At 43.8% G+C, this 277391-nt stretch overlaps 1 protein-coding gene and 1 long non-coding RNA gene across 2 annotated transcripts; one reads left to right on the top strand and one right to left on the bottom strand.

The window, feature by feature from the left end:
* The first annotated feature begins 49130 nt into the window (after positions 1–49130).
* On the top strand, positions 49131–212151 carry PRKCI (protein kinase C iota). The gene is made up of 18 exons (XM_077488002.1): positions 49131–49370; positions 118210–118331; positions 132394–132483; positions 132726–132776; positions 136441–136526; positions 136982–137119; positions 139811–139865; positions 150721–150779; positions 156646–156822; positions 161231–161328; positions 162018–162104; positions 164052–164187; positions 178055–178142; positions 184237–184362; positions 184553–184632; positions 190525–190614; positions 193119–193234; positions 203809–212151. The coding sequence occupies exons 1-18, from the start codon at positions 49279–49281 to the stop codon at positions 203894–203896; spliced, it is 1779 nt and encodes a 592-aa protein (XP_077344128.1). The 5' UTR covers positions 49131–49278; the 3' UTR covers positions 203897–212151.
* On the bottom strand, positions 76452–78564 carry LOC143990189 (uncharacterized). Its single transcript, XR_013277205.1, has 2 exons — positions 78316–78564; positions 76452–76726 (listed from the first exon to the last, which is right to left on the bottom strand). It is a non-coding gene; the product is annotated as an uncharacterized LOC143990189 (long non-coding RNA).
* Positions 212152–277391: the final 65240 nt, after the last annotated feature.

Below are 277391 nucleotides of genomic sequence, written 5' to 3'. Positions count from 1 at the left end.
CTCTCTATCCCTCCCTACTCTCTCCCTTCTCTCTATCATTCGCTTTCTCTTTATCCCTCCCCTCTCTCTCCCTTCCCTTTCTCCCCTTCTCCCTCCCTCTATCCCTCCCCGCTCTCTCAACCTTCTCTCTCTCCCCCCTCCCTTATCTCTCTTACCCTTCTCTCTCTCCCACCTTTGTCTCTATCCCTCCCTTATCCATCCCTTCTCTCTATCCCTCCCTTCTCTCTCTCTCCCTTCTCTCTATCCCTCCCTTCTCTCTCTCCCTTCTCTCTATCCCTCCCCTCTATCCCCCCTTCTCTCTCTCCCCCTTATCCATCCCCTCTCTCTATCCCTCCCTTCTCTCTCTCTCCCTCCCCTCTATCCCTCCCTTCTCTCTCTCCCTTCTCTTTATCACTCCCCTCTCTCTCCCTTCTCTTCTTGTCTCCCTTCTCTCTATCCCTCCCTTGTCTCTCTCCCTTCTCTCTACCCCTCCCTTGTCTCTCTCCCTCCTCTCTACCCCTCCCTTGTCTCTCTCCTTCTCTCTACCCCTCCCTTGTCTCTCTCCCTCCTCCCTACCCCTCCCTTGTCTCTCTCCCTCCTCTCTACCCCTCCCTTGTCTCTCTCCCTCCTCTCTACCCCTCCCTTGTCTCTCTCCCTCCTCTCTACCCCTCCCTTGTCTCTCTCCCTCCTCTCTACCCCTCCCTTGTCTCTCTCCCTTCTCTCTACCCCTCCCTTGTCTCTCTCCCTTCTCTCTACCCCCTCCCTTCTCTCTCTCCCTTCTCTCTACCCCTCCCTTGTCTCTCTCCCTTCTCTCTACCCCTCCCTTGTCTCTCTCCCTCTTGTCTCTCTCCCTTCTCTCTATCTCTCCCTTGTCTCTATCCCTCCCTTGTCTCTCTCCCTCCCTTGTCTCTCTCCCTCCCTTGTCTCTCTCCCTCCCTTGTCTCTCTCCCTTCTCCCTATCTTTCCCTTCTCTCTATCCCTTGTCTCTCTCCCTTCTCTCTATCCCTCCCTTCTCTCTATTCCTCCCTACTCTCTATCCCTCCCCTCTCTCTCTCTTCTCTCTCCCTTATCTCTATCCCTCCCCTCTCTCCCTACTCTCTATCCCTCCCCTCCCTCTATCCCTCCCTACTCTCTATCCCTCCCCGCTCTCTCCCTACTCTCTCCCCTTCTCTCTATCCCTCTCTACTCTCTATCCCTCCCCTCCCTTCTCTCTATCCATCCCCTCCCCCTATTTCTCCCTACTCTTTATCCCTCCCCTCTCTCTCCCTACTCGCTATCCCCCCCCCCCCACTCTCTATCCCTCCCCCTTCTCTCTATCCTTCGCTTCTCTTTATCCCTCCCCTCTCTCTCCCTTCCCTTTCTCCCCCTTCTCCCTCCCTCTATCCCTCCCCGCTCTCTCCCTTCTCTCTATCCCTCCCCGCTCTCTCCCTTCTCTCTATCCCTCCCTTGTCTCTCTCACCCTTGTCTCTATCCCTCCCTTGTCTCTCTCTCTTCTCTCTATCCCTCCCTTGTCTCTCTCCCTTCTCTCTATCCCTCCCTTGTCTCTCTCCCTTCTCTCTCTCCCCCTTCTCCCTCCCTCTATCCCTCCCCGCTCTCTCCCTACTCTCTCCCTACTCTCTATCCCTCCCTGCTCTATATCCCTTCCTTGTCTCTCTCACCCTTGTCTCTCTCCCTTCTCTCTATCCCTCCCTTGTCTCTCTCCCTTTTCTCTATCCCCCCCTTCTATCCCCCCTTCTATCCCTCACTACTCTCTCCCTACTCTCTATCCCTCCCCTCTCTCTCTCTTCCCTCCCCTCTCTATCCCCCCCTTCTATCCCTCCCTACTCTCTCCCTTCTCTCTATCCCTCCCTTCTCTCTATCCCTCCCTACTCTCTATCCCTCCCCACTCTCTATCCCTCCCCACTCTCTATCCCTCCCCACTCTCTATCTCTCCCCACTCTCTCCCTACTCTCTATCCCTCCCTACTCTCTATCCCTCCCTTGTCTCTCTCACCCTTGTCTCTATCCCTCCCTTGTCTCTCTCCCTTCTCTCTATCCCTCCCTTGTCTCTCTCCCTTTTCTCTATCCCCCCATTCTATCCCTCCCTACTCTCTCCCTACTCTCTATCCCTCCCCTCTCTATCCCCCCCTTCTATCCCTCCCTACTCTCTATCCCTCCCTACTCTCTATCCCTCCCCGCTCCCTCCCTACTCTCTATCCCTCACCTCCCTCTCCCTTCTATCTATCCCTCCCCTCCCTCTCCCTTCTCTCTATCCCTCCCCTCATCTCTCCCTACTCGCTATCTCCCCCCCCCCATCCCTCCCCGCTCTCTCCCTTCTCTCTATCCCTCCCTTCTCTCTATCCCTCCCCTCCCCCTATCTCTCCCTACTCGCTACCCCCCCCCCCTCTATCCCTCCCCTCTCTCTCACTTCTCTCTATCCCTCCCTACTCTTTCCCTTCTCTCTATCCTTCGCTTCTCTTTATCCCTCCCCTCTCGCTATCCCACCCTTCTCGCTATCCCTCCCTTCTTGCTCGCCTTCCCACTTAATAGTACCCTGTGCCCTGAGTGCAAGTGGATATATGGTAGATGATGTTAAACAGCACTTAGTAAGAGGGCCCCTTTGCGGGCTTGCTTCTCTCACCACGCTTCGGGCACTGGACTCAGTGCGCAGGCGCCGTTCATCTTCGGAGACGTTCGGCGCCTCCTTGTCCAAACTAAACTTTTTTTCTCTTATACTCACCTACTGACACAGCTCCTCTCTTAGCCATTGGGTTGTTACGCCACCTTTAGGAGAAGACTAGGCATAACATGTTATGTAAAACACAGAACTTTTAGTTCCGCCCAAGGGGCGGTCCCTTAGGTAACAACCCCCCAACCTGCCATGCAGCCCTCAGTTTTATTTTGCCTAGTGAAGGAGAAGGACCTAGGAACCCTGCGGGCCCATCGGTCAGGATTTTTTTCTGCAGAAGCTTTGCTTTTTGTGCAAGACTATATATGCTGTGATCTACTATCAACAGCCGGCTGGGTGACAGGCTGGATACCCTTATCCTTGTACTCTCCCCAGCCTGGCCAGCGAGAGCGTGCAGACCAGAGCTCCGCGCTGGGTCGGCCACGACATACCTCAGCTCCAGAAGTGGTCCTGAGCTTTTATGCTCCAGGGCACACATATGACCAGGCTACTGATGTCTGTGTCACAGTGTGCCGGCTAGCAGCCACCCCGTACTGATCGGAGAGTGGGTCTGTCATGGAATGTCTCCCAGCTCTGCAGGATTGGTAAGTACAGTTCTCCCTGCCTCAGTGGGGCTGAGCAGCTGGGCATTCCCTGGGAGGTCGAATCGGGGATCCCTCACCTCCCTCTCTTCTGTCCCTGTCTTCCCTCCCCCCCTCCCTGTGGGGGCTGCTGCATGTGGCTGCTGAGTGGTGTGTGTGTTCTACAAGGTAGATGTCAGTGCATCGGCTGATGCCTGTTTTGGCCACAAAGTCTTTCAGGCAGCTGTATAGTTGCAATTGCATATGCAATTTTTTCCTTTTTTCCTGTTTTTTTGGTAAAAACGCAGTACCTTTAAGTTAATGCACTGTTGCATTTGTTACCGCAGTTTTGGTGCAGTTTGAGGGTATTGCCTCTCTGTTGAGGAGCACTCTTTTTTGTGGGTTTTTTTTCCACACACTGTTGTTTTTGTGGCTAAAGTTATACTAGTTCCCACTTGCCATGGTGGATGAAGTTTTTATGCTGTTTGCCACCCCTCGTTTTGGCACTGCTTGGGGGTGTCCCAATGGCTAAGAGAGGAGCTGTGTTGGTCGGTAAATATAAAAGAAAATAGGATTTTTTGTACTCACCGTAAAATCCTTTTCTCTGTAATTCACCGTCCGACGCAGCACCCGCCCCTCCTTTTTTCTTTACGTTATACTGCTTGTTGATGTACTGAGGGCTGCATGGCAGGCTGGGGGGCTATTACCTAAGGGAGCGCCCCTTGGGCGGAACTAAAAGTTCTGTGTTTTTCATAAAATGTTATGCCTAGTCTTCTCCTAAAGGTGGTGTAACAACCCAATGGCTAAGAGAGGAGCTGTGTCAGTCTGTGAATTACAGAGAAAAGGATTTTACAGTGAGTACAAAAAATCCTATTTTTTTCAAAAGTTTCACTCTTTTTCTGTTTGTTTAGAAAAAATTTATTTGGGTACAGTGCTGCATGACTGTGCACGTGTGCACTGAAAGCTGAAAATTGTCAGCAAGGGGGTGAAAGGGCTTTTTATTGAAGTGGTTAAAGCAGTTGTATACCACTGGACTTTTTTTTTTCTTCCTGCAAGTTAGTCATAATGTGCTAGTATGCATCACATACTAGCACATTATGTTAAACTTCCCTTAAAACAAAGCTGTTCCAGCACTGCAATGTCAGCACTGCAGCTGCTTCCATTTTCACCCATCTTGCTTCTGGGTTCGCAGGCTCCAGCTTTGTGAATGGCCGGAGCCGCAAAGACGTCACTTCTCATGAGCGTGGGAGCCACTGTTGACAGCACAGGATATGGAAGGAACGGCACCGGTGACCGCTCCTTCAGAGCGCATGCGCCAGTGATGTCACTGGCCGCATGTAATGTAAATATCTCAAACGGTACACGTTTAGGAGATATTTACACTACCTATAGGTAAGCCTTATTATAGGCTTACCTATAGGTAAATTGTCAGCAGAAGAAGTTTACTTCCTCTTTAAAGCATCTTGTAAGGAGGAAGGTAAGGAGCCACAGTATGTTTCTTCTGCAATAAAAAAAAAATCCTTCCTGCTTGCAAGTGTCTAAAATCAAAAGTTTGGTTCTACCATAAAAAATTCAAATTTCTACCTACCCTCTCCATTCTCCAGCAATGTGTTCAACTTCCACCTCAGTTGGCATCAGTAGTTCTCTTTGGGCAGAACAGTCATGTCATTCCTGTGAGCTCAGCCTGTCATTTATGTTCCTCTTAGGAGCCACGTCATCAGGCTGGGCTCACAGTACTGCAGGTCTGAGTGGTGCTCACTTCTTATTACATTAGCCCTGCTGAGTTCAGGAAGACTGGCTACTGTCCCAGTGGAAGACTAGGGAGCTTTCTTTAGATAACTGGCTAGAAGATTTCAAGAAAAAAATGATATGTATAAGTCTATTTCTTTCAAAATGGGGGGTGGGTGTCGTGTTGAACACCTGACATTCCACCCACCACCATTTTCTGAGATGAAAAGGGACATATTTTGGGGCAAATAAATAATTTTATGACAAATATTATATAAAATAATAGTGTTATGTAATAATAAATATTTTAGTACAAAGTAGGCAAAGGACTCTCCCGTTACACAGCCCAGGAAGAAACGATAAGCTAAATTATTATTTTTTTAAACCACTACTTTTGCTGCACTTTTAGGCCCCTTTCACACTGTCGGACCGCTCAGGTCCGCCTGTCAGTTTTGACGACGGACATGAACGAGCCGCTCCATGCTAGTCTATGGAGCGACGCATGTCAGTGGGGACATGTCCACTGACAGCCGACCTGGTCCGATCCGCTAAAATCAGACGGATGCCCCTAAGTTCGCATCGGTCCCTATCAGATCAGGTGAGATCTGATGAAAATTGACATTCTGTCTGTTTTTGTCCGATCTCTCCATAGTAACTAGCAGCACTTGACAAGTCCCTCCCCGCTCAGTGAACAGAGAGGGACCTGTCATCCGCCGACTCAATGGAGACTCCAAGGCAGCGGATCTGACTCGTGAGAATGAAGCCTCAGCACATGCACTGGGGCATTCTACGCCGGGACATTGTTTTGTGTTTCTATTAACATTTAGCATGTTGTGTGTTTCTTTTAACATTTAGCATTATTGTTGGTTATCCAAAGTCCCCCGGTGTTTCTGTGCTCCAAGTCTGTCTGCTTTTAGTTTTACTTGATTTCAGCAAGGCATTTGATACAGTTCAACATAATGATCTAATACAAAAGTGATACAAGCTAGGACTTAAAGCGGGAGTCCGCCGTTTTTTTTTTTTTTAAAAGCCAGCAGCTACAAATACTGCAGCTGCTGACTTTTAAAATAATGACACTTACCCGCCGAGCGCGCCCGCGATGTCGGCACCCGAAGCCGATCTCTCGATCGTTTCTCGGGTGCTGCCGCCGCCATCTTGGGTATGGGAATCAGGAAGTGGAGCCTTGCGGCTTCATTTCCCGGTTCCCTACTGCGCATGCGCGAGTCACGCTGCACAATAAGGATGGTCCCCGCCGTCTCTGGGATCCGTGTGTTTCCCATCAGACAGCGGGGGACTTTCGGAAAGGGGCATAGATTCTGCGGAAAGGGGCGTACCTTCTTCAGATATCTATGCCGGAAGTGGGTGCAGATACCTGTACTGTACAGGTATCTGCACCCCCTCCCCCCTGAAAGGTGCCAATTGTGGCGCCGGAGGGGGGGGGGGTCCAATGAGCGGAAGCCCCGATTTAACCCTTGGGTGGTTCAGTAGATATGCAGTTGGCTAAACGATAGATACCAGAGTGTGGTTGTAAATTGGGTTCACTAAGAACAAAGACCAGTCACTAGTGGGATACCACAAGGCTCTATCCTGGTTCCTGTTCTATTTAACCTATATGCAAGCGATATAACCAAGTTGAGCAGTGAACTTTGTCAGCAGGGTAGAGGACGGTGGCAACAAAGCAGTGGATGATGTCAGTAGTTTTTTATTTACGTTTTTTTAAATTAAAAGTAAATAAATAATTTTTTTTTATCATATTCTATACTTTTTTTTAGAAGCCCCTGATGTCTTACTTTTGAGACAGAGAAAGGAACTGAGGACAGAGATTCCCCGATCCCTTTTTCTGCCGCCTGAGCTGCACTGGACAGTAAAAAAAATGGAAAGTGCTCTGCGCTGAGCGGGTGCCTGTTCATTCACAAACTGAAGCATAGCAAACACAGTTTACTACAATTCAGTAATGAATGAACACAGTGAGCGATTCGTAACAATCACCCACTGTGTTTATTCAGAAAAAGAAGGGGCAGATAAAGGACATATTTAATCTCTCCATCCTGAAACAGCCCATGTGCACACAGCAGCAACCAGTGGGAGAGGAGGGAAGCTGGCAGCAGGGGGAATATGCACCACACAGGGTGATTAGGGTGTGCCCATGTGCATGCTTATGTTGGGGAGCCACAGTCTAGGCTGTCAGAAACCTGGACACATGATTCAAAACTCAGACTGTCCGGGTGAATTTCAAACAAGTGGCAACCCTTGTATGCATTTGAGCTGGGTACCTTAGTTTTTAAGCTCATTGAGGGCAGGGAATAATGTGAATGTACATCATGTAAAGCTCTACATAAATTGACTGCATTATAGAAAATCTTGTAATAAATAAATATAATTATGGAATGTTTAACACTTTTGTCCAGACAAGCCTCACCCTCTTACCCCTCCAACTAATTTCTGTGTAAAAGATGAAAATGATACGTGGTGACATCACAAGACCATAAAAAGACCAGTCAGTGGAAGCCCACACTGCAGCGCTGTATTATTGTTCTGCACTCCCATAAGAAGTGCTTCAGATAGTTCACACGATAGCTGACTTTGGTAAGTAGAAAGAGGTGTTTACCGGGAGATTGGCTTTACAACAAACTTTATCTCTTAGTATATCAGGCTGAGAATTACCTACGTTCACTACAGAGTAGGTAAATTAGGCCCACTGTATTTTCTAAGCTTACATTTCTTTTGCTTGTTTTGGGAAGGCTGCAAAATGCATGACAGTGCGGCTGATGCGAACAAGGCCTAAATCTGGTGAAATGCTGAGAAAGAGAAGGGAGGGTGGCCAGCAATGTTTATCAGGAGATTTATCTTGCTGACTGGAAGACATTCCATTTCAAGGCCGAGACTAAAACTATCCTTCTTGTGTTGGATTAACTCAGTGTTTCCAAGCTCCATAATTAACCTGTTTCCTCATGTGTGGATATCTTTGTAGTATAATCTTGCTGTAAAACATAATCATTTGCAGCATGCCTTTATTTTTCTGCAAGGCATCATATCTTTCATTTTGGCAGCAGGCCTGGATAGAAGCATCTTTTAGAGATAGGTCAAGGTGGCCTTCTTTTTGGCATTAGGACATCCGCCTGCTGTGAACACTGTGGGCAAGTCAAAAGCTATCTATCATTTTGGCAGAAGGCCCAGATAAGGCCGCGTACACACGGGCGGACTGTTCGCCCAACCTTGTCCGCTGAACAGTGTTTGGGCGGACAGTCCGCTCGTGTGTGGGCTTTCAGCGGACAGTTTCAGCGGACAGTTGGACGGACAAAGTCTTTCGGAAATTCCGAAAAACTGTCCGCTGAAACTGTGTTTGAGCGAACAGTCCGCCCGTGTGTGGGCTTGTCCGCTGTACTTTCGAAATGAGCGGACTGTTCCCGCTCGGAAAGTCCGCCCATTTCGAGCGCGTGTACAGGTAGGCGGGGCCCGCGAAGGATACGTCGCGGGCTCCGCCGCCTGGAATGGGCTTAAAGGGGAACCCCAACGCCGAAAAAAATCGGCGTGGGGGTTCCCCCCAAGTCCACACCAGACCCTTGTCCGAGCACGCTACCCGGCCGGCCAGGAAAGGGGGGCGAGCGAGCGCGCCCCCCCTCCTGAGCCGTACCAGGCCGCGTGCCCTCAACATGGGGGGTGCCTTGGGGAAGGGGGGGGCCGCGCGGCCCCCCCACCCCAAAGCACCTTGTCCCCATGTTGATGAGGACAAGGGCCTCTTCCCGACAACCCTGGCCGTTGGTTGTCGGGGTCTGCGGGCGGGGGGCTTATCGGAATCCGGGAGCCCCCTTTAAGAAGGGGGCCCCCGGATACCGGCCCCCCACCCTATGTGAATGAGTATGGGGTACAATGTACCCCTACCCATTCACCTGTGAAATAAAGTACAAATAAAAACACAACACAGGGGGAAAAAATATTTTATTGCACAGCCGGGGGTCTTCCGTCTTCGGGGGTCTTCTCGCCGGACTCCTCCGCTATGTGTGTGTAGCTCTTTTGCCAGCGGAGGAGTCCGGCTTTCTTCCTCCCCGCCGCCGGCCTCTTCTCCCGACTTCGGGGGTCTTGTCCCCCTCTTCGGTTCTTCTGCCGGGCCACCGCGCCTGGTCCGGTGGCCCGGTCTTCTGTCGCCGTCTTCCGTTCTTCTGTCGCCGCCTTCGGTTCTTCTGCCGGGCCACCGCGCCTTCTTGTAGCTCTTTTACAGGCGGTGGCCCGGTCTTCTGTCGCCGTCGCCGCCTTCCGTTCGTGTTCTTCTTCTTGTTCTTGTTCTTCTCCAGGCGATGTTGACACGTCGCTCCCTCCGGCCGGAATGCCAGAGCCGCCCTGCGCTGTGACTTATATAGTGACAATGGGGCGGGGTCACATGGTATATGTCACATGGGTTGATGTCACATGGTGACCCCGCCCCCTTACGATGTCATAGTCCCCATGTGACATCAACCCATGTGACCAACCCATGTGACATATACCATGTGACCCCGCCCCATTGTCACTATATAAGTGACCGCACAGCGCGTCCCCGGCATTCCGGCCGGAGAGCTCGTCGAGTCAACATCTCCAGGAGAAGAACAAGAAGAACAAGAAGAAGAACACGAACGGAAGGCGGCGGCGGCGACAGAAGACCGGGCCACCGCCTGTAAAAGAGCTACAAGAAGGCGCGGTGGCCCGGCAGAAGAACCGAAGGCGGCGACAGAAGAACGGAAGACGGCGACAGAAGACCGGGCCACCGGACCAGGCGCGGTGGCCCGGCAGAAGAACCGAAGAGGGGGACAAGACCCCCGAAGTCGGGAGAAGAGGCCGGCGGCGGGGAGGAAGAAAGCCGGACTCCTCCGCTGGCAAAAGAGCTACACACACATAGCGGAGGAGTCCGGCGAGAAGACCCCCGAAGACGGAAGACCCCCGGCTGTGCAATAAAATATTTTTTCCCCCTGTGTTGTGTTTTTATTTGTACTTTATTTCACAGGTGAATGGGTAGGGGTACATTGTACCCCATACTCATTCACATAGGGTGGGGGGCCGGTATCCGGGGGCCCCCTTCTTAAAGGGGGCTCCCGGATTCCGATAAGCCCCCCGCCCGCAGACCCCGACAACCAACGGCCAGGGTTGTCGGGAAGAGGCCCTTGTCCTCATCAACATGGGGACAAGGTGCTTTGGGGTGGGGGGGCCGCGCGGCCCCCCCCTTCCCCAAGGCACCCCCCATGTTGAGGGCACGCGGCCTGGTACGGCTCAGGAGGGGGGGCGCGCTCGCTCGCCCCCCTTTCCTGGCCGGCCGGGTAGCGTGCTCGGACAAGGGTCTGGTGTGGACTTGGGGGGAACCCCCACGCCGATTTTTTTCGGCGTTGGGGTTCCCCTTTAAGCCCATTCCAGGCGGCGGAGCCCGCGACGTCTCCTTCGCGGGCCCCGCCTACCTGTACACGCGCTCGAAATGGGCGGATTTGCCTCCTCCTTACGTGGGCGAGTCCGTTCATTTCAAAAGTTGAGCGAACTGTTTGCCCAACCTTGTTCGTCAAACAGTCCGCTCGTGTGTGGGCAAGTCCGCTCATGCAAATTTTGAGCGGACTGTTTGACAAACTGTTTGCCGAACAAGGTTGGGCGAACAGTCCGCGCGTGTGTACGCGGCCTAATACTACTTTATGAGCAGGTAGTTGCCATTTTTCATTGAGACTGTAAAGAAGTATGTCTTTTAAATTACATTTTGCAAGTCCAGAAAAGACAATTTTTAACTGCTTGATGGCTGGAGGCTTTATACATTGTAGTGACAATGAGGATTTTTTTCTTTTTGGAGATGTGTCATGTCTACATGTACACTAGTGCTCAACAGACTTGTGAAAGATGTTTCCTGCAACCACTTGAACCCTAACCACTTGAAGACTAGCATGTTAAAGATGGATTAGAGCTTAGACCAGTGTAACTATGCATATACCATGCCTGGCCAATGCCCCTGGGAGCTAGAAATCACTGAAGTAGACATTCCTACACCAGTGATCTCCACTTGGGTCCTGTGCTTAGCAGCGGCCCTGCCACACATGGTATGTAGCATAAGAGGTTGCAGGGGCCACAATCGCAACCCCGCCTCTAGCTCAAGGTGGCCCCTGCAGCTTCCCTGTAATATTAGCACTACAGGTCAACTTTTGCATTGGGGCCCACAAGCTTCAAGCTATGCCTTTGCTGCCGTATTCTGATCACAAGAATTTTGCCTTTGACAAAGGCGCCATTCAGAGAATGCTTTGCATTTTCTGAATGAATGCAAACAGTTCTCTAATTGGATGAGGTAGGGTGTGTGATGTCACTGCCCTGTCTCTCCACCTCTTTCAGTGTGTGTGCGACCTCCTGTTTTCATAATGAAGCAGGGCAGCTACTTTGCACAGAACCGAAAAGCAGGTGGAGATCACTGAAGTCAAGATACAGTGCCTTGGAAAATTATTCACCATCCCCCTGGCTTTTTACCTATTTTGTTACAGTACAGCCTTTAGTTAATTTTTTTTTTTTTTTTATCTGAATTATATGTGAACAAAATAGTCTAACTTGGTGAAGTAAAATTAGAACAATATATACATAAAATTATTTTTCAGAAAAAAAAAAAACGGATAATTGGTATGTGCGTATATATTCACCCCTTTGTTATGAAGCCCCTAAAAAGCTCTGGTGCAATTACCTTCAGAAGTCACATAATTAGTGAAATGATGTCCACCTGTGTGCAATTTAAGGGTCACATAATCTGTCATTACATATACACACCTTTTTGAAAGGCCCCAGAGGTTGCAACACCTAAGCAAGAGGCACCACTCTTTGTTGTAGGACTCCGCACAGGGAGACTGACCATAATGCCTGCGGAGTGGCTGTCACTTTCTTTGGGTCCATCCCCTGGGAAGACTTAGACCGGTCAGCCATCTACCAGAGTCAGGGATGAATAAGTGATGGGGGCCCGCGGAAACCCAGCAACAGTAGGAGCATGTTATCGGATAGCCATCTAGAAGTCAGCAGCGATGGGTGGATGCGACCCACCACAGATCCAAAAGGGAGTGCGCCACGTGCGTACTGCAGGCCCCAGGGAGAATGGCATAGGATACAGCTACAGTGCTCTAGGTAGGTTGTCAAGCCATTGCGAGGCATCGTCCAGAGAGACAAAGTATTTTGTAGACTCCTAGTCCACAACTCGAAGGCGTGCAAGGGAACAGCATGCTGTATTTCATCCCTCACGTGTGAAGTTGGGCCTTGACATGATCAAAGGTTCTGCGGAGCCTCTGTGTTTCTGTGGAGTAGTCTGGAATAAGCATGAGTTTAGTGTTTTTGAAGCGGGGCTCATCAATCTTCCGTGCCTAATGGAGGATAAGGTCCCAAAAGAATGAAATTTTTTGAAGGTGAAGGTGCGTGGTGGGGAGCCTTGTGGGGCCCGCACCGCTGGCAACCTGTGGGCTCTTTCCACAACAAAGTGCGGGGAGAACTGCACGCTGAGGAGAAGGGTGCGGAGGAGATGTTTCATAAAGATAGCTGGGTCTTGTCCCTCTGCTCCCTCCGGCAAGCCAACCACACTCAGGTTGTTACATCTGCTCCAGTTCTTAAGGTTTTCAGTGCGGGACTCCAGGGCTTTCATCCTTACTTGTAGATTATGAATTGATGCCCTCTGTGCCCTAGCAGCATCCTCCGATTCACTGACCCATTTTTTCACCACACCCAGCCAGTCCCGGAAGGTTAAATCCCAGAAATTACGGATAAATTATGCAGATACATGCGGCGCTCTGATCACATGCGTCCGCTCAGGTCAGCTTGACCACGCCCCGTATTGACTTTATGGGGGTGAATAGTTATGCACATTGACTTTTTCTGTTATTTTGTCCTATTTGTTGTTTGGTTCACAATAAAGAAAAAAAAATCTTCAAAGTTGTGGGCATATTCTGTAAATTAAATGATGCAAATCTTCAAACAATCCATGTTGATTCTAGGTTGTGAGGCAACAAAACACGAAAAATGCCAAGGGGGGTGAATACTTTTGCAAGGCACTGTATCTACTACAGTGATTTCCAGCTTCTAGGGGCATTGTCCATGTATGGTATAGGCATAGTTACATTGGTCCAAGCTGTACCATTGTAACTATGCATAAACTATCCATACCTATAATGCTTTTATAAACCCCTTTCTTGCCCAGGTCATTTTTCAGTTTTTTTTTTTACTGACATTACTTAGTCATGTAACACTGTATCCAAATTAATTGTATACAATTTTTTTGAGACAGATAGAGCTTTCTCATGCTGCATTTGCAGTATACGGGAAATACAGTTGTATTTGTTTATACAACCCATACTGTTCCTTATGCTAGGTTCACGCTATCGGGACTCTGAATAGCCACGTTTTGCGCAGTCACAGCACCTTATTCATTTGAATGGGCTGTCATGCCTCGTGAAACGCAGGACAAAGGTCCCTGCAGCATTTTAGAAGTCGCAGCTGGCACTTGAACTGTAAGTGCAGTGTGGTTTCCAGTGCGGGCGTGATCTCTAATGCATGCGGGGTGCCGTTAGGATTAATGGCACTCGCTCGCATCCAGTGGGCTTTTCTGTGCTGTTGGTTGTGGCTGCAGGAACAGGTGCTGGCCCACAGTGCGAACGACCCACACAGATGTGAACCAGGCCTTAATTAATTGTTTTTGGTTATGATGCCACATTGTGACTATTCTTTGCATTTCATGTTATTTTCTGTATTACTTCCCCCCCTTTCCTGTGATGTAATTTCCTTTTCCTTTGTGTGGGCTTCTGTAATCCTTCCTCCTTTCAGGACACACATTAGGACTAGGAAAGCCAATCCTTATTTTGTTTGCCTTAAATAGATCTATAATAAGTCTTATTATATTGCCTCAACGCTCTGCATACCATAAAGGCATTTGTGGATTTCAAGTTTTTGGTGAGTTCAGCTATCTGACGAAGATTTTCCACAGTGATTTTCTCTGTGGTATACAGGCTAGGCATGGAAATTTATTTTGGTGGTATTCAATCACCACTAGGTTTTTTTTTTTTTACTATATAAAAAGGAGAAAAGATCAACATTTCAGAAAAAAATTATTTTCATTAGTTTCTGTTATAAAACATTGCAAATTATGTTTCTTCATAATTTTAGGCCAAAATATATTCTGCAACAGTCTACAAACCATGGTATATATATATATATTTGAATATTGATCATCTTGTGAAGCACTAAAATGCCAGGACAGTACAAACAACCCCCAAATGACCCATTTTTGGACAGCAGACAATCAAAAGGTATTTAGCAAGAGGAATGTTATGTTTTTGAAATTGTAATTTGTTGCCAAAAAATTTTGGGCAATGAAGAAAGTAAATAAAATTTTATTTTTATCACAAAGTTGTCATTGTAACAAGTTATTTTTCAAGCACAGCACGGGCATACTTACAATTACACCCCAAAACACATCCTTCTACACCTGCCGAGTATGGAGATACAATATGTGTGACACCTTTTTGTTGCCTAAATAGAAGGGCTCAAAATCCAAAGAGCATCTTTAGGTCTTCGGCATCAATAAAGTATAACTTTTAGTAGGTTCCCCATTGACAATGTCATTTATGACGAAACGCGTCTGGGAAGGCACGCAGTGACGCCATCACATTGTAGAAGGGGAGGACGGGCTCCCGAATGCCGGCCGGCTTTGTATGTTCTACTCTGCACGTTGTATCTGAATCGATGCTCATGTAAGTGCACTATATTTTTTTACTCTAATAAAATTTCCAAACGGTGTTACACTATGCTGGTTTACCTTTCTTCCCTGGAGCCATTGTATTTTTTGGGATCGTGGAATGAGATGTTTATATGTGAATGCTGCTTTTCACTACGGTCAGCTGATCCACTATAGGGAGGAGTAGATTGAGGAGACTGAGGATTTACTTACAACGCTTTAATTAAGCTTCCATCTGGTAAGCGCACTCACTTTATGGTGACGGGTACTTGTGCGCATCTCGTGTATGTGTAATCACCGTGGTGTCCTCATAAAGGATCGCAACTTTGGATTGTTTATGGACTTTTTTTTATGAACTCTCTAATTAAGAAATCATATTAATTGTCATTTTTATTTTTTATTTTGAATGTATCAACCATTTATAATCTTTAAAAAATTTTTACTCTGGGTAGTTAGGTATAAATTATTTCCCTGTTGGCGCAGCTTTTTGTATTCCCTTATTATTGTTAGGTATGTGTATCTCACTTACTGCTGCTGCCTTTTTCATAGATTATTGCACCTTTTTAGCTGTTTCACTCAAACGCAGTTTATTTTTCCTTTAAATAAAGTATAACTAAAGGAAAAAATGTTTTTCTCTCTTTTGGACACTCTGTCCAAAAGAAAGAAAAAAAATGAATGATGAATTAGAATGCTGGTTAGTTTTTATTACTGTTATTCACTCTCTATTTGTCCTGCTTACCATTATTGAAAGTGAAAGTAAAAGATAATCCCAAATTTTGGGTTGTCCTCAGAAAAGTAATAGAGGGGAAATCTTCCAATGGGGACACTAGTTTTGGAGCTCTGGGGGTCCCCAAGGGATTCCCTTCATATGCAGGGATTTCTTCTCACGTCCTGTTTTTGCTATGGGACTTGGAGTGAAGAGAAAGCTTGCCAATGGGACACAGATGGCAAAAAGAACCCGTTATAACCCTCCCTTACTTTATCCAAAATGGAAAAAAAAAGTTTTGTCTATACCGTAAAACTTTAAGTATCTGATTTCCTGACTGCCCATCACATTTATTGAGGCCCTGAAATGCCAAGACAGAAGAAACACCCACAAAATGACCCCATTTTAGAGCGTGTTCCATTGTATTTGCTAACAGCCACGGTAAAAAAAATAAAAATAAAAAAATAAAGTTGTAAAAATAAAACTTAATTGAACAGAGAAATATGACGGTTTAAAGAGTTTGTACACCACACAAATAGGGCACATGTTGCCAATACAACAGAATACAGGCAGGACAGCAGAAGCCGTCTCCACAGAGTACCATAAACCAGAGAGTTCGGTGAGACAAAAATAAAATAAAAACACACCACACCTGCCAATACCCACATGCTTAGGCATAAGCAATAGCAATATACATTTTATCCAATCACTATACGGTTCAGGACAAGTTAAAATGGGGCTAAATCCGGTACAGCTAGCCATGGGGCCCACAATTTTTCAAATTTCCCGTAACAGCCCCTGTTTTTCCATATATACAGTTCAAGACGTAGGGTTTCTCCATCTGAGATATCCACTTTTTCACTCTATGGGGATCAGTGGAGGTCCAGTGTCTTAAAATCAATCTGCAGGCCTGGAAAAGAGATCTGGCTGTAGCCTGTCTAGGGATATCTTTTATAGGGAGGTCGCACACAATTCCCAATACACCCTGTTTAAAGGTCCTCTCCTAGAAAGGCCTGAAAAACTGTATTGATGATCTTTAGAAGAACTCCACTCCAATATTTATGAAGTTTGGGGCACCTTCACATCAAATTAATTAAATCTCCATGATCCCTACTGCATGTAGTACATGTGGGGCTAGCTCTAATTCCCATACAAAATAATCTTGCTGGGGTGCAGTGTATTCTTAAGGCCCATACACACGATATGAAAATCGGGTGGAAAAATTTGTATGATTTTTGGATCGTTAGATCATTATCCTACCGCTAGGAAAAAGGTGTAGACCTTTTTCCCAGCGAGAGGATGCATTATTGAGATAATCTTGAAAGAAAATGTTTAATAGCATTGAGTAGCATTATGATATAAAGCCTTTGTATGAGGTCACTTCAGATATGTAATTAAATATTGGGGTAGGGGCTTTTACAGGATCAGAGGGTATGGGAAAATCACACTAAAAAAGCAAAGTAGGGCACAAATCCACTCCCACACCCCACTATAGTTTAACAACCACTTACCTGAGATGAATATTGTTCCAGAACCGACGATATGGGCATCAAATGGTATACTATACTTATCCCAAATTCTGACAGAGAGCGGGCCAAAAAATGTCCAAACATTGAAAGAGGAATTCTCACTTCCGATTCACTTACTGTTCAGATACCTACAAATCAGACACACAATCCAAGCGCAGTTTATTAGTGTTGCCATCACACTTGATACCCCCTCCCCCCGGTCCTTAATATAATTTTTGGGTCAGACCCGACTAAGCTCATATCCAATCTATATTATTTACTCAGACTTCAAAGAGCAAACGCAGTTATCCAAACAGCTAAGATTGCATGGGAACAGGATGTGGGACCTATAGGTGACTCGGACTGGGAGGAAATATTAGAAGGAGTCAAGACAGCATCCCTGAAAATTTCAGACAGATGGTCACAACTGTACATCATACATATGTAACACCATTAAGGTTAGTCAAATTCCAACCAACAAGAAGTCCACTGTGTCCCCTATGCACAACGGCCCCTGGTTCATTTTACCATTTGATGTGGAGTTGCCCGAACATACAGGCCTACTGGATGCAGGTGGTCCATTTTCTCCACGACACTATGGGTTCCCCTGTGTTACTGGACCCAAAGCTATGCCTATTAGGTCTACTGCCTGGCACAGAAATAGACAAATACCTATATTCATATATGAGACCTTATTCATTGCACGAAAAGTTGTTGCTAAGGTATGGATGCAGGCATTACCCCCTACTGTCCAAAGAGGCGAGAAATAAATAAATGACTGGCTTCCATATAGAAAAATGATACATAATCACAGCGGATGTACACAAAAATTCTCCATCGTGTGGTATAGATGGCGGTAGATGGAGGACGGTGAAACATATACCTAATCAACCCACACTTATATGTTCAGGAAATCTACGAATACAGATATTGGAATATTGTTTTATCTATTGCAAGTATTGTATTATACAGTAAAGTACCATATCGCATCCACCTGACCCCATATTGCAAGAGAAAAAAAGGGTTCAATAGAAATTACTAAAAGGCCCTTGCAATTAATATTTAGCATGCAGTTAGCTGAGTATATCAGTAGCTGCTAAACGTTTGTTAGATGCTCACACCAGAGTTCAATCTAAGTATAATCCTGTGGTGAGTCCCTCTGAATTATTTTAGTATATGAAAAAAAAAGGGGTAGGAGCTGAAAGAGCAGTTCCAAAAAAGCAATTCATCAGGGAGGGACAGACAATCTAAAAAAAAAGTATAAAGTTTATTATGCAAATTCACTTAGATATACATCAGAACAAAATTTCATTTTAGAAAAATATTGCAAAAGGGCCATCTCAGAATAATGGGCATTACCCCAAATTGGGCTAAAGCATGTGAATCCCATTTCTTTCTGTTACTGTCTGGCTTTGTTCCAAGTTTTTTGCATAAGTGAATATGTAGGGTATAACTTATTTGATTTACTAAATTCCACACCCTCCAATCCACTTACAACCTCCTCCCTTCCTACCATATGACAAATCAGTTTAGTGATAGGGTCCGGGCTGCCTCTCACCTCGTCCTCAGCTGGTTGCATGGCTCATGCTATATGTTGCAGCTGTGAAGTCAAGTAGTACAGCCAGGGGTTAGGTAGAGCCAGGCCACTGGCATCTTTAGGTCGTGGAAATTGTTCTAGCTTTACACTGGGATATTTTAGATAGCCACAGTAGGGATCTATAGATTGAGTTGACAATACAAAACATTTCCATTGGGATCACCATAGGGGAGTTATGAAGTATATATAATAATTGGGGCATAAGATTCATATTTATGAGATTTATACGACCAACTAGGGACAATTTTAGTCTGGATCATATTTTAATCTTGTCCCGGAAACGGGCAAGGAGCAGCATAAGATTAAGGCGAATAAAGTCTAATGGGAGAGGTGTCACTTGAATACCCAAATACTTTAAAAAAAAAAAACGTTCTGCCTTTACAACTCCTTTATCTAAATGCATTCTATGCATTAAGATAAAAAAAAAACCCGTGTGTAGAGGCCCCCCAGCAACCCCCTAATTACCTACCTGAGCCCATTCTCTCTCCAGCGATGTCCACGATTCCCTCAGCCATCCAGGACACTCTTCCTGATTGGCTGAGATAAAGCAGCGGCGCCATTCATTCCCACGGCTGTCAAAATCAGCCAATCAGGGGAGATGGGGCAGGGCCAGGTTGGGGCTCTGTGTCTGAATCGATACACAGAGCTCTGACTAAGCTTGGGTGCCCCATGTAGCAAGCTGCTGGCTGAGCGTCACTCAAAGGAGGGAGGGGCTAGGAGTAGCAAAGATGGACCCAAGAAGAGGAGAATCCAGGCTGATCTGTGCAAAACCAACTGCACAGAGGAGGTAAGTATAACATGTTTGTTATTAAAAAAAAAAGAAAAAAAACACAGAAGACTTAACAATGATTTTAAAGGAGGCAACAATGGGTATATTTGTCGCATACATGCTGGGAGCATCTGGTGCTTGATCTAGTGGCATAAGAGAAGATTTGAACCAGTTAATCAGGCCAGAGTAAGAATCAAAGTCAGTGTTCACTGTCATTGCCTCCTGTAAGGCCGCGTACACACGGGCGGACTGTTCGCCCAACCTTGTCCGCTGAACAGTGTTTGGGCGGACAGTCCGCTCGTGTGTGGGCTTTCAGCGGACAGTTTCAGCGGACAGTTGGACGGACAAAGTCTTTCGGAAATTCCGAAAAACTGTCCGCTGAAACTGTGTTTGAGCGAACAGTCCGCCCGTGTGTGGGCTTGTCCGCTGTACTTTCGAAATGAGCGGACTGTTCCCGCTCGGAAAGTCCGCCCATTTCGAGCGCGTGTACAGGTAGGCGGGGCCCGCGAAGCAGACGTCGCGGGCTCCGCCGCCTGGAATGGGCTTAAAGGGGAACCCCAACGCCGAAAAAAATCGGCGTGGGGGTTCCCCCCAAGTCCACACCAGACCCTTGTCCGAGCACGCTACCCGGCCGGCCAGGAAAGGGGGGCGAGCGAGCGCGCCCCCCCTCCTGAGCCGTACCAGGCCGCGTGCCCTCAACATGGGGGGTGCCTTGGGGAAGGGGGGGCCGCGCGGCCCCCCCACCCCAAAGCACCTTGTCCCCATGTTGATGAGGACAAGGGCCTCTTCCCGACAACCCTGGCCGTTGGTTGTCGGGGTCTGCGGGCGGGGGGCTTATCGGAATCCGGGAGCCCCCTTTAAGAAGGGGGCCCCGGATACCGGCCTCCCACCCTATGTGAATGAGTATGGGGTACAATGTACCCCTACCCATTCACCTGTGAACTAAAGTACAATAAAAAAACACAACACAGAGAAAAAATATTTTATTGCACAGCTCCGGGGGTCTTCGGGGGTCTTCTCGCCGGACTCCTCCGCTATGTGTGTGTAGCTCTTTTGCTAGCGGAGGAGTCCGGCTTTCTTCCTCCCCGCCGCCGGCCTCTTCTCCCGACTTCGGGGGTCTTGTCCCCCTCTTCGGTTCTTCTGCCGGGCCACCGCGCCTGGTCCGGTGGCCCGGTCTTCTGTCGCCGTCTTCCGTTCTTCTGTCGCCGCCTTCGGTTCTTCTGCCGGGCCACCGCGCCTTCTTGTAGCTCTTTTACAGGCGGTGGCCCGGTCTTCTGTCGCCGCTGTCGTCGCCGCCGCCTTCCGTTCTTGTTCTTCTTCTTGTTCTTCTTCTTCTCCTGGAGATGTTGACTCGACGAGCTCTCCGGCCGGAATGCCAGAGCCGCGCTGTGCGGTCACTTATATAGTGACAATGGGGCGGTGTCACATGGTATATGTCACATGGGTTGGTCACATGGTGACCCCGCCCCCTTACGATGTCATAGTCCCCATGTGACATCAACCCATGTGACCAACCCATGTGACATATACCATGTGACACCGCCCCATTGTCACTATATAAGTGGCAGCGGAGCGTGTCCCTGGCATTCCGGCCGGAGAGCTCGTCGAGTCAACATCTCCAGGAGAAGAAGAAGAACAAGAAGAAGAACAAGAACGGAAGGCGGCGGCGACGACAGCGGCGACAGAAGACCGGGCCACCGCCTGTAAAAGAGCTACAAGAAGGCGCGGTGGCCCGGCAGAAGAACCGAAGGCGGCGACAGAAGAACGGAAGACGGCGACAGAAGACCGGGCCACCGGACCAGGCGCGGTGGCCCGGCAGAAGAACCGAAGAGGGGGACAAGACCCCCGAAGTCGGGAGAAGAGGCCGGCGGCGGGGAGGAAGAAAGCCGGACTCCTCCGCTAGCAAAAGAGCTACACACACATAGCGGAGGAGTCCGGCGAGAAGACCCCCGAAGACCCCCGGAGCTGTGCAATAAAATATTTTTTCTCTGTGTTGTGTTTTTTTATTGTACTTTAGTTCACAGGTGAATGGGTAGGGGTACATTGTACCCCATACTCATTCACATAGGGTGGGAGGCCGGTATCCGGGGCCCCCTTCTTAAAGGGGGCTCCCGGATTCCGATAAGCCCCCCGCCCGCAGACCCCGACAACCAACGGCCAGGGTTGTCGGGAAGAGGCCCTTGTCCTCATCAACATGGGGACAAGGTGCTTTGGGGTGGGGGGGCCGCGCGGCCCCCCCTTCCCCAAGGCACCCCCCATGTTGAGGGCACGCGGCCTGGTACGGCTCAGGAGGGGGGGCGCGCTCGCTCGCCCCCCTTTCCTGGCCGGCCGGGTAGCGTGCTCGGACAAGGGTCTGGTGTGGACTTGGGGGGAACCCCCACGCCGATTTTTTTCGGCGTTGGGGTTCCCCTTTAAGCCCATTCCAGGCGGCGGAGCCCGCGACGTCTCCTTCGCGGGCCCCGCCTACCTGTACACGCGCTCGAAATGGGCGGATTTGCCTCCGCCTTACGTGGGCGAGTCCGTTCATTTCAAAAGTTGAGCGAACTGTTTGCCCAACCTTGTTCGTCAAACAGTCCGCTCGTGTGTGGGCAAGTCCGCTCATGCAAATTTTGAGCGGACTGTTTGATGAAACTGTTTGCCGAACAAGGTTGGGCGAACAGTCCGCCCGTGTGTACGCGGCCTAAGAAGCGACAGTGTCCCCCAGCGATAGCATTGTATCGTACCAATACAACATAAGCTTTTCATGTAATACACCATATTGGAATCCATATGCTCAACGGCTAGTGCAAACAAGGGGGGAGACAGGGGGCAGCCCTCTTTCATACCCCTATGTAGGGCAAAACTTGGGGATAACCTGCCTGCCTAATGGTAAATCTTTGAAAGACCACATTTTTTGGCACAAGATGTTGGAAAATAAAGAAAGAAAAAAAAAATTAAATTTTTTTATGCAGTTGTCAATCAATAAGATTTCCAACTCACAGTATGCAATTACACTTCAGTACACATTTTGTTACTCCTCTCAAAGTCTGGGGATACCACATGTTTGAGCCTTGGGGTACCCCAACAGAGAGAGGAAAAGAAGCGGAGGAGATGGAGTTGTGATACTGAAAGTGCGCTGAGATAGGTAGGAGGAGAACCAGGATAAAGCAGAATCAATGGCCAAGGGAGTGTAGTTTGCTGAGGAGGAGCAGGTGGTAAACTGCGTTGAAGGCAGCAGAGAGGTCTAAGAGTATGAGTATGAAGCAATGGCCATTCGTTTCAGCAGTTAGTAGATCATTGGTGAGTTTTAGTAGGGCATTTTCAGTGGAATATTGTGGACGGAAGCCAGACTGTAGGGGGTTGAGAAGGTTGTTGTGTGTGAGGTAGCGACTCATTCGGTCATGGATATCGCGTTCGATGAGCTTGGAGGCAAATGGGAGCAGGGGGGTGGGACTTAAGTTATTCAAACAGGTGGGGTCTAGTAAGGTTTTTTTTAAGTATGGGGTAACCAGGGCATGTTTGAGCAGGGAAGGAAATGTGCCTGAGGAGAGGGAGAGGTTGGAGATGTGGGTTAGGTAGTTTAGGATAGAGTGGGAAGGTGGTCACAGTAATTGTGAGGGGACAGGTGGTGAGGTGGCCCATGGAGGGGAGTTTATCAACATCATCGGTGGTAACTGGGCAGGAGGAGGGTGTTGAGTGTGGTGTCGGTCCTGATGTGTTGGGTAGGGGAGGAAGTTGAATGCTGGATATCTCCTTGTGAATTGTGTTGATTTTGCTTTTGAAATGGTTGGCAATCTGTTGAGCGGTAAGGAAGTTGGTGGGTGGAGGCAGTGGGGGGTGAAGTAAGGAAGTAAGGGTAGAAAAGAGTTGACGAGGTTTGGATGAGAGTGTTTTGATGAGAGTGTTGTAGTAGATTTGTTTAGCATTGTGGAGGCAGGAGTTGTATTTGAGAAGGGCAGATTTGTAGAGGGAAAATTCTTGCAGGGATTTCGATTTACGCCATGCTCACTCAAGAGCACGGCTGCGTCTCTTGAGACCTCTGGTGTCATCTGTTTGTGGCAGATGAGGGCTGGTTCTACATTTAGAAAAAGAGGAGCAAGTACGTCTAGGGAGGATGACAGCGTCTTGTTGTAGATGGAAGTGGTTAGGTCTGGGCAAGACAGAGGTGCGATTTTGTCGTAAAGGCCATCAGTAGCAGAATGAAGAAAGGAAGGGCTGAGGGTACAAAGGTTTCTGCCGGTAGTGGTTTGTGGGATGGCAGCATGGGAGGTAGGTGACAAGGAGAGTGTGAAATGAATAAGGTTACGATCATAGGCTCTAATAGGCGTAAAAAAAGGTGACCTGCAAGCGCCGTACTGGGTGCTCGCATGTCACTCAGCTATGTTAGAAAAGCAAATTAATATTTGCTTTCCTAACACTAAACTGCCTCTCTGCCAATCAGGTGCTCGGATCTGTTACCTGTCACTTGATTGGCTGAAATGACAGGCGCTGTGATTGGACACCAGGTCGTCCAATCATAGCAGAGGACAGGAAGAGAGGATGGGAGAAGACATCAAGGAGCTGTCCCACCGAGACAGGTAAATGCAGACGGCGGGCCACACTGGCAGAATTTGATATAGCACAGTAGCTGTGTTTGATGGAGCATAGTGGGAGCAAATGATGGGCAAAGTGGTGGCAATTGATGGGCAAAAGTGGCTGCATAAGATGGGCACAGTGAGGCTGCAATTGATGGGGGGGTGTTTCAGTATTTTTCCGTTTGTTTGTGCCCCCCCCAAAAAAAAAAAATTCTGAGCGCCAGCCGCCACTGGTCCAGCGTATTGTCGTTGGAGTGAGTGGTGGTTTGTGTCCATTGTGTTAGGTTAAAAGAGGAGGTTAGGTTGAGAAGTGGTTGCATTATTAACATTGATAGGAATGTTAAAATCACCTAGGATGATGGCAGGTACTTCAAAGGAGAGAAAGTAGGGTAGCCATGCAAAGAAGTCATCCAGAAATCGTGACACTGATCCAGGAGGCCGATAAATGACTGCGACCCTCAGACAAGCGGGAGAGAAAAGACTAATGCATTGCACTTCGAAAGAGCAGGGGGGGGAAGAGAGAGAGGTGTGGGAAGAACCTGGAAGGTGCATTGTGGAGAGAGGAGAAGTCCAACGCCACCTTCTTTTCGTCCACTGGGTCTGGTGGAGTGAGTCCAGAGGAGGCCACTGTTGGACAGGGCAGCTGGAGAGGTAGTGTCGAATTCCTGGAGCCAGGTTTTTGTAATAGCAAATAGATTAAGGGATTTGGAGAGGAAAAGGTCATTGACAGTAGTGATGGACGAACTTCCGACGGGACGTTTCGCGAACGCGAAATGCGAACGGACCCAAACGTTCGCGAAACCGACCGTTCGCCGCGGGCCCCATTGACTTCAATGGGAGGCGAACTTTGCAAACCTTCATGTCGAATTTGCGGCCACGTGGTAATTATTAGGGGGTAAAACGTAGTCCCACCATCTGGACAATGACATAATACATGTATGAGGTGAATTTGGGATCGATAACTACAAGCATTTTTATTTTATTTGGGAAATTGTTCTAACAATTCAGGACTATGGAGCTAATGAAGGCAATGGAGGAGAGGGAAGGTCAGGGACCAGGGTAGGCAAAGAAGAGGGTGCAGGAGATGATCACCAGCAGCGTGACATACCGGAATGACACATGCACCGTGATAGAGGCATCTGACAGCAGCACCGTAATACAGAGCACTGACAGCAGCACCGTGACATACAGCGCTGACAGCAGCACCGTGACATACAGCGCTGACAGCAGCACCGTGACATACAGCGCTGACAGCAGCACCGTGACATACAGCGCTGACAGCAGCACCGTGACATACAGCGCTGACAGCAGCACCGTGACATACAGCGCTGACAGCAGCACCGTGACATACAGCGCTGACAGCAGCACCGTGACATACAGCGCTGACAGCAGCACCGTGACATACAGCGCTGACAGCAGCACCGTGACATACAGCGCTGACAGCAGCACCGTGACATACAGCGCTGACAGCAGCACCGTGACATACAGCACTGACAGCAGCACCGTAAGCAGCCCCAGGAGGAAGTCAGCACAGCACAGGGATGGTGTGATCCCCTCATAATAAGAACCCCCAGGAGGAAGTCAGCACAGCACAGGGATAGTGTGATCCCTTCATAATAAGAACCCCCAGGAGGAAGTCAGCACAGCACAGGGATATCATAAGCAGCCCCAGTAGAAATATGACACCGCTCAACCTCTTCAAAGAGGAGGGTAGGGGCATATAGTACGGTGTGCTTTTTTGGGTCAAGGAAGTGAGCCAAATGAATTAAGAAGGTCTGTGTGCTTGATTAAAAAAATAGTTTATAGACATATACATGGTCTACTGGTCACATGTGTTGAATTCCTCCGAGATCCATGCCTCATTCATTTTTAGAAATGTGAGGTAGTTAACACTGTGGTGAGCTAGGCGAGTACGCTTATCGGTCACAATCCCCCCTGCTGCGCTGAACGTCCTTTCGGACAGGACACTGGATGAGGGGCAAGCCAACAGTTCGATTGCAAATTGGGCAAGCTCTGGCCAGAGGTCAAGCCTGCCCACCCAGTAGTCTAGGGGTTCATCACTCCTCAGAGCGTCCACATCGGCCGTTAACCCAATGTAGTCGGACACCTGACGGTCTAGGCGTTCCCTGATGCTGGATCCGGATGACACCTGTCGATGGGTCGGCTGAAAGAATGACCTCATATCCGAAGTCACCAACACATCTTCAAACCGGCCTCTTCTTGCAGGCGCTGTTGGATTGGTACCCGCAAATCCTTCTCTGGGAGTGGGAATTGCTCCTCTGCCAGCGCACGCAAAAGCAGAATGCAGCATTTCTCGAAGCAAGGCCTGGAAGTGCTGCATTCTGACAGCCCTCTGCGACGGCGGTAACATTTCCGCCATTTTGTGTTTGTACCGGGGGTCTAAGTACGTTGCCACCCAGTACTGGTCCTTGACCCTCATGCTTTTTATACGGGGGTCCCTATTAAAACACTGGAGCATGAAGGCCCCCATTTGCACTAAAGTGGAAGCGGTGTGGTGGCCTGGCTCCTGCTCATCATCCAGGATAATGTCGTCCTCTTCATTCTCCTCTCCCCATCCTCGCACAACAGGGATCCCAGAAAGGTTTAAAGCATGCTCTTCTTGCTCCTGCTCATCCGCCCCGGCACCATCCTCCTCTGACTCCTCATCAGACTCCTGTTGTTGACTTGTCTCAGATAGAGTAGCCCCCCCTGGGAATTCATCCAGCATTGCGACTTCCTCATCTTCCCGCTCCTGCTCCTCCACAGCCTGATCAATGACACGACGCAATGCACGCTCCAGAAAGAAGGCATAAGGTACCATGTCACTGATGGCGCCATGGCTGCGACTGACCAGTTTGGTGATCTCCTCAAATGGCCGCAGAAGTCTGCATGTGTCGCGCATGAGCAGCCACTGGCGCGGTGAAAAAAAACCCAGCTCCCCAGAACCGTTTCTTTCGCAGAGTTCATACAGGTAGACGTTAACTGCACGTTTCTGCTGGAGCAGCCTATCAAGCATATAGAAGGTTGAGTTCCATCGCGTCGGGCAATCGCAAATAAGACGTCTGACCGGCAGATGGTGTCGCCGCTGAATGTCAGCAAGGCGAGCCATGGCCGTGTAAGATCTTCTGAAATGGGCCGAGATTTTCCTTGCCTGCCGCAAGATGTCCTGGACCCCAGGGTATTTGACAAGGAATCGCTGCACGACCAAGTTTAAGACGTGTGCCATGCACGGCACGTGCGTGATTTTGCCCTGTTTCAATGCGCTAAGCAGATTGGCACCGTTGTCACACACCACTTTACCAACTGTCAAATTGAGCGGTGTTAGCCACTCATCTGCCTGTGAACGCAAAGCTGAAAGGAGTGCCGGGCCAGTGTGGCTCTTTGCTTCCAGGCACAACAGACGCAGCACGGCATGGCAACGTCTCACCTGGCATGTGGAATAGGTTCTGGGGAGCTTGGGCGGTGCAGTGGAAGAGACGCTAGCAGCGGAAAAGGAGGAGGCAGCTGAGGAGGAGAGGGAGGAGGATGGAGTAGGAGGAGGAGAAGAAGAGTCAGGCCTGCATGCAATCCGTGGCGGTAAAACCAAATCTACACGGGTGCCACGGGTTACATGCTTGACGGCCGTCAGAAGGTTCACCCAGTGGGCAGTAAAACTGATATACCTTCCCTGCCCGTGTTTGCTAGACCACGTGTCTGTGGTCAGATGTATCTTGGCACCGACACTGTGTGCCAGAGATACATTCACTTGCCGCTGAACATGGCCATATAGCTCTGGGATGCCCTTCTCTGAGAAATACTTCCTTCCTGGGACCTTCCATTGTGGTGTTCCAATGGCCACAAATTTGCGAAAGGCCTCCGAGTCCACCAGTTTATATGGCAGTAGTTGGCGGGCTATGAGTTCTGACAAGCCAGCCGCCAACCGTTGGGCAAGAGGGTTATCCGGCATCATCATTTTTTTACGCTCAAACATTAGGCCCACGGAAGCCTGCCTTTTTGCAGAAAAATGTGAGCTTGGCGTGATGGAAGGTGGAGTGGAGGACAATTGTGAGGAGAGAGGAGAAGGAGAAGTAGAAGACGAGGCTGGACGGTGAGAGCCTGCAGTGTGGCTTTGTGTGTTCCGTTGCTCCCACTGGGCTCGGTGATGGCTGCTCATGTGCCTTCTTAAGGCGGTCGTCCCTAGGTGAGTATTGGGCTTACCGCGACTAACGCGTTGACTGCAAAGATTGCAGATGGCAACGCTATTGTCAGCAGCGGACACGTTAAAAAAAGCCCACACTGCGGAGCCATGTGCCGGTGTCCTGGGAGCGCCAGATGTGACCGTACATGGTCGATGACTCGCTCCTGATACATTTGCAGTCTGCTTTGTCCCTGCTGTGCAATGTAAGTCATTGCTGCTTCTCCTCCCTATCTGCTGGTCCATATCTCCCTCTGAACTCCCCTCCTCTTCCTCTCTTGTGGGCACCCACGTGACATCACTAGACACGTCATCATCAACGTCACCTTCCCCACCGCTATAAGTAGAGATCTCGGAGTAGGCAGCAACACCGGGGACCAACCTCCTCCTTGGGCTGATCTGGGTACTGGCGTCAGACTGCTGAGTAGCGCTTGTTGCTACCTCCTCTTCCTGATCCAATACCAAGAGTGGCTGCGCATCAGAAATGTCCTCTTGATATGGATCGGAAAATAATTCCAGTGACTCAAGCGGAAGGTATGTGGTGGTGGTGGTGGTGGTCGTGTTGTTGGTGGTAGTGTCTTTGGGGGTGCACATAGCAGAGAGTGAAGAAGAGGGTGCAGATCGAGAGGATGAGGAGGGTGCAGAAGAGTAAGGCTGAGCGAGCCACTCAACCAAGTCTGGTGCATCCTTTAAAGTAATTGAACGCACCTTCTGCAACTTCCCACTTTGGCTCAAGCCTGTTGCTCCTGCCCTACCCCTACCACCCCTGCGGAAGGGCCTGCCTCTTCCTCTGCATGTCATTTTTTAAATGACCCTGTGACAAAACTCTTAGTCCCTATACCGCTGAAGGACTGCTGCAGTATAGGTGAGCGGTCAGCAGTGGTGCACGTCAACCCTATCTATTGTGGACCTATAGCGGTCCTTACAGAACAGCAGACTGTACCGCACTCAAGCCTATGTACCGTAGCACCCTATACCAAGTTACCAGTCCTTATAAGAACTTTTGTGGACCAAGCAGGTTGTGTATTAGTGTTTAGCAGACTGTACGTCAGTCCCTATACCGCTGAAGGACTGCTGCAGTATAGGGCAGCGGTCAGCAGTGGTGCACGTCAACCCTATCTATTGTGGACCGATAGCGGTCCTTACAGAACAGCAGACTGTACCGCACTCAAGCCTATGTACCGTAGCACCCTATACCAAGTTACCAGTCCTTATAAGAACTTTTGTGGACCAAGCAGGTTGTGTATTAGTGTTTAGCAGACTGTACGTCAGTCCCTATACCGCTGAAGGACTGCTGCAGTATAGGGCAGCGGTCAGCAGTGGTGCACGTCAACCCTATCTATTGTGGACCGATAGCGGTCCTTACAGAACAGCAGACTGTACCGCACTCAAGCCTATGTACCGTAGCACCCTATACCAAGTTACCAGTCCTTATAAGAACTTTTGTGGACCAAGCAGGTTGTGTATTAGTGTTTAGCAGACTGTACGTCAGTCCCTATACCGCTGAAGGACTGCTGCAGTATAGGGCAGCGGTCAGCAGTGGTGCACGTCAACCCTATCTATTGTGGACCGATAGCGGTCCTTACAGAACAGCAGACTGTACCGCACTCAAGCCTATGTACCGTAGCACCCTATACCAAGTTACCAGTCCTTATAAGAACTTTTGTGGAACAAGCAGGTTGTGTGTTAGTGATTAGCAGACTGTACGTCAGTCCCTATACCGCTGAAGGACTGCTGCAGTATAGGGCAGCGGTCAGCAGTGGTGCACGTCAACCCTATCTATTGTGGACCGATAGCGGTCCTTACAGAACAGCAGACTGTACCGCACTCAAGCCTATGTACCGTAGCACCCTATACCAAGTTACCAGTCCTTATAAGAACTTTTGTGGAACAAGCAGGTTGTGTGTTAGTGATTAGCAGACTGTACGTCAGTCCCTATACCGCTGAAGGACTGCTGCAGTATAGGTGAGCGGTCAGCAGTGGTGCACGTCAACCCTATCTATTGTGGACCGATAGCGGTCCTTACAGAACAGCAGACTGTACCGCACTCAAGCCTATGTACCGTAGCACCCTATACCAAGTTACCAGTCCTTATAAGAACTTTTGTGGACCAAGCAGGTTGTGTATTAGTGTTTAGCAGACTGTACGTCAGTCCCTATACCGCTGAAGGACTGCTGCAGTATAGGGCAGCGGTCAGCAGTGGTGCACGTCAACCCTATCTATTGTGGACCGATAGCGGTCCTTACAGAACAGCAGACTGTACCGCACTCAAGCCTATGTACCGTAGCACCCTATACCAAGTTACCAGTCCTTATAAGAACTTTTGTGGACCAAGCAGGTTGTGTATTAGTGTTTAGCAGACTGTACGTCAGTCCCTATACCGCTGAAGGACTGCTGCAGTATAGGGCAGCGGTCAGCAGTGGTGCACGTCAACCCTATCTATTGTGGACCGATAGCGGTCCTTACAGAACAGCAGACTGTACCGCACTCAAGCCTATGTACCGTAGCACCCTATACCAAGTTACCAGTCCTTATAAGAACTTTTGTGGACCAAGCAGGTTGTGTATTAGTGTTTAGCAGACTGTACGTCAGTCCCTATACCGCTGAAGGACTGCTGCAGTATAGGGCAGCGGTCAGCAGTGGTGCACGTCAACCCTATCTATTGTGGACCGATAGCGGTCCTTACAGAACAGCAGACTGTACCGCACTCAAGCCTATGTACCGTAGCACCCTATACCAAGTTACCAGTCCTTATAAGAACTTTTGTGGAACAAGCAGGTTGTGTGTTAGTGATTAGCAGACTGTACGTCAGTCCCTATACCGCTGAAGGACTGCTGCAGTATAGGGCAGCGGTCAGCAGTGGTGCACGTCAACCCTATCTATTGTGGACCGATAGCGGTCCTTACAGAACAGCAGACTGTACCGCACTCAAGCCTATGTACCGTAGCACCCTATACCAAGTTACCAGTCCTTATAAGAACTTTTGTGGAACAAGCAGGTTGTGTGTTAGTGATTAGCAGACTGTACGTCAGTCCCTATACCGCTGAAGGACTGCTGCAGTATAGGTGAGCGGTCAGCAGTGGTGCACGTCAACCCTATCTATTGTGGACCGATAGCGGTCCTTACAGAACAGCAGACTGTACCGCACTCAAGCCTATGTACCGTAGCACCCTATACCAAGTTACCAGTCCTTATAAGAACTTTTGTGGACCAAGCAGGTTGTGTATTAGTGTTTAGCAGACTGTACGTCAGTCCCTATACCGCTGAAGGACTGCTGCAGTATAGGGCAGCGGTCAGCAGTGGTGCACGTCAACCCTATCTATTGTGGACCGATAGCGGTCCTTACAGAACAGCAGACTGTACCGCACTCAAGCCTATGTACCGTAGCACCCTATACCAAGTTACCAGTCCTTATAAGAACTTTTGTGGACCAAGCAGGTTGTGTATTAGTGTTTAGCAGACTGTACGTCAGTCCCTATACCGCTGAAGGACTGCTGCAGTATAGGTGAGCGGTCAGCAGTGGTGCACGTCAACCCTATCTATTGTGGACCGATAGCGGTCCTTACAGAACAGCAGACTGTACCGCACTCAAGCCTATGTACCGTAGCACCCTATACCAAGTTACCAGTCCTTATAAGAACTTTTGTGGAACAAGCAGGTTGTGTGTTAGTGATTAGCAGACTGTACGTCAGTCCCTATACCGCTGAAGGACTGCTGCAGTATAGGGCAGCGGTCAGCAGTGGTGCACGTCAACCCTATCTATTGTGGACCGATAGCGGTCCTTACAGAACAGCAGACTGTACCGCACTCAAGCCTATGTACCGTAGCACCCTATACCAAGTTACCAGTCCTTATAAGAACTTTTGTGGAACAAGTGAGTTGTGAATGTTTAGCAGACTGCAGCAGAAGGGCAGCAGTCAAGTATAATATCCTTTCTATATTTGGAAGAAAGAATATTATACATGTACAAGCCTATTACTGTACCACTGATACCAGTCCTGAAAAGAACCTTTGTGGAACTAATAATAACAGCAAGTCTTTAAAATTACCCTCACTGCCTGACAACACTGCTTCCTTCCTGTCCCTATACAAATTGGCAAAAAAAGAGAACGATTAGTGGTTACTGGAACAGCTCTTTTGTGGACCTTGATAGTAACAGCTAATGATGATGATGATGATGATGATGATGAAAGACTAATCTGGCTGTCCCTGTAGCATACACCGTCCTTTCCCTTTCTCTAAACTAACAAAAGACACTCAGGCTGCTGCAAGAATCAGCAGCACAGCAAACCTATCAACACCTAACACCTATACCAGTCCTGAAAAGAACTTTTGTGTACCAAATAGCTAGTGGTTTATCTCTCCCTACTCCACACAGGAACCTGTCCCTATCTTAACAGAAGAAAGAATGTAAAATGGCCACCGGATCGGGTGTATTTATAGGTTAGGGGGAATGTACAAGTGTCCATGTGCTGTCATGTCTCAATTGGCTGTCCTGTATCACATGATAAACGTGTCACCAAAGGTTAAAGTTCTTGTATACATTAAACACGTAAGTCCGCCGCGGCGAACGACGGAAAAAGGCGTTCGAACGTGCGGACCGCGAATGTCGGAAATTCGCCGCGAAACGACCGCCGGGCGAACCGTTCGGCCATCACTAATTGACAGAAGATAGTTTGTTGAAGACTGAGCGGGCATTCCAGAGGGCACATGAAAGAGGAGGGCTGACTTGTGGAATCGGGGGAATTGTGATGAGAAGGTGGGAGTTACGATTACTTTTGGAGGAGGTAGACAGCCAATTTTGGGGGTGAGAATTGGGTGTGGGAGGGCCGGGTTTTGTGCGATGTCCTCAGACATTAGGAGTAGTAGGAGGGTGAGGATGGTAAGGCAGGAGTGGGATTTAAGTGAAGTGGAAGTGGTGATACTGTGTGGGCTTAGAATGAGCAGGAGGTGATAAGTGCATTAATATTGAGTGGGCAGAAGAGAGGGAGATATGTACAGGTTGCGGGCTGGAAGAGAGAAATTAGAGTTTGAGGAGAGAGGACGTTATAGCAAATATTAGTGTGAGCATATTGGAGGGTGGGGAGATGGGAATAGAAGGAAGGCTGAGGAAAGTTAGAGGATGAAGAGGAACTTTGTGTAAAATAGGTGTGGAACACTAATGCCTGTACTTGCTTTTTTGTAGCAGTGCCTTAGTCAAAGTGCCCACGTACAAGTGGCAAACACTTGTCGCCGGAGTGAAACTTTGCGCAAGGAGTGGCCAGCCCAAACAATGAACTACATTTATACAGAGATGTGAGAGGGATGGTGTGAGGGGGAAATCACAATTTTTCAATTAGGAACTGATAAAATCAGGCCCGTGGGTGGGTGGGGTTTACAACTGTATTAAAAACAAAAGTTCTTGGCGCACAAATGGAAGAAACCTTTTGTAGAGAACGCTTTATCCAAATATTAGGTTAATTGTTGTCTCATAGAGGGCCTATAATTAGTCTCAATGTGCAGCTGCTAGACCACTTTGGACATGGTGGAAGAAAGCAGAAATTGAACCATCACAAGAACAGCGCATCAGAGAGACTCATAGTCTGATGTGAAAAGCATAAAAACAATTTATTAAAATGAAAAAGAAAAAAACTCAATAAAAGACGTCTGATCCTCCAGGGATCTTAAAACCTTTACATCAGTCAATCACGACAATAAAACAACAGTTGCTTGATGATAAATTAACCCTGGGATCTTCTACTCGTAACTTTGAGATGTTGGTAAAAACAGGGCTGTGTTGCTAGTGTAGTCTATTGTACACGTAGATTGAATGATTGTGGGTGAATATTTCCCAGAGGCAGGGGGAACCAGTGAAGTTCGTATATAGGTGTAAATAAATGATTGGAACAGAGTTCCCAAAAGACACTCTTTGATAAAGCGCATGCGCGCGAAACATGTTAGCAGGCCGGTCGGCATGACAACCCCCCTCGCTACGGAGCCTTCCACGTGACCAATAGTGACCCACAACACAGCCCTGTTTTTACCAACATCTCAAAGTTACGAGTAGAAGATCCCAGGGTTAATTTATCATCAAGCAACTGTTGTTTTATTGTCGTGATTGACTGATGTAAAGGTTTTAAGATCCCTGGAGGATCAGACGTCTTTTATTGAGTTTTTTTCTTTTTCATTTTAATAAATTGTTTTTATGCTTTTCACATCAGACTATGAGTCTCTCTGATGCGCTGTTCTTGTGATGGTTCAATTTCGGGGTTTACAACTGGCCTGGGCAGCGTGCAATGCAAGAAGGGGCAACAGGATAAAGTTAAAATGTCTGATCTTGTCCAAGGCAGCATAATACAAAATATGTGACACTTTTAAAAATAAACAAGCAAGTATAGACAGCAGATTAAAATTCTTACTAAGGCAGAATTATAGTTCAGTTAGGCAATGTAGTCCAGTGTTTAAAAGAAGAGTGGAGTCTGTGCAGTTATCAAGTGGAAAATCGCAAACAGGTAGAGCGACTTTGTGTTGCAGGGAAGATATATGCAGTTACCTGAAAGAGTAGAGCAGAAAAGGCATGGCGAGGAGATGGTGGAGATGACAAGGTGGTCTTGTTAGAGGAAGTGTCTGTGTACAAGTGCCAAAAGCCGCGTACACACGGGCGGACTGTCTGGCCAACTTAGTCCGTCGAAACACATTTCAGCGGACAGTCCGCTCGTGTGTGGGCTTCAGCGGACTTTTTCAGAGTGCAGTCTGGCGGACTAAGTATTTCGGAATTTCCGTAATATTGTCCGTCCAACTTTGGTCTCAGCGGACAGTCCGCTCGTGAGTAGGCTAGTTCGACGGACTAAGTATGGCGCATGCTCAAAAAGGATTTACACGGCGAAAGGTTGCATTGCTGTGTATTGGACGTCCTATTTCTAGTCCCGTCGTATGTGCTGTACACGTCATCGCGCAAGCTTTCGACGGACTGTTTGTTCATCGTGTGTGGTCAAGTCCGTTCATTCGAAAGTAGGACGGACTGTCCGTCGGATTGTCTGACGGACTAAGTTGGCCATACAGTCTGCCCGTGTGTACGCGGCTATACACTTTATGCAAGGAGTGGCCAGCCAAAACCTTTGCCAGCTGGGAAGATTCACAATTCACCTCACTCAAAGTCCCAGGGTGAACCCCATGTATATATGTATTGAATTAGGGATGGAGGTGATGTTGGGGTGATGCCAGACCTAGTATAATTTATGTTTCTATATAATTCAGGTGGAAGATACCCATTTAGCCCACAACCTGGTCTGTTGTCACTACTAGCCATTATGTCGGTATACATCTACTACTGGCCGTACACAGATGGACAGTTAATGTCTGGGCTGGCCCTGTGCCCTCTTGCTGTTCCCTGTCGGTGGTGGTTTCCACAGCCCAGTTCGGGAGCTGGGATATGTGTCAGAGGGGGTCCTCCTAGACCTCCTACTGTCCATTCCTGCCCTTGTGCTTTTTGGGGGGCCACCCACATATCGACATCACGTCAATGGCTCCCGCTGCTGCCAAAAGCCAATCAGGAATGCAATTACATGGAGAGCCGAGGCTTTTCCGTGGACATCGCTGGATGAAGAAGGGCTTAGATGAGTATTGGGGGGGGGGGGGGGGGGGGCTGAGGGGGCTGCTGCATGCAGAAGATTTTTTTTTACCTTCATATGCATGAAGGTAAAAAACCTTGTGCCTTTACAACCACTTTAACAGACTGAGGCCCTGTTCACATTTTGTGACATGGGATTGCCGTGATTCTGCCCATGGTCCCAAATCACTGCAGAACACTAAATGCGATTAAGCTGTGATTGTCACGTGATAGGATTGTGCAGCAAACTTGGAAACTCTGATGCCAGATCCATATCTCTGCTGGGGTGACTGAAGTCTGCTATCCTGATCTTGGATCCAGGTGGTGGTTTGGACGTGTTCACAGCCAGGAAGCACGATCCCACTGCTGACAACCAGTTGTGATGAAACCCCTGTCCTCAACAGGTCTATGTCCACCGTAAATGCTTCCTCTGTCCAGAACCAACACTATCCAAGACCCCTTAGCTCATCCAGTCACCAGCCGTAGCACATTGTACAACATCATCAAACTCCTTTATTCCAGCACATGTTACCACAGATATCCAACTCTGAGACACCCCCACCCTTGGATTCAGGGAGGCATAAACTGTCCAATCACAATAGACACAAAGGTCAAGTGTATTCAAATTTCTCATCAGGAATTCACCCCCACCAATCTCACAGCTAATCTACATACACATCCCATAATATTCAAGGCAGACAGACACAATAGAACATTGGAATACAACTAGGGGTCAATTCCTGGGGAAAAAAAGTGTGGGAACTCCCACCCAAGATCCACTCCCCCATCAAAAAAAAGATACGCTCATATGCACAAACACTTCAAAAGTGGTATTTTTCATCCAAATTTCGTATTGTCTGTATGAAGCTTAACTGTTAGTACATAAAAACAAAACAATCCTCAATAAACAAAAATACGGTAATTCTCTGAATAATCAGCATTCATTCAATTGTGCTTCCATGCAAATGTGAACATCATGTTCTGATCTTTATTGGGGAATGTTATTTTGTATATAGAGTTTACACTTTTCATTGAACAGAGTTTGGATAACACAGGGTTAAACGGAAAGGTCATAAATTAACTGCACATTATCTGGACAGAATGCTTGGGGAGATAGTGATGTGTTCCTGCTTAGGAGATGTACAGTGGTGTGAAAAAGTGTTTGCCCCCTTCCTCATTTCCTGTTCCTTTGCATGTTTGTCACACTTAAGTGTTTCGGAACATCAAACCAATTTAAACAATAGTCAAGGACAACACAAGTAAACACAAAACACAAAATGCAATTTGTAAATGAAGGTGTTTATTATTAAAGGTGAAAAAAAATCCAAACCATCATGGCCCTGTGTGAAAAAGTGATTGCCCCCTAAACCTAATAACTGGTTGGGCCACCCTTAGCAGCAACAACTGCAACCAAGCGTTTGCGATAACGTGCAATGAGGCTTTTACAGCGTCCTGGAGGAATTTTGGCCCACTCATCTTTGCAGAATTGTCCTAATTCAGTTACATTAGAGGGTTTTCGAGCATGAACAGCCTTTTTAAGGTCATACCACAACATCTCAATAGGATTCAGGTCAGGACTTTGGCTAGGCCACTCCAAAGTCTTCATTTTGTTTTTCCTCAGCCATTTGGTGGTGGACTTGCTGGTGTGTTTAGGATCATTGTCCTGCTGCAGAACCCAAGTTCGTTTCAGCTTGAGTACACGAACAGATGGTCGGACATTCTCCTTCAGGATCTCTTGGTAGACAGCAGAATTCATAGTTCCTTTTATCACGGCAAGTCTTCCAGGTCCTGAAGCAGCAAAACAGCCCCAGACCATCACACTACCACCACCATATTTTACTGTTGGTATAATGTTCTTTTTATGAAATGCAGTGTTCCTTCTACGCCAGATATACTTGGACACACACCTTCCAAAGAGTTCCACTTTTGTCCACAGAATGTTGTCCCAAAAGTCTTGGGGATCATCAAGATGTGTTGTGGAGAAATTGAGACGAGCTTTGATGTTCTTTTTGCTCAGCAGTGGTTTTCTCCTTGGAACTCTGCCATGCAGGCCATTTTTGCCCAGTCTTTTCCTGATGGTGGAGGCATGAACGCTGACCTTAACTGAGGCAAGTGAGGCCTGCAGTTCCTTGGACGTTGTTGTGGGGTCTTTTGTGACCTCTTGGATGAGTCATCGCTGCGCTCTTGGGGTAATTTTGGGCGGCCGGCCACTCCTGGGAAGGTTCACCACTGTTCCATGTCTTCGCCATTTGTGGATAATGGCTCTCACTGTGGTTCGCTGGATTCCCAAAGCTTTGGAAATGGCTTTATAACCCTTTCCAGACTGATAGATCTCAATTACTTTCTTTCTCAATTGTTCCTGAATTTCTTTGGGTCTCGGCATGATGTGTAGCTTTTAAGGATCTTCTGGTGGACCTTACTGTGTCAAGCAGCTCCTATTTAAGGTATGCCTTGATTGTGAACAGGTGTGGCAATAATCAGGCCTGGGTGTGGCTAGAGAAATTGAACTCAGGTGTGGACAACCACAGTTATAGTATGTTTTAACAAGGGGGGCAATCACTTTTTCACACAGGGCCATGATGGTTTGGATTTTTTTTCACCTTTAATAATAAACACCTTCATTTACAAATTGCATTTTGTGTTTACTTGTGTTGTCCTTGACTATTGTTTAAATTGGTTTGATGTTCCGAAACACTTAAGTGTGACAAACATGCAAAGGAACAGGAAATGAGGAAGGGGGCAAACACTTTTTCACACCACTGTATGTTAGCTTGGGGGGCTGAAAACTCTGCAGGGCTCCAACACACACTCGCTGCTATTCCAACCCTTCACATATTTCCACATAAACTTCCCTCCTGGCATTAACTTTTGCCAGGTATTGTGCTCAGCTTACCACCCCAAACTGATGTTCCTCCCTCAGCTCACCTCTCTCCCTGCATGTCCTGTGAGCAGAATAGCTGTGCTCCTCCTCTGGGTTCTCTCATCATATGGCACTGAAGATAGAGGAGGGGGGGATTCAGCGGGACACACAGAGCAAGTATGCAGGAGTTTGGGGGGGGGGGGGGGGGGTGAGGAGACAGAAAATCAGGAGAGGCTGGCTGGAGGAGCGCATCACGAGAGGTCTGACTAAATACAATCTCTTAGCAGCAGGGACCTGATCTACCCGTCAGCTAGCTGTGATTGACAGGTAGATCGAAGAGGAAGCTGTCATGGGGCCCCCTACTGCCAATGCCTGAATGGTCAGTCCACCCCTGGTGTGCGGCACTTACTATTGTGAGCTGTGTCGGCAGCTGCTGGTGTAGCACCTGCCACACAGCTCCCATACATCAAAATCTTGCAGGACACTGCTGCTAATGGGAACTGAGTTCCTGTTGTGAAAAAGTACAGGAACTCTGTTCCCATGTGCTCCCGCAGGACTTGAGCTCTGAATACAACCCCACCTCAAACAATCACAGCAAAGTCCACAACAGCATGAGACAACACACAATATATACAACATTCCAGTGTGGCTGTACAGTGTGTCTAAATAGCACAGATCATAGTGGGGTTCTCAGTAACCCTGTGCCCCTATGAACGCTGGGTGATTTACACATAAGAGGGGCCAGGGGAGCTGGACATGGAGTCTCCAGAGCTCTCCAAGGCAAGCCAAGTTCCACAAACCCCCCCCCCCCCAGGTGACCCCTGTCACAGTTCCTTTAAATTATTGCGTGAAGCATGTTACCCAAAAAGGGAGCAGGGGCTTCTTTTTGGGCAAAAAATGCTCATAGGATAGGCCCAATCCCGTCAGAATTGCTCTTTAAAAAAATCGCATAGCAGGAACGCCTGTTTCAAATACACAATATGTGAATGGGGCCTCAAAGGTAATGAATAGGAAAGGTTCTTTGTTAGGGTTTACCTATACTTTCCCTTCACTTTCTGTTCTGTCCAATACCTGCCAAATGCAGAGGAAGTGAGGGTAGAATTACAAGACCGATTCACACCATGAATGTGCATAGGAACACGCTGTGCGTTTCTGTGCGATTCACATACAATCTGGGTGCAGTGCAATTTCAGCCCAATCACTTGACTTGGTTGAAATTGTGCTGGACTGAACCAAAAGTAGTGCATGCACTACTTTAAAAAATGCACAGCGACTGGATCGCATGGTACTACTGTACCATGTGTTCCGGTACAGGCAAACACTCTGTTTGTAACCTGTTTGGGGTATTGTTAAGTTAACACTGACACTCAATGCAGATCGCAGTGCGTTTTGAATGCAGTGCGGGATATGGGCATGGAATATGGGTGTCCAGCACTGCATTCTGGTGTGACCTAGTCAACAATTATTACAGTCGGTGTGCTTTTTAAAAAGATTTCCTCTTCTCTTGCTGCTGGCTGCCCATTAAATGAGGACCAATCAAAACAGTGCTGTTATGTGATGGAAAGTGAACCATATCTTTGTGACTGGATGCATTGAGGTAACCTGAACCCTGCTGAAATACACATTAACCACTTAAGCCCCGGACCATTTTCCAGCTAAAGGACTAAGCCCCTTTTTGTGATACGGCACTGCGTCGCTTTTACTGACAATTTTGCGGCCATGCAACGTGGCTCCCAAACAAAATTGGTGTCCTTTTTTTCCCACAAATAGAGCTTTTGTTTGGTGGTATTTGACCACCTCTGCGGTTTTTATTTTTTGCGCTATAAACAAAAATAGAGCGACAATTTTGAAAAAAAATAAGCGTTTATTGATTGGTTTGCGCAAAAGTTATAGCGTCTACAAAATAGGGGATAGTTTTATGCCATTTTTATTAATATATTTTTTTTACTAGTAATGGCAGCAATTTTTTATTGTGACTGCGACATTATGGCGGACACGTCGGACAAGTTTGACACATTTTTGGGACCATTGGCATTAATACAGCAATCAGTGCGATTAAACATGCACTGATTACTGTAAAAATTTCACTGACAGTGATTGGAGTTATCCACTAGGGGGCGGTGTGTGTGTGTGTGTGTGTGTGTGTGTGTGTGTGTGTGTGTGTGTGTGTGTGTGTGTGTGTGTGTGTGTGTGTGTGTGTTTTTAACTGTAGGGGGCCGTGGCTTGGCGTCTGACATCACTGATTGTTCCCTGTTATAGGGAAAGACGATCAGTGACAGCCTCACTAGGAAGCACGAGGAGAGGTTTGTTTACACTTACCTCTCCTCGTTCTTCAGCTCTGTGACCTGATCACGGGACACTGTCGGTGATCGGGTCTGCGGGTCCCACGGCCAAGGAGCTCAGGACCGGGTCGCGAGGGCGGCACGCGCTATCCACTGCTGGGCACTTAAAGGCAACGTACAGGAACGTGATTGTGCCCAGCCGTGCCATTCTGCTGACATATATCGGCGTGAGGCGGACCTAAAGCAGGTAAAGCAGAATTAAACCTCTGCATAAAAAAACATTTAAAAATGGTCCCTGGGAGCTTTATGTCATGAAGTATTAATATAGCCAAAAGTTTTGAGAATGACACAAATTTTCACAAAATCTGCTACTTCAGTGTTTTGGATCTTGTTGTCGGATGTTCCTATGGTATACTGAAGTATAATTACAAGCATTTGATAAGCGTCAAAGGCTTTTATTGACAATTACATTAAGTTTATGCAAAAAAAAAAACAAAAAACAATGTTTACAGTGTTGCAGGGTTGACCTTTCTTTTTTAAGGCCTCTACAATTCGCCCTGGCATGCTGTCAATCAACTTCTGGGCCACATCCTGACTGATGGCAGCCCATTCTTGCATAATCAATACTTGGAGAGTAGAGGTTCTCAATGGGATTAAGATCTGGGGAGTTTCCTGGCCATAGACCCAAAATGTTGATGTTTTGTTCCCAAGCCACTTAGTTGGCACTTTTGCCTTATGGCAAAGTGCTCCATCATGCTGGAAAAGGCATTGTTTGTCACTGATAATGGGGAATGGTTGGGAGAAGTTGCTCTTGGGAGGATGTTTTTGTGCCATTCTTTATTCATGGCTGTGTTCTTTGTGAGTGAACCCACTCCCTTGGTTGAAGCAACCCCCCACATAAACGGTCTCAGGATGTTTTACTGTTAGCATGACCCAGGACTGATGGTAGCGCTCACCTTCTTTCCCTGGACAAGGTTTTTTCCTGATGCCCCAAACAATCGGAAAAGGTATTCATCAGAGAAAATTACTTTACCAAAGTCCAATCCCTGTGCTTTTGCAGAATATCAGTCTGTCCCTTATTCTTTGTTGCTCTTCTTGACATCAGGCCAGCCTCCAAAAGTCTTCTCCTCACTGTGCGTGCCGATGGGCCCACACCTCCCTGCTGCCATTCCTGTGGAAGCTCTGCACTGGTGGTACCTCGATCCCACAGCTGAATGTAAGAGACGATCCTGTCACTTCTTCACATAATTGAAGTTCTTGATGATCTGATAAATGGTTGATTTAGATGCAATCTTAGTAGCAGCAAAAGCCTTGCCTGTGAATCCCTTTTTGTGCAAAGCAATGATGTCTGCACATGTTTTCTTGCAGGTAACCATGGTTAACAGAGGAAGAACAATGATTTCAATCTCCACTCTCCTTTTAAAGCTTCCAGTCTGTTATTCTAATGGACTTAGCATTACAGACTGATTTCCAGCCTTGTCCTCATCAACACTGACACCTGTGTTAACGAGAGAATCACATGATGTCAGCTGGTCCTATTGTGCATTGGCTGAAATGCAGTGGAAATGTTTGTTTTTTTGGGTATTAAGTTTATTTTCATGGCAAAGAGGGACTGCAATTAATTGTAATTCATCTGATTACTCTTCATAACATTATGAAGTATATGCAAATTGCCATCATAAAAACTGAGGCAGCAGACTTTGTGAAAATGAATGCATTCCGTGCATTGAGGTTAAAAATGTTTAGGTGTCAGCTTCCCCCCTCACCACACCTTTTACTTACCTGATCCCTCATTTGATCCAGCACCGTGCACGTCTGCAGCTCTTCTCTTTCCTCACTTCTGGGTCTTGCTGGCTTTGCTGGGGCACCAGGAGCCATTGTCTCCCAGTGCTGTCAATCAAAGTCAGTGACAACGGGGACAGAGCCAAGTCCCATTGTCTGTATCAATTGACGCAGCAGTGGGGCCCGGGTGCAAGCGCGCACAAATTCCTTCATGGAAAGCGGCTTCCCATGGGGGCACTGGACAGAAGGGACCCGAAAAGAGAAGGTTTGCATCGGCTTTGTGCATTTCCATTGCATAGAGCAGGTAAGTATAGACATGTTTGTCATTATTTTTATTTATTTTTTATTTACCTTTACAATCACTTTAACCTCCCTGGTGGTATGATTGTGTCAGATTTTTGAATCTCAAAGCTGTACATTGTTTTGCATAGAAATTTGACCTTTTATATTGTAGGCCTCTAATTCTTAGTAATAAGACACTTAAATCTCTCTAAACAAGAGTCTAGTAGACATCCCGGGTATGATAAAGTTTGAAACACAAAGTCATGAATTATAATATAATAAATAATTATAAAAAATAATAATAATAAAATGAATTTACCCACAATTCACTATCGTTCTATTCTGCAAGTGTTCTAATTTACTATCGCTGTTTTCTAGCTGGTCTAAAACCACTTTTGATGTAAAGAGACACTTTTTGGTTGCTATGGACAATCTCAAGTTTCCAGGCAGAAAGAACAGTATATATATATATATATATATATATATATATATATAATATAAAAGTGCATGCAGGGCACTGGACAAAGCACTAGGGACAGAAGGGTGGTGAAATGATTTGACACCACAGTAGGGTAATCTTACAGATTACAGTGTACTGTATGTGTTATGTATTTTTGTACTTTTTGAATTTGTCACCGTGCTCTGCCCTATGCGTTGCGATGCTCGTAGGGAACGGAGCCCATCACACAGAACATCGAGAGGATGATCCGGTGGAGGACACAGCAGGGGGACATCGCAGGATCCTGGTGACAAGGTAAGTATGCTGAACCAGGATTCTGCAATGCAATCCTGATTGTGGCTTGGGGTTACCGCTAATGGTACTGAAATTTAACCCCTGAGCCACACTTGGGAAATACCGGCAGGGAGGTTAATATTTATTTCATTCTCATAACTTTTGGCCAGGGCTGTAGTATGCACTGCATATTGGCACATTGGGGAAGATTTACTAAAACTGGTGCACCTGTGGATAGTAAACAAACAGCTTCTAGGTTTTATTGTTAAAGCTTGGTTGAACAAGTTGAAGTTAGAAGCAATTGGATATTATGCAAACCTGCACCAGATTCTGTGCAGGAAAAAAGTAGCATGTTGTACTTTTGTTTCTGGAACTTAGGCGCAGTGGAACACATTGTACTGGTGTGAACTATGCCATTGGAACCCATATAATCTACTTTCCATGTGTTTTTGATGCAGTAAAAAAAGCACTGCACTGCATGTGGTGTGAATGGGCCCTTTGGTAAAAAAAAAAAAAAAAACCTCATGGGTGCCGCTCTCCACCCTAGCCACCTCGCCCTATACTTACCTGAGCCCTATCTGGATCCAGCAATTTGCATGAGAGCAGCGACTCTCCTGGGTCTCTCTCCCCTCATTTGCCCACACAGCAGCAGAAGCCGCTGTCAATCACAGCCAGCGAGCCACTGAGGAGAGAGCTGGGAGGGGGGGGGGGGGGCGCTATGCTGCACTCTGTGTTTGAATGTCCATTTACAAGAGCGTGGCTTGGGAGTGTGCCTCCTTGAGTGCCCCCCATAACAAGAGGCTTGCTATTAGGGGGGGCGACCCAAAAAGAAGAGGCTCAGGGCAGCTTTGTGCAAAACGATTGCACAGAGCAGGTAAGTATAACATGTTTGTCACGTCACCACCTTTAGAATCACTTTAAGTTTAATTCCACTTTAAGTGTGCTAGCATGTTGCAGTGACATACATTTTAAAGGTATTATACAATTTTCTTTTTACCAAGCCTGAGGCATTTTTTGAATCTCACTGATGCAGGGTGTTTTCTTCTCCCATTGGTTACAGTCCAGCCCCTCTAAAGTATAAATGATGGTAATTCAGCCCTTTAAAAAGTTTGGAGACCCCTGCCTCAGTGCATTGACTTGCCATTCAAAGTGATTGGCACCACAATCCATAAATCACTTCCCATTGCCGCCTCCCGGCCCTTTAAGAGCTTTTAGATGCCAGAAGGTTGAGGTGAAGATTTGGGTCATGTGACCACTGTGATTGGCTGTCACATGATTGGAAAGGTTCAGAAGTATGCATCAGGAGCTTTCCAGTCCCCAGCAGAGAGAAGTGTTTATGTAGGGCCACATATATGCAGCCCCATGACATTACAGCTCACCCGCAGAGAGGCCGCATACAGTATCTCACAAAAGTAAGTACACCCCTCACACTTTTGTAAATATTTTATTTTATCTTTTCTCGTGCCAACACTGAAGAAATGACACTTTGCTACAATGTAAAGTAGTGAGTGTACAGCTTGTATGACAGTGTAAATTTGTTGTCCCCTCAAAATAACTCAACACACCAAGCTATTAATGTCTAAACCGCCGGCAACAAAAATGAGTACACCCCTAAGTTACAATGTCCAAATTGGGCCCAAAGTGTCAATATTTTGTGTGGCCACCTTTATTTCCAGCACTGCCTTAACCCTCTTGGGCATGGAGTTCACCAGATCTTCACAGGTTGCCACTGGAGTCCTCTTCCACTCGTCCATGACAACATCACAAAGCTGGTGGATGTTAGAGACCTTGCGCTCCTCCACCTTCCATTTGAGGATGCCTCACAGATGCTCAATAGGGTTTAGGTCTGGAGACATGCTTGGGCAGTCCATGACCTTTACCCTCAGCTTCTTTAGCAACGCAGTGGTAGTCCTGGAGGTGTGTTTTGGATTTGTTATCATGTTGGAATACTGCCCTGCAGCCCAGTCTCCGAAAGGAGAGGTTCATACTCCTGGTTCAGTAAGTCACAGTACATGTTGGCATTCATGGTTCCCTCAATGAACTGTAGCTCCCCAGTGCCAGCAGCACTCATGCAGTTCCAGACCATGACACTCCCACCACCATGCTTGACTGTAGACCATACACTTGTCTTTGTACTCCTCATCTGGTTGCCGCCACACAAGCTTGACACCATCTAAACCAAATAAGTTTATCTTGGTCTCATCAGACCAAGGGACATGGTTGCAGTAATCCATGTCCTTAGTCTGCTTGTCTTCAGCAAACTGTTTGCAGGCTTTCTTGTGCATCATCTTTGGAAGAGGCTTCCTTCTAGACATGTGTGCCGTCAATAAATTTGTTTTGTTTCACTCCGTTCTGTATTAGCCGTTAATTTATATTTCGTGTCCGAAATGCAATTTATGAATTTTCGTTAGGTTTGTTAACTTTTCACAATTATGAACATTCGTTATGATGAATTTATCATCATGAAGAGCTCTCGCCATCCCTGTGCTGTGCTCATTATGAGGGGCTCCCAGTGCTGTGCTGACTTCCTGGGTTTATAACTTCAGCATAAACGAATAATCATAATTAACAAAAAATTCTTATTTTGTCCGATTCTGAATCTCCCATCGACTACCAGTACTAGTCTCCCACTCCCATATTAAAAAAGGTAATTTTCCCAATCCTCACTCAGGAGCAGAAGAAAACCTCTGATTGGTCAACAAAACACCAGTCACGTTTCCATTGTAATGGAATTTGGAACCGAAATTCGTAAACGAAATTTCGTATTTCGTACAAAATTCGCAAGCATAACAATTCGTATTTCGGATCCTCAGCAATGTACATAAATTTGTACAAAACTAATTGCACATGTCTACCTTCTGGGATGACAGCCAAGCAGACCAATGTGATGCAGTGTGTGGCGTATGGTCTGAGCACTGACAGGCTGACCCCACCTCTTCAACCTCTGCAGCAATCATAAGTCTATTTCCCAAAGACAACCTCTGGATATGATGCTGAGCATGTGCACTCAACTTCTTTGGTTGACAATGGCGAGGCCTGTTCTGAGTGGAACCCGTCCTGTTAAACTACTGTAAGGTCTTGGCCACCGTGCTGCAACTCAGTTTCAGGGTCTTGATAATCTTCTTATAGCCTGGGCCATCTTTATGTAGAGCAACAATTTTTATTTTTTTCAGATCCTCAGCGAGTTCTTTGCCATGAGGTGCCATGTTGAACTTCCAGACCAGTATGAGCGATAACATCAAATTTAACACACCTGCTCCCCATTCACACCTGAGACCTTGTAACACTAATGAGTCACATGACACTGGGGAGGGAAAATGGCTAATTGGGCCCAATTTGGACATTTTTACTTAGGGGTGTACTCAGTTTTGTTGCCAGCGATTTAGACCTTAATGGCTGTGTGTTGAGTTATTTTGAGGGGACAGCAAATTGACACTGTTATACAAGCTGTACACTCACTACTTTACATTGTAGCAACATGTAATTTCTTCAGTGTTGTCACATGAAGATAGAATAAAATATTTCCAAACATGTGAGGGGTGTATTCAGTTTTGTCAGATACTGTATATGCGTAGGGCCAGCGGGAAGGGGTTAACCAGTGGAAGGAAAAGTGGTTCATCATTGGTGTCAATGGAAGGAATAGTGGCCCATTGTTGAAGTGAGAGGACTAGTCCCTCATATCATTGGGAGCTATGGTGTCCCTAGGGCTCGATTAAAAACAAGCAAAGGGCCCCATCCATCCCAGGGGCTGCAAATTAGAGCCAAAGGATAAAAAAACAGACAGCAATTGATTTTTATGGACAAACATATGTAAATGGATGATCATTCATTTACATCCGTGTTCATACAGTTACATTTTTTAAACGGAACGACCTACATCCAGAGCCGTTGAAACAGCAAGGATGTAAACAGATACCGTCCGTTTACACCTGTTCCATTTATGTCTGCTTTTAGGCAAGGTTATACAATTGTCAACTCTGATTGGTTTATGCAACAACTTTAAAAAAAAAAAAAACGGAAACTAACTGATATTAACTGACATGAACTAACCTTACCTGAAAATTGAGGTAAACTGAAATGACCTGAAAATTGAGGTAAACTGAACACTGATGAACTGACCTAAAAATTGAGGTAAACTGAACCTAACACTGAGGTCAATTGAAATGAAAACTGAGGTAAACTGAAGTGACCTGAAAATTGAGGTAATCTGAACTGAACACTGGGGCCCCTTGCACGGGGTCTTTCCAATCATTTCTGCCTGTCAGTTTTTCAGGCGGACCCCATTGGACCCTCCAATCACTCTATGGATCAACGCATGTAGACTGACACCTGCTGCTATCTGATCCGCTCTTGTCCATGAAATCCGGATGGATCGTGACCCTATTTTCCATCCGTCTGGTGGATCGGATGGGATCAGATGAAAATGAACGGGTGGTTCCGTTTTCATCTGCTCTCCCCATAGAGGAGAGCGGGGCTCTGACAAGTCTGTCTCTGCACAGTGAGCAGTGACGGACCTGTCATTCATCTGCTCAGAGGGGATCAGCAGAGCGATCCCCTACTGAGCAAATCGGAGTTTGCCAGGCGGACCGCCCGTCACTGAAATTACCTCTGAGGTAAACTGACCTGACCTGAAAATTGAGGTAAACTGAATTCAAAATTGAGGTAAACTGAACTGTACAGCCCCTTTCACACGGGTGCCTCTGTGAAGCTGAATTTGCTTGCTCAGCGGGTGGATCTCTCCGTTGAGCAGGAGGATGCCAGGTCCGTGCCCGCTCCACTATGCAGAGTGGACACCGATACAGTCCTGCTCTCCTCTGTGGGGCAATCGAATTGCAACAAACCGCCTGTCCAATTTCATCCAAACCACCAGATGGATGGGGACTAGGATCTGTCTGTCTTTGGCGGACGGGTTCGTATTGGATGGTGGCGATCGGGTGAGCTCAGGCGTGTTCGCACTGTCCGCGTGCAGAGCCCGCCAGGAAGTCGGCGCAGCTAATCACAGGCAGTGAGACATTGCCCCGATGTGCGGCTAAAGAGAGCGGGCAATGTCTCACTGCCTGTGATTAGAGCAGCGCTGTGCCGACTTCCTGGCGGGCTCAGCACATGGACCATGCGAACACGCCTGAGCTCATCCCTAGTGGCAGGTGTCCGCTGACATCTGCCGCTCCATAGAGGTGAATGGAGGGTCCAATCAGGTCCACCTGAAAAACTGACAGATCACCTGTGTGAAAGGGGCCGAAGACAGATGTGCAGACTGATATAAACTGAATTTTCATCTTAGCTAAAACCACGACTGAACAGATGACCCTTGTGAAAGAGGGCACAGGCAATGCAGCTCGGACACACTTGCATTGCAGCACATCACCACATATGGTAACACACTGCTGTGGTGCACTGCACGTCATTTTCTTCTTGGAAATGAATAGGATTCCTGAACACAATACGCTAGGTGTGAATAAGCCCCCATTGTGGCATGGTGTGTCCCTGCTATGACAAGGCACATACAGACTTGTTTCAGTGTTGTGTGTAGAAAGAGTTTGGAGGGCTGTATGGGAGGAATGTTGCGTATTGTATGATGATGTATTACATGGTGACTGCCTCTACCTATCCCGGTAGTGAAGCTGTCGGCAGGGCAGGGCTGTCCCTCCCCCGGATGTGTGTGAGGTGGTGCGGTCTTGCAGGCAGTGCTGGGATTGAGGACTGGAAGAAGGAAGAAGGCGGGGGGAGGCCGCAGGGACTGGTCGCTTCCTCTCCTGGACTGTGTGTGTGTGTGTGTGTGTGAGGTGGACGGACTGTAACTTGCTGTGAGGGAGGACATGCCGACACAGAGGGACAGCACCATGTCCCAGCCAACAGCAGCAGCAGCAGATCATTCCCACCAGGTCCGGGTCAAGGCATACTTCAAAGGGTGAGTGTGCTCGGGGCAGGCTGGGAAAGCAGGGGATGGGTCGGGGCAGGAAGAGATCTGAGGGATCATCCTGTACAGGACTGGAGGGGATCCTGTGTGTGCTCATTGGAGGTGACACTTCCAGTAGAGTTACAGATGACCTGTGATTGGACTGATCTGGGGACACATGGGGACCACTTACTATGGGGGACTCCTTTCACTGCTTCATCAAAGTCATATTAACCCACAAATGGAATAGATTGCACGTGTTTGTTGAGCACAAGTTCACACCTGTGTGTTGGCATGCTTGTATCCCCCCCCGTAATATGTAAAGGGTTAATGTGCATTGTGATGATATGCGTTACCATTGTGAAAAAGTAGGGCTTGCTCTTGTTTCCAGTAGGAATCCTCAGCAGTGTAGAGTGCGCCCGTTCAATCATTTTTACAGGTCCTTGCATTGCCATGCGTTCAAAAGAATGCGCCAAGATGTGAAGTGAACAGACCCTTGAAGTGGTGGCTGCATTAGTTTTCTTTGGGTTTTTTCTTACCTGGCTGGTAACACACTTCCTGTCTAAGCTGACTATACAATCTGATTATACATTTTCCTCTAAGGCCCTTTCCACACTGGGTAGGCTCCGATGGAGTCCACCTGCTCAGTGGTAAGGATGAGCTCCGGCATGTTGGCACAGCCCACATGCAGAGTCCTCCAGGAAGTCGGCGCAGCGCTGTGCTAATCGCAGGCAGTGAGACATTTCCCGATCTCTGCAGCCACGCATTGGGACAATTTCTCACTTCCTGTGATTAGCGCTATGCAGTGTTGACCTCCTGGGGGGCTCTGCATGTGGGCTGTCCGAACACTCCTGAGCTCATCCTTAATCAGTGGGGAATCTATCCACTGAGCCCCCCTGAGCAGACATAGCCTGTTCTCTATGGGTGGTTGGATGTAAACAGGCCGCCAGTCTGTTCACACCAGTTTGCCATCCAATCAGATCCACTGGACAGATCCCCATCCATCTGTTTTTATCGGGTGTCAACATACACATGTCCATTGGCACCCATCTCTCCATATAGGAGACTTTGTCTACTATGGTGACATGTGTGACCCCTCTCTATCAGAACACACCGGTCAGCAATTGCAGCCATTGGCTTAGGTAGGTCCTCATACTACATAGTTTTAGTAAACCTAAAGTTGAGTGTAAAGAGATTGTATGGTGAGTCTTAGCCCTTGAACACATGGTCGGAGATTCCGTCGGAATGTGTCCGATCGGACCGTATTGTCGGATAATCCGACAGTGTGTGGTCTGCATCGGACTGTTTCCGTCGGAATATCCGACGGACCAAGTTTTCCAACTTGTCTATAAAATTTTCCGACAACATGCTCCAATCGGACATACTCCGATCATGTGTAGCCTACTCCGACGGACAAAGTGCCACGCATGCTCAGATCAAATTCCTAGACCAAAGCTATTGGCTACTAGCCTGAATGTAGTCCCGTCGTAACAAAATAACGTCACCACGTTACGTACAATCTGATTTTCCGACAACTTTGTCGGACCGTGTGTATGCAACAGTTTCGGACAAAATCCATCGGACAAAATCCAACGGATTTGGTTGTTAGAATTTCCGACCGTGTGTACAAGGGCTTAGGATGTCTCCACTCTGGATGGAGGTGCAACGGCATCACCCTTGGACGGCAGCATTGTCCATCTATGGGGAGGCTAGTGTTAAGCCCCATACACATGTACCAAAAGTCATCTGGTTCAGCAGGAATCGGCTGACTTTCTGTATATGTTCAACAGAAGACGGTCTACTGGTTATGCTGGAAAACTAGCATTCAATCAGCACATGCTGCCAATGGCTGCAAGAGCTGATCAGTGTAATCTGGCAGTCCCCCTCATCAGAATACAATAGCACAGTGGGAGAGATCCCTGCGTCGCACATCGTTGTGTGGATGTGGGTATCTGTTTTTTTTTTTTTCTTCTCTGGTTCAACCCGATGACAGAAAAAAGAGAACGTGTCTACCCAGCCTAAAATACAAGAGCAGATTGAGATGGTCTTAACAATTTAAAGTTGAACTCCAGATTAGACTTTTTTTTTTTTTTTTTTTTTTTTTTAGCAGTTAATAGTTTTCTTTCCTTTTGTATAGGGATCTTTTCCCATGGGACATTCTTGCTCCGTTATTTGTCTGCATTTTGACAAGAGGTTTGTTGACCTCTCTTGGATCTATAGGCTGCTGAACGTGAACCGACTTGTCTGTTTACATCAAGCTACTTCCAATTCCATTCAGAAAAGAATGCAGTCCTTTTCTCTTTTTATTTTTTATTTTTTTGCCAGACACAAATGGACTCATAGGTATGTGGATATGAGCAGACACATGTTTGTTTACATCAGCCTTCCCATAGTTTTGCATGGAGCTTCCAGTCAGGTCCCCCTGAAAAACTGACAGGTGGACTTGATCATAAAGCTCATGTGAAAGGTCCCTAAACCCTGTTTCACATGCAGCTTATATAAGAGCAGTGTGTACAGCAAGCTTTGACAAAGCTTAGCCAAACTATCGTCAAGCTTTTTTGAAGCTTTTAACCACTTAAGGACCAAGCCTCTTTCTGAGATTTGGTGTTTACAAGTTAAAAACCTTTTTTTTTTTTTTGCTAGGAAATTACTTGTAACCCCAAAACATTATTTATATATTTCTTCTAATACCCTAGAGCAGGGATCCTCAAACTACAGCCCTCCAGCTGTTGCGGAACTACACATCCCATGAGGCATTGTAAAACTCTGACGTTCACAGACATGACTAGGCATGATGGGAATTGTAGTTCTGGAACAACTGGAGGGCCATAGTTTGAAGACCCCTGCCCTAGAGAATAAAATGGTGGTTGTTGAAATACTTTCTGTCGTTTGCGCAGCAGTCTTACAAGCGCATTTGTTGGAAAAAATAGATTTTCTGCATAAAAAAACAAGACTACAGTAAAGGTAGCCCAATTTTTTCATATTGTGAACGATAATGTTACGCCAAGCAAATTGACACCCAACATGTCACGCTTCAAAATTGTGCCCGTTCGTGGAATGGCGACAGACTTTTACCCTTAAAAATCTCCACGTTTAAAAAATTCTATAGGTTGCATGTTTTGAGTTACAGAGGAGGGCTAGGGCTAGAATTATTGATTTTGCTCTAACGATCGTGGAGATACCCCACGTGTGGTTTGAACACATGCAAGCTCGGTGGGACGGGGTGTGTTAAAATATCTTTTTTTTTCTTATTTATTTTACTTTTCTTTTCCCTTTTTTCTTTTTCCCCCCTGTTCTGTCACTTTTATTCCTATTACAAGGAATATGAAAATCCCATGTAATAGAAAAAAAAGCATGACAGGATCTCTTAAGCACTTCCGGACCTCCACACATCGATATATACGTCCTAAATTTGAACTGGAATATCATTGTTACGGCCGGCGGTCCGGTTTCCGGCGGGAGTGGTTAAAGTGGAACAGTATTAATATTCTTAAAAATATAAAAATTTGAAAAAAACTTTTTTTTTTTTTTACCTTACCAGAAACCCCTGTTACTAGGCAGTCTTTCTAATCTGCCTCTTCCTACTCCGCAGTGATCTTCGGTCTTCTCTGCTCCTCGTGTTGTCTTCTGGGTAATGGGGCACGCTGTGTTCTGGGAACTGTGTGTTTCCTAACACAGCGCGTCCCATTCACAAAGTGCAGCGTGACAGGAAACGGGCAGTGAAGCCGCAAGGCTCCACTGCCTGTTTCCCTTAGTGAGGATGGCAGCGCCGGGACCCGAGAGCCGAAGGACGGTACGGGTCAGCCTCAGGCGGCCGACATCGCGGGCGCCCTGGAAAGGTAAGTTTCCTTAAAAAAAAAAAAAAAAAAAAGTAGCTGTTGATTTTTAATATCTGCTGACTTTAAAAAAAAAAAAAAATTCCCGCTGGAACACCCCTTTAAGAAGTTCTGAAGCCTGCTAGCAGCTTGTTTAAAGTGGTTTAATTTTATTTAAATGAATGAAAATTGACCCCTCTCAGTGTAAATGATTTTTTTTTTTTCAAATCTCCAACTGCTACTTTGGTGTCTGTTTATGAAGCAGTGAAAAAATGTAACTGCTTCATTCTCCGGCATTCCCAGGAGGAGATCGTTCTCTGTGTGCCAGTTTATGAAGCTTTGTAGATCGCTTCTCCTTTGGAGGAGCAAAGTGATTTACAAATGCTTCAAACAGTGGAGAAAGGCCCTGATACTGGAATCTCGTGAGATTACAGTACCAGAAATTCACTGAAACACAGAGATGTCAGTTTATTAAGCAGTGATAAATGATTGCTGCTCAGTACATAGATGGTGTGGTTAATGCTAATAATAAATAAAAAAAAAAAGATATACACATAAATATGACAGGGGGACATGGTTACTGTCTTGGGGGTCTAATCGAGGAAGAAGGAAGTTAATAATCTTCCTTCTTCCCCCTCAGATCCCTTGGGATTCTCTTCACTCCCCGATTTCCACCTCTGAGTTGATGATTCAGAGAGTGTGAATTCTGACTCTGCTCGCCAGTGAAGCGCTGAGATCGCAGCTTCATAAACTGGCTGTTTCTGTGTCAGTCAATGAGGAGTCTCAGTGTGTGGGAGAACATGTTCAAACTAGTTCTGCCCCGAATTATCTCTGTTTCTTGAACCGTTTATGGACTGGGATCACCGCTGTTCAACGCTTCATAAACGGACACCTTAGTTTGGACAGTTTAGTCTGTTCTAGGAAGATGAAAAATAACAAACATGTTATACTTACCTCCACTGTGCAGCTCGTTTTGCACAGAGTGGCCCCGAACCTGCTCCTCTGGGGTCCCTCGGCGGCTGTCCCTTCTTCCTCCCGCAGGTGCTTCTCACGTTCATGCGAGCTCCCTCGCATGGGGAGAAGCATCTGCGGGCGCGCTCCTGTGATACAGCCGGCGGCTATAGCCGCTCGCTGTATCACACGGCCCCGCCCCCGGCGCTCCGCGTCAGTGGTTGTGATTGACAGCAGCGCGAGCCAATGGCTGCGCTGCTTTCCATTCATCCACTCCAGCCAATCAGCGGCCAGGCTGAACAGTGGAAAGGAGGTCGGGGGACGAGCGTGGGACTTTCGAGGGGGGAGGTAAGTAAAGCGGGGGGGCTGGGGGTGCAGGCACTGTCAGATGTTTTTTCACCTTAATGCATAGAATGCATTAAGGTGAAAAAACATTTACCTTTACAACCCCTTTAAGCTATTTTTTTTTTATGGCAACACCACTTTAAACTGGATTTTTTTCTTGTAGTATTTGCAAATGGATTTATATATATCTGTGTGTGTATATGTATATACTTTAATCACATTATTGATATTCTATGCTATTTGTACTATGTTGTGCCAGATGTTATGGGCTCCTAGTTGTTGCGGCCCCAGAGTTCCTGTTCTTCTTTTTGCAGGGTATGTGATTTGATTTATGAGAGTAAAGCCATTCAGAGGTAAATTTGCTTTGAACATAAATTTTGAAAAATCATACCATCAGTGACTCAACAGATTTTGTTAGCCCTTAAAAATGTTTGGTTGCCACGGCAATGATTTGAATTGTAACCTTCAGTTTTTCGATGTGCAGAGAGATGTAATGTTTATGCATGGGACACTGCCACATTCCATATAAAAATGTTTGTAACAAACAATAGAAGTTCTACTTCCCAATAAAACTTGACTAGCACGTGGACGTTAGACAAAGGACAATTTATTTATTTATTTTTTCTTATGGAAACCACATTTACTGTTGGAAATTAATTCGTTCAGATGATAAAGGAGAAACGGTTTAAAGCAATCAGCATATTGACCCCATTCGTTATTGGACATTTATTTTGAATGACATTTGACCCATGCATGGCTAGTTTAGGAGCCCGTTCACACTATGTGCAGTGGCTGGAATTTCTATGCTCCTGATCAATGCCAATCACCACAAGGGCATATAGTATAGCTGCACAATTAATCGTTAAAAAATTGTGATCTTGATTCTACCCCCCTGATGATCTCTGTTGCAGAGTTTGCAGATTCTCTCATATAACAAGTGGAGAGACTTATCTGCTCACTCAGCTGTGAAAAGAAAACATCCGGGCAGTCTGCCAAGTTTTTTCACAACCTGTAAATGCAGGAAGTTTAACCACTTAAAGTGGAGGGCCACCCAAAAAAAAGAAATTAACATTCATAAAAAATAAAAATAAAAATGAAAAAAAAAGTTTTTTTTACTTACCAGAAACCCCTGTTGCTAGGCAGTCTTCCTAATCTGCCTCTTCCTATTCCGCAGAGCTTCCTCCTCTTCGGCGAGCTGTCCTGTTGTCTTCTGGTGCATGTGTGTGTCTCAGAAAACAACAGGGCCATTCACAAAATGCTATAAGATGGCGGCATCGGCACCTGATCCGATGGACAGATCGGCCTCGGGCGGCCGACATTGTGGGCTTGCTGGACAGGTAAGTGCCCTTATTAAAAGTCAGTAGCTACAGTGTTTGTAGCTGTTGACTTTTAAAAAATCAACTGGAACAGCGCTTTAAAGCCTAAAATCTTTTTCTGACACTTGTTTCTTAAGTTAAAATCGATATTTTTGCTAGAAAATTACTTGGAATCCCCAAACATTATATATATTTTATCACAGACCCTAGGGAATAAAATGTCAATTGCTGCAATATTTTATGTCACACTTGTATTTGTCCAGCAGTCTTTCAAAATTACACTTAAATGGATAAAAAAAACAGTAAAGTTAGCCCAATTAGTTTTGTTTTAATGTGAAAGATTTTACGCCGCGAGAATCGTGATCTATCTTCTAAGCAAAAAAAATAGTGATTTTCATTTTAGCCAGAATCGTGCAGCTCTAGCATATAGAAAACAATTGTTTTTATCACACCATAATTGCTCTATTGTTTATCAAATCTATATTTTCAGTAATCGAATTCAGTTTAGTACACTCAAGCTCAATATATTTCCAATTTCTTTGGTAAGATATAAAAGATGAAGCTGCGAATGGTAAATGGATATCAAATTTGTCAAACCTCCAAAATTGTGTGCGCCTGGAAAATTGTGAAAAACTATGGTACCCAAAGTTGTCTATAGACGACTCTTTGAAAGACATTACAGCATATCCCTTTAGAGTTACCAGTGAATGACCCTAGAAGGCCTAGAATTATTGCTCACACTTGGCATATGTGCCTTTCCCTAGTGTCTCGATAGTCATTGCTTGCCTGCATACATTTTGTTGGGTTATGTTTTATTTTATTTCATTAAACTTTGTTTTTCATCTTTTTTGCTATCGCTAGGAGGCTGACAAGTCCCCCTGTGTACTAGCATAGTGTAGGTCACAGGTTCTCTTTTAGGAAATAGGGGTGTCTCTTAGACCTCTAACGCTTTCTGTTGAGGCTAGTCTAACACAGACTTTCCTTTTGGCCAGAGCAGCTGGAAATTGACAGCTCTGAAATCAAAAGTGCTCAGAGCTGAGCTCTTCTGGATGTATACAACACAGGGAAGATCAGCAGATGGATGTTTACTCATCTCCTGCCAATCTCTATCAGCTGCCCTTATCACTTTTATAAGAAAACGGACAGCCAGAAGTACTGTAAAGCTTTCAACAAACTACTGATACTTCAGGTGATGTATTAGTTATGTTGGCGGCAGCCGTGCCAGAGCCGTTTTTGCCTTTTTTTTTTTTTTGCACACTTAAAACATTTTTTAGGTCTGAGAATTTAGTTAAAACCATCAAACCTTAACCACTTGCCGCCCGCCCTATAACAGATACACAGCTGCATAGTGGTTTCAAAATCCTGACCGGACGTCATATGACGTGATCACGGCGATCCTTGTTGCGGGGTGTCAGTCTGACGACGGAGACTCTTTGCCACGTGATCAGCCGTGTCCAATCACGGCTGATCACAGTGTAAATAGGAAGAGCCGGTGATCAGCTTTTCCTCACTCGCGTCTGTCAGACACGAGTAGAGGAGAGCCGATAGCCTGTCAGAGGGGGTCTGTGCTGATCGATTATCAGCACAGCCCCCCCCCCCCCGAGGATGCCCACACTGGACCGCCAGGGACGCCACCAGGGATGCCCAGGGCAAGGTATGCCACCTTAGACCACCAGGGATTCCACTCAGTGCCACAATGCCAATCAGTGCCCACAATGGGCATCACTGATTGGCATGCATTATTGTTTGGCACTCATTGGCATCCATTAGTACAGTATAATACAATACAATGCCGCCTATCAGTTCCCACCTGTGCCGCCTATCAGTGCCCACCTGTGCCGCCAATCCATGCCGCCCATCAGTGCCACATATCGGTGTCCATCAATGACCCCTCATTGGTGCCACCTTATCATTGCCCATCAGTGTAACCCCATCAGTGCCCATCAGTGAAGGAGAAAACTTACTTATTTACAAAGTTTTGAAACTGAAACAAAAAAAAACTTTTTTTTTTCAAAGTTTTCAGTATTTTTTTTATTTGTTTAGCAAAAAATAAAAACCGTAGAGGTGATCAAATACCATCAAAAGAAAGCTCCATTTGTGGGAAAAAAATTATAAAAATTTCATTTGGGTACAGTGTAGGATGACCGCGCAATGGTCATTCAAAGTGCGACATCGCTGAAAGCTCAAAATTGGTCTGGGCAGGAAGGTGTTTAAGTGCCTAGTATTGAAGTGGTTAATTATATGTAGCGCCGGGCTCCTGAAGAGCACGTGCTATGTTTTGTAAATTAAGTTTTTTCTAAGACCATAGTTGGGTTTTGGGGTTGATTTCAGTAAATTATGGTTTTAACATCAGTTTGGCTGGACTGTACTATGTTCTGCCTGGTCATGGGTGTAGGTGTCACCTTTTGGCAGGCATTGGAACGCAGTCTGGTTGGATGCATTGGGTACCAATCTCTCTCTCTCTGAGCCAATCAGCGGGTACGTTGTCTCGCTGTATATTCTGGGAAGATGCTGAGATCATGTGGTTCTGGTCCAGGAGTATGTACTGACTCCTTGGTCCTGGTCCTCCTGACCAGCCCCCAGAGACCCTCATGGCCTGGGGTGCAGATCCATCAATTTCCGAGTCTCAGATGGCTAGCCCGAGGCACGGTAACTGGAAGGAGGGTTCCGAGGTGGTCTGGTGCTGTCTCAGGTTTGGAGAGGCCCAGCAACTGAAAACACAACCAGGGGAGGACTTTTCAGAAGGACTCTCCTCCGCCAATGCCGATGGATCCGGTAAGCGGTGGAGGGCTCTGGAGCGCGGAGTGAGGGCCCCTCTACTGCTGCTGATTAAATTGATCTTGTGGGGAATCTGCTGCAGAGACCACTCTTATCGGAAAGCGGACCGCCGGCTGAAGAGGAGGATACCGGGGTTATGGCAGCTAGCTGCTGCCATAACAACGATATACCTCTTCAATGTTAGGACGTATATCGGTGTGCGGCGACACTTAGCTACACTTTAAAAGCCCCCTACTATTCTAGAGTTTTTGCTCTCACTCTTGCATGTCCAGCGATACATAAGATGTGTAGTGCAAGTAATGTTTTTATACGTAGGCTCTCTTGAGGGGTGTGTTTACATTTGTATGTGGGGGCACGGTGGGCTCAGATTTATTAGGAGGGGTTTAAGCCCTTGGACGTAACTTTATTTTTTGACATAGGTTCTCTTTGATGAGACATTTTGGAAATGGGGGGCCCTTTACACTTCAGGGGGGTCAAAGAAAAGCAGTTGTCTAATCCCTTTCATCCGAAACTGACATTTTGACTTGTGAAAGATGCACACGTTTCTGGCTGCTGTAGCCAGGAGTGTAACCCCCCCCCCCCCACTGATACAAGCCTTACATTAGCGCAGGGCTTGTCAAATCCCAGGTTGCCATGGTGACTAGAAATCGCATCCTGGCTCCTAGACTTTTGCAGGCCATCCTCATCCTCCTCCCACTTGCCGACCACGCTATAGCTGAAAGAAGTCTACAGCATGGTCGTCCACTTCTGGAAGCGTCTCAATTGATGTCCCCCAGAGCCTGTGCCCTCGAGCTGCACATTGGGCACACTCTGTGGCATCACTTTGTCTTCTAGACACAGCTGATCAAGGTAAAGGGCCATTCGCAGTGGTCCTTTGGACACAGCTGATCACATGCTAAACACAGCTGATCGTATGTAAACAAATGCTGACTATCTGCATTTTTTTTTTTGTCCCCTTGGCGCTGTCACAACACGAGGAAAGGACAGAAACTAAAACTTTTTTTTAAAAAAAAAGGAAGGGGTTAAAAGTGGTTAAAAAAAAACTGGCTCCTTAATTCAAAGCAAACTTGAGTACTGCATTAGTGACCGTAACAGTTACAGTCCAAATAGGTTTTTATTTTTTTTTCATTTTAGATAGCATAAGGAATATTTAGGTAAGATCCTCCTCATGTTTTTTTTTTTTTTTTCAGTTTTGTCGAGATTTCCTCTCCCAGAGGCAATATGCAGGAAGTAAGAGTAGATCGCTCCAAAGAATGAAGATCTGTCCCTATAGATCACATTCGCACCTGCGCGTTCATGTGCAAAAATGCACACCACACTTGCAGTGCCACTGCTTGTTAATGGGACCCCAAATGTGGGCAGCAAAAATGCTTTTCATTACGTTAAAAATTGTGGTGTTCCATAAAAAAAAAAGTGTAAAGTGCAGATGTGAATGGGGCCTTAGACAGTTGTTACAAGAACAACTTTACCTGCTGGGAGATTTACCCTCATCTTTTGTTCCTGTGACATTTCAAAAATTGGATTTCCCATCACTTCCTGTGTGGAAGACAATGGTCACTAAACCAAATAGAGAGGGCAAATTTCCCCATCAGGGGCATTGACCGCAATAAAACCTGTCTGATGTTCTAACTTTTTTTATCTCCAAATTAGAAAAATTAGAAAAAATTAGGAAAAAATTAGAAAAAAAAGTTTTGTATTGCCCCCTTTTAAAAGCAATGCACTGCAGTTGACAGGTGGCTGGGGGGCAATGTGTCCTCCTTGATGCCTGTATTAACCTTTGAAAACTTGCAGCACCATGTTGTGACCTCCATGCATTCTCTTGAAATGGCCATATTTAGTGGCAATACTGCCTGCTGACATGGGGTATCATTTTTGCAGTGGTTGCATAAAAATGCATTTCAAGTAGAAATCTCATTATTTGCTATGTGGTTGGTTCACATCTTTGTGCTGCAATGAATGTAGGACAGTGTGGATCTAGCCTGGGGCCTGGTATCTATAGCATCCAGTTAGATTCCTATCTTTTGCTATGACTGCCCAGCCATGTTTCACATGCGTCACAAATTTTGTCCAATATTACTGGTTTTCATTCAGGAGGGTACAATATGACATTGCCTGTTTCTCAGAGAGCTCTGTACCTGTAAAAGAAAATTACATTCACCCTATACAGATTTTCAGTGCTGGCTGTGGTGCATTGAAGATGATAGTCAGCTTCTGTACAAGTTATATCACCACCCTGGACTCAGTTTGATGCTGAATGCTAGGCTTCACTTTATACCTGTTCCTGGAGGAGAAAGAACAAAAACGTATTACTTTTTGCAAGTATATAGCACACGTGGCTCTGTGCACTCCTGCTGTGATGTGATTTGAGATGGTGCTGTACGTGACCTTTACTAGCCCAACCACGGCAGAGCTGAATGCATAGATCTTACTGGATAATTGGAGAAGGGCATGGTGTTAGGGATGCAGAGCTTAGCTAAATGTTACTTGGCCTACTTGGCTTGTTTAGCATTTCTGATGGTACCCAGCATGAACGGAAGGTGCTCTCTTCAGATTAGTCAGTGTGCTTCTCTCATCTTTTGCGCTGTGGTTCGTCGGTTGCAATCTGCCTCAAATCGCGCAAGGTGCATATACAGTATGTATTTCTGGCTTTATTAACATTTTCAGTGGTTGAAAAGCTGTCGCTGTTTTCCCATCAAACCAGCATCCCTTTGTCAGGTTGACCTGTGTGAACTGTGTTGAAGGTTGAGACTGGTGGGTCTTGTTGTTCAGGCTCCTACCCATATTCTGCATGTCAACAAGTGGGAGTCTTTACATTGTTCTGTCTTTTACAAATGTTAACATGCAGTGCAGCACCTTATTAGTCATAGTCGGTATTTTAAAGCCCTACTCCAGCCAACTAAAGAACAACCTTTATCACATTTTTATTTCAGTCTCTGCACTGGAAGGAGTTCCTGGCATTTCCTATTTTGATGACATGTGAAAGTACGGTTTTCATTGTAGATCCGTGTCCAGGTGACCCCAGCTTTCTAACTTCTTATCCCCTGGTGTTTCTATGATGGAAATTGAGGGGAAATCTTTGCAGGCAAGTTACAGACAGCAGTAAAACACCTTACAGAAATTGTAAAGCCAAGTTCTTACTAAAAAAAAGGTATTGGTTGGAGTTGGGCTTTAAGGGCCCATTCACTTCTGGTGCGTTTGGACTGCCCTGGGCAGCCTTGCAATGTATGCAGTACTTTTCTGGGCACAACATGATGTGACGCAGTCCATTGCATCACACTGTACTGAAGACAACAGAATTTAATGAACTGTCAGTTCGTGACACTGTAATGTGCTGCTTACAGCACTTGGACCTGCTGTCTTCACATCAGAAGCTGCTGGGGTGAATGGGCTTTAACAGTTCTTTTAACAATTTAGATTGTCACCTAAGAAAAAAATTGGTTGTGTTTTTTGTCTAAGATTTTGCTTGTATTTCCAATTTAATACCCCTGAAAGCATTCTTAAATGAATGCTTTCATAGGGTATTTAAATTGGAAATACAAGCAAAATCTTAGCTAAAAAAAAACACAACCAATTTTTTGGTTGTACTCCGAGTAGCTTAAAAATGATCCCTTGTAGTGGGGCTGCAAGGGTTAATTGCTTATTTAGTCTAGGGGAGAGTAAAAGTGCTTTTACGTTCCTCATCCTCTGTTCGCATGGCAGACAGCACTCTTAGGCCGCGTACACACGCGGGGACTGTTCGCTCAACTTTGTCCGCTGAACAGTGTTTCGGCGGACAGTCCGCTCGTGTGTGGGCTTCAGCGGACAGTCTGACGAACAAAGTTTTTCGGAAATTCCAAAAAACTGTCCGCTGAAACTTGGTTTGAGTGGACAGTCCACCCGTGTGTAGGCTTGTTCGTCAAACTAAGTCTCGCGCATGCTCAGAAAGAATTTACACGCCGAAGGTTGCATTGCAGTGTATAGGACGTCGTTTTCTAGTCCCGTCATACGTGCCGTTCACGTCATCGCGCACGGTTTCAGCGGACTGTTCGTTCGTCGTGTGTGGGCAAGTCCGTCCATGCTAATTTTGAGCGGACTGTCCGCTGAAACTGTTTGACGAACAAAGTTGAGCGAACAGTCCCCGCGTGTGTACGCGGCCTTACAGGAGTGGACTGTCCTTTTTGCCGTCATCACATCCAGTGTTAGGCTATGGACCATTTATTGGTCATCTTGACATCAGGACCTTCTTTTTATTTTTATTTTTTTTATTTTTTTAAAAGGTTAACAAGTTAGTCATTGAACCATTCCAAAGAAATTGACACAAACCTGTCAAGGTATTAATTACTAGACCAGTATTGTCACTTTAGTACATAAGCAAAACAGTCTGACCATAAATGGCAGAGTACAAACACACCACATTGAATCTGTTGCTAAACAAAAGCATAAGACCACTACCTATACAAGACTCTATCCAGAATTGAATCCGCCGACGATAGCCCCCGGGGTGTCAAGCCAAGGTGTCCACACTGCCTGGTATTTACTGGAATTTATGTGGGTGACATCAGGACCTTTAGACTGTCGGAGCATAGAAGAGAAGATGATGTGGTAACGATTGGGTGAGAAAATCTACTTTTAACAAGTCTCCTAGATGTAAATGAGCAATTAACCCATGCAGTGCGGGCTCAGCCCCACAGCAAGGGATCATTTTCAAGTTTCTTGGAGTTGGGCTTTAAGCGGAATGCGTTTGATGATGAGGCTCTTTAGGGCTTGTAACTTCGCATTATAAATATTTGCCTGCTTTTAGGTTATTTTGCCTAAAAGATTACTGTATTCTTTTATCTGTTTAGGGGACTTGTGCTGAAATTTGTTAAAGGAGACATTTTGAAAGACTAAAAAAAATTCATACCTCCTTGTTGGTCTGATGCCACATCTGTCTGATCTAAGCTGATTTACTGATCACTCATTTAGTCTGCTCTTAGCAAAGAGTGGCGACTTTTAGTCACCGGCTCTCTGCTCTGCACCTCCAGCACTCACTGATGCTCTGGGTTGGAGAGGGGGTGAGCGCAGCTACCTTTAGCTCTCAGACATGCGCTCAGAGACGAAACCAACTGTCAGGCATCTGGGTGGATCCCGATGATACAGGATGGGGATCCTTCAAGAGCCTGGAGCGGCTCTGTGATTCTGGGTCACAGGAGAGCACAAGTAAGTAGACCCACTAGAGAAGCATGGCTGGAAAAGCTTTGGCCATACTTCTCATTAAAGTTGGTTGCCTAAAGCTGGGCATAGATGGAAGGAAATTCAGCCAGTTCAGCAGGGACTGTCTGAATTTGACTCAGTGTGTGGTCATCCCTGCTTGGCAGAAGTCAATCATTTCATCGACTTCTGTATTCGGGACAAGCTGGAAAACTTTTGTTGATTGGTGGCCGTAGCCCCTGTTCAGTGTATTTTGACGACGGAGAGTACTACTATCAGCATAAAATGTTCTGGTGGTAGGAGAGGGAGATTAAAAAAAACTTTCTTTGGCCAGCTAAAATGCAACAGAAGAGTAAGGGCTAGTTTTACAATTTACTTCAAAACAAGGCTTCAGACACGCTTTGTTAAAGCTCTCTGAACGCCAGTCAAAGCTCCTGTCATTAAATTAAATGGTTAGCTTACAGTCCTGTTTACATTTTGCTTGGTGCTTCGTGGGGCTTCAAGCGAGCTTTGCCATAGACTTCTATGGAGGCTTTGAAGCATGACTGAAACTACATGAGGTATCATTTTTGAAGGGAAGCCGAAGCAAAAGCAGGTGTAAACAGAACTGTAAGCTAACCTTCTTTTTATTTTTTTGTGACAGGAGCTTTGACTGGCATTCAGAGAGATTTAACAAAGCGTGTCCGAAGCCTTGTTGAAGCCGAAGCAAGTGTAAATGAGCCCTAAGAAGCTCAACTTGAGTGAGAACTGTGGTAGTGAGATCTCACTACTGGAGATTTCAAGAGTGAAAAATCCAGGGAGTGACTTGGCCTCCAACAATATTTGAAAGGGATGTTGGCATGTGCCCTTGATCTGTTTAATTTGTAATTGAATGTTGGATTTTTTAGCAAATGCAGGGAAAATACTTTTCTCCATGATTTAGTGGGTGCAATATTAAGGCACCCATAGGCAAGAGACATCAATCCAGCTGTTTTCATATGAATTGGAGGTGACAATAACTTGGCTGTAAAAACTTGAATGACAACACTTGGTTGGAACAACTGACCAGGCAGGTTAGAATGTTGCTGATATAAACTGCCAGCTCCTGGTCCCCCTTTACTTTGTATGGGGCAAATCTGCGAGCTTGGGTGAGCGTTCAAGTTTGCTTCCTACCCTGCAGTTATTTCCTTGTGGCATTCAGGTTGTACTTGATTACCATTCAGTCTATGCATTTTTTTATTTGTTTTTGTATTGGTAATTGTGACAAGGAACTGTCTTTCTCCCACATCCTGCTAGACTGTGTTGTGGAGGGGGTTGGAGGAACTAAGCAGTGTTTTTTAGATGATTTTCCTAACCCCCCCTTCAGTCAGTCTGCAGCACTGTGGTGCCATTTAAGCAAGCTACAGCAACAGCAAAGGTGCTGTTATATCAGTTTAGACAGAAGAACATTGTCACCCTCTTAAAGTGCCCATCTAATGGTTCCACTGGCAGGATCAACAAACATTCATAAAATGTTCAGGGGAAATGCTTATAAAAGCCAAGAGTCCTGTCTTTCCGTATAGGCAGCTTACATCACTTATGAAATGTTATAATTTGACCACTTTAAGTCTTGTACAGCCAGATGTTGTAAGTGTGGCAGTGGTGGGCAGCTACTTTGAATTAAAATGGAGCTGGGAAACTGCAGCACCTATCTTTTTAGGGGTTAAAACTCTTGGCAATAAATGTAATACAATTTCCATATCATAATCTTGAAACGTGTTGGATAAGCAAGTGAATGGTGTATTTTATTGCACAGGAACATTGTTATGTGTGTTTGCTCATTATGTGCTGAATTTCCTGTTTAATCTGCACAGCTGGATACCGAAAGTCTGAAAGTCCTCTTTCGCACGACTCTTCCAAATCAGGTCCACTTGTCAGTTTTTCAGGTTGACCTGATGGGACAGTCCATTCACCCCTATGGACCCTCCTGTAGTCTGTTTTGCACCCCCCTACCTCTGATCCAGTCTGCTAAAAACAAATGCAAGGGGATCAGATGGGAGGGTGGTTGGGTGTGAACTATAGAGCAGACCAGCTCTGTCTGTGTCCGCTCGGCATAATCTGAGTAGACACGGACCTGTCATCCGCTTGCTCTCCTCTGATCAGGAGAGGATTGGCAGGGAGATCCCCTGCTGAGAAAAACGGAAGGCTCCCGTGTGAAAGGGGCCTTATGCTGGCAATAGACGGTTTGAATCTTGTTCGATTTAGCAGGAACCAACTGAGATTCGAACAATGTATGGGTAGGCTGAATGTACCAAGTTGATCGATCAAGTTGGGTACAGCCAGCCTTCTGTATTTTATTTGTGATTATTGCTAGCAGCTGGTATAGACACCACAATAATCGCTGTCTTCTTCTGGCGGGGATGGCTTCCATCCACCTGTGGTTGCAGGAAATAAATACTCTGTGTATGCCTTGCCTTAGTCCAGGGGTGCCCAACCAGTGGCCCGCGGAGCCCTCTGATGTGGCCCGCGACCTCCTTCTGTGGGATGGCGGATTGGCAAGCCCACATCATGGGTTGCAGACCTGCCATCACAGAGCATCTGTGTTGTTAATGAAGCCGGCAAAGCAAGCAGCTGTGGAGCAGAGCTGTATAAGCTGACGCTTCCTGTATGGCGCCATCTCCTGTCACAGGCGGGGTGATACCAAAAGCACTCTGCTGGGGACAGCAACAGCAGGCTATATTTGAATGGAAGACAATTAAAGGTCAGTTTATTACTAAAATTGCAGTTTATATATGGGCATATCTGCGTGGTGGTTACTGGGCTGCTTTCAAACTGATCCGCAGGTGCAGTGCACCTTCAGGTTACCTGCGCTGAGGCATAGACTTCTGTTATTACCTGCGGGTTTGGTGAGCTTTCAGAAATTGCACCACACCTGCAGGATATAATAGAAGTCTAGGGCAAAGTGTAGCTAACCCACAGGAAAGACACAGATGCACTGCGCTGCATTAGTGTGAAAGGCCCCTTTCACACAATCGGTACAACTCAATTGGACCCTCCATTCACCTCTATGAAACGGCAGATGTAAACAGATTTATGTCCTTTTTATACCCGCCTACCTCCAATCTGATTCGCTAAAAAAACAAAAAAAGCAAAAGGGGATCAATCCCCTTCCGTCACGGTGGATCGGAGGACCCATAGAGTAGAGTGGGCTGTGTCTGCTCTGCACGGACCTATCATCCGCCTGCTCTGCTCATTGTGGCCCGCGACCGGTTACAAAGTCGCTTAAGTGGCCCTTGCCCTTCAAAAGGTTGGGCACCCCTGCCTTAGTCATTGCTCTTGTAATTGTGATTCTATTTGTTTTATGATTTAACTTTATGGAATGCTGCATACTTGTTGTTGGATTAGTCCTATTACAAAATGGTAATATATTGCCATTTACTGGCTGTATTTGTCTCTTTTGTTTTTTTTACCACTTCAGCCCCGGAAGAATTTACCCCCTTCCTGACCAGAGCACTTTTTGCGATTTGGCACTGTCGCTTTAACTGACAATTGCGCGGACTAACAAAATTGACGTCCTATTTTCCCACAAATAGAGCTTTCTATTGGTGGTGTTTGATCACCCCTGCAGTTTTTATTTTTTGCGCTATAAACAAAAAAATAGCAACAATTCTGAAAAAAACACGTTATTTTCTACTGCTATAATAAATATCCCCCAAAAATATATAAAAAAAATTTTTCCCCTCAGTTTAGGCCAATATGTATTCTTCTACATATTTTTGGTAAAAAAAATCGCAGTAAGCGATTGATTGGTTTGCGCAAAAGTTACAGTGTTTACAAAATAGGGGATAGTTTTTATGGCATTTTTTTTTAAATGGCGTAGATCAGCGATTTTTATCATGACTGCAACATTATGGCAGACAAATCGGACATTTCTGACACATTTTTGGGACCATTGCCATTTATATAGCAATCAGTGCTATACAAATGCACTGATTCCTGTGTAAATGACACTGCCAGTGAAGGGGATAACCAGGAGGTGGCAGTGTGGGAGTTAAGGTGTCCTAGGGGCGTGTTTCTAACTGTGGGGGCGTGGCTGTTATGCGCATCACTGATCTCTGCTCCAATACCAGGGAGCAGAGATCAGTGTCACTTGTTGCTAGGCAGAACAGGGAGATTCTTGTTTACTATAGCATTTCCCCGTTCTTCCTCTCCGTGAGGTGATCGCGGGTATCCCCGCGACGATCAAGGACCAAGCCTCTTTTTAAGATTTGTTGTTTACAAGTTAAAAACAGTTTTTTTTTGCTAGGAAGTATCTTAGAACCCCCAAACATTATACATTTTTTTTTTTAGACCACCCTAGAGAATAAAATGGCGGTCATTGCAATACTTTTGCTCACACCGTATTTGCACAGCGGTCTTACAAGCGCATTTTTTGGGGAAAAAATACATTTGGCCACAAACGTTTACCCTTAAAAATCTCCATGGGCGATGTTTAATTTAAAATTCTACAGGTTGCATGTTTTGAGTTACAGAGAAGGTCTAGGGCTAGAATTATTACTCTCGTTCTACCGATCACCATTTTCATATGCGGGCGCTACTCACGTAGGCTTTCGCTTTTGCACACGAGCTTGGTGGGACGATGCTCGTTTAAAAATTTCTTTATTTTTTCTTATTTTACATTTTTTTTATTTTTACACGGTTCTTTAAAAATAAATAAATAAATTGTCACTTTTATTCCTATTACAAGGAATGTAAACATCCCTTGTAATAGAAAAAAAAGCATGACAGGACCTCTTAAATATGAGATCTGGGGTCAAAAAGACCTCAGATCTCATATTTACACTAAGATGCAAAAAAAAAATAAAAAAAAAATAAAAAAATAAAAAGAAGCCCTTTAACCACTTCAATACAAGACATTTATACACCCTTCCTTCCCAGACCAATTTTTAGCTTTCAGCGCTCTCACACTTTGAATGCCAATTACTCAGTCATGCAACACTGTACCCAGACAAAATTTTTATCATTTTTTTCATACAAATAGAGCTTTCTTTTGGTGGTATTTAATCACCACTGGGTTTTTTATTTTTTTGCGACATAAGTGAAAAAAGAATGAACAAAAAACACTCTATGATAAAATTTTGCAAATAAGTAATTTTTTTTAATAAATTTGGGCCAAAATTTATACGGCTACATCTCTTTGGTAAAAATAACCCAAATTAGTGGATATTATTTAGTCTCTGTGAAAATTAGAGAGTCTACAAGCTATGGTGCAAATCATTGAAAATTGATCACACCTGATGCACCGACGGCCTATCTCATTTCTTGAGGCCCTGAAATGTCAGGAAAGTACAAATACCCCCCAAATGACCCCTTTTTGAAAAGTAGACAGTCCAATGTATTTAGCAAGAGGCATGGTGGGTTTTTTGTTGTAATTTTTTTCCCACAGTTCTTGGGAAAATGAAGAATTTTATTTCTTTTTTTTCACTAAATTGTCATAAGTTATTTCTCACACACAGCATATGCATACTTCCAATTACACCCCAAAATAGATTCTGCTACTCCTCCCGCGTATGGCGATACTACATGTGTGTGACTTTTACACAGCCTGGCCACACACAGAGGTCCAACATGCAGGGAGCACCGTCAGGGGTTCTAGGAGCATAAAAATACACCTCTAATTTCCTAACCACCTATTACATTTACGAAAGCCCTGGAGCCCCAGGACAGTGGTATTACCCACAAACTGACCCCATTTTGGAAAGCAGACAGCCCAATGTCTATTCTCTGAGGCTTAACGAGTCTTTTGAGTGGTTCATTTTGCTCCAAAAGTCTTCGGAAAACGTTTATATTTATAAGATATTTCTAACTCAAAGCATGTATATAGCAAAAATGACACCTCAAAATACATTCTGCTACTCCTCCTGAGTATGTGTATGAGACTTTTACACAGACTGGCCACATACAGAGGCCCAACATGCAGGGAGCACCATCAGATGTTCTAGGAGCATAAATTATACCTCTAATTTCCTAACGACCTATTACACTTTTGAAGGCCCTGAAGCATCAGGACAGTGGAATTGCCCACAAAATGACCCCATTTTGGAAAGCAGACACCCCAACGTCTATTCTATGAGGCATAATGAGTCTTTTTGAACGGTTCATTTTTTTTACACAAGTCGACAGAAAACATGATGTAAGATATTTCTAACACAATACATGTATATAGCAAAAATTACACCCCAAAACACATTCTGCTGCTCCTCCTGAGTATGACGATACCACATGTGTGAGACTTTTACACAGCCAGTCCACATACAGAGGCCCAACGTTGAAGTAGTACATTCAGGTGTTCTAGGAGCATAAATCACACATCTCCTTTCATTCCTACCTATTACACTTTTGAAAGTCCTTGAGCACCAGGACAGTGGAATTACCCACAAAATGACCCCATTTTGGAAAGCAAACAACCCAACGTATAATTTATGAGGCATGGGCTGCAGGTAGGTACTCTGGTACTCTGTTGGGCTGGAAACAAGCACTCGGGTACTCTGATGGCCTGGTAACAGGTGTACTCTGGCCTGGCGACAGGTACTCGGGTACTCTGAGGGCCTGGCGACAGGTACTCGGGTGGACTGTGACGGGTACCGGGGTACTCGGATGGGCTGGGACAGGTACTCGGGTACTCGGGTGGGCTGGGACAGGTACTCTTTATAGGGGGGGGCAATCGGTGTATTTTGGTGTGTACTGTAAGAGTTAACGACACGTTACTGCAATCTCCTCCTCACACGCGATCGATGTGTGAGGAGGAGAACCCGGTAACATCTCGTTACCGCAGTTTGTTTACATTCTGTGACCGGCTGTGATTGGACAAAGCCGGTCACATGGTAAACGGCAATTTCATTGGCTCTTTACTGCAATCGGGGGTGGGCTGTGTCAGGGTGACAAGCCACATCCCCGATCGCCGCTCTGTGCGTGTCCTAGGGGCATGTACGAGCGCCGTGCACGTGGGCAGTGCATGCGATTGAACACAGTCAGTCACATGGTAAAGAGCCATTTGTTGTTGGCTTTTTACCCGGATCAGGGATGGGCTGTGTCCGAGGGACACACCTCACCCACGATCACCGCTCTGAGGGCCCCCGGGGGCCCACAGGAGTGGCGAGATACTGAGGACGTCATATGACCATAGCGCGGTATTGAAGTGGTTAAGCGCTATGGGCGGAAGTGACGTTTTGACATCACTTCCAGCCTGCAGTGTTAGGAGACGGGTGGTATATTCCTCTTCAAAGTTAGGCCGCATATTGCCATGTGGCGGCCTGGACTGTCTACTTTAAAAAAGAAAAAGGGGGGTAAATTGCAGGGTATTTCTACTATGCTGGCATTTTAGGGCCTTAAGAAATGAGATGGTCAGTCTGTCAGTACATCAGGATTGATGAATTTTCTGATATATACCATAGTTTGTGGACTCTGTACTCCTATAACTTTCCAACAGACAAAATAATATACACTGATTTCAGTTATTTTCACAAAAGAAATGTAACAATACATTTTGGGCTAAATTTATGAAGAACAATTATTTTATTTGCAAAATTTTAGAAAATAAAAATTTTTTTCCCCCTTAAATTGTTAGAAATGTTTTTGTTTTTCATTTATTTATCAAAAAAATAATTAAAAACCTAGTGGTGATTAAATGCCACCAAAAGAAAACTTTTTGTGTGAACAAAATGATAAACATTTAGTACAGTGTTGCAATTGTCATTCAAAGTGTGCCAGCACTGAAAAGTGTCCTGGACAGGAAGGGGTTAAAAGTGCTCGGTATTTAAGTGGTTAAAATAATGTTGCCATTACTGACCTGAATATAAAATGTGAGTGTAAGATAGATGGATCTAACACTGCTCAGTCACTTGAAAATGATTTATCTCCAGACAGATTTATTTTTATGTAAAGTAATCGGTTATACTGTCTACCATCCCACCAGCTTGCACAAGTTTTGGCAGACCGCTAAATACATATAAATGAACAATTTATCCTACGTAAGGATTTGTATTCCGTCTTATGACTTATGTTTGCCAAGCTGTAGAGTCCGACAGTCTATAACCCTATTTTGTGGCTTAGCTGTGTGCACCTTCCTTCCTCAACTTCTTCCAGTTTGTTATTTTGTCAGTCAATTGGCAGTTATTGTTTATTGTTCAGTAAATGGACAGGTGACACAGGAAGCGGTAAGTCTGAAATAGGAAATGGTAATCACACCCTTTTGTTTCTGCAGTAAATCACAAGGTTTGCTGAACAGGATTATAACTGCTTTGGCAGGGAAAGCATTGTTCTATACAATATGTATTTGTTTGCTAATAGTTATTCTTCGGGCCTCATTCACACCTGTGTATGGGGCCAACTCTGATGTTCTGTGGGACACTCTAAGAAGCGTTTCCTGTGACCAGCAGCTGTTTACATGTAACCTAACATGTAGCCATTACCTGTGGATGATTGGGCCTGGATGCAGACTTTCTGTCCAGGCTTATCGTCCACATGTAATCGTTGCATGTTCAGTTACATACAAACAGCCCTGGCAACTGGTGACAGGAAATTCTGCTGCGTTTCCCACAGGAAATCATAGTTGGCCCTAAATTTGTGTGATTGAGGCTCCAAGGAACTTTCTGAAGGTTTCCAACCCAGTTGATGGCTGATCTGGTTTCCTCTGACAATCGACCCCAACTTAATCCAAAGCGGCATAAAATGTTATATATGCTGAGATAGGCTTCAAAATGTTAAAGCAGAACTCCACCCAAAAGGGGAAGTTTTACTTTAAGTACTCCACCCATTACCCTGCCACGTTTGGCATGTCATTTTTTGGGGGGAGCGGGTACATAGTTTTGACAGGTACCAACTTCTGCTCGGATCGGAAGTTCTGTTCTCTCCCTCCCGCTACAGGACCCAGAAGACTGCCAGACCATTTAGGAGGCTCAGCGCGACTCGCGCACGTGGTGGGGAAGTCGCAAGCTATCACAGCCTGTTGCCCACAATTGAGATGCTGGCATCTGGGAGAGAAGAGGAGAAGAGACGGCTCGAGTGAGCACATCGCTGGATCGTGGGACAGGTGAGCAACAATGAGACACAGAAGCCAGTGCATTAAAGTGTAAAGCCTGGTACCCACTATGAAGAACTTGGGAGGAGCTGCTGTATTCACTATGCAATATTAGTACAGCGATCTCCCTTGCTGAGCTCTTGTGTTCTGATAGGGGATGTCCCCCTGGCAGAACACACCGCCCAGCGCTCTCAAACTTTGGGTCATGGCCCGACAGAAGCCAGCCACCGTACACACAGGCCGAAAGTTTGTCTGATAATTGGCCTGTGTGTATGGCCCTTAAAGCGGACGTAAAGTCTGCTGTGTTTATTTTATTTATTTTTCAAGGCCCCCCAGATGGGTTGTGCCATAATGTACTAGTTTGCACAGCATATTAATACATTATATAGCAGACTTCTCTGTCATATGGTGTCCTTTCAGCACAGCCCTGGGACCGATCCAGCGGGCCCCCGGCAGTTCCATCTTCACCTGATCTAACTTCTGGGTCCTGTTCCTTTTGGCCACTTGTTAGGCCAGGCCACTATTACGGCACTTTAAAGTGGCATGGATTGGGGTCATAAATGTTCACTGAGCGACACCTGCGCGGCTCAGTGAAAATGACAGCTGACAGGCAGAAGGATGCATTTATGCCAGAAGAGACCAATAGGGACTCTTCTGTCCTTAATATCCTGCCTGTCAGCCATTTGAAGAAAAAACAAGTTTACTTCCTCTTTAAGGCTACATTCACAGTGGCAATTTAGGCCGGTGGGTAATGTGGCAGTCTGAATCTTCTGATTTCTGCTGTGGCTATGAATGGCTAGGTGCCTATTTCCATACAATAACAGGTTGCCGGCAGCCACAACTATTCATGGCTCTTCCACACAGCCAGCGATTATCACCAGATATGACTGCTGGAGGCAGTTAACAGCTGCAGCAGGAAGCAGAAGATTGAGATTGCTATGATTCGCATTGGCCTAAATCAGTGGGAGCCTTCCCTGCCATCAGCATACACCAATCAGTGTTGATGACTATAGCCGGCTGCGCTGATCGCTCAAGAAAAACTCAACATGCTGGTTGTACATAAGTTGATCAATTTGACTTGTGTACAACCAACCTGCCCATAAATGAATCAGAAATCGCCTGGTCCCTGTTGAACCTGCCAAATTTTTAGGTGAACAGGTAAACCTGTGTGTATTTTATTTTTTATAACCTGGACAAAACAGGTTTACTTTAATTTTATACTTCCTTTTTTTTTTTCCACAAAAAGTTTTTATTGTGACATTTTCATAGGTGTTACAGAAAGCACAATAACAAAGTGTAAACAAATATACTTGGTTTCAAGGAAATATCAGTGTTCAATCATAGAAAAAACAAACCAATAGTCAGTGCCCAATAACCTTACACCATAATAGGTCTAGACAGAAAATTTCTAAAGGTTCCCTGAAAAAGTTGTCAGGGCATAATTAAGTGGAGTAGGAATGCAGCCGTGTGTTATAAACCTATTGCTTTTAAGGGATCGGGCCAGGGTAAAAAAGTATAAGGTAGTATATAGTTGTACTATAAGTCGTGTAAAGAAGATGGGTATATAATCGATGGAGGAGAAAGAGAGAGAAAAGCACCGAGTAAGGGGGGGGGAGAGAGAAAGCAAAAGAGGAGGACAAAAAACAAAAAAGGGGGGGGGAGTGTGGGGGTGGGCTCCCAGGGGGCAGGGGGTTGCATGAGGAGGGGTGGGGGAACCACCAGCTACCCTCCCCAGCTGCCCCCGGGCATTGCACGGGATATATTGGGTCTATTGCTCCCTTGGGCCTGACGTATCCAAGGGGCCTAAACCCATCTTGCTCAGGTCAAGCAGTCTCCTGCAATAGTTCTTGGTATCGTTGTGAATTCTGGTATTCATACCAGGGTGCCCATGTAGTTGTAAAGTGTGATATTCTATCCTGTGTGGTGTGGATCATCTCCATCGCTGCTATATGGTTGGTTCAGATTGCCCATTCCTTCATTTAAGGGGGTGGTTTAGACCTCCAATGGACTGGCAGGCATAGCCTGGCTGAATTAATCATATGCATGGCCACTGACTTGTAATACCTTTTGTGGGAAATTTTGGAATGATGTAGGAGGTATTGTGCTGGTGTGAACTGTGTGAATATGGTTGAATCAGTGGGCAAGTCCACCATATGTGGAGAAGGGTACCTGGGCTCTGTTCACACCTCCAACATTGATCTGAAACCATTGGAATGAATTTGTGGAGTATGGCCGGGGTTCTATACCACTTTGTTATAAGCTTATACCTGTTTTCCTGCTTATACTTCCTTTTTATTCTACCTCTACTGCGTTCATCCACGGAGTGTGGAAGGCAAGACCTGTGGAAGCTGTCACTGGAATAATAGTTTACATAGGGTTATGGACTCCGTGTGACAGCAGTACCATATGGAGTATCACATGATCTCCTCCATATCCATAAGTACCAGTTAATTTGGCACCTTGCACTGGACAAAGTGGCAGCGGTAGAGTGATGGAAGAGGGGTAGTGGGCATTGAACAAACATGGTGCATTGCGCTGTATGGTCAAAGCACAGGTTTGCATTCTAGAAAGTTATTTGCTGTCTATTTTCTGATCTTTGCAGTTTTACCATCAGTTTGTGTACCCTGTCTTTTATTATCAAGTGCCAATATATGGGAAACAGATTTTCCCTGAAGTCTATTTTTTTATTTTTTATTAGAAGTCTGTGCTTCTGACCAAACCAATTACAGATTATTCCAGTCCACCATTACTGGGCTCAAAGTAACTAAAAATCAGGGACATGCCTAGAGAAAGTCAGTGTTGTCTGAGCTCTAGGCTGCTGCAAACTCTTTGCAAACTGCTTTCTCATAGTACTTCTGTTTAAAGAACTGTATGTACACAGGCATCCTCAATGTGAACCCTCTACATGTCTTTGTAAGCTGGTTTAATATGTGGACTTTCTGACCCTGTTCCCTTCAATTACTCACTCTTGATTGAACTTAGCTGTTTGTGCTCTCATTACCGCTGTGATCTGCCTTCCAGTACCTTTTCAAAGACCAAACGCAGGAATCCAAGGTAAATAAAGGCTGCCCATTGTTTTGCATGAATGCTTATTCTGCAGTGAACCTGAGAAATCACAAGCTGTACAGGAAACTATATCATGACCTCTCTATTTTAGTTCAACTCTGTAAAGGGTACTTAAAGGACTACTAAACTCTGTTTATAAAAAAAAAAAAAAAAAAAAAAAAAAGATAAAAGATTTAAGTATGTATGCTTAAAATGGTACTAAAGGCACAAGGTTATTTATTTTATTTTTTTATCTTAATGCATTCTATGCATAAGATTAAAAAAAAACCTGTGTGCAGCAGTCCCTCTCAGCCCCCCTAATACTTACCTGATCCTCATATTGTACCAGCGATGTTGCATGAGAGCCTCAGCTGTGCGGGACTCTCCCTCCTGATTGGCTGAGACACAGCAGCGGGCGCTATTGACTCCCGCTGCCCTCAAATCAAAGTCGGTGAGCCAAGGAGGAGAGAGAGGGGGCGGGGCTGAGCCACAGCTCCCTGTCTGAATGAACACACACAGAGCAGAGGCTCGGCTCCGGTGCCCCCATAGCAAGTTGCTTGCTGTGGGGGCCATTCAGCAGGAGGGACAAACAGAAAGGTGTTCCTCTTGTGGGACTTAAAATGGGGGAAAAAGCTACTTAAGGTATTAATGCGTATGTGTTTTATTTAAACAAACCGAGTAAGAAAAAGTTCTTTGAGTGATACAGATATGAAGCGTACATGAACATAGATATACAAAGAACCACGTTTTTTTTGTACAGGATGCAGCATACATGAAAAAATGCAATACAATATGAATCAATCATATACTCCGCTAAACATGTGAAATACATGTAAGGGAAATATCCGACGCGTTTCGAGTAATCACTCTTCTTCAGGGGTACTGATTGGAAACAGCACGATACAAGTGTGTCTGCAAATGAGGGAATACATCATGAGCAAGTCAGTGAAGAAAAAATGTACAATGCATTCATAGAAAATGAGATTACGTCATCTGTTACTATATATATTCGCCCATCACCTCTGGCATCCCAGTAATCATTTGTGCAGCCTTCCCAGAAGAGTTGGAGGTGTTATAGCTGCAAAGAGTGGGCCAACTTAATATTGAACCTTATGGGATGCCATTAAATTTGATGTGCATGTAAAGGCAGGTGTCCCAATACTTTTGGTAATATCGTGTATATGGGATCTGGGAAAGACATTGATGCAGCTATATTGAGACTGGGTTCTCTTCTTTGCTCACAAATCTTCATCTAGCACATATCAGGAAACAAGTTCTAAATTGCTGAATGGGTACCTACCCTCCTACATCTTTTCTGTGAATTCGCTGCTGTTGTGAGATGTCAGCTGAAGGATGATACCCTGTTACACATATTCTGGACTTGCCCTCTTATACGTCCAATTTGAGGAAAATTTCAATTCTAATCGCTAACTGACATTTCCTAAGAAGCCTGCCTGAAAGTGTCTTTTACTTCTGACCCCACTTTTCAGACATAGATGTAAGAAATCTCTCCCGATCCACCGCTTCAATGCCGCACAAGTATGGACAGAGTTTGAAATTGCAACATCACCATGCATGCGCAAACGCCATGTGGATTCTGGGGATTGTAATCTATGTTGGCGTTTTTTCTGAGTTTTTTTTTTTTTTAACTGCTTTTAACAAACCTTGCTATAAGAGTTTCACTCTATGCAAGCTTGGTGCTCCTTTTTCTCTTTGAGTGTTAACTGGTTGCCAATGCGATTTTCAGACAAGTGTGGGCTGTGCTTCTGAGTATATCGGTTTTGGACTGGCAGTTACAGAGTGTGTTTGGCTTCTCGAGATTGAGAGTCGCACTATTTCTGGTAAATTCATATGCTGGATGTGGCTTGGTGTATGGAGCACTGGGTGTCCACTCTTCATGTCTGAAGAGCACATATCGTGGGAAGAGGATTTTGCACTTGTGCATTCTTTGAAATAAGCCACCTACTGATGCATGGACTTTTTTTATATTTTTCATGAATGCATGGACTCTTTTTGATGATGATGCATGTTATCGTGCTATATTGTATTGCACTGTATTTGCACATTTCACTTTGTTAGTGTGGCACGATATTATTATGTTATGTGCTGGTGTATAGGTTTTTGTTTTTTGTGACCTCTTGCACAGTGATATTTTTTTTTTGTTAGCACAAGTATGTATCCCACAATGGTGGAGATGTACTGATCCTCTGATGGTTTGGACAGTGAATATCTGTGGTGAATGACATGGAAAGCCTGACTGCTGCTTTGCAACCCAAGGAGGAACGCTTCCGAAAGACCCGGTACTACCGCGTTTCCTCGAAAATAAGCCCGGGTCTTCTATTAATTTTGTCAGCCAAGAACACGCTAGGGCTTATTTTTGGAGTAGGGCTCGTTATGCAAAGTGCTATCTTCCCAGTGGTTGCAAAATGACAGAATCCACTCTATCACGTGGTCACATAATTTAAAAGGTGTGCATTTCTGCAATGCAACAGTGCAAATACCTTCATCCATAGCCTGCCTGAGCTATCTTCCACCGCTCCGAGCACTGTAGAGGGAGGGGGGGCGAGATCCCCCGCTGACACCCTCTTCAATGGCCCGCCTGAGCTGTCTTCCACGGCTACGATTAGTGCAGGGGGGGGCGAGATCACCCGCTGCAGACACCCAGGAGAAGAGGAGATCAGCTGAGCCCTGATCGGTGCTTCCATGGCCGCCCGAGCTTTCACCCCCCCCCCCCCCTGAGCAATGCAGGGAGGGGGGCTGATATTCCCTGCTGAAAGAAGAGCAGATCAGCCAATGACAGCTGATCACATGATCTAAACAAGCCGGTAATTGGCTTTTTTTTCCCCCCTCCTGTTGACAGCTTGAGGAGGAAAAAAAAGCAGATTACTGGCTTGTGTAAACGGGACATAGGTGGCACTGGCTCTCCTCGTGCATGACCAATCGGTGCCCATAAGTACTGATAAGCAGTGCCCACCAGTGCTGCCAAATCGGTGCTACCTACCAGTGACACCTATCAGTGCAGCCTCATCAATGTCTCCTGATCAGTGTAGCCTCATCAGCGCACATCAATGAAGGAGAAAAAATTACCTGTTTGCAGAAATTTATAACAAACAATGAAAACTGTTTAGTAAAAAATAAAAACCGCAGTAGTGATAAAATACCACCAAAAGAAAACTGTGTGTGGTAAATGTCATTTAGGTACAGTGCAGCATGACTGCGCAATTGTCATGCAAAAAGTGACAGCTCTGAAATCAGAAAATTGAGCTGGGCAGGAAGGAGGTTTATGTGCCCAGTAAGCAAGTGGCTAATATTGTTGTTGCCCTTTTAAACATCTCCCGCTCCCCCCCCCCTTTTTTCTCTTTCTTTTTCTGTCCCTTCAGTCTTTCTTTTATGGATCTTCTCTCCACTAGACTTTTCTAATTTTCACCAACTGTATCTTTCTACTTGTCTCCTAGCATATTTTTCTACATTAAAAAAAAAATAAAGTCCTTTTGGCGTCTCTATACCATGAAATGTTAGTTGACATCGGTTTGGTACATAACCGCCTGGTGTTCTGACAAAATGACAAACCCAGCAGCGAACATCTTTTTACACCCACCTCTTGCATTTCACACTTATTTTTAACAGTAATCTGAGTTTATATAGTGAAATACAGTATTTGCAAGTATGTGACACTGTTAGATGTTGAATTTTGAAAGTAGCAGCAGTCCTGCAGATCTGACAGGTTGGTTAATCTGACATAACACCGCTGGTTTTAAAATTCAACATGAAAATAGTGTTTGTAAATACTGTCTTTCACTATATAAGCTCAGTATAGTGTTAAAAATAAGCGTTAAAGCGGGAGTCCACCGGGACTCCGCGTTTTTTTTTTTACAAATACTGCAGCTGCTGACTTTTAAAATAGTGACACTTACCTGTCCAGCGCGCCCGCGATGTCTGCACCCGAAGCCGATCTCTTGATCGTCTCTCGAGTGCTGCCGCCGCCATCTTTGGTATGGGAATCAGGAAATGGAGCCTTTCGGCTTCATTTCCCGGTTCCCTACTGCGCATGCGCGAGTCGCGATGTGCAATAAGGACGGTCCCCGCTGCCTCTGGGATCTGTGTGTTTCCCAGCAGGCAGTGGGGCACTTGCGGAAAGGGGCGGGCACTTGCGGAAAGGGGCGTAATCTACGCCCCTTTCCGCAGAGAGCTATCCCGGAAGTGGGTGCAGATACCTGTACTGTACAGGTATCTGCACCCCCCTCTCCCCTGAAAGGTGCCAATTGTGGCGCCGGAGAGGGGGAGGGTTCCGATGAGCGGAAGGTCCACTTTAGGGTGGACCTCCGCTTTAAATGCAAGAGTTGGGTGGGTGGAAAAAGATGTCCGCTGCTTCCCTCTGACTGCAGGTTTAGTATGGCCGAGTGCAGGGTGTAGCAAGATGGCCGTAAAAGAATTTGACATGCAGTGTCCCGACATCAGCGATGACGTGCTGTGCATGCGTGGATGATGTGCGCATGCGCAGTGTGTGTGCTTTTCAGCAACAGCCGACCACAAGTCGCAGGAAGTGACGTGGTTCAATAGTCTGCCGGGTTTGTCATTTTGTCAGAAAAGCCGCACATTTAGATTTAGCTTGGAATCAGTCTGCAGTCTATCTTCTTACTTTTTGTCGTTTTGAATGTATTTGCCATTTGGGTATTTTCTTGAGAAGTAGATGGAGAGGCAGACTACAGTGCCGATGGGAATTCATGTTTTGTATCACTTTGTTTTCATAAACTTTATTTGGAGGTTTCCTGTCAATTTATTAAACTTGTTGGTCTGTCATGGTATTTGTACATTGCTAAAAGGCTCAAATAAAACCTCATAATGAAAATGTAAATATAGGGATATACTGTATTTTTTATTTATATAGCTCAAACTGAAATTTGCCTAACAGGAAAATGAGTCTTAGGCCCCTTTCATGCGGGTGCACCGGTCAGGTCCGCCTGTCGGTGTTTTAGGCAGATCTGAACAGATGCTCCATGCAGGTCTATGGAGCGATGGATGTCAACGGTGTCCACTGGCATCCAATCCGCTAAAATCAGACATATGTTGATACGTTCACCATCAGTCCTGGCAGGTCGGATCGGATGAGATCTGATGAAAACGGACATGCTCCCTGTTTTCGTCCGATCTCTCCATAGGAATCAGCGGTTCTCAACAGGCCCCTCCCCACTCAGTGAGCAGAGACGGACCGTCGTCTTCTGGCTCAGTGGAGATCAACGGGAACATCTCCCACTGAGTTGGTGGACTCTGCTGAGTGGATCCTCCTCGTGTAGAGGGGGCCTTAGGTGGCACTCATCCCTTATGGCATGGCTACATGTGAGATTTCAGTTAGAATGAGCCTGTAAGACGGGAGTTTGTGTTTTTCACTTGAGGTAACCTATAGTCGTAGAGAGAATGAGAACACCATTTTATTTGCACTTTATCTTGCTTTGTGTAAGGTGAGAGCCATTGTTGGTATTTCTCTATTTGTATGCTGTGATTGGCATATTTCTATATTGTGAAATAGCCAACTAAACTAGCAGTAGTATCTATAGTGTGTGATTGTTTTATGATCTCACTCTAGCTTTGTCTTGCCTCTATGGTTCCTTTGGCATGTGGGCTGGTGGGTTAGGTCACCGTACCTGTAGGAGGAAATGACTGTAGACTTTCACATGCTTATTTGTCCCGTCACAGAGGCGTCACATTTCATAGTTTCTTTGTGTATCAGTCGGCCAAATTAATAATAATGGAATCCCAATCTAGCTGAGATGCCTGAATGTATTCTGTATGCCAGGGATATGCAATTAGCGGACCTCCAGCTGTTGCAGAACTACAAGTCCCATGAGGCATAGCAAGACTGACAGCCACAAGCCTGACACCCAGAGGCATGATGGGACTTGTAGTTTTGCAACAGCTGGAGGTCCACTAATTGCATATCCCTGCTGTATGCAATGATATTCACATAGCCCAGGTTGAGGTGAAACCTACGAGATATACCACAGATACATTTAGTATCATTAACTTATATTAGGTGGTTCTGTGTGCATGGATGGGTGCCATTAAAATGACAAATAAAATGTGATCAGTAGTGAATCTGTGTCTTGTAAATTTCTGTTTAGATATGCCATGCAGTTTTAAAAAAAAATAATCTAAATTCCTTGAGGAAGAACTGTATACCTTGTCATCTTTGGAATGCAGATTGATCCTTGGTCTGCCTTTTATATTGCCCTCTGCTAATCTCATGCACAGCAGGACTTGAGACTGGGAGAGGAGGAGGCAGAACAAAAGGCTATCTGGGCTTTACTTGCTTACACTAATAAGGCCTCACGCACAAAGGACATTTTTGGACGTTTTTTCCAGCAGCTCTTTTTGATTTCAGACGTTTTTGTTTTTTCTACAGTCAATAAACCCTCCATCTAACATCCCAAAACGCTGATAAATGCTCAAAAACCGTGCCTCACCAGCGGTTTTTAAAATTTTTTTGATTCTTTGAAGAAAAAAGAAAATGTATTAAAAAAAAAAAAACTACCTATTGCAAAAACGTTAAAAAGCTACTGGAGTTTTTATAACGTTATTTTAACGCCCAGTGTGCATCAGGCCTATAGCTGTTTTTTTCGATTAGCCAAATTTTTTGGGGACTTGTAAGTGTTTAGGCCTAATGCACACTGCTGCTGTTAAACTCTCGTTTTTGTGAGTTTAGGCTTGTTTTTTTTTATGCCCTTAAACACCCCTTTGTTATTCTAGAAGTCAGTGCCGCATGGATGTTTTTAGCAGTTTAGTACCAGTAGCAGGGGAGTTTAGAGGGCGCCCTAAAATTGCATTCTGGAGAGGCAATTTTGACCACTAGGAACGCTGTTAAATGCGCCTAAACGATATCCGCATTTAGCACTTCAGTGTTTATTTCAATGACCAGAATAAGTTTCAATTCTGGCAAATGAAATAAACCCCCAAACTTTGTTCAGCTCACCTGAGCGGTTTTGAAAACAAAATGCAGCTTGGGTGAGTGTATAACGCAAATTTTCTCCTATCCGGATAAAGCGCTTACAAGAAACCAGTGTGCATGAGGCGTTGGGTTATACTTTCTGCTTGGATATCACTTGACTTGTGATACGTGTGGTGCATTATCCTATATGTTCTGTTATTTTTATATATTAAGGTTGTTCTTCCCCTCAATGAAGATAAACTTGAAACACATTAGGCTACTTACATTCATTACAGACTATTGTGTTCCCGTAATATATATCTACACACCGCTGTTAAAATGTCAGGTTTCTGTGATGTAAAAAAAAATGAGACAAAGATAAATCATTTCAGAACTTTGTTCCACATTTAACTACTTCAGCCCCAGGAAGAATTTATCCCCTTCCTCACCAGGCCATTTTTTGCGATACGGCACTACGTCGCTTTAACTGACAATCGTGCGGTTGTGCGACGCTGTACCCAAACAAAATTGATGTCCTTTTTCCCAAAAATAGAGCTTTCTTTTGGTGGTATTTGACCACTTCTGCGGTTTTTATTTTTTGCATTATAAACAAAAGAATAGTGACAATTTTGAAAAAAAAAACACTATCTTTTACTTTTTGCTATAATATCCCAAATTTTAAAAAAAATATTGCAATAAGCTTTCATTTATTGGTTTGCGCAAAAGTTGTAGAGTCTACAAAATAAGGGCTAGATTTATGGCACTTTTATTTATTTATTTTTTACTAGTAATGGTGGCAATCTGCGATTTTTAGCGGCACTGCGTTATTGTGGTGAACAAATCAGACACTTTTGACACATTTTTAGGACCAGTGACATTTATACAGCGATCAGTGCTATAAAAATGCACTGATTACTGTATAAATGTCACTGGCAGGGAAGGGGTTAACACTATGTGACGATCAAGGGGTTTACTGTGTTCCCTAGGTGTGTTCTAACTGTGGGGGAGGGGGGTGGGACTGACTATGGGAGGAGACCGATCGGCGTTCAAACTTAGTGTGAACGCACGATCTGTCCCCTCTACCCTGACAGAACCGGGATTTGGGTGTTTACACACACACACATCCCGGCTTTTGCTCGGTCACTCGCATCAGCTCTGTGGAAGCGCTACGGGCGTATAACTGCGGTGGCTGGTCGGGAACTGGTTAATGTGACCTATATACTGTACAACTCAATTGAAAAACAAACACATCTTTTAGGGGGGGGGGAGGGAGGAAGTTAAAATGAAAAACTAAAATAATGTGGTCGTGTATAAGTGTGCACGCCCTCTTATAACTGGGGATGTAGCTGTGTTCAGATTAAAGCAATCACATTCAAACTCATGTTAAATAGGAGTCAGTACACAGCTGCCATCATATAAAGTGCCTTTGATTAATCCCAAATAAAGTTCAGCTGTTCTAGTAGGTCTTTCCTAACATTATCTTATTTGCATTCTACAGCAAAAGCCATGGTCAGCAGAGAGCTTCCAAAGCATCAGAGGGATCTCATTGTGAAAAGATATCACTCAGGAGAATTTCCAAGGCATTAGATATACCATGAAACACAGTAAAGATAGTCGTCATCAAGTCGAGGGGCCAAATTTCATTGTGGAAGGGTCTTAAAGGGGCAATAAATACCAGAAGTGAGTTCTGTGAAGTTTAGGGAGTCCCTATGTACGGAGTGCGGGGCTCAGGGGTGCCCTATGTACGGAGTGCGGGGCTCAGGGGTGCCCTATGTACGGAGTGCGGGGCTCAGGGGTGCCCTATGTACGGAGTGCGGGGCTCAGGGGTGCCCTATGTACGGAGTGCGGGGCTCAGGGGTGCCCTATGTACGGAGTGCGGGGCTCAGGGGTGCCCTATGTACCAAGTGCAGGGTTCAGCTGTCTTTCGTAGGCTGTACTCATTTCACTTTCACCCTTCTTGGCTCTGACCTCTGCACCACTCTCCCCCATGCCTTGCCTCTGCACACATCTCCCTCTATAGCCCTCCTCTTTCTTTCTTCTTTATTTGTTTACAGGTGAAAGTGGGGAGCGGAGGGTAAAAGCCGTAGGTAGCGGAACAGACATTACAGTTGTGGTATACAGTATATCATGCCATGTACCATTCCCTCCACTGGTGTTCTGCAAATCCTACACAAACGTTGTTCAGAAAGATAGAAGTACTGCTAATTAAATTACTCCTCTGTGCGTTAAAATGTATCCAAAATGTATACACTGCTGATATATGTACAGCATTTGTGTAAGGGCAGTTTGTTTTACAAGGCCCTGTTGCCCTTAAGGTCCTTTTTTTTTGTCAGAACATTCAAAAGAAGGTTGATGCAGCTTAGGAGGCCACATTAAGGAGGATGTCTGCTGTGAGTCAAATTCACACTTGTGGCAACATGTGCCCAACATGGGCATTAACGCAATGCAGGGCAGCACACCTTCTCAATGTTTACTGCAATGAGGAGACGTTCATTGTGATGGATACCCGGGTGCATTGTATAGTAGTGCCCATCATACAATGTTTATACTGTGCATTGTGGTGTGCTGCACTTTCAAAAAAGGATCATACACAATTTTCCTTCTGTTGTGCTGTATTGGTATGTGAGGGTGCGGATGGACTTGAAGTGCATGCTTACCTGAGGTGGGTACACCTCAGAAGATATCTGGAGATTTTGGCTAGATCAGGGCAGACTGTGGTATATAAAGAGTGCGATACGTTCAGTATGTGTGCTGTAGAGGAAGTAGAGTGCTATGAATTATAGTATATCTTAGCAGACCTCAGTTCACATGGCTGACATTTTGTTTAAACTTCCCTGTGGAGATCATGTCTACATGCCATTACTGGAGTCCAGAAAATTGTCTTCTTGCAGAGTCCTGTGGGAATGGAGAGATGTTTGACTGCTTTTCACTCTCTAATCACCACATTCCACACAGTACATTACAAGGTGAAACATCCCGATAATAAAGGCAAATAAACTGCAAGTTTGCTAGATGTGTTTTTGTGCCGCGCTGCCAAAAATGTCCTTTGTGGCTGTTTATTTTACATTGCTAATATATTTACTATGCTGCTTTTGTTCTTACCATTGTGCTGTTTGTAGTACATACTGTGCACAGCACTTATTTACCTTTTCCTTTCTTATCTTATTTAATATGTATAGAGCACTGACAATTTATGCTCCACTTTATGTGTATTGTACAGTCACATCAGTTCTTGGCCTCATGGAGCTTACAATCTAAGGTCTCTACCTCACATGACTGCATACACACACTATGGCCAATTTAGGTAGGAGCCAGTTAAAGTGGAAGTGACCCCTTTTTTTGCACTTGTACCAGTAAATATATCTCCTAAACCTGCACATCATCGTGGCATGGCCAATCAGATGGCCAGAGGGTGCAAACTAGGAAGGAAGAGCGGATGAAGATGGTAGAGCCTGTCAGTGGTGACCGTGCACCGCTGGAGGGCTTTATTCTGTGGTAAGTATTATATTATAGTATAATGTGCTAGTATGTGATGCATGTTAGCACATTATGCTTTTACTTTGCAGGGTTTAAAAAAAGATAAAAAATTGTTGTGGTTTACTACCGCTTTAACATACCAACATGTCTTTGGAGTGTGGCAGGAACCCGGAGACCCACACAAGCACTGAATAACATGTAAGCTTCATGCAGTGAGCTTTGTTATGGGGAGTGGAACTGATAACCTTAGTGAACTGTGCTTCTACAATTACGTTTAAAACTAAATTATCCAAAACCTGTCATAAGAAAAATATGTAAGCTTCTGTTGACCTGTCTGTTTTGAAATACTTGCCTGACTGTCCTACTAAGGCCCCTTTCACACTAACGTCCCGTTCAGGCCCGCCTGTCAGTTTTTCAGGCGGACCTGAACGGGTGCTCCATAGAGCTCTATGGAGCGTCGGATGTCAGCGGTGACATGTCCGCTGACATCCGACCCGCTCCGATCCGAAAAAGTGTGACGGAGGAAAAAGCTATTTTTCCATCCGTCTGCGGATCGGATCGGATGACGACGGGCACTGCGGTCCGTCGTCATCCGATCTCCCATAGGGGAGAGCGGCGCTGTGACAGGTCCGTCCCTGCACAGTGTGCGGAGACAGACCTGTCATCTCCCTGCTCAGCGGGGATCGGCGGAGTGATCCCCGCTGAGCAAACGGACATCCACGGGGCGGATCAGAACTGATCCGCCCCGTGTGAAAGGACCCTAATGCTTTGGCAATTAAAGCTGCACACAATGTAAGTATGCATATTTCACACCTAAGGCACCTCCTGTGAAAGCTGACAATTACTGTAGTAGTCAGTGCTAATACTGTGGTCGCAGCTTTCTGCCAAGTCTTGTGCTGAGCTGGCCCTGTACATTGACCACAGGGTACACTACCCCCCCACCCCCATTTACCTCTTCCAACCAGAGAATATCTTGTATTCAAAAAATTACAAGCCATTCTGTGAATTGTGGTAGCACTGGGTAAACGGCCCACTGTGATCAGCAGGCAGTGGCATAGAACCGAAGCCAGGACCAAGAGGGTTGCAGCATTCTCTGTAGTAGTGTTGACTACAGTAGTGATTGTCAGCTTCAACAATGGTCCCACCGTTCGTTATGCAATAGGTATACTTGCATTGTGCCAAGCCAAACTAAGTATGCAATTAAGATCATACCTAGAGTTCATTTTTTAAATTACATTCATATATTGTTAGACAATGGAGTTACAGTGCCTTTAAAAGGTATTTATACCCCTTGAAGTTTTCCACATTTTTGTCATGTTACAACCAGAAACAAATGTATTTTATTGGTATTTTTTGTGATAGACCAACACAAAGTGGCACATCATTTTGATATGGAAGGAAAATGATAAATGTTTTTTTTCAAATGTTTTTACAAATATCTGAAAAGTGTGGCGTGCATTTTTATTTAAGTATTCCCTGCGTCAATACTTTGTAGAACCACCTTTTGCTGTAATTACAGCTGCAAGTCTTTATGGGGATGTCTCTACCAGCTTTGCACATCTAGAGAGTGAAATCTTTACCCATTCTTCTCTGCAAAATAGCTCAAGCTCTGTCAGATTGGATGGAGAGCATCTGTGAACAGAAATTTTAAATTCTTGCCAAAGATTCTCGATTGGATTTAGGTCTGGGCTTTGACTGGTCAATTTTAACACGAGTATGCTTTGATCTAAACCATTACAATGTAGTTCTGATTGTATGTTTAGGGTTGTTGTCCTGCTGGCAGGTGAACCTCTGCCCCAGTCTCAAGTCTTTTGCTGACTCTAATGCCGCGTACACACGACCGGACTTTTCGAGGGACTAGGTTCGACAGACTTTCGGCGGAGTTCTGTCGGACTTTCCGAATGAACGGACTTGGCCACACACAATCACACCAAAGTCCGACGGATCTGAAGGTGATGACGTACGACCGGACTAGAATAAGGAAGTTCATAGCCGGTAGCCAATAGCTGCCCTCGCGACGTTTTTTGTCTGTCAGACTAGCATACACACGAGTGGATTTCTCGGTAGGAACTGGTCCGGCGGAAAAATTTGAAACATGTTCCATTTCTAAAGTCTGTCGGATTTTTGCAAATCAAAAGTCCGCTGCATCTCACACACGATCGAATGGTCTGCCGGAATCGTTCCGTCGGACCTTTGATGTCGAAAAGTCCGGTCGTGTGTACGCGGCATTAGAAGTTTTTTCTTCTAAGATTGCCCTGTATTTGCTTCCATCTGCCTTCCCATAAGCTCTGACCACCAGCTTCCCTGTCCCTGCTGAAGAAAAGCATCCCCACAACATGATGCTGCCACCACTATGTTTCACGGTGGAGGTGGTGCGCAGTGTTACTTTTCCACCACACATAGCGTTTTGCTTTTAGGCCAAAAAGTTCAATTTTAGTCTCATCTGATCAGAGCACCTTTTTCCATATGTTTGCTGTATCCCCCACATGGCTTCTCACAAACGGGATTTCTAATGGCTTTCTTCTTGCCACTTTTCCATAAAGGCCAGATTTGTGGAGTGCACGACTAATAGTTGTCCTGTGGACAGATTCTCCCACCTGAGCTGTGAATCTCTGCAGCTCCTCCAGAGTTACCATGGGCCTCTTGGCTGCTTCTCTGATTAATGCTATCCTTGCCCGGCCTATCAGTTTAGAAGAATGCCATGTCTTGGCAGGTTTGCAGTTGTGCCATACTCTTTCCGTTTTCGGATGATGGATTGAACAGTGCTCTGTGAGATGTTCAAAGCGTTAAATATTTTTTTTATAACCTAACCCTGCTTTAAACATCTCCACAACTTTATCCCTCATCTGTCTGGTGTGTTCCTTGGACTTCACAATGCTGTTTGTTTACTAAGGTTCTCTAACAAGCCTCTGAGGGCTTCACAGAACAGCTGTATTTATACAGAGATTGAATTACACACAGGTGGACTCTATTTACTAATTAGGTTACTTCTAAAGGCAGTTAATTCCACTAGATTTTAGTTAGGGGTATCGGAGAAAAGGGGACTGAAAACAAATGCACACCACATTTTTCTTTTTTTTTTAAAGAACAATGCACTAAAAGCTCCTGTTTGACCTATCCTCTGTGCTTATCCTGATTAACACGTACTGATAATTTAGGTCAAGCCAGTGAACTACCAGCCTGGAGACAAAGTGGGTTATTTACTAAAGGAAAATCCACTTTACACTGCAAGCGCACTTGGAAGTGCAGTCACTGTAGAAGATCCGAGTGGGACATGCAAGGAAAATAAAAAAACAGCATTTTAGCTTGCACATGATTGGATGATAAAATCAACAGAGATTCCACTAATTTCCGATCTTCCCCTCAGATTTAGAGTCACTGCACTTCCAAGTGCACTTGCAGTGCAAAGTGGATTTGCCTTTTGTAAATAAACCCCTGCTCTAATAAGTTGGTGAGGTATGAATGTTATAGGGATAAAGCACACCCTCCTTTTGACAGTCTTTCTGTATTCTGATTTTATTATAGTAATCAAAAATATCATATAGACCTGCTATTTTATACCTCCAGATAAGGTTTTCCTTCATCATAGCCAATATTTATGATGGCTTTGATCCCATGTCGTCATCTTTCACCCCTGAACATTTACCCAGCTCTGTACCATTCTATGCAGGGGCGTACACAACCTGATCAAAGTAGAAGAAGCAACAAATTTGAGCTTCACAAGTCTACATTTGGGTTATAAAAAGTGCCCCTTAAAGGCGTTCCAGAGGATTTATTTTTTATTTTTTTTAAAGTCAGCAGCTACAAACACTGTAGCTGCTGACTTTTAATAAGGACACTTACCTGTCCAGGGAGCCTGCAATGTCTCCCCCCCCCACCTGAGTCCGATCCGTCTGTCTGATTGTGTGCGCTTCACTGCCCGTTTCCTACTACACATGTGCGAGTCGCGCAGCGCTTTTTGAATGGCCAGCTGTCTTCTGGGACACACACAGGTCCTATAAGGCAGCCCGCCCCGTCCCCTTACCCAGAAGAAGGGTAGGAAGAAAAAGAAGAGCTCTGTGGTATAGGAAGTGGCAAATTAGGATCAAAGCTCGCCACAGCGCCTAGAGGCGATTCAGTTCGCATTGTGCGCTATACAAGTATTTCATTCATTCATTCATTCATTCAGGAAGCCTGCCTAGCAACAGGCGTTTCTGGTAAAGTAAACATTTTTTTTTTTTTTTATAGAATTTTTTTTGAGAATGTTAATGTAATTCTTTTTATTTTAGGGTGGACCTCCGCTTTAACCACTTCAGCCCTGGAAGAATTTACCCCCTTCCTGACCAGAGCACTTTTTGCGATTCGGCACTGTGTCGCTTTAACTGGAAATTGCGCGGTCATGCAACATTGTACCCAAACAAAATTAATGTCCTTTTTTCCCCACAAATAGAGCTTTCTTTTGGTGCCATTCACCCCTGCAGTCTTTATTTTTTGCATATTTATAGCCTTATATATATATATATATATATATATATATATAATATATATATATATATATATTTTACTAGTAGCAGCAATCTGCGATTTTTATCGTGACTGCGACATTATGGCGGACAATTTTGACACATTTTTGGACCCATTGGCATTAATGCAGCGATCAGTGCAATTAAAATAGCATTGATTAATGTAAAAATGTCACTGGCAGTGAAGGGGTTAACTGTGTTCCCTGGTAAGTGATTCTTACCAAAGGGGGAGGGACTAACAGGAAATGACAGATCATGGTTCCCAGCTAATAGGAACACATGATGTTTACACACACTTGTCCCTGTTCTGTGTCTCCAGCTCACTATCGCTCATGGCCAGAGATCATCGCTACTGTCGGCCAGGAGCATCAACACCCCTGCTGTGTGCGCCTGCTATCCATCCCCCACGAGCCAAGGTATAGTTACGTGGCTTCGTGCAGGGGAGCCAACCTGCTGCAGTAAAACTGCGGCGGCTGGTCCGGAAGCGGTTAATCACCAAAAAAAAGATATAAACAAATCCTGACAGCTGACTTGGCCAACCATGATTTGCCTGTAAATAAAATGTTTATTTTGTGTTGATTGAAAAAGCATTAATCACAATAAAAGAAACAAACAAAAAGAAAAAGCATTCATCACAAATTTAAAATGGTTTTCTGAAATGGGTAGAACTTTGACTTGATCATGGTTGCTTTTCTTTTGATAAAGAAGGAACATATTACTGCACATTAATGTTCAAGTTGGGGTAAAGAGTGAGTCAGTTCTTGGGAGAGTAGCTGTTCAAACAAGGATAGATAGGTCTCTACAGGTCTACCTTTCTTAGGCTGGCCATACACAATACAATTTTCTAATTACATTTCCTGTAGATTTACCTTCAACTATGTAGTACAAGGGCCAGCCTGATTGCATACACATTGAAAGTGCTTAAATCTGACCTCATATTATATAGTTTTGGTAAATCTAAAGGAAAATTGAATAAGAAAATTGTATAATAAATGGCCAGCCTTAGTGAGATTTTACTTGTCTTTAGTCAATATGCAAGTTTTTTTTTTTCTTCTTCTTCTCTAGCAACAGAATTGCTAGAGAACATTCATCTGCTACTGTGACGTTGCTCCGTTGCTAGCTGAAGCCTCTGCAGAATCTTGTTTGCTAGCAAGGGATCAGGGATGGAGGATTACCTATTAATGGAGGCAGAGCCAGATTTAAAAGGGGGTAAAAAGGGCAACTGCCATAGCCCCCCCCCCCCCCACTATACAAAAACAATATAAAAAAAAAAATATATAAAATATATAATAACAATTATTTATTTTATTGAATGTATCTTGGAAAGTAATATTTTGCAAACCATGGTCTGTAAAAGTTTTTACTCTGTATTGATATGTTGCATTGTTTTTAAAAAGCAAACCCTGGGAGCTCAAGCAAAACCACACTGTGTGTGTGTGTGTGTGTATGTGTGTGTGCGCGCGCAAGAATGATGCTGTGTCATGCAATTTAAAAATGTGTAACTGTCACTGAAAATATAAACCAACTCTGTATATGAAGGGCCCCCAAGGTCTAAATCTGGGCCTAGATGGAGGGGCACTTTTATAGGTTTGGCCAGTGTGCGAGTAACAGCATAGGAAGAGGTAAACATTCTTTGTTCTCTTCGGGACCCTGTCATAGGCAACTTGCCGCCAGAGACTGGATCAATAGTAGGACATGGTTCTGAGTGTGTGCATGAGAAAACAAGATCAGTTAAAGGCTTTGCTACATGGTGATTCTCAGTTCCACTGCTTTACATATAATAGCCTTTATTACAGCTGATCGCGGGTTTGTGACCAATTTAAAGTATTATTAAACTCTAGGCGTTTTAAAAGTAGATAATTTTAAGCAAGCATTGAATAATTGTACAGGATGTTTTTTCCTTAAAATTGTGCCCAAACATTGGCATACTGTGCTAATTATTGCCACTGGCTCCATATCTCTAGGCGGCAGCTTCCTTGTACTTGTTGGAATACCAAGTCACAAGGGACAGCAGCTTTCCATCTATTGGCTCTTAGGAGGTGGGCACAGCGGAATGATTGGCTGTCCTAAAGCTTTTGGCTGTGTTTTTGTTGATGCACTCAGAGTATGCACACAATGGTGGCACCATAGAACCCTGTCAGGGAAAGGAGCCACTCTGTAAAGGGAGAGCACTAGCACTGAGTGGCCCTTCAGAATCCAGGGGATAAGGCCACTTCCATAATAAAATAAGCGGTATACAATGTAAGTCATCCTTCAACAGTAGGAATGGGGGGGGCATGATCTCTATTAATCAGGCAGTACTGTAGCTGCAGCAAGTACCTATACCAACAATTTAAGAACCTGTGACTAGTTCTGGGAAATCGGGGATGACTGTTCATCACAAGGTAGGAAGAATCACCTCTACAGTCTGGTAATCTATAGATGGATGACAGTGCTAGGATTAGCTGCAGCAGCCCATCCCTATTGAAAGTGTGATCCTGCTGAGATCAGGCCAGGTTGACTCATTGAGTGAGTTGGCAGTGTGCATTGAGAAATTTGTTTTAATGTGTTTGGGTTTCTGATTAGTAATAATAAGCTCGGTATCCCACAGAATTGGAGCTTTATTTCCTCATTCTTTTATCTCGTGATTCATATGTTCAGATGTGTGCCAAATTCTGTTACATTTCCAGCTTGTTTTTGGTGGTTTGTTTACCTTCTGCTTGACTGAATTTGAGTAATCTTGAAAATGTTTCTTGCTGTAGTAGGAGTGCAAAGCTCACCAGATTATTTATTTATATATATATATATATATATATATATATATATATATATATATATATATATATATATATATATATATATATATATATATATATATATATATATATATATATATATATATATATATATTTATGGAACATTGCCACCTGGTGGTCAGTATATGGATGTACATTGTAGAAACTGTAAACCATTTTTACTGTTCTTATGTATCAAATATCATATTGAAATTTTTGTTTGATCTGCTTGAGAAGTTGAAAATCTTGCACACTCTATGCAAATGTGTGGCTCTCAGTGGGGGTGGACTGCATTTGCTAATGCTATCAACATGGCTAGAGAGATAAAAGGTTGTGTAGACAGGGTGAATGCTGCATGTTTCAGGTGCATTCATCTTGAATTTAAATCAGTTTGAAAAGCAGCTGCGATTTTTCAGAGGAACTTCTGACTTTCTGATTTTGCATTCCCGTTACCTGGTATGGTTAGAAAAGGAATTTTACAAACTGAACAAATGGCCATACATGTTTAAGTAGTCAGGTTCACTACAAGTCATTCATCTTGTAACAAGCTTAAGTGGCCTGACACTGATCTTCATTTAACACCTGTTGTATTTTCATTAAGGTATTAATGTCACCTAAAATGAAGTGTGTGGCAAAGACACCTTGGCACTTTGCTCAAGCTCTCATTGCAGTCACTTAAAACTCACATGATCTAATTAAAATTTAAACAGAATTTTCAGTCTTCTTTCTTTAGAGTAATACCTCGTGCATCTAAATATCTCTTTCTTCTGAAGCTTGATCTGTGATCGAATTGAGTTTAAGAGGCTACTGACAGATGTTGAAAAAGCTATGCCACCTCCTTGCCGCTTGTTTTAACCCAATTTTTGCTGACAAACGCACTGCAGGGCATTCATCGCACTTCTCTATTTGCTTGACTGTGTAGCGTTTGCTGACCACTGATCGCTACATTTCGGGTCAACTTTGTCGCTGGCGTGAAGCAACAAATCAGCAGCATGTAAACATCCCCATCCACTAAACATCCCCTTTCAGCTCAAAGTGATTGTGAGGCTGGATTCACACCTATACATTTTTAGTACTTTTTGCATTTTGCAGATTTGCACTACAGTCCATTTACCATGGTTTTCTATGGAATAAGTTCTGTAGTGCAAAAAGCACTAAAAATGCATAGGTGTGAATCCAGATTAAAGGCAGATTTTTCTTTAAAATGAACAAACCTGTCATGCTTACCTGCTCTGTGTTATGGTTTTACACAGAGCAGGTCCGATCCTCCACTTCTCAGGTTCCCTGTTGGCACTCCAGGCCCCTATCTTCTGCAAAGTGCCCCCACAGCAAGCTGCTTGCTATGGGGAACCCAAGCAGGCTCACTCCCAAGCCACTGCTCTGTGTCCATTCTCACAAAGGTGCGGCTCGGCCCTGCCCCCTCTCTCTCCTCATTGGCTCACTGGCTGTGATTGACAGTAGCTGCTCTGTTAGCCAGTGAGGAGAAAGCTCTAGGACAGCATAAGCTCTCGCGAACATTGCTGGATCAAGATGAGACTCAGGTAAGTTTTGGATGGGCTGGGGTGTGGCTGCTGCAGACGGGTTTATTTTTTATACCTTCTGTCTTTTTAAGGGGGGGGGGGGGGGGATTTGGTTGGCAGGTGGCAAAAATACAGCTCGGCCGTACGTTTTTGCTACCCACCCCAAACGCAAGTCTAAACTAAGTCTTAAAGGGATTGATAACCCTCATGGTTTTTCACCTTAATGCATTATATGCATTAAGGTGAAAAACCTTCTCTCATGCTGCAGCCCCCCAGAGCCCCTGTTTTACTTGCCTGAACCTGGTCTTTTCCTCCCCGGGGACAAGCACATCAACTCTAGCTGGTGTCTCAATTACTGATTGGATAGATTGATAGCAGCGCAACCATAGGCTACCGCTGCTGTCAGTCAAATTCAATGATGCAGGCGCCAGGAGATGGGGCTGACTCCTGCTTTCTGGGTCAAGACGCACAAACGGGACTCAGGAGTGCGTCCGCATGGGTGTCCTGAAGGAGAGCACTTCTCCGATGAGGGAACTCGAGAAGAGGAGGCCCTACCAGTGCCCACTGAGGATCCCCCGAAGAGGAGGACCAGGGCCACTCTGTGCTTAACCTACTGCACAGTGGAGATAAGTATGATATGTTTGTTATAACAAAAAAAAAAACTTTGTTATTTTACGAAAATGTATTTCACATAGAAATATCATTCTTGTAATGTGACTGGATCACATCTATGTGCTGCAGTTTAAACTAAAAGAGCCCTTTCATACCCACACACACTGTATGTGTTACAACACACACTTCAAGCAAAGGGCAAAAGCACTAGTCACTGGTATTGCCTGTAGGATCCCTGCAGCTGATCTTTACCCCATTGCTGACGACCATGCTTTGCTCTGCACTCTGACTTTGTTGTACAAGTAGGGATTTCTAATTTCAGAACTTCCCCCTGAAGATCGGTGATCTGCTGCCTGGGTGGTGGTAATCAAGAAGTAACAGGAAAGTTGCAGAAAGTGCATATTCACAGAATGGGTGAAGCAAAAGCAGGGAGATTCTTGCACTGCTGGTCCTTTGTTGCAGCTTCCTCTCCAGCATGGAGAGTGGTGAGCAGCACAGTAGTGACATCCCCAAATCTAACTCCTCTCATGAGACTAAAGCACACTATACCGTTTTCTGTAAAAAAAATTTTTTTTTACCTTTTTAGATTTACCAAAACTAGGGGTGCAACGGATCAAAAAGCTCACAGATCGGATCATTCCTCGGATCAGAGTCAGGGATCGGATAATTTTTTGGATCAGCAAATAATAATTGAATTTGCAAAAACCTGTGACAATTCCACCACCATATAGTCCCCACTGTAATATCCACAATTTCCCCCACGGTAATATCCACGGCATCTCCCCCACTGTAATATCCACGGCATCTCCCCCACGGTAATATCCGCGGCATCTCCCCCACGGTAATATCCACGGCATCTCCCCCACGGTAATATCCACGGCATCTCCCCCACGGTAATATCCACGGCATCTCCCCCACGGTAATATCCACGGCATCTCCCCCACGGTAATATCCACGGCATCTCCCCCACGGTAATATCCACGGCATCTCCCCCACGGTAATATCCACGGCATCTCCCCCACGGTAATATCCACGGCATCTCCCCCACGGTAATATCCACGGCATCTCCCCCACGGTAATATCCACGGCATCTCCCCCACGGTAATATCCACGGCATCTCCCCCACGGTAATATCCACGGCATCTCCCCCACGGTAATATCCACGGCATCTCCCCCACGGTAATATCCACGGCATCTCCCCCACGGTAATATCCACGGCATCTCCCCCACGGTAATATCCACGGCATCTCCCCCACGGTAATATCCACGGCATCTCCCCCACGGTAATATCCACGGCATCTCCCCCACGGTAATATCCACGGCATCTCCCCCACGGTAATATTGGCTGGGTATGACTGGGTATGGGCTGGGCATTGGCCAGGGTATGGAGGGAAGTGACTGCAATTTTCACAGAGCAGCTCTGTGGGCACTACAGATCCACACCACAGCGCTGCTGCCATCCGATCTCTCCCCTTGAACTGTACAGATCAGTACACAGAGGGGAGAGAGGAACCGGAGCCATGACATGACACCTGTTTGTTTACAAGTGATCGCTCCGTCATTTGACGGAGCAATCACCTTGTAAATGGCCGCTGGGTGTACCAAGATGGCTGCTGCTCCAGAGCTTTCCTAAGGCCGAGGCAATGGAGCGCTCCGCGGATCGTGCGGTGCGCTGATCCGAACAGGTTGACCCATTCGGATCACGGGTCGGCAACGATCCATTGCACTCCTAACCAAAACCATAAAAGGCCAATGAGTTTATATATAATATTATATGCATATATGTGTGTGTGTGTGTGTGTGTGTGTGTATATACCGTAATATAATTTTTTATTTATTACAGGTACTTTGTATAGCGTAGTCAATTTATGCTATATATATATATATATATATATATATATATATATATATATATATATATATATATATATATATATATATATATATATATATACATATATATATATATATACATACATACATACATACATACATACATACATACATACATACATACATACATACATACATACATACATACATACATACATACATACATACACATATATATATATTGCGCATTTCCAACATTATAAAATGATATGGAACCTGTGACTAAATTGCATGTATTTATGCAAACAAGACACGCAAGGTTCCCCTTCTTGCTGGAACCTTCTTGTACTTTGCAGTTGGCTTCCCCGTACATTAGGTTTTCCCTTCTGCACAGATGTAAGATTCTTATATGGGAGTCCATGGAGACTGCAAGGGTGGCTTATATATCCCTGCTGTGAGAACTCTAATTTATTTTCAAATGCAAAATGATGACTAATTAATTTTGCTTGGGAAGGCAGATATTCCCGAGCAAAAGAACAGCAAGGATGAAACTGGTGGGAGAGAATAAACAGACTTGTCAAAACATGCTGTGCTGGCGATGCACCATGGCTGATTTCCTGGGGAGTTGCTGTAATTGGATGTGCTCTGCCATATGGCTGTGTTATCATGTACCTTGTTTACCCCTAAAGATGTGCGGGGCACATGCAGAGTTAACCCTTAAGTGGCAGGAAGATGGGAACCTACCTGAACAGTACTTGTGCGCTTTCTAATAAAAATTTGTTTTAAATCAGACTGCTGTGTCTCTCTGCAAAAATACATTGGTTATTACATTTCCCATATTATATTTTTTATAAATATGTTTAAATTACTAATGTTTAATTTTAGAAAAAAAAAAAAACATTCAATTGAAAGTATGGTGGTAATATTCATACAGTATATAACTGCCTCTGAGATGATTATAACTAGTAAGTCTGACTTAATCTGGATACGCACTGTACAATTTTTATTTCTTTAGATATTTTCCTTTTTAGATGAGGTCAAACCTTAAGAGTTTCAGTTTGTATGCAATCAGGCAGGTCTTTGCATTACATGGTTTTGATAAATCGAATGGAAATCGGACAACAAAAGTTGTATAGTGTGTATGGGTTTAAGATTCATATGTATGTTCGGCGAGCACAACCCAAAATCTGCGAATTGCAGACCTTAATGCAAACCCCGTTGTAGTCAATGGGAGGCAAACCTTGAAAACCAATGAAAACCAATTCTCTCCATTTTCACGGCTAAATAGGATTGTCTAATAAGATGGAAAGTTGGGCGTGCCATGGTGGGGCACGTACCAATACAAAAAAAGTTTGTCTGGGAGCAGTGATTTTTAAAGTGAAACAATAGAAATGCACAATTCCTTTAAATAACATGCTTGGGGGATGCCTTAAACCAGGGCTTGACAAATTTGCTTGGAATCCAAGAGCCAGCTTAAAAAGTTAGGAGCCAGGTCCGTGACGGCGATCCGGACCTGTCCCTGGCCTGACATGGAGACGAGTGAGGGGAAGATAGCGCCGCCGCCGCCCCCCCCATACATTTTTAAACGCGCCCTGTCCCGCTACCGCATATGAAAGCTGTGTTCAAACCACACGTGAGGTATCGCCGCGATCGGTAGAGCGAAGCAATAATTCTAGCCCTAGACCTCCTCTGTAACTCAAAACATGCAACCTGATTTTAAAGGGTAAACGTTTGTTGCCATTCCATGAGCGGGCGCAATTTTCAAGCGTGACATGTTTGGTATCAATTTACTCTGTGTAACATTATCTTTAACAATATAAAAAACTTTACTGTTGTCTTATTTTTTTATTAAATTATTTTTCCCAAAAAAAGTGTGCTTTTAAGTCCGCTGCGCAAATACGGTGTGACAGACAGTATTGCAACAACCACCATTTTATTCTCTAGGGTGTTAGAATAAAAAATATATATAATGTTTAGGGGGTTCTAAATAAAGGGAAGGCGATAGGCAGGCAATAAAAAAACAGGCAGGGGAAGCTCTATTAGCATTGCTGGTTGTCATACCAACGGCCACCGCAAGAGGGCGCCAGATTCCAGAAGGAATCATAGGACCGCAGAAGGCCTCAAAGCAGCGGCCTCAATTACCGGCCACCGGCGGAACGGCCCGACACAATCACGCCGGGGGGGTCCACGGAGACGGGATACCCCCAGCTGTGCTGCGCCAGGTCGCTAATTCTAGTCGCAAATGCGACCTGGCGCCCGGGTTTTGTCGAGCCCTGCCTTAAACCCACTTGTGAAGTTGTGTGTTTGTAAGATGTATTAAAAGCAAAAGTCACATGTACAAAGAAAAGAAAATACCATTTGCCATTTAGGCTAGGTTAAAAATATTGCAGATGGGGAACACTCATAAAATAGTTTGCGTTCCCAATCTGCAACCAAATGCACTGCTCTTTTGCAGACACATAGAGGTACTTAAAGAGCAGCTTCAGTCATCATATGTGTGAACAAAAACTGCAGTTGCTGACTTTTAATAAACAGAAGCTCACCTATCCAGGGATCCAGCTCTGTCCTCACGTGAGCTGGTCTTTGGTCCGCGGCACTGGCATCTTAACTGTGGGCAGCTGGCTGTGACTCCTTGCAGCTTCACAGCCAACTGCCCACTGTGCATGCGTGAGTTGTGCAGTGCCTTGGAAATGGTCCCGCAGTCTTCTGGGACATGTAATGTGTCCCAGAAGACTGCAGGCAGGAGGGGGTAAAAGAACTTCTGTTCGGATCACCTAGGATTTCCAAGCAGAAGTGGGAGCAGGTACCTGCTCCCCCAAATAAAATCCAAATGTAACAGAGGAGGAGGGGCGGAAATTCCCATTTTGAGTGAAGTTCCTCTTTAATGGCCCCACTTATCAGCAAAAGCTGCGCATGTGCGTGTATACCAAATTGCATAAATGGGCTGCCTACATGCAGAACGCAGGTCGCAGAAATGTGAACCTAGTGTAATTACCTTTTCTGTTTATAAATAAAGCTGTTTTTAAGATTAACAGCGAAGGGGTTGTCCAATAAAGAGCATGGAGAGCTGGGCACTGCCATGGGGTGGAGTCTTTTTTTTTTTTTTGTAGACCAATGTATAGGTGAAAAATAATGAAATTGATTCGGCCATTGGGCAAGCATGAAAAAAAAAAGCACAACATAAGGCTGGGTGAGTGTGACAAGACCTTTTAGGAACGATAGGTCTGACTTAGGAAAACTGGAGAAAAATGCGGTGCCCATGGCAATCAAATTTCACTGTTCATTCAAATATTGTGAGCATGAAAAATGTATACAAAGCTTGTATCATCCACTTCTATATTGTCGTCATGTTTTTCTGGAATCTATTATAAGGTTTTGAGGAACTTCTTCCCTTTTTTTGTGTAGATGCGTTAAACGTTATTGTTCGAGGCTTGCTATTCAGCTTCAGTGCACGTTGGTTCAGATTTTGGTTTCTGACAAGGGTTGGTGTATAATTGCTGACAGGTTCTCCTGATTGGAGTATTTGAAGAAGAAGCATTAACTTGTTAGGGAACAGGCTTAGCAGTGTGTCATTACTGTAGGAGTTGCACCCTACAAAAATGCTGCCTGACTTAACTGTATAAAGTTACACCTTACAAAAAATAGAAAATGAAATCCATGAAATTAGAAATATTATATGGTAGCATTCACTTAACATGCTTTCGGGAGAAGAAGAAATTGAATCTCTTGCAAAGTACACTATGTCATATAGGGTGGCTGTGCTGTCTTGCAGGGTTTTCTTGGAGGCCCAACATAGCTACCCTTACATGCCAGCTGGGACTACAGCAGCCTATTTCCACAAAAAATGTTTTTCAATAAATTGGCAATATTTTTTCTGATACGGTTGTCATCTAATGCAGACCATACATGGTCGAATTTCGAAGGAATTTTCTTTTCAAAATCAGAAAGTGTTTTTTTTTTTTTTTCCGTTTGTGATCAGATGATGCCACCATTGATTTTCAAAATATGGCGGACCAAGCCTTTAATCTCACCGCATGTTGCTACAGTTAAGAAGATTCCGGGCCACAAAAATTCTTATCTCTTCGTAGATTTTCTTTTCTTACACATGCGCATTTTTTTTCCTTGCACGATTCTCCCATCATTAATTAGAAAATCGTGCGTTTTTCAAAATATTTCCAAAATGTCCGATTCCTCAAATTTGATTGCTGTACGAAAATCGGCTGTTGCTGCAGCCCCACTAATGGTGCGAAATTCCTACAAAAATTCTTAGATACGATTTTTAAAAGAAAATTCTTTCAAAATTTGCACTGTGTATGGCCGGCATTAGGCTAGGTTCACATTTTGTGCCTTGCGGGAACACATGAAAAATCTTTTGCTTTCTGCAATTCACAAAAAGGCGCAGTCCTTCTGCAGACAAACCCTGCTACCGGGGTCATGTGTGCCTAACTGCATGGTAACAAAGTAGTATGCTTTTTGGTGTGGTCCTATTTTTTTAAAAGGGTCGTGCACTACTTTACTGTGTGTTCACACGTGGGGCAGCACATTGTAATGAATAGGTTGCCCTAAACGGAGTGGAGAATGCATGCACTGTAAAAAACTCACACAAAGGGTCATTGGACATGCAGTCCCTATGTCAGAAGGTCAAGTAGTAATTCAGTGTGTTCTTCACGGACAGACGTTTGGGACTTGCTGGATGGGGATGATTACAATGAGCAAGTTTAGAAAGGTAGAATAATGATTTGGAGGCTATAGTTGATCTAAAGGGAGACATTAACTTCTTGATGAGGGTTAAAAGCGGGATAAAAGCGTTACTAAACCCACAACAGTAAAAATCGTTATGTATACGCAGTAAAGCATGCTTGTTATTCTCTCTGTGGAACCTAAGGGGTTAATCCTCTGCATTGTATACAAAGGCTGTTTGATCCTGTCTTCTCTGATCCTCCCCTTCTGCCACAGTCCCCAAACCATCTCCTAATAGAACAGCGCCTTAGGGGCAAGCTTTATATGCTCAATTTGTTGTGCATTGATCGTTTTTTTTCTTTTCTTGGGAGAGTGCATGTAATCGGCACAGGGCCAATCGGCACTGGCTGGACAGAGGGCCAGGGGTCATGCAGCCTCATAGAACAGTCAGAGTGGAATGAAAACGCCCCCTACAATCTTTAACCAGCACTTTTCCAGACATTGATAGGAGTCACAAGATTGCTCTAACTGCTGATGAGAAAAGGTCTTTAGCAGTTTATATTTGCTAAAACTATTGCACTTCCATTTTCTGTGTACTGTGGGAGACCAGATATAGTGAATGCAGGGTCCTGGGTTTGCTAACACTTTAATACTACTTTCATCACCCACCTCTTTCTCCTAACTTCTTGATGTAGTTTTAATACATCTCTTTTGGTATATTGGGCATCTGTCAGTCATGTAGTGAAATGATGTCTCCATCATTGCTTTATATTATCATGATCTATGGAGTAGAGCAAACATTGATTTATTAGACACTGCAGTATAAAGGATGGCTGGAATACAAAGTGTTTGTGATACGGAGTGATTGTGTGGGCATAATTATTGTCACAGGAGTAAAGGAATGTTATTTAATTACACAGCCAGCTGCAAACTTACATGAATGGAAACCTCAGTTATTCCTAAATGACAAGTCCGTAACAATATGTACACGTTTTTTCTCTTTCATTAAGAAAAACTGAAAATCGGTAATCTTTCTTGATGGTTTTTAGCACCAAAGTAGACTCCTGGGAAAGCTCAAAACCTCCATTACATCCATGTACAGAATTACAGAAAACCACCTGTCTCTTTCTAGTTCTAGAACTTTGCCTATAATTATTCTCTGTTGAATTCCTATCATCCCCTGCACTGCATATCGCATGGCAAATGAGGCCGCCTTTACTAATTGATAAATGATAAAAATCTGGATCAGTAGGGATTGATCCAATGTCTTTGTCCTGTCCTCAGCAATACCATATTTCATGTTGGCACAATGTTTGGATGCAGTGGGTGTTATTTACTAAAACCGGAGAGTGCATCTGGTACAGCTGTGCATAGAATCCAATCAGCTTCCAGGTTTTATTGGCAACGCTAAGAGCTGGTTCACACAGGGGCAACTCAGATCCGACTTCAGGTCACCCCTAGTCGCCTCAAGTCGCGCTACATGTAAAAATCAATGTAAGTGAATGAGAGCCGTCTTAATGCACACTACTGAAGTCACTCCAACTTCAGAAAAGGTTTCTGTACTACTTTTATCCGACTTGTAGACGACTGGTACCCATTGATTTCAATGGAATTCGCATCCAAGTCGGATCTCCATCTATACTGAGGCGACTCTCACAGAATTATCAGCTCTCGATCCGGCGTGGGTTCCACCGCCGGGAGCATGCCAGGCCCTTAGGTCTGGTATAGATTTTAAGGGGAACCCCCTACGCCGAAAAAAAAACTGTGTGGGGGCCCCCCCCCCCAGATCTATACCAGACCCTTATCCAAGCACAAAGCCTGGCCGGTCAGGAAGAGGGTGGGGACGAGCGAGCGCCCCCCCCCCCCTGGACCGTACCAGGGTGCGTGCCCTCAACATGGGGAGGTTGGTGCTTTGGGGAAGGGGGGCGCTCTGCGGCCCCCCCAAAGCACCTTTTCTCCATGTTGATGAGGACAAGGGCCTCTTCCCGACAACCCTGGCCGTTGGTTGTCGGGGTCTGCGGGCGGGGGGCTTATCGGAATTCAGGAGCCCCCAGGTCCCGGCCCCCCACCCTATGTGAATGAGTAAGGAGTACATCGTACCCCTACCGATTCACCTGGGGAAAAAATGTCAATAAAAAACACAACACAGGTTGTAAAAGTCATTTATTAAGCCGCTCCGGGGTCTTCTTCTGATGTCGGGGGGGGGGGGGGGGGGGTCTTCTGACGACTTCTCCGCTTTGTTCGGTCCCTTCTCCCGGGCTCCTCCGCTGTCTTATGGCAGCTCTTTTACTAGCGCAGGAGCCCGGTCTCCTCCGCCCTCTGTCCTTCTCTCTTCTTCCGATGTTGACCCAAAGCAGTCTTCCGCTGTACTGGCTTGTGCGACGTGCGCGGCGACTTATATAGGTATGGGGCGTGGTCACCGGATGATGTCACACTGTGACCCCGCCCCTTTATGACGTCACGGTCCCAGCATACCCCGGGACTGTGATGTCATAAAGGGGCGTTGTCACCGTGTGACATCATCCGGTGACCATGCCCCATACCTATATAAGTCGCCGCGCACGTCGCACAAGCCAGTACAGCGGAAGACAGCGCTGGGTCAACATTGGGAGAAGAGAGAAGGACAGAGGGCGGAGAAGTCGTCAGAAGACCCCCCGACTTCGGAAGACGACCCCCGGAGCTGCTTAATAAATTACTTTTAAAACTTGTGTTGCTATTTTTATTGACATTTTTTTTCCCCAGGTGAATGGGTGGGGGTACGATATACCCCCCTTACTCATTCACATAGGGTGGGGGGCTGAAATCTGGGGGCCCCCTTATTAAAGTGGGCTCCCGGATTCTGATAAGCCCCCCGCCTGCAGACCCCGACAACCACGTGGCCTGGTATGGTCCAGGAGGGGGGGGGCGCTCGCTCGTCCCCACCCCCTTCCTGACCGGCCAGGCTTCATGCGCGGATAAGGGTCTGGTATGGATATGGGGGGACTCCCACAACGTTTTTTCGGCGTAAGGGGTTCCCCTTGAAATCCATACCAGACCTAAGGGCCTGGTATGCTCCCGAAGGGGGAACCCACGCCGGATTATTATTATTTTTTTTTTTTTATTTGGCGTGGAGTTCACCCTTTTGAGCTCATTCTCTGATTGGCCACGGCAAAAGTCGCCTGGCCTGGGGCGACTTAAAGTATTGTAAGTCGCCCCAAGTCGTGTTGACAAGTTGTGTCCAAGTTTTCTCCAAAAGTCACGCTGGAAGTCGTGTTGCCCCAATGTGAACCAGCTCTAAGGCCCCTTTCACATGGGCTGTCCAATCAGGTCCACCTGTCAGTTTTTCAGGCAGACCTGATTGGAGGCTCCATTCATCCATATGTAGTGGATGTCAGCAGTGACATGTCCGCTGACACCCTGCTATCAGACCTTATCCTGGCCACTAAATCCAGATGGATGGTGGTCCTATTTTCCATCTGTCTGGTGATTGGGATCAGATGAAAACAGGTGGTCCAGTTTCCGATCTCCCCATAGAATAGAACAGGACTCTTGACAGGTCTGTCTCAGCACAGTAAGCAGAGATGGACCTGTCATGCGCCTGCTCAAACTGATCATTTGAAAGGGCCCTTAATTTAACAAGCTGAAATAAGAACCTGATTGGCAACCATGCACAGCTGCACCAGATTCTGAGTGTGGCAGTTTTAGTAAAGCAACCCCAGTGTTTCATAAGATTTCATCAAGCTCACCAAAAAGAAAGGTGATCCCTACTGTAGGGGTGATTCTTGTAGTAGTATAACTTCACAGAACAATGGACTAGTTGTACAGAAGAGCAAAAAAAGAAAAGAAAAGGTCAATGATCAAAAGGTCAATGATCCTGTCGGGAAACACACACACATTCAATGTCAGGGTGCGCGCACACATACACATTCAGTGTTGGGATCAACACATACAGTGTCAGCGTCGACACAGACACACAAACACCCGGAGAGAGACACGCACACAAAATCAGGAGAGAGAGAAGTAGGGCTGCAACTAACGATTATTTTCATAATCGATTAATCGGCCGATTTATTTTTTCGATTAATCGGATAGATGACACATTCCTCCCCTCTCACATGGTGTCACTGCCCCACCGCCTCTGTGCCCCCCCCCCCCCCCCCCCCCGGTGTCTCGGGTTTTTTCACCCCTTCATGGTGACAGCGGCTCCTCCTCTGTGTGCTGGGGTGGTGTGGGGCGGAGTCTCAGTCCGGACCCGCCACACGTGACTCGGCCGACTCCTCCAAATGGAGCGAAGGGCACCCCGAAGCCGGGAGATGGATGCACGCATGTGCAGAGCACAACCTCCAATCACGGCAGCGCTGGAAAGCGGCCCGGCGAGGGCTTAACGCTCCTGCGCTCTGCGGTGGGTCTATCGGAAGGCTGCTGGGTAGAGGGGGGAGGAGGAGCCGAAAGCAGAGCAGGCGCGTTGCTGGCAGGACGTCAGCTGGGTGGAGAATGCAAGCAGGCGTAGCTGCGTGGTCATGGACGTGGTGCATGCGTAGGACACGGGAGGATACACAGGATTCTAATGGACCGGCAGGGGGGGAAGGTGCAGACTAGGGGTTCAACAGATCAAAAAACTCACGGATCGGATCGTTCCTCGCATCAGAGTCACGGATCGGATCAATTTTCGGATCAGCAAAAAAATAACACTATCCCCGCCCCCCACAGCCACATTGTTTATTTAAATAAAAGGTATAACGCTATCCCCCCCAATAAAATGCAGCTTATTACAAGCATAAAAACATAGTCAGCATATCACTGATGATTTGCGCCAAGCTCACCACTGATCAAAGTTCCTCCAAACAGACTGCCGTGATGAGTCCCGGGATGCCTATTGGCGCAAATTGTCAGTGATATCCTATGTTTTTATGCTTGTCATAAGCTGCATTTTATTGGGGGGGGGGGAGATAGTGTTGTGCCTTTTTATTTAAATCAACAATGTGGCTGTGCCAAGCAAGTGGAAAGGCATAGATAGGATTAGATAATAACTAACTACTATCTAATCGATAGTAGTTAGTTATTAGGTTAGATTAGGTAATAAATGTAGTGGTACCTGCATAAAAGTTTTGAATGAGGGCAGGCAAGGCATCCAGCGTGACTCCTCCAGAATTCCTTCACTTGGGCTGACACAGGCTGAACGCCGCGCTGGGGTGACGTCGGCGCGCAGCTCACCGCCGCCTGGTGTACCAAGATGGCAGCCAGCTCCGGAGCTAGGCCGAAGCCACGGTCTTTCCTAAGGCCGCGATCCGCTCAGTGGATCACATGGTGCGGACCAACTAATCGATAATGAAAATCATTGACAACGATTTTCATTATCGATAATATCGATTAATCGTTTCAGCCCTAGAGAGAAGCACACTACATCAGGAGAGAGGCAAATGACGTCCGGGCAGGCCGTGTCAAGGAAGACATACACACAATGTCAGGGCCATCTCCTGCACAAAATGTCAGGGCCATCTCATGCACACGCACAAAATGTCAGGGCCTTCACACGCACAAAATGTCAGGGCCTTCACACGCACAAAATGTCAGGGCCTTCACACGCACAAAATGTCAGGGCCTTCACACGCACAAAATGTCAGGGTCTTCACACGCACAAAATGTCAGGGTCTTCACACGCACAAAATATCAGCGTCTTCACACGCACAAAATGTCAGGGTCGCCACATGCACAAAATGTCAGGGTCGTACACACATGCACAACGTCCGGGTAAACATACACACAATGTCAGGGCCATACACACATGCACAACATCTGGGCCGAAACACTCTCACGCACAATGCCAGGACATACACACACATACACGCACGTCAGGGCCGAAACACACACACACAGCGTCAGGAGAGACATGCACACACAGCGTCAGGAGAGACATGCACACACAGCGTCAGGACGAACACACTCATTGTGTCAGTGTGACACATTCAGTGTCAGGCAAGATGCACAGCATCTTGGCAGGCATGGACAGCATCAAGGCAGACACATGCATATTGTATGTGCAGTTGGGTCCATATATTTTTGGACACAGGAAAAATGTTCATACTTTTGGCTCTGTATGCTAAAAAAGAATTTGAAGTGCAGACTTTCAGCTTTAATTCAAGGGCTTGAACATGCATATCAAGTACAAATTTTAGGAACTGCAACCATTTTCAGGGGCTCAAATGTAATTGGACAAATGAATATAATGATAATCCTAAATAAAATGTTTATTTTTAATATTTTGTTGAGAATCCTTTACTGGTAATAACTTCATGAAGTCTGGAACCCATGGACATTACGAAAGACTGGGTTTCCTCCTTTCTGATGCTTTGCTAGGCTCTAACTGCAGCCGTCTTCAGTTCGTTGTAGGTCTTTCTTCCTTTAGTTTTGCTTTCTGCAAATGAAATGCAAGCTCAATTGAGTTGAAATCAGGTGATTGACTCAGCCATTGCAGAATATTCCACTTCTTTTCCTTCAAAAGCTTGCTTTTGCGTTGTGTTTTGGATAATTGTCCATCTGTACTGTGAAACGCTGTCCAATCAACTTTGCTTCATTTGGCTGAATCTGGGCTGACGAAAAAAATCTCTAAACACTGCAGAATTCATCCAGCTGCTTTTTGTTTTCTGTCACATCATCAATAAACACCAATGACCCAGTGTCACTGGAAGCCATGCATGCCCATGCCATCACACTACCTCCACCATGTTTTACAGATGTGTTTTTTGGATCATGAGCTGTTGCAAGCCTTCGCCCCACTTTTTTCTTTCCGTCAATCTGGTACAGATTATTCTTAGTTTCATCCGTCCAAAGAATACTTTTCCAGAACTGATCTGGCTTTTTTAGATGTTTTTTGGCAAAGTCTAATCTGATTTTTCTATACTTCATGCTTATGAATGGTTTGCACCTTGTGGTAAACTCTCTGTATTTGCTCTCCTGAAGTCTTCTCTTGATTGTAGACTGACAACGATATGCCCACTTCCTGGAGAGTGTCCTTCACTTGTCTGGATGTCGTGAATGGGTTTTTCTTTTCCATAGAGAGGATCCTGCGAGCATCCACCACTGTTTTTTTTTTTTTTTTTTTTTTTTTTTTCCTTGGAAGTCCAGGCCATTTTATATTGCTGAGCTCAACAACGCGTTGTTCTTTCCTCAGAATGTACCAAACTGTTGATTTGTCCACTCCTAATGTTGCTGATATCTCTCTGATGGATTTGTTTCTTTTTTTTAAAGCCTTACAATGGCCTGTTTCACTTGCATGGACAGCTCCTTTGAACGCATGATGTAGGTTCACAGCAATAGATTCCAAATGAAATACCACACTAAGACCCCTTTCACACTGAGGTGCTTTTCAGGCATTTCAGCGCTAAAAATAACACCTGAAAAGTGCCTCTCGTGCCTCCTCAAAGTGAAAGCCCGAGTGCTTTCACACTGGGGCGGCGAGCTTGTGGGACGGGAAAAAAGTCCTGCAAGCAGCATCTTTGGGGCGGTTTGTATACACTACTCCCAAAATGCCCTGCCCTTTGAAATGAATGGGCAGTGCTGCCGAAGTGCCTGCAAATCGCTTCGGCAGCGCCAAAACACGGGCGCTTTTAACCCTTCAGCCGCTAGCAGGGGTTTAAAGTGCCTTGCCAGCAGCCGAAAAGCGCTGCTAAAACGTCATTAAGGCACCGCTAAAACTACTGCCAATTTACCGCTAACACCCCCCGTCTCAGTGTACAAGGGGTCTTAGGGTCTTCTCCTTTTACCTACCTAATTGATGAAGAAATAACAAAGGAGTAGCCCATACCTGGCCATGAAACCGCTTTTGCTTCAATTGTCCAATTACTTTTGGTCCCTTAAAAAGTGTGTGGCTATTCTTAAAAGCTGTAATTCCTAAACCCTTCCTCTGATTTGTATGTACATACCCTCAAATTAAACCTGAGAGTACACTTTTAGCCCATATCCATTCTAGAACTATAGCTTTAATAGTTTTTTTCAGGTATTTGCCAAAACATAAAGTTGTGCCTGTGTCCAAATCTATATGTACCTTACTGTATATATTCTGTGTCAGAGCAGACGCATCTACATATTTAGTGTCTAGACGCCAACACACTCCACATGTTAAGTGGCAGACATCCATGTCAGAAAAACAGGTGACATGCACACGGACACCCGCTTAGCTATTCTAGGAATGGACGCCCTTTAAAGCGGAGGTCCACCCTAAAATGGACCTCCGCTCATCGGAATCCCCCCCCCCCTCCGGCGCCACAATCGGCACCTTTCAGGGGGGAGGGGGGTGCAGTTACCTGGATAATCCAGGTAACTGCACCCACTTCCGGGCTAGCTCTCTGCGGAACGGGGCGTACGTTACGCCCCGTTACGCAAGCGCCCGCCCCCTTCAGCAAGTGCCCCGCTGCCTGCTGGGAAACACAGCTCCCAGAGGCAGCGGGGACCGTCCGGATTGCGCCGCGCGGCTCGCGCATGCGCAGTAGGGAACCGGGAAATGAAGCCTGATTCCCATACCCAAGATGGCGGCGGGACCCGGCAGCCGAGCGAGCGATTGGCTTCGGGTGCCGACATCGCGGGTGCGCTGGACAGGTAAGTGTCACTATTTAAAAGTCAGCAGCTGCAGTATTTGTAGCTGCTGGCTTTTAAAAAAAAAAAAAAAAAACGCGGAGTCCCGGTGGACTCCCGCTTTAATAATATTTTATTTGAAAATCAGAGTCCTAATGAAGGTGTCCTTCAGTAGTTGGAATTTTTAGATAAGCAAAGGGAAAGTGCCTTTCATTAAGATATTGATAATAATATTCAGTGTGGTAATCTGTGTTAGATTTCTGTATTCCGGATTAGCTTTATTGTGGTCCATTTTATTGCACACTTCTAGTATCCATGTCAGTAAAAGTATGATAAATCTGGAAATGTTATCTGGAATGTTTTTCTTTTCATGTTTGCCTTTACATCCATGTATCTGGGGATTAGTAGAGCTCCTGCAGGGTAGAAGATAGGCCTATAATATATACAGATCTCCGCGTGAATATCTATTACATTTTCATTGTGTTGAGTCTCTTGGCAAGCATTCGGAGAAGCGTGCGCCTCTTGCAGCCTTTTATGAGCTCCTCATGCAAATATCAGATAGCGTTTATTGAGTTCATGTCAGCTAGACTGTTCAACAAGGAGAAGACTGGTTGAATTGATTTCCAAATCACACACGGTCTTGAGGGTTGCCCTCCAAAGGCAAGTTTTCATTTAGACCTGTTTGTTTTATTTGCAGGATGAGAGCAGACGAGTTATTTTCAGACAACAAAGCATAGATAAAATGAAAACGCATTCAAAAACCACTTTGGATGAAAAGAAAAATGGCACCAATGGTGGCCATTCAGGTGCTGACCTTCATTTTGCAGTATGCAGTGGAAAATGGCAGCTGAGGTCTGGCTGCTATAGAAACAAGCTCAGCTGTCCCTTTTTTACCCATTAAGAGTAATTATTAATTTGCAGTCACCCATAATGACTGGAGTATAGACCTGTATGCCCCCTTACTAATAGGTGTTTCATTCCTATAGTTTACCATGGTGGTTCACACTTTAAATTGGCTTAGAAGTAATCCGCTAATAGTAGTTGTGTGTGTGTGTGTGTGTGTTTTTTTTTTTTTTTTTTTTTTTTTTTTTTTTTACTAGGCGTACCATATTGATTCCTGTGCTAATTGGCTGTTGAGCACTTAGCAGATGCCACCTTTTGTGCGCCGATTCTGATCATAGATGCACAGCCTTTGTATACAAAGAAGGTTTAAGATTCGCTTGTGGTATTTATGTGTACAGCTACCAGGGAGTGTTACTAAATGATAAAATACTACAAAGTAGTATAAAATGACAAAGGTATTGAATCTGCATCCCAGAAATGCAATTTTGCAGCAGAACATAGGCGTTTTGAGAGCTAGCAATGGCAGAAACTGTACATAAAACAATCAGAAGACTTGATTTCCCACTACATTTAATAGTAAAACACTAGGAAAGAATGTAAGGCTTAATGACCAAGAAAAACATGTAAAGCGCACACACACACATTATAGTATATGTATGCATAAGGCTCCATGCACACTGAAGCTCAAAAAAGCTATTTCTGGACGCCAGATTGCTGGCAGAAAACGCTGGTTGAAAAACCTGCTTTTAACAGCGTTTTATACTAGCGTTAATGAGCGTTAATGAGCGTTTTACAGCGTTAGCGTTAATGGGCGTTTTTTATAAAAATACACAGAGGACACTCCAAAAATCCCACAATACATTGAAAAATAGAATGCCGAACACTAATGAACGAGCGTTAATGAGCGTTAATGAGCGTTTGTCGTTTTTTGCCGCTGAAAAACGGCACTTTGAACGCGAATTTCTGGCGTTCAGAAAAAAGCCCATAAACTCCACTGCTCATTAAAGCTGAAAAACGTCCATGTGTGCATGGACACATAGGCTAACATAGAGTGGAGTTTATGGGCTTTTACAAAAAACGCCCAAACTCCAATAAACTGCAGTTTATCAGCTTCAGTGTGCATGGAGCCTAACAGTTCATATAAGTGACTTCTCTGTTATTTCAGCAGAAGACTGGCAAAGAGAAAGCCTCCTCCAGTGGCAAGCCAATTTTTTTTTTTTTTTATCATTCAGCCTTATCACATGACCTGGGAATAAAGAGCTCGGGGCCTCTAACATGTATTATTTTTTTTTTATTATTTGCTGTTTTTCAAATTTTTTGGTACTGTCCCCCCCCCCCCCCCCCCCTTTTTTTAGACTCTTGGTTATGCAATTTGTTGGGTCTATCCTATTCTTCAGACCAGGGAGAGCCTCTTCTAATGCAGAGACTGGTGTACAGTAATGATATTAGTGCTTACTGTTGCTAAGGTATGAAAATTCTCGTACGACAAAAATAAAGTGGGATTGATGTAATGTCAATTTATATTGACATTATTTTTATTTATTTATATTGTGTTTTCAGAGGAAAACTGTACAGATTACCGTATTTATCGGCGAATAACACGCACTTTTTTCCCCCCCTGAAAACAGAGGACAAACGGTGCCTGTGTGTTTATACGCCAATACTATGTTTTACCAACGGGGCAGGGATCCGGCGGTCTGCCCCGGGAGCCCTGGGTCTCCTGGGAGTGCAGGGGGAGGGGGCTGTGTACTGAATGGGGGAGCTGTGTACAGTAAATGGGGCTGTGAAAGTTTTCCTTAAAATTGAAGTGCATGTTATGCGCCTGTGCGTGTTATACGCAAATAAATAAGGTAACCACTTCACCTCTGGAAGGTTTATCCCCCCTTCCTGACCAGGCCATTTTTTGCAATACGCCACTGCGTTAATTTAATGGAAAATTGCAGGATCGTGCGACACTGTACCCAAATAAAATGCATGTCCTTTCTTTCCACCCACAAATAGATAAGACTCTTTGCCACGGGGTACCCCTCGTGGGGTCCCTCCTTAAAGAGTGGACTGTTCCACCAGTAGGCTGTGCAAGGTGACCATGATTCTGGTAGAGCAGTCCCTGGCTTTTAATGATCTGGCTGACATACCTGGAGGGGGAGCAGATTCCCTCTGCTATCGCTGAGTTGGAGGACCAGTTGGTCTGGGGGGCTGCAGTTTGTATGCAATGCCTCTTGGACGCAGTTGCCTTGGTTGCCAAGCTCTCTGTTTCTGCAGTGGTGCTTAGACATGTATTGGAGCTTAAGTGTTGGTCTGCAGACTGGGCTTCTAAAAAAGCTCTAACTGACTGGGTTACCATTTCAAGGCAATTGTCTGTTTGGGGCTACCCTGGATGACATTGTTACGAGTCTCACAAGCGGGAAGTGTAAATGTCTTCCACAGTCTGAAATGGGGGGGGGGAGGGCCTTGTAGCAGGTTCGGCCCTTCTCGACACTCAATGGACCTGGTCTGGCGAGCCGAGAGCCACAGATAAGGCCCCTTCAGCAGGAAGGTGCTCGCTCACCTATGTCCTAGTGTTCCGGCCTTGAACCCCGTAAAGGTTTTTTTCCTTCCAATTTGTGTCCGTCACAGGACTGTTGGCAGTTCTCCTTGGTGCTGTGCAAGCCCTGTTGCTTCAGGGTGTGCTTGTTCCAGTGGGTACAGAATGAAGGCTATCCGGGCAGAGGTGGTGTCCCTTCATCATGGGGACTTTCAGACTTCTGTCGACAGTACGGATGCTTATTTACGCACTCCAATATGTGCCCAACACCAACACTTCCTCCATTTTACTCTGGGAAAAGAGCTTTTTCAGCTTGCTGTATTGACTTTTGGTCTCGCCACCACCCCTTGCGCACTCGCAAAAGTTTTGGCTACATGTTCTGGCGTGGTTACGTAACCGTGGGAATGAGGTCCTGGGCTGCTTGGACAATCTTCTTCTGCGAGCAGAGTGAGGGCCGACGTAGCTCGCTATACAGACCTCATTTTTCAGTTGGCTTCTATACTACCTGAAATCTGCTCCAGCTCCTCCCAGAAAATTGGATTATCTGGGTCAGACTCTGGTTTCATCTCTGGCCAGAGTGTTTCTTCCTCTGGACAAATTAAAGAAGTTGCATGCTGTGTTTGAACTACTGTTGTCTCGCAAGTGAGCCGTCCTGCAGGTGGGTGTTGAGCCTGATGGTATCTGTCTTCGAGGCGGTTCCATACAAGCTACTTTCAAGTGTGATCCTGGCGTAAAGTGCCCGAGGGCTATCTGATTTGGCTGAGCCAGAAAACCGGGTGTTCCTGGTCTGGTTGCTTCGCTCTCCAGGATTTTGGCAGGGCAAATCCTTTCTCTGCTTGTATTGGACAGTGGTCACCCACAATGCCAGTCTGTCAGGGTGGGGAGGTGTCCTGGGTTCTGCTCAGGTTCATTGGACTCTGAAGAAATACGGACTCCCGATTTGATATCCTGGGACTTAGAGCGATCGGACTATGTATGCATCATGGAGGTCGACTTCAGGGGCTCCGGGTAACCAGTTGGATAATGCCACAGTGGAGGTCTATGTTAATCACAATAACAGAACGAAGAGTGTGTTGGCAGCCCTGACAGTAGCCAGCATCCTCCGGTGGGCAGAATGCTTGTTCCGGCCCTCTCTGCCATATGCACTCTAGGAGTGGAAAAAAAATGGCAGGCGTTTGCTTCAGTCTGCTAGTGTTGGTCCACAGGGTGGTCCCTTCACCAGGACATGTTTCATCGGATATGTCTCCAATTGGGCACTTCCGTGACCTGTTGGCGTCCCGGCTTAACGGAACTGTACTGAGGTTTCTGGCAAGGTCACGGGCTCCTGTGGTGGACACTGCAGATGCTCTGTTGGCCCCTGTGGGGCCGGTATAGTCGAATCTATGCCTCTCCTCCTCTCAATATTTTGCTGCAGCTTTTACGCAGGATCGAGGCCGAAGGGATTCCGGTCAGTCTAGTGTGCCCGGATGGTCTTGTCGGTCTTGGTACGCTGACCTGGTGTGCTTGGTTGCTGACTTTTGGCGATCTTCCATCCTGCTTCAGTCGCTGGTTTTTGAAGGCCTGGCTGTTATGAGCCAGGTGCTGAAGTTACAATGCTGCTGAAGGCTAGGAAGCCTTCCTCTGGGAAGATTTACCACCGGACATGGATAGCATACTCGCACTTCCTGGTGCATACTCTTAATCAAGGGGTTCGACATCTCCCTCCACCGGTGTGGAGCCTCTACTGCCGTGGGACCTAATCTTGGTGTGTCCGCTTCTACGGGAGCCTTCCGTTGGAAATATTCGGGAGGTTCCTCCATTTGTGCTGTCTAGAAGGCAGCTTTTTTGGTTGACATCACCTCTGCTCGCAGAGTGTCCGGAACTGTAGGCGTTACCATGTCATACTTCTTACCTGGTGATCCACAAAGATGAAGTGGTTCTTCGCCCTTGTCTGTGGTTCCCTCCTCTGATTCCTTTTGACTAATGACATTATATTGCCTTCCCTGTGTCCCAGATCAAAATGTCCTAAGGGATTTACCTTGCATGCCCTCACTGTTTGTGATCACGAACTGGTCAAAAAAGGGTCTGTCTGCTTCTTCTGCGACCTCTCTAGATGGATCAAACAGACTATTACTCTAGTCTATTCTATCGGGTTGGGTTCCTCCTTTCCCTGTTGCAGTGCATTCTACTTGGCTGCTTGTTACTTCTTGGGCCTTCCATCATCAGGCTTCAGCTGCGCTGTTTGCAAGGCGGTCGCTTGGTCGTCAGTGTACACAAAATTCTACAACATGGATGTGCTGCCATATGAGGATGCTTCTTTTAGCTGCAAGGTGTTGCAGGCTGCTTTTTACAGGGTCTATTCCCTCTTGAAGGGGTATTGTTCAGGTTGGGCTCCAGTTTGTTTCTGTGTTGAGCTCCTGTTACCTGGTTGGTTCTTGTGTTAGGTTTGGGGTGTCTCACCCCTCATGTTTGGCACTGCTTTGGGACGTCCCTATGGTTCTGAATAATCGAGCGCTGTGTCTGTCAATGAATTAATGATATAATAGGATTTTTGACTTACCGTAAAATCTGTTTCTCTGAGTTCATTGACAGACACAGCACCCACCCCTCTAGGAGTTTGGATGCTTCTGACACTGCTTGTTACTAAACTGAAGGCCTATAGCAGAGAGGGTGGTGTATATCACCTAGGACTACCCATAGGCATAGCCAAATCTTTTTTATGCCCAGTGACCTACTCCTGTAGGGGGCAATATAACCCTATTGTTCTGAATAATGGAGCGCTGTCTGTCAATGAATTCAGAGAAACATATTTTACGGTAAGTCAAAAATCCTATTTTCTTCATTATTTAGGCCAATATGTATTCTGCTACATATTTAAGGTTAGAAAAATCACTATAAGCGTATGTTGATTGGTTTGCGCAAAAGTTATAGTCTACAAACTATAAGATATAGTTATATATATTTTTAATAGTAATGATGGTGATCAGCAACTTGTAGCGTAACTGCGATATTCCGGCAGACAAATCGGATACCTAACTGACACTTTTTTGAGGGAAAAGTGACATTACAGTGATCATTCTGTCAGTGTAACGAATGATTAGTGGGTGCTGATGATCGGGTCAATGGGACCCACTGATCAGTTCCTGTTGTGTAAAATCACCGCTGGAGCGGTCCGGGGTGCACTCACGCCCAAAATCCAGAAGGAAATCTGCTATGGGGGGTGGGGGTCAGCAAGTGGTTGAACTAAAATCATATGAGAAAATTTTGGATGGACGCTGTGTACTAATGATCAGATTATAGTACGATCAATTGGAAAGCGTTTTTTGTACGATTTTCTGATCGTATGTACTAGGCTTTAGTCTTCCTTGTTGAATTACACTGGGACATCTTGTTTTACTTTGTAGCCAGCCTGGGGCCTATTTAAATGAATACAAAAAGATCAGCAAATATTTAATGTTTAAAACAGTCAAGTTCGGTTCTCAGTCCATTAGAGTTTGAGAATGGATTTGAAGAGAGCTGGAGTAAATGAACAAATAGAGCGGGCGTTCATATGCGTGCTGTTTGTATTTGAGCTCAGTTTGAGATGCTTCTGAGTTTCTTTTCAAGTGTATTTGATCTGCTTCTCTTGTGCATTTGACTTCTAAGTTGCATCAAGTTGCATTTGCTTTCTCCTTTTGACTTGTATGGGGAGAAAAGTAGTTTTGACACAGGACCAAAAGCTGTTCACTCACTATCCCTATGTAACCCGACAGAGTTTGAGCATTTTTGCAAGAGGAATAGGGAAAAGTCAGCTCCAGTTTTACAGGGGGTGTAGACTCGCATAACCGGTTATTTTGTATTTTTTCATTAGAATTCATTTAACGCCTTTTGAAGACATCTGTTTCTCTATGACATTATAGTTATTATTTCTTTTGTCAAATAACCTGACCTCTTGAAATATGCCTGAATTCTAAATGCTACCCAAACACCCACTTCCATTGACAACCAATGAATGAATGAGTAATTGGAATTGCATAATTATAAAAGATATATCCTCAGAACGGACAATAAAATTCTAGAAAGTCATATTACAAGTACACGCTTGATGGTCTTTATTAGTTTGTAATGTTTGGTTTTGGTGAAAATGTTAAATTTGTTTTGGCAGTTTGTGGCCTGACACCTTCTGTTTTTTCTCACCAGAGACATCATGATTACACATTTTGACCCCAGCATCAGCTACGATGGACTGTGTACTGAAGTGCGAGACATGTGCTCCTTTGACAATGAACAGCTCTTCACCATGAAATGGATTGATGAAGAAGGTAATTATCATGTACACTGCTGCTGGTAAATGGACCTTTAGGAGCAGTTGGGCATTTTTTCTCAGCTGCCCCTGAACTCTGTTGTCTTTATCAGTACATCTACACAGAGCCATTTATAGTCCTTTTCTATGCAGTTGAGTATGGAAGCATTTTTTGGAAAGCAAAAAAATGCGTTCAGGACGGATGTTCAGAGACATTTGAAACAACAAACTCTGTAACGTGCGTTTAGTCGTGTTTCTTTTACAGGCGTGTTTTAATTTTTGACTATTTAAAAAAGACAGCATCTGAATGCAAACGAGCCATGTAAACGTGGCAAAACTGATGTTTTTAAACATCTGATACTATCTGTCAAGTTAAATCATTCAGGAGAGGTTGAAAAACATCCCGTGTACTTTAAGCCTGATGGTAAAATAAACTAGACATCTTCATTATATAACAGTTTGAAGCGTTTCCTTGTTAATTTACACATTGTATAATAATAAATGTGTGAACAGAGTGCCACAAGCAACACTAATATACATTTATTTTTGCCATAGCCAGAAACGGCCACTTCAGCAAACTTAAATCCACACTGGACCTCTACCGTAGCTGCTGTGTATGCAATCTTGGTGGTTTTGTGTGCCCGGGAGGCACAGGTGCAACGTCTAGTCCAACTGCCTGCCCACTGTCAAAGTCTATAGCAGAGTGAAACATGCTGCGGGTGGGGGGGGCTGAATGCTGCCCTGGGTTGTACTCAAGATTAGGGTTTCCCATGTATTATGAAATGAATGCCCTGAACACATACTAATGAATTTCCGTTTTGCAAAGAAAAAGACCATTTTTCCTGCATTTCCCACAGGTACAGCAGGCCATTCAAATGAATATGCTGCTGTGTCTGTGCAAATGTGACCCGCATAAATCACATAGCTGTGACCTTAGCCTTAAACTTGTTTTCTAATAAAAATGAGTTGCATCTTTCTAAAAACCGTCCTGTGTATGGCAAGTCTATGAATATTTTTTAATTCTAGCAAACAATTCTGCCTATTTTCCTAGGCTTCCATCAGTTGTTTCCATGGATATAATGCTGTTGCTGCTTGATTCTTCTGAAGCAAATCATTTTAGTACTTCAGTCACTAAATGTGAATAAATGTGAATAAAAATAAAAATGTGACTAGTACTAGTAAACAGAGCCTTGTTGCCAAAATCCAGAAATAGTATAAATCATTATTTTATGCCCTCTGCAACCATTTTTACATTACATTTATTGACATCGTAAAGGGCATTTATAAAATCTGCCACTGTCTTACCTTATTGTAGCCAAATAATTGTGAATCAACCTACCCATTTTGGGTTTCCAGGTGTATGGGCACTGCAACCCCCCGCCCCCCACATAACCGCTCCCCCTGTGCTCAGACCTTGAGGCTGCCAACACCTCCAATGTACCAGAATAAGGAAAGGGGTTCGTCTGCACTCAGGATGACATTCAAAAAATAGTATTCCCTTATTGAAAAGACATGTACAACGCTATTAAAAAACAGCCTTCTCATTTTGTACGTTAGTTCTTAGCCATGACAAAAGCCTAACATCCAAAATGCGCAGGCTGAGGGCGACAATTAGGATCTGGACTGCGGCCGAGCGACGGTTTCAGAGGTCGGGGTGCTGGTCTCCGGCCCAGCCCCTATGGGGTAATCCTCGTCTGCCACACTTCAGAACGATTCCGGATCCGCAGGTGTGGACTCGTTTCGGTGTCAAAACTCTAGGTGATGTTATGCCCTCGGGCGAGGTGCTGTCGTTCCAACAACTGACCCGTTTACATGCCCTTCCTGGCTGGATGTACTTTCGATATGCTCAACTGCGTCATGCAGCTAGGGCTCAATTTTCTGAACCTCTGACTATGGAATGTAGTCCGTTGGAGGAGCTGTTTGCAGGGGATGGTCCAAGTAAGCCACTGTCCGAACTGTACCGCACTATTCTCCCAATTGATTCTAGCAAGCTGACTTTACTATGGGAAAGATGGAAGGCTGATATTCCCACTCTGGGGAGGGAGGACTGGGAGGATTGTTTGGAGCAGGGTCCTAAGTTGGTTGTATCGGCGGGGGATAAACTCATTCAAACGAAATTCCTTCACAGAGTGTATCATACCCCAGTGCGTTTGGCCAGGATCTTCCCTGACAGGGATCCACTTTGCCCCCGGTGTAAGTCGGAACTAGGAACATACCTTCATATGTTTTGGGACTGCCGAAAGTTAGACAGGTTTTGGGCGGGGATCTTCGATCACTTAAATGTCCGACTCGATCTGGATGTCCCCAGGACTCCTACACTAGCATTGTTGGGAATTCATGAGGACGAGCATAGGCCGCATCACTCTAAGTTACTAGTCTCATATCTCCTTTTCTATGCTAAGAAAGAAATTTTATGTAAGTGGATCTCTTCTACTCCACCCTCTGTTGCCTCTTGGGAAAAGAGTGTGAATAATGTTCTTCCGCTATATAAGCTGACTTACCTCAATAGAGGTTGTCCATGGAAATATGACAAAGTTTGGCTTCCGTGGACGTCTAACTAGCCGGGTTGTCAGGACCCGTACACCCAAATGTATTCGAATGTGCAACTCTGTACTGTACTGTACTATGCTCCGACCTCTCTGTACGTTATATAACTGTATTCTGCACTGTTCTCTTGTATATAATTGTCTGACAATAAAGCACTCCTGTTTTATAAAAAAATAAATAAATGCGCAGGCTGTTTTTACAGCGATGTACATGTCTTTTCAGTAAAGGAATACTATTTTTTGAATGTCTTCCTGATTGCCGACAATCCTTTTTATTATTTTGGGCCATTGTGGGTTTTGGTTTGAGCTGTAGCAGATTTTGTTATGCAAGCATGCCAGTGTGATCCGTGCCCTCATGGGCAGATGCAGATGACTTAGACAGCACACATGGATCTTGCAGTGGTCATATGTATGAAAACCAAATGTTTGCATCATCCAGGCATGTCCGTCAGCCTTAAAAGTTATAGACGGCCTGTTTTTCAGCCCAGTTATCTGAACAGCCTAATCTTTCAGGTTATTGGTACGAATCTGCATCTTTTCTCTAACAGAACTTTTAGAATCTGGCCACCTTTATCATTCGCTATTGAAGTGATGGTATGATTCTATAAGTAGTGATTTGATAGCAGTGGGGAACCAAATATATCATGAGCTTTGGTAGATAGTGAGGTAGATGTTGGCCCCTCTTTTTGCACTGGTGTATTCTCACCTGATAAAACGTATCATAAATCATTTACCAACTAATTATAATGCTTCAAGCCTCACCGGGCTTATTTTCATTTTTGTAGTGAACATTATGTGCAAGGTCAGGGTCCCAGGCTGCAGCTTTATAATGCACCACTGTTTATAAGAGAACCTATACAGCTAACGTTGGCACAAAAAAAGGTGAACAAACTGTATAGTGTGCAATTGTTTGTTCATTGTCTTGTCCCATCTGGCTAGTGTTTGTATTCTTTCTTTCCTGAATACACCTTTCCCAAGAATTCCAGCTGTCCCTTCTGCCAAGATTTTGCATCTTTTATTAATAGCATGTTGTTCCCCCTGTGATAAACGTATTAATTACCAAAGTAAACTCTGAAAACAGGTGATGCACCGAGTGTCTGTATAAATATACATATATTATAATTACCAATGGTCCCATGTTAGAGAAACTTCTCTCATTTTAATTTCATTTAAAGCTGATTATCAAGCTAATGGCTAAATACACAGAGAAAATACACACACACACACACACACACACACACACACACACACACACACACACACTTTGTATGTTTGTCCATCCAGTTCAAAGAGTTACAAAACTCTGTCACGCAGTTCAGCCCTGTCTGACAGAGCGGGATAGTTGAGGAAAGTGGAAAAATAGCACTGGACTAGCGCTTCTTGGTATTGCTATCCTAAAGTGTTGATGTAAATAATCTGTTTCCCTGGCAAGCAGCTTCTACATTCCAAAGGATTTCCTCTTTGGCTTGTAGTGTAATGTAACAAAAAGGAAATTGAAGCGCCAAACCACTGCTAAGGCCCCTTTCACACTGTCATTTTTTCGGGCGGACCCGATTAGACCATCCATTGCTCTCTATGGAGCGGTGGATGTCAGCGGACATGTGTCCGTTTAACACCGGTTTGACATCTGATCCTGTCCGTTAAAAACAGATGGATGGGGATCGGATCACATGACAGGCAGATGAAAATGGACAGGTGTTTCATTTCCATCTGACAGCCCTAAGAGGACAGCAGGCCGTGTCTGTGTCCACTCTGTATCAGCGGAACGGTCATGGACCTCTCATCCACCTGTTCAGCGGGGATCAGCAGAGAGATCCCTTGCTGAGCAGGCGTATCTGCTGGTGGGCTCCGCCCGTGTGAAAGGGGCCTAAGAGGCCCAGATACCAAGAGTCCAAAGAGAATCCAGTGCATTTCAGGTGGTTTTTAGATCCCCAAAACACATTGACTTGTGATGAGAATGGTGCTGCCAGTAGAGCAGAGGGGAAGGAGTCCAGCAGCGTCCCTTCGCTGATCTCCCCTTCCTTTTACTAGTGTCATGATCTTCACTCCATTACATTTATTGGAGGGCAGGTGAAACATCAGAGGTCTATTGGATCCCTAATGTCTCATTAAAGATAACCTGTCACCGAATAAATATATATATATATATATATATAATTATCCACAATCTCCCCAACTGAAATATACAGCTCCCCCACTGTAATGTTGGCTGAGTATGGCTGGGTACGGCTGGGTATCGCCAAATATGGCTGGGTATTGCAGAGTATGGCGAGATGGCTGTGGCTGCAATTGTCACAGAGCAGTGCTGTGGGCACTAAAGATCCAGCCCACAGTGCTGCTGTCATCCGATCTCTCCCCTCCACTGTACAGATCAGTACACAGAGGGGGGAGAGGAACCAGTGTCATGACATGACGCCAGTTTGTTTACAAGTGATTGCTCCATCCTTTGATGGAGCGATCACATTGTAATCGGCCGCCGGGTGTACAAAGATGGCCGCCACTCTGGAGCTAGGCCGAAGCCGTGGCCTTTCCTAAGGTCGAGGCTGGGGAGTGCTTCATGTATCACGTGTGCCGATCCGAACAGGGTGACGGTGACGATCCGTTACACCCCTAGTACGTGAGCATCTGAACTGGACCATGAAGCAATGAAAGAAAGTGGCCTGGTCCAATGAATCACATTTTCTTTTACATTGTTTAGATAGATGACTGTGTGTGCGTGCATGCTTACCTAGGGATGAGATGGCCTCAGGATGCAGTATGGGAAGAAGGCAAGCCGGTAGAAGCAGTGTGATACTTTTGGCAATGTTCTGCTGGTCCTTAGTCCTGCCATTCATGTGACTGTTAATTTACATTGTCCTGTTTACCACCTACCTAATACACCTGTTGCTGACCGAGTACACCACTTCATGAAAACGGTGTTCTTTGATGGCAGTGGTCTCTTTCAGCAAGATAATGCACCCTGCAAAACTGGTTCAAGAATGAACACAAAAATAAGTTTGAGTTGTGTATTTGGCCTCAAAGTTCTCCAGATCTCAATCCAATTGAGCACCTGTGGGCTGTGCTGTAAAAACTATTCCAATTCACGGAGGCACCATCTTACAATTTACAGGACTTAAAGGATCTGCTACTGACAGCTTGGTGCCAGATACCACAACATCGCACCACATAATTTTTTTAATCTGTATACAAAAAACATTTTAAAACTGCTCTGGCAGCATAAGGGTTAATAAACCTAGCCCCCCTTTTTTTTTTTTTTTTTTTTTGCCAAAGTTCCTAAACGCAACTGCATAAAAGCCTATGTGTCCATGTACACACAGGCTTTAACAAGAGTTTAGAAGCCGCTGTGGTTAGGGGAGGTTAAATCTACCTCTCCTGAACGAGGAAGAATCACATTCAGGATAGGAACGTTTTCCCGCAGTTGGCAGTCAACCTAGTCTATGTGTACATAGATACTTTCGTTTTACTTAAAAAATTATCAATTTCTGAATGCAAACACTGAAATTGCAAGTAGAGCTGCACAATTAATCGTTAGGAATCGTTAGCGCAATTTTTTCCCCCGTTGCAATCTTGACAAAGTATTTCCTGATTCTTTCAATGCAGAGAATTCTGTCTGCTCTACTAAAGTCGACAGCTTTCAAAAGAAAGAAAGAAAAAAAAAAAAACTGGGCAAGAATCACAACATTCTTTAGCAGTGGAACTTGAGTATAAACATTGTAACGATTTGTCCTTTAGATCAAAGGAATACACTTTGGTGTGTAAATGAGGGAAGTTTAACCACTTAAACACTAAACCTTTTTCTGACATTTGTTGGTTTCAAGTTAAAACATTTTTTTGCTAGAAAATTACTTAGAACCCCCAAACATTATACATATTTTTTTTTTTTAGTAGAGACCCTAGAGAATAAAATGGTAGTTGTTGCAATATTTTATGTCACCGTATATGTGCAGCAGTCATTCAAATGCAATTTTTATTGGAAAAAAATTCACTTTAACAGCTTGCTGACTAGTGCACAATGATATACGTCGGCACAATGGCACAGCTGCGCAAATGGGGGTACCTATACGTCCCCTTTTCAAGATGCGCCATTGTGGGCGGGTACATGTTCCCGCCATGTACTACATGCCCACGGGTCCCGCAGACTCGATGTCTGCCAGGGGCCCACAATCGTGTCACGGAGAAGAACGACGGGGAGATGCCTTTTGGGAACAAGGAATTTTCCTGTTCTGCTTAGTGGCATGATGAGGATCTGCCTCTTGTCATCGGGAGAAGTGATCTCTGTCATGTCAGTGGTAGTCCATCCACCCCACAGTTAGAATCACTCCCTAGGACACGCTTAACCGCCACCTAGTGTTTAACCCCTTCACTGCCAGTGTACAAATGAATTAGTGCATTTTTATGGCACTGATTGCTGTATAAATGATAATGTCCCAAAATAGTGTTAAGTGTACCATGTGTCCAGCATAATATCGCAGTCACGATAAAAATCACAGATCGCCACCGCCATTACTAATAATAATAAAAAAAAAAGAATAATAAAAATGCCATAAATCTATCCCGTATTTTGTAGACACTATAACTTTTGCGGAAACCAATTAATATATGCTTATTTTTGATAAAAAAAAAATGTGGACTACATATCGGCCTAAACTGAGAGAGAATTTTTTTTTATATATATTTTTTGGGGATATTTATTATAGCAAAAAGCAAAAAATAATGCTTTTTCTTTTCAAAATTGTTGCTCTCTATTTTTTTTTGTTTTATAGCGCAAAAAATAAAAATCGCAGAGGTGATCAAATACCACCAAAAGAAAGCTCTGTGGGGAAAAAAAAGGACATCAATTTTGTTTGGGTGTAACGTCACACGACCGCGCAATTGTCAGTTAAAGTAACGCAGTGCTCTGGTCAGGAAGGTGGTAAATTCTTCGGGGCAGAAGTGGTTAATGAATAAGAATTTAAAAAAAAACCTAACCAGTAAAGTTAGCCCAATTATTTTTTGTATAATGTGAAAGATTTTACGCCGCAAGAATCGTGATCTTTTTATTCTAAGCAAAAAAATTAGTGATTCTCATTTTGGCCAGATTTGTGCAGCTCTAATTGCAAGGTTAATATTGAGCATACACGCGTATATGCTAATCTTTGTTACCTTATGCATACTCCGTATTTCATATTATCCATTCTGTGCATTAGGGAAGGAGGTAATGAGGGCAGTGCTATCGTCTAAGGAAGTGATGTTTTTTTTTTCTCGCAGGAATTTTGTCAAGAGTTTGATGACAAAACCCTCGTCTTTTGCTCTTTTACAAGCTGCTAGATACTTTGCTAAAAGAAAAAAAAATGCAGCTGACAATAATAGAAAAAGACAGACCGGAGTGGGAGGAGTCACAAAGTTCTGTGCATTGATGCTCTCTGCCCCTTATGTCGATGACATACTAAATCTGGTCATACACTGATAAAACATTTTTTGAGGCTGAATGAAAAAAAAATGAACATATTCCTCCATCTACACTATACAGTTCAGATGGACAAATCTCTTTGCTTTGGCTATTGTGTCCTGACAGCTATTGACTGCATCTGATGGATGAACAGAGGCTGAAACCAGACAATTTTCCACCAGGCTACTTTGATTTTTTTAATCCAAGGTTGTCAAATTAGAGGGAGCGGGCAGGGCACAGTGGGCAAGCTCAAGAAAGTTTTCAGCCAGCGAAAGTCAAGCCAAGAGATTATTTAGGTCCTGCACTGTGCCTGCTGCAAGAGCATCTAGAAAAATCACAAGATGCATAGCTTTGCAAATGGCAACAGACTGTTTTTTTAAAGTAATTTTTTTTTCTTCTGTTTTTAAGCACTTGCTTACTGGGCACTTAAGCCCCCCTCCTATCCAGACCAATTTTCAGCTTTCAGCACTGATGCACTTTGAAAGACAAATGTGCGGTTATACCACACCCAAATGAACTTTTGTGCGGTTATACCACACCCAAATGAACTTTTTATATATTTTTTTCCCCCAAATAGAGCTTTCTTTTGGTGGTATTTGATCACCTGTGCGTTTTTATTTATTTTTTGTAAAAAAAAATTAAAAAGTCCAAATTAAAAAACATTTTTATTTTATTTTGGTATAACATTTTAAAATGGGTAATTTTTGTCCGTCATTGATGTACGCTAATGAGGTGCCACTGATGGGTGGCAGTGATGGGCACTGATCGGTTACACTGATAGGCAGGACTTCTAGGTGGCACCGATTGGCACCACTGGTGGGCATTGATAGGTGGCACTTGTGTGCACTTTCATATGGCTTAAATGAGGCATAATTGCCTCTTCCGTTTCAGGACCAATGTCCCGTTAAGATGAGCCAGCGATTGGCTTTTTTTCCCCCTCCTCCGCTGTCAGCGCGAGGAGAAAAAGAAGGGATCACCGTGCTTTTTGTTTTGATCGTGTGATCAGCTGTCATTGCCTGACTATACGGTTGTGCAAGCTTCTTCTGTGGACTAGGTCGTGGAGAAGGCAGGCCATCAAGCCTCCGACTAAACTGAAAAGGCAAAACTCCTAATAAAATGGCAAACTAATAATTTTTGCTGTTTTCCATTTTTTTATAGGCCTGCTGCCAGCAGCCTTTAAAAAAAAAAAAAAAAAAAAAATCAATGGCAGGCTGAAATATACAGCGGTTGTACACTATTCTGAGCGGTACTTGCATACAGGGAGGCATGCCCCAAGGTCTGCATTCAGGGCATATGGCCTTGTAGACCAGTACCTCTCAGAATAGCATACAGCCACTACGTATTTCAGCCTACTAGGGCTGCAACTAATAATTCTTTTCATAAATATTTATTTTCATAAATATTGTTTTGATTAATTGGTTAATAACCTTAAAAAAAAAAAAGTGTGGTGTATAATTTAGTTAATAAGTTTTAAAAAAAAAAGGCAATTTATTCCTAAATATCTCTATATGCAGAGGTAAATATAAATAATCAGCTATTTGAATGGGGAGTAAAATTTTTAATCCACTCTAAGAATAACAGACAGAAGAGATATACTATACACATAACGGTGCTCGGCCCTGCCCCCCATTCTCTCCTCATTGGCTCACTGGCTGTGATTGATAGCAGCTGGAGCCACGGTCTCAGCCAATGAGGAGGCAGAGACCAGGGAGAGCAGCCACTCGAGCACATCCCTGGATCCAGCTCTGGAAAGTATGGGGGGGGGGGGGGAGTGGGATCTGCATACTGAAGTTTTTTTTTTTATCTTCATGCATAGAATGCATGGCAATAAAAAAAAACATCTTTACAGCCACTTTAAAGTGGAACTTTAGTCAGAAAGACTTGCTAGATCACCTCAGACTGACCCCTTTGTCAGGTATGGCCATGTAAAATGTTAAAAATAAGTTTCTATACCATTTAAAATACAGTAATACACTCTCTCACCCTGCTCCACACTTGCTCAGTTGCTATCTATTTTTAGGCACTGTGCCGAATTTGTAGAGGATGAGCTGCTAACAGCCTAAAGATTTACTGCTGTTCATGGTCAGTAACAATTCTTAAGGCAATTTACAGCACACACTAATTTTGGTCATAATTATTTATGTGAAATTTGTGCTTTGCTAAAGAACATTATTTTTTATCATCTTAAGTTTTTTTGGGGTAAAGTTCCACTTTAAATTTGAGAGTAGTTGGTTTGTTGCTGGTTGGCTCTTTTTTTTTTTTTTTTTCTTCCCAGTACAGCTAAATAGAATAGAACAAAGCAGGCATAAAATGCATTGCTTGTTTTCACTATGATCACACACACACACACACACACACACACACACACTTTCCCTAGGGTAGCCAGTGCATTGATACGCAAACAAAATCTGATGTAAGAATGTGTGTTTGCAATATCATTTTTTTTTTTTTTTTAAAGGATCATTGAAGGTAAGAAAAAAAAAATCTTCCATAAAAATAAATAAAACTATAGAGCCCCTATACTTTAGTTATAGCCTAACATGTTTACTATAGGAATGGCTATACAATATTCTTTTTTTCTACAGATGCCCTTCTGTGTGCTTTGCTAGACTCTAAACGAGTACAGTAGTTATCAATTTTATTTTTTCACCTGGTAATCCTGCAAATGGCACACTTCCAGTCCTTGGGTGGCTATGCTCTCTGAATCAATCCGCTACATCAATGGAGGAAGCCATGGTTGTATCCTAGGCCAGACTGTGCGGGCGCATCCCTCAGTCAGAATACAACAGCTCAGCGGGGGAGATCGCTGTACTAATGTTGGCTGTCGTGTTTTTTTTGTTTTTTTTTTTTCATTCAACCCGCTGGGTTGTACAAAAAAAATATTGTAGTGTGTACATGGATTTATGGCCCGTACACACGATCCGAAAATCGGACGAAAAATACTGCTTTTGATGCGATCATACGATAATCGGATCGTTAATACACAGCTTTCGCCAGCCGATCACAACAATTAATCTGATATTATTAGATTGGACAAGCACAAAAATTTTCCTTGTACAACACCAGATCGTACGATTTTCGTTTAGTTAGTACAGTTGTTGTCCAAAAATACAATCCAAACAAATGACATCACTTCTGATTTATTTTTTTATTTTTTCTGTTGTACAAGAATTTTTGTGACTTTAGTAACCTATTCAATTTCTACTTACGACTATTAAGCAAAAAAAGTCAGAAGATCTGTTGTCCGATTTTCGGATTGTGTTTACAGACCTGAATAATGAAAATGAATGCAACCACCATATCTAAGCACTGAAAAGCTGCAACGTTTTTGCTCTTTGGTTTTGATAACCTTTAACCTCGTTCAGTAATATTTATTACACACTGACATAAGTGAAAAGTGAACATTACCTCTAGTTACCACAAGTATACATTTCTGATATATAGTTATGTTATGACGCCAGTAAACAGGTAAAGCTGGATGACTTGAATAGTTTTAAATTCTTCTGACATCCTCAGAAAAATAAAAAATACATGTTGGGTGCCCAGTCCTTTACAGTGTGTGCATATTGTCCCATTTTTAATATTACTTAAGTACACCTATGCCTAGACTATTGGCATAAAAATATTGACCTATTCCTAACAAGCAGCAAAAGAGCTTTAAAAAAAGCCATCACTATAAGGTAATTAATTCTCGAAGAACAAGACTCAAGTTGGATTATAGGGCTCATTCACATGGATGCAGATACCTGTACAGTGTAAAGAACTGCTTTTTTTTTTTGTACTGGCATGTAGCTGTGTGCAAGTTTGCCAGGGGTAAGTGCCCAGCCCCAGATGTGCAGGCTCTGCGTCGGGGGCTGTGCATCCGTACCTTTCAAATTTGGAGATTGGAATGATTCCATACAGCTGATGTCTATCCATTCACCTATATCAGTGTTTCTCAACTCCAGTCCTCAAGGCGACCCAACAGGTCATGTTTTTAGGATTTTCATTATTTTGCACAGGTCATTTGATCGGTTTCACTGCCTTAGTAATTACCACAGCCCTTTCATCTGAGGGAAATCCTGAAAACATGACCTGTTGGGGTGCCTTGAGGACTGGAGTTGAGAAACACTGACCTATATAGCCTGCCTGCCCACAGCTACAAGCTAGTACAAAAGATGAACAAGCAGTTCTTTCCACTGTATGGAGCTTTACACCCATGTGAATGAACCCTAGTCAATTTCCAACAGCATACGAAACCTGGTATTTGTTTACATTAGAAAACTGGCAAGTTGCTAAGGTCATGTTGGCCAAGAAAATAAGGAGAAAGATGCTGTCATCTGTGTTAAGACGTAGATCTAAAAAAGAAAAAAATATATTGCTCGCTTAAGCATGTCATCCTAACCTTTACTACTTTGGGAGTCACTGACTAAACATGTGCATTCTTTTTTCTCCAAATGCATTTTCGACTGAATTTCAGGTATTTTCGTTATCGTTTTAACGAACGTGCAGAATCCGAAAACCGAAAGATCCAACATAAACAAATGCTTTAGTTTTGTGTTCGTTGTGACAATAGATAGGAGATTCGACATGACCCTGACAATAGCAATCTGTGACTATCAAACCTATGGTCGAATGTACCTAACCTTAGCTCTATTAGTCCAAGATTATTTGACATAGAGAGAAAAGATTCAACATTTATAGAGACAATAGCAAAAAAAGGTTGACTGTGCCTAACCTAACTCTATCAGTCCAAGATTATTCGAGAGAAAAGATTCCACATGAAGATTCGACGAAGCAGTCGCTGTGAGTGGACATTTATGGTCAAATGCTCCATCCATAGGCTATAGAAGAATTCTAATGTTGGTTGACTGATTAATAAATATAATTATTACTAGTGTCATACAACATTAGCATTCTGCTATAGCTTGTAGGTGGAACATTTGACTGGAAATGTACGATTGCGGCGTCGTACAGTTTAGCTGCTCTGTGGAACTTTCTGCCTACAAGCTATTCCATTGAATCTTCGTAGAACATTCGACAGACACCAAAAGCCTTCAATGACAAATTTGACCTTTTAATTATTTCAGATTTTCGGACAAATGCATTTTTTAACAAAACAAAATAAAAACAAATTTCGAAAGTAACTAAATTTATTTTTTGGATTAAAGCGAAATTCCGAAACAAAATATTTCAATGTGCACATCTATCACTGACCCAGATCAAGTACATACCTATTAGGTGTTCTAGTAAAGCATAGATCAGGATAGCACCCTGGATCCTGTACTTTTCATAGCAGATCTAAACAAGTTCATTAAAATGTCCAACATTGTAACGTAATTTCAGAAATGTTTTCTAACCTGTGTAGCTTTTTGTTCAGGATTTTCCTGTTATTGCGTTGACCATCTTCTAGCTGGTGTTAATGCATTGCCACTCTGTTACATGAGCTAAGGCTGGCCCTAGGCAGTCTGAATCACAGCCGATTCAGCAGGAACCGTCCAATATTGGAATCTTGTATGAGCAGGCTGAATGTGCCAAGTTGATGAATCGATCAACTTGGATACAATCAGCCTGCCAAATTTTGCATGCGTTTATTGCTTGCGGCTGGTATAGCCTCAATAATCACTGTCTTCTTCCGGAGGGGACGGCTTTCCCCACCCCGCAGGAAGAACACAAATGGCTCAGCGGGGAGGGATTCCCATGTCAACACGGTCTGTGTTGCCGCAAAGAAATTCGGTCCATGTATTAAAAATGTCTCCATGTCTTAAAAGTGGCTGTGACAACATGCGCTGCACAGATATGGTACATCACTGTCACTATCAGTAAATCAGTACTGAGCAATGATGTGCAGAGAGGCTGAAAGAGGCTAGAGGAGATTAGCAGTAAGGAGTACTGGTGAAAACAAATCGGTGGTTGATGCAAACTAATCTAATTAGGGTTAGATCTACTTTAAAAACTCATGGTCTCCCTTTTGCATGCAAAACACAGAAAAAAAACAAAGCTATTATTGTGGTGGCTATGAATACGTGAGCTTTAGTGTGTGAAATATGTAAATAGTCCAATTTCTATTGTCTTTGATAGGTTGGCTGTATCTTTCATTGTGTTTCCCCCTCTGTATTTAATAACAGGAGATCCATGCACTGTTTCCTCACAGTTGGAGCTGGAAGAAGCTTTCCGATTATATGAGCTAAATAAAGACTCTGAGCTCCTAATTCACGGTGAGCAAAAACTATATTTATTCACAGTCTCTTTAATCGATAGCAAGCGGTTGGTTTGTCACAGGAAACTGTTTTGTGTGAAATACAGAATATTAGCTTTGAAATTAAGGCAATTGTAAGACAATAATATGGAATTATTAGGTACTTTTAGATATGTGTTACAGAGAATTGAGCTACGTATACGTGTACCAGTATCTGTGCAATGATATTACAACTGAATAAACACCATGTTATGTTTACAGTGTTTCCTTGTACCCCTGAGAGGCCTGGAATGCCCTGCCTTGGTGAAGACAGTAAGTATGCTTTGTGCTATTTACACATACAAACGTGAGCAAAGTGATGATGCCTAGCTTTTTTCATTCATCTAACATTTGTCAGACAGCTCATGTTTGATTTATGCTAGAGGAGACTATACACTTTGGAGAATATTTCTAAATCGGTGAATGTGACTTTTGTCATGCATTCACTGCATGTGAATCTTTCTGGCGCATGAGTTTTAAATGATGGTGAATAGCATGCAGTAAATGGTTGGTGACAGTCACAGTCACTGTTTTATAAATATCTCCCTGTGTCTGTTGCCATTAGCAACCTGTTTTTAGCATTGCAGTCAGTAGGGGATGCAAAATACGTTAAGACAGACCAAAAATTGTGTCAATCGATACTTATGCCAATCTATACTGCTAAACCTTAGGCAAGCACTTAAATACACATCAGAAATACATTTAATTATGTTGAGTGATTCTTGTGATCCGGGACTTGACGCACCCCCCAGCCTGCTGGTTGAATATAAAAGGTGCAGCAGACCATTTAATGAGTCAGAACAGCTCCCTTTTCACTCTTTACCTGTCAGCATAATGTGCACTGAACAGATTGGGTCCTATAGCTCCCACTCCCCGTCTTGGTGCTGTTATGTAGGGAGTCACAGGAGGCTAAAATCACAATGGTTACTTTTAAAAATACAGTTTAATATTTTAGTAAATTGGGCCTGATTTCAAAAAGTGAAGATTTTCACGAGTCTCCTGAGGCCAGCAGTCACGGGCACAGTGCATTAGAATCTCACACTGCTGATGTATTCATGTGGCTGTAGCTACAGAGCTGCTGTGCGCACAGAATGGACACTGCACTTCTCCAGACAAAAAGGAAAATCTTTCAGGGTAATGCATAGGCACAATTAGAATTTCAATATGTTCCCTATAAAATATCAAATTGTCACTTTTTATTGGTATTAAAGGAGAAGTCCAGCCAAAGCTTGTTTGGCTGTACTTCCATGGATCACAGGAGTGCAGTTTGTTTTTCACTCCTGTGACACGTTTTTGGCAGGTAGCGGTCTGAAGTCCGCTCTGTGCTGATGTCACAGCAGTCGGTCTAGGCTCCACTTTATCACGGCAATAAAGTCTGGCTTTGCCAGGTGCCTGGACTAACACCCGGCTCAGATAAGCTGCTCCAATGAGCGAGGAGGGGGCAGAGCAGAGAGCTGTGGCCGACAGTCTACCACTCTCTACTTTGGGAGCTCTGAAAAACCGATCGATCTACAGCTTTCGATCGCTCGGTGGACAGACGAGTATGATTCCTAAAAGAAAAAGTTACTTATCTTTTAAGTGGTACAAAACTTCTGGGCATTCCCCCGGCTCAAGGTAAACAAAACAAACATCTCTAATTATCTCCAATCATCTCAATTAGGAGTACACAGTAAGGAAATACGTTTTGAAATAAAGAAAAATGGAATGACCTCTGCATTTTCTCCAGTACCCATGGTGCATCACATTTCAAACATTAATGAACATATCACATTTATTTCCCCAGATAACCGCTAAGATTTCCCAGATCACTTTTTGTCCTGAAATCATAGAGAATGCAATCACCCAATAACTATAATATCAGATACTATGTGGCCATTGGTGGAGGATCTATCCATAAGTCCACCTTGTTAGACTTTCGGGAACACCCACGAGATTCATACATTGTCACTTTTTTTAATTCATGTCCCTTTGCGTACACTGGCATCTGCTTTATGTTTGTGCCATGTCTACATTATGTCTGGGTGCATTTTGTATTGGTCCATTCAGAAATAATTTATCTTGTTTTATGAATTCAGCTTTAGTATTTAGTGCTGCATTTAACTTCCACTAAGCATACCCCAAAGACTGTATGACCTATTCAAGTGTGTTTTTAACACAGATTGTTACTGTGCTTCCAAACCCAAAACAAAAAATGTAATGTATTGCAGCAGTCTTTGAATGTTATGGTAGTACATGCTTTATTTTTCAAGCCTTTTTTCTTTATTTTTACCTGGGGTTTCTGCCAATAACGCATTTCCACTCCTAGAATGACAATCCTCCTTCAGCATACTGTATCAAGAGAATCAGAATAGGACTATAGAACCTATGATATTGCCAATAACATGGAGGGGCGTGATACTGTACACCTAGGAGAGAACTGAAAACCTTGTGGATGATTAGGGTCAGCGTAGATTGTAAAGAGAGTAAAATAAGTTATCCACACACAAGATTTCTGGCTATTTCAAGAAGTATTTTTGCAATTCTTAAACGGAAATCCCAAATGATGTCCAATGGTATATTTGGACGACCAGTATAGCCAAAGCTTTTTTTGGCTGTACTTTTATGGATCATAGGGTGCCGTTCATTAAGTACTCCTGTGACCTGTTTTCAGCCATCAGCAGGCTAAAGCCCGCAGTCGGATGACGTGACAGAGCTGGTCCAGGATCTGAAAAGATCCTGACCATATGCTCGGGATCCACCCAGAAGTCTATACTAGCACATAGCTTAGCCTCTCAGCGATCCACGGAGAGCCTGAGCCAGCTCCTTCCGCCCCCTTCACAGCCCAGCACTCAAGTAAGAGCTGAAGGAGCAGAGAGCAGAGGCCGACAGTCCCAGCTTTTGGCTCAGAGTGAAGGGGGAGAACTGAGCAATCAGTGTTTCTTGACCTCTCAGTTCTCACTGCAGAGCCGCCGTGGGATAGATGCAGCATCAGATCAATGGTGCATCCACCTAGGTGAATATAATGAAATATTATTTTTTTTTCCCCCAAAGCCCATACTTATCTTTTTAACAGACCAGATAAGAGAAACTCATTGTTGGGAGTTACATACCCTTTAAATGTAGTGTTTGCACAGTGATTAGAGATCCCCTCTAAGGTAACCCATGGTTTGCGCGCCCATATGTGATGCCAGTCCAGTCCTCTTGTCTGTCCTGATTATTTGTCTTTCCAGCCTCAAATAAAAAATCACTTAACTAGTCTTGTCTGACAAACCAGTTGCCCGACCACTCATCTTTTACCAGTTATAGGCCTTATGTAAACTTTTGTCTATACTACCTCAGAGGGTAGGGAAGTTGGGAGCATAATTCACTTTCTACAACCAATTTTGCATTAATAGTCTGCTTGTTGCCTGTAATTTTGTAGCAACATCACATAGCTATACAGACTCCTTGTCCTAGTATTCTTTTAAACAGCTGAAAATAAAACTACAACCTGTAAGTGAACAGCATCAGTCTAATATTTGGACTGTAATCACTGCTATATGAATACTTTGACAGCCTAGAGTTTTTTCAAGCTTCAAAAATAAACATGCTTACAGAAATATTTGCTTGATCCAGGTGTTTACAGGTGGATCGAGGAGCGTTCACATGTCTGGTTGGATTTTCTCACCTGATCACTGTTGTTTTCTCATGAGACAGGCTGGGGATGTCTGCAGATTGATCTATCGCCTTCCCTATTAGGCACAAAAAATGCTAATTTGGCCAATGGAAATACGTATGTTTGTAAGGCAATCCTTTGCAGCAAAGATTATTTAGCAGCCAGATTATGCATACATGGCAATGCCTTAGGGACTATAGTCTTTCATATGCTATATCATCTAACATGTGCTTGCCCTATTTCACATGTTGAAAATTATATTGAATATGAAGAAAACTGATTATACTTTATTTTTATGATTAGAATCAATCTATAGACGTGGAGCAAGAAGGTGGCGAAAGCTGTACTGTGCAAATGGTCACACATTCCAAGCGAAGAGGTTTAACAGAGTGGGTATTACTTCTTGATGCTGTTTCAGGAGATACTCAACCTATTGCTAGACTGTTATACATATTTTGATTGAAAGAGGTTTTTTTTTTTTTCTCACAAATTCAGCCTGAGGCGTACTTTGTTTCTGTAACTTGTATATGAGATAGTAGATGGAAATTGTTTAACGTTTGGCACCCATGCTTTTACTGAAATAGCAGTGTTTTTTGCATATATTACAGTTTAAAATAAGCACATGCACACTCATAACATCTTAATTACTTTAGTAAGTTGTGCATGTATAAAGATCTATGTTTCTGGGCACCTAAAATGTTATTGTATACTGTGTAGTGAAATTGTACTGTGTAGACATTATGTCTGTTCTTCCTATATTCACTGCAGACAGCTGACTGTGTAGGAGTCTTATGCAGACAGTCTGTTGAAACTAAATGTTTTCATGTGTTTTCTCTTTTTCTAGCGAGCGCACTGTGCCATCTGCACCGACCGGATATGGGGGTTAGGACGGCAAGGTTATAAATGTATCAATTGTAAGCTGTTGGTTCATAAAAAATGCCACAAGCTTGTTAGCATTGAGTGTGGGCGACATACAATAGCTGTAAGTAACAATACTTGTCACATGAAACAGAAAAATGTCATGACCATATTCTTTCTATTCTTCATCAGGTTATTAGATTAACTGTATTAGCTTTCAGTTGAAGCAGCCCATTCAGTGGCTTATGAGCATAATGCAGATAGGTCTATATTTGAGATATCTATACGCATACATAAACCACTGGCAGTATTTTGCTGGATTGGGTTAGATTAGTTTTGTCAGTGTGTTGCAGCAGACGCCCTTGGCTGAATATTCTGGGAGAAAATGGCAATTTTGTTATTTTGGCAAATACATATAATTTCTTGGCTAGAGGAAAAGGTAGTTGGTGTCTGCTCCCCATTCTCCATAATATGAATGGTAGTAATCTACCCACTCGTAGAATGTTTATTTGAAAAAAAAAAAAAATAGTTCAGAGGTTGAAATGTGTGAAGCCATATCACATGGTTTGCCAAAGACAATGGGCTAGTCATTTAGTTTTGACTGTGTTCTCCATGCTGCTGATCTTTTCTTCATCAGTGGCTTACCATGCCTTGTTCTGCATTGTGTCTCTGTCAAAATGGCATTCTACGTAGAGGAGTCATCTCCTGATGACTGATGATCTCATAACTGGTGGGTTATTATTCAGACAGCAGAGAAAGCATAGATTCCCATAATGTATTAAAAGCAGGGAGGTGCATGGCAAAAGCCATAACACTCACAGTTACAGGCTTTGAGACTGTAGGCACAGGAGAGCCTAGGCCAGGGTTGGACAATTCCTGGTTGCCACGGTGATTGAAAAAACCCCAAAAAAACGATATAGCGGCCGGGACTGTGTGCCTGACAGGGCTAGTGATGTCACTGTACCTGCACAGCCAGGCTGAAAGAGAATGATGAGTTCCTAGCAGAAGTGAGCTCCTCCCCTGTATGGACAGCTGAGTTGAGCGGGCTATCAGTGGCATAGCTGGTTAGTTGATTGGTATCCAGCTACAGGTGGCAAAGAATGGCTTAGTCTGAATTGGGTGTACACAGTATCCAGGGGCTGTACACATTCCTGGAGGAGAGGAAAAGTCTGTGAGAGTCCCAAAGCTGTGCTGTTATGAAAAGACTGCAAGCTTTATGGAGGGGAAGTTTGCACCGTCACAGTATGAATAGGTTCTGGGGACTGGAGCCTCAATATCTGTATGACTGTGTACAGGGGTATTCCCGATCTGTGTAGGGCAAGACTTCTCTTACCCCATCTCTGTGTCCTGGACTAAGTCAGGGTTGTGGAATTTTTTTTAGAAACTGCTTGTCCATGGGACTAAATTAGGGTCTAATCTACTTATTCCTCATGACAATAACTTGTTCTGATAAGGAATGTCTGGGGTTTTTAAAAGCGAAAAAGGGCTTTATGGCGACTTAAGGGGTAAACAAAAAAAGTTAACCCTGCCGCTTGCCCTTAAATAAAAAAAAAAAAACACACCTGCTTGGTGCCCGGAACGGCATGTCCTGGGCTTTAGGCAATATGATTTGCGCACCCCTGGCTATGTGTTTGAGCCATGCTGCACTGGATCTTTTATATTCTGAACCTTCCAGTATCAATGAAGTTAAGCTGACAGATCACAGTACTTGATAGTACTACAGTATATTTTGTGTGGTCCTCTTTTCCCTGTATTCAGTGCTGGTTAGCGAGCAGTTTGATCACTTAAAAACCAGGCCGAAGGATGGATTCTCACGTCTGTGTTTTATTTTCGGCACAGTAACAGTGCAAGGTGCATTTTGCTGAAAACCACAACAAGGATTTATCCAGCAGAGTATGTTAATTCAGTCCACTAAAATGCAGAGATATAAATGATGTTCATAGCCTGCATCACACAGGCTCTTCGGCACTGGCAACACCTGAGCTTGCCTTCTCTCCTTCTCTCATTATTCTGCAGCATTTGGCCTATGGAACTTGGCATTCAGTAATTGGCTAGGAGTTGCCAGTTCCAGAATAGCCAACATGATATTGGCTGTCTTCATTAAGAAAGAAGAGAAGATTGGTGGGAGGTTTTGTTTTATGTTCAGTGAACATAAATACCTTGCAATTGCCCAAAGCAAAACTTCAATTATATTTATACTTTGTATACAATGAAGGAAATTAAGGAATGTGATTATTTTAGTGGGTGATCACACAGAAATAATGCAGAGAGTTGAAGCTTGTGCCCTGAGCACCAGCCAGGGCCTATAATTGCTTTAATTTAGCTCTGCTGATATTACAAGCTAATACCTTGCTTATTGGTAATTTTATGCTTGGTGCTTTCATAAAATATTCACTAGCCAATTTCACTGATGGATCCTTGTTTGTTTAGCCCTCATAAGAGGCTTTCACAGACAACCATTTGAATTAATTGTTTATTTGTAGGTCAATCCAACAGTTATTTGTTATAGTGGGAACTACTACAAACCATGTTATTTGTATGTGAATAATTTGTCATATTAATGTGAACAAAGCTTTAATTTTGAATATATATATGAAGTTTTCATTAGAGGCATCCTGGATTTGATATGCTGTAGAACTGTTCTGTATAGTCGGGTGTGTGCATAAACAATTTACTCTAAAAATAATTGCATTTAATGCATACAGTATATCATAAGCAAATGTCTAGTTAGTATGGATAAATATTACTGTTCTTTAAGTCCAAATGAAGAAAGCATATATTTGCAGAATGTCAGATGCCGTTTTATTACTTGCAGGAGCCAATCATTCCAATCGATCCACCACCTGTACATCCAGAACATCAGGAGCAAGGTAATATATTTGGCTGTAATTTGGGTAGCCTAAGCACTTAAAATTTTCACAATGCATAATGAATTTGTAAATATTTTCTGTATTTTTTTATGGACAGGACTAAAGCTGGCCATACATGGATCGAAATTCAGCCAGTTCATGTGTGGGCAGGTCGATCTATTGATCGACTTGTGTACAACCAGCCTGCTTGAAAATCATTTTCTCTCTTCCTATAGCCGGCAGTGCTGATCAGCATAGTCTGATGGCAGGAAGTCTCCCCGCTGTCAGAACACAATAGCTCAGTTGGAGGGATTCCCCTATCCACATCAAATTTGTGGATGGCGAAATCAAGTCACTTTCTCTTTCATTCAATCCACCGATTGAAAAAAAAAAAAAAACTCTTGTGTATGGGCCAGCATAAGGAACTAAAATACATGTATTGTGTTCATCATGCTTTACAGGACACAGACTTAGTATTTAATATTTATAGAATAAAACCAAAGAAAATCCTGAGCTCAACTTACTGACCAGCCTGCAACCAACCAAATTGTCCTGTCTAACAGTATGCGTTAAAAACAGGGGTTTAGCTTGCAAACATTTGAAAATGCATACGCAAACTGCAGAGCCACTTCACGGCACCCCCATATTACCTACAGTCCTAATGCAAAGTTTTGAGAGCCTCCATAGTAGAAGCACATGCATTATAATGGATAGGCAGAGGGCAAGTGAACTTGGAGGGAGCCCAGCCCTCCTTAAAGGTACACTGAACACCCAGCATATAGCACAATGACAACAATAGTGTCCAGTGCACCCCTCACAAGTATTCCAACAGTACAAATGGCCACTGCCCCCACCTATAACAGGCCTTTGCAGCAAGGAGCACATGTAAGGGTGGCGCCATCGGTTTTGTTTACATGTGTTGCACTTCCATGTGTTCCTTGCTGCAAAGGCCAGTTATAGGTGGGAGCAGTTGAAATTTGTTGAGTTGTAAAATCAGAAGGTTTTTTATCTGAATACATTCTATGCAAAAGAAAAGATAAAAAGCCTTCCGTGTGCTGCAGCCGTCCCAGCACCCCCTAATACTTTCCCGAGCCCCATTTCTGTCAAGTGATATCCATGATCATCCAAGACTCTCCCTCCTGATTGGCTGAGACACAGCAATGGTGTCATCGGCTCCTGCTGCTGTCAGTCAATCAGGAAAGAGAGGGGGCCGGGCCACAGCTCCATGTTTGAATGGACACAGGAAGCTGTGACTTGGCTGGGGTGCCCCCATAGCAAGCTGCTTGCTGTGGGGGCACTCGACAAGAGGGACCCGAGAATAGGAGTATCTGGGCTGCCCAGTGCAAATCCACTGCACAGGGCAGGTAAGTATAACATGTTAAAACAAGACTTTACAATCGCTTTAAGGGCTAAGTTTACTTTTTTGAATATGTTACATGTTGCACCTGTATTTAGGGTGTAATATATCCTCTCCCTGAACCCACTGTCACAATTTAAAAACAGTGCTCCACCCATATTGCCATGTCATTCATTCAGTTTCCTGAGAATTAATAGATTACAAGTACCGTCAGCTATTGTGGCTGACTTGTAATTCTCGGTGAACTACGAGGGCACTGGTGATCAATCAGCTCTTCACCACAGTGTTAATTTTGATGTAAAATTTCCATTTAGTTTTAGTCATAGTCTTTTGACTAAAATGCCGTTATAGTCATCTGAATTGTTTGTCTTATTTTACGTGACTAAAATCTCTAGTACATTTAGTCAACTAAAATCGAATGGGTTTAGGTATAGTGATTGTAAAGTCTTGTTTTTTTTTTTTCCTCCCAAAAATAACAAACGTACAGCTTGCTATGGGGGCACCTGAGCCGAGTCATAGCTCCCCGTGTCCCTTCGGACACGGAGCCCTGGTTCGGCCCTGCTCCCTCTCTCTCCTGATTGGTTAACTGACTTTGACAGCAGCGTGAGCCCATGGTGCCGTTGCTGTGTCTCAGTCAATCAGGAGGAGAGTCCCGGACAGCTTAGGCACTCGTGGATAACGCTGGAGAGAGATGGGGCTCAGGTAAGTATTGGGTAGTGCTGTGGCAGCTTCTGCACACAGAAGGCTTTTTTATCTTAATGCATAGCATTAAGATAAAAAAAACCTTCTGAATTTACAACCACTTTAAATAAAAATGTATTAAGCATTTCTCTAGAATTGCCAAAATCATTATGTATTCCTGCAGTAAAAATCTAATAACATGTTGTTATTTATGGTATTAAGGGTTGAACATGCACTACAAACGCAGATTTAGCCGTTGTGATATATAACATCTTTATAAATGACATCTTACCTGAATAGATTACCAACATTAAATATTAAGAAATGAACACTGCTTCAATACTAAAAATCCCTGTTTCTGTTCCTGCAAATGTTTTGGTATCCACTTTGCTGCAAGCTTTCTCATTTCCAAGTCGTGGATAATAGCACCAACTCTCTCACATGATATTCCCAGATATGTAGCAATACTTTTGGCTGATATTTGGTGGTCCTCCATTATCATGTCATGGATGGCTTTCACATTTGCAGGCACAGAGACAGAAGCAAGCCTTCCACTGAATTTCTCACTTTCAACACCGAAATGGCCAGTCTGAAAATTGATAACCCAATGTTTAACTGTTTCATATGAAGGGCCACTGTCGCCCAAAGTTTGTGACATTTCATCATGGATCTGCTTCGCATCTTTCCCTTGGAGAAACAGGAACTTGATTATGATCATATGCTCTTCCTCATTGAATTTTTTTGGATGTGCTGTCCTGGGTTGCTGCATATTACTTCTCAGACCTGCTTGCCCTATTTTTGCACCATACTCCATGAGTACCCCATAGGAGATCATCTTCACACATAGCAATGGCAGAAACCAGGCAAATGGGTGCTACAGCAGAAACTCAGTGAATCATTAGCTCTACCAAAGTCTCGCACAACACCCAGTCTCAAAGTGATGAGGCTTCTCTTTCAATGGAGCAGAACCTGATTTTTACACCAGTCTCTGCATCCAATTTTAACTCTTTCACAGGCACACAGCTAGCAGCCTTCCTGACTAAGGCAGACACTTTTGCAGTTCATCAGAATTCATCAGACAACCAATGGCTTTAATACAACCATCGCTGTCCAGGGCTCAAAAAAACTCTAGGCTCCATCTCTACTTGATTTGGATGCCGATATGCCCAATCTATATGGGGCAGACTTGGAAGAGAATGAAGAGGACCCAGTAACAGTGTTAGAGGCAGCAGAAGATTTCTCAATGCCAGGCTTCTATGTATCTGATGTTATGTCTTCAAATAATATGCTTGTGAGTGTGGACATCCTCACTTTTGTTGTGGGCTAAAGCCTTGGCATTGTTACACTTGAATCTCCCCATGTCCATTTGTGTACAAAGAGAACAAAATATTACATGCAATAAATACATTTAACTTCTGCAAGGCTATTTAAAACACCTGAAGGTTTTAAAAAAAAAAAAAATATGGGGATTTGGTCACACCATATGGCTATATGGGGCTTAAGCTCACTTACTGCGTCAATGTACCCCATTATCAGTGGGTCCTACACTATCCATAGAATGGAAGATCCTTTGGGCTGGAGCACCCCACTCCCTCATCATTTCTTCTTATTAGTGTCCACCTGTATTATTATAGGAGGAGTCCTTTAGTTCTCACACATAGAGGTGTATTTCTCCCATGGTTCAGAGAAACAGGATCTTCCAATCTAAGGATAGCGTAGGACCCATTGACAATGGGGTGCTTTGACTCGGGCTTAAATGGGTTGTAAACCCTGGTGTTTTTTTCGGATGCAGTAAGGTGAAAAACCACCTGGCAGTGACCGGCCTCCTCGTTTTACTTACCTGAGCCCCTTCATCTCCTCGGCAGGGACACGCTGTCCCTCTCTCCACGGGGTCCCGACTCTTGATTGGATAGATTGATAGCAGCGCAGCCATTGGTTCCCGCTGCTGTCAATCAAATCCAATAGCATGGGGGATGGGGCCGAGTCTGGCATTCGTGTCTGTGGATGCAAATGCTGGACTCAAGCGTGCCCGCAAGGTAACCTCCTCGGGAGATCGCTTCTCCTAGGGGGTTATCTGATGCGGGGTATGAGCCGCGAGAGCCACTGGGAGACCCCAGAAGCGGATGATTGGTGCCACTGTGCAAAACGAGCTGCACAGTGGAGGTAAGTATCATATGTTTGTTAAATGCCTCGCTGAAGTTAAATATCATTTTTTGCATGTGTGCACTGTAATATTTTGTTCTGTTTGTATGGTCTAATGGCTGCACCATCTTTAATGCATCTTTTAGGTTGTGCCGCCCAAATCTTTGTGTACAAAGAGACCTGCTAAATCAAAAAAAGACATTTCCAGTACATGAACAAATAGAATGAGAAATTTATAGCAGTTTGATCAATCCAGAAAAGATTTTCACCCATCCAAAAATCTGCAAGATTTATCCAGTGGAAAAACTTTTCACAGAAAAGTAGCCTGTTCTGGTAGTAGACTGTGCTGTCTCAGATTCTGCAAATAGAAAGTTTGAGATACAATTAAAGGCCCTCTTTACACTTGGAGGGCCATCTGTGCAACCAGCTATTTCTTCAAATTATGTCTGTCAAACCGCAGCTTACTGGACTAGGGCAATGAACAACCAACATTAACCTGAATTCTGGGACATACTTTAAGCAATTATTTTCTGGACTGCTCTTTTGTGTTTATGCTCCAGAAAAAGTTATGACACAATTTTCCGAATGGCTGTGATTTCTTTGTGCCGAAGGCTGTGACTCAAAGCCTGGTCAGCTGAAGTTGGCTTTAAAAGACATCTCACACATTTGCCCTTTGAAAGAAGGCCTTCTCTTTGGTGAGACACTTGATAAAGTCATCACAGATGTTACAGGAGGAAAAGTGGTTCCAAATTCACTCTTTCTACAGGACCCTATACCTCCTCAGAATGTAGAGCACCTCATCACTCTACTCGGGCTCCAAATTTTAAGCTAAGTTGAGCCCTTCCTTTATTAGCAAGACTTGTCCCACAAAGCCCCCTATTTGTAAGAATTGGGGGGAGGGGGGGTGGCATCTGGTACAGTTCCCAGACCTGTGGGTTCAATTGGTGGTTTCATAGGGGTACACAATTAAGTTCAAAACTGCCCCCTCACCATTTTCTACTCTAAAATCAGCCAAAATCTGCCCAAGGACAGTCAGTTTTGCAGAATGACAAATGATCTCTTGCCCCAAAGATTAGTTGTGCTGGTACCTTCTACAAGACTGGTTCAAAGGACGATTCACAGTACCAAAACCCTAATATCTCTAAGCAAGTACCTTCAAATTCCAAAATGTTGCCTAGAATCTGCAAGGTCAGTTTTTGCCTCTCTGTGACAAGGGTAATAATGGGCCTCTGTAGATATCCAAAAATCCTTTCTGCATATGCCCATTTATCCACCTTATCGGCGGTTTCTACACTTTGCAGTAGGACACCATCACTTCCCGTTTGTTGCACTGCCATTTAGCCTATCCTCTGCTCCCAAGATCCTCACATTTTATGCCTGTCCAAGAACTCAGGGCATCAAGGTCACATGTTATTTTAGATGAGAATTCAGATGCATCAGGCTTTTGGTTTGGTGATCAACTTCCAATAATCTGCTCTCCAATCTTTGCCTGGTATATGTGGGCCTGATTCTAGACACAGTCCAGAGAAGAACATTCTCTTAGAATTCATGCTTGAGACTTACGGTCAAAGCGATATCCCTCCTGAGATTCTCTGAGAATTCTAGGTCTCGTGGCCTCTGTCAAGCTGTTCCATTCGTCAAATTTTATTTAAGATCTCACCAACACAACATCTTGTTGGCAGGGAACAAGCATGCTCCTTCTCTTGACCTACTCGTGCTCCTGTCAAGCCAAGTAAGGAATTTCCTTGCTTGGGAGATCTGCAGCCCAGTCTTAACGATGGGAAAGTTGTTCCTTCCGTATCGTTTGAAAGTAATAATGAGAGATACCATTCTTTCAGACTGGGGAGGAGTGTTCTAATTCCTCACAGTTCAGGGAACATTGTCATGGGTAAAAGCCAAGCTCTCCATCAACATCTTGGAGCCCAGAGCTCAAGGCTAAAGATAGCCTTGGAACACTGGACCCCCCCCCCCCCCCCCTGCAAGGACACCTATGCAGGGTGCACTCCAATAATGCCAAATCTGTAGCCTACATCTGTCATCGAAGGGTCACAAGCAGTCGTGCAGCCTTGAGAGGTGAATTAACTCAGCCATCACTACCTGGACCAAGGGGAATGACTCCTTCATGTTGACATTTTTGACCTGATTTGTCAGGAATGAGGGAACCTATATGTGGATATCCTGGCCTCCAGATTCAACAAGTTACGCCTCTTTTTTTGTCCAGGACCAAGTGTCCTACCATTGGCATCGAATGCTTTGATTCCCTGGTCCCAGTTCAGGCTAGTCTGTGCCTTTCCTTCAGTGTGAATTCTCCCTCACCACCTCCACAAAATGGAGCAAAAGAAAAAACTAGTTATTCTCATTGCACCAAACTAGCCCAAGAGAACCTAGTACACAAACCTACTCTGACGCCTAGGAGACAACTCCTGGCCTTTCCCCAACAGGCCAGATCTGCTTTTCCAGGGCCCTCTATTTCTTCTTGCTTCTCAGTCACTGTTTTTAAAAGCATGGCTGCTGAAGCCCAAGTCTTAAAAGACAGACTCCGAGTCCATCACTCCTACTTGATTAAAGCAAGGAAAGCCACTTCCAGAAAGATCTAATATTATACCTGGAAATCCTTCTTTGTCTGGTGTGAACACTGGGACTTTAATCCCAGAGATAACTGTTTTTTGCATTCTGGCCTTTGTACACTCAGGACTTGACCAGAGCTTGGCCCTATACAGTTCAAAGACTTCTGGCATTGTTCTGCCCTGTCAAAACCTTTATTCAAGGTGTAGCTCCGATCGGGCTCCTTAAGCCAGCTATAGATTGTTCAAATCTTGGCTGGTTCAGCAGGGATCGGCCGAGATTCGAACCATCTATGGGCAGGCTGATTAGCTACAACCGGCATGTCAGATTTTGACATTTTATTATTGCCAGCTGCTATTATTGCCCCTAAGACCTAGTTTTCCTTATAAGGCAATATTGATCTTCTGCCTCCGTGAAGACCACTTCTTTCCATCTTCGTGCCTTACGCCAAAGCTCCCAAAGGAAATGGCTCTTTACTTAGTGGATGTAGTTAGAACCACCAGTGTCAAAGCAACAGCTTCTACCATGAAGATAGACTCTATTTTTCCTACCCTCAGGACCTCTTAAACATCCTGCTTCCACCATTGTAGATTGATAAGACAACAAATTGCCAGAGCTTGCATTCTAAAGCACAAAACTCCTGTGGTTTTACACACTCACTCCACCAGGTCAGTGGGTATTTCCTGGGTATTTTGGCACCAATCTTCTGTTGCCCAGCTTTTTAAGGACCACTTGGCCCTTTGTTCATACCTTTTCAAAGTCCTACCAAGCCCATTCTTCTGTGGGTGCAGCTTTTGGGTGCAAGGTTTTATTGGGCCTGATGCCACAGGTCTATTTGCCTATTTGTTGTCCACCCTTTTCATTCATTGCTTTGTGAATGTCCCAGGGTCTACGAAGCCTGTGACCTTCACTGAAGAATTAAGATAAAAGGAATTATTACTTGTTAATTTTCAATATCTTGGAGTACAGGACACGGATCACACACCCTTCTATTACTGGGTAATTCGGCATTGCTTGCTACAAAGCTGAGGACTCGGCGTGTCCTCAAAAGCTTGTCAGTGTCTAATCACCTGAAGGTACCAGGCTATAACCCAGGATTTTTTATTTTTTTTTACTATTATTTTGTAAATATTCAATAGTGCATATTTAAGTTTTGCATTCTTAAACCCTAAGCTTAGTTAATTATTCGCTAATCTTTGGGTGCTGCATGGGTTAAAGGGGCTGTAAACCCTTGTGGTTTTTTACCTCAATGCATTCTATGCATTGAGGTGAAAAATCTCTTCTAGTGCACCTGAGAGCCCCCTTTTACTTACCCGAACCTTCCTGTGTCGGGGACGAGCACACCCACTCCAGCCTGTGTATCAGGTACTGATTGGATAGATAGCGCAGCCATTGGCTCCCGCTGCTGTCAATCAAATACAATGACGTGGGAGCTGAGGGGGCGGAGCCGAGTCCTGCTGTTTGTGTCAATGGATGCAGCAGCAAGACAGGGGAGTGTGCTTCTCCCATGGGACACTCGAGAAGAGGGTGAGACAGGAGTGCCACCAAGGACCCAAGAAGAGGAGCATCAGGGCCACTCTGTGCAAAACCAACTGCACAGAGGAGGTAAGAATGACAAAAAAAAACAAAAAAACGTTGTTTTCATTACATACCTTATTTTAGACTCATCACGGAGTCTCCGTGCTTCTCTATATAATGCAGGGAGATCATGGTTGGTGCAAGGGGTTGTCGGGTGGTATACATAGTTTTTATTTTTAAAGAAGTTTTTTTTATTATTGACCATATTTATGTGGACACAGTTCAAAAGATGTTATAGTCAATAATGCCAGGACATTATGCATTTTAGCTACCTACTTCATTGAACAAAACAAAAATAGAATGGTTGATTAGACACATATTCAGGCAACAGTACCAAGACCTTCAGATATTAATGAGCACAGCCACATTTTGGAAACAAGTCCTAACCAACTATCCAGATTTTGTGCACTATTTATCCTCTAGGTGTGTCCTGTCTAGCAAGAGGGAATATTAACCACTTGCTTACTGGGCACTTAAACCCCCCTCAGTCCCAGACCAATTTTCAGCTTTCAGCGCTGATGCACTTTGAATGACAATTGCGCGGGCATACAACACTGTACCCAAATGAAATTTTTATCATTTTTTTCCCACAAATGGAGCTTTCTTTTGGTGGTATTTAGTTACAGCTCGGAGTTTTATTTTTTGCTAAACAAACAAAAAAAGATGCAAAAAAAAAAAAATCATGTTTTAATAGTTTGTTATAAAATTTTACAAACGGGTCATTTTTCTCCTTCATTGAAGTGCGCTGATAAGGCGGCACTGATAGGCTGCATTGGTGGGCACTGATGGGCTGCATTGGTGGGCACTGATAGGCTGCATTGGTGGGCACTGATAGGCTGCACTGGTGGGCACTGATAGGCATAGTTAAGGCGGCACTAATAGGCACAGATAAGGCGGCACCGATGGGCACAGATAAGGCGGCACTGATGGGCAAAGATGGGCACAGATAAGATGGCACGGATGGGTGGCACGGATAAGTGGCACGGATGGGTGGCACGGATGGGCACTGATAGGTACCACAGATAGATGGGACTGATGGGCACTGATAGGTGGCACTGATAGGTGGCTCTGATAGGTGGCACTGCTGGGCACTGATGGGCGGCACTGCTGGGCACTGATGGGCGGCACTGCTGGGCACTGATGGGCGGCACTGGGGTGCAGCACCTTTGAGGCAGATTGGGTGGCACTGTGGGTGGCACTGTGGGGTGGCACTGTGGGTGGCACTGTGGGCACTATGGGCACAGACGGGGGGCACTTACTTTTACTTTTAGTTATTCTTCAGGATGGCACTGCGGGAGGCAGGTGGGCACTGGCAGGTGGCATGTGGTGCCTTGCATTGCTGGCCGTGATCGGGACTGATGTCCCGATCACGGCCGCCGGTGATCGGCTTTTTTTTTTCTCCTCGCGCTGTCAGCGCGAGGAGGAATAATAGCCGATTACCGGCTCCGTTCTATCACATGATCAGCTGTCATTGGCTGACAGCTGATCACGTGATAAGGGGTCGGGATCGACCCCTTACACGGATCGGTGATCAGGCGAGTCTCACGGACTCGCCGATCACAGAGCGCGCCGCGCAGGCCGCTCGTAACCGGGACGACGTCAATAGACGTCGTCCCGGAAATCTAGGTCCGTGCTAATGCCGTCATTCGGCAATAGCGCGGTACCCAAGTGGTTAAATCTGCAGTGATCTATGAAGAATTAATTGAGGGGGAGCTAACCAACATTGCCAAATATTCATAAATTCCTTTGCAGAATTCCAAATCCGAGAGGTCAGCTTTTTGTGTATTAACAACCCATAGTTGTCTGGTGGGGTGGGGGTTCGACAGCCATTGTTGTGCTATTCATTTGTGAGCGATGTTTAAAAATCTCAATACTGCTATATATGTGTTGGGTGTAAATAATACTGTGTCTAAGGTGCGTAGGAGACCTACTAAAGGGTCTTGTGGTATAATATTTATTGAGACTATAGTACTAGTAACCTAATTCCAATATCTAATTGGTTTTTGACATCTCCACAGCATATGGATTAGGTCACCTACAGCTCTGTTGCATGATATACATAACCTGAATACATCTCGGTACCCTGTCTCAGTGCGCCTTTTAAGAACCCTCAGTCATGATGCAAGCTGTAGGCTGGTTCTTGGAAGGAGCTGTGCAAATCTCAAAATGCCTTGATGGAGTAATATCAGTCTGGAGCAGTGGGCATTCCCAGGCAGCCTGCATTTACATGTATTACGCTCTAGGTAATGCTCACAGCTGCACAAGACTGAAGTTAAGGCTGGAGTTCCGCTTTAGGCATTTTGGTATCATCATGCTGAATGGCAGCTATTCATATAGATCCTGTTCTGCAAGGACAGTAAGTGGATACCATAGCAACCAGATTTGAAAGTGTGTGCACCTCGAGTTTGAGTTGCTCTCAAAACTATGCAACCTGATAGTAAATGCGGTGTTAAACCAAAGCAGAGGGTAATGCTTTTTATGATGGGTTTTCCCAGCAAATATCATTTACTTCACTAATGAAAGGTTGTAACCTAGAATGTCTGTTTTTTTTAGAACAACCTTTTCGGCACAGGAGTCAGGATAATATGGACCAGGATGGGGAAGAAAAAGAGGTAAATTGATGTAAAAGATAGGTTCTTCTAGATTTATTGTGCGGCTTATCTGCGCCGCGTGTGTATTTTTTATATTTTTTTTATATTAAAGTTTTCTATTTTCTAAGGCTTATGGTTGACCGTTGCTTGTGCAGTGCTATAACATACCTCAAGATGAAAAAGGAGAAATAGACCTTAATGGCACACCGTGCGAAGGAAATTGCACTTTCACTGCTGTATTACAAAAGCAATTTCTTTTCTTCTTGCAATACAGTGATGACCCCTAATCCATACTGTTACATTTATGATCCCATGTCATTTGTTAAATGGGATATATTACATTTTCATGGAGAAGCTTTATCTGGTTGCTAAATTGAAGGTTTGGAAACACTTCAAAAGAAATGCTAATATTTGATTAAAGTTTTAAATGTATGTCATGTTTAATATTGCTATGTGGAGTAAGAACAAGTGACAGGGAGGACTATATATCAGGTAACCCATAGTGACCTGTCAGAACAACCTCCCTCCATTGTAAAATACAAAAATTATAGCATAAGTCGGGTTGCTATTGACAACATGCACCTATTTTCTTGCTCCATTTTATTCTCTGCAGGATTAAGGGAAACGCACTTGTCATCTATGCTTAACTCACATCCATAACACTATGAAGAAGATAATCTATATTATATATCTCTGTTCACAAGCTTTCAGTAAAAATATATGTACAATACCATGCAGAAGTCTTAGGAAAATATAAATAAAATGATGTAAATTAAGAATCCTTTCAGAAATAGCTTATTTTTTATCAATGAATAAAATGATGTAAAAACAGTGAACAGAAGAGAAAATCAAACTAATATTTGGTGTGACCACTCTTTGCCTTCAAAATGGCTTCAATTATTCTAGGTACGCTTGCACACAGTTTTTTAAGGAACTCTGCAGGTAGGTTGTTCCAAACATCTTGGAGAACTAACCACAGATCTTCTGTGAATGTAGGCTGCCCTAAATCATTCTGTCTCTTCATGTAATCCCAGTTACAAAGTTACATAGGTTGAAAAAAGACACAAGTCCATCAAGTTCACCCAAAAAAATAAAAATACAATCCCATATTTACAAACCTATACCCACAGTTTATCCAGAGGAAGGCAAAAAACACCAGAAAAGCATGCTCCAATTTGCTACAGCAGGGGAAAAAAATTCCTTCCTGATCCCCCGAGAGGCAATCGGATTTTCCCTGGATCAACTTTACCTATAAATGTTAGTACCCAGACAGACTTTATGTTGAGATCAGGGCTATGTGGGGGCCAAACCATCACTTACAGGACTTCTTGTTCTTATTTACGCTGAAAATAGTTCTTAATGACATTGGCTTTATGCCTGGGGTTGTTGTCCTGCTGTAGGATATATATATAGGGCCCAATAACAAGCCTCCCTGATGATATGGCATGATAAATAAATATCTGCCTGTATTTCTTCACATTGAGGACTCCATTGATCCTGACCAAATCTCCAACTCAATTTGCAGAAATGAAGCCCCAAACTTGCAAGGATCCTCATTTATTGTACCTCTCTCCAGCCCTTCAATGGACAAACTATCTTTGGCTACACAAATTGTGACTCGTCAGCCCAGAGCAGCTGCCGCCATTTTTCTGCACCCAAGTTCCTATATTTTTGTGGCCAATTGAGTGGCTTAGCCTTGTTTCTATATCCTATACATGAAAATGTATGATCTTAGGTGCAGAAAAATGGCTGTAGGTGCTCTGGACTGATGAGCCAAAATGTAAAATATTTGGCTGTATCAAAAGGCAGTTTGTTTACAAAGGGCTGGAGAGCAGCACAATAATGGGTGTCTGCACCAAATATTGATTTGATTTGGATTTCTCTTCTATTCGTTTAATTTACATTTTGTTAATTGATAAATATAAACTATTAACACTTCTATTTCTGAAAGCATCTTAATTTACTGCATTTTTTTACACCTGCCTAAAACGTTTACACAGTACTGTACATCTCAAAGTATGTCTGCATCCCTACAGGGGAATTTTCCTGGATTAAGAGGTAAAAGGAAATCTCTCCAAAGCAAAGGAGAGACACTTGTCACCAGTACAGTTGTCCCTGATAGATTTTAACTATTCCTGTGACAATTTTTAAAATGTTAGATTTCTTATCCTTTTCTATATGGAGACAGTAGTCACTAGGACCAATAGTAAGGATTTTAAGACCACTTTACCTGTCTCCATCTTACCTTCCCCTGTTCGTCATAATGTCCACTCTAAAGCCTTGTACACGTGATCAGATTTTCCGCAGACAAAACGCCAGACTTTTGTCTGAAGGGTGTTGGCCGGGAACTTGTCTTGCATACAACCAGCACACAATTGTCCAACAAACACCAACGTAGTGACGTACTAGATGGCTTTTCAGCTCTTTGGCACCACCATTTGGGCACCTTCTGCTAATGTTGTGTTTGTTGAGCATTGATTCTGAGCATGTGTGTTTGTACTTTGGACTTTTGTCTAACGGACTTGTGTACACACGATCAGAAAATCTGACAACAGACCGTTGTCCGCAGAAAATTTTGTAACTTTCTGTAAGCTGGGAAACTTCACTATGGATTGCCTGATGTCAGAAGAATACTGCCAGAAGTTATTCATGCAGATTTCAGGGGAAGGAGAGAATGTTCAGGAACTACACTAGGTGCTATGGACCGAGGTAAATATACAGTGAGGAAAATAATAATTTGCCCCCCCCCCCCCGCAGATTTTTAAGTTTGTCCACTTACAAAGAAATAAAGGATCTATCATTTTTATCATAGGTGTATTTTAAATGAAAAAAATAAAATAAGTTGCAGTTCAGTGAGTAAAATAAGTATTTGACCCCCTACCAACAAACAATAATTCTGGCTCCCACAGATTGGCTACAGTATGTGGTCTACAGGTTAGTCCTGTCAATGTAAGAAGGTGCTCCTAACGACAACGCATTATGTGTATAAAAGACCCCTGTCCACTGAATCTTTCTTCCATTCAAACCTCACCATCATGGGTAAGACCAAAGAGCTGTCAAAGGACATCGGGTGCAAGGATGTAGACCTGCACAAGGTTAGAATGGGCTACAAGACCCTCAGCAAGAAGCTTGTGAGAAGGGGGCAATTGGTGCGATTTTTCGCAAATGGAAGAAATACAAAATAACCATCAGTTGCCCTTGGTCTGGAGCTCCATGCAAGATTTTGCCTCATTGGGTAGGGATGATCATGAGAAAAGGGAGTGATCAGAAGTATGCGGGAGGAGTTTGTGAATGATTTCAAGGCAGTTAGGACTACAGTCATCAAAAACAAATCATTGGTAACACAATACACCACCATGGATTAAAATCCTGCAGCTCCCGCAAGGTTCCGCTCCTCAAGAAGGCACATGTGCAGGCCTGTCTGAAGTTTTCCAATAAACATATAAATTCAGAGAAGGAGGGAGGACGTGCTGTGGTCAGATGTGACCAAAAATTAGCTTTTTGGCATTAACTTGTCTCACTGTGTTTGGAGGAAGAAAAATGCTGACTATGACCCAGAGAACACCAGCCCTACAGTCAAGCATGGAGGTGGAAACCGCATTCTTTGGGGCTTTTTCTCTGCGAAAGGTACAGGCCAACTTTGCCACATTGAAGGACCAATGGACGGAGCCATGTATTGTAAAATCTTGGATCAGAACCTTATTCCCTCAGGCAGAACACTTAAGATGGGTCATGGATGGGTCTTTCAGCATGACAATGATCCAAAACATACTGCCAAGGCAAGAAAGGAGTGGCTCAAAAAGAAGCACATTAAAGTCATGGAGTGTCCTAGGCAGTCTCCAGACCTTAAGCCTATAGAAAATTTATGGTGGTAGCTGAAACTTCTATCCAAGTGACAGCCAAGAAACCTTAAGGATTTAGAGAAGATCTGTAAAGAAAAGTGGACCAAAATCCCTCATGACATATGTGCAAACCTGGTAACCTACTACAACAAACGTCTTACCTCTGTGCTTGCCATTTGTATCTTTTTTCTGGATTTGTGGTTGATATTCTGTCGCTATCATTTAAAATAAATCTATGAGGAAAATTATAGACCCTTCTTTTTTTGCAAGTGGGCAAAGTTACATAATCTGCAGGGGATCAAATAATAATTTTCCCCACTGTATGATGATCTGATTTGTTAATTTCTAATGTTTACAACCACCTTAAGTTGACCTTGGGCAAGTTTCACTACAGATATACAATATCTAACAAAAGTGAGTACACTCCTCACATTTTTGTAAATATTTTATTATATCTTTCATTTTTATAACAAAAAAATGTTTACTTCACACTCTCAATCAAGAAAAGGATTTTTTATAACATAACTGCTGTAAACTACTTGAGTATTAGTAAGAAATTAACATCCTGCACTCTCACGCCTCAGATCAGCCCTAATTCCTGCAACGCCACACTTCAGATTCTGCCAAGCATGTCTCCAGACCTAAACACTATTGAGCATCTGTGGGGCATCCTCAAACGGAAGGTGGGGGAGCGCAGGGTCTCTAACATCCACCAGCTCCGTGATGTCATCATGGAGGAGTGGAAGAGGACTCCAGTGGCAACCTGTGAATCTCTTGTGAACTCCATGCCCAAGAGGGTTAAGGCAGTGCTAGAAAATAATGGTAACCACACAAAATATTGACACTTTGGGCCCAATTTAGAAATTTTTACTTAGGGGTGTACTCACTTTTGTTGCCAGTGGTTTAGACCTTAATGGCTGTGTGAGTTATTTTGAGGGGTCCGCAAATTTACACTGTTATACAAGCTTCACATTGTACTTTACATTGTAGCAAAGAATAATGTCTTCAGTGTTGTCACATGAAAAGTTGTGATAAAATATTTACAAAAATGTGAGGGGTGTACTCACTTTTGTGAGATACTGCATCTCTTTTTATCCTTAGCTGCACAAACATGATCGCTTTTAGTCAATATATGTTCCTAAAAGCAATACTTTATGTAAGAATCACAGAATCTGATAAAGGCTTGGGATTATTGTTCAGACAGTGCTGTAGATCGTTTTAGTTTTTTTCCTGAGTGCGGTTCACCCAACCCCTTTCAATATAGATCAAAGGCTTACATGACCATGACATTTCAGTGTCTGTGTCTGCTTTGAATTGTCTTCTCTAAATGAAGAAATGTTTTCCTCATCTTTAGAACCCACAACATGAGTGGCTATGTCAATTAAAATAGTCTGATGGTCAATGACTCAGCTGTGGTCGGAAAACATTAAACAAAGTCCACAGTCTTGGTTACGCTTTAAATGGAGAGTTTGTCAAAGTAGTATTTCAATCATTGGAGCTGTTTACCCAACATACATTTAATAGTGATGAGTGTAGAAGGAATGCCACTTGGTTCCTTTGAGTTACAATCCTAGGAGTGGTCAATTGAAATGATATGTGAAAAATGGTGCAAAGGTGGACCTGTCGACTAACCCAACCCAATCATATTCCTTCTTTAGTTCAAAATCAAACCATATTGGTTGCTATGGGTAGCAGTTTTCATGAGCATGTTCTCCTTTTCAAACTCCTCTGGCACTTGATGTGTCCATTCCTTCAAACCCATAAATTGAATGTATTCCCTTCATTGAACGAACACAGAAATGTAATGGTTTTTCTCTTGAGCTTCAGACATGGATATCTTTCATTTCTTACAATAATGCATTCTGTGTGGTGAATTGCTGGAAAGCTTTCCTCTTTAAGCAGTGTTCTTTCATGAAAAGCATTGTTCCTGAGTCACCCTCTCCTTGTCTTGCTGCTGAACACAATGTCAATAGCTACAAAATGCTGCTGTAACATGAAATGATGCCACCTTTCATCTGTTCCTTTTGAACGTGATTTCTCTGCAGGCTAGGAACAGCCGAGAGAGTGGTAAACCCCCCTCCAGCCTGGGTCTGCAGGATTTCGATTTACTCAGAGTTATTGGAAGAGGTAGCTACGCCAAAGTACTGCTGGTGCGGTTAAAGAAGACAGAACGCATCTATGCAATGAAAGTTGTCAAAAAAGAGTTGGTCAATGATGATGAGGTAAGCAGTTCGTAAATGTATTTGTCTTCTCAGCTTCAGGGAATATACTGTAACATGGCATATACTTGTATTCTTAGTTTTGAAGCAGAACTCTAGGCACTTGTGTTCATAGTTCCAAAACTTGGGTAAAAAGTGCTCAGGACAAGGCACACCCTTGTCTTGTGGTCTTGTGCCTCTTTGAAGATGGAAGGGTTCAGACAAGTTATTCCTTTCAGCTCCTTATGGTCCGTGTTTAGGAGCTGGATCCATTTCGTTAGTGTATTGAAGCATAAAAACTAAAAATGTTATATATTTCTGCTCATTAGACTAGGTTTTTGTCATCTTGTGATCTTGCAAATAACTGGATTCTGTTCTCTGGACTTCAAAATTTTATTTTTTGTTCATCTCCATTACATGGGTGATGGGCATATTAGTAGTTCACTTACTGTAGCATTTGCTTCCAGTTTAACTTACAGGAAGTGATACGGACACCATGTTTCTAGTAAGATTAACCGATATTTTCTGTACTTGCTGAAAAATTATAATTAATGCAGTCACCACAGATAAAGACTGGTAAGCTGCAGTGTATTACATGTTTCGCTCTTGAGTTTTGGGCATCTGTTCACAAAAAGGACGTTGCGAAACTAGAAAGAATGCAGAGGAGAGTAAATAAATTAATAGGCAGCATGGAGCACCTTGGCTTAAGGAAAGATTAACTGCACTGATTTTATTCTTGAGAAGAGGTAACTGGGGGGGGTGTATGATCACCTTGAATAAATAAATGTATGCTGTATGTAATATACTTGATATAAATATATCATGCCTTTAATATAGATACTATAGTGCTGCAGTGTCCATAGAGGGTAACGCCACTTTCTTGGGGGAAAAAAATCGTTTAGATAAAGAAAAAATAATATAGTGTATACAATTGTGACTCAAGTCATATTGCAATTGAATGTTATTAAAAATTACCGTTCCAATCTACAGCTTTGTAATTTTTTGTAAATGCAATATGGCTACCTGGAGGTGTTCTGTACACAGAATATGTACAGAACACCCCCCAGAAACCTAATTTCCTGCTTATGTGATTGGCTCACTGATTTTCCCAGAAGTTTGCGCTAATATACAAGTCAGATATGAGGCATCCCCTGCAACAAAAATGTTATTTTTAGTGGGATACTTCCAATAGGAAATCACGTCTAAAGGGATGCAGGCCCAGCAGCTTTCCTCATTGGTGCCCTTTTTTCTTAACAAAAGTGGAGTTACTCTTTAACCGCTTAAGGACTGCCTCCTGCACATTTACATCGGCAGAATGGCACGGCTGGGCACAAGCACGTACAGGTACGTTGCTCTTTAAGTGCCCAGCTGTGGGTCACGCGTGTGATATTTATTATAGCAAAAAGTAAAAAAAATAGCTTTTTTTTTTCAAAATTGTCGCTCTATTTTTGTTCATAGCGCAAAAAAATAAAAACAGCAGAGGTGAACAAATACCACCAAAAGAAAGCTCTATTTGTGGGGGAAAAAAAGGAAGATAATTTTGTTTGGGAGCCACGTCGCACAACCGCACAATTGTCAGTTAAAGCGACACAGTGCCGAATCGCAAAAAGGGGCCTGGTCCTTTGGCTGCAAATTGGTCCAGGGCTTAAGTGGTTAAAGTGTATACATAGCCAAGTACTGTATATACTTAGTTTCAGCTAGAGTAAGAAACTGTTAAAACCACAGTCTGTTTATATTTTTCATGGTCTCTGTCCTATTATAGAGATTTTCTTCACTTTGTGTCCTTGAGATACCAAAGGAAGTGAGACAAAAGCTCTGCAAATCAGAATTCACCTCTTCAACAGTTGTTGGAATAGGTGTCTACATTACCCTCATTTTTTTTTTTCTGGTGACACCTCTAAAACTTCCCATCACTTCCCGTCGCTATGAAAATTGTTGGCAGGACAAATAAAGAGGGTGAATCTTCCTGTCAGGAAAAAAGACAGCAATACAAACCCCACAGAGGTTATAACCTAGCCATATTCTATCATATCAAAACAATAGGCATAATGGGGATCACTGTTTGTGCCTGGAGGGAAAGGTTCAACCTTCACATATGAAAGGCTTCATTACAGTACTAGCTGGGAAAATGTAGAAACGACTACCACAGGAGCTAGGCCTACCTTTTGTAGACTGTTTCAGAGTCAGCAATTGGTAAACAATAAAACTGGCTATTTAGGACAATTGTAAGAAATAACACTGTAGAATAATGATAAAGGGAATATTCAATAGCCTGTGGTGATCAGGCAAAAATTTACAACAATTAGATCATGCTTTATGATTATTATTTTTTTTGCCTTACTCTGGGTTAGCTGTGATTCTTCCGTTCAAAGGATGCAAGGATTTTTTCATTCATATTCTGGTTGCCTTAAAGGCATACATATTTTTTCCAACCTGACTGAACTGTGTATTATTATTGTAATAATGGCATTATTTTGCATAAATAAAGATGCAAACCTTTTTGGCAAGAATTTTTGCATCTATCTACTTTTAGTAAAATGGGTCAAATGGGCCCTTAGGAAAAGCCTGGGGTCTTTTACCTTGTTTTATTTTCACTTCAAACTTGGACGCCTTATTAAACGTTAGCACTACACAGGGAGTTAGGAAGTTGGTTTAGCCTTTACATAAACTCTGCAGTAGCCCATTAAGGCCTGGCAGGGTGTAGTTACATATCATAAGGCCCCCCAGCAACCTCTCTGTGGCGCCTAGCAATGTCAACAATACGTGTCACTGATCTTAACATATAGTATGCCTAAAAAAGGGCAGCTACTTTCAACGATGTCGGTAAAGTAAGGCTGTGCAAATACGGCTCTGAAATCAACCTTTAAGCCAACAAGGGGCAGAGGAAAAATTACTTGATTTCCACATCAAAGAAGCAGCACTACAGGGAAATTACTTTTAGGTTCCATAGAAAATGTGTATTATGCCACACATTTCAGAAAAGCACTGCAAACGTTAATGGCACCCCAAGTGCGGGTAGCAGACATGCATTTGCCATGCGTTTTGTGATGTGGCAAAAAAAAGCACCACACGGTTCTCCACAAAAATATTTGGAGCATCTTGGGGTGCTTTTCGCACGTAGGGCTAGGACAGCCTATTCAAGTGAATGGGCTGTCCTAGCCCAGTACTTAGGTGTGAACCCAGCCTTCAGCCTAATTTTACCGCTAACTGTAGCTTCCCAGTTTTTCAGCATTTAAAGTCTCAGGGTCTTGGATTAATTGTAGTCCAGTGGTTTGTGCGAATAGTTCTGAGAGCAATAATTCTACCCTGCTAAACATCTGACATCCACTCTTCTAGAATGGAAACGTCACAGTTTACAGGGGTTATAAGGCCTATTCATTTTTTACCGCATTCCTTACAGTAAGGTAATGTTTAGGCATCAGCAGTAGCACTATTAACCCCATCATTGGTGTCAACGGATGCACTATTAACCCCCAGCACTACCCCCTACACTCCAAATGTCTCCCCCTCCCCCCAGCATTTCACAAATACCCCCTGTTTACAAATTTCAACCCCAGTCACCCCACTAAGGACTTTGCTCAGCCTCAGTGTGATGGCTCACTTTCCTCTCCTCCTGGCAGTCAGCTGGTGGCCTGATCTTCAGCCTTCCAAGTCCTCTCCTCCTGTCAGGTCCTGGCTCAACACAGACCTAGTAGCAGGGCACCCCAAGAAGGCCACAATCTTCCGCCCTGAGGTGGCAGCAGGACCATGGATCCGGGCACAGGCTCTGAGGGAGCACAGCTCTGAACGATCATCAGAGCCTAGGTGGGCTGTTCTCTCTGCTCTCCTGTGCTGTGTCTGTTTCCTTTGTTGTGCGCACTGGGCTGCAGCAGCATGCAGGGGAGAGGACACAAGAGAGGGGGAGAGAGAGAGAGAGCTCCCAGCCGCTGCACAGTGCACCCCAGATACTGGATCGGCCCTGCTTGTGGGTCATTTGTAACCAGTGCGCAGGACGGTACTTTGGGACCCCTACTATAGAGGGATATGCTTTGTTCAGATTGCGTGTCTGAGGTTTACAACCACTTTTATTAAATAAACATGCGTGCGTTGACTTGTGTAACAACTCTTGCCGTTTTTAATTTATTTATATATTTATTGTTGTATTTTTCATTTTCTTTACATCATGGAGACTTTAACACACAGACTGAAACGATTACTATTGTAGAATGAGTGAGACTCCGTGGCTTGAATTCCACTGGGTACATTTTTATTGTTGCAGTCTCAGTGACGAGTTAATGAAAATCCAGTGAGTAATTTGGTCTGTGGTTTGCTGTAGACTTTAGGGATCCAGGTGTTGTCCCCATGATTGTATTGGTTTCTATACTGTGACTATTGTACCTTGTTTACTTTTTTATCACGTGGACCATTAATCTTTTTGTTTGTATTTGTCTAGGATATTGACTGGGTTCAGACAGAGAAACATGTGTTTGAGCAAGCCTCAAACCACCCTTTCCTTGTTGGCCTACACTCCTGTTTCCAAACAGAAAGCAGGTAATACCTACAGCCTCTGGCTGACCTGAGGCTTTCTTCTAGTGCAGATAATGTATTGAATAAACATAGACCACCGCTCCTGTCTGCTCGCTGCTGTGTTGATATATGGCTTAGAGCTGATTTGCACTGTGATCACATAGTTTGTGACTGCAAGTGGAGGTGGATAAATTGACTGCTTCGTGTGCTAGCCTACTACATTACAAGCAATGTCTTGTTTTCTTCACAAATGTACACTATGTGTATGTTTGTGTATTGAAACAATATTTATGTATGCTTTGTGTTCTCTAGACCATAGGCTTATTTGATTAAGTTGATAGCTCGAGTCTTTCATGTATTATTGAACATCTGTACACATTGTCTTCAGCTTTTGATTAGATACCCAATTATCAGGTTGCCTTTACTAGCTTGTTAAAAAATGTATACTAGTCTCTGTCACTGGTTTCTATAAATACTGTAATAATTGCACAAAGATACTGTTCATCCCTATATTTTCTTTTAATTGCCAAAAAATTACAACAGAATCGGCTTTGTGTTTAAAATATGCAGCAAAGGAAGTATGGAATCGTTGTCCATAGTAACTTGCAGGCTGTAGAATTTTTAGCTCCACTGAGTATTAGATTATGAGCTGTAGTATTTTTCATACTGCGCCTTTTAGATGCATTTGAGTCTTGTTTTTTTGTTTTTTTCAGGCTATTCTTTGTTATTGAATATGTAAATGGTGGTGACTTGATGTTTCATATGCAGCGTCAAAGGAAACTTCCAGAAGAACATGCAAGGTTTGTTATTAAAAGAAAAAAATTATAATTGCACTTATGTGCATACAAAATGAGAAGAATGTGTATGGAAAACCTGCAACAGTACCACGAGATATTTTATCACAATAAAAAAAATATTAAATATACCTATTGTGCTAATAGTATACATCTAACCAACCATTAAGTAAACTAATAATCAGATCATATAGTGAAAAAAAGTAATTTTCTTCAGTGTATAAATAACAGCAGAAAAATATCCAGACCGTAAAGTCCATGTGATGAAAAAAATCAATCCATACTGAATATATAGCTTAAATCCACCACAGCAATGACTCTCAAGAGATCCATGTGATTACCACCAATGCCAGGGATAGATGTAACCTTACCAGCCAATTTTGATGATCAATAAAAACAGAAGTCAAAAAACGTTTGTGTTCAATGTATCTAGATCACATCGCCATTCGCTATCTACATCCAATCCAGCCAATAGCATGTAAAATTATTAGTTACCTTTTAGAATGGGGTGTCTCAAGGTTGTGCAGAATTTTAAGGGGAGCCTTGACTGGATAAAGGTTGAAAAACACTGATCTAGAGACCATAATGCAGTATTTTATTATTGCCCCATAATAAAAACATTTGTTCAGAAAAAAAAATGGCTTAAAACGGCTTGAGTGCCATTTGAGGTTCTCACTGGTGCTGCTGCTGCATCCTGCTTGAAAAAGTCTGTCGGAATCTGACCAAGCTCTCTCTCTGTCGAACTGTATATCGGCACAGCAGGAGCTTGGTTGGGACAGTAAAGTGAAAGCAGTGGATAGGGGAGACTCCTCTGAGTCTTAAGCTCTTCCACTCCCCCTGGTGCAGCAAGGACAAAAACTGCTCTGAAAGGTGATCCATTCTGGGATCGCTTTTCAGAGGCATTTGACAGGAAGAGGCAATATGCTGCCTCCTCACTGCATGTTTAAACCCCTAAAGGCAGTATTCCCATACTGCAACAGTGCACAATGCATTTATCTGTGGGTATACATCCAGCCATGCCCTGAGCATGTGTATGTGCCTGGTTGTTGCCTCTGCAGCTAAAGTGGGAGCAGTTGGGAGTGGTAAAAATGCATCTCAATCATGTGCTTTTACTCTCCCCCAACCTCAAGTGTGAATGTGTCCTTGGTTAACATTTGTGCAGCTGTGTCCTGCATATAGAGCAGCCCATTTATTTCAGTGGGCTTCCCTACCCACAGAAACACAGGGAAATTGGTCCCTGACCCTTTCTTAAAATTGCACCACACCAAAAACATACTGTGTTTGCCAATCCGTAGGTGTACAATTAAGGCTGGATTCACATCTATGCATTTTTAGTGCTTTTTGCATTTTGCAAATTTGCACTACAGTCCATTTAACATTGTTTCCTATGGAACAAGTTCTGTAGTGCTAATCTTCAAAATGCAAAAAGCACTAAAAATGCATAGGTGTGAATCCGGCCTAAGAAACAATGACACCCCAGCACGTCTGCTAAAGAGAAGCTTGTTGGGAATGCGTGTGATTGTCCGACCCGCAGTACCATGAACCAAGCCTTAGACTGGGGAATCTTGAGGTTGAAAATACTTTTCAAGGGTGCCCTGACTGGAAAACGGTTGATACACAGTGACCTAAAGAATATTTGTTTTGTCCTATTCCTATAGAATGAATGTACATGCAGATTTTCTGGAGGAATGGCTATGCATTTTTTTTTCCAATAGACCCCATAGTGCTTCCACAACATCCTGTGAAAAAATTTAATCTTCTGCAATCTAAACACACATTGTAAGCAACCTGTCATTGTTGAAAAGAATGCAGATGTGTCGTTTGTCTGTGGTTATAAGTAAAAATCTGATTTACAAATCAGAATACACATATTATTGTAGGATTTATTTTGCAGTTATTACTTTCTAGCCCGTATTCCCTGAGTGTAAAAGACTTATTGTTTTCTCCCTCCAGGTTTTACTCCGCAGAAATCAGTCTGGCATTAAACTACCTCCACGAGCGGGGAATTATTTATAGGGATTTAAAGCTGGACAACGTCTTATTGGATTCTGAAGGGCACATAAAACTTACTGACTATGGCATGTGCAAGGTGAGGAAAATGGTTTATGGGTTTTGTCTAGTGAAGCGAATGCCTGCCCTATTCAGAATCATTCCAGGCAAACAAAGCACTACATCACCTATCAAGCACTGAGGAAATAGAAACCACAGAATGACTCCTATCACAAAATAGTTGGTTTGAGGTTTCTTTGATTACGTGTACTGATTTGCATTATTTTATCAAGCAAAGCCATGGCAGGTAAAATCTGCAGGCCTCGATGAAAAATAAATAAATAGAGTGGTCATTTCATAAAGGCGTATACGTTAATTGTATTGATATAAGAACGTCCTAAAAGTTCTTTTAAATTGGTTAAATTTTGCCTGGCCAGAATCATGGAATCAAGACCCAAGCTGTATACATGACCTCAACTTCTTTTCAGATCAACTGATAAATTCATACACAGCTAAAATAACATATTTTGGCAACAAAATTAAAAACCACAAACCTGCAGGTGGATGCAGAGGTAAAAAATAATGCAATAGGAGTATTCAAATTAGGTTTTCCATGAAGAAAAAAATTCCCTTATTTATGTCCAAAAACTGATCATACTAATGAGTGCCTCCCACACCAGACAATTTTTTAAATTTTACCCTGCATCCCCTGATAATATAAAGCACATCAAAAAGTGAGCACACAAACCCCAAAAATCAACATATTTTACCCATACAAGTGCTTTGTCAGGAAAGCTCAAATAAGGAAAGGCCCTTTTATGGGCGAAACATGTTGAGTTTTGGGGTGCTCACTTTTTGTTTCATAGGTGTTTATTACATTTTTAACATACAGGTAATGCAAGGTACATAACTAATAAATTACAGTAAGTGCAGCACTGGAACTGTAAGGTATTGTATGAGCAAATACAATAAAATACCACAAATAAAACAACAACAAAAAGCGTCATGTGCCATGCTAGACTCAAAAGAGCAACAATTTACAAAGTGGATCAGAAAAAGTATATTAGAAAAGTAGATAGACATGCCCTGAAGAAAGCACCTATCCTCTATACAGAGTTAGCGCACATACGAATCTCTCCAACAGTTCTAGGGTTTATCAAAGGATGAGCAAGTGGCTTTCCTTATTGTTACGAGCCTTTCATATTGGTAGTTGAGGTTAACCTGTACCAGGACTTCTGAGGGGTTAGGAGTATAGGTGTTTCTCCAGTGTCTGCCAATAACCAGTTTAGCTGTAATTAGTATATGAATAACTACTATGCAAAATGTTGGTGGATATTTGTCTATTCCTGTGTAGGATTGCTAGTGCTGGCTCGGTGATAACAGAATTCCAGTATTTTCTGTTATAATACTGAATATTTTCGCCCAAAAGCTAGATAGGGTCTTACAAAGCCAAAAAATGTGTAGGATTGTGCCAGAGTTGCCACAGTCTCTCTCCAGCAGATGTAGGATTGGGAAAGGAACATTTTGACATGTTGGTACAGTGTTCTATACCACGAGCCAATATCTGCGTAATTGTATCAGAGCGCTATGGGCCCATTGTTCGGCATCAAAAAGACTATTCAGATCTGCTTCCCATGACAGCATGGGTGGAGATTTAACTAGTGCAGCTCTTTGGACTTACTATGTACATCCAAAGAGTAAGCTCACCCGGCAATCGGTGTTCTCCCTCTGTGTTCCCTCCAGTGTCCCCGTGTATATGTGTTCCTTCTCCCTCCAGTGTCCCCGTGTGTGTGTGTCCCTTCTCCCTCCAGTGTCCCCGTGTGTGTGTGTCCCTTCTCCCTCCAGTGTCCCCCTGTGTGTGTGCCCCTTCTCCCTCCAGTGTCTCCCTGTGTGTGTGCCCCTTCTCCCTCCAGTGTCCCCCTGTGTGTGTGCCCCTTCTCCCTTCAGTGTCCCCCTGTGTGTGTGCCCGTTCTCCCTCCAGTGTCCCCCTGTGTGTGTGCCCCTTCTCCCTCCAGTGTCCCCCTGTGTGTGTGCCCCTTCTCCCTCCAGTGTCCCCCTGTGTGTGTGCCCCTTCTCCCTCCAGTGTCCCCCTGTGTGTGTGTCCCTTCTCCCTCCAGCGTCCCCCTGTGTGTGTGTGTGTGTCCCTTCTCCCTCCAGCGCCCCCCCCCCCCCTGTGTGTGTGTTCTCCCTCCAGCGCCCCCCCTGTGTGTGTGTTCTCCCTCCAGCGCCCCCCCCCTGTGTGTGTGTTCTCCCTCCAGCGCCCCCCCCCCTGTGTGTGTGTTCTCCCTCCAGCGCCCCCCCTGTGTGTGTGTTCTCCCTCCAGCGCCCCCCCTGTGTGTGTGTTCTCCCTCCAGCGCCCCCCCTGTGTGTGTGTTCTCCCTCCAGCACCCCCCCTGTGTGTGTGTTCTCCCTCCAGCACCCCCCCCCGTGTGTGTGTTCTCCCTCCAGCACCCCCCCCTGTGTGTGTGTTCTCCCTCCAGCACCCCCCCCTGTGTGTGTGTTCTCCCTCCAGCGTCCCCCTGTGTGTGTGTTCTCCCTCCAGCGTCCCCCTGTGTGTGTGTTCTCCCTCCAGCGTCCCCCTGTGTGTGTGTTCTCCCTCCAGCGTCCCCCTGTGTGTGTGTTCTCCCTCCAGCGCCCCCCTGTGTGTGTGTTCCCCCACCAGTGTCCCCCTGTGTGTGTGTCCCTTCTCAATCCAGCGCCCCCCTGTGTGTGTGTTCTCCCTCCAGCGTCCCCCTGTGTGTGTGTGTGTGTTCTCCCTCCAGCGTCCCCCTGTGTGTGTGTTCCCCCACCAGTGTCCCCCTGTGTGTGTGTCCCTTCTCAATCCAGCGCCCCCCTGTGTGTGTGTTCTCCCTCCAGCGTCCCCCTGTGTGTGTGTTCTCCCTCCAGCGTCCCCCTGTGTGTGTGTTCTCCCTCCAGCGTCCCCCTGTGTGTGTGTTCTCCCTCCAGCGTCCCCCTGTGTGTGTGTTCTCCCTCCAGCGTCCCCCTGTGTGTGTGTCCCTTCTCAATCCAGCGCCCCCCTGTGTGTGTGTTCCCCCGCCAGTGTCCCCCTGTGTGTGTGTCCCTTCTCAATCCAGCGCCCCCCTGTGTGTGTGTTCCCCCACCAGTGTCCCCCTGTGTGTGTGTCCCTTCTCCCTCCAGCGTCCCCCTGTGTGTGTGTGTGTGTGTCCCTTCTCCCTCCAGCGCCCCCCCCCCCTGTGTGTGTGTTCTCCCTCCAGCGCCCCCCCCTGTGTGTGTGTTCTCCCTCCAGCGCCCCCCCCCTGTGTGTGTGTTCTCCCTCCAGCGCCCCCCCCCCTGTGTGTGTGTGTTCTCCCTCCAGCGCCCCCCCTGTGTGTGTGTTCTCCCTCCAGCGCCCCCCCTGTGTGTGTGTTCTCCCTCCAGCGCCCCCCCTGTGTGTGTGTTCTCCCTCCAGCACCCCCCCTGTGTGTGTGTTCTCCCTCCATCACCCCCCCTGTGTGTGTGTTCTCCCTCCATCACCCCCCCCTGTGTGTGTGTTCTCCCTCCAGCACCCCCCCCTGTGTGTGTGTTCTCCCTCCAGCGTCCCCCTGTGTGTGTGTTCTCCCTCCAGCGTCCCCCTGTGTGTGTGTTCTCCCTCCAGCGTCCCCCTGTGTGTGTGTTCTCCCTCCAGCGTCCCCCTGTGTGTGTGTTCTCCCTCCAGCGTCCCCCTGTGTGTGTGTTCTCCCTCCAGCGTCCCCCTGTGTGTGTGTTCTCCCTCCAGCGTCCCCCTGTGTGTGTGTTCTCCCTCCAGCGTCCCCCTGTGTGTGTGTTCTCCCTCCAGCGTCCCCCTGTGTGTGTGTTCTCCCTCCAGCGTCCCCCTGTGTGTGTGTTCTCCCTCCAGCGTCCCCCTGTGTGTGTGTTCTCCCTCCAGCGTCCCCCTGTGTGTGTGTTCTCCCTCCAGCGTCCCCCTGTGTGTGTGTTCTCCCTCCAGCGTCCCCCTGTGTGTGTGTTCTCCCTCCAGCGTCCCCCTGTGTGTGTGTTCTCCCTCCAGCGTCCCCCTGTGTGTGTGTTCTCCCTCCAGCGTCCCCCTGTGTGTGTGTTCTCCTTCCAGCGTCCCCCTGTGTGTGTGTTCTCCCTCCAGCGTCCCCCTGTGTGTGTGTTCTCCCTCCAGCGTCCCCCTGTGTGTGTGTTCTCCCTCCAGCGTCCCCCTGTGTGTGTGTTCTCCCTCCAGCGTCCCCCTGTGTGTGTGTTCTCCCTCCAGCGTCCCCCTGTGTGTGTGTTCTCCCTCCAGCGTCCCCCTGTGTGTGTGTTCTCCCTCCAGCGTCCCCCTGTGTGTGTGTTCTCCCTCCAGCGTCCCCCTGTGTGTGTGTTCTCCCTCCAGCGTCCCCCTGTGTGTGTGTTCTCCCTCCAGCGTCCCCCTGTGTGTGTGTTCTCCCTCCAGCGTCCCCCTGTGTGTGTGTTCTCCCTCCAGCGTCCCCCTGTGTGTGTGTTCTCCCTCCAGCGTCCCCCTGTGTGTGTGTTCTCCCTCCAGCGTCCCCCTGTGTGTGTGTTCTCCCTCCAGCGTCCCCCTGTGTGTGTGTTCTCCCTCCAGCGTCCCCCTGTGTGTGTGTTCCCCCACCAGTGTCCCCCTGTGTGTGTGTCCCTTCTCAATCCAGCGCCCCCCTGTGTGTGTGTTCTCCCTCCAGCGTCCCCCTGTGTGTGTGTTCTCCCTCCAGCGCCCCCCTGTGTGTGTGTTCTCCCTCCAGCGCCCCCCTGTGTGTGTGTTCTCCCTCCAGCGTCCCCCTGTGTGTGTGTTCTCCCTCCAGCGTCCCCCTGTGTGTGTGTCCCTTCTCAATCCAGCGCCCCCCTGTGTGTGTGTTCTCCCTCCAGCGTCCCCCTGTGTGTGTGTTCTCCCTCCAGCGCCCCCCTGTGTGTGTGTTCTCCCTCCAGCGCCCCCCTGTGTGTGTGTTCTCCCTCCAGCGTCCCCCTGTGTGTGTGTTCTCCCTCCAGCGTCCCCCTGTGTGTGTGTCCCTTCTCAATCCAGCGCCCCCCTGTGTGTGTGTTCCCCCACCAGTGTCCCCCTGTGTGTGTGTCCCTTCTCAATCCAGCGCCCCCCTGTGTGTGTGTTCTCCCTCCAGCGTCCCCCTGTGTGTGTGTGTGTGTTCTCCCTCCAGCGTCCCCCTGTGTGTGTGTTCCCCCACCAGTGTCCCCCTGTGTGTGTGTCCCTTCTCAATCCAGCGCCCCCCTGTGTGTGTTCTACCTCCAGCGTCCCCCTGTGTGTGTGTTCTCCCTCCAGCGTCCCCCTGTGTGTGTGTTCTCCCTCCAGCGCCCCCCTGTGTGTGTGTGTTCTCCCTCCAGCGCCCCCCTGTGTGTGTGTGTTCTCCCTCCAGCGCCCCCCTGTGTGTGTGTGTTCTCCCTCCAGCGTCCCCCTGTGTGTGTGTGTTCTCCCTCCAGCGTCCCCCTGTGTGTGTGTTCCCCCACCAGTGTCCTCCTGTGTGTGTGTCCCTTCTCAATCCAGCGCCCCCCTGTGTGTGTGTTCTCCCTCCAGCGTCCCCCTGTGTGTGTGTTCTCCCTCCAGCGTCCCCCTGTGTGTGTGTGTGTGTGTGTTCTCCCTCCAGCGTCCCCCTGTGTTTGTTCTCCCTCCAGCGCCCCCCTGTGTGTGTGTTCTCCCTCCAGCGCCCCCTGTGTGTGTGTTCTCCCTCCAGCGCCCCCCTGTGTGTGTGTTCTACCTCCAGCGCCCCCCTGTGTGTGTTCTCCCTCCAGCGTCCCCCTGTGTGTGTTCTCCCTCCAGCGTCCCCCTGTGTGTGTTCTCCCTCCAGCGTCCCCCTGTGTGTGTGTTCCCCCACCAGTGTCCCCCTGTGTGTGTGTCCCTTCTCAATCCAGCGCCCCCCTGTGTGTGTGTTCTCCCTCCAGCGTCCCCCTGTGTGTGTGTTCTCCCTCCAGCGTCCCCCTGTGTGTGTGTTCTCCCTCCAGCGTCCCCCTGTGTGTGTGTTCTCCCTCCAGCGTCCCCCTGTGTGTGTGTTCTCCCTCCAGCGTCCCCCTGTGTGTGTGTTCTCCCTCCAGCGTCCCCCTGTGTGTGTGTTCTCCCTCCAGCGTCCCCCTGTGTGTGTGTTCTCCCTCCAGCGTCCCCCTGTGTGTGTGTTCTCCCTCCAGCGTCCCCCTGTGTGTGTGTTCTCCCTCCAGTGTCGCCCCCCCCCCGTGTGTTCTCTCTCCAGCGTCCCCCTGTGTGTGTGTTCTCCCTCCAGCGTCCCCCTGTGTGTGTGTTCTCCCTCCAGCGTCCCCCTGTGTGTGTGTTCTCCCTCCAGCGCCCCCCTGTGTGTGTGTTCTCCCTCCAGCGCCCCCCTGTGTGTGTGTTCTCCCTCCAGCGTCCCCCTGTGTGTGTTCTCCCTCCAGCGTCCCCCTGTGTGTGTGTTCTCCCTCCAGCGTCCCCCTGTGTGTGTGTTCCCCCACCAGTGTCCCCCTGTGTGTGTGTCCCTTCTCAATCCAGCGCCCCCCTGTGTGTGTTCTACCTCCAGCGTCCCCCTGTGTGTGTGTTCTCCCTCCAGCGCCCCCCTGTGTGTGTGTGTTCTCCCTCCAGTGTCCTCCCCCCGTGTGTGTTCTCCCTCCAGTGTCCTCCCTCCAGTGTCCCCCCCCCCCCCGTGTGTGTTCTCCCTCCAGTGTCCCCCCCCCCCCCGTGTGTGTTCTCCCTCCAGTGCCCCCCCCCCCGTGTGTGTTCTCCCTCCAGTGTCCCCCCCCGTGTGTGTTCTCCCTCCAGTGTCGCCCCCCCCCGTGTGTGTTCTCCCTCCAGTGTCGCCCCCCCCCCGTGTGTGTTCTCCCTCCAGTGTCGCCCCCCCGTGTGTGTTCTCCCTCCAGTGTCGCCCCCCCGTGTGTGTTCTCCCTCCAGTGTCGCCCCCCCCCCCCCGTGTGTGTTCTCCCTCCAGTGTCGCCCCCCCCCCCCCCCCGTGTGTGTTCTCCCTCCAGTGTCGTCGTCCCCGTATGTGTTCTCCCTCCAGTGTCGTCGTCCCCGTATGTGTTCTCCCTCCAGTGTCGTCACCCCCCCGTATGTGTTCTCCCTCCAGTGTCGTCCCCCCCCCCCCCCCCGTGTGTGTTCTCCCTCCAGTGTCGCCCCCCCCCCCCCCCCGTGTGTTCTCCCTCCAGTGTCGTCGTCCCCGTATGTGTTCTCCCTCCAGTGTCGTCGTCCCCGTATGTGTTCTCCCTCCAGTGTCGTCCCCCCCCCCCCGTGTGTGTTCTCCCTCCAGTGTCGTCCCCCCCCCCCCCGTGTGTGTTCTCCCTCCAGTGTCGCCCCCCCCCCGTGTGTGTTCTCCCTCCAGTGTCGTCGTCCCCGTATGTGTTCTCCCTCCAGTGTCGTCGTCCCCGTATGTGTTCTCCCTCCAGTGTCGTCGTCCCCGTATGTGTTCTCCCTCCAGTGTCGTCCCCCCCCCGTGTGTTCTCCCTCCAGTGTCCCCCCCCCCCCCCCGTGTGTGTTCTCCCTCCAGTGTCGCCCCCCGTGTGTGTTCTCCCTCCAGTGTCGCCCCCCCCCCGTGTGTGTTCTCCCTCCAGTGTCGCCCCCCCCCCGTGTGTGTTCTCCCTCCAGTGTCGCCCCCCCCCCCCGTGTGTGTTCTCCCTCCAGTGTCGTCGTCCCCGTATGTGTTCTCCCTCCAGTGTCGTCCCTCCCCCCCCCCCCCTGTGTGTGTTCTCCCTCCAGTGTCGTCTCCCCCCCCCCGTGTGTGTTCTCCCTCCAGTGTCGCCCCCCCCCGTGTGTGTTCTCCTTCCAGTGTCGCCCCCCCCCCCGTGTGTGTTCTCCCTCCAGTGTCCCCCCCCCCCCGTGTGTGTTCTCCCTCCAGTGCCCCCCCCGTGTGTGTTTTCCCTCCAGTGTCGTCGTCCCCGTGTGTGTTCTCCCTCCAGTGTCGTCCCGTCCCCCCGTGTGTGTCCTCCCTCCAGTGTCATCGTCCCCCCGTGTGTGTTCTCCCTCCAGTGTCGTCGTCCCCGTGTGTGTTCTCCCTCCAGTGTCGCCCCCCCCCCCCCCCCCCGTGTGTGTTCTCCCTCCAGTGTCGTCGTCCCCGTATGTGTTCTCCCTCCAGTGTCGTCGTCCCCCCCGTGTGTGTTCTCCCTCCAGTGTCGCCCCCCCCCCCCGTGTGTGTTCTCCCTCCAGTGTCGCCCCCCCCCCCCCCCCGTGTGTGTTCTCCCTCCAGTGTCGTCGTCCCCGTATGTGTTCTCCCTCCAGTGTCGTCCCCCCCCCCCCCCCCCCCCGTGTGTGTTCTCCCTCCAGTGTCCCCCCCCCGTGTGTGTTCTTCCTCCAGTGTCGCCCCCCCCCCCCCCCCCGTGTGTGTTCTCCCTCCAGTGTCGCCCCCCCCCCCCCGTGTGTGTTCTCCCTCCAGTGTCACCCCCCCCCCCCCCCCCCCCGTGTGTGTTCTCCCTCCAGTGTCACCCCCCCCCCCCCCCCGTGTGTGTGTTCTCCCTCCAGTGCCCCCCCCCCGTGTGTGTTCTCCCTCCAGTGTCATCGCCCCCCCGTGTGTGTTCTCCCTCCAGTGTCGTCGTCCCCGTGTGTGTTCTCCCTCCAGTGTCGTCTACCCCCCCCCCCGTGTGTGTTCTCCCTCCAGTGTCGTCGTCCCCCCCCCCGTGTGTGTTCTCCCTCCAGTGTCCCCCACTGTGCTCTCCCTCCAGTGTCCCCCTGTGTGTCTACTTCCCTCCAGTGTCCCCCTGTGTGCTCCCCCCCCCGCCTCCCTTTACAGGTGTGGCTTGAGTGTGGCAGCCAAGGGGGCCCCATGAGTTGTCTTCGCCCCTGGTTTTAGGGTTTAGTGGGCTCTGTGCGTAGAGAGATTGATGCCCAGCTCTCACATTGATTTATCAGTTGTGATTCCCAAACAGGAGCCTGTAATTAATTTGGTTCTGAATAGTCAGGAAAATGTATTGGTTTATAGTTCTTTCCAGATCAAGATTAATGTGAGCCTGCCCTAAAATATGGTGACGCCAGTTCTGCAGTTCTGGCTTTGATAGATGGACAGGGGGGGGGGGGGGGGGGGGGTGGCTTAGTGCCAGGAGGAGGCAGAATTGATCTTGGGACTTTTAACAGCAAGTCTGTGTTGGAGAAATTCTTCCTGTAAACTACTGCATATTTGAAGTGAAGAATTCCAATAGTTACATGAATATCAAGTGGGTGGGATGAATACTTGTAGGGTAGCATCTGCTTGGGAATGTGGCCTCTGTGTGACTGCTATTAATTTTTAACATGATCACCCAGACTTGTCATTTGCCATGCGCATGTGACACAGTCGGGTAAAGACAGACTGGTTGAGGTCAAGGTCCATTGAATACCCAGTAGTGTATGAAGCAAAAAAAAATCTTTCTCCGAAAACACTAAAAGGCAATTTCTTCCAGCATTTTGGAATAACAGGGTCTCATTTTTTAAAATATCTTTCTATAATCTTGTATTCTTTAAGTGCTGGAAGATTGGGAACTTCCCTGTGTGATAGTAGAAGCCATCTCTGCCAGTTTATATCTATACACTTGAGTAGGTTAACAGATTATTGATCCAGGAACAGATCACATTGCTTTTCATCCGTCAGGAAATATTTTTCCCTTGTGTAAGATAATTGCCAAATGTTTCACCACAATACTGTCTTGTTCCTTTTGCAGACTAATGTCTGGTTTCTTATAAACATAGAAGATAACTTGATAGTTGTATGGTGTATGTGATTAAGTCTTCATGCGTGTGTGTGTGTATGTGTATATTTTGTGACTGAAATAGAAATCAAAGTTTTACATTTTGGATGTTTGTGATCTGTAGTGTTTTTGCATAAATTAGGTTAAAAACAAAGAAATTTTGATTATTACTTTTTCATCAGCTGAATTGGGGTCCTTTGACACGGGGCGGATCAGTACTGATCCGCCCGGTGGATATCCGCTTGCTCAGCGGGGATCGCCGGCGCGATCTCCGCTGAGCAAGAAGATGACAGGTCTGTCTTTACACACTGCGCCGGGACGGACCTGTCACAGCGCCGTTCTCCCCTATGGGAGATCGGGTGACGACGGACCGCAGTGTCCGTCGTCACCCGATCCGATGACGAATGGAAAAATAGCTTTTTCCTCCGTCACACTTTTTCGGAGCGGGTCGGATGTCAGCGGACTTGTCACCGCTGACATCCGATGCTCCATAGACCTCTAGGGAGCATCCGTTCAGGTCCGCCTGAAAAACTGACAGGTGGACCTGAATGGATCGCCCGTGTGAAAGGGGCCTAAGGAATATGGCATATACACATTTCATGCATATTAGCCAGCAGTGAATGCGAAACAACAGAGGCTGACTTACTGTCAGCAGGATATCAGAAAATACATATGGTTGAATGATGAGCAACCCATCCCCTCCTAGTTGGTACAGAGCTAGGGGGTTTCAGTTAGATATAGTAAACTACTATAGAAGAAAACAATTATTCATCAAATAAACAGCAACAGCTGGCCCTCTCTAATAAAGTAAAAAACACATTATGTAAACTGTGAACTGTCCTACTCAAAGCTATGACGCAATTCATCAGGACATAAATGTTGCCTATACTGTCCTTTATAACTGGTTAAATAGTGAAGCCAGGTGTTTAGCTGCCTAACTTTCTACGGCTCAGTTCACGCTACTACAATGTGATTTTCAGTGCGCTTATGTAGTGCAACTTTGGATGTAGTTAGTATATTCTGTGGAGCCAAATCACACTGAAATCACACCAAAGTAGCACAGGTAACTTTTCAAAAATCGCACTGCACAGAGACGCATTGGTATGAATGAACACCCGTAAAAATGTCATTTGCTTTGTCATGAGATTCTGTGCGACTCAGGTTGCATCAGGAACCGCACCAGTGTGAAGCATTTATCAGTGCGCCACTTTTTGTTTTAATTGAAACAAAACCAGTGCTATGTTATGACATGGATATTTCTTTTTGTGACTTATTTAACACCCTGTCTCTCCAGCAGCCTTGTATTGGACTTTCTGCTGTATTTCTACCTTGATATCCCCTGCTGTTCTTGTTATGAGCCGCTTATGGCCCATACAGACAATCCAAATATCGTGCAACTTTTTTTTTGTTTAACCACTTTCAGACCGGACCAATTTGCTGGTCAAAGACCAGACCACTTTTTGCGATTCGGCACTGCGTCGCTTTAACTGACAATTGCGCGGTCGTGCGACGTGGCTCCCAAACAAAATTGACGTCCTTTTTTTCCCACAAATAGAGCTTTCTTTTGGTGGTATTTGATCACCCCTGCGGTTTTTATTTTTTGCGCTATAAACAAAAATAGAGCGACAATTTTGAAAAAAACGCATTATTTTTTACTTTTTGTTATAATAAATATCCCCCAAAAATATATAAAAAAAACATTTTTTTCCCTCAGTTTAGGCCGATATATATTCTTCTACATATTTTTGGTAAAAAAAATCGCAATAAGCGATTATTGATTGGTTTGCGCAAAAGTTATAGCGTTTACAATATAGGGATAGTTTTATAGCATTTTTATTAATAATTTTTTATTATTTTTTTTTTACTAGTAATGGCGGCGATCTGCGATTTTTATTGTGACTGCGACATTGTCGGGGACCCATTGGACATTTTTGACACATTTTTGGGACCATTGTCATTTATACAGTAATCACTGCTATATAAATGCAGTGATTCCTGTGTAAATGACACTGGCAGTGAAAGGGTTAACCAGTGGGTGGCAGTGTAGGGGTTAAGTGTTCCTAGGGGTGTGTTACTAACTGTGGGGGGGTTGGGCTTTCATTTAGTGTACACTGATCTCTGCTCCAATCACATGGAGCAGAGATCAGCGTCACTAGTTGCTAGGCAGAATGGAAAAATGTTGTTTACACAGCATTTCCTCCATTCGGCCGCTCCGTGAGACGATCGCGGGGATGCCCGCGGCGATCGAGTCCGCAGGTCCTGCGACCGGACTCACGGGGGTCCCGACCAGCGCGGGAGCGCGCCGCCGCCGGCGCGCTCCCGATGGCAGGGCGGCATCGAATATTGGACGTACCTGTACGCCAATATGCCTGCCCGTGCCATTCTGTCGACGTATATCGTCGTGCGCTGGTCGGGAAGTGGTTAATAGTCGCAAGTAGAAATTGAATAGGTAACTAAAGTAAAAAATTCTCGTACGACAGAAAAAAAAATCGGAAGTGATGTCATGAGTTGGAATGTATTTGTATTGTATTTTCGGGCAACAACTATAATGACTAAATTAAAATCGAACGATCTTGTCCGATCGAATAATAGCGGATGAACTGTCGTGGTCGGCTCTCGAAAGTAGTGTACCCACAGTTAGAAAAATCATACGATTTTTCCTCGGACTACAATTTTTGTACGATATTTGGATCGGGTGTATGGGCTATTATGTGCTGCTTTGTCTGATCTTTCATGCTGAATTTCCCATTGCTTGACAGCTTTGCTTTTTGCCTTTTTTTCCTTTAAAGCAAAACAGTCACCATGCATTCCTTGAGCAAAAATTTCGGATTCTTCTGTTTTTAAACCTTACAGCTGTGCTGGGAAATTTAAATTTTTATATTTTTCCCTTTTTAAACTGTTTTGTCTGATACTTAAGCTGGAGTGGCAGGAGGTTATATATTTCTATTCTGACAGATTCCATTTAGTGGAAGCTAAACAAAAATGACAACCGCCAAAATGCATAACTAGCTGCATAACTAGCTTTTAGAGTAAAGAACATGGAAGGTCTTTGCACAGAGCAAACAAAATTTATTTCCTAGCACACTTCCCAGAAAGAAAGCAAAACATTTACACTGCCTAACAATGTGTTAAAAAAAAAAAAAAAAAAAAAAACGGGTTTTTGTTGTACATTTGAAAAAAATATGTGGAAGCCACACTGCCTCATCAAGGCTCCTCTGTAGTGGTTCCAGCTCTAGTGTTTGAGAGCCTTCATGTTGGAGCAAATATAACAATTGATACATTTTAGGGATGATATACAGCCCATTCCTCCTTCAAGATGCAGGCACTAGAGCAGTGTTTCTTAAATTCAGTCCTCAAGGCGCACCAACGGGTCATGTTTTCAGGATTTCCCTTCAGATGAAATGGCTGTGGTAATTACTTAGGCAGTGAAAACTGATCAAATCACCTGTGCAAAATAGTGGAACTCCTGAAAACATGACCTGTTGGTGCGCCTTGAGGACTGGAGTTAAGAAACACTGGACTAGAGGCCCAGCAGAGCATAATGGCAACTGAAAGCATTGAACGTGTCCCCACATAAATAATTTTCACTTGGTATCAATAAAGTATTCTGAATGTGAACGATATTCAGCAAGCTAAACAAATATGGCAGTTGCGTCAGTTATAACTAGCTCTTAGAGTAAGGTGCTCATGCAAGGGCTTTAACCCAAAGCTGTATACACGGGACTGCTGAGATAGATCGAAAAGAATTTAAGACCTCTGAGTATCTTAGTCGGCTCCAGACAAAACACCTTTTTTTTCGGAAGGGCTAACTAGAGGTATTGTTTATTGTGGTCTGTGTTTCAGGTGAACAGATTTTTGTGCTAGATTTTAAATACTCCGCACGTGTACCCTATATAGGAGATATCTCACATTTGATCCCATGAGAAGCACAAGACAGAAATTTTCTAATTTTATTGTTTGCGATAGTCATCATAGAAAGACTGTTAACATAGGTCTAGGCCTGCTTTAACCTTTTTTGCCCCCATACTTTGTTGTCTATTTCCTTCATAATGGCTTTTTTTTTTTTTATCACATATAATAATGGCAAACAAAATCACATCTTTACTTCTTCCAGGCTTCAACCTATCACGTTATCAAGTCGGGGGTCTTTATGTGCGCGTGTAGCAACTGCCATACATAGTATTACTCCCTCATATTCTTCATGAATATTCAGGATTTGTGTGGTTGCTCTAGAACTAAAGGCTGCTATCACCAGGAGACTGTAAAACCGTTTTCTGATGAGATGCTCTTTTTCTTTCCTCTTCTTCTGGTAGTGCACAGGTTGGATTAGAAATCTTGTGATTTAGATAGGACATAGATGGGACAGTGCATGCTAGAGGATTCTCCTGACTATCCTATTTGGTTTATTAAAGGAAGGCTTACGGCCTGGAGATACCACAAGCACATTCTGTGGCACGCCGAATTACATTGCTCCGGAAATCCTGCGGGGAGAAGATTATGGTAATCATTTTTAATCCATTAACTCAGTCTGTTTATAAATGATGGTAGAGAGCATTGTGTCACAATTTATATTCTGTAAGCTCCAGTCATAGTCTTCTGGGAGCATGCTCTTTGCTTCACTAGTATCAGTTGTGTGCTTCACTAGTATCATCAGCTGCAGATTCATGATTGGGTATATGTGTTCTCTATTTATGAAATGTGTACACGAGTAAAACCATTTTTTTGTGCTTTGCTAAAATTATGAAAATGTAATATACTTAATATTTACCTTACCAATACTCAGAACAGAGTTGCCTGCTTTTCCCTTTGTGCCAGTTTATTTGTGAAACTCATTCAAGGCCAGTTTCTGCACTCTTAAGAATTTTCCCAGTTGTTTGCCTTGCAACATGAAGAACGTGCACAATAACATGTAAATGATGCTTCAGAAAAAAAAAAGCAGACTTAAGGAAAAAATATGTAGAGTACAGCATTTGCCATGGTTATATTAACTATATACTTCTAAAGGCAGCACTCCGGGCAAATCTAAACATTGTTCTTTAGTCCACTTATTCATTAAAAATCAAATAAATGTTTCCTACATGAGTATAGCTCTTTGAGATCTATATCTTCTCACAAATGATTGAGTAGCTGCATGTCTATCCTATTAGCAGAGTGGTGCCTGCAGATGCTGTCTAGCCAGCTTTTTTTTTTAAATGGAAACAAATAGCCACTTCGTGGGCTTTTCTTCTCTATTTCCACCAATAGTTGGTGACAATTTTTGTCTGGTTCCTCACAAACATGGGATAGACACTTGGACAAGCTGGAAATGATCATCTTGTGACCATGGGGTCCTTTCTAGATGTTCAGGCACTAGCAAATAAAGGAGGGGTGTGTTTTTTTAGACCGCATACAGAGAGAGCATAGGGAGGACCTCCACATTCCGATTATACGCACCCATAGTCTACCGAGCAGGCAGGTCCAAAGATAAATGGTGGTATCACCATTTTGACAATGCAGTGACAGGGTTGTGTGAATCACAGCAACGTCAGGGCAATAGCAAATTAAGAGGGGTGTGTTTTTTATTTTTTGCTTTTTTTTTATTTTTTTTAGACAGCATGCAAAGAGAGCACAAGGAGGACCTCAGCATTCTGATTATTCTCACCCCTAGTCTACTGAGCAGGCAGCTCCAAAGATAAATGGTGATATTACTGCCCTGACTATGCAGTGTGACAGGGTTGTGTGAATCACAGGAACGTCTGGACAGAACTAACACAACGTTTAACACATTCTACTGTAATGGATACCAAGGGGGTTATTTCTAAAGGAATATCCACTTTGCACTGCAAGTGTACTTGAATGTGCACTGAAAGTAAAGTCGCTGTAGATCTGAGGGGGACATGCAAGGAAAATAAAAAACAGCATTTTAGCTTGCACATGATTGGATGATAAAATCAGCGGAGCTTCCACTCATTTCAGATCTACCCCTTAGATTTAGAGCAAGTGCACTTCCAAGTGCACTTGCAGTGCAAAGTGGATTTGCCTTTCATAAATAACCCACTAAGAAATGTTGGCGGTTGGAGCTGTACATTAAGATATCCAGAAATAGCCTATGGAGAACTAGTCACAAATAAACATCTGTAATGATCGAATTCTACCCTTGTGGTGTTATATTAGTGCACCTTTACCTTTCAAGGATTACCTGTAGTATGTGCTTGTGTTCTATTTCTGTCAGAACACCAAGTACTAATACAAGATGATCAAAAACTGTCATATAATAAAAGTACTATGCAGTGTGGAAAATATTTATTTGATCCTCTGCAGATTTTGTAAGTTTTCCCTCTTACAAAGAATTGAAGGTTATATCATTTTTATCATAGTTGTGTATCCCCCCAAAAAATCCACATAATACAAATGTTATAAATTGGGTTGCAGTTTAGTGAGTAAAAAAAGTATTTGATCTCCTACCAACCAACAATAATTCTGGCTCCCACAGACTGGCTACAGTATGTGCTCATGTGTTGCACAGATTAGTCCTTTTAATTTAGGAAGGTGCTCCCAACTTATGTGTATAAAGGACACCTGTCCACAGAATCTTTCTTCCATTCAAACCTCCTCATCATGTGCAAGACCAGAGAGCTGTCAAAGGACTTCAGGGGCAAAATAATGAGCTACAAGACCATCAGCAAGAAGCTTGGTGAGGAGGAGACCACTCTTGGAGGGATTATTCGCAAATGGAAGAAATAAAAAAAAAAACATCAATTGCCCTCGGTCTGGAGCTTCATGCAAGATTTCGCCTCATGAGGTAAGGATGATCATGAGAAAAGTGAGGGATCAGCCCAGAACTACGCAGGAGGAGATTGTTGGGAACACAGTCACTAAAAAAAAACATTAACACAAAATCCTGCCATAGATTGAAATCCTAGAGCTCCCACAAGGTTCCCCTCCTCAAGAAGGCACATGTACAGGCCCATATGAAGTCTGCCAATTAACATCTAAATGACTCAGAGAAGGATTGGGAGAAAGTGCTGTTGTCAGATGAGAGCAAAATTGAGCTTGCTTGCATTAACTAGACACGCCGTGTTTGGAGGTAGAAAAATGCTGACTATGACCCTAGGAACACCATCCCTGAAGATTAAGGATCAGCTCCGGCGTGCTCGCACAGCCCATGTGCTGAGCCCACCAGGAAGTCAGCGCTGTGCTAATCATAGGCAGTGAGACCTTTCCCGATCTCTGTGGCTGCACAAGATGGGTCGTGAATGGGTCTTCCAGCATGACTATGACTCAAAACATACCACCAAGGCAACAAAGGAGTGACTCAAGAAGAAGCATATTAAAGTGGATGTAAACCCTCACATAAAGTTTGTGCTCATAGGTTTACATACCCTGGCAGAATTGATTTCTTGGCCATTTTTCAGAGAATATGAATAATAACACAAACTTTTCTTTCACTTATGGTTGGTGTTTGACTGACGCCATTTATTATCAATCAACTGTGTTTACTCTTTTTAAATCATAACGACAAAAGAAACTACCCAAATGACCCTGATCAAAAGTTTACATACCCAAGTTCTTAATACCGTGTATTGACCCCTTTAACATCAATGACAGCTTGAAGTCTTTGGTGGTATTTGTGGATGAGACTCTCTATCTTCTCAGATGGTAAAACTGCCCATTCCTCCTGGCAAATAGCCTCCAGTTCCTGTAAATTCTTGGGCAGACTTGCAGGAACTGCACGTTGTAAGATCTCCCCAGAGTGGCTTAATGATATTGAAGTCAGGAGACTGCCTAGAACCTTCACTTTATTCTGCTGTAGCCAATGACAGGTCGACTTGGCCTTGTGTTTTGAATCATTGTCATGTTTGAATGTACAAGTACGTCCCATGTGCATCTTCCTGGATGATGAATGCAAATGTTCCTCCAGTATTTATTGATAACATACTACATTCATCTTGCCAACAATTTTGACCAAACTACCTGTGCCTTTGTAGCTCACACATCCCTAAAACATCAGCGATCCACCTTTCATCATAGGCCTTGTTAATTCCTCTCCAAATGTAGCGTTAATGGTTGTGGCCAAAAAGCTCAATTTTGGTCTCATCACTCCAAATGACTTTTTTGCCAGAAGGTTTGAGACTTGTCTCTGTGCTGTTTGGCATATTGCAAGTGGGATACTTTGTGGCATTTGCGTAGTAATGGCATTCTTCTGGCGACTCGACCGTGCAGCCCATCTTTCTGCCTCCTTTTTGTGCATCTTGAAACGGCCACACCACGTTTTCAGAGTGTCCTGTATTTCCCCTGAAGTTATTTGTGGGTTTTTCTTTGCATCCCCAACATTTTTCCTTGGTCTATCTGACTGTGTAGTTTGGTTTCAACAGAACCCCTTATTTTCCACTTCTTGCTTAGAGTTTTAACACTGCTGATTGGCATTCTTAATTCCTTGGATATCTTTTCATATCTTTTTCCTGTTTTATACAGTTCAACTACCTTTTCCCGAAGATCCTTTTGACAATTCTTTTGTTTTGCTTCCCCATGACTCAGAATCCAGAAACATCAGTGCAGCACTGGATGAAAGATGCAAGGGTCTGTCAGGAGTCCAGAAACGCATTAACCTTTTATACGCACACACACACTACCACATTGGTTACCGATAATAGCCATTCAAACCCCAACTTGTGTACATTTTATCAGGCCAAAATCACCAGGCTATGAAAACTTTTGATCAGGGTCATTTGGGTAGTTTCTGTTGCCATTATGATTTAAAGAGTCCACACAGTTGATTGATAAATGGCTTCAGCCAAACGCTAACCATGAGTGAAAAATGTTTATCATTCATATTCTCTGAAAAATGGCCAAGAAATCATAAATTCTGCCAGGGTATGTAAACTTATGAGCAGAACTATATACCCAGTGAAGTGAACAGCCTCAGATGATACACAGAGATTAAGAAAATGCTCCTTCATAAGTTTTAGGCCTCTACAGTTTCAGACTTTTTTTTTTTTTTTTTTTTAATGCTTGTTCTCGGATTGACCGTGTCGGTGGACAAATCTGTGTGCATTTGCGCACAGTCGGCATTAATTACTGACTAGTAAAACATTTTTTTCGAAAAAATATGCATTTTTGAAGAATACACAGTGCTTGTTTACACGCCTGTGTGTATAGGCACATTACAATTAATGGACTGTATTTTAGCTCAGGAAAAAGCTGTACTGAGCATTTTCAAGCTGCAGTGTGAAACAGGCCTTATTTGCATATCTGCTGTCTTCAGCTTTTTACAATCTTCAGCAAGTGCACATCATGTTACAAATTTTGTTTCCTCATTTAGCAGTGGGAGGGGAGTTGAGTCTGGGCATGTACTGTCTGTGAGATGATTGGAGGAAAGGCATACACCCCCACTCCACATTGGCAGAGGAACAAGGAAACTTGCAGAGCTATACTATGAATAGACAAGCTCTCGGCTTATTTATCTCAAGCATCCTCCTCGACACAACTTTCCAGCTGCTTTCATCTCCTGTGTCAGAAGTTATAATGCTGGTAACAGATTTACAAAGCAGCAGAAAGACACTGGACTCTGAGCTTTGGAGACAGATAAGTAAACACTACAGATATAGGTCAGATTTCATGAATGAGGTTTACAATACTTTAAGGTCATGGGGTGGCCTAGACAGTCTCCAGACCTTAATCATATAGAAAATGTATGGAGGAAGCTAAAACTTGGGTTGCCAAGAGACAGCCAAGGAACCTTAAGGATTTAGAGAAGATCTGTAAAGAAGACCAAAATCCCTCCTGAAATGTGTTCAAACCTGGTAACCAGCTACAAGAAACGTCTGACCTATGTGCTTGCCAGCAAAGGTCTCTCCACCAAGTGCAAAGCCATGTTTTGCTTGGGAATACAATACTTATTTTACTCACTGAACTACAACTCAATTTATAACATTTGTATCGTGATTTTTCTAGATTTTTGGTTGATATTCTGTCTCTATCATTTAAAATACATCTATGATAAAAAATAGTAGACCCTTAATTTCTTTGGAAGTGGGCAAGCTTACAAAATCTCCAGAGGATCAAATAATAATTTTCCCCACTGTATAGCAATGAAAGTTGAAGGCAAGTGATTGTGAAGTTATAATATATATTTTTTTTTAAATAACCCTGTTATACATACCTGCTCTGTGCAAAGATTTTTGCACAGAACTGGGCAAAACCTCCTCTTCTGGGATCCCTCGCTGGTGCGCAAGACCCCCCCCCTATTCTTCTGGCTCCCCCTAGTCTCCCAAATGCCCCCAGTGCAAGCCGGTTGCTGTGGGGGCACTCGTGCAGGCTCAATCCCGGGCCAGGCTGTGTGTGTGTGTGTTGAGACACAGTGCGGCTCAGTCCCACCCCAAGCAGGGCAATGACATCACAGAACCCGGAAGATTGCGGTGAACACTGTACTTTGACAGTAACTACTAGAGTGATTTCCAGCTTCCACAGCTATCCTTCAGGTATGCGATATGCATATTTAATTTGGCCCATATTGTACCAATGTAATTATGCGATACACATCATACTTAGACTTCAGCTTTAAGGAAATGTGCATTGCTCATTTTTTTTTTTTTTTCCCCCATTTATATTAAAGGTTTCAGTGTGGACTGGTGGGCATTAGGTGTCTTGATGTTTGAAATGATGGCTGGAAGATCACCATTTGATATTGTTGGAAGCACTGACAATCCAGACCAAAACACAGAGGATTTTCTCTTCCAAGGTACAAGAGTAGAAACTGTTTGACGTATTAACAATAAAGACCTATTTATATTTCTGATGTTTCGAGTCAACTTGTTGTTTTGTTTGTTGAAGTTCTTCACTTGCTACAGTATATACTGTGGAATAAGTTCATGGCATTGATGAGGCATTCCAGCTTATTTATATTTTGTATGTTCTATTTTAATATCTAGTGATTCTGGAGAAACAAATCCGAATCCCAAGATCTTTGTCTGTAAAAGCTGCAAGTGTACTTAAAAGCTTTCTTAACAAGGTGAGCCTTTTATAACCAGAATGTTAAGTGTACAAACCTTTTTGAATTTTTTCATATTGATTATATTTATATTTGAATTTCAAAATTAAAATGACAGTCCACTGATCAATGGAGATAGACGGGAGGACCGTATGATCTCAACTGGTAAAATATCTAAAACACTTGGTGGGCTTGCCCTCCTATTAGGAAATTCTGGCAAAGGATCTTTGACCTATACTGCAGGCTGATGGCGACCTCAATTAAGCCCACACCAGAGGTAGCCCTCCTATCTATGATCCCAAGACCCCTCAAGTTGATTAAAAAAGATGCATTGTGCCACTTTCTGTCCACAGCTAGGACATTGATTTCCCATCATTGGAGAACAGCGGATGTACCTTCCCTGGGCGATTGGGCTGTTGAAGTAAATCAGATAAGAGTTATGGAGCGTCTGTTGGTGCAGGAATGAGGAACAGTTCTCCATTACCTGGACCTCATGGTCAATGTTTCGCTACTTTTACTTTATGGGTTGATGATGACCCATCCACATCTACCCGATAGCCATGCTGGAGTGATCTCTAACCTCTTTAACCTCCCTTATTTCTTTCCTTGATATAACCTTGTTCTCTCTCCCCGCTTGCTTTCCTTCTCGCTTTGAACCAAACACCCAAGCATATGAATGGAGGCCATATGACCAAAATAGATCAGTGAACTAGATATCTACTCTAAGACAATGAGGGATCCCTACAGAAATACTACCCCGATTAGGATGGACCACATGACATTATGGATCTGTGTTACCTTAAGGACGAATTGTCTGTTGGAACTTGCCCGCATGTTATTATTCACTCATTTACGTAGCACATAATTACACTGTGATACACCATTATTCCATCAGAGATTCTAAACCGAAGATGCCTCGAATTGTACATATTCTGTATTTTTTTCACTTCTACTATATGTAAGCTACATGTGTATTATATACTGTAATGTGATTAATACATTTGTTCACCCTTTACCTTGCAATAAAATAAGATTGAAAAGAGATAGACGGGAGGAGACACTGTCAGTGTGAGAATGCTGAAAGCTACTGGCAGGCATAAAGTGTAGGCACCCGGAGGTACCTGCGCATACTGCTTAACAACTTTCAGGTTTCTTTGCACAAATTCTGAGTTATTCTGATCGGGCAATGCTCCTACTTCTGGATATTGTTGGAGTTTGCTGCTAAGCCCCAACCCCCTCATCTTGATTTTGGAACCTTCTCAATACTTTTAAACGGGGGTCTCAAACTTTCTAAACAAAGGGCCGGTTTACCGTCCTTCAGCCTTTAGGGGGGCCAGAGTGGTGGATGGAAGTAGAAAATGCCCCAGCGTCAGTGGAAGTAAAAAAAATTACATAGTGCCTGTAGTCAGTAGGAGGAATAGTGTCCCATCACGTGTCAGTAGAATGAAGGATGCCCAATTGTTGGTATCAGTGAGAGGAGTGGTTCCCCACAGTTGGTGTCAGTGGAGGGAATGGTGCCCAGAGCGCCAGATAAAGGCAAGCACAGGGCCACAGATTGGAGACCACTGCTTTAAAAGTATGAAAAGCCTAAGGTTGCAGCCATGAGCTTGTTGTAACCACTTAAGGTCCAAACTAATTATATACAGCCTATATAATGAAATAGTTAAAGTCTGTGTCCAGTAAAAGCTGTTAGCGTTCAATATAGTAGTGAACCTTTTAGGTGTTCACTGTTATCTGGGGCTCCAAGAGATTTACCCTCACTTCCTGTCCTGCTGATCACTTTTTAACATACAAGCGTGAGTGTACCTCTCAAACTGTAGCACAGACAGAAATAAAAATGTTTTTCTTTAGTAGAGTAGGGGAATGCTAAAACGCCTCTTAGGTTTTCCCTCACTTTACTGGTCAAATTGTTGTAAACATTACAGGAAAAGAAAATAACTCTTTCCCTTGGAGCCCTTGATAGAAGTAGAAACCCAACAGAAGCTCAAACACCTTTTACTTCAGGGCTCGACAAAACCCGGGCGCCAGGTCGCATTTGCGACTAGAATTAGCGACCTGGGGCATCACAGCTGGGGGTATCCTGTCACCGCGGACCCCCCCGGCGTGATCGCGCCGGGCCGCGCCGCCGGCGGCCGGTAATTGAGCCCCCGGCTTTGAGGCCTTCTACGATCCTATGGTTCCTTCTGGAATCTGGCGCCCTCTTGTGGTGGCCGTTGGAATTACAACCATCAATGCTAATAGGCTGGCAGGCAGGGGAAGCGCCATCTCCTTCCCTTTACTCAGAACCCCTAAACATTATATATATATATATATATATATATATATATATATATATATTTTATTCTAACACCCTAGAGAATAAAATGGTGGTTGTTGCAATACTGTCTGTCACACCGTATTTGCACAGCGGACTTGCAAGCGCACTTTTTTGGGGAAAATGTATTTGATAACAAAAAAAATAAGACAACAGTAAAGTTAGCCCAATTTTTTTTTATATTGTGAAAGATAATGTTACGTCGAGTAAATCGATACCCAACATGACATACTTCAAAATTGCGCCCGCTCATGGAATGGCGACAAACTTTTACCCTTAAAAATCTCCATAGGCGACGTTTAAAAAAATTCTACAGGTTGCATGTTTTAAGTTACAGAGCAGGTCTGGGGCTAGAATTATTGCTCTCACTCTACCGATCGCAGCGATACCTCACATGTGTGGTTTGAACACCGCTTTCATATATGCGTTCGCTTCTGCACGCAAGCTTGGCGGGACAGGGCGCGTTTAAAATAATTTTTTTTTTCTTATTTTAACTTTTATTTTTATTTTTTTCACTGTTCTTTAAAAAAAAAAAAAAATCTTCCCCTCACTTGTCTCCATGTCAGGCCAGGGACAGGTACAGATCGCCGTCACAGACCCGGCTTCTAACTTTTTTAGCTGGCTCCTAGATTCCAAGCAAATTTGTCAACCCCTGTTTTACTTTATCCAAATCTATTTATCTAAAATATTCTCAGAATTCTAAGACCGTTGGGTTATACTGCTGCCAACAGGGGGATTTTGACACTGGCAACAAAAACGGAGTGACAAGCCTGGTATAACCCCTCCCAGTATTCCTCAGATTTTTTTGTTAGTGTCTTAGGATGGACGTCTTATTTCTTTTTAGAAAAACGTATCAGTTTTACTAGACGTTTCATGTCAGGATCATTTTACACAGTGCTTGAGCTGGTCTTTTTTATGCTGCTATCCGGATCTATGTATCCTCAGCAGTAGCTTTAGAAGCTCTAACTGGACCCCGTTCTACTGTATAATGGCATGTTCTACCCAAAATGTGACCTTCAGCCACTGGGCTCTGCTTATGGTGTCTTTCAGACCTTTGTGTACTGTTAGCATCAGAATGCTTTTCGGGTCCAGAGAAGACCTCTTTATGAGTAGGCCACGTGGGCCAAGCATCAGAAGCTACTGTATTTTTTTTTTTAGAACCACCGGATGCCAATATTACCCTGTTTTTCCCTTTGTCTACACAGAAAGCGTTGTTATGTTAAGAAATTGAAGGCTGCATCCCTAGCTTGAGTGTTGAGCATGCATAGTCTGGGCTCTATTCTTGCCTTTTCAGCATGAGGTAGCATCTTTTCGCCATTGCTCATATTTGCCAGAGGTTTGCAGCTCATTGGTTAGTCTTTGTTGCCACCTAAAGTGACATCACCTCTGGCCATTGAATCTCTACTGTTTTCAGCAGCTGGTTTGTGAGTACCCAAGGTTTTCTGTCTGTTTCCCACTTCATGTTATCCAGTCCACCTGGGTCTTTGCCCAAACTAGCAGACCTCCATGCAGCTCTCGCAGATCATTTGAATCAAGGCGTTATTGTCAGAAGGGATTCAGGATTTTTACTTCAACATGTTCACAGTTCCCAAACCAAAAGGGCATATCCAAAGGGCTTAAATGTCTGCATTGGGGTCCAAGCATTTTGCATTGAGTTCTCTAGCTCCGTAATGGCCTCCTTCCTTAAGGGAGACTTTATAGCCTCTTTTGACATTTTAAGGATGTGTACTTGCATGTATCCATTTTTCCAGCACATCAACACAACCTCTGTTTTGCTGTAGTAACTTGACACTACCAGTTTATGGCTTGATTGGTCTATTTTCTGCACTCAGTGTGTTCAAGGTATTGGCTCTATGCTAGTTCTCTCCCAGCACATTCCGAATGTGGATTTTCTGGACAACCACTTATTGAGTTATCTGTCGGCATGGATTCTGACAATGTAATATGGACATTCCAGACCTTAAAATGGTGTTGTTGGACCATGAACCTTTAGAAGTTTGTTGGAGCTGATTCATCACTTGGGTATTTCGGTCTCTTCCTGGATACAATTCAAGAGCTTCCTTTAGAAAAACTACCGTATTTATCGGCGTATAACATGCACTTTTTCCCCTTTAAAATCAGGGGGAAATCGCGGGTGCGTGTTATACGCCGATCCTCCAATATTTTGGAGCCTCTGGGTGGCTTCCGGGCCACCTATGGCCCTTCTCGGCGGCTTCGGCCTTTCTCGTGGCCGAAAACCACAGAGACGGGCAGAGAGCGGCCGAAAAGGGCCGAAGGCGGCCGAAAGCCAATGAGAATGGCCGAAGGCAGCCAAGAACTACCAAGCGCCGCCGAGATACACAGGACATAAAAAATAAAAGATAAAAAAATTAAATTATAACTGACAAGGCTGAAAATTACACTGACAAGGGGACAACAATGGACATGGCTGCAATGATAGACAGGCTGCATGACAAAGCTGCATATGACACTGACAAGGGTGCAATGATGGACAAGGCTGCAAATGACACTGACAAGGCTTCAGATGGACACGGATAAGGCTGCATTGATGGGAATTTAAATGTAAGGTTTTTTCCTTAAACTTCCCTCCTAAACTTGGGGTGCGTGTTATACGTCGATAAATACGGTACTTGCTCTCCACTCACACCCAGATTCGCAACTCTACAATCCAAGAGTTGTCCAACACTGTGATCCTGCATGAGAACTCTGGACTTGATGGTAGCCTCTTTTGAGCCAGTTCTATTTGCTTAGTTCTACTCCAGACCTCTTCATGGGACAAGTCTGTTCAATCTGTAGACAAACTGATTCTCCTGGCACAGAGAACCAGGTTATCCCTGGCTTGGTGACTCAGTAATGCGGCAGTGCATTTGGAAATATCTTTCCTACCACAGTCTTGACAGATCTTAACATATATCACCTTGAGGAGTTAGGGAGGAGTCCTAGACACCTTTTTGGTACAATGGACTTGGGTGCCAGAGAAATCCCATTTGCTGATCAACATTCTGGATCTGAAACATCTGCTCATGATTGAGTCACAGTGCAAGAGCAGTGGCATACACCAACCATCAAGGAGGAACCAGTGCCAATAAGAGTACCAAGGACTGTGCTGGGCAGAACATTTCAGCCTTGTCAGTTCACATCCGAGGCCTAGACAATAGGCAGTAAAGCCTACGCTAAGTGCAAAAGTATGTACAAAAATCCAATTTTTTTTTTCTATTGGCTTGACATTTTAGAAACTGATTTTTTTTTTTTTTTTTTTTTTTTACCACTGGCCCATATTTGTTATTGTTATTCTGGGTATTTCCATGGTCTCTGCCTGTATTAATGTGAAATTAATTGCAGTTTATGAAACTGGCAGGTTGGTAATTTTTATTCACTTGTCCCTTTTCAAAATGCTGTCTCATGACAGCAGAAACAAAAACGTCATAATTGGTAGCAATGAGAAAAATGAATTGCAGTGTTAGCGAATGAAGGGAGTATTTGTCACATTTTAGAAATGTGTTCCTTTCACTCCACATGATTAAATATCATATTCTCTATTTGCCTTTATTCTTCCTGTATTGTTGATTAATTATCTCTTTCTTTATTGTTCTCTTCAGGAACCAAAGGATCGTCTTGGCTGTCATCCGCAGACAGGATTTGCTGATATTCAAGGCCATCAGTTCTTTCGTAATGTTGATTGGGACCTTGTAAGTGCTTGGCTGTTTTGTTAGACAAATTCAACGTTTGTCACTAAGATATGTTGGCCTTTTCACAAAATGTCAAAGTATATATTTTCTGACTATTTTGACTTTATAAAAAGGCTAAGCTTATTTTCAACGTTTCCCTAGGAAGTTTTCACCATATTTCAACAGAGAAAACAGACTAGTGATGTTTTGTAGATAGCTTTTGCCAAGTTATAGAAATTTTCCTCCACTTTGTGCATGGACAGTTTGACACACTTTTGTCTTGTCTGCAATTTGCCGGTTTACTTTTCAGCATTTTTTTTTTTTTTTTTTTTTTACAGGTCAGGTTGTCATTGCAATTTTCCATAAAACATATGTAAACAGGGGGAAAAAATATCATTTTTTTTTTTTTTTTACTGTTGCCCTTTGTTTTCCTTTATTAGTTGTCTAAGTCACTTTTATGATAGTAATTCCCACTAGTGGTGACAATGGGTTCTTGGATCAGTCTGTTCTTAATGAGTCTTGTCTCCAGCTCAGCTTTTTTTTCCCTGTTAATTTTTAAACTTTAAAAGTTGTGTGGCAATGATGCACACCTGCCGCAACAGCTTGCCTGTGCTGTATCTATTCATAGCCCTCTAAGCAGGGGTGACCCCTTCGCATTACTTATATGTCAGACAAGTGACCAGACAGCTAGCTGCCTAGGTTGCTAGGACACAGATGGCTTTTACCGATAGGCCCCTGCCCTCTAGTTTGCTGTGACACAGGGATTTTCAGCCGCTTAAAGCGGAGGTCCACCCTAAAGTGGAGCTTCCGCTCATTGGAACCCTCCCCCCCCCCTCTGGCGCCACAATTGGCACCTTTCAGGGGGGAGGGGGTGCAGGTACCTGTACAGTACAGGTATCTGCACCCACTTCCGGCGTAGATTCTGCAGAAGCTATGCCCCTTTCCGCAGAATCTACACCTTTTTCCGAAGGTCCCCTGCTGCCTGCTGGGAAACACACGGATCCCAGAGACAGCGGGGACCATCCTTATTGCGCAGCGCGACTCGCGCATGCGCAGTAGGGAACTGGGAAATGAAGCCGCAAGGCTCCACTTCCTGATTCCCATACCCAAGATGGCGGCGGCAGCAGCACCCGAGAGACGATCGAGACATCGGCTTCGGGTGCCGACATCGCGGGCGCGCTGGGCGGGTAAGTGTCATTATTTTAAAAGTCAGCAGCTGCAGTATTTGCAGCTGCTGGCTTTTAAAAAAAAAAAAAAAAACTGCGGACTCCCGCTTTAACTTCCTTGGTTGCCTAGATGCAATTGAATTCTGCTGACTAGCATGTTAGGATGCAGGAGGCTTCTGGCGCCTAGCATTCTCTGTTGCTAGGACACAGGCAGCTCCCGCCACATAGTGTGCTCTGTATGTAGAGTCAATACCATACATTTACGGGTTCATATCACATAGGTGTGTATTTAGACAAGTAAAAAAAAAGTATCCATTACAGATCTGAATGCAGTGTATTTTGCTCCCATGTGCATGAGCCCTTAGAGTGCTTTTTTACTGCTTTTTCAGAATATGTTGATACTTTAGAGTGCATGATCTGTGTACAGGTTGATTTTAAAGCTAATCTCTGCTTCTGCATGCTTCCTTTTTGATTCAAAACCATAAATACATACTTTTAGGAACTTTAGTGATATAGACCTTTTATTTACTGCAATTCATTTTTTCCTAGCAACAAAATAGCTGCTATAAATTGGTTCTACAAAATCGCCAGCGTGGCATGGGCCTTGATGTAATAAAAAAGTAAAAAAAAAAAGTGATTTTAGAATAGTTGGGAAATATGTACATGCAGTCTAACGTGCAATGATGCATATTTATTGCTAAAGAATACCAGGTGTTTTTTTTTGTTTTAGAGAACGCCAGGTATAAACGACTGCAGGAAGTGTCATCTGTTATTTGTTTAGCTCCATGGTGTTCTTCTTTTTTTTATTTTATTTTTTACAAGATATGGAGCTTGGAAAATACCTCTGTTAGGGTGGCTCTGCTGTTTCCCTGTACTGTACTGGCACCAGAAAGTGTACTGTTGTGCAGACAGTGGCCCTTTTTTGTCTCTGAATCTTCAAAAAGATACCATGGAGGCAAGTGTAAGTAAAGCTGATAATCTAGGCAGATATAAAATACAGAAATTATTGCAGCACTGTACCTAAAAGAGAAAACAAAAAATCAGCACAAGAGATGCTGCTTACCTTCAGTGGGATGTGTCCCTTGTGCTGCTGTGTCCTCCTTTCACCAAAATCTGCCTCTTCCAATGCCCCAACACCTCTGCAGCTGTGCTGAGCGGTGTAAATGTCAGGACTGAATGGACAGAAATACAAGTCCAACAGGTAAAATACTGTAGCTTTGATATGTTTTTTTTATCTGTATATGTAGCTGTCTGCCAGGAGTTCAGATTTAATACATTCCTGTATTTATTTATATTTACTCTTTTTGTAGATCTTGTTTAAACATATATATATTAAAATAACCTAATATTTTGTTTCAGATGGAACAAAAACAAGTGGTCCCTCCTTTCAAGCCAAATATTTGTGGAGAGTATGGATTGGATAATTTTGATGCACAGTTTACTAATGAGCCTGTTCAGCTTACTCCCGATGATGAGTATGTACTCTTCCGATTCTTTCTCTACTGTGAGAAGCCGTTTTCATAGTCAAAAAAATAATCTTTTAACCACTTTCAGTTTTTAGGGTGTACCCCTACCTGCTCAGGTGGAAGTGGTTGTAACAGGATCATGGCTGCAACAAGAGATTGTCCTTCTTGTGAAAGTGATCCGGGTGGCTCTACAGCTGCCTAATCACCTATAGAGGGTGCAAAATGCCCCCCCCCCCCTTTCTGCCACCGCATTCATCAGGATACTGATGAATGAAAGGAACTTTGTTCCTTCTCCTCCTCTGTGATGTAACAAAACAGAAGTGATAGCGATTTGGTCACTTTTGGTTTTTGCCTTTTAACAGCTAGTGAGGCAGCAAATCAAATTGATCTTTATTTGGTTGGCTTCTTTTGAGGGCAGAGGAGAGATCAGAGATCTAATAGCCCCTGACTTCTCTGTAAATGGTGCCTGTCACTGCTCAGATCTTCTTAATCACTTGTGTTTGCAATAAAGTTGAATAAAAATAAATAAACCGTATATAAAATAATTATCAAAAAAAATTTTTTTAAACGCCTCCGCCCCCTGTGCTTACCCACAAATGCAAATACGCATGTAGGTCCCACACGCATATGTAAATGGTGATTGCACCACACATGTGAGTTATTGCCATCGACTTTATATAGAGCAATAGTTCTAGTGCCGGACCTCGCCTTTAATTCTAAACTTGTAACCTGTAAAGGCTTTTAAAGCGTCCCCATGGATATTTTTAGGTACCATAGTTTGTCGCCAGAGATATTGTTATAAAATCCCTGCCTTGCTCTGTTTCACCAATTGGTGTCTCTGTTCTCCTACAAGGGATTATAATAATGATGGTTATTCAGTATTCTTTCTATTAAGAACACATTTCATTCAGCAAGGCCATGCATGCCAAGGGTGGATACTGCCCAAGTTGGCCATTTTTGCTGCCAGATTACCCATAGACACCATGGTTTTACCAGGCTCAGCGTTACTGTGCTTCATGGAGAGCAGCATTTCCAGAATTGACACTCTGGCCTCAGTGATGCCAACCCCCCCCCCCCACTGGACCTCAGCGAGTCCTGCAGTTGCCTCATTTGGCTTTGAGTAGTGCAACCCTGGTTTTAAAAATATACAACAGGTAAAATAAGTGTTGAACAAGTCACCATTTTTCTAGATTGTAAGCTCTAACGAGTAGGGCCCTCTTATCCCTCCTGTATTGATTTGTATTGTAAGTGTACTGTCTGCCCTCATATTGTAAAGCGCTGCGCAAACTGTTGGCGCTATATAAGTCCTGAATAATAATAATTTCTAAAGGTGCTATTGACATAAAATGTTCACCACATCAGTAACAACCCATGCAATCCATACATACAAAAAAACAAGACAAGTAAGTTTAGAAATTATGTGTAATAAAATGGAATGACGCAGGGAAAAAGTATTGAACACATGAAAAAAACAAGGTGCAAAAAGGCATGGAAAGCCAAGACGCCAGATGAAATCTATCAGTATTTAAAAAGCAATCCTGCCCCTTGTCAGCACAAATTATCATCAGCTGGTTCAGTCTCAACTGATGGCCTATAAAAAGGTGTCTCATTACTAAGGTGTCACACAAGAAACATCTCATGTTGGGTAAAAAGCAAAGGGCTCTCAAGACCTTTGCAACCTTATTGTTGCAAAGCATACTGATGGCATTGGTTACAGAAGGACATCTGAATGCTCCAGTGGCCACTGTTGGAGCCACAATCCAGAAGTGGAAAGAACATAATTTCACCATAAACCAGCCAAGCCCAGGTGCTCCTCGCAAGATTTATGACAGAAGAGCTGTCCAAGAGCCACTTGTGGAGAGCTTCAGAAAGAGTATAAAAGCCTGTATGCATGCTCCCCAAGCAAAACTCCATTGCTGAAGAAAATGCATGTTGAAGCTCGTTTAACCACTTTAGCTCCAGAAGGTTTTACCTCCTTCCTGACCAGGCTATTTTTTGCAATACAGCACTGCGTTGCTTTAACAGACAATTGCATGGTTGTGCAACGCTGTACCCAAATAAAATGTATGCCCTTTTTGTTCTTCACAAATAGAGCTTTCTTCTGGTGGTATTTGATCACCTCTGCGTTTTTGTTCTTGTTTTTTGTTTTTTTTTGTTTATATCGCAAAAAAAAAAAGACTGACAATTTAAAAAAACAAAACAAAAAAAAAACAGTTTCTCTTATATTCACCGACCGACACAGCTCCTCTCTGTAACTAAATGGGTTGTTTAAAAAGCCTGCCATTAGAAGAACTAGGCAAAATTGTTACACAATACACAGAACTTTTAGTCCCGCCCCAGGGGGGTGGACCTTGTGCTAACAATCCTCCCCACTGCTCCCAACAGATTCAGTTTTTATTTTGCCTAGTAAGGAGAATGACCTAGGAACCCTGCGGGCTCTTTTGGTCCATGTTTTTGCTGCAGGTTTGATGTTTTTTGCGCAAGATGAAAGATCCTGGGATCTTCTATCAACTGCCGGCTGGATGACAGGCTGGTTAATGATTATCCCAGTCTGGCCATCGAGCGTGTGCAGGCCGCAGCTAAGGCTCGGCAGGCCACGACATGCCTCAGCTCCAGAGGTGGTCGGTGAGCTTCAATGCTCCGGGGTTTACATATGACCAGGCTACTGATGTCTGGATCACAGTATACCGGGCCAACAGCTACCCTGTAACTGTGCAGGAGTAGGTCTGTGATGGAATGTCTCATAGCTCTTCAGGACTGGTAAGTACGGCTCTCCCTACTTCGGTGGGGTGAGCAGCTGGGCATTCCCTGGGGGGTCGATTCGGGGGCCACCTCACCTACTTATCTTCTCTCCCTAGTCCCTATCTCCCCTCCTTCCCCCCTCTGAGGGGGGTGGCTGCATGCACTGCGGGCGGTGTGTGTGTGGGGGGTTCGCTGGGTCTCTCACCTGTGGGGCTGGGTGCGGCTAGCGTTGGTCCTGGTCCTGGTCTGGGAGGTCCCAAAAAGTGTCTGTGGAGGTGTTCTGGCTGTAGGCAGGCAGCATTGTTCTGGGTTTGTCCTGTCACCGCATGGCGCTGTCCGGCGGCCATCTTGACTGTGGGAAAGGCAGGTTCCCCTTGTGAGCCTCAGCAGCCATCTTCTATGGGATTCTCCTATTAGTTGCATTGGTGGCCATTTTCCTGAAGCCCCAGCGTTCTTTTCACCGCAGTTCTCTTGTGGCAGCTTTACATGTGCTATCACAGGTTGTTTCCTGTGTCCACTGTGTGTACAGGATGCTGAATGGCTCTTTGCTGAACGCTGGAGCAAGTTCTGCAGAGCGTTTCACCGCTATTATAGACAGCTGCTGCCGATACAGTTTTCTCCACTCTGCATCTGGGTAACCTCCTAGGGACTGCAGGCACGGCTACTGGCATTCACAGAACGCCCCAGGGTGGTGAGTCTGGCGCTAAGTACCCCCTCTCCCATGAGGCAGCAGCAGGAGGGTGGTACCTTCACTGTCCTAAGTCCCCTTGCAGATGGCAGACAGGCTAGGGTCAGCATGGCTTCAGAAACTGGTGTTTCTTCCCCCGAAATCCAGGCTATAGCAACCGGGTCACCTGCGGATAGCACGGTGCGCATGGACACCCTGACGGTGGTCCTTAATGCTTTTGTTACTAAGATAGAGGCGGTGCGTGGAAGGAAAGGTGCACGCAAGAGGCCCCTGCCCCCCCCCCCCCCTCCGTCCTCTGGGGAGAGCTCTGATGCAGACTCGGGCCCTGCTGTGGCTGGTGACCCCTGCTCTGACCGATTAGACGAGGCTGACCAGGACAGTGAGGATGATTCCCCGTCCGGGCGCGACAAAGCACTTGTTGGAGCACTTATCACAGCTGTGCGTGATACCCTAAAGATTCAGGAGCCAGCGGATCCCTCTGCTGATGGACCGGTCCCTTTTGGGTCCCACAAGCCAGCACGTTCACCTAAGGTGTTCCCGTATTTGACTTATTTTGACAAATTCATCTACAAGGAATTGGGTCGTCTGCAAGGGACCTTTTCGTTCCCCAAAAACTTGGCGGTGCGTTACCCCTTTGAGGAAAGCCTTCTCAAAAAATGGTTGGCTTCTCCGGTCGTGGACCCCCCAATGTCCAGGTTAAATAAAGTAACCATGATCCCGGTTGAGGGGGACTCCTACATTCAAGGATCCTCACGGACAGGAAGGCCGAGGCAGTGGCTCGTTCCTTGTTTACGGTTGTGGGGTCAGCCGTGCGACCAGTACTGGCATCCGCACTAGTGTCAGAGACGCTGACGGAGTGGGCAAAACTTTTGCACCGCAAATTGGGAGAGCAACAGGCCTCCCCTGTCTGCGTGGAACTAGCAGACCAACTAGTGCAAGGCCTTAATTACGTTTGTGACATGGCCCTGGATACTCTCCCTCTGTTATCCTGGGCTTCAGTGTCAGCTGTGATGCTGAGGCGCCTGATTTGGCTAAATTTGGATGACATTATTAAAAATGCCACGGGTGTTAAGAGTACACTACTCCCACAGGCCAGGAAGGCTAAGGAGCCACGCTGTAGGCAAGGGCCCTCCTTTTCCGCTCACAAGCGGCTTTTTCGTCCGCCCGGTGCTTCGGCAAAATGTCCCCAGCCCAACAGGACGTCCACGGATGGCCGGAAGCATCCCTGCAACTGCAAGCCTAACAAGCCTGCGAACAAAAGTGCTACCGCATGAAGGTAGTCTTCGGGAGTTTGCAGCCTGGTGAACTTCCCGGTTATGCGACCAATGGGTCTGCGTTCTGATTTCCAACGATTACAAGATAGAGTTTCTCTCTTGGCCGCCAAACAGATTCTTCCCCTCCAGCATACCCGCGTCCCCGGTTCGCCGGGAGGCCCTGCTAGGGGCAGTAAGGGGCTTGCTGAATTGGGGTGATTGTACCAGTTCCGGAATGGGAGCGCTTCTAGGGGTTCTACTCAAATCTGTTTGTGGTTCCCAAGAAGGAAGGGGTATGTCCAATCTTGGACTTAAAAGCCCTCAATCGCTTTGTAAAGGTGCTGAGGTTCAGAATGATATCAGTTCGCTCAGTAGTCGCTGCACTCCATCAAGGGGACTTCCTGGCGTCCTTGGACATCCAGGATGCTTACCTGCACATACCCATTTGCCTTCGGCATCAAAAATTTCTGCGTTTGGCAGTAGGGGAAGCCCACTACCAGTTTGTGGCTCTTCCTTTTGGCCTGACATCAGCCCCCCGAGTCTTTACCAAAGTACTGGCTCCAGTATTGGCGTTGCTGAGGCATCGTGGGATCGCGATCCTGGGTTACCTAGACGATCTCCTCCTGAGAGCATCTGCCGCCTCAGAATTAGAGGAGGATGTGGCAATCGCCATGCAGACCCTGCAAGAGTTTGGGTGGCTGTTGAACCTTAAGAAGTCGGTGGTTGTACCAACTCAGCATCTGGAGTACCTGGGGTTACTGTTGGACTCCAGGGAAGCGAGAATTTTTCTCCCCTCAGACAAATTGCTCTCTGGTCTGCGGTCAATCTACTGATGAACCGCAAGTGGTCATCGCTCCGCTTTTGCATGCGAGTTCTGGGACTCATGGTGGCCTCTTTAGAGGCAGTACCATATGCCCAGTTCCACACCAGAGTCCTGCAGAAGGAGATATTGACAAAATGGGACAAATCTCCATTGTCCTTGGATCAGCAGATCCAGGTGAGCCAACCAGTCAGGGACTCCCTGATCTGGTGGTTGAGGTCCCCGGTGATTCAGTCCGGAAAATCGTTCCTTCCTCTGAACTGGATGGTGATCACTACGGATGCCAGTCTGTCCGGCTGAGGTGGAGTGATGGAGATTCAGTTGGCTCAGGGCCTCTGGTCGCGGGAGGAATCCAAGTTGCCGATCAATCTGCTCGAGTTTAGAGCGATCAGGCTGTGCCTCCACACTTGGTCGATGAATCTTCAAGGGCGTCCGATCAGGATTCAGTCAGACAACGCCACGGCTGTGGCATACATAAATCACCAAGTGGGCACAAGAAGCTCAGCCGCTGCTCGGGAGGTCACTCACATACTTCGGTGGGCAGAGCGACACGTTCCGGCCCTGTCAGCCATTTACATCCCGGGGGTGGAATATTGGCAGGCGGACTATCTGAGTCGTCAGATGCTGGACCCAGGAGAATGGGCGTTGCATCCGGAGATATTCCAGCTGCTGTGCCTGAAATGGGGCACGGCAGATATAGATCTCTTGGCCTCCCGTCTCAAATGAAAGGTGCCGAGATTCGTGTCCAGGACAAGAGATCCGTGGGCAAACGCGTCAGACGTGCTGGTGGCTCCGTGGGATCAGTATTAGCTGATCTACGCCTTTCCTCCACTGAAACTGTTGCCAAATCTGCTTCGCAGAGTGGAAGCCGAGGGGATTCCAGTAATCCTGGTTGCCCCAGATTGGCCTCAGCAGACCTGGTGCATCTGGTGGCAGACGCTCCCTGGCGACTGCCACTGAGGGAGGACCTCCTATTTCAAGGTTCCATCTTTCACCCTGCTTTACCATCGCTGGCTTGAACGGCATGGCTATTGAGAGCCAGGTGCTGAGGAACCGGGTCTGTCAGACTCGGTGATTCCAACTATGCTGAGGGCGCGGAAATCTTCTTCACGGAAGATATACCACCATACCTGGAAGGCCTACATCTCCATGTGTGAGGAGGAAGGGGGGCATCCGCGCTCCTTTTCTATATCCAGGATTCTGCTGTTTCTTCAGCATGGAGTGGACCAGAAATTAGCGTTGAGCACCATTAAGGGGCCAATTTCAGCCCTGGCTGTCTTTTTTTCAGCGACCCCTGGCGTCTCACTCATTAGTGAGTACCTTTGTTCAGGGGGTACGTCATATAGTCCCTCCGGTGCGTCCCCCGTTACCCCCATGGGATTTGAACCTGGTGTTGTCGGCACTTCAGAAGCCGTCGTTTGAGAATATCAGGGAGATTCCCCTGTTGACTCTTTCACAGAAAGTGGTCTTTCTACTGGCCATCAAATCGGCCAGGAGGGTTTTGGAATTGGCAGCTTTGTCCTGCAAGTCGCCTTATCTGGTCGTCCACAGGCATAAGGTGGTGTTGCTACCGCAACCGTCCTTTCTACCAAAGGTGCTTTCGGCTTTTCATATCAATGAGGATATTGTATTACCATCTTTGTGTCCTAAGCCGAAGCACCCCAAGGAGGTGGCCCTTCACGCTCTCGATGTGGTTAGGGCTCTGAAGGTGTACTTGCCTGTCACAGCTCTTTTTCGGAAGTCAGACTCACTGTTTGTTTTGGTGGCTGGTCTTAAGAAAGGCATGGCGGTCTCGTCGCCCACCATTTCCAGGGGGATCAGACAGATTGTAGTCCAAGCCTACGCCCTGAAGGGGCAGGTGCCCCCCTTTCCAGTCACGGCCCACTCTACAAGAGCAGTCAGAACGTCTTGGGCCTTCCGACACAAAGCGTCTGTTGCTCAGGTGTGTAAGGCGGCGACCTGGTCGTCTGTCCATACGTTTACCAAGTTCTACACGGTAGAGGTCAGTGCATCAGCTGATGCTTGTTTTGGCCGCAAAGTTTTGTAGGCAGCCGTGTAGTTGCAATTGAGTTTTTTGCTGGTTTTTCAATAAACAACGCAGTACTGTTTTGTTAATGCAGTGTTGCATTACTTCCGCAATGTTGCGGTCTTGGGGATCACTCCTGTTTGAGGATACCCGGTTATATGGTGGTGTTTTTCCACACACTGCTGTTTTTTTGTGGGTTTAGTTTCACTAGTTCCCACTTGCCATGGTGGATGAGGTTTTTATGCTGTTTTTTCCCACCCCTCGTTTGGCACTGCTTGGGGACGTCCCATTTAGTTACAGAGAGGAGCTGTCGGTCGGTGAATATAAGAGAAAATAGGATTTTTGTACTCGCCGTAAAATCCTTTTCTCTCTAATTCACCGACCGACACAGCACCCACCCCTCCTTTTCTCTACGTTATACTGCTTGTTGACGTACTAAATCTGCTGGGAGCAGTGGGGAGGGTTGTTGGCACAGGGTCCGCCCCCCTGGGATAGGGCTAAAAGTTCTGTGTATTGTGTAACAATTTTTCCTAGTTCTCCTAATGGCAGGCTAAACAACCCATTTAGTTAGAGAGGAGCTGTGTCGGTCGGCGAATTACAGAGAAAAGGATTTTACGGTGAGTACAAAAATCCTATTTTTTTTACTTTCTGCTATAAAACATATCCAATAAAAAAAAATCTTCATCAATTTAGGCCAATATGTATTCTGCTACATTTTTTTTGGTAAAATAAAAATAAATCCCAATATGTGTATATTGATTGGCTTGAGCAAAAGCCAAACTGTCTACAAACTATGGGATAGATTTATACACTTTCATTTTTTTTATAGTAAGGGCAGTGATCAGCGATTTTTAGCTGGACTGCAACATTGTGGCGGACAAATTGAACACTTAACTGACACTTTTGAAACTTTTTGGGGACCAGTGACTAATCCAGTGATCAGTGCTAAAAAAAAAAAAAAAAAATGGCACCGTCATTGTAGTATTGACACTGGCAAGGAAGGGGTTAACATGTGCGATCAAAGGGTTAACTGTGTTCCCTGGGGGTGCTTTCTTACTGTGTGGGGGATGGTTTAACTGAAGGAAGACAGAGATCCATGTTCCTTACTAGCAGAAGGGTGATCTGCCTTTTTTACATGAGCAGACCGCCGTTCTGCCTTTCTTGTAACGATTGCTATAGCAGGAGCCAATCAGTGGGTCTTGCAGACCCACTGATTGGCTCCTGCTGTGTCCAGTCACACCAGAAGTGGGACTCTGGTGGCGTGCACCCCAGAGCCGAAGATAGGAATCACGTACAGGCACATGATTTCGAGCCAAAGGGCCGCCCTGCTGCAGTATATGTATGTGGGGCAGTCCTTAACCAGTTAAAGTTTGATGCACAACATTTAGACAAGCCTGTAGAATACTGAAAGAATATAGTCTGGTCAGATGAGACCAAAATTGAATTTTTTGGATGCCATGATACACACCACGTTTGGAGGTCAAATGGCACCGCGCATAACCCCAAAAACCCCATACCAACAGTAAAGTTTGGCGGTGGGAACATCATAGTGCAGGGCTGTTTTTTAGCATATGGTACTGGCAAACTTCATGTCATTGAAGGAGGGATGAATGGAAAAATGTACCAAGACATTCTTACTAAAAACCTCATGCCATCTACAAGGATGATGAAGCTGAAATGAGGGTGGACATTTCAGCAGGACAATGATCCCAAACGCAAAGCCAAGGAAAATCTCAATTGGTTTAAAAGAAAGAAAATAAAGCTGCTAAAATGGCCCAGCCAATCACCTGACTTGGATCCAATAGAAAATCTATGGAAAGAACTAAAGACCAGAGTTAATAGATGAGGCCCACATAACCTTTAAGATTTGAACACTGTGGAAAAATTGGGTCAAAATCACACCCGAGCAATGCATGTGACTAGTTACTCCATACAAGAGGCATCTTGAAGCTGTCATTGCCAACAAAGGATTTTGTACCAAGTATTAAATACATTTCAGTGAGCGTGTTCAATACTTTTTCCCCTTGTCATTCCATTTTTTTTTTACACATAACTTAATTGCTGAACTTATTTGTTTTGGTTTTGTATGTATGGATTGCATGGGTTGTTACCGACATGTGGTGAAAATTTTATGTCAATAGCATATAATTACCTAGAAAAATGGTGACGTGTGTTCAATACTTATTTTACCTGCTGTATATAAAAAGCCCTGGTGCTCAAACATGCACATACACGCCATTAAATGTAATGGGACATTGGTTGCAGAATCACACAGCTGCAGCCAGTGTGCAATCACCACCCTACTGCATAGTATCCATAGTGGAGAACTGCAGCATTCACCTTTTACATTGTAGTTACTTGCTTATAATTATATTTTAAGCTGCCGGCTTATGTGAAATGGCTCAGGGGGAGATTGCATTTGATAAAGAATCCTGGTGATGAAACTTCTGCTGTACAATCCGCTTTTCAGCCCAAGTTTTAATACATACGCTAGGTAAATAAAGCACACAATATCCGAGCTGTGAACTCAGCTGTTCAGTAATATAATATCTCCTTTGGAGAAGGTGGGAGTTTACAAGGAACTGACTTTATTGAAAGTCATGGTACCAGAGCGAGGGCTGCTGATATAAAACACCAACTTTATAAGATGAAACCAACTATGAGTCCATGATTATCAAGGTCACAAGTAAAAAAAAAAAAATGTAGAAACAATAGGTTTGTAGAAAGAAAGAAAATAAAAAAAAAAGATTCATTTATTGTATTGCAGCATTTGAATATATATTGGAGCAATGTGGCTTGGGCTGCATTGTAGTTAATTTAAATTAGAAATGAACTTGCACACAGCGGAGTACATGTGAGCAAGCCTTTCCCTATAAAAAAAATACATAATTTCCCTGGGACTATCTTTTACACCAGTAATTGCCACAACTAATAAAAGCTTGCATCTGCTTCACATCTGATCTCGATAGCTGGCCCCCCTATGTAGTGTGATTGCAGTGTATTTTACACCGCACATTTACAGCTCATTAAAGAAATTCTCTCCACTTCTAACAGGGATGCTGTGAGGAAGATTGACCAATCTGAATTTGAAGGTTTCGAATACATCAACCCACTCCTGATGTCCGCTGAGGAATGTGTATGATAGATGGGTCAGCTCAGCGATTCCCCTGCCCTGTGCAGTTTCTGGACCTCTATCTGCTGAAAGGAGACCTCTCCCTCCCGCAGCCAGCAAACCTTCATAGACACCTGTGCTCTCTTGTATGTGGGGGAGTTACAACTCTCTCTTTATAATGTGATATATTTAACAGCTGAACATAAATGTTTCTGTAGTTTTCTTTGTATGTTGCTCATTGTTAGTGCTCTCGCTGTCTCATGGATAGATGTACAATATGACCAGTTATACAAAATATTGTTTTTAAGGGAAAGGATCAACTGTTTTTGCTCTTGGCCTTCAAATATCAATTGAACAGCATGTGAATTTTATACCGTTTTGCCTTCTTCGTACCCTCATGGATAGCTCTGCCTTTACAGACACCCTGATTATTAATAGGTTGGACATTCATTTACATGCTCACAATGGACATTGTTGTATGATGTCTACAATAGTCTGGTCATGTCATGCTACAATCTAACCTGATGTGCCCAGTACGACTCCAGTTAATATGAAAATAGATAATGATCTTGAGTGTGTATATAGCAGATAGAAGTGCACTGACAATTAGTTTAAAAGCTCTTTCATTCAGCCGTTTAAATGTAGGCAATGGTAGTTTAGGAAAACATCTAGACTATGCTCATCACTGGGTAGTAATCAGCACCACTAAGTACAGTTTTTGAATTCCCATTATTATGAATGCTTCTTGGAACTCTACAGACCCTTGTGTACCAACATTTAGCATGTACAATCTCTTCAGGGCCATAGGAGGTGCCAACATGCAAAAAGCCTTGTGATGGTATTATAAATTATATACTCCCCATATTAGCTTACTCAACACTCTTGCCAGAATCACAAATTGGTAACCAGATTCAGATTCCATAAAGTTATTTGTGGCAACAAAAATCTATTTGTGTTTTATCGAGAAATAATATGGTCATTCTATGGCAGGTAAATGCCATGGATGGGAATTGGCTGTGCAAGTTACAGATCAATGAATCGCCTATTAAATGTTAACCAGGAATAACATGGGGGAGATGAGACATATTCAAAGACCACTGCAGCTACGTTCACTGTCATCAGTCTTTTTGCAATACCAGATGTACAAAAAGAAAACATCTACGTAAAATTAAAACCGGGTTCACAGGTGCCTGTGATATGATTGTTGCAATCTTTGTAACTCAAATAACAAATTAAGCTGGAAACATAAGATTTTAAGGGACAGTAATGATAGCCAGTTCAGCTGTGCTTCATGCACACATTCACATTCCTTACATGGCTTATTAAACGCTAAAATAAAGTCTGCACTGTAAAAGATTTGTGAGCTGCATTAATAATCCCCTTAAAACAGTGTCTATTATTTCATGCAGCTATAATGAAATCACAGAGGAAGCCCTAGAGAGTAAAGTGGTTTAATGCTGATCTACTGCATATTGGTGCCAAATTCATCAGCTATACATTTCTTTTCACAGAACATACAAAACTATTTCTAATTGTGAGACTTTGACCTTGACATAACTTTGTTACTCTCTTTTCTAAAATCCAGTTGACGTTTCTTGTAATAGAATAGCTTCTGACTGGCATGCACCTTAAATGAGAAGTCCAGCCATCAGTGAAAATGCAGTATTGGGGTTTGTTGAACAGTAACAGAGATCTTTCCTGGGGCCCCTTGCTAATACTATGCCACGTAAAAAAATTAGTTTTTCAACTGTTGGGTGGGTTTACATCACCACTAGATCCTGAATGCAACTGTGTCTCTTAATGAACTTGAAGGAAAGACTTTTACAATGAATACAAATATTTTCTATTTTTTGCCTTTGTTTTTAATAGGTAAATATGAAATATTGGCAGTAAATATTTTATGCATTTCATTTCTAGCCAGTACTTCTAACATGTTTGACACAATAAGCTTAATTGCTTTGCAGAAAAATGTGTTTACCGATCTCAATAGCTTATAATTTAGTTTAAACACTGCTGAATAGTTAGAGCAGTGATTCAACTTTCTGCCCTTCCCATCCATTATCTCGAAGAGAGAGCGCCTGCTGTGCTCTCTTTAGGTAAATCCATAGTATTTTGTGAGTCTTTGCATACACCCTGTACTAATGGTTATATGCAAAACAAAGATGATAGATTACTTGAAAAAAGATATTCTGTAAAAAGTTGGAAAACATTTGTTTTAAAATGTATAACCTAAAAAAACAGAGACCCCAAATCCTTCTAGTTTCCCTTTTATTGACCACAGTGCAATTAGGCAGAGGATTGTTCTTGTTTCTTTATAATGAGATTATATAGTGATTATAAGACAACACAAAAATATATATTAGGTCAAGATAAAATGAGGCCTGGACCAAAACAAATCTCTATACAGACCATGTTGAGGTAAATAAAATGTGATCAGTGTTTTTTTTTTTTTTTTCTCATCAAATCCTACCCAACATACCCTACAATTTTTCTGTGTTGTCTGGAATTCTTCAATTTAGTTTTATGGGCTTCATTCTTGTTCTTTTTCTCCATTATATAGTTCCTGAGGTTGTTTTTTATCGATACAGGCTGTAGCTTCGCTCTTGTTTAGGATGGCAGATATTGCCTGCATTGTATGTATAATGGAAAATTCAGACATTGTCTGTTTTTTTTTTTTTCCTTACTTTGCTCATCTTATTGGCTTTCTAGTCTCTGACTGCATGGGGGAAGGAAATTTTTCCCATCAAACATGGAATTTTCTCCATTTTAATCTGTCAGATTTCCAGCAGAAGTGTTAATGAGTTTCCCTAAATAGTGCCACAGTTCCTAGACACGTTTAACACGCTGACTACATTATTACAGCATTAATAAACATACCTGGTACATGACACATTTTCTCCATTTATCCTGCATTTTGCCTAGCCATAGCTTTGCACCTTAGTGTCAGCGTGGGTCGCAGTTCAAATACGTATTATTAGATGAGAAAATTGTGATTATTTAACAGTGTGTCCTTGAAATTGGCTAGTAAGCCACTGCATAATGTGTTTTATTCATAGACTAGTAGTTGATGCTTTTAGTTTTCAAGTTCTTATTGGTCTATGACACATGTTTTTCTCTAACTGTATGTAGTTTTGCACTGGATGCTTACACGTTTTCCATGGTCATAGTAAACAATGGAATACACTTTACAAATTTGGTAACGGTATTAGAGGTACAGTTGTTGCTCTGAGTACAATTATAATGCTGTAGTTCAGTCATATAATTTGTCAGCTTTATCTGATGGGGGGGATCAGCAGCAGATGGCACTGGGTTTTGTTTTATCACAGGTGCTGAGTCTGCTATTTCTTCCAAACAAAATAAATAAGCACCTAGCAATCCAAATAGAAAATAGTCTGCAAGGGTAGAGCTGAATTGGCAGAAATCAGAGTAGACCAAAGACTCTGCTGGCCAAACGTAACAAAAGGGAATGTAATGAGATTTAAAAGCCAACTCCATCTTTCAGATCATATTTCATGTTACACTCATATTTAGGACAGAGAGTTGAGAATAGAAAAACTACAAGTCCCATCTTCTGCGACAGAAGAGACTTTAATTCTCAATGGAGCACAAGCGCAGTGATGTCAGTGCACTTGTAGTGCATTGATACTGCTCCAGCTCCATAACTGATAGGTACAGACCCAAGCTGAAGGAAAGGTCTGCAGGAGCCAGAGGATTGCACTCGCAAACCCTGATGGTTTTTTGCAACATGGATGTTTTTTTTTTCTGTAACAGATGGAAACTTTAAAGCAGAGCTCCTATCAAAAATAGCCAATTAAAAGATAAAATAAAGAGCATCTTTTGCTTCATTACACACCTTCAATCCAAACATTTTTACCATTAGATGTCCTCAGTCTTTCATGTCGAATGAAAGCCTGCATTTCTGCACTTCCTTCTTCTGAGCCTAGACTGTGCTTGATCCACGCTCAGCTTGGGACTGGAAAAGAAAAGGAGCATCACATTGATGAACTAATCTCTGTGTCACTCTGCTTTATTTCTTACCGGCATCCTCCTTATTAGTACGCGATCCTTGTGTCTTTTCCACTCTGACCTTTGCTGTGTACAGGCTTCAGAGGCATATACCAAGTCAAATCTAGGTATTTACACTGCATATATATATATATATATATATATATATATATATATATATATATATATATACTATATATATATATATATATATATATAACCGTGAATACAGACCTGTATTTGTGTATTTTATATCTGGTTGGAGTTCAGCTTTAATCGTTGGCAATCTGTGTGAGAAGGCTTTGACAGCAAACATGTCAGCCAGCTCATGGATGACACATTTATTCTGGTTCAGTCTATAGGGTGTCTCATTGCCCCAGAACTAATAATGCAACACATGAATCGGAATGCCTGGTTACAACAGAACCTTCTCACAGCAGTTCATTGCTTCATGACAGAATCCCTTCAAATATCTGTCCATTTACGTGAATTGGAGAAGTCTTAAATGGAGGTGTTGCCCATAGCAGTCAGACTCCATGTTTGATTTTCACACTGGTTTAAGAAAAGAAAGCTAAAACCTGTAGCGGTACTATGGGCAACACTTCCGTGTTTTAATAGACCTTGTCTATCTTTTATAAATGTATGTAAAACTGTATAATTACAAGCCATTTAATGACATACACCTCAGTGATGCACATACTTGTTCAATCTGATGTTATTTAGAAATACATGTCTGGTGTTCTTAATACCTTAAACCATTAATGAATGTTATGGCAGGTAACCTGGAAGCAAAAGGGTCTGTATCAGACTTTTCTAAAGCCTTTACGAAATTCTATCTACAGGCTTTCTGCAGGAACATCACTGTTTATAGTGTTGATGGGTTTGCAATGTACTAAACATGCATCGGCATTCATTCAGTGCACCTCTGAGCCTTTAAAGTTTTTTACTTTTCAGAAACTACCAAATCATGCCTCTTAATGGACTGATGTTACTAAGGTTATTATTATTATTTTCAGGCTTTCAATTTTTGTTCTTCATAATTTAAGTGTCTTTTAACAGAATCTTTTAAGTTGCCTGGTCTAATTTATGTAAGATCACAAGTTTGTATGATTTTGTTTTTATACTTGTTTACTGCACAAAACCTCAGTTTTGTACTGTTATTGCATTATGTATTTTTCTTACTCCAGCTTTTTTTTTAAACATTTTATCATTTTATTGTGTGGTTATTATTCCTCTATTTAGATTGGGGCAGATTATGTGCCATCCTGTTTATAAACCTTTGATCCATGGAGTTTCACTCTTTATTTTGCCTTAATTAGCTCAGTAAAAACAAACAAAACAACAAAAAAACACTTCTAGCATTATGACTCAGTAGAGTAAGTTGCTTAAAGGGAATTTAGTAAATTAGAGACTTACCCAGCAAGACCACAGCATTATTTAGGTGATGCTCACTAAACACGTCTGCACACCATAGCTGTCACAGTGAACAGATGTGAAGTGAAATACGCCTACCTAGATAATGTCTTAGGCTGGGCTGACACCTTTGCGAATTGGTATGAGGATTTCCCCACATCCAATTTGCATTGCAGGAAATTGCGACTGGCTCTCTATGGAGCCGGTTCACACATCTCCGCAGCCTCTCTTGTGCAAATTGCAAAGGAGCCCCGTGTGTCTCTTGGTCCGTGTCAGGTCCAAATTTCAGCCCAAAATTCGGGCTGAAATGGTGAATGGAGACGTACCGGACTGCGTGTTCCAGTGTGAACCCAGCCTTAGACATTTTGATTAACTCTGCTATTCTACATTTGCAAAATAGGACTTGCATTTAAAATTGCATTAAAGTGCTACATTGAGCTCCATTTCGCTTCAAATTTATGAAAAAGTTAAACCAAAATCAAGTTGGCAAAAAAAAAGTTACCAGCCTAGTATAACCCCTCTAACTTTCAGCATGCTTTGATTTTTTGCTAGTGGCCTAGAAGGATGGATGTCTTTTCGCTACTAAAAAAAAAAGTTTTTAACTATTTTACTAGCTATTTTTTCTTTTGTCAAAATTTTTCTCAGTCAATACCTCATCTACACATTTAGCTGGTTGCTTTAGACTGCTGTTCAAATTAGCGTATCTTAAATGCTTTGGAGAACATACCCAGTCCCTGCTGGACAAGATGAGAGCAGAGCCTTACTAAAATGTGACCTTCGGGCAATGCATTGTTACGCTTTCTAGACCTCTGTGTATTCATTCAGAAGTCCTGTACGCCTACTGGAAAATGACTGATGAAATGTTTTCCTCTCCTAAATGTTTTGCAGTCCAATACCAATTTGAGGAGACCTTTATTAAGAAGAGGGATGTTCCACAGTTGTTCCAGCAGTGTCCTGTCTTAATAAAGAACTGACAATGCCTGTAGAGGATGCGTCAGTGCTTAAAGATCTTATAGATAAACCTTGTATTCTCTGGCAGGCCCTGCTTTGCAACCTGCCATGGCCATGATGTTAATAAAGCATAAAGGGAATAGACTAAACTAATGAGAAGGGATCCAACTCCACTCCACACTGATCTTCAGTTTGTGGAGCTCGTAGCGCTCATGGCGGCAGTCCTGCACTAGTGTGTTGATGGTTTAGTGGATGTCTTCCTCTTATTTCCTGCATGAGTGTTATATCTGTTAACACATGATAGAAGCACTTACTGCACATGCCCTCCACAGGATGTTTCTTTAGACACCTTCATTAAGAATTTCTGTGGGGTATCTGGACAACTTCCTGTTAATGGAATAGTCACTGACCATTAAAATTCATAAAAAAGTTTGATCCTGAACGTTCAGAAGTTTTCAGTGGATTCTTTTCCCAGAGCTCTATCCCAAGGGATGTTTTTCCATACTGCTTCATGGTCCCTGGCTTCAGTAGCATGGCTGCTGTAGCCCATGTCTTAAAGCAGTAGTAAACTTTACTTTGTGACTTTTACCTATAGGTAAGCATATAATAAAGCTTACCTGTAGGTAAAATGAATACAGTATCACCTAAGCTTGCAGTGTTGAGATATTTGCTTGTTTTGCAGCTGGTGACATCACTGGTGCATGTGCACTGTACTCTGAATTGAGGGCACAGTGAATGTGCCCTCGGTCCAGAGCTCTGCGCCACGACTGTAACTCCTGTGTGCATGCACTAGGGTGATGTCATAGTGACTCAGTCATTAGAACAGCCGAAGATGTAAGCCCTGTCAGCGGTGACAGCATGCCACTGGAGGGCTTTGTTTTTTAGGTAAGTCTGTCATAATGTGCTAGTGAGAGGGCTTATACCAGGCTGGTCACTGTCCCTGGGTCCCCAGTGAGTACAAAAATACTTTTTTTTTTTTTTAATTTTTATTTCACATGGGGCAGTATAGCTGCCTGCTTTTAAGGGTAACCATAAATGGTCAGATCTCTCCCAGAGTGACTGGCAATGATCTATCTGCCCATCCACACTTTATGCGCATACCCCCAGGGCCTGCTGTGATCTACTCTACTGTATGATAATACAGAGAATATGGAATGAATAGCAGTCATTTGCACAGGGGTTTACCAGTATGATGGAGAACTATTCAGTTAAATAGAAGCTGCTTCTGGTCCTTGGAAGCATTCATCATGCTGTTTAAAAATCTGTTGCATAACCAAATCTCAAGCAGCTTTCAGTTTGTCTGGCTTCGCTTTCTACAGTCTAAAATGGCTGGCAATGATATAGGTAACACAGAAAATGGTAATACGACATTAAACATTATTTTAATGTGTCGGGATAGTGTTACTTGTATATTACATCTATGAATGTTATTAATAGCTTCTTGATAAAAGTAATGTTCTTTTTTGTTTTGTGGACCTTTAAGTATCACAGTGGAGGTGTCACATTTTGTGCTAAAATACTTTTAACAGCAGACTAGCACTCAGTACTAGCAGGCCATCTGTGTGTAACAATAACATCATGCTCCTTCTAATCACTCCTGTTACCTTACAGCATCAGCCTGTAACGGTGGTTCCCAGCTTGAAAGCAATGTAAATTGTTGAATTACAAAAAAAAATAAAAAATTTAACTGAAAAGACAGGACTCCTGGGTATAACACTACAATAGTGCTTGCTTGTATATAGCTTTATATATTTTTTATCATATCCTGTTACTGTGTTGCAGTATTTTGTCATATGCTGTTTCATACATTGTGTACTGTAGCAAAGTCTGCCCATAGAGACAGAAACACAATATGTGACATGACATGTAACTGCAATTTGGTTTTATTTTAATAAAATGTTTATATAAACTCTGAAGTGTGTCTATCAGTACATTGAAAAAAAACTGTTATGTAATCTAAGCATGGTGTCCTTCAGTATTGAATGCTGCAATTTATCTACTCTCTAATACATATTTTCAAATTTGTGTGTTGCTGTAACACAATTTGAAATGTATGCATTTAAACAATCCATGTTAACACAGTGTGATGTTGCAGCCCTTTCCTTTAGGATGGCACTTCAGTGCACATATAGAAGGTGCCACTTCGTCATAGCATACATACCAGGACAAACATAGCGGTGTTCTGCATTACTGAAAATACTACAGGTGCAGTTTTTCATGCACTACCAACCTATTCAAAATTAATGAGTTGCCCTAACACGCACCTCAGTGCATAAATCAAGTGTCATAGGGCCAGTAATATGCTCGTAGCATCTGGTTATAATGAAAAAGTGAAAGGTTCTGTGTGTTTGTGTGTATATAAAAAATATATATAAATTATATTTAAATATATATATATAATTTATTTTTTCAGATTTGGCCCACTACTGTATAAAACACAGCAGTTTTACAAAGATATTACATTTTATTTATAGGCACCTTTCAGAACACCCAAGGTCATCTTACAAAGATGAGTACAGAGTGAGCATCTGATGTATTGTGGGTTGTTGTTTTTTTGTGTTTTTTTGTGTTTTTTGCTGTCCATGAACCGTATTATTGTATACTTCAAGCAGGCAAACATCTTGGGTCAAGCCAGAGTAAAACCCACAACTGACCTTTCAATATTGAATAGACAACAGGTTGTCTCCTACCATGTAGCTATCACTTTCAATAACTCTGGTAGAGCGATCATCCTAATTTCACTTACTTGTGTCCATTACAGCTTGGTATCATGTTGTCTGGTGGACATTGATGTTTTAATAAGACTTCACTGATTTAAACGAATCATCTATGGAATTACCTGTATGTTTGTTTGTTTTTTTGTTTGTTTTTTTTATGGGCTGCAGGGTTCTTTTTATAAAGTACACTGCATCAGTGCCTGTGAGCAATACAGTTGTGTGTTATGATTATATAGGTTAAGGAGCGCTGAAAGTTTAAACCAGGGCTGTGGATGCTCTTTATGTGACAACAATGGATGTCTAAGCTGACAAACTCAAGTGCTTTTATGTGGAAGGAAGGGGAGTGAATAATAGGCTCCATACTTAAAATACCTGGTATGTCTGCAAGTGCATGGACTGAGGGCACAAAAGGAAGGTAAGTGCATTTAAGTGGTCAGTGTTAAAGTGAACCTGTTGCTTTGCCTTCATGAGCAAAGCATAGGTTCATGTTAAGAATCCGCAATGCTGATTTTGACCACTAGAGGGAGAATGTTATAATAAACTGCACACTACTAGTGAATGTGTCTCTTCTTTTGTCTTTGTACATTCCCTGTGACAAAAGTATACTATTAACCTTTTAATGTATAGCCATTTTTTATTTATTTTTTAATAAAGTTGGGAAGGGCTAGAATTCTGTCAGGTTTTAATTGCTGTCCCTGTCCCCATTGGATTTATCTTCTATACTTGTCCAGGTGACCATTGTCCCCAAAGACTAAAGGATGTGAAATTTAGGCATTTAGAGTTGTCACCAGAACAGAAGAGGCAAGAATAAATCTTCCAATATGGTTTCCTGTTCTGGTGACAACTAAGAATGGAATTCCCTTTGTAGACACTTCCTCTCACTTCAGTTTACATCTCTAGGAGAGGAAGTTGAAGGGAAATTTGCCCTAACCAGACATGGCGAGCAAAAATTTGCATTTTTTTTATTTTTATATATATATATATACCTGGCTTATTTAAAACAAAAGAACGATAGCCAGATGCAATGAAAAGGAGTGTGGAGAATAGGGAGCTCTGTATAACAAGGAGACTAACAAACAGTACATGACGGACTCTTGAAATGTGATTAAATGTACCAGAGCAGCATTTGAGAAGAGGGAAGCATGCTCTTCGACGAACGTTTTTCTCAGATTTTTAGTCCGTCGAATAGATCATGTTTCAAATCTATTTCTAGCTCTGTCGTTTTTTATTTTATTTTTATTTTTTTTATAAAAAGTGGTCAGACTAGCGCACACACAATCGGATTGTCCAACGGACTGATCCCGTCGGATCTAGTCTGCCAGAAAGTCTGGTCGTGTGTACGCGGCATTAATGACATCGGAGCGGGCGGGTCATGTTTTGGAGGTTTGAAGGAGGAGCGACTGGGCATGCTCCAGCTGGTTGGCTGGAACTTCAACCTGCAGCTGTCTTTACTCCCAGGAGGCATCCCGCTGGATGTTATGGATTCGTTATTATATATTATTATATTACTTCCATCTTGTAAGTGTTTTTAACTCTTCCTTGTTATTGAAGGGTTTTATTACTGCACTTACAAGCACTGCAATTCTTCTCTGCTTTGTAGGTACAATGAAAAGGCATCCTATAGCACATTAGAACAGATGAAAAATGCTTACATGACAAACACTAAAAATGTATTTATGGCAAGAGAGAAAGTACAGACCGGTCATAAAATAGTAAGCTAAATCCTGCCTCTAACACAGTAAAGAAAAAAAAATCAAGCAAAATTAAAGTAAAAAAAAAAAATCTTGTGACTGTTGCTAGCACCTTACATGTTCCCACATATGTAAATAAATTAAAACACAGCACTATTTTGCTTTATTTAGGTCATATGTAATGCCTTGACAGTGCAGAATACATAGACTAAAATCATGAGCTGACTTTGAATGGAAATGAGAAGAAATTGACACAAAATTGTTACTATTAGCTGCCCCGTTTTCAAAGCAACACTATACACATTATTAGGACTGACAGCTTAGCGTCAAAGTTGCTATTTTTTATTTTACAAGATCCATTTTTTACTTTCAATGTTAAATAGCATTGCAGGTGGCAAAATGGGATTTTATTGTAGATTAATGCAGCACTAAACTGAGAATAAGTAGATTTTAAGGAGTCTGGAAAAGTGTGTCAATAATACTATTTGTACAGATTTGCAATAAAAAATGGTAAATAATATTGTGCAGGTTTGCATAAGTATTTGATGCTCACATAATAAATGCAATTGTCATCCAATTCATTTGTCCTGGGGTTAATAGGGACATTTCTTTTTGTTATTCCAGCCCTCCAAATGACTCTGCAACAGATCACACTGAGGTAGTTTTCAGGCGTTTTAGCACCAGAAATAGCACCTGTAAAGTGCCTGAAAACTGCCTCCCATTCTTTGTAATGAGTGCTTTCACACTCGAGGGGGTGCGCTTGCAGGATGTTATGAAAAGTCTTGCAAGCAGCATCTTTGAGGTGGATTGGGAGCGCTATAAATAGCACTCCCAAAACACCCCTGCCCATTGAAATGAATGCATTTCCAAAGCACCACAAAATGTTTTATTTTTTTAAGGTTCGGTTGCCACATGACCTAAAAAAAAAACAGCCCGCTAGCACCCGAAAAGCGCAGCTGAAGCACCGCAAAAATGGCTGGTGCTTTAGCGGCGCTGCAGTGTGAAAAGGGTCTTAAGCTTTGAGGATAAAATGTAGAAGCTGTTTGGTTACTATGCAGAGCTGCACCTACTCGCTTTAGTAAGTCTCCCTCTATGTGTCCAACTCTGCTATGAAATTAAAGTCTCTAAAGGCTCATTGTTTTTAACTTAATGTGTTCTCTACATTAAGGTAAAAAAATAAATAAAACAACTATCCCCCCCCTTCCCCCTCCACCTGAGTTCTTTATTGATCCAGTTCTGTGCCCATCTGCTGGTCTTGTCTCTCCCTTTTCCTCTTTTCACAGGCTTCACGAAGAATAGCGAGATCCATTGGCTCCTAGTCCTTTCAGTCAAATTCTGTGAGGAGGGGGGCAGGCGGTGGGGCCAACCTGTGCTGTGTGCGTCTCTGGATGTGCAGAGCTCGACTTGGGGGCACCTGCACGAGTGTCCCCATAGCACAGGGCTTTCTATAGGGGCACTCGAAGAGGACGAGCAAAAACCAACAGCAGAAGAAGAGGTAAGGGGTTGCTCTGTGCAGTATCCTTTGACAGAACCAGATAAGTATTAACCTTTTTTTTATTCTATGAAGAAGAAAAAAAATCAAGCCTTGAGTATCACTTTAAAACCCTATTTGTCCTGGAAAAAAAAAACTTTGGGTAGACAACAAAAATGAGAAGAGATAAGGTATGGAACTGAGACATCTCTAGCAAAACACAACAAACTGGCTCAGGTGAGTACTATCTATTCTATAGTAATACATACAGTATATTATCCACACACAGAAAGCAATATTTTTTATGATGGTCCTTTAGTTATACAGTTTTCAAAAGCAATTTCTAAATCTACCATTAGCTGGATGATTTCTAACTAATATTTTTTTTTTGGCATGCACGTGGGCAATGCCTATATGAATTAAAGCCGCCATACTTGGCTCAGATTTTTTTTTTATTATTATTATTTGGCCAAGCGGGTTTTGCCTCAACCATTTTATAAGTTTAGTGATGATGAAATAAACAGTACACTGACAAATGCTGCATGTGTGACATTGTGGCCACTGGTTCAAATGTGACATAGAAGATAAAAGAGAGATCCTAACATGTCCAGGAAATGGATGTGATCTGTCCCTTCCAATCTATAATCTAGTTTGACTTTAATTTCTTCACTTGCAAGAGGAGAAAACCAAGCAATAAAGCAGGTCAATGTCAATCCTGTTTGATGACAGCAGAGACGAGGAGATAAAATATGATGTTCATAGACTTGGTGTACCCTGAATTGGAACACAAAGCCTTTGTTTCCAGTGCTCAGACATGTTGCCGTCGCAGTGTACACTGATGACCATTAGATTTGACAGAGGAGCACACATTAGCAGTGGGGTCTGCCTTGGTAATTGGTATCACAGTGACAATGAATGCCTTTATGACAGCATGGGGCTCAGTGCTTAGGAGTAAAACATTATGAATAGGGCTTATTTGGAGACTTTAGGAGTATTTATTTCCTATTATTGGCGGTGTTACTGATAAAGTCTGCATTTCACATAAAAATGATGGGCATTGTTTGATGCTTATTATCACAAAATATAATTGGAAAGCATGTAAATCACTTGGCAATTTCTACTGGATGACTTAATTGTCGTACACTATCTTTTGTGGATGAACTTTTTAATCTCCAAATTTGTACAAATAAAAGTTATAGATATTTGATCCAAAACCAGAAAAATTATAAATATACACACACATGTAAATATACTGTGTGTGTGTGCATATATATATATTAGCATTTTGCTAAAAGCAGATTTAAATCCAGTCAAAATGTTTCATATAATTCCTAATGTAATTTTATAAGAAGAAGCTTCCTTCTGGGATGACGGCCATGCAGACCAATTTGATGCAATGTGCGGAATATTGTCTGAGTACTGACAGACTGACCCCCTCCCCCCCACCCCTTCAACCTCTGCAGCAATGTTAGCAGCACTTATACGTCTATTTCCCAAATACATTCTCTGGATATGATGCTGAGCACATGCACTCAACTTCTTTGGTCGACCATGGAGAGGCCTATTCTGAGTGGAACCTGTCCTGTTAAACCGCTGTATGGTCTTAGCAACATGCCGCAGCTCAGTTTCAGGGTCTTGGCAATCTTCTTATAGCCTAGGCTATCTTTATGTAGAGCAACAATTCTTTTTTTTTATTTTTATTTTTTTTAGATCCTCAAACAGTTGTTTGCCATGAGGTGCCATGTTGAACTTCCAGTGACCAGTATGAGAGAGTGAGAGCATTAACCCCAAATTTAACACTTCTGCTCCCCATTCACACCTGAGACCTTGTAACACTAATGCAGGTACGCCAAGCAGGTATGCCATTCAGCTGCAGCATGGGTTTATTTATTCTAACAGCAACAGCGTTTGCTCCCACTATGCGTAAAGCCGTGACTCCAGCACTGTAGGAAGTGATTTCACCACCACGGTTAAAAAAAAAAAAAAAAAGCGCATATATGCTGAAGCAGGGGTCAGAGGAGTGATTTGCTCCTAACATTAGGGGCAGATTGCCCCCATGCTTCGGCATATATTTTTTAGGCACAGATTGCGTTAAAAAATCAAGTTTTTATTGAGTTCGTGTTTTATCATTACCATTGTTTGCTTTTCCTGAAAATTTACCCTAGTTTGTAGATGCTATAACTTTTGTGCAAACCAATAAATATACACTTATTGACACTTTTTGGCTGAATACATTTTGGCATAAATGTATAAATAAAATTGAGTTTATTGAAATTTTTTTTATAACAAAAAGTAGAAAATAGCATTATTTTTCCAAATTTTGGGGATTTTTCCGTTTATATCACAAAAAAAAAAAAAATCGAAGAGGCAATAAAATACCATCAAAAGAGCTCCATTTGTGGGAAAAAAAGGACGCAAATTTAGTTTGGGTACAGCATTGCATGACCGCACAATTACCAGTTAAAGCAGCGCAGTACCAAATTGTAAAATGTGCTCTGGTCATTGAGCAGCCAAATCTTCCGAGGCTGAAGTGGTTAAGACACCCTAAACCAAACGATTTGGATTTGGTTGTATGATTCCCTGTGCCAATCACCCCCTCCTCTATGGCCAGGCTGTCAGGAGCAAACTCTCTCTGATCCTCAGTCTAGACTACAGGGGACATTGTCGCAAGTGACCGCTTCCAACAGCAGTCTGAATGCTAATACATGCTACATAATTGCCTAGTAACACTACCTCCCTGTGCTGACACCTGCATCCTAGCAACACACAGACCTTGTGAAAACAATGCTCTGTCTCCTACTAGAGGTAAGGAGACCTTGCTGGGAATTTCAATCCACTTGACTGGTCTATTAATCATTAACAAATACCAAGCATAAATGTTACCACAATGCTGGGGATGCCCCTAACTCCACCCATACACAAGGCTAAGCTAAATCAGGGAAACTGTAGTCCCAAAGCTATGGTAGAAGCAGCAAATATGAAGAGGTCCTCTACCTTGCATGTGCCAGCTGAGGCTTGGAGAATGCAAGGAGATTACATGACTAAGAAATGTTAGTGACTTTAGACTTTAGAAAAAAATCTTGAGAAAAAAAAAAAAGATTGAGCTTTGCTCAGTAGGCAGAAGGTCGGCTATAATGACCATATGATGCTTTGCTAGTTTTCTGAGTTAAAATGCAAGTCTAGTCTGACAGAATGTAAATGAAAAATAAACTTATTTTAAATCTTTAGTATAAGCCCATTAATGTTGTAATTTTAACTTCACTTTCCTGTTTCTTCTTATGGCTAAAGTTGCCTAAAGACACCAGATGGTGGCCGCCAGTGCTAGCATGATCCAGAGGGCATACAATCATTATTCATTTCTGTACATACATACTTTTCATATCAGGGAAACATTCATTTTTATTCTTATGTAAAGGGGAGCTCCACTCATTCTAACCTGTCACAGGAAACATTGATGCAAAATGTGCTGCTCTACAGTGAAACATACACCCCACCCAATAGTGACAAACGTATATTAATAAAAAACTTCATGAAATAAAAAGTCTCTCTTGTGACGCAAGTGCAAGGATTCTTCAAGGAAACACTTCCTCCACTGTGATCCACCACCACACAGAGATCCAAATCTGCTTACCAGATACTAATGACTCTCAAGAGTCAAAGTTGCATTATAGATAAAATTCCACATTGATCCTTTTCACCTCTTTTGGAAAGCACATCACCAAGGAGCTGCTCTTCTTCCTTAAAAGTACTCCTCCACAAAATCCCCCACAGGGTATCTGTGCATGAAGGCTAGTTCCCAGAAGAAAAAGATCACATACTTCACATAGTGTGAAAACTGCATATATTTAAAAAAAAAATAGTGCTGTAAGAACTTCCAGGCAGTGTGATTACATCACAGCAAGCTCCGCCCTGATGCGTCCTATCATAAATGACCTCTTCCAGGGAACCAAAAGCGTATAAACTGGTGCCTCTCATAAAATTAGAATATCATCAAAAAGTTAATTTTATTTCAGTAATTCAATTCAAAAAGTGAAACTCATATATTTTATATAGATGCTTTACACAGTGATATATTCCAAGCATTTCTGTCTTTTCACTTTGATTATGGCTTACAGCTAGCGACAACCCAAAATTCAGTATCTCAGACAATTAGAATATTGCATAAGACCAACAAAAAAAAGTATTTTAATGCAGAAATGTTGGCTTACTGAAAAGGTTGTCCATTTACAGTAGAGTATGCATTCAATACTTGGTCGGGGCTACTTTTGCATGAATTACTGCATCAATGGTGTGGCATGGAGGCGATCAGTCTGTTGCACTGCTGAGGTGTTCTGGAAGCCCAGGTTGCTTTGATGGCGGCCTTTAGTTCACCTGCATTGTTGGATCTGGTGTCTCTCATCTTCCTTGTGACAATACCCCACAGATTCTCTATGAGGTTTAGGTCAGGCGAGTTTGCTGGCCAATCAAGCACAGTGATACCATGATCATTAAACCAGGTATTGGTACTTTTGGTAGTGTGGACAGGTGCCAAGCCCTGCTGGAAAATAAAATCGGAATTTCCATAAAACTGGACAGAAGAGGGAAGCATGAAGTGCTCTAGAATTTCCTGGTGGAGGGCTGTGCTGAGTTTGGACTTGATAAAACAAAGTGGACCAACACCAGCAGATGATATGGCTCCTCAAATCATCACTGACTGTGGAAACTGACCAAGTATTGAGTGCATACTATACTGTACATGAACATACTTTTCAGTAAGCCAACATTTCTGTATTAAAAATCCTTATTTTTAATGGTCTTATGTAATCAAATTTTCCGAGGTACTGAATTTTGGATTTTCACTAGCTGTAAGCCAATAATTCTCAAATTTAAAAGAAAAAAATGCCTGAAATATATCACTCTGTGTGTAACACGTATGTAAAATATGAGTTTCACTTTTCAACTAAAATTACTGAGACAAATTAACTTTTTGATGATCTAATTTTGAGATGCACCTGTATATGTTATGATGCAAATTAGCCTGGCAAATCCATTGCTTTGGTTGCTTTCTCCACAGAGAAAATAGACATCAGACATTGGAGGAGGTCTATAGACATACAGATGCTCCTTGACACAAAAATTCACTGGTGTCCACAAAGAACTGTCTAGGAATGCAAGCGGTACAAAAAGCAAAACCACAAATGGCAAACTGTAATTAACAAAGCAGTCTTTGCCTGAGCCCACCTGTAAATTATTATTATTTTTTTTTAACCTGTTGATCCTGCTGTTATTTTTCAAATCTTTGAACAGTTATAGGTTTCAGATTTTTTTTTACCTGTTTAAAATGTGCTCACTTGAGTTCGACTTTAATTTATTAGCCACCTATGTAAAATTCATCTAACACTACCCTCTCCAGACAATTCTGCTGTCCTAAGGTGACTCCGTCAGTAGTGTCGCTGGGGGGGTGCGGGCCGCACCCAGGTGAAACCCACACCACACTGGATTGAGAGAGGCGCCACAGCTCTCCCTTCTTCCTCCTTTCCCTGTGCACTCTGGTATCTCTGCTGTGTCTCCTTAGCTCCCTGCGATGTTCGGGGACGGAGGAGGAGAAAGAATGGTGAGGCAGAGAGCTCTGGGGTCCCATAGCCCAGTGCCGGCGCCCACATATCCTCTTGAAATTGGCACTGCAATTGCCTATTATTGCGACGGGCAGGTGGGGTGAGGTGCCAGCTGCCTATCACAATTACACTCCTCAGAGCCGGCGGAGCCTAGATGGAGGGACATTTGTGTGGACAGAGCTGATTTGAGGTCTGTAAATGTAGGGAGGGGAGATATACAAGGGGGGGGTTACATTAGGGAGATTACACGGGGGGGTTACATTGGGGGGATTGCACAGGGGTAGTTACATTAGGGGATTTCACACGGGGGGTTACATTGAGGGATTGCACACGGGGGTTACATTAAGGGGATTGCACAAGGGGGGGGGAATTAGGGGGAATTGCACATGGGGGGTTACATTAGGGGGGGTGAGCTGTGCTGATGAGCTAGCCTGCTCAGTGCTCCGGATGGTTCAGTGATGGGGGGGGGTGGGGCAATCACCCTAGTGATGCCACTGGTCTCCATTACGTCTTAATAGCTAGAATAGCCACCATCATACAGGATCTGTTACTGCCAGAACCACCAGGTGAAACAAAAAAAAAAAGCTAAAAAACAAAAACTCATGCAGCCATGACATCTAAGAATTGGAAAGCTAAAAAAATGTTTTAGTCTAGATACGCTTTAGGCAATGTTATATGCAGATCTGAATACAAGGGGTATCAACTCATTATATAGATCATGTAAGGAGATGGCAGGATCTTTTAACTGGGTAACTGTGCCCAATGGGTTTTGGAAGTGTATCCAAGATTTGCAGGGATCCATTTCAGCACAGATGATGATGGGTGGTGCCTGGCTGATGCCTGGAGCTAGCATTTGGAGTAGATGCTACAAGGAAAACCCAGATGAGCTAAAAGGTGTGAAGCTTGAGGTTTTGTGTGTGTCGGCTCTAAGAAAAAGTGACCTGTTGCTCCTGTTCCATGGGTTAAGTAAAAGAGACACACTCAGGTGACAGTGAAAGCATATAGCTTGGAATGGGAACAGGGCTGTGCTCCAGGGAAATTGAGTTTCTGTTCTCAGGATTGAAGGAAGTATTCTCTTGTTATCTGTCAGATCTGTGTACTGGCAGTGGTGACAGAACATAGAAAATGCATATGGAAAAAATGAGAAGTCATCACTTCGTATCATAGCCCCAGCCAAGGTAATATTCTAAATTTGAAGTCAAAGAAAGCCTGAAAACATTGTAGTCTGAAAATTTGGAATATTGTACAGTTCACAGACTGTACAATATTGCTCCATGTGGCAATTGACCCCCATTTCAAGAGGAACTGCAGTCGGCTCACATAATTTGTAATAAAAACAGCATTGCCATTCTGAAGCTTCCCTCCAATCACTTTGCATATTATTTTATATATACTATGATTCTGTACTTTTCAAATATGCTGCAGAAATCACTCACCACTAAGTCTTGCTGCAGCCATTTTAACTGTGGGCAGCTTAAGCGGCTGCCTGTTCACTTCCTGGATTTACACAGAGGCACACCTCCAGCTCTGCAGCCATGAAGCTTTCATTGGCCCTCTTATGACTCATCCCCCCTTCCCTTCCTGGCAAACTTTAACAAGATATAGAGAGAGAGCTGTGCATGATGTCATAAGCCTAGGCTAATGACCAGACAAGAAAGAGAAAGTGGGCTGTATAAGATATTTACTGGCAGAAAAAAAATATGTATTAACCCCTCAGATTTTTTTTTAAGCCCTTTCAGCAGCTGATTTATTCACTTAAGCCTGATACACCGTTTTTTTTTTTACAGCCCAGGAGGAGCTGCTGTACTAATGAACCTATGTTACCCTGTTTCCCCAAAAATAAGACCTAGAGTGATTGTCGGTGATGGCTGCAATATAAGCCTTACCCCCAAATAAGCCCTAGTTAAAGTCCTTGTAGTTCTTATTTTCAGGGTAGGGCTTATTTTTGGGGAAACAGGGTAGGGCTTATTTAGGGGGTAGGGCTTATATTGCAGCCATCACCGACAATCACGCTAGGTCCTATTTTTGGGGAAACGGGGTAGTACAGCAATCTCCCCCGCTGAGCTATTGTGTTCTGACAGGGGGATGGCTCTTCCACCAGAACACACTTTTCATTAGATGCCAGTCGACAGACCTTTTTTGCCCCTTCAACAGAAGCTGATTCAAGAGAAACTGGCCGATGCCGCCCGACATTCGGCCCGTCTTTACTAGGCTTTACTGAGTATACAACTCCTTTCTTTTAATTCTTGCCTATGTTCGAGTTTAAACCGTTGCCATGACCGCTGCCCCAAGTTTCAGGGTTGATCCTTTGTTGCATACTTGTGTATCCCTACTTACGCTGTGTGCATCAAACAGAAACACGCAGCCCCCTAGTGTCAGGTCACCTGAGACCAGGTGACAGATGCACTCCGTAGGAGTCAGAAGTGCACCGCAAGGTAGTGGACCTTAGGACTGACTGCTGCGGATTGTACCCAGGGAGATTCAGGACACAGGTCTACAGGATCACTAACACAGATCCCAATGGGAGCTGGAGCATAGATTCCCCAGGGTGCGGAGTCTAAGAGCCAGCGGGTGTTCGCCAGAGCCTCCAGTGGTGAGGATGGACTTTGCTGCAGTCTGGCTCCAGGTCGCGTCCCCTAGGGTCTCACTGCTCACGCTCACAGTAGACTACAGGAGAAGGAAGCAGCAGGCTGGAATGACAAGGATAGTAAGGGGATAAGGCAGAGGTCAGGGCAACTAGCAGACAGGAACAGAGTACACACCAAAGGTTCAGGGTCACAGGCAGACCGGGATGGTCAGGGACATGCAAAAGGTCAAGGTCACAAGCAGACAGGAATCGTTGAGAACACGCCAAGGTCGGTAACAGAGTCAAACATAGAGCACACGGCAAGCAGGAAACAGGAAGCCAAATACACAATGGTTGATCAGCACTTCTGGCTTGCAGTGCACAGGTTAATATAGGGTTCCCAGATGGGGCCTGGGGTGGAGCCATGCTTAGAGGAGAGGTTATAATAACCACCAGGTGGAAGTTGCTGGCCTCTTAGTCAGAACACATGAGGGGAGGTAAGCAAAGGAAGATCACTGCATAACCATGACACATAGTCTAGTATGGAAAGGCACTCCCCCCGATCCTCACTCCTCATCCCCTTCTTTCTTCAAGCTAACAGACTTATTCTAGACAAGTTTTTTTTCAACCAGGGTGCTACCTGGGTTCTTCAGGGATATGTTGACAAAATACCTAAAAATTGCCCAAACATTATCAACAAGGCAGTGGGTGGATAAAGCCTGCTTTTCTCCCGTTCAAAAGATTTATTTGTTTTAGAAATAATAAATAACAACAAATACAGAATATTTGACAAAACAAAAATATTAAAATATAACATTAAAGTACAAATGTTATATAAAAAAATAATTAAATACATATAAAAAAATATGCAAATAAATAAAAATAAACCCACTAAAATAAGAGAGGGGTGCTCCAGCCTGCTTTTCTTTTTGTTAAACAAAGTCGCTGGTTTTTATTGTGCATCATTAAAACCGTGTGGGCCAGTTGCCAGCATCCTATCATCTAATGACGTTGGTTGATAAGGAGGAAGTTGGCAGCCTGAACAGCATCTTTGTTTGCCCCTCCCCTACCCTTTCCATCAGCATTGGGTCACTTTAGCTGAGTGAGAAAGAAAAACACCCTGGAATACTAATAATTGGTACCAATGTGCAAAAGTATATTTGCTTTGGAAAAATAAATCACCTCTAAAGTTTAGTTTATATTTTAGAATGGGGTGCCTCAAGATGCATAATGTGCATAATTTTAAAGGGTACCTTGACTGAAAAGAGGTTGAAAAACATTGCTCTAGTCTAGAGTGTTCTGTCCACTGTAAAATCTTTCCTGTGAAGATCAGAAGTTCAGGAAAAAAGTGTTAAGCAGTGGCAGCCCGTCCATGCGGGGCACAAGGAAGCCACCCCCATAATCCATGCGTCCAGCTCCTAATCTACATGCAGTGCACCGGATGCATGAATTTCAAAGGGTTTTTTTTTTGTTTGTTTTTTAAGCACATGTGTTTCGGATGGCTCAGTGAAGGGGGGGGGGGGGGGCACTAACCCTAGTGACGCCACTGGTCTCCATTAAGTCTTTATAGCTAGAGTAGCCACCATCATATGGGATCTGTTACTGACAGAACCACCAGGTGAAACAAAAAAAAGAAAAGCTAAAAACCAAAAAACTCATGCAGACATGACATCTAAGAATTGGAAAGCTAAAAGTTTTTAAAGCACTTTTGTTTTTGGGTTTAGATACTCTTTAGGCAATGTTATATGCAGATCTGACTACCAGGGGTATCAACTGATTATATAGATCATGCATAATGTGCATCATTTTAAAGGGTACCTTGACTGAAAAGAGGTGGAAAAACATTGCTCTAGTCTAGAGTGTTCTGTCCACAGTTAAATCTTTCCTGTGAAGATCAGAAGTTCAGGAAAACAGCGCTAAGCAGTGGTGGCCTGTCCATGCGGGGCACAGGGACGCCGCCCCCATAATCCATGCGTCCGGCTCCTAATCTACATGCAGGGCGCTGGATGCATGAATTTCAAAGGGCTTTTTTTTTTTTAAGCACGTGATTAGAGCTTGAGGCTTATTGGCTTAAAAAAAAAGGGTGGCCTCGAGGGGAGCGGGGGTTTTGGGAGCACTGCGCCCTGAGCCCACCCAGTTGTGTGACAAGGGCAAATTAATATATATTATTGTCTTCCTGATTCTCCTCCTGGTCAATCAGGAAGCGGGTCCTGAGACCCGATTGGCCAGGGGGTCTTAGGACCCTACCTCAGATCCTTGTCATCTGCCTCTGGTAAGGTAAGGAGGCCCTGATTGTCTGTCTCACATGGCAAGGGGGCGCCATCCCGTCTGTATCCAGGTGAGGGGTGTCGTTGATGTGCCACCCCCCCAAAAAATATTGAGCACCAGCCGCCACTGGCGCTGAGGGTGCAAGGACCAGCAGCATCAATAGCCATAAATAGCAGGTGCTGGGGTAAGAGTAGCAAGTCGTTTACTGGGGAATGTTTATTTTATTGTGCTAAATGCATTAAAGCCTAAGATAGACCATACATTTATGTAATTTTCTTTTCCTTCAACCATGGGTTGAAGGAAAGAAAATTGCTTGATTCCCCATCAACACAGTCAGTATTGATGGGGGAATCCCTCCTGCAGTGCTGTTGTGTTCTGCCGGCGGGGAGCATTCCCCGCTGGCAGAATACAATTATCACTGCTGATGGCTATAGCCACTGGCAGTACCCAGGAAAAAAAAATCCAACAGGCTGCTTGTACTGAAATTGATTGATGGATCGACTTCAGTACAACCACCCTGCCCATAGATAGATTAAAATTCAGCTAGTTCCTGCTGAACTGGACAAATTTTGAGCTGTCTATGTCCGTCTTAAGTTTAGTTTAAAAAAAAATCAGCACAAGGGACATTAGGGGGAAGACATCACTGGTAAGCAACACAGTGATTATTAATAGTTGATATAGCCACTGGCAATAATCGCATGGTGAAAATCCAACATGCTGGTATACCCAAGTTGATGGATCAACTTGGGTACAATCAGCCTGCCTATAGATGGGCCCTGGCTTTTGAGGGGGCTCTATTCTTGGGAGGTGTGTGCATGGGGGACCCTTGGAGTGGTTTTGCTTCAGATTCAAGTCCATGTCTCCCCAAAAAAAAAAAAAACAGACTCAGGGAACCTAGGACCTGAATACACATCTGGGGCCTCTTTGCACAAACTAGCAATGACTGCTTCACACCCCAATAAAGGGTCAGTTCCAGTTTGCACCTAAGCTAGTGTTGTCTAGTTCTTGGGTGCAATATCCTGCTATAGAACCTGGTTCTTGGTTCCAGAATGGAGGAAGCTGTATCTTGATGGAGGCACCCAGGCTGAGCGTCAGGCAGTCTATCAGAACTGCCTTTTACAACTCCCTCAATTCTGTTAACCCCACCACAACGGAAAATTATCTCAGCAGGGTTGGGGGGAATCAGAGGAAGATTTCAAGGAATGCAATTCCCAACAGGACAACCGACACATCAGATTAATACCGTAGTAAGTAATGTCATTGATGCTAATTTATTTATTTAGTTTTCTTTCTTTTTTTTTACTAAACTTAGGTTTTATGCATGCAGGACTTTTGGTGCACTTTCTTTTTGCACCAAAACCAAAGGACATAAGGGAAGCCTATAGGAAAGCTAACCCCTATCACAACTGCATGTAAACTGTGCCACATCCACAGTGTGCAAGCGCCCCATATTCTCATATCAAAGTATTTTCAGCAGGATGTACTCGCCAAAGCATTGCGCTGCTATATGTTTGGGGGGGGAAAAAAAAACTGCTGCATTTTGGGTGAATTGATGTTCACTATTCAAGTGCAAATTGTGTCCTTCAAAAATACAGGGAAACATATGATTATTATTAACCATGTAACTTGCATTAATATAGTATAATGTGAAGGAACTCTCATTGCTTTTTTTTTATAAAACGCATTGAAGTTTGTGCTACTGAAAAGAACAAATCAATAGGATATTTTCACAAAAGCTCCTAAGCATGACCAAAAAGCAGAACAATTGCACATGAAAAGCAATGTACAAATCCTGTGCTTCGCTATACCACTGCTTTCTGACACTATAGGTCAAGTCATCAAGATTTAATAGCAGAGGCTGATTTCAGCACGAGGCAAGCAGAAGCATGCTTCAGCATTTACAAAAATGATATCCCTGTCTTCGGGAATTACTTGAATTGCTGATTTTTGTGCAGCTTAAAAAAAAAAAAAGACAAAATATTGTACATGGTTTAAAAGCCGTGTTTTAGCTATACGGCTGTGTACATGGGCTATTGGGAGATGGTATAATAAACAGATCTTAGAAAGGGAGTTCCTTACTCCTGAATAATGAAATATGAAATTGGTAATTGCTTTCACACAATCCATGCATGACTGCGTATTATGACAGTGAAGAGACTGCATAAGATTTTATGTAGAGACTGACAATGAAAGACATACATCATTAGGCTATATGACTCTACACAGCAAGATTCATTCCCTTGTAATACTAGGTGCACATATAATATTCCTCATATATAATTGTAATAGAAATCTATTCATTCTATCTATCTCTATAAATATATTATACTGTATATCTGCAGCAGAAATTGCCCGCTTATTGCCCTATGCTGGTTTCATACATGCATCCTAAGGCATTTCACACATGGGAGACATCCCTTCTTGTTGTCATCTGAACAAATCAGATCTATAAAATGTTAGTTAACATCTGTCATTACTAATTATGATGGATTTATCTGCCTGATGTGCTCTATTCAGACTCCCCAACACACACTTCAAGGGTTGAATGCTTGTTTTTTGTCTAATATACCATTAAAAAGCAGTTTTGCTTACCTTATCGCTTGCTCCCCAGACAGCCAGCACTCTCCACTTCTCCTCGATACTCCTGGTTGTAGAGAGGCCTTTGATGTCCTCACTTACAATGCAGGACTGTGGTTGCTGCATTGTACACAATGACATCATAGGCCTACAGCCAATGGCGCAGTGAAGAGAAATAGATTTGGGGGAATAGTCACACAGAGAGAAGCCTGTGGGATAAGGTAGTGAAGACGAAAAAAGGACTTGTAATGTTTTGAGTGAAAGGGGAACCCCACTGCAGGGCAAACTTTGGATTGGGCAGCACAGTGGCTGAGTGGTTAACACTTCCACCTAGCAGCACTAGGGTCATTGCTTCAAATTCCAACCACGGCACTACTCGCATGGAGTTTGCATGTTCTCCCTGTGCCTGCGTGGGTTTCCTCCCACACACCAAAGACATGCTGGTAGGTTAATTGACTCTTGTCTAAATTGGACCTAGATGTGAATTAGGGACCTAGCTGGGATTTATTTTTAACCACTTCACACTCGGCCACTGTAGATATACTGCGCCAGGGTGGCCGCTTTGCACCATGTGATCTGACATTCCTGGGTCTGGGGCACGTACTCACTTTGCTGGTGGCTCACTCCTGCTGTGATTACACACAGCAGGAGCCCAGTGGCGGGTACTGCGGACTTGACATCCGCCAGTACCTGCCGTTTGTTCAGTACACAGGCAGAACAGTGACCTGCCTATGTAAACAAGGCAGATTGCCATTCTGTGTTCCTGCAAAGCAGGGACAAGGATCAATGCCTTCCCTTAGTAAAAGCACCTCCCACACAGTACACAAGCACTGGCTAGGAACATATTTAACCCTTTGATTGCCCCCTGATGTTAACTTCTTCCCAGCCAGTATCATTAGTAGTGAATAGTGTATTAGTGTATGTAGTGTATAGTGTATGAAGCGTATTAGTGTCACTGGTCCCCAAAAAGTGTCAGTGTCCGATTTGTCCTCTGAAATATTGCAGCGCCGCTATAAGTCGCTGATCACAGCCATTACTAATGACAAATAAATAAAAATATCCCATAGTTTGTAGATGCTATAACTTTCATGCAAAGTAATCAATATATGCTTATTGAGATTTTTTTTACAAAAAATATGTAGCAGAATACATATTGGCCTAAATTGATAAAGAAATTCAATCTATTCAAATTTTTATTGGGTATGTTTTATAGCAGAAAATAAAAAATATTGTATTTTTTCAAAATTATCTGTCTTTTTTTTGTTTGTAGCGCAAAAAATAAAAACCGCAGAGATGATCAAATGCCAGCAAAAGAAAGCTCTATTTATGGGGAAAAAAAGTACATAAAATATATTTGGGTACAGCAGCCCACAACCACGCAATTGTCAGTTAAAATAGCGCAGTGCCGTATCGCAAAAATGGCCTGGTCATGAAGGGGGTAAATAATCCGGAGCTGAAGTGGTTAACATAGACATGTAGCGGAATACATTTTGGCCTAAATTTATGAAGATTTTTTATTGCATATGTTTTATAACAGAAAGTAAAAAATATTGGGGTTTTTTTTCAATAGTTTTGGTATTTTGTCATTTATATAATAAAAAATAAAAAAACCCAGTGGTGATCAAATACCACCAAAAGAAAGCTCTATTTGTGTCAAATAAAATATATAAGTTTCATTTGGGTACAGCGTTGAATGACCGTGCAATTGCCAGTTAAATAGGGTAGAGCCAAATAGCAAAAAATGGCCTGGTCATAAAAGGGGTAAAACCTTCCAGAACTTAAGTGGTTAAACTGAATATATTTTAAACACAAAAAACAAAACATATTACATATAAAAACACATAAACATCTGTCATCTTTCCAACACTATAAATCTATGTTACATAATATTTACCAAATTACATATACTAATAAAATATAAATGACACATAAACTCGGGGTTGGACAAAACATGGTATGGAAACAAAATTACATGGTTCATAAGGTTGAATAAAGACACTAGTCCATCCAGTTCACCCTGTGTGGGTGCGTGTATTCATGTCCATAATCATTTCCTATATTCCTATATATTGTGTTCACTAAGATGCACATCCAAGAGTGTTTTTAAAACTATCAATACTCCCTGCTGACACCACAGACTGTCGAAGGGAGTTCCACATCCTTACCACACCCTGAAATTGAAAAACCCCCTAGGTTAAACCGCAAATCCTCCAATTTCATTGAGTGGCCCCAAGTGTTTTTACAGTCATTGAGTGACTTTGTGTCCTTTTAAACATCAGGTAAAAGAACAAAATGGTTACCTAATATGATGTTGGACCGCCATTGGCAAGATGCCTGAATTCTCCTGGGAATTGATAAATATAAGTCTTGGATGATGGGTAATGGAATCTAAATACCACTCTTCATCCAAAAATCATTCTGGTTATCGGAGAGATGCCAGAGGCGGAAAACGAACCCGAACCTTGTTCTCCATGAGTCCGAACCTTGTTCTCCTTGTTCACCCAGGAAAGATGTGAGATTTTGTCTTCTTGCTCGCCAAACCATGGTTTAACAACACCAGTTGTGTGACTTGGAGCATTACGGTCTTGGTAAATGGCGCTGTCTTTGAAAACAATGTCTTCACCATGGGGTGCACATGGTCAACCACAATTTGTACATGGCAGTGACTCTTGCTTTCAAGGTGATGACTGGGCCTACAGAATACCAAGATATGGCTGCCCAAACCATGATTGCGCAGCCACCATGCTTTACCATTGGCACAAGACACTGCTGGTTGCAAGGTTGGGATGATGTTCTCCACACGTAAACACCTCCGGTGGTTGGGAACAGTGTGAAGCTCGATGAATTGGACCATGATACGTTTTTCCATTGATGCATAGTCCACGATTTATGGGTGTTACACCACTCTTTCCTCTTAATATCAGTCACTAGTGGTTTGGTAATTGCAGCTCACCCGTGAATGCTTTGCTTATGGAGTTCCCTCCACACAATTTTTGTGGACACAGGCTTTGGAAGACTGAGATTGAGCTCTGCAGTCACTTCTGCAGCAGTTGTTTTCTTCTGCTGGGTCACAATCCTGCGCAATGTTCTTTTGTCTCTTTTGGTCAGTTGACCACGTCATGCTTATCAGACGTTTTCCCGGAAACTGTATATGCCGTCATAACCTTTGATACTGTACCTCTCGTCACCGCATAATAATTTAGCAACTTCATGCACCAGCTAAGCCAGCACCGACAATTCTTTGAAACTCGGTAAGCTCTGACATGACTCTATTACCAGCAGCGCATGTAGATAATGACACCTCTTAGCTAGGTGTGTCATCATCACACAGCGGAAGCAAAAGAATGTTTTCAACGTGAAACATGTCTGTAAATCATGTAGTGTTTCCATATTTTTGGCCAACCCCTATATATATATATATATATATATATATATATATATATATATAAAATGTATATATATTATATGTATGTACAGTATATGCTTCATATTGTATGCTGTCAAAATAAAACCCTTCTTTCTACTTTTTCTCTTCTGACCTTATTAACCATTTTATTCCACACTTGTGTAATTTTATTAGCAGCCTTGCTCAAGGCTCTGGTAATTTTTAATTAAAGACATCATTATGAGATGTGTAGGCCGTTTCAGGGGTCACCGGGAACCCATACATCATTATACTATGTAAAGAAAAGCCTGTCCACTTCTCTGAATTTGCGTGAAGTCAATGAGGATGTCTTGGGCTATTATGTGTGTTTTGTTGTTCAGAGAATTCTAACGAGCACTGCGAAGAACTTGCACAACAGATGGCGGAGGATTCTTCAGGGATCATAGGCAGAGGAAAGATACAGCTGTCCCCAAAGCGCAGAGCAGTATCTTGCCCTACAGGTAATGCCCTTGGCTCCTGATTAGGCCAGCGCCACTCAGTGTTTTGCAATTACTGGTGTTGTATATTTCCTGGAAAGGTGTTATTCACCATTGCGTCTCTACAGCAAAAAGTACAACATACTCTTTCTAAGATGATAGTAACCCTGTATCCAAACGTCTAGACATATGATAAGAATGTAATGGTACTAAAGCTGGAATTATACCATCGATAAATTGGCATTATTTTCCACAATGATGTAAAAAGCAAACACATTAGACATAAAAGAAAATAAATTGTATTCAACACAAAAAAAATAAAAATATTGGTCTAGTACTCAAGTGGCAATGGTTGCTGCAATGTGGTCTTTGTCCAAGCAGAACGCCAGTCAAGTAGGACAGCTGAAATTCATACATCAGAGCTTATTTACGTGCCAACATTTTTGTAATGCTTTTCAGCACACCCGGGTGTCTGCAGCACAGCAGAGACAGGCATGTGAAACCTCTACTTCCCTTTTCCATTTAGTTTTCTTTGAATAACCTTCCTGCTCACTGACAATGAATCAGCACCATTTCACTGCTGAATCACTAGCCAATTTGCAGGTAGGTAATGTAGAAACCCAGAAACCAATGGAGTCACCAGTCTGGCATTGCAGTGCTATGTGGCACGAATGTAAAACACAAGACTGGCTAAACAGAGTTACCAAAACTTTGGCAGGTGAAACTCAGAAACAGTTTACATATACGGTAAGTAGAGTGCTTTGAAAAAGTATTCACACACCTTGAAATTTTCCACATTTTCTCATGCTATAACCAAAAACGTAAATGTATTTTATTGGGATTTTATGTGATAAACCAACACAAAGGGGCACATAATTGTGAAGTGAAAGGAAAATGATAAACAGTTTAAAATTTTTTTTTACAAATAAATATCTGAAAAGTGTGGTGTGCGTTTGTATTTAGCCCCTTTCCTAATAAAAAATCTAGTGGAACCAATTGCCTTCAGAAGTCACCTAATTAGTAAATAGAGTCCACCTGTGTGTAATTTAATCTCGGTATAAATACCGCTGTTTTCTGACACCCTCAGAGTTTTGTTAGAGAACTTTAGTGAACAAACAGCACCGTGAAGGCCAGAAAACAAGAAAACACACCAGACAGGTCGGTGATAAAGTTGTGGAGAAGCTTAAAGCAGGGTTAGGTTATAAAGAAAATATCCCAAGCTTTGAACATCTCACAGAGCACTTCAATGCAAAATCCAAAAATGGAAAGAGTATGGCACAACTGCAAACCTACCAAGACCTAGCCATTCACCTAAACTGACAGGCCGGGCAAGGAGAACATTAATCAGAGAAGCAATCTCTTAATGTAACTCTGGATGGGCCGCAGAGATCCACAACTGAGGCGGGGGAATCTGTCCACAGGAGAACTATTGATCGTGCACTTCAGAAATCTGGCCTTTATGGAAGACTGGCAAAGAGAAAGCCATTGTTGAAAGAAAGTCATAGGAAGTCCTGTTTGCAGTTTGCAAGAAGCCAAGTGTGGGACACAGCAAACGTGGAAGAAGGTGCTCTGTTCAGATGAGATCAAAATTTAACTTTTCACCCAAAAGCAAAACGCTATGTGTGGCAGAAAACTAACACTGCAAATCACCCTGAACACACCATCCCCACTGTGAAACATGGTGATGGCAGCATCTTCTTCAGTAGGGAGAGGGAAGCTGGTCCGAGTTGATTGGAAGATGGATGGAGCCAAATACAGGGCAATCTTATTTTTTGGGGGTGCTGTGCTGGTGCTGGAAGGAAAAAAAAAAGCAAGGGTGCTGATGCAAAATGTACACGTGTGGGCGTGGCCAGGATGTAGGTGTGGCTAAAATGGTGTGGCCAAATGTGAGTGATTCTTCCTGATCGATCGCTTGTAGTCTGCCACCTTTCCCTCTTTATATAAGCTAAAAAGAGCCTGGAGGTACACTGAAGAGATTGTGAAGTAAAATAAGTTCCATTGAGGCCAACAATTATTGCCCCCAGCATATGTCAGGGCCAGCAATAGCCTCAAGTCAGTGGGGTAGTTAAGTATAAAAAGTCAACAGCCACAAAGAAGCCAGAGAACTATCTAAAAACTCAGTCACATGTTGTAAACAGGCCATGCAGTCAGGCACATTGTCCCATACCCCAAAAAACTACAAAATGTGTTAAAGGAAATTATCACCACAATGTACGCCAAAATAATTCAAAGAAAGCAGTAAAAGCATAAAAAATATCAATAATTTATAAATTAAATATGTGATAAAAATGATAAAAGTGTAATCTGTGCATTTATATAAAGTGCAATGTGCAACACAAGTGATCCCTATTAGAATTTCATATCAACAACGTTCATTACAATTGTCTGCAAGCAGAGTGAATCCTCTGCAAGCTATTAGCAGCTACTTCTGTGTACGATCACCCACTGGGTGAGAACTTAGCCTGCTTACCAGAGGTTAAAGAGTTTGTACACCCTCGTTTAAAAAACAAAAAAAAAACAAACATGTCCTACTTCCACTGTGCAGTTTGTTTTGCACAGAGTGGCCCCGATCCGCCTGTTCTGGGGTCCCTCAGCGGCGCTGGTGGCTCCTCCCTGCATTGAGTGTCCACGTTGGATCAGCGCTCTCCTTGGTGGACACCTGTGCAGGGGCACTCCTGAGTCCTGCATCTGCGTCCATTCACACAGAATTCATGACTTGACTGTGTATTAAAAACCCAGATACATGATTCTAAACCCGAACTGTCCAGGTAAATCAAGGACAGGTGGCAACCCTACATGATGCCCCCCATGGCCGTCTGCTCCCTCCTGCGCTGCTTCTCTTGTTCTGTGGCTGGGCGCCACCTTCATCCACAATCAGTAACATAAGGTCGTCAAGCCCAGGACCAATCTACCAGTCACCTGGATGCGATCGACTGGTAGATCCTGGTCCACGGGTTGTCGACCTGGGCTCTATAGTAAACATGATTTCTTCTGGGAGAAAGGAATACGTGTCTGTGTTCCCTCTGACACTGTCCCTGAGAATGTTGTAACAGCCTCCCAATGTGTAAATATACAGAACATACAGTATATAGGGAATGCTTTCCTCTGTTTCCTTCACTGCCTGTACTAAACCAAGGAACTGTGACTGTGCAGGCTGCTGCAGAAGATGGTTCTCCCCTCCCTGAAGCAAAGTACAGAAGAAAAAAAAAAAAGACTCACGTGGCTGTTTGAGAGCTGAGGGGTAATTTTGCCGCCTTCTTGCTCTGGCACTGAAAATAATTTTTGGCGTGTGCAGCGAGTATAGGTATATGGAAAAATGCATGGAGTGTGCAGCAAGTATAGGTGTATGGAAAATGCATGGAGTGTGTGGGGAATGCATGGAGTGTTCAGTGAGCATAGGAGGTGTATGGGAAATGCATGGCGTGTGCAACGAGTATAGGTGTGTGGGAAATATATGGAGTGTGCAGCGAGCATAGGAGGTGTGTGGGGAATGAATGGAGTGTGCAGCGAGCATAGGGGGTGTGTGGGGAATGCATGAAGTGTGCAGCGAGCATAGGGGGTGTGTGGGGAATGAATGGAGTGTGCAGCGAACATAGGGGGTATATGGGGAATGAATGGAGTGTGCAGCGAGCATACCCTGTTTCCCCAAAAATAAGACCTAGCGTGATTGTCGGTGATGGCTGCAATATAAGCCCTACCCCCAAATAAGCCCTAGTTAAAGTCCTTGTAGGTTTTATTTTCAGGGTAGGGCTTATTTTCTGGGAAACGGGGTAGGGCTTATTTGGGGTGTAGGGCTTATATTGCAGCCATCACCGACAATCACGCTAGGTCTTATTTTCGGGGAAACAGGGTAGGAGGTGTGTGGGGAATGCATGGTGTGTGTAGCGAGTATAAGTGTAGCAACATACATGGAGTGTGCAGTGAGCATAGGGGGTGTGTGGGGAATGCATGGAGTGTGATGTGAGTATAGGGGGGTGTGTGGGGAATGCATTGAGTGTGCTGTTAGTATAAGGGGTATGTGGGGAATGCATGGAGTGTGCAGCGAGTATAGGGGGTGTATGGGCAATGCATGGAGTGTGCAACGAGCATAGGGGGTGTATGGGGATGCATGGAGTGCGTCACGTTAAGAGTACAGAGCTGAGGGGTGCGCAATTTACAGAAATTTACAAGTGCAGGGTTATGGTGTGCGCTACGCACACACAATGCAGGGTTCAAGAATTGCGATGTGTACATAGTGGAGAGATCAGGAGTGCACTACATACACAATGCAGAGATCAGCAGTATGCTATAAAAAAAGAGCTCTGGCTTGTTACTAAAGTGTGGGAAATATAGGGTTAATATAATGCCATCAGAATATCCTTTCATTTTTCAATCCATTCGTCTTGTGACACCTGCAATGAGGAATGGATGGTCGGATAGATGAATAAATGGATATATGAATGAATGGATAGGTGAATGAATAGAGAGATGGATGGATGAGCAGATGGATGGATGGATGAGCAGATAGATAGATGGATGGATAAGTAGATGGATGGATGAGCAGATAGATAGATGGATGGATGAGCAGATAGATGGATGGATGAGTAAATAGATGAATGGATGGATGAGCAGATAGATGGATGAGTAGATAGATGAATGGATGGGTAGATGAGCAGATAGATAGATGGATGGATGAGTGAATGGATGGATGAGTAGATAGATGGATGACTGAATGGATAGATGGATGGGTGAGTAGATGGATGGATGAGTGAATGAATGGATAGATGGATGGGTGAGTAGATGGATGGATGAGTGAATGGATGGATGGATGAGTAGATGGGTGGATGAGTGAATGGATAGATGGATGGATGAGTGAATGGATAGATAGATGGATGGATGAGTGAGTGGATGGATGGATGAGTGAATGTATGGGTAGATGGGTAACTCAGAAATCCTGCATTTTCTCCCTGTCTCTGTATGAACCATATGACTTCTGTTGGCAGACAGGAATGCAGGTGTCAGAATACAGGATGGATAAACAATCTTGTTCTCTGCTAACCTTCCGACACTGTAGAAACCAACTTGTTCTCTCCATGCTGGCAGCAGTGCAGGCAAACACAAGTTACTGTTTCTCAGTGCTGGGACTGAGGAATGTGCCCCCCATAGCAGGCTGTGTTCTCTCCTCTCTCTCCCCTTTCCCTGCAGCTGCTGACATCTCCTCTTCTCAGAAATCAAAGAAGGCATGCTGGGGGAATGGGGCGGGTACAGTCTTTACCATTGGCTGACGATGAAGCTGAGAGGTGGATATCCATCTGCCTCTGAAATTAGCCTGTGCAGGGTCTAGCTAAAGATCATCGGCTTCTGCTGCTGTATCCTTCCAAAAAACAAGAGTCCCCAGCTTCCAGGCAGCAATAGAGAACATGCAGGCAAGGGGAAAAAAATAAAACTAACATCTGCAAATACTACCATGTGGATTTTGGGGGTGCTTAAATAATTTTTGGGAAGGCTTGAGCACCCACCTGGCGTCACCCCTGTCGCCAAGTCATCCAATGTACTGACAATTTCCATACTAATGTTCATTTGAAAATCCACTTGTGTATAGCTGGCTTAATACCATGCTCATTTGAACTCTAATGACTTGAGTTTGTTATAAAGCAATGCAAAGGTTAATAATGATGTACATAGTGCCACAACCCAGGGCAATGCCACCATTTACTATAATGATAGATGTCTGAGTATTAGTTATAATGTGTTACTGTGCCTTGCACATAATTATGAATATTATTATACAGGATGTACATAGTAACAACAGTTTACACAGTGCTTTACATCATGAGGACAGACAGCACAGTTACAATTCAATTCAATACAGGAGGAACCAGAGGGCCCTGCTCATTAGAGCTTACAATCTTATAGGGGCACTTTGATGTGTTTAAAGTGGTTGTAAGTGCCCACATGCTTTTTTTTCCTAAAGTGGTTGTAAAGGCACAAAGTTTTTTACCTTGTATGAAGGTAAAAAGCATTCTGTGTGCAGCAGCCCCTTCAAATACTTACCTGAGCCCCCTCTTGATCCAGCAATGTCCACAAGAGCCTTGCCTCTCCAGGGACTCGCACTTCTGATTGGCTTTTGGCCGCAGCAGGAGCCATTGGCTCCCACTACTGTCAATCACAACCAGTGAGTCAATCAGGAGACGGAGGGGGCAAGACCGAGTCACAGCTCCATGTGTGAATGGACACAGAGCCTTGGGCCGAGAGTGCGCCCTGTCAGTGCTCCTGGCTACTTCCTCCTGCTGGGTGCCCCCACCTGGGAAAATTAAGATCTTGGCTGCTCTGTGCAAAACTGCTGCTCAGAGCTTGTAAGTATGACATGTTTGTTATTTAAAAAACAAACAAACAAGGCTTTAATATCACTTTAACATAATGAACATTGCATATTGTACTTCTCTGCTCTGTGAAATGGTATTGCACAAAGCAGCCCTAAACCTCCTCTTCTGGAGTCCCCCGGTGGCGCTCTGCTCCTCCTCTCCTGTGTCTGCCCCTCCTAGCAAACTGCTTGTTACGGGAGCAGACAGGTGGGCTTGCTCCTGAGAAAGGCTGTGTGTGTCCATAGACACACACACACACAGCGTGGCTTCACCCCTCTCCCTCCTTTTGGCTCAAAGGATTTGATTGACAGAAGCAGGAGCCAATGGCTCTTACTGCTGCCTCTAATAATGCAGGGAGAGAGGAAAGCGCTGCAAGAGACAAGCACAGCACTGGATCAAGGGAGCAATCGGATAAGTATTTGTGGAGGGGGGAGCAGTACGGACATTTTAACCCTAATGCAGGGAATACATTAAGGTACAAAATGTTATGACTTTAATGTTATGACCACTTTAATAATGCTGTATATCTACGTGGATTGTTCATGTGAGCTACAATGACATGCTGGCGTAGTAACCCAGACAGCAAAAGAATCCAAGTTTATATTTTAGTACTGTCTCCCTGTGAGTGATTATGTCTACCTATATGACTCATGCTTTAAGGCTCTCTAGCATTTCTGTCTGCAGCACATGTTCTGCAAACAGAAACGAATGTGCGTAGTCTGTGGAACATGACACAGTGCGGAGGTGTCATAAATTAAATCAACCAAAAGGAAGGCTGGGGGCACCCCCAGAATATCCTGCTCATAATGAACTTAAAATAAATGCTTGCCTAGATAATTGTCACAGTTCTGATCTTTGTAAATCAAATCTACTGAAAAGCACCACAGCTTAATCACATCTCCCTACCGGTGATTCAGTGGGTGTAACTAGACATCCATGGGATTCAGTTCAATGTTTTAATTGTATGGGGCCATCAGAAAATGGATTGCATCTTTTAAAGTAGCTGTCTTGTAATGCAATATCAGTACCAAGTTTTATCAGACATTGAAATTGATCTTTTTGTTTATGGATGAAAGGGATGTGTGGGATATTGTATTGATATTCTGGAAGCATAATATGTGGTGTTAAATGTACTCATGCCTGGATTAAAATCCACATCAGGTAAAGCTTGTCTTATTTCCTCGCTGGACGATGTCCAGCATGATCTAGCCCAGACATCACTAAATAGTGGCCCGGGGTCCGGATCTAGGCCGAGTCACTGTCCCCTCCGGACCAGCCACAGTCTGGAATGTGAAGGGGGGACTGAGAACACTGTTGTAATAATGGTATTGTGATGTGAAGGATCTGAGGCTAGGTTTACATCATTGCTACCTGTGTTCTGCATGTAGGCAGGCCATTAATTCAATTCAGAAACACAGAAAAATAAGTCCCTGACACTTTTTTTTAATTGCGCTGCACCAACCTGGTTTGGCGCTCACAAAACCATGCGCCATTGGCCAATGCTCTGAGGTGCCCTTAGGAATCAAACATGCGATTCGGACCTCTGCTGGAAGAACATTTTAGTGACTGGACTTCCAGGACTTGTAACCCTTTCTTTACAGCCTTACTGTCCCCGACTTGCCCCTTTCGTTCATTGGATTTCAGGTCCATCTATCAAGTAGATTCAGCATCACATATTAGCATTATCTAGGGTGGTCTACATGCAAATGCAGCCTGCCTTGGATCACCCACTCCACCCATCAATGCAAATTACTATTTGCATAACCCCTCCCAAGAACCAGCTCAGTGCTGGCATCAGGGCTGAAGGCTGTTGAGAGGAGTACTGAGCCAGGGCACTGTAATGTTTTCAGGAAAAACACAGCACCCTGCAGGCCCCTTGCACCAGCCATATCTGCCTGCATTGCATAAAGAAGCACAGAGACCTTGTGATGACATTCCTGTGTCTAAAGTAAGGCATGTAATGAAAATGGAAAGGCTATTTAAAAATGTAATTAGCATGTTGCTTGTAGTGATTTTGTGTGTGTGTGTGTGTGTGGGGGGGGGGGGGGGGTCGGGGTATAGGAAAGACAAAATGAAAGCATATTATACTTTAATTGATCTTTATTTTTGTTTTTTATTATAAATCTTTTATTTTAAATCTAAAATATAAATTTATGGGGTTGTGGCCCTGAAGAGCGTGACATGAGGCGCACAGAACCGGAGCTCTGCTTGAATTTTATCCTATTTAATCCATCTTGCAATTCCTGTGTCCTCTTGGACATCGTGGACTACCTGATCCTTTCCTCTGCCACTGACCATGTCTCAAACCGAAAAAGGTGACAGATGCCCCTGGGAAACTAGACAAATTCTAGCACAAAGAGAAGGACAGAACTGCTGTTCTTCCACTGGTAGAAGGAACACCTCTGTACCTTCTAACAGTGACTTGGCCAGCGCCAACAACACAAACGTTCTAGAGGCAATTTCCACTTGCCAGATTACCCTGACATGCAAGATTGAGGAGGTAAAGATTGATATCTCCCTTATCCGGCAAGATCTTCAATAGCTGAGAGAGCCGGTGACAGAGGCGGAGACTCGGCTCGGCCAAGTGGAGGATGACCTGCCGCCATTGCAAGACGTGAATGAGAGACTCCAACACAAACTACAATGGTTCCCCCATTGACAACATCATTTATGACGAAACGCGTCTGGGAAGGCACGCAGTGACGCCATCACATTGCAGAAGGGGAGGACGGGCTCCTGAATGCCGGCCGGTTTTTTGTGTTCTATTGTGCATGCTGTACTGAATCGATGCTCATGTAAGTGCGCTACTTTTTGTTTTAATAAAATTTCCAAACAGTGTTACGCTATGTTGGTTTCCTCTTCTTCCCTCGAGCCACTGATAGTAATTTTTGGGATCGTGGAATAAGATATGTATATGGGAATACTGCTTTTCATTACGGTCAGCTGATCCATTAAAAGGAGGATTATTCTGAGGAGACTGAGGATATATTTACAACGCTTTAAATAAGCTTCCATCTGGTAAGCGCACTCACTATAAGGTGACGGGCACTTGTGCGCTTTTCGAGTGTGTGTAACCACTGTGGTGTTTCCATATAGGATCGCAATTGTGGATTATTTATGGACTTTTTCATTAACTCTTTTGATTAAGAAATTATATTAATAGTCATTTTTTCTTTTTTAAGTTTCGAATATATCAATTATTCATAATCTTTACAATGTTATTTTTTATTTTTTGGTTAATTAACGTATAGATTATTTCCTTGTTGGCGCAGCTTTTTGTATCTCCTTATTGTTGTTAGGTGTGTATATCTCACTTATTGCTGCTGCCTTCTTTTTAGATTATTACGAATTTTTTTGTTTTGTTTCACTCTAGCGCAGTTTATTTTTCCTTTAACCATGGTACTTTGCTTCTCTCAACGCTCCATCAGGTAGATGTTTACCTTGTATTTTTTATCTCCTGACCTGGAGGTTCAACTCCTTACCCCATTGTGCCTTTTTCAGCATATGTTCACTCCTTTAGACATGGGACTTTATATGGATTTATTTTTTTTTTTTTTTTTTTACTTTGTTTCCCTGACCAATCTGAGTCTGTGCTCTGTTGAAAAGATATTCCCACCACAACTATACCAGCTTGACCAGAGTTTTTGTGACTGATTACAACTGTTAAATAAGGTTAATTGCTGTACCATATTTCTAAAGAGTACAGATATTCCTCGTTTAACGACTTACCTGTTTAATGACCCCTCAGACTTACAACCAGCTCTCCCCACCCAAACCACGCAATATACATCATTGTATAGTACAGTACAGAATTTTTGTTTGTGTTCTGTACTTATGAAAATGTTATTAAGCTGGAGTTTTGTGTTTAGATCTTTTTTTCCACAATACAGTACAGTACAGTAGTTAAGAATGCTTAAAATATTGATTACTTGTGGCTCCCCGTTTAACAACCAATTTGTTTAATGACCTGGTCGTTGGAGCGGAACATGGTCGTTAAGTAAGGAGTAGCTGTATCGACAAGACCTTACACAATCTCGGTGTGTGTACATGCAAAGTTTATTTTATGTCATGTTTCAGCGTAGCACATTCTATTTTGAGGCTACAAATTCCAACTGATCATAGGGTGTTCAATAGTTCTGATCAAGAAATTTCTGTGTATTACATGTGTTATGGGGTATATGCATATGTCTGTTTTTTCTATTTCACCTTGGACAATTTGAAATTTTTGACATGGAATGTCTGAGGCCAGACCTAGACAGATGTCAGTTTTGGCCCATTTCAAAGCGCAACTCGCTGATGCATCAGTCCTTCTAGAAACTCATATTACCAGTCAATTGCAGGTAACCCTTAAAAAACCTTGGGCATGGTTATACCAGGCCCCTTACACTTCTAATTCCTGGGGGTGTTGCAATTTTGATTGCTAAAACATTGCAGTTCTAGCTCTTGACTTAGCATAACGTGGAGAAAAATGAACCTGCCCTGTGGATCTGACTGCAAAGTGGGGTCAAAAGGTTACTGTTGGCATATAACGTTCCTCCCCCATTTCAGTTTCATATTTTGACAGAGGGCCTAACCTTTATGGCAAATCACCCCACAGTTCCTGCAGTGTGGCTAGGCGATTTCAATACTGTGATAGATCCGAGCCTAAACAAGCTTAGCTCTGCTAAAACTTCCTCCTCTCCATACAGTACTATGAGATTTGGTAAGCTTCTGTCTGAATTTACATTGATAAATAACTGGATGCAGATGCACTGTAACGCTACAGCTTTTTCTGCTTCACTGCAACGCATAATACTATGTTCCGCATTGACCTTACTCATATCTAGATCCCTTTTGCCTGACTTAACGGACCTAGTTTTTGCTCCCCGGGTTCTCTCGGACCGGTAACCCTACCGGTTAACGCTCAAAAAACTGAACGCTCCACTCTCCACTTATATGTGGCACTTGAATCCCTTTTAGCTGACTATTCTCCCAGATCTGGCAAATGCCAACCATGTGGGAATTCTTTTTTAATACAAACTGTGATTTTGGGGTAGTATGGGATACTTTTAAATCCCAAGCACGCACAACCCTTTCCCACCGCATCTCCAGATATAAATATTCCTCTAAACAGACACTTCACCAAGTGGAGGAGCGCATGGTAGATTTGGAATGCTCCTTTCAGGTCAACCCCTCGAGAGATAGTGCAGCAGTGGTCAAAATGCAGGCTAGGTTGGTAAACCATCTTCCTGTTGAAAAGGCTAAGCAAGGCATATTCTACAACAAACAGCGAATGTATGAACATGGGGAGCGTGCTGGCTGGTTGCTAGCTTATCTGGCACACCTGGACTACAAACCCCAGACAGTAGTCTCCCTTCGCTCCATGTCTGGTCACCTTATCAATTATCCCGATTTGGTAGCTAGTGAGTGAAATATAATTTTATATAGAAGCATACATGAAAACTTTTTGTGTACATTGCAATTAACAGACAGTGGTAAAAACTGTGACCAAAGCTCTGTACAGAGAACTGCATAGCTAGAAACTGACTGCACCGCTACAGCTAGTGTCAACATATCACTGCACTGGAAAATGTAAAACCTGTTTAGTAATATAATACAAAAATAAATTGTGTGTTGTAACCAATGGCAAGAATCTGAAATAATGATTCAGTCTGCGCTAAAAATACTACATACAGATTTTAGAATGTTCCATATGTCCTAAAATGGGACACTGTTAAAAAAAATAAAAATAAATAAAATGTAGCATAATTTAAAGCAAAATATCCCTGTTTAAGTATTTCTCCTCCTTCCTCTGACACACTTTGCATGTCCTTTATTTGGGGGGGGGGGGGGGGGGCAGGTACCTGTTTTTTTACAAGTACCTGCAAACCCACTTCTAGGCGATCTAAGCAGACACTGCCCTCACCCCCCCCCCTCATTGCAGTCTTTTGGGACACGTCATAGGCCTCAGAAGACCGCAGAACCATTCACAAAGTGTGAGACAGGTAAGTGTCCTTTTATTAAATATCAGCAGCTACAGGATTTGAAGCTGCTGTCTTAATTTTGTGAACAACCTTTCTAATATACACCTAGGAGCATGATTGTTTTACCATAGCAAATGGCTGACAAATATATACCTAGCGGTTTATTTTGTATATCAACCTAAATATGTCACCCTGAGTGCAACCTTTTGCTCTCCAGAAATACAGGGCTATGGTAAAATAATAACAATTTAACCACCCTGCTGTTTATTCAATCATGTTAAACCTGTTATTCGTGGAAAAGGGAGACAATTACAGGATAAAGTGAATAAAAAATATACTATTGACTGAACAGTAGGTGAGATACTACTGAAGTAAACTGTTAAGAGAGTATTCTTAGCATCTCCAAAGCTAGCTGTTGACATCAAAGCATGATTGGATTGTGCTCAGTGTATTCTGGGGCCAACTATGAATTTAAATTGGAACAATTTAAAGTGGTGTTGCCACCAAAAAAATAAAACTACTTAAAATTCGTAAAAAAAATCAAAAAAAAATAATTGGCAAAAAAAAAATTTTTTACTCACCTCTAAATACCGGTTGCTAGGGGGTCCCTCGTAGTCTGCCTTCTTCATTGCCTGGGCTGGTGACATCACTTCCCCTCGCGCCGCACATTCACCTGGGACCTGTCATGTGTCCCAGGTGACTGTACGGCGTATCACGGCGCCCTGCGCCGCTCGCGCATGCGCAGTGGGTGCCCGGCTGTGAAGCCACAGCCGGGTGCCCACAGTATGCATGACGGCGCCGCAAGCGGAGCGGGGAGCGAGGGGGGCTTCGTTCCCCCGCATCGCTGGACCCTGGGGCAGGTAAGTGTCCGATTATTAAAAGCCAGCAGCTGCAGTATTTGTAGCTGCTGACTTTTAATTTTTTTTTTTTAGGGGGTACCCCACTTTAATTAGGTGATTTAGGGCAATGAGGGAAGAAAGGATGAATCGGTTTATTTGAAGGAAAATAACACTAATGGGACAAGGTCTCCTAAACTGTCTGATCATTTTGTTCCCAAGAATAGTCCTTCGGGATCATCATGAACTACCCCAACGACATTCCATAACTTATAACAAGTATGTAAATAAGGAGCCTTAACTCCACTTCAGTGATTGCATGCATGCTCCAGGTCAGTGATGCAAAAAGGAATGAAGTTTGAGGATCAGAATGACTGCCAGGCAATTAGAAATTTCATAAGGAGAATAAATATTGTCAGGTCCCATAATTGTTCAGGTTTCTATAGGAGAAAGTAGGTTCACCTCCTAAACATATAAAAATATAAATACTTGATATATAGTACCTTGAAAAAGTATTCATAGCCCTTGATATTTTCTACATTTTGTCATGTTACAACCCAAAAACGTAAATGTATTCAATTGGGTTTTTATACGATAGACCAACACAAAGTGGCACATAATTGTGAAGTGGAAGGAAAATTATAAATGGTTTTCCAATTTTGTGAAAAGTGTGGTGTGCATTTGTATTCAGCCCCCCTGAGTCAATACTTTGTAGAACCACCTTTCGCTGCAATTACAGCTGCAAGTCTTTTTGGGTATGTCTCTATCAGCTTTTTACATCTAGAAAGTGAAATTTTTGCCCATTCTTCTTTGCAAAATAGTTGTGCATCGAAAGGAAAGTCTGGACTTTGACTGGGCCATTATAACACATGCATATGCTTTGATCTAAACCATTCCATTGTAGCTCTGGCTGTATGTTTAGGGTCATTGTCCTGCTGGAAGCTGAACCTCCGCCCCAGTCTCCAGTCTTTTGCAGTTTTTTTTCTAAGATTGCCCATCAACTCTGACCAGCTTCCCTGCCCCTGCTGAAGAACACAACATAATGCTGCCCCCTTGTAAACTGCAAATGGGACTTCTTATGGCTTTCTTTCAACAATGGCTTTCTTCTTGCCATTATTCCATAAAGGCCAGATTTGTGGAGTGCAAGTCTAAGCCCTTGTACACACGGTAGGAGATTCTGACGGAATGTGTCCGATTGGACCGCTTTGTCGGATATTCCAACTGTGCGTGGTCTACATCGGACTGTTTCCGTCGGAGTATCCGATGGACCAAGTTTTCCAACTTGTTGGTAAAATTTTCCGACAAAATGCTCCGATCGGACATACTCTGATCATGTGTAGAGAATTCCGATCGGACAAAGTGCCACGCATGCTCAGATCAAATTCCTAAACCAAAGCTATTGGCTATTAAGCGTGAACGTAGTCCCGTCGTAACAAAATAACGTCATCATGTCGGATTTTCCGACAACTTTGTCTGACCGTGTGTATGCAACAGTTTCGGACAAAATCCGTCAGACAAAATCCGACGGATTTGGTTGTCGGAACCTCCGACCGTGTGTACAAGGGCTTATAGTTGCCCTATGGACATATTCTCCCACCTGAGCTATGGATCTCTGCAGCTCCTCCAGAGTTACTATGGGCCTCTTGGCTGCTTCCCTGATTAATGTTCTCCTTGCCCGGACTATCAGTTTAGGTTAAAGGCCATGTCTTGGCAGGTTTGCAGTTGTGCCATACTCTTTCCATTTTCGGATGATGGATTGAACAGTGCTCCGTAAAATGTGCAAAGCTTTGGAATTTTTTTAACCTAACCCTGCTTTAAACTTCTCAAATGCTATCCCTGAACTGTCTGGTGTGTTCCTTGGTCTTCATGATGCTGTTGGTTCACTAAGGTTCTCTAACAAACCTCACACATGGATAAGGACATTTATTTTCAGATGTGCTTTATCCTGGTCTCGAAATGTGTGCATGTTTAATGCACTGTAAAAACATTACAATATAATCTCTAGACTGCATCCTGTTCTTCATTCAATGTTATTAATTTCACCTTCTAATGTGTATATGTGTCACTTTAACTACTACTTTTAATAAATATGGGAAAGTGTCACACTTTCCTCTAATGTTGCTTTGTTATTTGAACTGGGGTAAGTTTCACAAATCACATTTTTCACTTAACACTACAGGGGAGGAATGAATTAAGTGTGTTGCTGGAGCTGTTATTTACTCACTATTCTATTTCTGTATAACTTGTCTGGGACGTGAAACCTTGTAGGTTTTAGCCTAGAGGCACTATACAGAACACATTTAAACAGCGATTAAAATTTAGATACATTTTTCTAATGCTGACAAATTTGGTGTTGCCCACATCCAGGTATAATAATGGCTCTACACATTTACTAGATTCGCCACATAAGGAAGGTCATAGAGCAGATAGATTAATTGGTTCCTGTCTAAATTGACCCTATTATGTCTATGTATGCATGTGAGTTAGGGACCATAGATTGTAAGCTTATTAAAGACAGGGACTGATGTGAATGTACAATATGTAGCTCTGCATAAAATTATCAGTTCTACTTAAGTACCCGTAATAATAATTATATTAATAGAAGTGGTCATATGATGGCCACAAACACTGACAGTCATACATTAACAACATACAATGGCTACATACACTATAGGCTTTTTCCATCCAGCCTTTTCTGGCATGTGTGTGAATCGTGAATCCTAATTTGTGTTGTTAAAAATCAATGTATGGTTTATTTAACAAAAGTGAACATTGGATCAGACATCATTTTCTTTTATATATGTGAGCCCATATTGGTCTAGGGCAGGGGTCTCAAACTGGCGGCCCTCCAGCTGTTACAAAACTACAAGTCCCATCATGCCTCTGCCTGTGGGAGTCAGGCTTTTAACTGTCAGCCTTGCAATGCCTCATGGGAGTTGTAGTTTCGCAACAGCTGGAGGGTCATCAGTTTGAGACCCCTGGTCTAGGGCTAGTGTCAGCTATTGTGTTAAAGTGTTACTAAACCCACAACAGTAAAATCAGTCTGTATATGCAGTAAAGCATGCTTGTTATACTCACTGTGGTACCTAAGGGGTTAATCTTCTGCATTGTGTGAAAAGGCTGTTCGAACCTGTCTCCTCGTATCGTCTCCAAAAAATTACCTGATATTCACAGAGCCAGTGGACATGCTGTACATGCTCAGTGTATTGCTAGAGAGTTTCTTTCTTACTTGAGAGAGTACATGTGATCAGCATAGGGCCAATCAGCACTGTCCAGACAGAGGGTCAGGGGTCCTGTATCCTCACAAGGACAATCATGGGAGAATGAAAACTCCTTCTACAAGCTTTAACCAGACACTCATAGAAGTCACAAGACTGCTCTAACTGCTGATGAAAAAAGGGTATTTAGCAGTTTAGATTTACTAAATTAATTGCATTTCCATGTTTTGTGTACCGTGGGAGACCAGATATAGTGAATGCAGGGTCCTGGGTTTAGTAACATCTTTAAATACTGTACTATGCTGCAGTCTTTTAATCTATTCAAAGACTCTCAGGTATAAAATTGTATGCTGGTGTAGCCTCAGCTACCACATCTAAGGTTTGTGAAGCTGCAATATATAAATGTTTTGTGTTTAATACTGCTTTAAATCTGTGAGGCCATATCAAACATGTGAGATTGGTCTAGGTCAGTCTAAAAGTCAATACTCAAATAGAGGAACAGGAACCTACTGCCTTAGGAATTGGTCATTGTATATGATTATGAGCTCCTTGAGGGTAGGGACCAATGTGAGTGTGCAATGTATGTGTGGAGCGCTGCATAAATTGACAGCGCTATATGAGTACCTTAAATAAATAATATATAATAGAGGAGCATCTTAATGAGACACAATGTATAGGGAAAGGGACAGTTGTAGACATGCACCCATACTCACTCAGGTTGAACTGGATGGACTGGTGTCTTTATTCAACCTTACTAACCATGTACATGTGGCAAAAACTGACATTTAAATGTGGGTTGCTATCCGTCAATTGAAATCATTCAGGAGAGGTGGTACAAACGTCCCTTGTACATTAAGCCTTAGAATTGGCCTCATTGCTCTCTTGTGTCACCTTAAGTTGTTTTAATCAAGTTGCTATTATTAAGCAATACACCTTTATTTGTCATAACACCATAGAAAAGAATATTAATAACTGTGATTACAGAAAAGTCACGTTAGAGATAAATATAGCTCTGAAAGCTATTGTTTGACAAAAAACATAATCTCAAACAAATCCAACATTTACAGTTTTTACCATTAGATGTAGAGTGACTCAAGGCTACAGCACAATTGGTCTTTGTATTCAGCACTGTCTAGATCACCGTTTGTTAACAAAATTAACTCCAACAGCTGAGGGGTGGATGGAGTTAGTTCATTTATGGTAAGGATGGAAACAAAATGAATTTGAAAAGAGGTTATATGAATGCATTTAATAGACTAGATATATAGATTTAAGAAAATAGATTTAAGGGGGTTAGTGTAATTTGAACCCTGAAATGACCAGTTGTTTATACCAGTGGTCTCCAAAACTGCTGCCCACGGGTCAAATGCGGTCCTGTGCTTGTTTTTACCTGGCCTTTGGGGCACTATTTTCTTACTGACACCAACAATGGGGTACTATTCCACCCACTGACACCAACAATGGGGAACTATTCCTGTTACTGACACCAACAAGGAGACATTTTTCCCCTCTCACTGACAGCAACGATGAGGCATTATTCTTCCCACTGACACCAATAATGTGGCACTATTTCTCCCATTACACGGTCCATATTTCTATTGTACACGTTCCTGGAATGAGCTCTCAAGGTACCGGGTGCTGCAGCGACCACCAGCTGGAAACTGAAACATACATGTCAGAATATAAATATTTTCCATCTTTAATTATGCCCAAGCAGTTTTTATTGATTAAGATCACATCACAAACAGTGTAGTGTAACGTTTAGGAGCCAGGCAGGACCCCATCATCAGGCATGTGATAGATTGGTAGATATCGTATCACCTCTTGTATGGGTACCATTAAGTGTTGAATCCCTTGTTCAGGGGATCCATCAGGGGTGCAGAATGAGGAAACCATTCATAGTACACCATTGATATTCCGATTGCACACATTCCTGCAATGATCTCTCAAGGTATCCGGTGCTGCAGCGACCACCAGCTGGATACTGGAACATACACGACAGAATGTAAATATTTGCCAGCACACCAACGATCTTCAACTACATCCAAATGGTTCTTTATTAAAGTAAGATCACATGCCTTACGAAGGGGTCCTGTGTGGCTCCGAAACATTGCACTACACTGTTTGGGATGTGATCTTACTTCAATAAAAAAAAAAGTTTGGATGTATCCTTCGTATGCTAGTAAATATTTGCATACTATTCTTCCCACTGGCACCAACGATAAGGCCCTATTCTTCCCATTGTCCCACTGACTCCAACAATGGGACATTGTTCCTTCCACTGACACCAGTGATGAAACACTATTCCTCGCACTGACACCAATGATAGGGCACTATTCCTCCCATTGAAATCAATGATGGGGCACTATTTTTTTCCACTGAAGCCAATAATGGGGAACCATTCCTCCCACTGACACCAATTATTGGTGACTATTCCTCCTACTGACACCAATGATGGGGCACCTTTCCTTCTACTGACACCAATGATGGGACACTATTCCTCCCACTGACACCTATTATGGGGCACTATTCCTTCTACTGACACCAACAATGAGGCACTACTCTTCCCCCAATTCCAAAGATGGCATTGCTTTCTTCCACAGATGCCAGAACATTTTCTACTGTCAATAGTCCGGCCCCCCTAAAATCTGAAGAACACAAAACTAGCCCTTTAATTAGAACGTTTAGAGACCCCTGGTCTATAGGATCTCAAGTTGAGACATCTTTGGTTTTGTTTTTCCTCTTTTCAAATTGGGGTGTGTTGATGGTTCAGGTATGGGTGAGGGGGGATTTGAAAAGCTCAGGTATGGGTGAGGGGTGGGATTTGAAAGATTGGCAGAAATCTTGTGTTGAATGTTGAAATGTGGATAGATATGATTATTTTCATTTTTATGCCCCATACAAAGTTTTTCTACTGAAAAAAGCAGGGTTCAAAGTCAATACCATGTGTTACTGTCCCACTCTTAGATGGCAAATTACTGTATATTCACAGCACTGGTTTGTAGCAGTGTACACATTATGTTGACAGTTCTCTTGCTACCTGTGCTTGATTTAGACATTCTTTATGTTAGGATCATAAACAGCACAGTCACCCATTAAAATGATGTATGGGGCTCCATGATCTGTAGTTCTGACCCTGCTGACAACCACCCCTATTTTAATGCAACACATCAAGAATGAGGTGAGCCGGAAAAAATCCAATTATATTTTTGCTAGTAAAGTTCATTTCAGTAGGCTTATTTAATGTTTAAGTCATAGTTAGGCACTAGTTTAACTTGGTTAATAAATCACTTTAGAATGTGAAAGCGTAGTTCTGAAGGTAGACTTAGAATGTTTCCACTTTCAAAAAGAGACTTTTCAGTAAGAAACATCAATAAAGCTGATGCCCAGGCAAAAATTAAATCCACCAATCAAAAGAGCAAATACAGGGGACAATTTACTTAAACTGGTGCACAAAGAATCTCGTGCAGCTGTGTATAGTATAACCAATCAGTTTCTAGGTTTTATTTTCAAAGCTTCAGGCCGGGTTCACATATGTGTGTCCACAGGTTCGTGCCTGGGGTCTGATGCGTGTCTGTTCACCGGTTCAGGTGCGATTCAGGTCTGAATTTTAGCCTGAATTCACACCTGAATCAGACCCAAACAGAAACAGGACCCTTCTGCAATCTGCAGCTGCCCCGGACCTTTGTGAATCGGCTCCAATAAGAGGCGGTCACATTGCCTCTCATGGGAATTGGATGCTGGGAAACCTGCATCAAATTTGCATATATGTTAAACCAGCCTGAACCCTTACCTTTCATAACATTTTACATCCATATTTGGGGTGTAACATTTAACATGTTACGAATGGACCGCCCTCCACACCTCCCAAACCTGGATATGGATATGCTCCACCCGTGTCACTCATTTACAGTGTCCTGTGAATAGAAAACTACAAGTTTCGGCAGCTTTTTTCACTGTTGTTCTTTGAGTCTTCCTGTCAGAATGTATCGGCTTCCTCGTACCTTGTATGAGGAAGCCAATGCACTGACTGATCTGCAAGAGACCAGCATGGCACCAGCGATCTGCTGATGCTTTACAGGCTCCTGCAACAAAAAAATAATAAAAGTTCATTTTTTGCAGGTAAAAAAATGTGCATTTATTATTTTTTGTGAAAAGGTGAACTTATCATTTAATTAAACAAGGTGAAATTAGAAGCTGCACCAGATTCTGAGTGCTCCAGTTTTAGAAATCCCAACCCCCCCCCCCCTTTCGCCCCCACTGTGTCATGCTAAAAGATGTGGCTCACCTGATAAACTATTTGTATGTGTCTTGAGGAGAGTAAAAATATAATACTGGATTGTGAAATCATCTTGTTTTTCCTCTTAGCTGTAAACCTGGATTGTAGATTGCTGCCTCTACCATCACAATCAAAAAGACAAGGGAAATAGGCCATGGGAGAGAGAACAAAAATTCAATGTACAAAAAATAAAGAATGTCTAATATAAACTAAGAATTGTGTATAATGAGGAGGATGGGTAACATTCCCTGTATGACACTGAGACCTTGTACAGCACATACTGTACACTATGAAAATGTTTTGTCCCTACATGCCAGATGGTATACAACTTCTTCCAAACTTCATCAGATTTAACCGATAATCTACATTTTATGTTGCTGGGAAGTAGAAAGCACTCTTCTACACCTTTTCTGAAGCCATCCAAAACTCCTTTTGGGACATGTTAAAACTGAACACTGAGGCACCCACGCTTGACAGAAATTGATTGTTTAATATGTTATAAAATTTTCCATCAATGAGCAGCTGCAGCCACTGATCAGTGTATTTTGACAGCGGTGTGTGCTGCTTTCAAAATACAATGTCTCGGCAAGGGGCATTCCTGCATCCACCTTGCTTGTGTAAATGGCCACATGTTTTTTCCATTCAGCCTGCTGAGTGCATAGTATGTAAGGACGCTGAGGGAACATCTACAACAGGAATTCAATAAAGCTGCTGCACCATTTTTCTTGTGTTATTGTATGGGGCAAAATTCATGAAGTATAGCCAACACTTTTGGTTCTGACAGCAACTTTTGTGCCAAATTCAGGTAGTCCTAAAATGTGCCACTTTTACATTTGGTGCAATGAAAGTGGAGCTAATTAAGACCAACCCTCTTTTGCTGTACAGCGAAAGACCTAGGCACAGACAGATTTTGTGAAAGTCTCTCGCATGCATTCTAAAAGTGGCGCAGCATGAGCCAAATTTTAGACAGGTGCATGATGTCGGTGCACACTGCACCACTTTTAGAATGCATGCAGGTTACTTATGCAAAATCTGTCTGTGCCAGTCCCCAAGAGCATCAGGGTTAAAAGCTGAACAGTGAACTTAAAGTAAAAGCCCTTTTTATTGGTACTCTATTAATTTGTTTTCCCCAGAGGTCATCTATAAGCATTGGGGAGACATTTTTTCAAAGTTTACTTAGTTATTTTTTTATTTCAACATGCGACATGCATCACACTGCAAAGCAAGGTCCATAAAGACATAGATGAGCGAGTTTGGGGTGGAGGTACTTGAATAACCTGCACAGTCCTGACCTCAACCAGATAGAACACCTTTGGGATGAATTTGAATGGAGTCTGTGAGCCAGACCTTCTCGTCCACATCAATGCCTGACCTAAAATAATGATCAAACATTCCCATAGACACACTCCTAAACCATGTGGAGAGTCTTCCCAGAAGAGTTGAAGCTGTTATAGCTGCAAAGGGGGGGGGGGGGGGCGGGGCAACTCAATATTGAACCCTACGGACCAAAACTGGGATGCCATTAAAGTTCATGTGCATGTTAAGGAAGGCGTCCCAATAATTTTGGCAATATAGTGTAAGTAATATGGATAATGCAGATACATAAAAAACATGTTCAGTGACAAGTATACATAATTGTAAAAGCAAAACATATACATCATTAGCTGTATAAGAGAGAATCCTATCTACACATGTTCAAAATTTGGTCCCAATTTTTATACAAATAGACCCCTGCACTATTTCTGTGTGATTTCACTGCGACTTGCATCGACACCTGTTAAATGAAGTTGCACAGATATCAGCAAGCTGCACATGAAATCGTACTGCTTTGAAGTCTCGCTGACTTCAAAACTGCACTGGTGTGAACCACTTGAGTCACAGTAATTTGAATGGTTCCATTGCCACAAATGGGGTGCAACTTGTAATGCAACTTTAAAATGTCCACCTAGGAAAACTCTAGGTGAATATACAGTATAGTACATGCTTAAGAAAGTTCTACATAAACACAGAAGAACATTTTCAACTTGTTTGTCAGACTAAAAGAAATATTCCAGTACACTGACCTACATACCATTAGCAGGCAAGTAACAATTTATGGGGCGGGGTACAATACTTACAAATGTATCTACATGGGTAAATAAGCAGCCTAAGAAGTGATGTTCTCGTCTTCCTGAGGATGCAATGTGGTCTGAATTCCTTGCTGTTTTATAAACTCTAAGGCCCCTTTCACCCTGGGGCGGGGGTGGCATTGGCGGTAAAGTGCCGCTAACCGGCGCTTTACCGTCGTATTTTCAGAGGTATTCAGCCGCTAGCGGGGCACTTTTAATACCTGCTTCCGGCCAAAAAAGGGTTAAAACCACCCGCAAAGTGCTGCTGCAGCAGTGCTTTGCCGGCGGTAAAGCCACGCTGCCCCATTTCAATGGGCAGGAGCGGTGGAGGAGCGATATATACACCGCTCCTTCACCGCTCCAAAGATGCTGCTTTTTTTAGCCAGCGCACCGCCCAGGTGTGAAAGCCCTTTGCAGGTGCAATTTTTAGCGTTGTAGCGCCTGCAAAGTGTCCCAGTGTGAAAGGGGTCTATATGCAAAAATAAAAGGATATCTTGAACCAAGTACAACATGTAATATATAATAAAATGAACTGCTGCTACACACCTCGGGTAATGCCCATCATATAAACTCGCGCAGTGCACACAAAGGGAGCCCCCATCCCCAGTGAAAGTCCAATGAGAAATAAAAGGTGTCGGCACATGAAAGTTATGCCGCGTACACACGTAGCCGACTATCCGGCGGACTTCCCGCCGGACTTTCCGAACGGGCTACTTGCCCACACACGGCACTTTTTCAGCAGACTAATACGGCGTACTAAGTCCGCCGGACTATCCGCTGTACTTTTGAAATGAACGGACTCGCCCACACACGCGGAGGAAAGTCCGCTCATTTTGAGCGCGTCTCCAGGTAGCCGGGGCCAGTGAAGGAGGCGTCGCTGGCCCCGTCACCTGGTATTGACTTAAAGGGGAACCCCAACGCCGAAAAAATCGGCGTGGGGGTCCCCCCCAGGTCCACATCAGACCCTTGTCCGAGCACGCTACCTGGCCGGCCAGGAAAGGGGGTGACGAGCGAGCGTCCCCCCCTCCTGAGCCGTACCAGGCTGCGTGCCCTCAACATGGGGGGGTGCCTTGGGGAAGGGGGTGCCGCGCAGCCCCCCACCACAAAGCACCTTGTCCCCATGTTGATGAGGACAAGGGCCTCTTCCCGACAACCCTGGCCGTTGGTTGTCGGGGTCTGCGGGCAGGGGGCTTATCGGAATCCGGGAGCCCCTTTAATAAGGGGGCCCCCGGATACCGGCCCCCCACCCTATGTGAAGTGAGTATGGGGTACAATGTACCCCTACCCATTCACCTGTAAAAAAAAAAGTAAAAAAAAACACAACACACAAGGGTTAAAATAGTTCATTGCACAGCATTGTACCCCATACTCATTCACATAGGGTGGGGGGCCGGTATCCTTTAATAAGGGGGCCCCCGGATTCCGATAAGCCCCCCACCCGCAGACCCAACAACCAACGGCCAGGGTTGTCAGGAAGAGGCCCTTGTCCTCATCAACATGGGGACAAGGTGCTTTGGGGTGGGGGGGGAATTTGGACCTGAAATGGACCAAAAAGCACACAGGCTCCTATGCAAATGGCACCAGAGCCGCAGCGGAGATATATGAACTGGCTCCATAGACAGCTGATCAAAATCTCCTGCTATTGTGAATTGGTTGCGGGGGAACCCCACATCCAATTCCCAATAGTGTGAACCCAGCTTAAGTAAGCTACGAGTGCACCGATGATCACCCTGATAGTTCATTCAGAAATACAAGCTGTTTTCCATGGTGGAAGATGGGATTTGTAGTTTATTCATTCACAGATTGCTGTGAATAAATGACCCGGCTGTATGAGCAAAGCCCCCCCGAACAGTGGCGCTGTTTTTAAAATGTGACAGCGGGAGAGAGGATACAGCGCCTGCTGTCACAGTGGGGGATCAGGGGCTGCTGCTGCATTAGTAACATGTTATATGTTATACTCTAAAATATGGTGTAACATGTAACGCGTTAATACAGGTGAACTTATCCTTTTCAGGACTTTGCAAGATCGACATATCTGTTTCCACAACATCCCCTGAATAAAAAAAAATTGCAAAATTAAAAGAAAAAAGTAAGTATAAAATACCCCGGGATCGAGTCACTTAACATAGATGAGGGAGACATCATTGGGAATTCCAGTAGGAACCCAAATCCCACAAGAATGCACTCCTACACCACAATAACACCCATCATGTTATACCAACATTCCTAAATAATAAAGTAAACACCCAATACAGGATGTGGTAAACATTAGTTTGTGGCTCCTTTATTGGATTTAAATAACTTAATTATGAATTAAATTTTAACCTTTATTACCAAACAGAACAACTCTTAATCATTAATAGGCCAACCTCTAAAGCCTCGTACACACAGTTTGATTGTTGGCAGGGGATTGTCTGTTGACCTAAAATCTTCCCATTAGTACGCTCCTTTTGACAACTGTTGTCCAATTTTCCACCAACAAATGTTTGATGGCAGTCTAGCAAATTTTCGGCGGACAACGGTTTGACGTCAGATTTTCGAATAGTCAGTACACAAATCTGTCACACAAAAATCTAAAGTACAAAGACAAGATTCTGGCACACGCCCTTTTGAAAAAAATCAGACGCTCGGTTGGCCAACAATCGTACCGTGTGTACGAGGCTTTAGTCACTAAGGCTCTAGCAGCAATATCTTACACCAACCAAAAAACAGTTTGTCGACCACTGTCCACCCACAAAGTGGGTAATATTATTACAGTAGAAGGGTGCAGGGTGATTCTTCTTTTCATTTTTTTTTAATCTTTACAATTATTATTTTCTTTTTAGGACATGGTGTGCGTATCTGCTGATTTATGGAAGGTCTGCTTTAAGTTGGCCTTTATTAATGGATTTGATGGTTTGGAGTCAAACATACTAATTGGGCAATCTTCTGTCCTCTCAATGGTCATATTGATAATACCTGCTTGCGATACAAATATCAGCCTGCTCATGCACATACTTTTACAATAATCATTTCCAGTGTTAATGTGCTAAGGGTTATTGCTGAAAAGACAGGTGCGGCCATCGTTTCTTCACAAATGTACAAACATGCTACTCTCTGAAATGTCTGAAATAGTTATGTCTAGAACAAGAGAAAGGTGGAATGAGGAATCCCTTGTCATGTGTGAGCAAGATCAGCTATCACACACAACATACACATCTTTCCTAAAGATTGTATCTTCTGAAAGATATCCACACACTCAGGAGCAATCTTTTATATGTCGTTAGCTATACATCATTAGCTCGTGAGTAGGGCCCAGCTCTACTGATCAGGCCAGCTCACATTCAGTTCAGTGTAGACACGCTGTTCTTCCCTAAAAAGAAAACATTGGTTAGGAAAAAGCAATGAATAATCATGTAAACAGAGAATGAGATGTCCTATGCATACATAGTGTAAATAGAGCAGACTAGTGCCATTATTTCCAAGAAAACACCATTTATCATTGTAGCACTGACCCCCGAAGAAGCTGCTGGTTTGATTTGGGCTTACTGTTAGCTCCTTGCTTCTCCGTCTTGGGGTTCCCGTGGTAGATGGCCCAAAGAATATGGAAACTGACTCTGAATACTCTTTTGGGTTATTTATTTAGAACAGAACAGAGTCTTTCAATAAAGGGTAGAGGGTTAGGAGTGAGTTCAGGTACTTAGATTGCAAAAATGGAAGTCTTCAGAGAAAATCCAGAGAATAGAAACCGTTTCACAACTGGATTTAACAACCCCTGGATAGACCTCTCTCACTAGGCTTAGCAGCCGGTGGGATGTTCGACAAAGTCTCTGCCACAGACTTGTGAGATGCACTTGAGCGTTACTGAGGGATGTGGATAAATCTAAAGAACTGACATATGGTACCAGGTTCTTTCAGCCGATCCGGCGATACCGTATGAGTGTTGATCCAGGTTGCGTCCTTCAACTAAGCCTCCAGGCTCCTTCAGAGAAACCAGCCTTGAGCACAGTTTTCTCCTGAAAGAGTCCTCCCCTGGGGTTCTTCAGTTGCTGGGCCTCTACCTTCAGATGAGTTGCCACCGGTCCACCCTTGGATCAGTAGGCCCTGAAACCCACTCTGGCCTGTCCCTGCAGTTGCGTCACCTCGGGCCAGCTGGCCCCGAGACTCAGGATGCATGGTTCCACACCCCAGGCCAGGAGGGCCATGGGGCTGGGTCAGGAGGACCATCAGAACCGAACAGACAAAAAATAAAAACCCCGCCAACGCGGCGTCGGTACCTTAAATACCACCCCCAGAATGCACAGCAGGAAAACACTCCCACTGGGCTGGTTCCGAGAGAATAGTAGCATTCAATGCACCTAGCTAGACTGTGTTTCTACTCTTCCCGGTGGTGACAGCGACACCTGTGGTCAAGGAGAACCCAGTGCAACCCAGCTAGACTGATACTGAAACCAGAAATTTAGAGAAATAGTCCCGAAACCCAACTGTGGCTTCAGGCAAATTAACTTTTCAAAAACCATAGCGCCTGCTCGTCAGGAGCCAGCGCTAGATCATTTATTGTCAAACCATAACTAGCTACTGATTAAGGAGCCTATTTATCAATGTTTTCAGCCAAGATTAACACATTTTTCTGATAGAGTCTTATGTGAAAATGTTTTCTTAGTCTTAGGTAAAAGTTGTGTGAATCTCAAGTGAATAAAATCTTGAGTGAATAAATAGATAAAATAGGATTTTTTTAAGGTGGGAGTAAACCCGCTGACTTTTTTTTTCCCTACACCTGTAAGGGAAAAGGCATAAGGAGCTAGTATGCAATGCATATTAGCTCATTATGAAATACTTACCTTAGAACAAGGCACCGGCATCTCACTCGGTTCATGCCTAGGGAGCTGACATGTTCCCTCGGTGTATCTCCCGAGTATCATGGCTCTGGCACTGTGAGCGGCCAGAAGCCACAATGTCGTCATGCGCGCAGGGGTTTTCTTCCCGGCAGGGTCTGGCGTCTGCTGGACTTTCAGCCGAGAATCCCCGGAGCGCATGTGCTGCTGAAGTCAGCGGGTCATTGCGAGTGGATTATCCTTATTATAGGCTTACCTGTAGGTAAAAGTTAAAAATATGACTATACAATCACTTTAAAACAGCTTACCTGTAAAATCCTTTTCTTGAGAATACATCACCAGCCATGGAGGCCTGGTGATGCGCTGCCCATGAACTACTAACTGCCCTAGCAAGTGCGTTTTAATCTGAAAAGGAGGAATTTTTCTTCTTTACACTATAAGCCTGAACAATAACCTGTCAAATCCATCTAGAGTGAATTTTGATGCTGCCTGGCCCTTCTTGGGGCCTTCTGGCAAAATAAAATAACTGCTCTTACAACATCTAGAGATTGTAACAACTCCTCCTCCGCAGACTGCGGATCTGGAATAAAGGCTGGTAGGACCACATCTTGATTCAGATGGAATCCTGAAACCACTTTAGGCAAAAAAAGTAGGGTGAGGACGCAACACCACCCTGTCTTTGTGAATGATCAAATATGGCTCTTTACAAGAAAGAGCTGCTAATTCTGATACCCTCCTAGCTGAGGATATTGCTACCAGAAAAAAACAATTTTTTTTGTCAAAAGAACTAAAGAAGCATGGTGCAACGGTTCAAAAGGTTATCTCTGTAAAACAGACAAAACCGAATTTAAATCCCATGGGCACACGGGAGGCTTAACTGGCGGATTCAAGCACAGTACCCTCTGAACAAAGGCCCAGACCAGGGAATGAGAGGTAAGCGGCCTTTGAAAGAATACCGACAAGGCCGAGATCTGGCCCTTGATAGTGCTCAAGGCCAGCTTCATTTCTACGCCTAATTGTAGAAAAGCAAGAATCCAGTTTCTAAACATTCGCTCTTTCCGCATGGAGTCAATCCGCTCAGTGGTTTCCACCCTTCAGGGAGGAGAATTCCTGGCATCAATAGACATCAAAGATGCATATTTACATGTGCCAATATTTCCCGCTCACCAAAGGTTTCTAAGGTTTGCGGTGGATCAGCGCTGCTTCCAATTCGTGGCCCTACCTTTCGGTCTTGCTACCACACCTTAAGTTTTCACATAAATTCTAGCCCCACCTTTGGCAAAATATATAATTATCAAAGGCTCTATGTCTCGTGATTAGGGATGAGCCGAACACCCCCCGGTTCGGTTCGCATCAGAACTTGCGAACGACCCCCGCGTTTGAAACGAACGTTAGAACCCCATTGAAGTCTATGGGACTCGAACGTTCGAAATGGAAAGTGCTAATTTTAACGGCTAATATGCAAGATAGTGTCCTAAAAAGGGTTTGGGGACCTGCCTCCTGCCTCAGGGGACATGGCTCACTGCAAAAAAAAGTTTTAAAAACTGCCGTTTTGGCGGGAGCACTGATTTTAATGACGATTAAAGTGAAAAAAAAAGGTGAAATATTCCTTTAAATATGGTGCCTGGGGGGTGTCTGTAGTATGCCTGTGAAGTGCCACGTGTTTCCCGTGTTTGGAACAGTCCCTGCACAAAATGACATTAAACGGAAATAACACCATTTAAAACTGCTTGCGGTTTTAATGTTATATCTGGTTCCTGCAATATGGTTGAAAATCATTCAGAAAAATGGCATGGGTAGCCCTCCCTGCCCATTACTAGCCTATTTGGGTCTTGTACGCATATTAAGGGGAACCCCGTACCCATATTAAAAAAATGAAATGCGTGTGGCCCCCAGGCCCTATATACTCAGAACAGCAGTATACAGGTGGTGCAAACAAGACAGGGACTGTGTAGGTTTGTTGTGTTAAGTTGAATCTGTTTGTAATTTTCAACCGGTACATTTTTAAAGTGTAGCTCCAGTCAAAAAAACTATTTTTAAGCTTTTTGGAAAACATAGAGAAGGGTTATCACCCCTGTATAATTTGTTTTGTCGTCCATCTTTTTTCATCTCACTTGCTGCTGTCTCCTTGCGTTTGCAAGTAGGAGATGTTTGTAAGTTGGATGTTTGAAAGTAGTGGCCTGCCCTATATTATAGCGGTATGTACTGGGTACAGAGCACGCAGACAGCAAGCACTATCTCCTAACACTACTGACTGCAAGCTCTATTATTAACCACTTGACCACTGGGCACTTAAACACCCTTAATAACCAGACCAATTTTCAGCTTTCGGTGCCCTCACATTTTGACAATTACTCAGTCATGCAACACTGGACCTATAGGAAATGTTTGTCCTTTTTTTCACACAAATAGAGCTTTCTTTTGGTGGTATTTAATCACCTATCAGTTTTTTATTTTTTGTGCTATAAAAGAAAAAAGACCGAAAATTCTGCGAAAAAATGAATTTTTCTTTGTTTCTGTTATAAAATTTAGCAGATTAGTAATTTTTTCTTCATAAATTTTGGCCGAAATTCATACTACTACATATCTTTGGTAAAAATAAGTACAAATTGGTGGATATTATTTGGTCTTTGTGAAAGTTATAGAGTCCACAAGCTATGGTGCCAATATCTGAAAATTGATTACACCTGAAGTACTGACGGCCTATTTCCTTTTTTTTTTTCCACAAAATTGTCATATTATCAGGTTATTTCACACACACAGCATATGCATACCAAAAGACCCTGGAGAATACAATGGTGGTCGTTGCAAATTTTTATCTCACACGGTATTTGCACAGCAATTTTTCAAACGCGTTTTTTGGGGGGAAAAAACAGTTTTGTGCTTAAAAAACAAACATAAAAAACAGTAAAGTTAGCCCAATGTTTGCATAAAGTGAAAGATGAAGTTATGCTGAGTAAATAGTTATCAAACATGTCACTCTTCAAAATTGCACATGCCCGTGGAATGGCGCCAAACGTCGCTACTTAAAAAATCCCCATAGGCGATGCTTAAATTTTTTTTTACTGGTTACATGTTTTGAGTTGCAGAGGAGGTCTAGGACTAGAATTATTGCTCTCGCTCTAACGTTCTGGGCGATACCTCACATGTGTGGTTTGAACACCGTTTTCATATGTGGGCGGGGCTTACGCATGCGTTCGCTTCTGCATGCGAGCACATGGGGACATGGGCGCTTTAAAAAAAATTTTTTTTTTTTATTGTTCATTTTACTTTATTTATTTTAGTTTGACATTTTTTTCCCCAAAAATATATTTTTGATCACTTTTATTCCTATTACAAGGAATGTAAACATCCCTTGTAATAGGAATATGGGGTGACAGGTCCTCTTTACAGTGAAATCTGGGGGTCAATATGACCCCACATCTCACCTCTAGGCTGGGAAGCCTGAAATAAAAAATAAAAAAAAGATTCTGGCTTTGATCGTACTGGCGAGTTGGTAGAAGCACCGGAGGGCGGTGAGGGGTGGGGGGCGTCTATGGCTGGGTATTTCAGGGTATCACCGAGTATGGCTGGGTATCTCTGAGTATGGCTGGGTATGGCAATTTATGGCAGGGTATTGCAGAGTATTGGCGGGGTATTGGCGGGGTACTACAGAGTAATAGCAGGGTACTGCAGAGTATTGGGAGGTACTCCAGAGTAATGGCAGGGTACTGCAGAGTAATGGGGGTTACTGCAGAGTAATGGGGGGTACTGCAGAGTAATGGCAGGGTACTCCAGAGTAATGGCAGGGTACTGCACTGCAGAGTAATGGCGGGGTACTGCAGAGTAATGGCGGGTACTGCAGAGTATTGGGGGGTACTGCAGAGTATTGGGGGTACTGCAGAGTAATGGGGGGGTACTGCAGAGTAATGGCAGGGTACTGCACTGCAGAGTAATGGCGGGGTACTGCAGAGTATTGGGGGGTACTGCAGAGTATTGGGGGGTACTGCAGAGTAATGGGGGGGTACTGCAGAGTAATGGCAGGGTACTGCACTGCAGAGTAATGGCGGGGTACTGCAGAGTAATGGCGGGGTACTGCAGAGTATTGGCAGGGTACTGCAGAGTATGCACTGGTATTGCAGAGTATTGGCAGGGAATTGAGGGGTTAAATTCGGTGAGCAGCGATGTGGGCACTGCAGATGCAGCCCACATCGCTGCTGACACCGATCTCTTTCCCCTCCGCTGTACCGATCGGTACAGAGAGGGGAGGGAGGAACCGGCGTCATAACATGACGCCGGTTTGTTTACAAGTGATCACTCCGTCATTTGACGGAGCGATCACGTGGTAAACGGCGCGACGAGCTGAGGTCACGGATGCTCTCGAGTGCGCGCCCCAGGGGGCGCGCGAGAGCAGAATTCTGGGAGGCCGTTAATTAACGGCCTCTCAGAGTTAAACAACCGCCCTGAAGCCGTTAATCAGCAATGGGCAGTTGTTAAGTGGTTAAAGCTAGATCACTAGCTATATAGGTGAGGTGAATATAGTGGTGTATACTGCGGTCAGGGCACAGACAACAACCACTACACAGCAGCAAGATAGGAAATCAGCCAAAAACGATCGGTGTGTACTGTGTTGAAGGTACACAGAACACCCACTGCTTCAGATGCTAACACACTACACGAGGCCGCCTCAAAGGCGGCCTTATATAGTGTGGGGCGTGCACTACACAGCCTGAGCTATGATTGGCCACAGGCAGGATGCCTGTGGCCAATCATGGCTCTCCTCGCTGCTGGCGCTACGATTGGCCAAGCATGCGGGGTCACAGTGCATGCTTGGCCAATCATGAGCCAGCAATGCACTGCGCCACCGCAGTGCATTGTGGTCCGCGCGCGCCACTCGAATTTTGACGCGAACGGCCCAAACGTTCGGAAATCGCCGAACAGCCAATGTTCGAGTCGAACGTACGTTCGACTCGAACACGAAGCTCATCCCTACTCGTGATGTATGAACAAGAAATAGTAATTTACAACACTTTGGGGTTGAATTTCTAAAACTAGAGAATGCAAAATCTGGTACAGCTCTGCATAGAAACCAACTAGTTTCCAGTTTCTTTGTCAAAGTTTAATTGAACAAACTTAAAGCGGTTGTATACCCGCAGAATTTTTATTTTTTTAAACCTGTAAGCAAAAGGCATAATGAGCTAGTATGCACTGAATACTAACTCATTATGAAATACTTACCTTAGTATGAGGCGTCGGCAGGTGATCCTGGTCCACGCCGAGGGAGCTGACATTTCCCCTGGGCGTGTCTTCCGGGTTCGCGGCTCCTCTACTATACCTCCCAACATTTTGACACTGGGGCGTTTTTCAGGCGCTTTAGCTTAAAAAAAGCGCCTGAAAGAAGCCGCAACTGCAATCCCAATGTGAAAGCCCGAGTGCTTTCACACTGAGGCGCTGCGCTGCCAGGGTGTCAAAAAAAAGTCCTGCAGGCAGCTTCTTTGCAGCGCTTTTGGAGCAGTGAATACACCACTCTTAAAGCGCCTGCAAAATGCATGAAAAGCGCATGCAAAGCACTTTTGGCAGCGGCACTTTGTGGGCACTTTCTAACCCTTTATTTGACCACTAGCAGGGGTTAAATGTATCCCACTAGCGCTCGAAAAACACTGGTAAAGCATCGCTAGTTTAAGCGTCGCTTTCTAATCGTTTTTTCGGGCGCTGGCAGTGTGAAAGGGCTCTTAAAGCACTTGGGCTTTCACATTGGGATTGCAGATGAGGCTTCTTTCAAGCGCTTTACATGTGCTTTTTTTAACGCTAAAGCGCCTGAAAAACGCCCCAGTGTGAAAGGGGTCTTAGAATGTTGTATAACTTATAAACTATATGAGTAATATGAGATGCAAAACTAGCTATGTGGGCATAAAATAATTCATTGCACGTCCCTCCCTCTACATATAGGCCCCAAAGAGATACCGGTACTTTGTCCTGAATGAACTAAATAACAGAGTCTCTTTAAAGCTAACCCCTGACCCTTTTATACTCACCCCTTTCCATGCTCCTCTGCCACTCCATTGCTCTGAAATTCAAACCCTGTGTCAGATGGTGTCAAGCTTACACAAAGTTATCATCCTTTTCATGTCAGTGTTCAGGGCTGACTATTGGCTGCATCATTAGGACATCACATACTTACCATGAAGAATCATGTATTTTACAGCGACTCCAACTCAGTAGCAAAGCGGCAGAGGGTTGGAGGGAAGGTGTGTATATGCACCATACAAATAAAAAATAATAATAATACTTAAAGTGATAGTAAACCGCCAAGCTTTTTTTTTTTTTTTAAACCTGCAAGGTATAGTTATAATGTGTTTGTATGCATCACATACTAGCACCTTATGTGAAACTTACCTTAAAACAAAGCCCTCGAGCTACGTGGTGTCACTGCTGACAGGGCATCCATCTTCACCCAGTCTTCCTTTTGGGTTTGCATCCTCCAGACACCTGATTGGCCACACCACGAGGATGTCACTCCCATGTATTCTATTCACAGCCAGGGCTGCGGTTAGAAATCAGAAGCCGGCAGCGCTGCAGGGGAAAGGGGCACACACGGAGGACCGGACAACAGATGGAAGGGCTACATGTGCTAGAACAATTCCCCTGCTGTGCAGCCAGGGGGAGAAGCTGGCAGCATTGCAGGGGAACACAGAAAAGGATTAGTGTCTGCAATAAGACAATACAACCAGCCCTGCTGCTTAGCAGTGGCCTTTTGAACTGATGGGGTCCGGCCCAGTACAGGAGGGCTGGTTGTGCTGCCTTATCAGCAGCCCTGTTCATGGCATGGGACTCTGAAGGCACGACACGGGCATGCCCAGTCACCAGTCCATTTACAAGTAAATCTCTCCTAAACGCGCACCGTATTTACTGCACCTATGGATAAATCTTATTATAGGCTTACTTATAGGTCAATATCAACCATGGGAGTTTACTCCCACTTGATAGCACCACTTCCAGAAGCGTCAGATGCCTGCTTCCCCTATATGCTTTGTAGTTCCAGCTATCCACATGAGTAAAGTACACCGTAATGATACAGCAGCCAGTGGAAGGAACGAAGGAACCACAGCAGGCCACAGGAGATCAAGCATGTGACACTTCTGCTGAAATTTCTTCCGCAAACTTAGCTCTTTAGGGAAAAGTAGATTGGTCATACGTGTCGCAGGACAAGCAATTATTAGATCTTTTCTTTACAGGGTGCACTTTTTTATTCCATATTTCACTCTGTTTATCAATGCAGCCTTTCTCTACCTTTGTTCAGTCACAGCACCCTATAAAAGCTTGCAAAATCTTGAGGCATTCCAGTCTAAATTGCAAAAAAACTAAATGTTAATTACCACCAATGGTAAAACTGAGCCTAAGATGATGCACACAACCGCCTTAAGGAAATTAACTTCTCATTAGAATTCCCCATCAGATCAGCGCCCCCCCCCCTTCACAGCTGAGTCCCCCTTTTCCTTGGGGTCAACCCATCACATCAGAAGCCTCCCTTTGCAACAAATTCCCGCCATCACATGAAAGTCCCCTCGTCACATCAAAGTCCACTCTTGACAGACACCTCCCATCACATCAAAGTCTCCCCTTCATGCCAGAGTTCCCCCCGTTAAATAAAAGTCCCCCAATCACATCACAGGTCCACCCATCAAATCAGAGTCCTTTCTTTGCAGAGGCATCCCATCACATTAAAGTCACCCCTTTATGTCAGAGTCCCCCTTCTCATCAGAGTTCCCCCATCATATAAGAGTCCCCCATCACATCAGAATCCCAATCTTTACATCAGAGTCCCCTCCATCCCATGAAAGGTTCCCCCATCACATCAGAGCCCACTCTTCATACTGGCCTCCCATAACATCCTCCTTAATGTCAGAGTCCCCCTTAGACATGTGCGGTTCGATCCAAATTAATATTCGGACACATTTTTCGAATTACAATATAAACAAATTTTAATAGTAAATGGTTATTCCTGCGCTGCTCCTAGTAGAAAACTATCTTTATGAATAGCTACATACACCGATATGGACCAAACCGTATCCAATAGAGAGAATATTACAGAGAAAATTGATGTTGCGCTATTCACTGCACTTTACATTCACTTTGGCACTTTATGTTAATTGCAATCAATTTTTAGGTCATATAGAACCACTAAGAGCATATTGCACATCATATATTGTATTTGCCCTTTACATCTTTCTAGATTCACCTAGTAATTGGTGAGGAGAAGGTGTAATAGCCCCTCTCTTATAATAGAGTAAGAATAGCGCGACATCAATTTTCTCTATAATTTAAACAAATTTTACCGCATGCTCCGAATAACGTAACAAAATTTGTCTGAATTTCAGAAGTTCGGACTGAAATTCGAATTTTATTTTTACATTGAACTCCAACCGAATTCTCAATACACATATTGCTGAAATCAAAAGCTGTGCAAGTACCATTTCAAAATAATGCTGTTTTTGTTAAGCCAAAGGTTATTTAGTCATTTGAGTCATTGTAATCATTTACTCTTTCCATCAGAGTCTCCTCATCACATCAAAGACCCCCTCATCACATCATTAGTTCCTCATCACATCAGACTCCCCTTTGTACAGAGGCCTCCCATACATCAGAGTCCCCCCTTCACATCAACATCTCCATTCCAGAGTGCCCCAATCTCATAAGAGTCCCCCAATCACATCAGAAGCCTCCCTTTCCATTATCTATTAGAGTTCCACCTTCACTTAAGTTTCCCCCTAACCCTCAGAGTCCCCCCATCACATAAGAGTCCCCCGATCATATTAGAAGCTTCCTTTTCTACCAGAGCCCCCCATCACATCATAGTTCCCTCTTCACAGAGGCCTTATATCACATCAGAAGCCCCCATCACATCAGAGTTCTCCTTCACAGAATCCTCTCATCACATCAGAGTTCCCATATACATCAGAAGCCCCCCCAGACGTGAGAGCCCCCATCACAGATTGCCCTCTTGCCATCAGTGATCTGACAGCTTACAGCCCCAGAGGCATGCCAGAGGGCAGGAGGCAGAACAAATCTGGACAGAGGTGCACTTCTGTCCACCCCTGAATGCTGGGGGTGGCCCTACATGCTGTCTGCCCAGGCTGTACGTCCTGGCCCTGGAGCTTCATTGGTTGTAATGGTGCTAGTTGCTGCCCCACACCGTTGCAACATGTAACACTGATACAGGGCAAACTGCATACTGTTTGTAGCACCCCAGTTGAGAAATGCCGTATTAGAAAACATATATCCAGTAATCAAGTGTATGTCACAAGATGTAGCTAGGATTATGGGATTCCATGATAGGATAAACACATAACTCCGTCTGATCTCATTCAACCCAGTGGGTTTATTGAAAACATTGTCGATTCTCCCATCCACACCATACAACCAGTGCATGTCCTCTCACTACTACGGGCTGCCTGCATGCAGTTCAGTGCTAGGATAGACAAGTAAACAAAGGGCTATTCATTGTGTGTGGGGTTGAGGGCCCACCTGCATGATCCCTTAAATCCTGGCACACACGGGCCAAATGTCAGGAGACATCGGCCAGTAAAAAAAAAAAAAAGCCAACATTTGGCCCGTGTTTATGTTTGTTTGGCAGGCTTCTGTCGGACGTGCATGCTGGGAAACCAGCAGCTGATTGACTCCCGATCAGTGCTCTCAGCCAATAGCAGAGAGCGCTGGTTGGAGTGTTCTGGTGGGGGCATCCCCCTGTCAGAACACAATAGCTCAGCAGGGAAGATCGCTATGCTAACTTTGCATAGTACAGCGGCTTTGACTGGAGATTGCAGTTTTTTTTTATTCAACCCAGCAGGTTGAACGCAAAATCTCATAGTGTGTACCAGGCTTTAGTCTCCTCTTTGGATTTGTAAAGCAGAAGGAGATATACTTTCTGCCTACAAATACACTTATCTCCATTTCATTCTCTTGAATTATTTTTTTATCCCTTCTCACTAGGCTGGGTGGTAATATATAATGTATAGTGTGGCCATTTTCATAGCACTAGCCCTTATCAGACTGGGCTGCAAGGTTTTCCAATTGTAACAAGCAGACAGGCTTTACGAGCAAGAAAAAGCTGACAAAGGAAACCGCCTGATGTATTATTGTATGTGGCTTTCCAGAGAAGCATGAAGTATTTGTTATGGCTATGTCTAGTCTTCATGCAAAACTAGTTTGTGGAATATGGAAGCACACTGGCCCAATGCTGGTGTTTGCTTTCATTTTACCTCAGACAGCCTGTTTATCTTTGTGTCTGTATTTGCCTAGCAGGCTGTCACTCTTTATTTGTTCCTCTGTTTTGTCCTGTCCACCAGGACCTTTGTTTCTCTTCCAGAATGTCGGTCATTGTACAGAGAAGCCTGTCTGTGACTGCACCCATCTGTTTGGAAGTAATCCCCACGGGTGGGGGGGTTGACAAAGTGCAGTTGCTAGCTTTTTCTTGTTATGTCTGCAATTCTTTCTTTCTATGTATCCCTCTGCCTATCCTTGGTTGCTTGCCCTTTGGTTTTATCTATCTGGCCTGTGCACCGGTTATCGCTCTGCCTCTGCTTGTATCTCTATCACTCATCAGTTTGGTCAGAACATGTGCCTGTATGTCATTTCCAGATAGTAAAGGGCGGACAAAGACATGCAAACAGGACAAAGAGATGCTCTGATACATCCATACACACAAAGGGCGCAGAAAGCGGTAAAGCTAATAGGCAAATTTAAGGTCTGGTGTACATACAGTTCTGCAGACAGTCATAAGTCTAACTAGACAGATTTCCAGACAATGATTCAACGTCTGGTATAAATAGACCGGATAAGCTAACAACAAACAGACAGCTTTGGGTGACACGTCACCTACATGATTTTTAGCAGAACTACACAATTAGTTGGTGAGGCCTCAGAAAGGCCGCATAGCGTGCTTTGGGTATATTTCTCTGACTGGGAGTGACAGGTGGATCAAATTAGGCCCGGTTCACACATGTGCTGTGCGAATTAAAGCTCCAGGTTTCCCTGCGAAGAGAAAAAGCATTTGTTCAGCGTTTTACCTCAGTTTTTGATCAGGATCAGGTCAGGTTTGCATCAGTATTAGGTCAGGTTTACATCAGGATTTTATCCTGTTCACAACGGAATGCATCTGCGAATCAGATGCGTTCCCACAGAAGATAATGTGCTTGCAATTTGCACCACAATGCCCAGAAAACACACAGGTTTTTTGGGAAATGCAGAGTGCGAATGCAACGCACATATATAAACCAGGCTAATTCAAATTAATGTATTTTAAAATGTAATGCGAATTGGATGCGTTTTTATGCCGCATCCAATTCGCATAGGTGTGAACTGGGCCTAAATGACAGACTGGGGATGTACGGGTTTATATACAAAGACCCTGTTGTTTACATGTCTACCTTGATTCCATCGAGTGAATTAAGGTGAAGGAGCAAGAATAGTACCGTCAGTATCTAAGATTAACGACACTGAATTGGTCCCAACAAAATGTGTAAAAAACATATAATTAAACAATAATTAAATAGTTTAGAAAGTGAATACTTCAGTCCCTCCACAGCAATCTGTGAATGGATCAAAATATCATAGAAAGAAACCAAATCCATTAAATAATAATAATATCAAGCATCAGTAGTGATAGTCTGTGAAAAATCCACCATCAGTGTGATCACCATATAAGCTGAAGGCTTACCGACTAGCAAGCCTTTAAGGCTTTTGACCTAAACCCGGTCTGGGCCCTTACAACGGAGGTATACTGGGTATCTCCTATTCTGGGCTCCTCTCTCAGGGAAAGGATGGATGTCACCGAAAGATTCTCACTCCGCCACAAGAAAAACGGTTCAACTTACTCTCCAGAGCACAGAAAGCTCAGGGGCAGTCAAAGGCAACCCAAAAAAAAGAGACTCGCCATAGCGTAATAACGTCTAGACAATTTAATGACACATTAAAGGATATATATTGCACTTACAGATTAAAACTTTCAATAAACGAAATAGCCGTCTGGCTGTGTATGGGCGCCCATCCAAGAGACTTGGTACGTTGAGACGTCAGCACGTCAAACTCCTCCCGACGCACGTTTCGTCAATACAATGACATCATCTGGGCAACCGATCCCCAGACGATGTCAAGCTTTCCTTCTGATTGCAACTTAAAGTCATTTTTTTTTGCCAGGTTTCCCCCTTAAGATAACGAAACCCATGTATCGAGACATGTAGGGGAAGAGGACAGGACAGCACGTGTGCACAGGTGATCTGATAGAGAGGAACAACATACCATCCCAATACCAGTCCGGTATTTACCATTGTTTTACCTGATATAGAGCGGTGCCCTGGCGCACCTACTCTATGTGAGTACCCCAGTTGGGGGCCTTTTTTGCTTTCTGTTTATTAAACTGTTAAAACTCTATTACACTATCAATTCTTTATTTTATACACTCACCGAGGTGCCATACTGATGAGTCCAGAATTCCGGTGTAACTATAAGAGCCCAGAGGTGGTTCATATGCGTGTTTTGACTGTGCTTAGTTGCAAGGTCACACGCTCTGAGGTGAGCATTAAATACCTAAGGGAAGCACCAGAGTGAGGAACACCACGGCATGTTCTGGATTTTATAATCGCATGAACTTTATTGCACTTAGTGGTTTTATAATCGCATGAACTTTATAATCGCATGAACTTTATTACATCTGGATAGACTCTTTTCGGATACCATACACTTTTACAGGAGCACTTTTTTGAACAACCCTGCAATGCAATATTGATATACTATATAATACTGGATTCTATGCACAGGAGTACTTTTTTATGCATTAGTGGGTCACTGATAATCTATACAGGATCATAAAAGTGAGAATTGCACCTCTTTGCACAGTAGCACTTTATATCTATTATCATCATTGTTTATGCTTTTATATACACATTTTTTATTTTTTATATATGTGCAATATTTATATTTATTTTTAATAGATGTGTTCATTTATTGCACTATTGTCACTTTCCACTATTATAAAAGACGTTTTTTTTTTACTATTGGAGGTTTGTTATATGTTTATTTTTACACTGGTATAGTGTATGACTTTGAAAAGCGCAGCGTATATAGTTATCTAGTAAATACAGCCCACTTCCTGTTTCTTGTCTGATAAAGAGGAACTGCAGTCTGCCCACATAATTTGTAATAAAAACATCTTTGCCATTCTGAAGCTTCGCTCCAACCATTTTGCATATTATTTTATATATACTGTAGAGCTGCACGATTAATTGTTAAGAATCGTTACATAGTTACATAGTAGGTGAGGTCTAAAAAAGACACAAGTCCATTAAGTCCAACCTATGTGTGTGATTATATGTCAGTATTACCTTGTATATCCCTGTATGTTGTGGTCGTTATTGCAATTTTTTTTCCCGTTGCGATCTTGACAAAGTATTTCCCGATTCTTTCTATGCATAGAATTCTCTTTGCTCTGCTAAAGTCGACAGCCAAAGGACAGCCTTCCAAGAATCATAACATTCTTTAGCAGTGGAAGTTAAGTATAAACATTGTAACAATTTGTCCTTTAGATCAAAGGAATACACTTTGGTGTGTAAATGAGGGAAGTTTAACCACGTAAACACTAAACCTTTTTCTTACATTTGTTGGTTTCAGGTTAAAATTATTTAGAACCCCCAAACATTATATATATTTTTTAGTAGAGACCCTAGAGCACGCATCCTAAAACTACGGCTCTCTCCAGCTGTTGCAGAACTACACACCCAATGAGGCATTGTAAACCTCTGACATTCACAGACATGACTAGGAATGATGGTCCAGTTCCTGAACAACTGGAGGGCCGTAGTTTGAAGACTCCTGCCCTAGAGAATAAAATGGTGGTTAATGAAATATTTTATGTCACACTGTATTTGCACAGCAGTCATTCAAATGCAATTTTCTGGGAAAAAATTACACATTAATGAATTTTAAAAAAACGAACCAGTAAAATTAGCCCAATTTTTTTAGTACAATGTGAAAAGATTTTACACCGCGAGAATTGTGAGAGAATCGTGATCTTTTTAGTTTAAGCAAATCGTGATTCTCATTTTGGCCAGAATTGCGCAGCTCTAATATACTGTGATTCTGTACTTGCCAAATATGCTGCAGAAATCTCCCTCCACCAAATCTAGCTGCAAACATTTTAACTGTGGGCAGCTTAAGCTGCTGCCTGTTTACTTCCTGAATTTACACAGAGGCACACCTCCAGCTCTAGTGGTTATGACTAAGGCCTTATGGGCTGAAACGCCCCAACTGACTTCATCTGTGCTTGTCCACTGTGGCTTTTCAATAAAATTAAGAAATTTTAAGAGCAACAACCGGAGTGCAGATAATTTTTTCCACACCTCCAGCTCTGCAGCTCTCATTGGCCCTCTTATGACTCACTCTCCCTCTCTTCCTGGCAGAGTCTCTTGAGAGTGAGAGAGAGAGCTGTGCATGATGTCATAAGCCTAGGCTTTTAGCAGACAAGAAACAGGAAGTGGGCTGTATAAGGTATTTACTGGCAGAATTTTTTTTTTACTATCCAAAGTTAAAACAAGGGCAGAAGATTTTATAGATGGAAAGAAGAAAAAAAATTACTGAAATTCCACAATTTAGATCAGATCATATTGTATCACTCAATCAAGGCTGTATCAATTGGCAGCACTGAGATATGTTGTTCATGAATACGATCATATTTCGATCAACCAGATTACATGGTGGAAACAAAGATGTGATCAATAACTTTTGATCGTACGTTACGGTTGTACAACCCTAATTAAATGGTGGAAACTAAGATGCGATCGATAACTTTTGATTGTATGTCACAGTTGTACAATCCTAACTATTGATAAAAATACACCCCCCTCTGTGCGGCATATTGATCCAATAGGTTGCCGTCTATAGATTGATTAATCTATTGGCAGGAGGTTCATAAATAAATTGATCGTTCATCAAAGCGTATATAGCCACCAATTAGACAGTTCACCTCAGAACAGGTGTCCCTACTAGAAGATTACTGCTTACTTCTTGATCTTGGGACAACAATGACATTTTCAAAGTCTCCTGACTCTCTATGTTAGTGACAATATAGAAGTGTGAATCTCCCCTGTGGGGACACAGACAGCAAAAAACAAAAGCCTGACAGAGGGTCTAAACCTTCTTTACTCTTTCCAAAACAAACAAAAAAAAAGCCATGATCTGATCTATCAGGAACTCTGGGCATGATCTACAGCAGTGATTCTCAACTAGGGTTCCTCCAGAGGTTGCTAGGGGTTCCTTCAGCATTGGGCAATTTCTTCCTCTCAGATATGTTGCCACTGACACCATTGATCTTTTTAGCTGTCTGTAAGGAGGTAATTCTTCCCAATGGCCACAAGTGTAAGGACCATTCCTCTCACTGACCATCACACTAATGTATCATGAGTTGTAGATTTTGAATTTTTATCAGGGGTTCCTCAAGACCAGAGAACTATTTCAAGGGTTCCTGTGTGTTGAAAAGATTGAGAAAGGCTGATCTACAGTATGAGGAAATCTGAGCATGAATTACTTTACAGTACAAGCAGCTAGAGAGGTAAGTGAGCACATGTATCAAAACTATTAATCTTTGTTAGGAATATTTAAATAATGCCCTTAGTCTGAGTACGGTTGCCCTTTAATTGTGACATATGGATGCAATGGCTGCAGAGTAGAAGTGTATTTGCATCTAGATTATTTAGAGTACGTGGAAGGGTATATACAAGGCAAATTCTAGGACTATTCGTTGTAAATAACAGACACTGCTCACACTGTGCTTCAACGCGGTTTGTATATAATATGCAGTATATAAGGGCCAGGTATGGTATCATTTCAGCCTGGTCACAAACATGCCAAGCAGGATTATTTATTTTACATATTCCAAGGGTTATGTTCTCTGTCTAATATTCACTAATTTGTATGTCCTAGAAAGTGAGTGGGTGATCCAAGGAAGGAAAATTGGGAAGCAATAGCTCACATCTGTTTTAAAGTATCTGAAAAAAGAGGTAATAGGAGCCATAGGACACCCATGAAGATATGGTAGTAATACGATAGTAGGATGACACTTCAGTACTCTGAGGGCCCGTTCACACTGGGAACCGCATGTGAATGGCACAGGATCGCACTGCATTTTCCTTTGCGATCACATGCAGCTCTGTGCAGTGCGATTTCAGCCTAATTTTGAATGGAATTTTTGACACTCGTACCGCACGGCAGCAAAAGTAGTGCATGCACTATTTTTGGAAACACACAGCATTTGGATCACATGTTACATTTGTACCAATGCGATCCTGTGCAGGCAAATGCACTCTGTTTGCGACCTGCATTTGGGGTGTTGTTACCTTTGCACTGACACGCACTGCAGATCGCAAGGGCAGTGTGATTTGAATGCGGTTTGGGAAGCCGGCACGGAATGGGGTTTCCCACACAGCATTCTACTCACAGCGGTGAGTGCTGCTGTCACAATACAAGGGGGTCAGAATATAAGGGGGTGCCTCCATCCATCCCATTTGTGTGGATGGTGGAATCTGTTCGATCTTTTTCATTCCGCCCGCTGGCAAAACAGTGTATAATCAGCTTTAGCTGCACTGGCAAATTTAGATAGACTTGACCAAGCCAAACTTCCAGATAACACTTTTGAAGCAGTTACAGTAACAATTTCCTTTTGGAATAACAGTTTTAACTAAATTATTAAAAGCTAACGATTGTCAGTGGTAAGTGGTTTGTCTCTACCTTCTAACTGCCACTTTGTCTGGTCTGCACAGATTGATCTGGAAGTTGAATGATAACAGGCTTACTGGCTGGATCAGCAGGTAAAAATAAAGGA

Source organism: Lithobates pipiens, unplaced genomic scaffold, assembly GCF_037356315.1.
Source record: "Lithobates pipiens isolate NorthernLeopardFrog02 unplaced genomic scaffold, aLitPip1_a1.2 Scaffold_18, whole genome shotgun sequence".
NCBI lineage: Eukaryota > Metazoa > Chordata > Amphibia > Anura > Ranidae > Lithobates > Lithobates pipiens.
The sequence above is the reverse complement of the archived record's forward strand: the minus strand, read 5'-3'. Positions and strand labels throughout refer to the sequence as shown.

Coding starts and splice junctions, on each gene's coding strand:
- PRKCI (XM_077488002.1), top strand. CDS start 49,279: ATGCCGACACAGAGGGACAGCACCATGTCCCAGCCAACAGCAGCAGCA. Junction 136,527..136,981: donor AAGCGAAGAGGTTTAACAGA/GTGGGTATTACT, acceptor CTCTTTTTCTAG/CGAGCGCACTGTGCCATCTG. Junction 156,823..161,230: donor AGTTGGTCAATGATGATGAG/GTAAGCAGTTCG, acceptor GTATTTGTCTAG/GATATTGACTGGGTTCAGAC.